Source organism: Carettochelys insculpta, chromosome 17 (genome assembly GCF_033958435.1).
Source record: "Carettochelys insculpta isolate YL-2023 chromosome 17, ASM3395843v1, whole genome shotgun sequence".
Lineage (NCBI taxonomy): Eukaryota > Metazoa > Chordata > Testudines > Carettochelyidae > Carettochelys > Carettochelys insculpta.
The window spans coordinates 21,948,644-22,202,590 of record NC_134153.1 but is presented as its reverse complement, the minus strand read 5'-3'; the positions used below and the strand labels follow the sequence as shown (position 1 = coordinate 22,202,590).

General features: G+C 47.1%; 6 protein-coding genes across 12 annotated transcripts; 3 read left to right on the top strand and 3 right to left on the bottom strand.

Annotated features, from left to right (window-relative positions):
- The first annotated feature begins 31,534 nt into the window (after nucleotides 1–31,534).
- FITM2 (fat storage inducing transmembrane protein 2) lies at nucleotides 31,535–37,661 on the top strand. Its single transcript, XM_075012033.1, has 2 exons — nucleotides 31,535–31,759; nucleotides 32,857–37,661. Exons 1-2 carry the CDS (start codon nucleotides 31,587–31,589, stop codon nucleotides 33,470–33,472), a joined length of 789 nt encoding a protein of 262 aa, XP_074868134.1. The 5' UTR covers nucleotides 31,535–31,586; the 3' UTR covers nucleotides 33,473–37,661.
- Nucleotides 37,662–53,785: 16,124 nt separating this feature from the next.
- GDAP1L1 (ganglioside induced differentiation associated protein 1 like 1) lies at nucleotides 53,786–87,766 on the bottom strand. 3 transcript variants are annotated; one of them, XM_075011808.1, is made up of 6 exons: nucleotides 87,484–87,766; nucleotides 78,934–79,126; nucleotides 72,088–72,261; nucleotides 63,783–63,880; nucleotides 62,550–62,664; nucleotides 53,786–54,129 (listed from the first exon to the last, which is right to left on the bottom strand). In XM_075011808.1, the coding sequence occupies exons 1-6, from the start codon at nucleotides 87,661–87,663 to the stop codon at nucleotides 53,786–53,788; spliced, it is 1,104 nt and encodes a 367-aa protein (XP_074867909.1). In that variant the 5' UTR covers nucleotides 87,664–87,766. The 3 variants fall into 3 exon arrangements, with proteins under 3 accessions (XP_074867909.1, XP_074867907.1, XP_074867908.1); XM_075011806.1 differs by lacking the exon at nucleotides 72,088–72,261 and having other exon boundaries at nucleotides 87,484–87,663; XM_075011807.1 differs by lacking the exons at nucleotides 62,550–62,664; nucleotides 63,783–63,880 and having other exon boundaries at nucleotides 87,484–87,663.
- A 7,420-nt stretch (nucleotides 87,767–95,186) lies between these two features.
- On the bottom strand, nucleotides 95,187–100,513 carry LOC142022298 (oxidative stress-responsive serine-rich protein 1-like). Of its 2 annotated transcripts, none has more exons than XM_075011995.1 (4): nucleotides 100,448–100,513; nucleotides 97,519–97,640; nucleotides 96,732–96,842; nucleotides 95,187–96,052 (listed from the first exon to the last, which is right to left on the bottom strand). In XM_075011995.1, exons 2-4 carry the CDS (start codon nucleotides 97,593–97,595, stop codon nucleotides 95,350–95,352), a joined length of 891 nt encoding a protein of 296 aa, XP_074868096.1. In that variant the 5' UTR covers nucleotides 97,596–97,640; nucleotides 100,448–100,513; the 3' UTR covers nucleotides 95,187–95,349. The 2 variants fall into 2 exon arrangements, with proteins under 2 accessions (XP_074868096.1, XP_074868095.1); XM_075011994.1 differs by lacking the exon at nucleotides 100,448–100,513 and adding an exon at nucleotides 98,299–99,662.
- Nucleotides 100,514–100,615: 102 nt separating this feature from the next.
- OSER1 (oxidative stress responsive serine rich 1) lies at nucleotides 100,616–115,960 on the top strand. Of its 3 annotated transcripts, XM_075011932.1 has the most exons (5): nucleotides 100,640–100,743; nucleotides 104,500–105,156; nucleotides 109,320–109,425; nucleotides 113,829–113,942; nucleotides 115,156–115,960. In XM_075011932.1, exons 3-5 carry the CDS (start codon nucleotides 109,325–109,327, stop codon nucleotides 115,847–115,849), a joined length of 909 nt encoding a protein of 302 aa, XP_074868033.1. In that variant the 5' UTR covers nucleotides 100,640–100,743; nucleotides 104,500–105,156; nucleotides 109,320–109,324; the 3' UTR covers nucleotides 115,850–115,960. The 3 variants fall into 3 exon arrangements, with proteins under 3 accessions (XP_074868034.1, XP_074868033.1, XP_074868032.1); XM_075011933.1 differs by lacking the exon at nucleotides 104,500–105,156 and having other exon boundaries at nucleotides 100,616–100,743; XM_075011931.1 differs by lacking the exons at nucleotides 100,640–100,743; nucleotides 104,500–105,156 and adding an exon at nucleotides 107,356–107,691.
- A 3,512-nt stretch (nucleotides 115,961–119,472) lies between these two features.
- JPH2 (junctophilin 2) lies at nucleotides 119,473–183,217 on the top strand. Of its 2 annotated transcripts, none has more exons than XM_075011949.1 (6): nucleotides 119,473–120,424; nucleotides 137,276–138,059; nucleotides 166,937–167,055; nucleotides 175,647–176,590; nucleotides 179,657–179,754; nucleotides 182,148–183,217. In XM_075011949.1, exons 1-5 carry the CDS (start codon nucleotides 120,046–120,048, stop codon nucleotides 179,735–179,737), a joined length of 2,307 nt encoding a protein of 768 aa, XP_074868050.1. In that variant the 5' UTR covers nucleotides 119,473–120,045; the 3' UTR covers nucleotides 179,738–179,754; nucleotides 182,148–183,217. The 2 variants fall into 2 exon arrangements, with proteins under 2 accessions (XP_074868050.1, XP_074868049.1); XM_075011948.1 differs by having other exon boundaries at nucleotides 182,143–183,217.
- Nucleotides 183,218–230,066: 46,849 nt separating this feature from the next.
- Nucleotides 230,067–252,312, bottom strand: LOC142022276 (thyrotropin-releasing hormone receptor-like). Its single transcript, XM_075011955.1, has 2 exons — nucleotides 251,506–252,312; nucleotides 230,067–230,447 (listed from the first exon to the last, which is right to left on the bottom strand). Exons 1-2 carry the CDS (start codon nucleotides 252,310–252,312, stop codon nucleotides 230,067–230,069), a joined length of 1,188 nt encoding a protein of 395 aa, XP_074868056.1.
- Nucleotides 252,313–253,947: the final 1,635 nt, after the last annotated feature.

The following is a 253,947-nucleotide window of genomic DNA, read 5'->3' as shown; positions in this document are numbered from 1 at the left end:
CCTCCTAGTGTGATGGTGTTATTGGATTGTTTGATCCTCATCTTGGTCTTTCTCTTGTTGTTGCTCAGTCCAGTCATTGAGGCAATTTTGTCTAGCATTGCGACCTTTTCTTCCATGCTTTCGTGTCGGTGAGACATTATGGGGGTAGCTGAAATCACCCATTATTATTGAGGTTTTTTATTCTTATAGTCTCTCTCTAATCCCCCTTAGCATTTTAGTCAATATCAGTACCCTGGTACGGTAATTGATAATATATCGCTATTGCTATATTCTTATTTCCTAGAGCATGGATTTACTATCCATAGAGAATCTATGGTACAATTTGGTTCATTTCAGAGTTTTACTTCATTTGGATCTATGCTTCCTTTCACATATATTGCCACTCCCCCACCAGCATGACTTGTGCTGTCCTTCCGGTATGTATTTGTATCCTGGTATTACTGTGTCCCACTGATTATCCTTATTCCACCAAACTCCTGTGATGCCCCTCAAACTCTGCTTCTAAACTGGTGGTAAAAGGCGGAGGCTGGAGTGAAAAGAGCAGCAGGAATTAAGCGGGAAAGAAGGTCACGAGCAAACTCACAGCCTCACTTTCCTTAAACCGCAGCACCAGAGGAGGGGAAAAGGGACCTGGAGACTGCTGGTGACTCAAAAGTGGATTTGACATTTAAAGGAAAATGGAGCCCTCCTCTCCACCCCCACCCCCGAATCCTCTGGTGTGACTCTATCTGAGGAAATCACCCCTTTGCCTGTGGCTGCTCTGGTGAAAAGTGAATCAAGCTGCTGCGTGTTCTTGGGGAGTGGACAGAGAGCACCAGTTACGTAGTCAACGCAGTCTGCGAACACCACACATTCCTGTTCTGTGCACGGCGGATGGAAGAATGACGTAGCCAGTAAAGGAGCAGACAAATCTTCCCCCCATGAGCTTCTCCTCGGGGCTAATGTTATATTTCAAGCACATCCCTCAAATCCAGCAATGAAGGAAGGGGCTCCGTTACACTCCTGGCTGCTGAGTTGATTATCTAGACCAGCAGTGTTCAGCTTGTGGCCAGCAAGGCAAACAAGTCCTGTGTAACGCAGATTGAGGCAGTGTTCTGGCAAACACCGGGCCAGATTAAGGCTGCTCTGCTGCAGGTTTTTCCTTGCCCGTGACCTCAAGCAGCAGGAAGGTGCAAGTCCCAGCAGAGACTGTGCTTGGTAGGTTCAGTCATAAACATGGTTGCAACTAAGCTCTGTGACGTTCCTTATTTCCAGCATTTGGGAATCTCACATGGATGAGAGCTGGGAGCCGGGAAGCAATGCTGCATCTGGCTGGACTAGAACCATCTTGGTGACAGGAGGAGAGGAGGGCAGGGTGGCTGATCCATGTGCCCTCTAGGAACAGGAGTTGCAGAGGCTGTTTTGCTCCAGTACACCCAGCTCTCAATCTGAGCTGCCTGGGGGGTGATAGGAGACAGAGTCCTACTTGGGCCCTGCTAGTGCTGCTGCTTGTTGGTGAGACCCTATTCTTCAGCCCTCAGCAGGGTTCCCTCTAATTTTTTCCATCCATGGGCAGAATAAATTTTGTTATGGGCACCATGGCATGTGCGGATGTGCACCACCAATAGAAACACACGCCACCAGCTGTGGGCATTGTGCTAATTGGCTGGGCGGTACCTGAATCTCTCCCGGGTAGCTGCCCAAGAGCTCAGCTTAGTGGGAACCCTGGGCCAGCCTCTGAAATGAGGGACAATGGCCTTTCCACAGGAGCTACAGTGAGGCATGAAGTGAACAGAGAGGAGGTGGGAACTGAGCAAGCTGGGGACGTGGACTGGGCAGACTGGCACTGTCAGTCACTTCAGTATTTTTTAAGTAGTTTTGGGATGAAGGAAAAATAGTGAACCATGGTCAGAGAAGGGGGCATTATCGTTTTCTTTAAAGAGACGCTCCCTGCCCGCCAGGAGGAAACACCTGCCCGACATGGTGAAACGCAAACTTGTACGTTGGAGAAAATAGTTCAGTGTCTCCCCGTATGGCATTTGACAGACTGACCAGGCTGGAGAGACTGAACCAGCAGCACCTCCATGACCATACAGCGACCTAGCAGTGAAAGAATCCTGCACTCAGAGACAGTTACAGGTTTTTTCTTGGGTACGGCTTGAAAGTGCTGCTTAATCAGCGCTCTGCGAGACAATTGAAATTCCAGGAACTGGTAGGGTTTTGTGTCCCTGCCAGGCGTAATATCCTGCAGCTTAGACTGTCCTGTCTGCCAAAGCACACTGTATTTGCAGAGAAGAATCACGGACAGCCAAAACGCACAGGCAGTCAACAAATTCAACAGCAGTTCTAATGAATTCTCAGTTTAATCACCACGAAGGGCAAGAAAGAGAGGAGATAAATCACTGGGCTAACAGCATTGTCTCAAGTGAGCTGTGCACCAATGGTCTAAATACTGACACATAGCAACTCGCTACACAATAATCCACAAAACTTTTCTGTCTGTGCATTTGTCTAACAACTTCATGCATCACCAATCAGCTGGAGCCCGCTTGCGACCTGGCATTGTGCAAAAAGTGCAACGTTTATCCATACGCAGTGGGAATGCCTGGGAAGCTCCCTCTTGGGCAGTGGTAGGCCGATACCGCCCTGGTGTTGGAGGATAAGGGCAGTGAAGTTGATCTGCTCACCCCCAGACTGAATGTGGCCTTTGTTTGCAAAGTGGAGAAAGGTGAAAGGTGCCAGTGCCAGTTGTGTGTCTCCAAAGCAATAGCAGATCCAGCTTCCCCTACTAGTGTGTCCCTCGGGCTCTGGAGGGAACATTGACTTTGATGCCTCTTCACTTCATGGCTCTGTGCTACGCTGCCAACATGAGCGCCAGAGCAGGTGGCAGTTCTTCCAGCCCTAGGATTCTATGAAAGACAAATAACAAAAGCAACAGCGCCTGACCTCGAGAACTCACAATCTGCATGTAACACACTACACGACTGGTGGCGGAGACAATCAGACCGACTCCTATTTAATTCAATGGGGTTTGGCCCAGATCCTGGAGCAGGTTTTCCTATGTCTCTGACATGTTTCCTTTGCATTCTCACTTCTCTGGCTCTCCTTTGTGACTTTCCCACCATTGTGCCTAATTTTGCTGATTTCAGACCTTCATGAGAAACCTCAGGGGCAGGAAAGAAGAGATTTCAGTAATAAGCAGATGTCTTCTGCTTACCGTGAGACAAAGGGGAGAGGTCAGACAGAAGAAATATGGCTTTCTGGTTGAGTAAAACAAAACACCCTTTCTTTACTAGAACTCTTTGCCCAGGATGTGTTGAAATTCTATCTCTAGAAAAATCCTACCAAGTGGAAAAATGGTTCATTTTGATGTGAATGCTGATTCACCAGCCAATGTGAACGGTAAGCAGCGAACAGGGCAGCAGCCAATAGGGGAGTTTGCTTGGAAAATGTCCGAGAGGGGCTCAGGTAAGTGTGGCTCTTGGGAGGCTGTGCTGTGACTACCCAAGTATCTCTCTGTCTGTGAGCATTTGTTTGCCTCTACGTTTGGCAGTTTGAAAAGAGGGGCAGTTTGAACGTGTGTTTCACAGTTTGAAAAGTGTCGGGTGGGAATGCTTTGTTTCAGGTGGGCCTTCAAGGGCTGATTGGATTGGAGGCCAGGCTTTAAGATAGGCCTAGCCAGCAGCATTATAAAAAAGCAGCCAAAGTGAACACTGTGAGCAGCCAAGAGGACAGCAGCTGGCAGGAAAGTTTGCCTGAGAGTTCACCTTGAGAAAGTGCCCCATGCTGTCTTGTAGAACAACAAGAAGTCCTGTGGCCCCTTATAGACTAACAGATATTTTGGAGCATAAGCTTTCCTGGGCAAAGATCGGCTTCATCAGATGCATGAGTGGGAGGGGGTGGTTTCAGAGGGGTATTTAAAGAGTCGGGTACCAGTAAAAGGGAGAGCTAGAAATGACATGGTCTATTCAGTCAGGGTGGAAAAGGCCCATTATCTGTAGTATGGATGAGAAGGGGAAAAAACAAGTCAGATAAGATGGGGGGATATGGCCCCTTGTCAGCTCTGGCCCTCCCTTTTACTGGGGCCCCACTCTTTAAATACCCCTCTGAAACCACCACCCCCAGTCATGCATCTGACGAAGTGGGTCCTCACCCATGGAAGCTCATGCTCCAAAATATCTGTTAGTCTATAAGGTGCCACAGGACTTCTTGTGGTTCTCAAAGATACAGACTAAGACGGCCGCCTCTCTGATACTGTCCTGTAGTTTGTTTCTCTTTGGGCAATAAAAACAACTGAGGGAACTCTGTGAAGAAAGGGAAAAATGGATAGTGACAAATCAGTTGTTGTGACCAGCACAGCATGCGCTATATTTGTCTTCCTCCTGGAAGATAGAAGAGACGTCATTTGTACCAAGTGCAAGCTGGTCGCTATCCATCTTGGAAGAAAAGATTAGAGGACTTAAGACCCAAATATCAACCCTCCGGTCCATCAGAGAAGACGAAGACTTCTTTGACAAAAGGCAGCATTCAATTCTACAGCACAGCAGGCTGAGGAACCAGTGAGGGCAGTACAGAACAGATAAGAAAATTGGAAGCATGTAACCTCCAGGAGAAGAAAGCCAACCCGAGTATCTCCAGTTCCAGTGGAGGTAAGCAACTGCTTTGAGGATCTCTGCATGGGCACTCGGAGGATGCTGAGGCAGAGCCCTCTCAGGGAAGGGCTCAGAGGTGTCCACTGACTGGAAGGTGTGGGACATACAGCCCTTGGCAAGGGGTCCAGGTAGGGATCGTCCAATCATGGAAGTAAATACATGGTAGCACAGGTGGTGATGGCTTTATTTTCTTTAACCATGGGATTCTGTTTTGGGCACAAGGATTGCTAGGAAGAGACAGATCCACCTAATGAAGAGAGGAAAGAACATCCTTGCAGGCAGGCTTGCAAACCTAGTGAGGAGGGCTTTAAACGAGGTTCGTTGGGGGACAGTGATACAAGCCCTGAGGTAAGTGGGGACATGGTGTATCAGGAAGAAATACCAGGAGGAAGAAACAACAAAGGAGGACCCCTGATTTGGAAGAAGACAGCAGGACAATCAGGTAATTATCTAAGCTGTTTGTACACAAATGCAAGAAGCCTGGGAAACAAAAAGGAAGAACTAGAAGCCCTTGCACAGTAAACAAAGCATCAGGTGATTGGGATAACAGGGACTTGGTGGGATGATGGATAACTGGAGCAGTCATGGAAGGATATAAACTGTTGAGGAAGGACAGGCAGGGGAGAAAAGGAGCAGAAGTTGCACTTTATGTAAGAGAGCAGCATGACTGCTCAGAGCTCCACTGTATGGAGCGAGAAAAGCCAGCTGAGAGCCTTTGGGTTAAATTAAGTGGCAGAGGCAACAGAGGTGATGTTGTGATTGGTATCTGCTAGAGACCACCAGATCAGGTAGATGAGGCTTTCTTCAGTCAACTAAGCAGAGCTTCCAGACCCCAGGCCTGGGTTCTCATGGGGGACTTTAACCACCCTGACATCTGTTGGGAGGTCAGTACGGCAGCACACAGACAATCCAGGGAATTGTTGGGGATAACTTCCTGGTACAAGTGCTGAAGGAACCGACCAGGGGTCATGCACAGCTGGACCTGCTGCTCACAAGTGGGGAGGAACTAGCAGGAGAAAGAGCAGTTGGTGGCCCCACCAGTATGAGGACAGCAGCAAGAAAATGCCCCCTGTGAGGATAACAGAGGGCCCCGAATGTGTTGGGCCTGTGGGGAGCCTGGGCACCTGAGGAGGTAGCACCCTAAGGGAACCTGCAAGGCCCCAGCTAACCCTGAGAGAAGGGCTAAGGCAAAGGGAGACTGTAGGAAGGCCGTGAGAAGGGGAAGACACAAGAGGTGCTTCCTCTGCCACATCCAAGGCCATATAAGGGGGCGTTGCCCTCAGAGATGGGATAGGAGGATGCCAGGAATGCAGGCCCAGGCTGAGACTGCCCTGAGGGAGAAGGTGGTGAAGCCTGAGGCCCGAACTGAGAGAAAGCTGGACGAAAGAAGCCCCAGTGTTTATAGGGGACTCATTTTGGAGCAGGGCAAGCTTTGGTGGGGACCCAAACTGAGACAGAACCCCCCACAAGAGTGGAACGGGCTACTGTGGGGATCCAGACCCTTTTGGAGGGGAACAGGCTGCTCCAAAGATCAGAGAGCCTACAACTAGAGAGGGAAACTCTGCGTACTCAACTGAGGGGAAAACTGAGGTGCTAGACACACCTCCATAGCAGAGATTATTAACGGGGAGGGTGTGAAATGGGGCAAGTGCCTTCCTACTACAAGGAAAGGGTTAAGAGGGTGGGAGGGAGCCTGCACAACCCCTCAAGCCAATGAGTGAAGGGCTCCTGAGGGCAGCCAATCAGAGGGCAGCTTTCTGTAGCTGCCTAGCATATAAGGAGCTGTTCCAGGAGACCTGGGTCAGTTAGGTCCTAGTCAGGGAAGGGAGAGGACTGGCTCCCACACAGAGCAAGAACCTCAGTAGAGAAGTGCTGGGCAAGCTGAGGAAGCTAGGGAGAGGCTCCAGCCTGATGCCTGTCAGACTGCTGGCCCTGAAATAGAGGCACAGAGGGTGCAAGGGGGCCATAGAGGAAGTGGCCCAGGGAGCAAGACAGTAAAGGGGAGAAAAGAGGCATGTGGAACAAGGTGGCTGCCAGAGGCTCCATGGGCTCAGACTCAAAGTGGTGGGCAGGCCAGAGTCCCTCCCCTTCCCCTTGTACTACACCTAGCCACACACCAGACTGGCCCTAATGGACTGTAGTCCGTCACTGAGGTGAGGGACTAGACCGAGGCTGCAGTGGCCCACAGGGGTAGGTGACCTGAATTGAACCAGGACTGCTGATTCCCCTGGAAGGGGACAAGGGACTAGTAGAATGAGCACTTCCAGTGTCCTGAAGAGAACACTGCAGTCTAGAGAGAAATGTGGGTCCAGAGAGTTGATTGTGCAAAGAGAATGTGGGGCACTGAGCTGGAGACCAAACAAGCTAATTCTTTCCTCAGCCAGTGGGAGATGCTGTGGCAGTGAGTCACCCCCATTCCACAGCCCCAAATCAGTGAAATTAGAAATAGAAGAATATAGGTAACAGCTAGGAAAAAATCTCAACTGTAATGAAGTCAATTGCAAATATCTTACTGACTTCAGCAGAGACTAGGGTTTTTCCGTTAATAGTTCAGGGATATAACACAGGAATTGCTACATTGCATCAGACCAAAGGTCCTGCTAGCCCGCTGTCCTATCTAGTGACAATGGCCAGCACCAGACGCTCCAGAAGAAGGTTTAAGAGCTGCCATAGATAAGGTTATGGAGTGATTTGCCTCCCACGCTAGATCTCACCCTGATCTCCAGTGGTTTGGTATTGGCTTTGGGTCCTGAAGCTTGAGGCTAAATAGCCTTGTTAGCATTAATTCCAAAAACTCAGAATATTCTTGATGTCTATGTCAATGCCCACTCCCTTTTTCAAATCTTGTTGTTAAGGAAATGGTGTAAACAAGCCAGGTTAAAGCTTTTGCTAAAGGGGCAACAACCAATAATGTTTCAACCACAGTATGAAATCATATACTGGCGTGATACAGAGGAATTCCCTCTGAAGCCGAATCTATGTTTTTTCACACCTGCCGAAATTCACATTGATGCATATAAATGGGTATTTGCACATGCCAAATAAGCAGTTAGTTGTGCAAACAAGTGACTAGTCAGACTTTAGATGCTGGTGTGAAAATTTTGTCCCAAACAAGTAGTGCATGTTTGTTGATTTTGCTTCTGAATCTGCCATTTTCAGAGGTCATTGGCCAATACTGTATACAGTTGTAACAATTGTTAGGACCACAGCATCTTCCTTGTGTGCAGTACAGGACAATAAGTAAAACACACCATATAAATACCAGAGTCCCTATCTTGAAGTGCGTCTGAGCTATGGAAAAAACTGGCTCAGGCTGACAAGTAAGCAATCTTGTACTGTGTTATACCCTAAAGCTTCCTCTGGGGTTGTCATTTTATCCCCAGTCTCATTTATGTGGATTTTCATTTAAATACACTTCCATAGAATCATAGGGCTGGAAGGGACCTCAGGAGGTCTTCTAGTCCAGCCCCCTGCTTCAAGCAGGATCAACCCCCACTAACATCCCAGCCAGGACCTTGTCAAGTTGGGACTTAAAAACCTCGAGGGATGGAGAAGCCACCACCTCTCTAGGCAACACATTCCAATGCTGCTTCACTACCCGCCTGGTGAAGTAGTTCTTCCTAATATCTAACCTACACCTCTCCCTCTTCAACTTCAGGCCGTTACTCCTTGTTCTGCCATCTGACACCACTGAGAACAGTTTCTCACCCTCCTCTTTAGAGCTCCCCTTCAGGAAGCTGAAGGCTGCTATTAGATCACCCCTAAGTCTTCTCTTCTGTAAACTAAACAAGCCCAAATCCCTCAGCCTATCCTCATAGGTCTTGTGCTCCAGCCCCTTAATCATTTTTGCTGCCCTCCGCTGAACCTGCTCCAGCACATTAGTTAGTTCCTGTGATGGGTGTGTGTACCCTGCATTTGGCCAGAAGGGGTTAACACCACACTGTGGGTGGAGAAAATCTTGCCCCTGTGGCTGTACCAAGCATGCTCAGAGTGCTGGGTCAGTATAAAAGGCAGCAGCTGAGCTCCATCTGGAAAGGAGGTTGGAGAGGACGGATGAGTGTTGCAAGCTCCTATCAGGAACCAACTGTAGGAACTGGAAACCCAGAGGATCTGATTAAGCTTCCATGGCTGATGGAGCGGTAGTGGTGGCTTGTGCTGTGGAACCTGGAGATCTCGTTTGTGGCTTCATGGGCTGTTACACCCCCAGCTCAGATAAGAAGTGACTGAGGGTGGGTGAGCAAGTGGTATCTCCCACCCAGGTGAGCTAGGTGTGTTTCAGTGAGATTCCCTGCTCCCCCTGAGTCAGGAAATCCTTTGTGGGCTGCCAGCCCCTGTTGATCATACCATAGGCCACTCTTCCTTGTGGCAAAGGGTCACTATGCTGACTCTGGCTATTAGACTGCATTGCCCTGTGGCAAAGGGCTGTTATAGTGACTCTGGCTAATAGGCCACGCTATCATGGGGCACTGGGGCAAATGTCTTCACCCTAGGCCTTGGACTGCAAGGGGTTGTGAGGCCTGGAGGCCACCCCACAGAATTAACAGCATTGTCCATACACCCCCTAGCCAGGGTGTGTGTACATCATGGCAGTTCCCAAGACTTTTTGGTGAAATCAAATCCTTTGACCCTTTCACCTGTCCGGGGGATGCAGGCTGCTGGAACTCCAGTGAACCATGGGACAAATTGTTAAAGTCCAAACGATGGCCTCAGTGACTAAGGCCTGTATCTCCTGGAACTACTGGTGACTTTGTCGTAAACTGAGACTCTGCAGACTTTCCTGGAGCCTGGCGAGTGAGTTTGAGCCAAGATGTCCTGAGCTGGTTTGCCAGAGCTTGCAGGATTATTTATTCAGGATTCATTTATTGATGTGCATTGATTTATTTCGGACCCCCCACCACATTCCAAATGCTGCTAGTGGTCACTGTCTCCCAACCCATTTGGACAGGAACGTTGTCTCCTGGCTGACGTTACTGCTGTTCACAGCCAGCTGGCAGAGCATGAGGATGATCCAGTCGTGTGCTACCAGACCACTGGGGAGTGAACGTTTCACCTCGCTGGTGTCTAACTCCTGGAGGCGAGGGAGTGAAGAATGTCGGAGCCTTGCCAAGCTCCAGAAGAAGGTTTCTGAGACATATGCTGTGCTGTCAGAGTGACCCAAGTCTGGGACATGACGGTCCAGGCAAAGGAGCTACCCCATCAAACTAAACCATGTATCAGGCAAGCAACAGCATGGTGCCCAACATTTGTCATAGATTTTGAGACATCCCCTTCTTTACGGGCTGACGGACTCAGGGGAGGGCAGGTGGGGCTTTCAGGAGCTTATTCTGATTAGCACCATGGCCAGCCCGGACACTTGCCAGAAGTGAAAGACTTACAACAGAACAGGCAGGGCCAACTGGCTGGGCCGCAGGTCGCAGAAGCATGTCTTCTCCCAGTCCAGAGTCCCCGCTCCCTGTCTTTCATGCACATGTCCTTACAGATCTGGCAGACACCAAAGCTTCATTGTCCTGCACTTTAGAAGCTGGTGTACAACATCAGCAGTCCTTATGGGGGCCAGTTCTGAGAGATTCGGTTGCTGCTGGCGCACTTGATGTGACTTCAGTGTTATAACAGCTCTAAGAAAGCCTCTCTACGGCTGTCACGCTGTCTGGAGTGGCTCCTGACTGGGAGTGCCTACCTCAAGGCAGGCTGTCAAAAGCAGGACAGACGTCCGAGCTGATGGTGTGTGCGGTAACTAGATTGTACCAAGCCTGTGGGAAATGTGAGCTCCTGGCTCATTTTAAGTCTTAACATGGAGTCACGGGTCTTGAGTCTATCCTGCCACCCAGGCAAGTTGGATTTCATATCCAGCCACCCCAGGACAGGAGACTGCTGGATATTCAAATATGCCATTGACCTGACAGGCAGCTGCAGGATCCTTGGCAGGAGGAAAGGGGACCCCACCGGCCCCACTGCTTGGAGCTGGCTGAGGCACAGAGCCCCTCCAGTGCTGGGGAGCCAGCCAGGGCACCACTTTCTGGGAACTCCATCAGCCCCCAGGGGGGAGAACTCCACCAGCGTGTGGAGCTCTGCCAGCAGCCCCAGGGCTGGAAGCTGGCCAGGGTGGAGAAATGCTGGCAGGCCTGGGGTGCGGGGCTCTGTCAGCAGCCCGGGGCTGGGAGCCAGCTGAGCAGGGGAATGCTGGCAGGCTTGGGGCATGGGGCTGGGAACCAGCTGGCTGGGGGAAATGCCGGCACTCCTGTGGTGTGGGGGAACCCCACTGGGGAGGGAGCTCAGCCAACAGCCCCTGGGGCCAGGGATGGGATCTCCATTGGGGCCAAGGGACTCCAGCCCCAGGGCTGAGAGCTGGCAGCTCCAGGGACCTGGACAGGTTGATTCCAGTAGCCCTGGGGCTGGGAGAACCCTGGGAGCCTGCAGGGGGTGGAGCCCTGGCAAATCCAGTCCTGGGGACCTGGCCTAAGGAACCCTGGCAGCCCAGGGACTGATAACTGGCAGCCCCAGCCCTGGGCCCAGGGGCTGCTCCAGCCAGGGCAACCCAGGGGAGGAGCCGGCAGGGGATGGTGCCGGTTAATTGAGAGTTCTGATTAACAGAATACCTGATAAGAAGGAGTTTACTTACTGTAAATGGTCTGTTACAGGGTTGACCCATCACTATAGCACCTCCTGCTGTTCACACTGGGAGTTAAGGAGGCAGTGGAGTATGTTATATCTGCCCATGCACTAATGTATACTGGGGAGCTTTCAAAAAAGTACGGTCCAGGACATTCCACCCTCATAAGCATTTATTTCTTGAAACCTCAGAAGAACCATTCATCCTTCAAAGATATTTTTACGGTCACACAACTAAATTTAGGAATTCATTTAATAAATAACATGGGAGTTACTCGCAACACAAGTCATAAGAGTCAATATACTGTTTGCTAACAATTTACTTTTTTTAGCCTTATGACTTTGATTTGTGATGATCTTGGTGTATTCTGCCAACATAAGAGGAATCTAACAGGTACACGAAAACAAGCACCCACCAGGCCACGAATGGCTCCAGAAGAGAGAGAACTCACTCAGAACCCAGCCATCTACCCTACCAGCACATACACCAGACACCTATAAACCACATATAACTGTGATTCACACACACCACGCTCCAATATCCACTGCACTCATAGACCACAACCACACCACACAGCTGTACTTCATCTCCATACACTCCCTCAGCGATAACACTGAGCAAACCCCAGAACTATATATACAACTGTACTCACTCCCTCCCCTCCCAGGCTTTACAGAAAAAGGACTGACAAGCTGTTTGTGAGGTTCACCATCTATGTCTATACATTTTTAGCTTGCTTTTCTTACAGCACCTAAGCCAGTGGTTCTCAACACACAGCCTGCAGGCTCTTTGAGGCCCAGTCAGCATGTGGTCCTTGTGATGTCCTCAGAACTATACAGGTAGTATATATCATAAAATAGTAGTAAACTAGAACTGGAAGGGACCTTGAGAGGTCAACGAGTTCAGTCCCCTGACCTCATGGTAGGACCAAGCACCATCTCGATCACCCTGATGGGTGTGTAACTAACGTGCTCTTAAATATCCCCAGTGTTGGAGATTCTACAACCTAGGCAACTTATTCCAGTGTTTAACCTCCCTGACCAGCTAGGAAGTTTTCCCTAGTGTCCTACCTAAACCTCCCTTACTGCAGTTTAAACCCATTGCTGCTTGTCCTATCCTCACAGGCCAAGGAGAACAACGTTTCTCCCTCCTCCTTGTAGCACTCTTTTAGGTACTTGTAAATCACTATCATGTCCCCTCTGTCTTCTCTTTTCTAAACTAAACAAGCCCAGTTCTTTCAGTCTTCCCTCATAACTCATGTTCTCTAAACCTTTAATCATTCTTGTTGCGCTTCTCTGGACCTTCTCCAATTTCTCCACTTCCTTCTTGAAATGTGATACCCAGAACTGGACACAAAACTTCAATTGAGGCCTAACCAGTGCAAAGTAGAGCAGAAGAATGATTTCTCATGTCTTGCTCACAACACTCCTGTTAATGCATCCCAGAATCATGTTTGCTTTTTTCACAACAGGGTCACACTGTTGACTCTTATTTAGGTTGTGGTCCACTATGACCACAGATCCCTCTCTGCAGCATTCCTTCCTAGACAGTCGCTTCTCATCCTGCATGTGTGAAACTGATTGTTCCTTCCCAAGTAGAGTACTTTGCATTTGTCCTTATTACATTTCATCCTATTTACCTCAGACCACTTCTCCAATTTGTCTGGGTCATTTTGAACTATGACCCTATCCTCCAAAGCAGTTGCAACCCCTCCCAGTTTGGTATCATCGGCAAACTTAATAACCATACTCTCTATGGAAATATCTAAATCATTGATGAAGGTATTGAACAGAACCAATCTCAAAACAGACCCCTGTGGAACCTCACTTGTTATGCCCTTCCAGCATGATTGTGAACTGTTAATAACTATGCTCTGAGAATCATTATCCAGCCAACTATACACCCACATTATAGCAGTCCCATGTAAAGTGTATTTGCCTAGTTTATTTGCAAGAAAATCATGCAAGTCTGTATCAAATGCCTTACTAAAGTCGAGATATACCACATCCACCACTTTTCCCTTATCCACAAGACTACTTAGCATGTCAAAGAAAGTTATCAGATTGGTTTGGCATGATCTGTTCTTCACAAATCCATGCTGGCTGTTACCCATCACCTTATTTTTTTCCAGATGTTTGCAGATGAATTCCTTAATTACTTGCTCCATTATCTTTGCTGGCACAGAAGTTAAACTGACTGGTCTGTAATTTCCTGGGTGGTCGTTATTTCCCTTTTTATAGATGAGTACTATATTTGCCCATTTCCAGTCTTCTGGAATCTGTCCCAATTTTGAGAACTTTTCAAAGATGATAGCTAAAGGCTCAGGTACCTCCTCTATCAGCTCCTTGAGTACTCTAGGATGCATTTCATCAGGCCCTGGTGACTTGCAGACATCTAACTTTTCTAAGTTATTTTTAACTTGTTTATTGTATCTTCCAAACCTACCCTTCCCACTAGCATCCACTATGGTAGGTATTCCTTCATCATCAGACTTCTTGGTGAAGACAAAAAATAAAAAAATCATTAAGAACCTCTGCCAGTTCCAAGTTTCCTGATATTGTTTCTCCTGCCTCACTGAGCAGTGGGCCTACACTCTCCTTGGTCTTTCTCTTGCTTCTAATATATTTATAGAATGTCTTCTTGTTACCCTTTATGACGAGCTAGTCTGAGCTCATTTTATGCCTTTTCCTTTCTAATCTTGCTCCTGCATACCTGTGTTGTTTGCTCATATTCATCCTTTGCAATTTGTCCTAGTTTCCACTTTTTTGATGACTCCTTTTTATTTTGAGATCAAGTGAGATCTCCTGGTTAACCCAGGCTGGTCTTTTGCCACACTTTACTTTCTATCTTTCCTATCCAGCTTGCTTTTGGGCCCTCAGTAATGTCCCTTTGAAAATCTGCCAACTCTTTTCAGTTGTTTTTCCTCTTAGTCTTTCTTCCCATGGGACCATACCTACCAGTTCCCTGAGTTTACCAAAATATATTGTGCAGGTGCAGCCCACATAACACATAGAGAGCTGCATGCATGACTCACAGTGGCAAATGGGTTGAGAACCACTGATCTAGCCTCTAAACATTTCTGCTTCTGTGGCACGGAATGAGATAATCCTTTTGCATGGGGATGAGATTTTCTTATTGCCATGTCTGTTGCCTCAATGCATGTATCAAAACCTCTGGCACAAGAACAACACAGCGAAAATTCCTTTTGCATTTCAAGTGTCCAGCATTCTGATGGTCACACCAGTACAACTACCAGCAACTTTTGCTGGGTACTTCACCTCTGGAAGCTAAATATATTGTGTCCTGCCTCACCATGATGCCCATGTATTGGGAGGAAGGGCAGGGCAATGGTAGTAAGGAACAGGTTAGCATGGCTGACTGTTGCCTTACTTCTTGTATTTAAAGTCTTAGCATGACTATGGAGGAAGCCTTCCATCCCAATAGCAGTTGTCTACCTGCTCTTGTGAAAATCTATTCATAGATTATCATGGTGCCACTAGTATGCTCGTGGCTGTTTCCACAATAATGAACACTGACCAGAGTTCTGCAGTGCACAAAAACGCATGCTTACTTGACCTTACTATATCTCCCCAATTCATATCTAAGGACACGAGGTCATTGTGCCCTGGAGTTCTGACACCAAAACACCACACAGGAGTTGTGCCTGGTCAGGAAAGGGGGCTGAAAGCTGTGGGTCACACAGGGGAGCCCCAACAGTTTGTACAGTGGGGGGTGCAGAGACCAACTGCACCAAACTGTAAACCCTGCTGATGCAAACTGGTTCAAGCAGCTGGTGTGGCTGCACTCCCAGCACCAGAGGGTATGTCTGCACCAGTGGTTCTCAAAGTGTGGGCCACAGCCATCTTACAGGTGGGCCGCAGGCTTGGGGCTTGTTTTCTGCTCTCCCCCGCAGTAGGGAGCCCGCCCTGGCTCTCCAGCCCTGCGCCCCCCACCCCCATGTAACATCTGAATATCTGTTTTCATGCTCCCGTAGACTAGTATGAATGCTTTAATATTTGAAGTATTTAGAGAGACGCAAATGCATTATTATCACAATTGGTTGGCTGGTGGTCCATGGAAAGATGCGTGTTGAGTGGGGTGAACCTCAGGCCAAGAAATTTGAGAACCACTGAAGTACACAAAGGGGAAGACAAATGCTGCTGTGGTTGATCTTCTGGGGTTTGATTTAGTGTGACAAGCTGGAACACACTAAATCGACCCCTGAGGGCATCCCTGAAGGTGCAAGGAGTAAGGGAAATTAATGGGAGAGTTTCTCACATTGACCTCTTGCAGTGGGGCCCTGCCAGAAATTCAAACTAAAGTACGTTGACTCCGGCTACACAATTCCCATAGCTGGAGTCAAGTGTCTTAACCTGAATTTCTTTCCTAGTGTAGACCAGCCCTTTGAGTTTTAGCACCTCACGTAGGAGCAGCTGCTGTTTTGAGAGCTCCTGATCAAAGTCAACCACATGCTGTAAAACCTAGACCAGTTGAAGTGAAATCAGGACAGCCCAGCTGCTGTAATGTGTACAGTAGACCCCCAACTTAGGCGTAGGTTGCGTTTCTGTGCAACCCTGCATAAATCAAGTTTCGTGTTACTCAAGGGAGCCAGGAAACTGACCAGCGCAGTAGTGCTGGTCACTTTCCCCGCTCCTGTGAGCCTTGGGGAAGTGGACCTTGGCTTCCCGCTGCCCACCACCCCCAGGAATCAGGAAACTGACCAGCACTGCTGTACTGATCAGTTTCCGGCTCCCCTGAGAGGCAGGCATCCCAGAGCCAAGTGCCAGCTCCCTGGTGCTCAGAGTCGTGTTAACCCGAGATTCGCGTAACTTGAGTGCATGTATCTTGGGGTTCTACTGTAATTTGCTTGTTTGGAGCATGTGTGCTTCCACTTCACTGTTGTTCCTGTGTATTTTAATTTGCTCACTTTCCTTCCAAGTCTAAAATTAAGATCGAAATTCAGCAGCTGGCACCAGTTCACAGGCAGATTTTCACTACTTCACTGTAAGTTCTTGTTATCACTGTTTCTCTTTTGGTTTCCCTGCACACCCACACAAACTCCCCCCTTGCCTGTGAGTCTCCGAGCCTTGCTGCGCTTGTGGCTAGGAGTTAGCCAATGTAAAGGGGTCCCAGTCAGCAGGATCTGCCTTTTGACCTTCCCTGCCAGAGGCAAGTGTCGCTTTCTCTAGCTGCAGAATGGTTTCATTGCAGAAAAGATTCTTTGTTTGTTTGTTCAGCTTGTAACAAAATTACCACAGGGATAGAAGAGGCGTTTCTGTTCCTCTGACAAATCCATGGACCTGCTCTATAGTAACATATTATTAATGCTCCATGTTGGCCAGGTTATTGGCTTGTGTATGTGTATTTCATGTTAAATACTTCTCACTAGGGGTCCGTCTAGGACAGGGATCGGCAACCAAAGAGCAAGAGTCATTTTTCAAATTCGGTAAAAAAACCTCAATAATTCAAGAGCTGCAAAGCCTGTGAGTACGAGACAGTCATTAATAAAGAATGTCAAGTACGAGACAGTCCTTAATAAAGAACGTCAAACCATACTTTTTGTAACCCCTATTTTAAGAACACGGCACACACATATCCCACAATGCACTGCACATACTAAAGGGGGAGTTATCCAACATTTTGAGATCACATATCGTTTGCTATTTCGATATGAGTTGTTCATTGTTGGGCTTTTAGACGTTCGCTAAAATATCGAAAATAATCAGGAGGGTTCAGGAGGGTTTTTTTTTTTTTTACTTTAAAAGTATGGCTTTGGGAGCCACAAAGAAACCCTTAAAGAGCCGCATGTGGCTAGGGCGCCACAGGTTGCAGACCTCTGGTCTAGGGTAAGTCAGGCAGAAATGGTGAGCATCTTGAGCTATGGTCTCCAGCCATGGACTTTTAAGAGCTACGAAGGGGCAGTTTTAGGAGTATTTGCTCTGACAACTCTAGATCAACCCCTCCCAAAACAACCTGCCAAGACTGTCTGACGAAGAGTGTACCAGGATTTTAAAAGACCCAATTTTGGGAGTTCAGGGAAATCCCAATGGGAACCAGACAGCGACAGGGGAACCTGCGAAGGGTGTCTGGAGAAGCAAGGCCTGCCATGGTCACCATTATGGTGTGGCAGTACGTTACATAAGACAGATATGTGTAGGCTGTTTGTTGTTTTAAAATCCTATTTTTTCACTACAGCTTTGATCCTAAGGCCAGTGGCATAATCTGGATTTCTGTGGCCCATACACTGCTTACTAAAAAACAACAAGCAGCCCCGTGGCACCTGAGGCTGTGTTTAGACCATGGGTGTCCAACCTTTTGGCTTGCCTGGGCCGCATTGAGTGAAGAGGAATTGTCTTGGGCCGCATATAAAATATATAAAATAGTTAATGTATATAAATCACATAATAATGTTAAAAGTTTACAATCTTGTGGGGCCGCATTACTAGCTGTCCAGGGCCGCATGTGGCCCACGGGCCGCAGGTTGGACACGCCTGGTTTAGACTATATCCCTATCTCAAAATAATATATTCAATTTATGTTGCGCAAATTGTGTAAATTATTTCAAGTTACTTTATTTTGAACTTGGTGCCATCCAAACAGCACTAACGTTCAAAACAAGGGCCTATTTTGAGGCTTATCCTACCCCTCTCTTGAGGAGAGGTAGTAGAATCAGAATACAGCCCTGGAAATAGCACTGCTATTTCGATTATGGGGAGTAGCCACGGAGTTGCTATTTTGGGATACATGTGTATCCTGAAATAACAACCACAGTCTAAACACAGCCTTTATTACACAAATTGATTAGGTCATGAGCTTTCATGGTAATTTGTTAGCCTCTAAGTTGCCACAGGACTACTTGTTGTTTTTCAAATTACAACTAACACGGCCATCCCTCTGAAACTTACTAAAAGCATGTGAAAAGAAAGTCACAAGCTTCCCGCACTTGACCGGATATTAGCTCAGTTATCAGAAGCCAAAGTTGTCTCAAAAGTAAATGCTACACCAAGCTTCTGGCAAAGCCCCTTCGCTAAGGAATCCATACTATTAACTGCATTCGTAGCCTCATCTGGAAATCATTGTTTCAGCAGTATTCTAGTTAGCTTATCTTCAGCACTTCCGAAAGAGAATTTCCCAGATTGCATCGTTTGCTTGTCATTGTTTGCCAAGCGGATGTGTTGCTATACACAGAGGTAGAACTGGACATGCTGTGTGACGACATGCAGTTTTGAGATGTTTCCAACCAGCCAGCCTCACTCTGAATGACAAACGTGAATTTGGAAGAAGGCAGTAAAAAGGGCAGTCCGCATAAATAGCAAACAGGAAATCAGTGTAGCTGGATTCAGACAAACTGAAGGCATTCCTTGCCTTATCTGAGCCAAAGCATGTTTCTGCTTCAAGAAGATTTCTGATCGTGACAAATCATTTTGGGAAATTCTTACTAAATTTAGCTCACCTAGCAAAATATTTGGGAGGGCTCCTGCTTCATCACACTTTGTGGATTTGGGGGAGCATACAATTAAACACTTAATAAAATAACTGACATCTCCACCAGTTTTGACATAACTTTTAGTAACCTCTCCAATAACCACAGCAACAGATTCATTTTTACGTGATTTCAGAGCAGGACTCACACGAAAGCAACCAGAAATCTGTTGCTTTGGCAACAAAAAACATCAGAGAAAGAGAGCAGCAGTACAGTTAACTGGAGAAAGAATCGTTAGCAGCCAGGTAGCCCTCTGAGTAGTTCAGTGCATATCTCTCTGGCTTGAATTTTAACATGGAAACAGGTCATGGTGCTTTAATGCAGTGGTTCCCAACTTTTTCACGAGTGGGGACCCCCAGTCACTCCCTCCCCAAACCATTCGCAGTCCCCCATCAAGGCCAATTCCATTTACTATGATCATTTGTATTTTTCTTTTATTTTTTCACAGACCCCCTGTAGTACACTGGCAGACCCCAAGGGGTCCATGGACACCAGTTTGGCAACCACTGCCTAATGGCGTTACTGAGTTCAAAACCATTGGATGATTCTTCACCAAGGAGTCAAATGGGGAAAGAAAAGGCTGTAGGGCAAGACGTCCAAGTCTACCTAGACTTTGTTGAGACAACACTTCCAGCCCTGGCCAGCTGACTTCAGGCAATTAGAAGCATAAAGGATGAGACTTGCCAGAAAGGGATTGACTCTGCCAAAGAGGATGGAGCCAAAGGAGTCAACTTCCAACAGGCCTACCACCATATGGACAGGACCAAAATGATCTTTCACATGGCTAGCGGCCTGCTTCGGAAATGATAGCACATTGCTAGCCCTAGGGCACTTCAGAAAGAGATACTTTCTAAACTCCATGTGGGAATCAAGACACAAATGAGTGCAAGGGCTGAAGACTAAAAATCAGTACAGTGGCCCGGCACAAGTGGACAAATTCAGACCTTAGGAGCGGGCTGCAAAATATGAAACAAATTAACAAAAAAATCCCCTCCAGAAGTATTATTCTGTACAAAACTACTTGACATACCTTGGCAGTGGGTAGTCACAGATTCCTTTTTCTGGAAAGGAGACACATACGCTATTGTAACTAATTACTTCTCCAGAGATATTGACTTGGCTATACTTTGATTTCACTGGCACAGGTCATCCGGAAGCAAGTTAATACTTGCAAGACAGAATTTCTGCAAGTCCTCATGTCTGATTACAGGCTTCAGTTTACTTCAGAACCATTTCTACCATTTGGACAGGACTTTGATTTGAACATTATACTCATGGTCCACATTGTCCCTAGAGCAACAGAGAGACGGGAATGAGCAGACCAGACTTTAAAAAGACTTCTGCAAAAATCAGTGGACCCTTACAGAGCACTCTGGCATATTGTTCAATGCTGACTGCATTTGTACTATCTCCATCAGAACTTCTGATGGGAAGGTAACTATGGACACCTTTGTCTGGAGAACCAATCCAGCTTAAATCTCAGAGCTCTGATCTGAAAGAATTTTTGGAAACTTGAGGCTGAAATAAAAATTTGGCAACAACACAATGTCAATGTTCAGCACAGAACAAAAGCACTACCTGCATTGAGAGCCAGGAAAATGTTTGGTGTAGAATGGGGGTTTCAAACTCAATTTACTTTGCGATGGGGGTCAGCAACCAAAAGAGTAAGAAGAGACATTTTTTAGAATTTCCTAAAAAACTCAATAATTCAAGAGCCCCAATGTGAGTAGGATGACCACCTTCCTTGGATGCAAATAAGGGACAAGGCTTTATTTTAGGGGAGGGTTTAGGCAAATCCCCATTGCCTTTAGCATATTTTTCTTTAACATGTCCATTTCTACTGCCCTTAAGCATACAATGTACTTATCATAAATGTCAGCGTAATGTTTCAGACATTCATATGCTCAGTGGTGAAACACTTCACTCTACCTTTAAAAAAGGGATGACGGGTAAATGAAATAAGGGGTGGCCCTTTAATAAGGAGTATGTAGTCATGCTAAACATGGCTGGCACCTATCATGTGTGGCTCATTCTTTCGCTTGTCCTCTGCTCAGAAAAAAATTGCATGTGCAATGTGTGTTTTGTTACTTTTCTTTTTTAAGTAGAGTGGTTCAACTAAAGAAGGCAGGTGGAAGAAATAGTCTTTGCGCTTGAAGCAGAGGGTGGTGAGCTTCCAGCGAAGTGCTCCCACTGTGGCCATGTCATAGCGTTTATTTGACCCTTTGGCTGAAGGCTAGCATTCATACTTCATATAGTTTTAAAACTTCAGCATCCTTTTATGAAAGATCCTGGCTGACGGGGAGGCTGATTAGAAAGGGGAAACCTTTCACCTCTAGGAAACTGGGTCAAATCCAGCCCCGGTTAAATAAAGTTTATGATCATCTGATGGTGGTTTGGTGGGTGACATTAGTTGGAGGTGGGGGTGTCTTAGTCTGTCTTGTCAGTGAACAAGTGGTCACATAGAAAAAACAAGCACATAAATGGCATAAAGCAGCTTCTTTGCCAGCTGCCTCAGGATTAAGACTGGGGAGTGAATGGGGTCCCCAAATTTCAACTTTCCAGTCCCAAATCTTTGAACTTGGTGGGTGAGTCTGTGTAGAAACCAAACCTGAATCTAAATTTAACAACTGGGCAGACTTTATAATGGGTCACCCCAAAACTCCAGGATCTGAAGATCCCCAAATCAGTCAGGTTTGATATCTGAAATTACAGCTTTATGGCATATTCTGCTCTCAGTGAATACAGCAAGTGATGTGACCCTGGACTAACCTTACTGATTCACTGGACTGGCTCTTGATTTGTATTATTGACAATGACCAAAGAAGTCAACCTGCTGCTTTCCCCAGGTATTCCTGACCAGAAAAAGGAGTCGCTTACTGTTCAAGGCATCAGGCTGTAGCAAGCTGGACAAAAACTTGATTCATCTTCATGAGTTGATGTGGTGGATTCCAGTTCAGGTGCAAATCTCTCTGTCATTGCATTTTGTGTGCACCCATCTCTGCAGCTCCTGGAGGGGTTCAGGGAACTAGCCGGATACACTTCAAAGCCTGCTGAACTCTCAGTCCAGCCACCTTATACAGCTGATTATTGAAATGATGAGGAGGGTTCATCAGTGCCTGCAAATATTTGCATGTTCTTTTGAGTTTAGAAAAACTTCCCTCTAGCCCCCAGCTTTGAAGTGGAGTTCAAAGGCCCAGCACCTGTGAGGTCCCTGATGGAGGGAGCTCTCACAGGTGTACAAAAATGCCACTCTGCAAAGGAGGGAACAGAGCCACCAACACCCCTCATCTAAGCACCAGCAATTGTGCTGGAATTCTGCATTATCCTTTGCAGGGTCCTGCTGATCTCACCATCGTGGGGTTCGAAACGCTCTGCCAATTGTTTGGGGCCTCTGTGAAAGGAACATGCCGAAGACAGACTTTTTTTTCTCAGCAGAATACACATTTCCTGCCGTTTTCCTAATGTCTGAATTGTATCAACAGAGATTAGGTCAAGTCACACATCTGTGGTGTGTGCATATAAAATAGTTTTTCTTTTTTTTAAAAATTGTATGGACACATACAATGGAAAACAATCCGACCTCTCTGGGAAGCTGGATCCCAGGACTAGGGTTTGGCTTCACTGAGCTGGTAAAAGTTGTCAGACTTCGAAATCTGTTTATTCTCGGAATAGGTGCATTGCAGGAGTTGGCAATGTGAGTTTTCCCTATGTTCATCCCAACCATCTGCCAAATGGATTCACCCAGGTATAGAATCTCCACCTCTCTTCAGGCTGAGGCAGCCATCACAGGAGACACTTATAATTTGGTGGTTCTACTACTTGTGTTACTTAGCCCAGGAGTGGGCAACAATTTTTGAGGGGGGGCCACACGAAGCATTAGGTAAGTGGTCAAAGGCAGCATTCTTCCATATTAATGGAGAGGCTGCACCGTCTGAGGTGGAGGCTGGGTGCAGAAGAGGACTTGGGGTCGGGATCTGGGAGAGAGTTTGAGTGAAGGAGGCAGTTGTGACCTGAGACAGGGTATTGCAGGGCAGGGTCCAGGAAGAGGTGTGAGTGCAGGAGAGGATTCCGACCAGGGCCAGGGGTACAGGGATTTGGGCAGGATGGGATTTTGCCTTACCCAATCATTTCTCACTAGCAATCCAGCTTCTGACACTTGATTTATATCTGCCCTGATGCCATCTTCCAAATGTGTGGTCATTAATGTTCCACACAAGCACCTTTGTGTTTTCTCCCATGCTGCCCCATCCACTTGGAGGGTGCTTCTCATAAAGATCCCAAACGCTTCCTTGTTATCCACTCTCAAATCTCTCCTCACAGTTATCCTTTACCATAAGGCCCAGAAAAGACTTGACAACACTTAGGCAGTTGGGGTGCTGAGACCTGTTCTGACCTGTTATCTTTTTTTGCTAAATAGTGCTTAAGGGGAAAATCTTGGGTGCCAAAATGCCAGGGGGAGTGGAGGTGCAGGGGATGGTGAAGGCTGTTGAATGTCACCAAAAGTGCTAAAAAATCCAACTCGCTCCTGCCCTCTTATTTCTGAAGGACACAGGGAACCAAGAACAGCTAAAGTGAAAAGTAACCCATAGCAGAGTCTGCGGCAAGGTTACGAACTGTCTCTATTGTTCCTGCATTTACCTTGGCATCTGAGCTATGTTCCAACTCCAGAAGAAATGTAGGTGCTTATGAAAATTTTCCCATGAGTTTAGATCCAGAAAAAGCTTTCATTTCTTCTTCTAAATGCTCGGTAGTACAATATCCTTCAAATGGGATAACTGCTGAGTTCTGTGCCAAAGGTGGCTGCATTCTGTGATGGAGAAAAATACTGCTGTTATTACGTACAGTGCTTTAGGACTGTGCAAAGGCAAAGCTGCTAACGAAGCAACTTTGGGAAATGTAAGTAGCAGAACTCTTGGATTCCCAGTCTAACCGCTAGCCAACAAACCTTTCAAGAGTGGGACCAGAACCCCAGAGTCCTGGGGCCCAAATCTAACCAAAAAGACAATCAGTGTGCCTAGTCTGCTGAGTGCCCACCCAGCTGATTACGAGAGTGTCCACAGCACCTGCAGCTGGCAGCATGTTTCTACTGGTGGTGCACATCCCCATATGCCTTGGGGCACATAACAAAATTTAATCCATCCATGGATGGAAAAAATTAGCAAGAACCCAGAGCCCTTGATTTATTTTGGATATTGCTCCATCACAATATAGGCCCATAATGACTCAGCTCTCAAGAGCTCACCATCTTGAGTGCTGAACTGGGTTTTAGCCTTCTGAGCTTATGTTTGGTCTTGGTTCATGCAAACTTCTCCAAGGGCCACACTCAGACAGCAAGCTCCTGTTTCCCTGTGCACTCTTGATAAAGCTCTTCGTGACAGCTGTTGACAGTGGAGGGGACAGACACTGACCCCCCGCTTTCAAAGAGGAGGAGGGAGGTTCAGGAGACAGCTTGAAAATATTCATTATATGAGGCAGACTTTGAGGTAATTGTGTGGTACATGAGAAACTAAATAAATCCCAGTAGCTTAGTCTATGGTTTAGTAAACAGCTTTCTATGGAGTTGGAGCAGCGTGCACGCGGCTGAAATGCCCATAGTAGAATCCACCCTCTGTTCTTATTGTTGAGGGTGGATTATTGTTGCTCTGCCTATAAACTCTTGTCCTTTAAGAGAAGAGCAGATTTCCCATTGTCTTTTACATTATTTGCCACCCCAAATCAGTAACCAAATTCCTGCCCAGAAGTTAATACTATAAAAAAAAGTCTGATCCCATAAGTTATTTCAATATCAGCTCTTCATTCACTTACCTCTCACATCCTGAATACAGAGCTGGTGACACTATGACTATGCATGTAAATTAGGTGAATATTTTTATATTAAGTTGCAGACCTATTTTCTTTAAAAAGAAGATGCTGTCATGTTTTTGAGAGGGAATCTGCCCTATAGTGAGCCTCTCTCACAACTTTGTGAACAATGTATATTTGGGATAAATACTTTTGTTTAGGCTTTTCATCATTCTATCTGAGCACCTAATGAACAATAACAAATGTATCCTGAAAGATTGCTGTAAAAGAGAGAAATATTGATACCCCCATTTTACAGATAGGTTATTGAGGTAACTGAGATCTAGTGACTTGCTACAACCATTGGGACACTCTATTTGGATCAAACTCTGAGTGAGATTATGAACTTTCTGTATCTTTATCAGACTGCAGACTCCATTGTGGATGTGGGGTTCTTTAACTTCTCTTCTCTCTTCTTAGCTCTATGCTGGAGTACAATTCCAAAGGCTAATGGTAAAGGGCTGACGATAGAGGGCCTCTGATGTTACAGCTCTCACACAGAAGTGGAATTGCTCTAAAAATAGGTGAGCTCCTACCCCAGATAACTGCTTTTTCCAGGGAGAGTTTGCCTGCTAAGGATCCAGGATTACTTGAAATGTGGCAGGAGCTGAGCGATTCAGCAAATCTGCATGCTCTGTGCCCACTGAGGAGGGAGAGGCCCTCCCTGAGTTGTCTACACCACAAGCAGAAGAGCAGCAGACAGAAGGGCTCGCAGTAAGCAGCGGGGAAGAGCAAGGAGGGCTCCTGGCAGTGGGACCAGTGCAGGGAGGTACCACCAGCTGAAGGCCTCGCAGACCAGGATTGTAACCTCAATTGGGGAACTAACACTGGAGAGAATGGTCCTGCCACCCAGGGCCTAAAGGTGTGTGGCCTCTGCCAGAGCCAGCGTCTGCCCTGCAGTATCCCTGCAGCACAACCAGCACCTGAGATAAAGGGGACCTAACAGGAATAAACTGAATTGCACTGACATTCCACAGATATTGTTTGTCAGGGCCCCTGGCACAGAGTGGTGTGATGGGTTTTCCATTAATCTTTCATTTTTGTCCTTATTTTAATTTGATTGGGGTTTTAATAAATTGTATTTGCTTTGAACTGTGTGTAATGATCAGGGTGTCAGGGAAACATCAAGTGTGAAGAAAGCACCCTGGAGTGGGGCCATCCTAGTCCCTGCCCTTGGTGACCATAACAAAGTTGAGGCAGTTGAGCCCTCGAGGAATCCTGGGCTCAGCCTTGTTGAGGTTATGAGGACTCTGCCACACAGGTGCATGGAAGGGGAGCCCTGGGTAAAGGAAGTGGGAGCAGGGACTCGGGTCCATTCCCTGGCCCATTTCACAAGGGTTAAAAGCCAGGAAAGTTCTCTGCAATAGCAAGACCATTCCCCCACTTACAGTTAGGTCTGCACAGTATAGAGGCAAATCAGTCACAAAGCATCTGTTGTAAAAAGGGAGGGGGCAAAACACCTGGTTTCATGTCATGGGAAGATTTTTACATCCCTCCCCCAATAGAAGTTCAAAGCACTTGAAAGCGATCACAATTGTCTAGTGAAACATGCTCCACCGAGCTTATGGTAAGCAGGGTATTCTCCATTGCTTGGGGCGGGGGAAATCAAAGGCCGTGTCCCTGGGAAGGTCCAATACCCCTGAACTTCAGGCATAAGATGGCCTGAAGCTAAGAAAATACTGTGCAAATTAGGCTTATGTAGCACCTTTTATGCAAACGTCCCAGCACACTTAACAATCAAAATCAAACAGAATCAATCACCGAGATGTAAGTAGCATGAACCAAGGAAAACAAAGAGCAAGAAGGGCTTGGCCAAGCTCCTTCAAGAATGAATTCCCAGTACAAGCAGCCGAGCCACTAAAAGCACATGGTGTTCAGATGATTATCATTTTAAAAATATTGGAGGATGGAGAGGGAAAACCTTCCCAGGAAAACCAGCCCAGGAAAACCTTCCCCAGGAAAGGAGCAGACAAATCATGTGCAATAAGCCAATCCATCTGGACTTGCAGGTGTCCTTCTGGGAAAGGTCAGCAAGATGGGGAGAGAATAGAATATTTCATAGGTGACTTGAGGAGTGGTTTAAACAAGGGTGGGGCATATACAGACTTGGGAAAATTAATTTTTTAAAAAAACTGAGATTATGTTAAGCTTTGATTTTATCCATATAAATTTTCAGTTACACAATTAAGAGGTTAAGTAGTTTTTCTATTAATTTTTCAAAATCATAGGAAATTATAGGGGAATAACAATTATGACAGTAGATGTTGAGATGCAAAAATTTAAAGTTTTGTGGCCATTAAAATACATGTTTTCAAAATATACAAAGTAAAGAGCCTTAAATCAAAATTCTCAACCAGCACTGCTCCTCCTTTGCCTTTGAAATGTTTTTGGTTTTTTTTCCAGTGGTTTCTGTATGTACGGTGAGACTGACATTTATTAACTTTTGGGGATTAAAAATTTAATCCTTCTAAGTGTCCCTAAATGGTGTCAAAAACTATGGATGGACCAGACAATGTATTTGGAGATAATAAGAATGAACCAGTAGCTTTCTCAAAACTCAAATCAAACAAGAATCAACACTGGTTTTAATAACAAAGGTTTGTATGATGAGGACCTTATTTTATCTGAGCCAGATTGCTAAACTTGACGTCAAAGCTTTCTGCCTTCTAGTTCAGAGCAGCAGTCCTTGTAAAATGAGCACTTGGACAACCACCTAGGAGACATTCAGGTGCCATCCAGCTGATTAGCAGAGCACCCACAGCTGGCAAAATGTGTTTCTACTGATGGGGAACATCTGCACATGCCTTGGTGTGCATAACAAAATTTATTCTGCTCAAGGATGGACAAAATTAGAGGGAACACTGGTTCAGGGACAAGGAAGCAAACACCATACTGGCACAAAAGGCAAAGAGGCACTGGAACGCTTTCCGCAGAACCATGACTTAGAGCAGCGATGGGCAACCAGAAATGGCCTAGCTGACCTTTTCCAGCTGCAATTTATCTGATTTGGTGAAGGCCCAGAGATGAAGCAGGCTGGGCCCACGTGAGTGTTCTTCCTTCATCTCAGTGGGCCACAGAAACCTGCAGCCAACGGAAGCTCCACTTGGGGCCTGTGGAGGCCCTGCCTTCCTCAATCCCACAGTGGGCATGGAGGGTCTGTGACCAATAGACTGGCAGTCAATTTAGCGGATCTAATTTAGCAGAACTCAAACCTTCAAAGCAAAATTCAGTCAAAATTTTCTAGTCAAAACCACAAAAGTTCTTAGGGTTCATTCGAAATTTGATTCAGATGTTCTTGCTTGAAACTTGACCCAGGTACAGTGAAAGATTCATGAAGCTCAGTAAAACTGGTAAAACAGAGTTTTGGGTCTGTAACAAAACCCCAGAACAGATGACTTTTGTGCCCAGTTTCTGGTTCATTACTAAAGCCTCACATAGGTCTGCTAACTACGCAGACAGCAACAATCTCAGGAGCAATGAATTTCCTTAAATGAGACTGGATTCAAAGCTGGAATTCTTGGGGATGTAGTACCATTCTGCTCCTTTTCTTGGCATTCATATGTGCAATGAAGGATTTTTCAAAACTTCTGGCTAGTAATACATATTCCAGTGACTGTTTCCACTGCAGGAATATAAAGAAAGGTTCATATTCATTTGGAATACATTGAAATGTCTGGGAATGATCCATATTTCCTCATTGGGACCCAGCCTGCTTCATCTCTGGGCCTTCATCAAATCAGATAAATTACAGATGGAACAGGTCAACCAGACCAGTTTTTATCATCTTCTACACGTTCTTTTAGGCTGCGTCTACACTTACCAAAACTTCAAAATGGCCATGCTAATGGCCAGATCGAAGAATACTAATGAGGCACTGAAATGAATATTCTGAGCCTCATTAGCATGCCACCAGCTACAGCACTTCAAAATTGCTGCATTTTGCTCCTGCATGGCTTGTCTATGTGGGGGTCCTTTTCGAAAGGACCCCACCAACATAGAAATCCCCTTATTCCTATGAGCTCATAATATTCATTTCAACGCCTCATTAGTATTCTTTGAGCTGGCCATTAGCATGGCCATTTCAAAGTTTTTATTAAGTGTAGACGTAGCCTTAGAGTTTTGAAGTTTACACATACTTTTCAGGTATTTGTGGATTGGTATCTCATCCCCAAAAGTGGGCTCATAGTTAAGCAGGATATGACTAGCTTTTTATTCTTTCTTTGTAAATCTCTACTTTGCTACTATGTCCTTTGCTTGCTGAAGTGCATCTCTTTCTATCGGGGAAACAGCCCTTGCAGCCATTTCTACCACATCCAGTTTACTCGCCTTAATATAGCAGTGGAGAGGTTTTCGTGGCCACTGTCTCCATAGAAAACTTTATCTGCTTCAAATGGCTTGCATATACCTCCTGTTCAACACAGAATAATGTGCTACAAAAGCCTACATGGGGTACCTGAATTCTCTGATGCTTACACTCTGACCTCTTCTAATGGTTTCAGTAAGTCCTGAACCCCTCTGTATCTGGTCAGCTCACATAAAAGCCGTGTGTTCCACAGGGAACAGAGATCAATCGCCTTAGTATTGGGTGGAAAGACAGGCAGAGACAAACACAAAGATGTTTGGCTTGGGTGGGCTGTTTTTTCCTTTTTCCAATTAACCTTTTGCCTATCCAAGGCTGTTTCCAAGGAGACAGAGGAACTGTTCAACCCCTTGACAAATAGTTCTCTGCTGATACTGGAAATATTCTCCCGAGTGGGGCCTGACAGCCACATAATACCATTGTACTCAGCAGTGCAATACCTTAAGTTTACCATGGGGGTCCAGAGATTTACTCAGCAGTAGCAGCTAATGCATTCCCTAACAAGGTTCTGCCACATAGTTCTCAGCAGTAGGACAAACTCCTGGATGGGGTCTGCAGCTAAGTTTTATAAATTACTTGGGACAAAGTAAAGACAAGCCTTTTTGCTTGGTAGCTCTGTAACAAGCCTCATGCTCCAAACCACTGTGGCAGACCCACCTTTGGCTCACAAACCTAGTCTCTTGCGCTGGGAGCCACTGGTGTCTGGTAGCATGGAGGAGGGATTCCACTTAGCCCCTAGCATGGGGGAACAGGGTGCCTTTGCTGCTTTACAGCACTTTGTGTCCCAAAGTGGAGCATTCATGGACCCTAAAAACCCTTCTCAGCCAAAAATACCTTTGTGACAACCTCAGACTCATAGCCATGTACTTAGACTGTAAGCTCTTTGAGGCAGGGAATGCCTTTTTTGCTCTGTACGGTACCTAGCACAACAGCATCGTAGGAGATAAAATAGACACATAGGCTTCTTTTACAGTGCATGGGGAAAGATAGGCTCCTAAGAATGTGATCTGCAAAAGCCAGTAAACAAGATGGGGAGCTACCTAAGTTAGCGAAAAGGAGATGTTAAACTTTAAGTGTGTATCCTGTGCCCCGACTCCCTCACAGAAGTAAGCACGTATGTGCAAGCTACAAGCTGGTGCCTTTCTCTGTTTATGATCCGCAGCCAAGAATATGTCTTCTGAGTCAGGCACCTTGAGCAGTTGAGCTGGTCTTAGCAGCGACACAAAATAGAAGAAAAAACACACCACACTTATAACTTTTAGCTGAGGGGTCAGCACACTCACCTGGGATTCTGAAGACTCAGATTCAATCCTCCCCCTCAGCCACAGGGGGAGAAATAATTTGAAAAGGTCTCCCACCTCTCATGAGAGTGCCCTAACCATTGGGCTAGGGGGTGTTCTGAGTGGGTGTCCCTGATTCTCTCCTGTTGGTGCTGTTTTGGGATACAATAACTGAGTCATTGGGCCAGGGAAAGTGAGAATGACTCCACAGCATGGTGGATAGGCAACCCACATGGCAGGTGGGCTGCAGTGTGACTAAACTATCTGAAGCGAGGCAGCAGCGGGAATACTCAGATGCAGAAAGGGTAGGGAACTTTTATGGCAAATATATGTGGCCACAGAAATAGCCCTGTAAGTCTGAGTACTATCAAAACAAGGAAGCAGTCAAGTAGCACTTTAAAAACTAACAAAATAATTTATTAGCTGATGAACTTTTGTGGGGCAGACCCACTTCTGCTGGGTCTGTGGCCAGAGAGTTTAAGGCCCTGGGGAGGAGGAGTGTTAGATGGCAGCAGAACGGAGCAGGGCAATCACGACGAAATCCCTTTGGGACTGTGCGGCAAGGTGTCTAGTCACTTGAAGCCTCAGGGAAATTTTCAGAGGGACAAGCAGACAGGAGCAGGTGGCTGGTGCACACACCCCAGGCTCTGGTGCTCTGCCAGGAGAGGTGCGGGAGATCCCACCTCCTTCCCTTCCTTAGGCAGGTGGTGCCACGTAGTGGAAAGCAACAGGAAAAACTCAGCGACCGTGACTGTAGCAGCAGCGGGGTCATGTCCTGCGGGGACCGACTAAGGGGGAGCCAGGCGTGTAAGTACCGGAACGTTTCTTCCAGGCACTGCCCTATTGCAACCGGGTCGCTGCCGGCTCCTGCAATAGCTCCTCGTGCAGCTCGGCCGCTGGAGCTGCGCAACGGGACGCCCCCGCCCTTCCCGTCAGCGGGACGCGGGGAGCAGGGCTGAGCCTGGCGTGGGACGGTGCTGCCCAGGCCTTGCAGTGAGTACCGCGGCGCTGCAGCCACAGCCTGGTCACTGCTGGGCCCCGGCCGCCGCTTCCTGCCTTGCGATGACGAGAACAGCCCGTTCCCCGCCCCCGGGCAGGGAGCCGCCCCAAAGCCCGGCCCGTTCACTCTGAAGCCTAACGATGGGCGCGCTGTAGGCCTCGGGCAACCCCCAGAGACGCGCAATGGGCGGGCCCAGCCCGACCTCGCAGCTCTTGACCAGGCCATCACCGCCCGGCCGCTAGGTGGCGCCAGCGCCCTTGGACAGCCTCCGGGGGAGCGACGCGCCGTGATATGACGTGCCCGCGTGATGACGTAATACGGCGGTCGGACACAGGGGCGGATTCTCCTCGGGCGGGCCGCGGGGTTGACGGGGAGCGAGCGATGGAGCAGCTGGATCGCTGCGCCCGGCTGCTGCGCACCGCCCTGGTGCGGAGCTCGGTGCGGCAGTGGCTGCACTGGGGCCTGCTGGGCCTCATGGTGGGCGGGTCGTTGCTGAAGGCGCTGGCGCTGCTACCCGACTCCTACATGAGCAGCAAGCGCAACCTGCTCAACATGTGAGGGGGGGGGCCTGCTCGTGGGGGGGGCTGGGGCCTGCTGCGGGCGGGGCCTGCTGGGAGGGGACGCTATGAGGCGGGGGCTGCTTTGTTAGGGGAATCCCTGGGATCTGAGCCTGCTGGGGTCTGTGCAGTTTGGGGAGGGCCACGTGTGTGGGAGGGGTAGGAGGACAGTGCTGGGGATATGGGTGACCCTGACACCTCGTGTATGGCTGGGGAATGTGGAAGAGTTGGCCAGGCCTGGCCTGCCTGAACCTCGATCCAAGTGGCTGTAGCCCACACCGAGGTGGTAGAGCACCAGCAGGTCACGCAGGGATCCCACCATCCAGGGCTGCAAAAGAACATTAGCTGTTTGGCCAAGCTTGCAAGGCTTTGCACTCAGTTTGATTGCATCTGTCTGTTTGTTTATGTACCACAATAACTTTTGAGTTTTGCAAAATGGTGGACACCTAACACACCTGCTCTCTGTTCAACTCCACTGTGTTTTCGGATACCTGTGTAATTGTCAGTAGATCAAAGAACTAGTTGATGGCAACAAACAGTGCCTTCCAGCATAACAGTACTCCTGTCTCATCTCTGTTCATTAGTAGTTTTTGCATGTCAACACACCAAATGATTTTTCTCTAGATAGAAGCAAGTGAAGTAGTGACTTTAGGTGGCTCCTGGCATGAGGGAAAGGGGCGAAGAAAACAGCTGTCAGTTGGTGGTGGGGCACACAAGCTCTAAGGGGAGGGTGAGGAGTGAGAGGTACAAAGAATCCTTGACATGAGCATGGGGGGTTGCTTAGAACCCTTCACACTGAAGAAATCAGGAGGGTGGCCTGCAGGGAACTTGTAGGGGAGAGAGTGGAAGGAAGCAGAGAGTCCCTGGTATGCAAATAGGTACAGCCCATTTGGCTGTCACTTGAAAACTTAAGAATGTCTCTTCTCCAGATATGTAGATGAGACATTAAGGTGTTGGGGGGCTGTGTAAATAATCAACGTGAATAGCTCTGAATGATGAAATTTGGAAACCTCTCCCATGAACGTCACTAATCCCTATCCTTTCTGTGCTGACTCCAAGTATTTATAAATTTCCCTTTGGCTTCTCTCTGGCAGCTATTTTGTCAAATTGGCCTGGGGCTGGACATTCTGGCTGCTGCTACCCTTCATTGCCATCACCAACTACTGTCTCATCCAAAACATCCTGGGGATGCTACAGCGTCTCAGCACCCTGCTGGTGGGCACCATGGTCTGGTATGTCTGTACTAGTCTCTTCTTGCACATTGAGGATTTCACCGGCAGCTGCTACAAATCGCCGACACTTGATGTGCTGTTCCAGGAGCACCTCAGCAAACGGCAGTGCCACCAGAGTGGTGGCTTCTGGCACGGCTTTGACATTTCTGGGCACTCCTTTCTCCTAACATACTGTGCCCTAATGATTGTGGAGGAAATGGCTGTGTTGCATGTCCTGAAAATTGACCAGAACCCAAAATTACATGCGGTGGTCAATGCTCTGTTCATTTCCTTGAGTTTTCTGACTCTGATCTGGGTCTGGATGTTTTTTTGCACTGCAGTATATTTCCATGACTTCTCCCAAAAATTGTTCGGCACTCTAGTGGGTCTGTTAGCCTGGTATGGAACTTACAGGTTTTGGTACTTGAAATCCTTTTCTCCTGGACTTCCTCCCAAAAATGCCAGCTTGAATTCAAAAAAGCTTAATTGTAGTAGATAAAAGTTTATGTATTTCAGATTTTGTTTTAAATGCAGGAATATTAGTCTGTTCAGTGGTACATTTAAAAAAAAATCGTAAGGAGCATGTGTAAGGGATGGGGAAGAAAGGCCAATATTCTTTAGAGTCTGATGCCTGGCTTGTGGCTGAGATCCAGTCCCTGATGAGATAATGGTATCACAGAATCGACACCATGATTGGGTATAATTGGCCACCTGACTGACAATCTGTGCAGAGCAACCAAAGGTTGGATCCCTCATGGAGACTGAATTCTCCCTTCTTCGGAGTCCTGCCTTAAGGCCCATTGGCAAGGTGATGTAAGGAAAACCTGCACAGTTACTACCTATGCTCTGTCTACCTGTTGTTTCGATGAACAGATATTCCAGGTTTGACACAGGTCTTCAGTCTTTAGGGCTGTCCACCCTTTCACTGATCTGAAGTTCATCATTCTCTTCCCAGGCTCCATCTTTTTAAAGATAAAATATTTCACATGGTCTAACCCTGTACTACGTTTTACTTCTGACTTCTTGAATATAGTTGTAATTGTTACAAATGTGCCTGGGGCAGTGTAATAGCACTAACTGTTGCAACAGTCTTTTAATTGGCAATCAAAATGCACTTGGTGTTAAAGCAGACTATAACTAGGTTGTTGAAGCTGGAGTACCTCACATTGTCAGACTGTTAAATACTTTCACATCCCATAAATTCTAATTGGCCATCTGCATATTCAGCAGCAAGAAGAACTTGGTTTCTTTTTGAGACCCAGAGCCTAATGTGAGCTCATAACTATAAATAGATTCCTACTCTCAGTCTTTGAAAATGAAATTCCTGCAAATAAGTTTTATTGCTTCAGGTGTTTTAAAAATGTATTCCCCTCTTCTTCTTGACACTAATTGTAAAAATAGAAAGATATGTTTTGTTAAAATGTAATAAGATGATGCGTGTTAATTGGCTTGTCCAAAAACGTTTTCTATTTAAAAAACATTTTAATAGATGTTACAAGTTTCACAGCTTGTATTCGTAATTAAAAAAATGTATTCCTTTTGAGAGGTCTAGCAAATCTCTGGCCTCATGTAGAAAGTGCACTGACTGGATCCCACCAGATCTTAAATCTTTCTGTTTGGTGGAGATTGTATGTAATGTAGTGTTTCTGCCAAGGGTACTGTACCGATGTGTTAAAAAGAAATATTTATTATTTTTTTCTTGGTTTTAACAAGCTTTTATAATGGCATACTAAATTATGGCAAAAATGGATAGGAAGGAAAAATCTATTACGATGTACAAATTGGGATGTCGCTATTTTGTTCTTCATGTGAGGTGGACTTAGCATAATTTTTGGTTTGAAAAAGTTTTATCTTTTATGTCTGGTAGACAAACCAAAAGCAGTTTTACAGCAGTAACAGTCCAGCAGGCTGTCAGAAGTTTTTGGTAGCTCATCCGTGTGTCTAAATTGTAGATAGTTCCAGTAGCACAGTAATGGACCTAATTTTCTACAGCACTTGATTTTGAGTGGTCTGTTGCTGCTTTTAGGATAAGGGGATCCATGGCCTCATCCTAATATCTTAACACTTCTTTCCTAGTCAGAGTGGGAGGAAGTCCAGCTGAAATAAATAGGTTAATTTCTCATTTGGGGCCTGATCCTTTGAAATGCCAAATTCCTGCTGTTCCCAAAGAATTCAGTGATGGTTGAGGGTTCTCGGGAGCTCCCAGAAGACACAAAGCAGATCTCAGGGTCAGGCTGTCTCATGAGATTCCTGCAGCTAGGTGAATAAGTAGAGCTTTGTGTTTTGGATTGCTCTTTGGATATGTCTGTGCTTTGAACCATAGATATAATTTCCAGCTCCAGGAGACACATCTGTACTGCCTCCTTTCAAGCTACCACACCAAAAACAGAAGTGTAGGTGCGTTGGTAGGAGGGGCAGCAACCCTGAGTATAATTCCGTCTGAGACTCGAGTACGTACTCAGATGCCTAGTTCAACCTGCTGCTACAGGTACACTGTTCTTTTTAGGGTGCTAGATCAGTCTGTAATGGAAATGCTGTTGATCTGATGAAGTGGGTCTGTCCCACGAGAGCTCGTCACCAAATCCATCATTTTGTTAGATGCTAAAATGCTATGTTTTTGCTGTTTTGTTAGTGTACAGACTAACACAGCTACCTCTCTGTTACTAGATCAGTCAGAGGTAATAGAGAAGTTATATTTTGTCATGCTGGAAATTACACCTCTAGTTAAAAGTGTAGAGATACCCACTGTGTCAAACAACTGTTCAGTTGCTTTATTTGACAACTTGTCTACATGAGAAAGTTGTGTCAGTTTGATTTAAATCAGTATTGAAACTGATGTAGTTAAATTAATGTGAACCCCTGTCTGGAGACTTATTTTGGTTTAGCTTGAACCTGTTCCTGGCAGATTTAAACAAAGCCACTAAAAGCCCAGCTTCTTGCACAGATACACCCCGAAAATTTGTTCTGTACTGATTTTATACCCATTTATACTGAAATGAGTGGCCACCCTTGGGTTATATCAGTTTTACTATATCTGTTTACATTTCATCTTAGTAATGCTGGTGCAGTGTTCCCATGCAGATGAAGCTTGAGTAGAGCCCCAGTATTATTAAGAACTATGTTTTTAAACTGACAGGCTTTTTAAAGCTTAAGTTAGAATTACCTTGCCTTCTGGAAGTACTGTTTTTGCATAATTTGTGTTTACAAATACTTCCATTCATCTAGCCAGTGTGTCATAGTAACTATTATTATTACAATTAATAGCATATTATCTGGAAATGCTTGAAACTTTACTGTAACCTCAATGCAAGCATATTAGACAAGTGTAACGGATCAAATTCACCTACAAGAGTAACAAGGGATTCTGTTGTTGAGGTTGGGTTTCTGGAACACTAAAGATAAATTAAGGGCCTATTGCTGCTACTTGTGCCTATGAGGAGTTAATGGGATTACTAGCATGAGTAAGGACACTCTTGTGAGTAAGTATTGCAGGATTTGTTATTGAGAATTCCAGTGGAATTTGAACTCATGAATAAGATCCACATTTTCAAAAATTTGAGGCGTGAAAATATAGGTGCAAAACAAGGGTTTTAACACATGCCCACTGTGCAAATTGTGTAAATGTGTGTGTGCACTCACATGTGCGCACACGCGCATGACCAAACTTAGTAACATACCTGCACTTTGTGCACCTAGGCTATGTCTAGATTGCCAGCAGCTCAGTTGGCAGAGGCTTTTCCAACAGTTGGCCTGTCCACACAGGGCCCAGTGTCAGAAGCCTCCCCTCTGTTGAGACATCCCTTCTTCCTCGTGGAACAAGGTGTACAGGCACGTCGACAGAACGCTCCCGATCAGCAGATCTCTTCCAAGAGATCCGCAGTCTGGATGTGTGGTTTATTGACAAAACTTCTGTCAACAGAGGCCTGTGGTCTAGACATAGCCTCAGAGTCAAAACCTCACCTTGTTGAGGTCAGTGGCAACGCTGCCATTGTGGGGCCTGGATTTCATTCTGCATGAGTGCGAAAAATCTGGGTTGGGTGTCCAGTCTCTGTCCCGAGGCCACACATTTACCATTGGTTCAGAAAGTTCACTTGCTGGGTTCTGACCTTTACTTTTGTGCCTTTTGATTGTACCACAGGCAAATGATCCCGTCCTTTTTTTTTTTTTTTTTTTTACTCAGTGTTAATCTAAGAGCTCTCTGTGGAATTCAATGGCAGGAAGTCTTCTGTTCACATATTTAACATCAGGCTTTTCCTCTTTGTTTTTGAGAGGTATTTTATATTTACCACTGCACTGAAAATCCCATCCCTCCATATCATGTGATAATTTGCAGCAGAGATGAAAACTCCACTCTAAATAGTTGGATTTGATGTGAATTGCTGCCAAAGTTTCTTTAAACTTGTTGGAATACATTAGGAATTTACCAGGTTTTAGTTTTTAAAACTCAAAGTATTTTACAGGACACTATTCAAATCTTGCAGTGGGTGGTGATATAAAGCAATTGTAATCATGAAATTATAACTCACAATAGCTTTGTCTGATTTTCCTGAATTACAGCTCATTCACTAAGCTTCGGTTTCATCTACAACTAGTACTGAGTCCCTCGTGTCTTTGGAATTCATTAGGGAATCTGGCTTGTTATCTCACTACAATATACAAATAAAGTAAACACATTGTTTTTAAAAGTGGCCTTTTGCTTATTCTTTGCTTTGTGTTTTTAAGGTTGTGGTTTTATTTTTTTGGGTTCTGTATAATCCTGCCATTAAAAGAAATAACTTTGGATTGATTAGCATTCCACATCTAAGATCTTATAGTTAGCCAACAGCCTGGTAAAGAATGGAAGAACAAGAGGAAGAGCAAAGTAAGAAATTTAAAAAGATGTGGGATTAATTTAACCTCATTTTACCATTTCATAGAACATGTTTTATCTATTTACCTCATAATTTGTAAGTATAGAATCCCAGCACAGTCAAAAGACAGTTTAGGTCTTTCCTATGAATCAGGCAAAAGAACAGGTTTAACTGAAACTGCCCAGGTTCTGATACTTTCTCTTTTCTCCCCTACATCTTTTTTTCCCCCTCCCAAAATTATAATTCATTCTCTGCTCTGGCACACTGTGCTTTCAACTGACAGTCTGATTTCACTATTTATTGACCCCACAACCTTAGAAACTTTTAAGTCATGTGCCTATGAGTGGTGTATTTAGGACACCTCCTCTCCCAAACAGCTCATTATTTTGAGTCAGCATCTGTTTCTGGGACGAGGTTGTGAAAACAGAATCCTACCTCTGGTGTAATTCATTTTCATCATAATTCATGAAAATGGAAGATTGTGATCCCAGGGGTGTTTTTATGGGTAAACTTGATGTTGCAGTGATGCATCCAATTTTTGTGAAAAGATTCTAGGCCTTTCCTGTTAAACTGGTTTGGTGTGAGGATTTTTAGTGGTAGTGCAGTAGAACATGGTGGTATTCCCGCACCTTGTCTGAGATCATCTGCGTTTCGATCCCCTGAGCCAGTGCTGCTTACACTTTGAGACCACAGAACACCAAACAATATTATTTGTATGTGGAACATTTATGGAAATTTTCTTTAAAAATTGTCAGACCGAAAAAACACACAAAACAAAAACAGCAACATAATGAAATAATTCAATGAGGTATCATAGCAATGAAGAAGGAACACTATATACTTTCTATTATTAAAATCAAATACCATCAGTATGAGATCAGAAAAGTATCAGAAGCTCATGGGACACCTGTGAGTTGTTCACTGACCACAAGTGTTCCGTGGAACATAGTTTAAGAAGCACTGGCCTAGGCTACCTCTCTGTTCATTCACACTTTTTACTACAATCTTCCTATTTTTTGTAGCTCACCATGACCTCATAGAGCTCCATTTATTAGTAAAGGTGGTTGGGGTTTTTTCCTCCTGCTGAAGGTATTTTTAGAGCATTTAGTCAGCCAGTAAGGTGAAAGACTCCTAGCATTTGTGAAAGTCATTTGCAGCTCTAAACTATGATGACAGTTCTGCTTATGAACAGCTGGGGCAGCAGTCATAAAATTAGACTAAAATACCCCAGGGCTAGCATGTGATGGAAATGTGCTGATGTTCCCTGGGTCTGTTACACACTGTACCGTACCGCAGGTACGCTGGATTACTGGCAGAAAGTCAACATCTCTTGGAGATGGCTCAGTTTCTTCATCACACAACTGCATAGGTGCTGGGACTGAGGGCGCTCCTGCATCCTTAGTTTGAAGTTTCCCTGACATACAAGACGTACAGTTTGGCTTATTGGCTCTTGGCAACTCCACTGTACAGATTGTTCCAGCACCACTACGCAGCTGTGTGTGCTGTTGAGCTGATCCTTGAACTCCTTGGTAAACTAGTGATTCTTGATGGACTAGATGAGGCTGATGCTGTGGTGTCTTGGAGAAAGGGCATTGTATGTGGTAGGAGCTGCCATAAAGAGTGGCATTGGTTACACATTCAGCAGGAAACTTAGTTGCTGCTTATACACAGGAAGGATGTTTTGTAGATAGGCCTGAGCACAAACCAAGGATACAATGGGTAAAAAAGTGGGGAACAGGGAGAATTGAATCTCCAGGATAAACAATACACAGAAAAACATGTAGGCTGTGTCTATACTAGCTCCCTGTTTTGAAAGGGGGATGCTAATGAGACACTTTGGGATATGCTAATGAGGTGCTGCCATGAATATGCAGTGCCTCATTAGAATAACGGCAGCCGTGGCACTTTGAAAGTGCTGCTGTGGATCGCACGTGGCTCATCTACATAGGGTCCTTTTGAAAAGGACCCTGCACACTTCAAAATCCCCTTATTCCTATTTGGTTGTAGAAATAAGGGGATTTCAAAGTGTGCGCGGGCCTTTCGAAAAGGACCGCATGTAGAAGAGTTGGTCACGATTGAAAGGGGCACTTTTGAAGTGCTGCAGCTGCCATTATGCTAATGAGATGTTGCATATTCATTGCAGTACCTTATTAGCATGTCCCAAAGTGTCTCATTAGCATCCCCCTTTCAAAAGTGCGGGGCTAGTGTAGACATAGTCGTAATGTTAAGGCTCCCTTCTACCTGATGTATATTAAACCATAATATAGTCAGCTGAGACTTACTTGTACTATATACCTCCAAAATGATTGGAAAGAGCCTTGTACAGTTAAAAATCAGAAGACAAAAATAACAATCTAACCAACTTCTCCTCTAAGAAACCCCATCACCATCACCCACTTGATGTCTAGTCTAAGTGCATTTCTACATGTAGGGGGGGGAGTGTTTCAAACATTCATGTCACACAATTTAATGAATTTTAGAGAGAGGAGGGTACATTCTTAGCTGGGATAAACTCACGATTCTGTGGATGTCGGGGGAAACATGACAGTTTACATCAGCTAAGGATTTGATCCCAATTCCGTTTTATTTGTCTTTGTAGCACGTCCCGCGACGCCCAGCCCCTTGGTCTAGGGCGGGCGGCAACAAAAAGGGGGTTAGGGCACCAGCCTGTACTCAGTTCGGGCAGTCAGCAGCTCACCGCTACCACCATACAGGCCCCAGCCCTCAATCTAGGGCGGGGCAGCAGTTCACAAGAGTTGTATAGTTCTGGGCCCAGCCCTCAGTCCAGGGCAGGGCAGCAGTTCACCAGGGTTAAGCACCGGCCCAGCCCTCAGGTTGGGGCGGGGCAGCAACACAAAGGTTAAGCACCGGCCCAGCCCTCAGTTTGGGGTGGGGCAGCAACACAAGGGTTAAACACTGGCCCAGCCCTCAGTTTGGAGCAGGGCAGCAACACAAGGGTTACAGACAGGCTCAGCGTGGGCTGGCCCTGTCAAGGAGGGGGTAAGGGGTCGCAGGCCCTCCCACTCCACTGCGACCCGGCCCGGGGCCCTGGGGGTCGCTCACACGCCACCCCGGCAGTGGGGATCCAGACCGCAACACACTGCCATTGGTTCGTGAGCGTTGTTTCCTGGGCCACTTCCTACCTCACCCTCTGTTGGCGGAAGGTCCCAGTCCATCTGGTCGAGGGGTGCTCCTAGGTCGGTCTCCTCCGGGTCATCCACCTTCGGGGGCTCCGGCCAATCGTCCATAACAATGTCGTTAGGGTAGTCAGGTGGCGGCAATACAGGAGACGCAAGGCGGTCCTGGGTCTGAGTGCTGTAAGGATCCGCCAGGACTCTGGGGCAGCCCGCTCCCGGGGCCTCTTCCAAGGTGGGGGGTCTCCGCCGGCGGGAAGGTCCTGGTAGGTCTGGGAAGTCCGGGTAGTCTCCTTGGGGCATATGGACCCAGGATTGCGTGGAGCCTCTGGGGGCCTGCTCCTCCGGCCTGGCCGGGCAGCCGCAGGCCCTCTCCCTTTGGCTCCGAGGAGCTCGTGCAGGCACGTCCTCCCTGCCCGGAGGCCCAGGCCCAAATGGTTCCTGAGTCCTGCCTTTGGCTCTTCTAGCCCTTGGCCCCGCCCTCTGCGGGGCGGGCCTCTGGTCTCCTGACTCCGGCCCCACCCACCAGGGCCTCTGCATAGCCTCCCCTGCCTCCGGGTCTGCAGGAGGCCATACTGACTCACTACATTCCCCCCGCCTCAAGTCCGTCTCCCATGCCATGGGGGCGGGCTCTTCCATTTCCCCCAGGCGGGACAGGAAGTCTGCATTTATGTGGTCCTTACCTGCCCGATGACGTATGTTGAAGGCATACGGTTGTAATGCCAAATACCACCGCATAATACGGGCATTCGTATCCCTCATTCGCGCCAGCCACTGTAAGGGTGCATGGTCTGTAACTAGGGTGAAGGGGGCACCCAGCAGGTAGTACCTAAGGGCGTCGCAGGCCCACTTCACCGCCGGAGCCTCCTTTTCTATCACGGCGTAGCGCTGTTCCCTGGGGAAGAGCTTCCAGCTGATGTAAACTACTGGGTGGTCCTCTCCGTCCACCTCCTGGGACAGGACAGCTCCCAGGCCTACCCCCGAGGCATCCGTCTGCAGGATGAACGGACGGGTGAAGTCGGGGCTGTAGAGAACTCGTTCCCATATTAGGCATTGTTTCAGTGCCCGGAATGCCTTGTCGGCAGCCGTAGTCCATACCACCCTTTGTGGCTGGGTTTTCGTCAACAGCTGCGTCAGGGGGGCTGCAATTGAGGCGAATTCAGGGATGAAGCGTCGATAATATCCTGCCAGTCCCAGGAACCGTCGTACCTGCCGCTTGGTACTGGGGGGGGGGGCAGGCCGCTAGGGCCTGTACCTTGCCCACGAGGGGCTTTACCCGGCCCCCTCCTATGGTGTACCCAAGGTAGGTCGTCTCCTGCCATCCGATCCGGCACTTCTTTGGGTTCATTGTTAGGCCCGCGGCCCTCAGAGACCTAAGGACCGCGGCCACCTGGTCTAGATGTTCCTCCCAGTGATGACTATATATAACAATGTCGTCGAGGTAGGCCGCGGCGTAATCCCGGTGGGGCTGAAGGAGACGGTCCATAAGCCGCTGAAAAGTCGCCGGGGCACCATGGAGACCAAAAGGCATCCGGGTGAACTGATATAGGCCTGATGGGGTCGCAAAGGCAGTCTTCTCTCGTGAGGAAGGTGTCAGGGGGATCTGCCAGTACCCCTTACTGAGATCCAGGGTACTAAAGTAGCGGGCGGCCCCCAGACGTCCCAGCAGCTCATCGACGCGGGGCATCGGGTACGCATCGAATTTGGAGACTGCGTCCACCCGCCTGAAATCGATGCAGAACCGCTGGGTGCCGTCGGGCTTCGGGACGAGCACCACGGGGCTGCGCCACTCGCTTTGGGACAGCTCTATGACTCCCAGGGCCAGCATCGCCTGTACCTCCTCCTCTACTACCTCACGCATCCGAAAGGGTAGTGGGTGTGTGGCGTCGCGAACCACCTTCCCAGGCTCGGTGCAGATGACATGGCAGACCAGGGAGGTGTGTCCTGGGAGGGCCGTGAAGTTCTCTCGGAACGCCTGGAGGAGGCACTGGGCCTGTTTCTGCTGCTCCCCCATTAGCGTTGCCCCAAGGGCCGGTTGTACAGGTTCCTCCCCATGAGGCACCTGGGGTCCTAGTTCGGGTTCCGGGGGGCAGGGGTTTATCATGAAGCCCTCCCGGTCCCGCCATGGTTTTAAAAGGTTAATATGATACCGCTGCGTCTTCTTGCGGCGGTCGGGTTGGCGGACTTCATAGGTGACTGGCCCTACGGCTCGAACAACCTCGTAGGGTCCCTGCCACCTAGCCAACAGCTTCAATTCGCTGGACGGCAGTAGGACCAGGACCCGGTCCCCTGGCTCGAAGCTGCGGCTCCGTGCCTCCTGATTGTATGATCGAGCCTGGGACACCTGCGCAGTTCTCAAATTTTCCTCTGGGAGGGTCCCTACCTGTTCCAGGTGCTTCTGGAGCTGGAGGACGTATTGCAGCAGTCCTTTCGAGGGAGATGCGGTTTGTTCCCAGACCTCTCGCACCAGGTCGAGGACTCCCCGGGGACGCCGTCCGTATAACAGTTCAAATGGCGAAAACCGCGTAGAGGACTGGGGAACCTCGCGGATGGCCAAAAGCAAGGGGGGCAACAACTGATCCCACCGTCGTAGGTCTTCTGGGGGGAATTTGCGCATCATTTCTTTTAGCGTGCGGTTGAATCGCTCGACCAGGCCATCTGTCTGAGGGTGGTACACAGAGGTGTGTAACTGTTTGATCCCCAGGAGGGCACAGACCTGTTTCATCAGGCGTGATGTGAAGTTAGTTCCCTGGTCCGTGAGCAGTTCCCGTGGTAATCCTACCCAGGCAAAGATCTTCATTAGTTCCCCCGTGATGGTGCGGGCCGTGATATTGCGCAGTGGGATTGCCTCCGGGAAGCGAGTGGCATAGTCCACGAGGACCAACACGAACTTATAGCCAGCTACGCTCTTAGGGAGCGGGCCCACTAGGTCCATAGCCACCCGCTCGAACGGGGTCCCCACCACTGGCATTGGAATCAGAGGGGCCCTAGGGACCCGCGGGGGCGCAGCAAGCTGGCACGTGGGGCAAGAACTACAATAGTCCTTCACGTCTTGGTAGACCCCGGGCCAGAAGAATCGGGACAGTATTCGGGCCACGGTTTTTTCTTGGCCCAGATGGCCTGCAGCAGGGATGTCATGGGCCAGCTTCCTCACGGCCCGTCGGTGGCACTTCGGCACCAAAAGCTGTGCCCATTGGCCCTGGGTCTGGGGGTCTCGATTCACCCGGTAGAGCCGATCCTGGTGTAGCTCAAAGTGGGGCCACTGTGTCATGAGCTGGGGGTTTGTCGCCACCCCGTCGATGGCCGCCACCTGAGTATAGGCCCGACTTAGTGTGGGGTCGTCTTTTTGATCTCGACAGAAGTCCGAGGTTGCCCCATCGTCGGGGCTGGTCCCTTTTGGGCCTTCAGCAGGTCTGTCCGCTGGGGACTCCAGGCTCGGCTCCACACTCTCCTCGGGTGGGTCCTTGGGCGTATCCCCTTCTAGAACAGGGGCCGCCTCTTCGTTGGGTCCTGTGGCCGGCTGGAAGATGTCTGTGAAGCCTGGCCAGTCCCGACCCAACACCACAGGGTACACTAGTTGGGGGGCTAGGCCGACGACCAGATAATGGGTCACCCCTGCCACTGTCAGGGGCACTCGTGCGCTGGGGTAAGGGCGCACATCGCCATGGATACATTGGAGCCGGATAGTGCCTAGAGCGGGGTCAGCCTCCAGGCCGGCACGTTGTCGTATTAGAGTCTGGCTGCACCCCGAGTCCACTAAAGCGATCATGGCCTTGTTTCCCACAAGGACTGGGACTGTAATTGTGGGTGCCTGAGGGGGTCGCGCCCTCTTTTCAGCCGCCCACACTCGGCCAAAACTACAGATGCCTTCCAGGCAGTCCCGTTGGAGGTGCCCCCATTGACTGCAACTGAAGCAGGGTCCTACCGCTGGTTGGGACCGCCCCTGGGTTTGGCGCCCCTTAGGACCTGGTGGTCGCGTGTTAGTAGCCCCCTCCATTCGCCCCTGGGGTTTACTGGGGTCTGGCTTCAGGGGTGTCGTCCGACGCGGATTGGGTGGCTCCCGCAGCTGGCCGGACGATTTGGAGCGGGGCTCCTCTGGCTTCCCAGCTCCGCGACGCGGGGGCCAGGACGATGGGACCAGGCCCGTGGGTGCCTCTGGCTCCTCCGCCGCTAGGAAGTCCTCCATGAGGTCCACAGCAACTTGCACGGTGGCAGGGCGGTGGCGTCGCACCCAAGCCCGTCCTTGAGGTGGGAGGATGCAGAGGAGTTGTTCGAGCACAACCTGCTCCATGATCTCTGCGGGGGTTCTCACCTCTGGCTGCAGCCACCGCCGGCACGCGTCCCTCAACTCCTGTGCCACGCACCGCAGCCGGGCTCCCGGGGCGTAGGTCAGAGACCGGAAGCGCCGGCGAAAGGTCTCCGGGCTGACGTCCAATGCGTCCAGGACGGCTGCCTTTACCCGGTCATAATCTCGGGCGTCTTCCACCGACAAAGCCCGGTAGGCTCTCTGGGCCCCCCCCGTCAAATAAGGGGCCAGTAATGTGGCCCACTGGCTCCGGGGCCACCTGGCCACCACTGCTACCCTCTCGAAGGTGACCAGGAAGGCCTCCGGGTCATCCGCGGGGCCCATCTTCGTCAGGCGTACCGGCGGGGCCGACACTGGGCCCTCCCCTGGAGCTTCTTGCCGTGGCTCGGTGGGTAGCGGCACCAGGGCTGCCAGCTGCTGCAGACACCGTTGCTGGTGCTCCTGGCTCTGTGCCATCAGTTCCGTCAGGAGCTGCTGCTGCTGGGCTCCCAGCTGCTGGAGTAATTGCTGCTGCTGCTGTAGTTGGGCAGCTTGCTGCTTGTGCTGGCTCTCCGCCAAATACTGCAGTAGCCTGTCCACCTCCACTGGGGAAGCAGAGTTAGCAGCAATACAAGAACTCACAAAACAAGCACCAGAGGCGAAAAAAAAAAAAAGATAGCGGACAGTTGCCCTCACTGTCCAGGGACCTTCCCCTCCATGGGTCTGCGCCCACTTCCTCACCCCTTACGTCAGGGGTGGGGACCAGGTACCCACATTCTCCACCACGTGTAGCACGTCCCATGACGCCCAGCCCCTTGGTCTAGGGCGGGCGGCAACAAAAAGGGGGTTAGGGCACCAGCCCGTACTCAGTTCGGGCAGTCAGCGGCTCACCGCTACCACCATACAGGCCCCAGCCCTCAATCTAGGGCGGGGCAGCAGTTCAGAAGAGTTGTATAGTTCTGGGCCCGGCCCTCAGTCCAGGGCGGGGCAGCAGTTCACCAGGGTTAAGCACAGGCCCAGCCCTCAGGTTGGGGCGGGGCAGCAACACAAGGGTTAAACACCGGCCCAGCCCTCAGTTTGGAGCAGGGCAGCAACACAAGGTTTACAGACAGGCTCACCGGGGGCTGGCCCTGTCAGGGAGGGGGTAGGGGGTCGCAGGCCCTCCCCCTCCACTGCGACCCGGCCCGGGGCCCTGGGGGTCGCTCACACGCCACCCCGGCAGTGGGGATCCAGACCGCAACACACTGCCATTGGTTCGTGAGCGACGTTCCCCGGGCCACTTCCTACCTCACCCTCTGCTGGCGGAAGGTCCCAGTCCATCTGGTCGAGGGGGCCCCCTAGGTCGGTCTCCTCCGGGTCATCCACCTTCGGGGGCTCCGGCCAATCATCCATAACAATGTCGTTAGGGTAGTCAGGCGGCGGCAATACAGGAGACGCAAGGCGGTCCTGGGTCTGAGTGCTGTAAGGATCCGCCGGGACTCTGGGGCAGCCCGCTCCCGGGGCCTCTTCCAAGGCGGGGGGTCTCCGCCGGCGGGAAGGTCCTGGTAGGTCTGGGAAGTCCGGGTAGTCTCCTTGGGGCATATGGACCCGGGATTGCTTGGAGCCTCTGGGGGCCTGCTCCTCTGGCCTGGCCGGGCGGCCGCAGGCCCTCTCCCTTCGGCCCCGAGGAGCTCGTGCAGGCACGTCCTCCCTGCCCGGAGGCCCAGCCCCGAATGGTTCCTGGGTCCCGCCTTTGGCTCTTCTAGCCCTTGGCCCCGCCCTCTGAGGGGCGGGCCTCTGGTCTCCTGACTCCGGCCCCACCCACCAGGGCCTCTGCATAGCCTCCCCTGCCTCCGGGTCTGCAGGAGGCCATAGTGACTCACTACAGTCTTGTTGAAGCCAAACCTCGCTCCACCTCAGGCTGCTACATGGCTGCACAGCCTACCCCGGCAGAATCCCTGCCTGTAAAGGGAAATTTCATTTTTGAGAATGGCAGGTGATGTGAGAGTGCCTGGGGTGGGCTCAGCAGACAGAGGGATGTGTCTAGGATTACCTACAACACTAAGGTGAAAAAATGCAGAATTAAAGAAAGGAAGGCGCTTTGAAATTTGCCTTCCTGCTCTAGGGCTTGACTGAGCACTGCACCAGATTTACCTCAGAATGAGATGAGACTGAATCTAGGAAACTTGCTCTCCCTTTGCTTTTCCAGCCTTGTTTTCAAAAAATTAATATGTCCTTGAACCTTATGCTCTGAGCCCAAGTTTGTGGTCTGTTTCATCTGCACTAGTCTCGTGCATTGTGTTATTTTGGAGTGATACCAAAGTGCAGCCTCCACATTTTGGGATGATCTCTATCTACAGATCACAGAATCAAGCACCTGTCGCTTCTTCGTGGTCCTCATTTGTTAGCAGTTTCGTTGTAGTTTGTATTCCTAGACTATGACACTCTAGTCTCCTTCAGTCCCGGCTTCATGCTCCCAGCAGCCTGTGAGCACAGCCCATTCGTTCTTGTTTGTTTTCTAGAGCAGTGTGGAATGCTGTTTATCTAATCAAATTGAGCTCACTTTTTAAGATTATCGGTAATTCAAATGGTGGCAGTTGGAGATGGGTGGTAAGTGTTTTTGGGGCAAGGATCTGCCTTCCTGGTAGTTTTATAAAGTTAGCAACTTGATATATTATGAAATATCTGGTTATTTTAGACAAATTCAGAGAGTTCAAAAGATTAGTGCATGTTATGTGTGACAGTTATCTTTTACTGCAACAGACAAGATGGCTGGTCTTAGATTTAAGACACTGCCCTGAGCGTACAGGTGACCTAGCTTCAGTTCCTGGCTCTGTCACAGATTTTCCTACTGATTTTAGGCAAGTCAGTTCGGGTGAAGTTCTGGCCCTCGTGCAAGCAATGGCAAAATTCCCGTTCACTTCATTCCCTGGAGCAGTGGCTCCCAACCTTTGCAGTAACACAGCACGCTTCAATGAGACAAGTTTTCCATGGCACAACCACTTTTTCAGCTGAATCGATTGCTCATAAGTGTCACATACTATGGTTACGGTCTTATGGAAGAGGTTTGCAATGCAGTAGAGCATACAACAAGCTAAACAAGGATCAAATGCATTAATGTTTCAGATCCAGTGCAGAATACACTGTCTTAGACAGTAACACAGACACATTTTCAAAATCCGCTCGAGGACACGAGAGGGATGTTAAATAAACGAGTAACCACTGAAAGCAGGTCCCTTCCCTGCCAGCCCATTGGGACCAGAACATGGTATTTAAACCAAGTACCAGCCTCAACAGGCTTCCCCCTCTGCTTTCCTCCCTCCTGCCACAGCAGGGGGCAGGCTCCCTGACAGTTCCTTTGGGCCAGGAAGCAGCATTTCTGGGTCTTCCAGGATTGTCAGTTTCCCCCAATAGGCTCTGCAAAGAGCCCCAGCAAGGGGAAATTGACTAAATTTCACAGCACATGGACACTTCTCATGGCACACTGGTGAAAAACCACTGCACTAGAGCTAGAATGTCACGCTTCTTGATTATCACCCAGCAATCTGGGAGTGACAGGGAAGAAGGATTCTTTCGAAGAGGGTTTACTTTCGAAAGAGCAGCGTCTACACTGGCTTTTTTCTTTCGAAAGAAGCTCTTTTGAAATTAGAACAGGCAAATGAGGTGCCAAATATGCAAATTTATACTTTGTTTGCATTTTCGATTTGCCTCCTTTGCATACCTCTTTCGAAAGAGGAATGCAAGTGTAGACGCACCATTTGTGTTCTAAAAAATCTTGGAAGCCATTTAAATTGGAAGAATGGCTGGGAGCAGAGATCAAAGAGTTTGGAATCTCCCGCTGAACATGAAAGTCTTAATTGCTCAAAGGATGCAATATATCCACAGCTCACTCATTGCCACAGAGAATGCAGAGCTCTGGTGAACACTAAAAGGCCTAGTTTTGACAGTGGTCTCTGGTTTTCTGTTCCCCAAACAAGTGTAGGTACAGTGTTGGAGTACAAATAACAATTTATAGGCCCTGGTATGTCTAAAACTTGCTTGTACCCACAAATCATGTAGTTAGACCTTTAAATGCTGAAGCTATATCCTGGTGCCAAATCGAAGGCCAGGTGGAGGTCCTTTTAAGATTAATCTTAAAACACCCAGGGTGAGATTGTGACTCAGACTACACCCCCAAATAAGGGAGGAAGAATTCTTTTTACACCTTTATGGGGGCCTTACTTCAAAGGTGTAAGTGGGGCTAGTTGCCTGCTTACACCCGCTTGAGAGCCTGTAAATGGGAAGGGGCAGGGAATGAGCATCCTTGGCATGACCCTCACCCCCTGCGTGCTGGCCTGGTCTCTGTAGCTATATCAGTGTGGTGGGAGTAGTGATTCCTACAGGATAGGACAGCTGTCAGTTATGATGCCCAGAAGCAGAATGGGAATGTAGGGTATTACTGAGGCCTCTTATGCAGCAGTCCTCATGAGGTGTTGCATCTTATGTGCCCTTTCTTGTTGGAGCCTGTTCCTGAAATCTCTGTGTAACCCTAAGGGCTGGGGTGCCCCTTCTGCAGTTCTGCCTATCAAGAGCACGTCAGGCTGGGAAACCTGATCAAGAAGGGCTCTGCTGCAGCTGTTTCCTGGATCCAAGTTAAGGTTACAGTGGTAGGAAGAGAGCCATTTGTCACCTGAATGACTGGAAGAGGCTTGCAGATACAGGACGACTCGGGTGGATCTGGGATTACACTAGATCATAACTGCTTCTAACCATACCTGGGCTGCACCATGATAAAGGATGTGCATTAATAAAGGTTGATGGGAATGGGACTGCCATGGTAATGATTCATTTCTGCAGTGCCTTTGCTAGCCATCTAACCTCTACAACACTCCTTCTGATTGCAGCTTTTACTCACACAGTGTTTCCCTGGAGTGCTTACTTTAGCCAGAGAGTGCAGCTGATGTCACGGCTGAGTGAATTGCCAAGGAACCAGACTCACTGCCTTTAGGAACATGAAGGGGTGGTTTGTCTCGTTGACCTTTTCTGAATTGGGTATTTAATCTACATAACACTGTCTGAAAAGGACTCCTTTGGTCAGCATTACCAGCTAGTGCTCACTCTCAGGTACACCTCTAATCTAGCCGAGATAGGTTCTTTCTCCATGCTCATCACGGTAGTACTCAGGTGCCTCCAGCAGTACGTTAAGCAAAAGAACCACATATCTTACGTGGGGTTGTTGAACTGAACCAGCTGCACCTTTCTTTGTCTCATGTCCCATGTCCCTAGTACTTTCTTGCTGCCCTAGAACGATCAGAACAGTCTGGTTTTCTGTCACTTACAGTTGTAAGATGCTCAGTGTCACTTGACTCTCCTGTTGGTAAAAAGCAGCTACCTCATGATCTGTCCTACCTCTCAGCATCTGTGCCTGGTGATGCCTTTCTTCTCCGGAGACTCCCAAGTCAGAATCCTAGGAATCATTTTTAAGCAGATTCACTTGGGTCTTGTTCTTCCTATCACTCCTGGAGCTTCTGCTCATAGGCTCCACCAGCAGTGATGGCTGCATGCAGCATCTGGCTTGCGCATTTCGTTTGCTCATCAGAGGGTCTAATTCCTGGTCCCAAGGAAATCAATGGCAAACTTACAGTGACTTCAGTGATGTGAGGACAGCACTTGGGAATATCTTTGCAGCTTCCTTTAAGGTATCTGATCTAGACCATTGCTCTAGATCAGTGGTGCTCACAAACCGCTGGGGGCACACGATGTCTTTCAGGTGGTACATCAACCCATCTAGACATTTGCCCAGCTTTTCAAACAGCTACATTAAAAAGTAGGTGTGAAGTCCCTACAAAGTAGAATTTCATGAAGGAAGTGGAGACGGGCACACACACACACACAAAGTTGGGAAGCATGGGCCTAACTTCTAAGAAAAATGTGTGTGAATTGGGGACATCATCTGTGTGCAAATGATTGCAAATGCAAATTGAGTGACTGCATGTTTAAATAGTGACAGAGAGGTCGCCACGTCAGTCCATATCTTCCCAAAACAAAAAAACCCAGCCTTGTAGCCCTTTAAAAACCAACAAAATAATGTATTAAGTGATGAGCTCTCATGGGGCAGACCCACTTCTTCAGTCCAGATCTTCAAAGAGCTACATGACGGCTTTTTTGTTTTGTGCATGTGTGACTGATCATGAAAATATGGAGTACGCTTGTGCATTTTAGTCTGCACATTTATCCCAAAATGTACACATTAGTGCCTTGTGTTATTTTGGTGATTTTTTCATGGTTCACAGGTTGTGGGGGAGAGGAGAGGAACCACTGACATTACTGCGAAATCCTGCGTCTCACAAATGAATAAAGAAACCATGTTTACTACTTTGTATTAAGGTCACAATGTAGCTCCTAGCACCCTTCAGTGCTTATTCTTAGCTACCAAGTCCAGCGATGCCGTGCTATTTGCCAGTGATGATTTGGAGCTCTGAAAACTAGGGGGAGGAAATTCTAACATATTCAGATCTGATTGAAAGGGAAGGGCTATTGCTTCCATTTGGGCTTTATATCAGTCTGTATTGTGCATGCAAACATCACAAATCGTCTGAAAATCCCTCCAAATACTGACCCAGTTTGAAATGAGTCAATTGGTGTTCAACACTGAAGGGCCAAGATCCTAATAATATACTATGCAAGATACTGACACAGTCTTTGTTCAGAATCTTTAATGTAAGCCCAGACAATGCAGGCCTGAAGGTCTGGGGTCTAACTGGACAAGGCATGGTACAAATAGCAAAAGAAGCTTTTGTTTGTGTAAGTAGGCCTAAAACAAGAACTGAGACAGTATAACCTGGGGTATGAAAGCAGTAATTGGGGCTTATCTTGAATTATAGCCCCAGAACTTACTGAAGAGGGGCCTGGAATTCTGTGCCCCAGTTGTCAGAGACATAAGATTTCATCTTCCTCGAATACTAGCCTAAGTTCAGGAAAAGGTCTAACATGTCAGCATGAGTGAGGGTGTCTACCCCACCAGATGCCGATCTGAGCCCAGAAGGGGGAAGCATTGATAATTGTGTACTATTACCAGTGCATGCTCTGCTTATTGTTCTTTTTTCTTAAGGCCATATAGGAATGTATTTGCGGAAAAACCTATCGGGGGTGCCATCTGTCATTCGTAAAGACCTGGAACTGGAATTTAACCTGTCTTCTACAAGAGAAAACTTAAGGGATAACACCTTTGTATTCACATGTAAACCTCAGCTGTGGGTGGAGAATTTGTGTAATCTTTTAAACTATTGGCTTATTGTGCTCATTATATCTTGCTGCTAGCACCTATCCAGGGGCTTGGGAACTCCCACCCCTTCCCTTCTCTCTGCCCATAGACACCCTGTATAATTCATTGTAATCAGCTGTTTGTCAGTCACACTGAGCCTACCAAGCGAAGTGACGCATTGCCAACCATGCAAAATAAAGGCCCTGTGCTTGAATCTACAGTGTCAAACTTCTGTTCCTTCAAACACGTTTAGAAATGTAAAGCAATGATGCCTCCCATCTAGTTTATTCAGGATCTCGTAGTTTTCTAAGCATGAGTAGCAGCGATACCCATTATTCTTTCTAACATGCAAAAGGCACAAGAAAGTGATAAACGTGATTCTGTGCAAAGTGTCTCTAAGAAAATACACAGGGAGAAAATTATGGAGAAGAGCTCCCAACAGAAGAGAAAGCAAAAGTGCCTTCAGGCAAGTGCAGAAAAGTTCTGAAAGCGCTTGCATTTTTGAGTCCAGAGATGCTCAGTCAGGCAAAGGTGCTTTGCAAATCCAGGAAAGGAAATTCAAGGCAAAGAGCTGTGCAGCTTTAAAAAAAATGTGTGTCAGAATTCAGTCTGGAAGTCAAAATGATATTGCTGAAAAATAAATTTGGCTCTTGGTAAAATATACTAGTTAAACATATAAAAAGGTGATGTAGAACCTGGATACATTCTAAGAGAAGCTCATTAAAATTATTTGACTGAATGGAAATAATCATAAAAATGGATACATCCTTCAACTTCACCTTGATCTTGACTGGCTACTGTTCCTCCCTCCTTTCCCCACACCACACACACAATTGGCTTGCTTCCAGGCAAGACCCCTCAGATCGCAAGAGTGTGACATCCCTTCTACGTGCACTTGTGAAATGTGGGATGTGGCCAACGTACAATTTGAAAACATAAAGGTACAGCACAGAGTATCCAGATCCCGTATTTTAACCCAGTGTTTTGTGAACTTTCTGGGGCCGCCATCTCTCTTCCACTAGAGCTGGCTTGCTCTGTAGGGAGTTTCACGCCACGATGGGTGTTCTTGCCCAGGGAGTGCCAGAACGTGACACTCCCCAGTCGCTACCGTTTAATACTTAAACCTAAAAAAACCCATTTACAAGTGGACTTATTTTGTATCTTATTTCCTTGCAGTATAAGTTTCTACTTCTAGACTATGGAATGTTACATCAACAATATAATTATTCATATCTTGCTTCAGATTTCATTACAGTTACTGAAGATTCATTGTGATTTCACACAGCACAAAGATACCAAACTAAACACCAAACAGCCAGTATTAGATGTATTTTTTCTTTAAATACCAATAAGCGAAATATCCCATTCCCCCCAGAGATCCCATAAGGAAGGAAGCTCCAAAGAAGGACGGTGGTTTCCGTTTGACAAGCCTGAAGGCATTGGGCACCACGGCGGAGAGAAGGGTGGTGTGTATGTCTCCCAAAACTTTCCTGAAGGCAAAGCGTTTTTGTATCCTGTCAAAGAAGGACTGTAGGTTGGGTCTGCTGCCATCTTCCCAGTATTTCTTAGAAAGTCCGAGAAACTTGAGGCGGTGCAGGGTGGCTCCCAGCAGGATGTCGGCCAAAGTAAAGACACATCCGCAGAGCCAGAGTTCGCACTTCTGCCCTGCAGAATTAAGCCACAAAACAGACAAGATCAGAACAAGCTGCTGGAAAAGTGGGGCCTGGTTCAAAGAGCATTGAAAGCAATGTGGAGGCTTCAGCAGGCTTCACAAGGGGCTGTAAGTACCTCTGCAGAGTTAGAGCTTGTTAAGGAGCTGATGGTCTCTAATGAGTTTACAGGGAGTTGGAATGAACTCTGGGGCATCTCAAAAAGCAGGGCTGGAGAACATCATTAATTTAGAACCACTCATGAACCTTATCCATGGGCTGGTGATTCCTCACCCTGTTTCCAGTGCGGTTAGTGGCTGAATTCCCTTGCGCTTCAATGGGAAGAAGATCAAACCTAGTGAATGCCCCAGCTCCAAATGAGCACCTGTCCTTGCACTCAGGATGGCAGCTCCATTTGTCCTTGCCTGCTGGTTGGATGTGGTGAAATGTTTCAGAAAGGAAGGAATCCTTGCGTGTCATAGCCATGTCTGATCCCCGCTTCCTACATTAGGCACATTAGAAGTACTTGGGAATCCAATAAATTTCCTACAGGTTGAATAGTAACAGAGAGCTAGCCGTGCTAGTCTATATACTATCAAAACAAAAAAGCAGTCCAGTAGCACTTTAAAGACTAATAAAATAATTTATTAGGTGATGAGCTTTTGTGGGACAGACCCACTTCTTCAGACAATAGCCATACCAGAACAGACTCAATATTTAAGGCACAGAGAACCAAAAATAGTAATCAAGGTTGACAAATCAGAAAAATTATTATCAAGGTGAGCAAATCAGAGAGTAGAGGGGCAGAAGGAGGTGGGGGAAGTCAAGAATTAGATAAAGCAAAGTATGCAAAAGAGCCCCTATAATGAGCTAGAAAATTGTCATCCCAGTTCAAACCACGCGTTAATGTGTTGAATTTGAATATAAAAGAGCGTTCAGCAGCCTCTCTTTCCAAATGATTGTGAAAGTTCTGTTTCAGTAAAACACAGACTTTCAGGTCATTAACAGAATGGCTCACTCCATTAAAGTGCTGGCTGACAGGTTTGTGAATCAGGAGTGTTTTTATGTCTGTTTCATGCCCATTAATTCTTTGTCTAAGAGAGTTTGAAGTCTGTCCAATATACAAAGCATGTGGGCATTGTTGGCACATGATGGCATAAATGATGTTAGTTGAGGAACATGAGAATGTGCCTGTGATTCTGTGAATAACCGGGTTAGGTCCAATGATGGTATCTCCAGAATAAATATGTGGAAAAAGTTGGCAACGGGCCTTCTCGCAAGGAGAAGTCCCAGGACTGGTGTTCCTGTGGTATAGACTGAGGCTGTTGGTGAGAATTCTCATAAGGTTGGGAGGTTGTCTGTAGGAGAGAGCAGGCCTGTCACCTAGGGCCTTCTGGAGTGTGGCATCCTGATTAAGGATAAGTTGTAGGTCTTTAATAATGCGCTGCAATGGTTTGAATTGGGGGCTGTAGGTAATGTCCAGTGGTGTTCTGTTGTTGTCTTTTTTGGACCTATCTTGGAGTAGCTGGTCTCTGGGTATTCATCTGGTCCTGTCAATTTGTCCTGTTCTCTCCTACAGACAACCTCCCAACCTTATGAGGATTCTCACCAACAGCCACAGTCTACACCACAAGAACACCAATCCTGGAACTCTTCTTTGCAACTCGTTCCTTGCCCCTCTGCTCTCTGATTTGCTCACCTGGATAATAATTTTTCTGATTTGTCAACCTTGATTACTATTTTTGGTTCTCTGTGCCTTAAATATCGAGTCTGTTCTGGTCTGGCTATGAGCTGAAGAAGTGGCTCTGTCCCACAGAAACTTACCTAATAAATTATTTTGTTAGTCTTTTAAGTGCTACTGGACTGCTTTTTTGTTTTGATTTCCTACAGGGTGTAGGACTCAGCACAGCTGCAGCTCCAGCTCTTCCTGGTGCCACTAAAAAGCACCTCCAGCCTTTTGAAGCTCATGACTTCTGGAGGAAACTCTGTTCCGGGACACCAGAATTAATCAGCACTTGTGTGATGGGAATCTGATTTCAGGGGGGTGCAATATTTAATGCTGACACTGGGAAGCTGAACAGATACCAACAGGTTAAAGGCATTGAGTCCCAGACTAGCCAAAGCAATAATATCACAGGAGAAATCTTCTCAAAGTGAGTCTGTGATGGGGTGCAGGGAGCCTCGCATTGGCACTGGCCAGGATGAGGTTAAAACGCTTGCCCAAACATCCTTCCACCCCTGGACGAAGGAGCCAGGCCAAGAGCTGAGAGGAAGGCAATCAGATGGGAGGATGGCTAAGTTAAGGTTTCCTTCCCTCCCCCACCCTTTATGAGTTTAGACCCCCTGAATCCCTTGCTAGGTTCTGTAGCTAAGGGAAGCTTTATTGGTTTGTCCTTGGGGGTAAATGATTAGAAGTTCAATGCTCTTCAGACATCTTTTTTCTGCAACTGATACAGGCAAAAGTCTGTAGTTCTCAGTGCCCCAGCACTCAGAAATAACCTCCTCATAATAAACTCTTGGATACAGCACAGAGTCAAGGAGTGACTACAATCCAATACACCGGCGCATATGGCAGAGCATGTAAGAGCAGCCTGACAATAAGAAACCAGGATTTGCAGGGTGCCAGGGCTCATGAGCAGACCTAGGATGACAGACGAGCCAGCCTACTCCGGAAAGTGGGGAGCAACCAGCGGCTATCAAAGGTTATAAGTATCAGAGAGTTAGCTGTGTTAGACTATATCTTCAAAAACAAGGAGAAGTCCTGTGGCACCTTATAGACTAACAGAAATTTTGAATCTTAAGCTTTCGTGGGCAAAGACCCTCTTCGTCAGAAGGGCCATACAGGGTCAGACCAAAGGTTTCCAAAGATCTAACCCAGTATCCTGTCTTGGGACAGTGGCCAATGCCAGAAAATGAACAGAACAGGTAATCATCACGTGATCCCTCCCCTGTCATCCATTTCCAGCTTCTGACACACAGGGGCTTGGGACAGCACTCTTACCCATCCTGGCTAACAGCCATTGATGGACCTACCCTCCATGAATTTATCTGGCACTTTTTTGAACCCTGTTAAAGTCCTGGCCCTCACAACCTCCTCCAGCAAGGAGTGCCTTAGGTTAACTGTGTGTTTCGTGAAGAGATGCTTCCTTTTGTGTTAAACCACTTCCTACTAATTTCATTTGGTGGCCCCTAGTTCTTGACACTCAACTCCCTTCACCACCAGAACCACTTCTGTTCCCCTGGAGAGCGAAATGCTCTTTGCCCTGGGGCGTGAGATGGCTGCCGGAATTGTTGTTTGACTGACTTGTTCCTAGATCAGTTCCAAACCTAGGACGCAAGATTTTCCGCCGCATCAGCCCTGCTTGTGACATGGCTTAGAAACACTTTCATTGGACAGAGTCTGAGCACTGGCTGGATGCTTCGCAGAAGCCACAGCCCCAAAGCTCTTATAGGCTCAATTGCACTCATGGCAGTGAAAGCCAGCAGCTAACTGTATGAAGAGGGTGGGACGAGGAAACCGAGATTAAAGGTTAAGACAAGGGCATTGCTTATGAATCTGTCATCAAGTATCAGTGAGGCGCTCCTCCCTGCACTGGCAGCATTAGACTTTGGGATGACTGTTCGGAGCAGAAATCCCCAGGGGCTCCACGTATTCCTGGCAAGCCGTTTCCCTGTCTATTGTAGAGCAGCTCAGCTCCAGATGGAATCTGTCTCTACTCTCATGCCAGGGTCCCTGCGGGGGGCGGAAGCCCTGTTGGGCAGCTCTGCTGGCGACTGGCAATTGATAGCTTTCTTTTCATCAGGCTTGCACTGCCTCTGTCACTGGGAGTTAATTGAATCTTTCTCACTTCCACAGCCCTCTGTGAGCAGCACAAACGTGCTGGATTGTCCACTGACCTTCCTTTCAGTTTTAGCATCTCTGGGAGATTGCTATGCCCACCCCCGACAGTCTCTGTGGCTGGGCAGAGACTGCTGATTCCTGCTGTGGCCTGTGTGGTCGTTACAAAGTATCCACTGGGGAACAGATGAACCATTCCTGACCTGGAGAATAAACCTGCTTTTCAGGGAGTCTGAAGCCTTATGCTAGGCAGCAGCTCAGCCTCCTCTGGAAACCCAGAGACTGGCCTACAATGTGTATAGGCCACGTTTAAACTAGCAAGTTCTTTCAGAAAATCAGGCCCTTTTTCGAAAGAACACGTGGAGCGTCCACACACAAATTGCTCTCTTTCGATCTGAAATGAAAGAAACAGGGCTCTTCTTCTGGCAGGCGTCTTCCATTCCCAAATCAGGAAGAGCGCCTCCTTTTGAAAGCTCCTTTCGAAAAATCGTATGTAGATGCTCAGCAGGCCCTATTTTCGAAAGAGCAGTCCTCGTGGTCCTGGTGTTTTCGACCTCCTGCCAGTTCTTCCAAAAGGGCAGGGGCTCTTTGGAAGCTCTCTGTTGAAAGAGCGGATCGATCTTTTCGTCCGCTTTTTTGTGTGTGGCGCGCTCTTTTGGAAAAAGGTTTGCAGAGGAAATCTCGCGGAAGAACTTTCAAAAGACGGCTGTAGTGGAGATGCGGCCTATGTGTCAGGACACAAGGGGAGAAAACCGGCAAAGTGGAAGAGAAGGAAAGCAGAGGAACGGCAGTGTGGCCAGTGAAGTACATGAACTGGGATGTGTGTTTTGGCGTTACTGTACATTAGCTGTCTTTCGGTCACCTGGTACAGAGGTTGATCTAAGTGATAGGTTACATACCACAGTCAGTAGGGACATTTTTCTTCTTTTATAAAAATTTCCATTTGCATCCATCATCACTGGGGCCTGGTCTGCACTACAGAGTTAGGACAACACAAGGCAGCTTAAGTCAGTCTAACTCTGTGAGCATTTACACTCTAAGTTGCTCCTAGCCATGTAACTTGCCCACGATGCCTACTTCCTAACTTTCCCTCTGTGAGAAGCATCACCCTTAGGTCGATGTAGTCAGGTCCACACAGTGTCAGTGTAGGTGCTGTGCTGCTTACATTGACTGCTGCTGCCTCGCAGAAGCCCTCCCACAATGCCCCATGTGGACGGTTAAAATGGTGCCAGAGCTCCTGGTGAGGACTTGCACCACTAACACGGGACGTGAACTGTGGACACACAATTCCTGCAATGGCTGTATGCTGACATAACTTAGGTTGACCTAATTTTGTGTGTAGACTTGCCCTTAGCATCTTACAATACGCTGTCTCTTTGGGCCTTTGGCATCACTCCCTCATTCCCAAGGGATTTCACAAACAAATCACTGGGAGTGAAGAGAAGCTTCTTGAATTAACTGAATGCCGATGATGAACAATGCCGTCCACCAAGCCTGTGCTGGCCAATGCTGAAATACATTGACAAGGACACTTCTTAGAAATGTTGTGTTTATGCAGAAAAGGGCGGTCTTCAATCCCCCACTGACTGCGCAGGGAAGGCTGCTTAACCACTCTCTGCAGAGTGCCCTGCTGTGTTGCCATGAGCACTGATTTACTTAGCTCTTTCTAATGTAGCCATGTGCAAGTTCAACCTCCCTGGTCCAGCATCCTTGGGACCTAAGTGTTCCCAGATGAGGGATTTTGCCAGACCAGGATGGTCAATTCTGGCCCCATGCTGGCCTCAGCCCCTGCTCCTGGGCTCCCTGCCCACAGCTTTCTGACCCCCTCTCCCTCTCCCACAGGCTCTCCAGCTGCTGGTTCCTGGCCCCAGCCACCTCTTCCCAGCCATTGCTTCCCAGGGCAGTGACTTCCTGCCCAGTATCAGGGATGAGCCACCACGAGCCGCTGCTCTCTGACCTGAGCTGCCAGCTTACCAGACCCAGCCCTGCTCCTTGGCTGCTGCTGACTCTTCCCCACCCCTTTGCCACCAGACCAGCCATGGCTGCCTGCCCTGGGCTCCTGCCACTGGTCTGGCTGGCCCTTCCTCCTCCCAGCCCCAGGACTCTCTGGTCTTGCAAGATCCGTGGTCCTGATGGACAATGGATGTTGGTGGATGAGAAAATGCCGGATTTGAGAGTTTTAACCTGTACTTTGAAACCCTCCCTTGTCTAGCTGAGCAGAATTCCTTGTTGCGTTAGAAGTGGAGCCATTTCAGGAGTTTTCAGATACCCTCCTGCCTCCCCCTGAAGTTACATCACCTATTGGCGTGCCTCACAAGCCATTTGGGCTTCACTTGCAAACTATTATCAGAGCGGTAGTCGTGTTAGTCTGTAGCTTCGAGAACAACAAGAAGTCCTGTGGCACCTTATAAACTAACAGATATTTTGGAGCATAAGCTTTCGTGGGCAAAGATCGGATTCATCAGATGCATGATTGGGGGGGTGGTTTCAGAGGGGTATTTAAAGCGTAGGGTCCCAGTAAAAAGGAAGGCCAGAGCTGACAAGGTCTATTCTGCGAGGTGGAAATGGCCCATTATCAATAGTACATATCAAAAGAGGAAAAAACAAGTCAGATCAGAAAGGGGGATATGACCCATTGTCAGAGTTTAATGGGGAGATATTAACACCCAGGGCAGAGAAGCTGCTTTTGTAAGATGAAAGTCATTCCCAGTCTCTGTTTAATCCTTGGTTAATGGAGTCAAATTTGCAAATAAATTGCAGCTCAGAGATTTCTCTCTCCATCAGATTTTTGAAATTTCTTTGTTTCAGGATTGTCACCCTTAAATCTGCTACTGAGCGTCCAGGGCGATTGAAGTGTTCCCCCACCAGCTTCTGTATATTACCATTCCTGATGTCTGATTTATGTCCATTTATTCTTTTACATAGAGACAGTCCAGTTTGCAAACTATTGTTACTTTGCAATGGACTCAGCGGCAACTGGAGCAGAGGAAGTTCCTTTGTCCTACCCCAGCTCTGACCTTTCCCAAGGTCATTGTGTAGTGTCAAAGCAGCTCTCACCACAACAGAGGCGGGTTTGATGGGAGTGGGTGGGGCAGTCATGTGAATGGCAAGTCACAGCACTCCTGTTTGTCATAGCTGCAGTGTGATTTCCTCAGCTTTGAACTTTCAACTAGTTTCTAAGGTGGCTCATTATGAGGTGTTTCCTCACTCCGCAGGCAGAAAGGAGTGAAAACAGGGAGAGGGGGATGTATGGAAATATGTAATCTGGGCAGCTGAAATCTGCAGACGGTCCTTAACCCTTTGTGTGCTGCACCACACAGGTGTTGCTTCCCGGGTGCTGCCTCCCAAGGCTTTAAAATAATAGTTTTTTTTAAAGTGGATTTGGTGTGTGGGAGGTGGTGGTGGTGGTAGGATGTTTTTCCAAGAGCAAACAGGTGGTGTCAAGAATAAATACCTCTACAGGGTTAAACCCAGAGAGAGTGGGTTCTTGGCTGCCAAGCAGCCAGGTGAGCCAATAGGAAGAGAGAGGGGGATTTTGAACTGAACCAGTTACCTGCTGAAGGGTCTTTTCTTTTGTGTGGCCAGAGGAGAAAGACACACAGATGTTGAAGCTTGGGGAGGGGTTAAGGATTTCAGTAAATACTCAGGCCACAAGGAGATCTGGGCATACAGATATGTAAGTAGAAAGGAAATGTTTAGTCATATGTGATCAAGTTATTATTTGTTTTGGGTTCGCTGCAGGACTTCTTAGGCTGGCTGATATACCCCCCTGTACACAGTAACTTTTAAACTGAATACCAGGGAAATAATTCTCTGTGCTTTAACCTACTTTTTTTTTTTAAGTTTCTCTGTAACAACTAGCAGCTAAGTATGCTTTATCACGTAACTCTTTTGTTAATAAATTACCTTTTGTTTGTTAGTTTGTTTGTTTAAAGGCAATTATTTGATTCCTGTGTCCTAGAGAAGGGTCTGTGTGTATGCATGCCTGAAACTGAAAGGTCAACTAGCAGATTACAGCTTAATTTCTTCCTCTTTGTTTTCAAGCTCTCTCCCAGGAGAGTGTTAAAAACATGGGGTTACCCCACATGGCGACATCCCAAGTTTGTCTGCCTGGATTTTTCTCGCTTGGGTACTGGCAGCAACCTCCCAGGGTCAGGCAATCTGTGACCTTGGGAAGTTTTTAAGCAGACGCTGATAGAGACCAGGTATTTTAAGGTCTCTTGTGGGTCCCCACCTTCTGCACTTGGAGTATCGGAGTGGGGACCAGCCTTAACACATGGCCACCCAAAGGAGCAGCAGAAACTGGGTATGCAGTCCTGGCAGGTTAAACAAACTGTGGTGGACGCCTTGGGGATCTTGCAAAGTGGTTGGTTAAGACCAAGTTTATCTGTTCACGCAGGTGTGACTGGAGCAGGCATGGCCGTATGTATCCTGGCAGAGTGATTAGGAAGCTGTGTCTCCAAGTGGTCATGGGAATGGTGACTATGGGAAAGAGAAGGGAATGCAGGGGTGAATGTTGTGGGGCTGCAAAGATATTTGCTCTGTCCTGGGCCAGCTCTTCAGCAGTGACTTACAAAACACCTCTCAAAGCTGCCTACCTTCGTACTCGAGTTTCCTCTTCTCCAGCTCGGCCTCAATCTGGTCTAGCACCATTCCCAGCTCTCCGAGGATTTTCTTCAAGTAGCTCACGTTGTCGTGTTCCAGGATCTTGGCCTAAGTAAAGCCACAGGTTACACTGAGGGGGTGGAACTGAGACTGTACGTTCTTGCACAGGTGCCCCTTCCTCGCCAGTGCTCTTGGCACTAGAATGGGGGCAATGCAGAACGTACCCAGAACCTTCTACCCTTTCCTCAGGCTACTTATTCCACAGTCATAGGAGGAGTTTACCGGGCTCCAGAGAGAGGATTCACCTATGTAAAAGTGATTTCCTGCTGAGACCTGCTCAGCCATGGGGAGGTGACTTCTCAGTTCAGCGCAGTTCCTACTAGCTTTGGCTAAGAGACAGCAGCTCCTAACCCAGCAGAGACCAGCTCAGCAGCACAGCTCCTAATGGCTCTGCAGAGTGGTGGAGGACTTCCAGGGGAGACTAGCTGCAGTTGAGCTCTGGTCTAGCCCCTTTGGCTGGGTGAAGCAAATCGCAGGTAAGAGCAGCTCAGGGTAGATAGATCCTATTGGATCAGCCAGAGAGAGGCACCTTTTGGGCTCGCAAAATGGAGCTGCTTCCTGGAGAACACACAAGCATCCAAGTCTAGTCCCAGAGAGGGGTGACAGCAAAGAAAGTCTCTATTGATTGAACATCTCTAGTCTGGCACTTTCTTATCGGACAACGTCCGTAACCCGGCATGATTTTAGCTAGACGGATGACCACTCACCATGGGTGTGACCAAGTTTCCCCTGGACCCACCGAGTTTGTTTACAGCTACCGGTCCTGGCTCTCAGGGTTCTGGGCTGTTATGTAGCTGTAATTTACCCCTAAATGTCTTCCAAGAGCCCAGTAAACAGTGGAAGTGTTGGTAATGTTGATCTCCTGTAGTCAGGCAAATTCTCTTGTTTTACACCAGTCAGGTTGCAAGGGTGCTGGCCTAGAAAGGTTCAATCAGTACTAGTGTTTCCCACTCCCTCACGAGTCTGGTCCCCAGTGGCTACAGACACAACTCAGGGTCATTAGAGAGGGAATATTCAGAACTCCTGAATGGATCGTATAAAATCCATGATAAATCTCTCTCTGTACCTCAGTAGTACCAGGGCCCCAGCAGTGGCTGTTCTTTGGGGGTCTATTCTCCCTCTCCCACCTTGAAATCAAGTCCCACACGTTGCTGTAGATTGCTTACCATGAGTTTCTTCTGTTTGGAAAGGTATGGCTCCGTCAGCTGGGGCTCCCCTTCGTAGTCCAGCTTCATCAGCTCCGTGCTGGCATTGGCTAAGTGTCCTGGGGAGAGACAGTAGGACAGGTCAGGGGTGGAAGGTTAGTTTTGGCAACGGTGATGTTGACACGGCAGGGCACGAACAGAGCCTCATTCTGGCTCCGAAACCATCATTACTCCCTACCCTCTCATCATTATGCCAGGCAAAGTGGTTTCTGCTGTTGGATCTAACTTCAGCCTGGGTGAAGCAGGTGGAGCATTATGTCTGTTTTCAGCCTCAATGTAAACTGTAGCGCTATGTCTGACTGCAGACGTTGTGCTCCTTTTTGGCAGAGCTGAATTTGACCCAGTCAGTGAAGCTGTTCTACTGTGAAAAGATACTTTTCCAGCCAGGAGTGAGTCAATATTTTGCACCTGGGCAGGGAGCAGAATCCAGCTATTTTTGCAGCCAAATGCAGCAGCTGCCCATGGAACTTGTGATTGTGCAAATACGGTATTGGTAAAAATAGGAAGGTACATTCCCAAGCCATGTAAATGGGTGATGTTCAATTGAAATCAGCATAGACTATCTAAGGATCTGGCCCATTAACTTTCACAGCAATATTTGCTGAGCCCCTGTTGGTCCATCTTTTTCAATTCTGGCAGGCTTACCCTCGGTGAGTGTAATTAATGGGGATTTGTAAGCATCATCAGTATGAAAACAAGGTCATTAGTCTGCAAAACATCCAGGGGTGCAGTTCATTTGTGTGAAAAGTGCTACCTGAATGTTCAAGAACTTACAGTACCAGGAATCCCATCGGTATGTGCTTAAATGCCATTGAAATGGGTGCTTTTCTGAACTGGACCATGTCAAGAAAAATTCTGTTCTCTGATACGTTGGTGGTTTCAATGCAGTTACTCCAGCTTTTATAGAAATGTAACTAACTCTGGTTTATTGATAATAATGGTAGCTGATAATTAATAAGCAACAGCCTGATTTAAGCTAGAGATGAGAATACTTTTAATTGTGAACAAGATGCATGGCTAACTCCATCGTACCAGGAAGATACATACCACCCCCATCAGCAAGGAGAACTAGTAGCCTCCCTGGCCCCTCCTATGGCTTGAGCCAGATCCTGCCTTCCTTTGGCATCTCAAACTCCCAGTGAGGTTGCTGGGGTATGGGAATGTGGCAAGAATGCGGAACTTGGCCGATAAACACAACACATCAGGGATAGACTGAAAGATGTACAGCAGGGTTGGCAGGGCACATTTGTCCTTTCGCTGACAGTCACTTAACCAGGACACTCTGCTTTTGGTAGCAGATGAAGCAGTCAACGGGTTACTAGATTATAAACAGACACCTCTGCAGGTTCATCAGTGAGTAAGCTAGCCCAGTAATGACTCTTCCTCCTCGCTTCCATGTGTCTCCCTTTAACGGTCATTGGTAATTATGACAACATTAGTGGCTCAGCAAGATGCAGCACTAGTCTATAAATCAGCCTCTGGCTTCCCCTTCATTCCCCAGCACAGCCAGAGTGATTAATGCTCGTACAGTATCATAACCAGCCTGCTGTTCATCTCCTGGAAAGCGGGGAGGGGTGCCTGGCATAGCTGCTTGGGGCAGGGAGAGCATTGCGGGTATGATACAGATCTTTCATTATCCATCCCCCAGCTCTGCTGGGAAGTGAAAGTTGGACCTGGGAGTTTATGTGGGGCTGATTTAAAGAATAGTTATTGTGCCATTGGGAAGAATTGGTAGTTTCTGTGCCAGAAGAACCCTGCAGAGGAATACGAGAGTGAGCTGCAGGCAGCATTGAGGGCCATGGGCAGAGCTGTGGGGAGCCTAAGGCCAGGATTCTCCCTAAGCTGAGCGCTAGGGTGGCTGCCCAGCAGAGATTCAGGTGCCACCCAGCTAATTAGCAGAGCTCCTGGATCCGGCAGCGTGTGTGTCTCTTGGTGGTCCAGATCTGCACATGCCTCAGTGCACATAACATTTATTCCACCCCCAGAAGGAAAAAAAAATAGAGGGAGCACTAGGCCCAGAACGAGTAGCACATGCTGTGGTCAGGATTGAGCTGATCAATAAAGCCCTCTCACCCTCCTCCTTTCTATCGGTGTCTCTGTAGCTTAAGAGTCCTGGGAGAAGGGAAGATAAGGATGGCGTATGCCCCATGTTTCCTCTGTACCTGCCTCAGTTCACTTCCTTTAGTCCATGATTTACACAGGCTTTCTACTGTGGGCCATAAACGACTCAGAGAAAGAGAGGACTTCATTCACCACCCACAACTTCTCTAATGAGAGTTAAGGTTGACCATCAGAACACTGCCTCTGGATTCAGAGGCACCTGTCCGCATATCCCAGAGCAATCTGCTGCAATCGGTCCTTGCACCAGGCCACAGGCAGAGGTGCAGGACAGGTGGAGTGCATTCCGATGACTGGGAAACTGCAGTTCTGTGGGGCACAGCGCACCACTGAACATGCTGCATTTACCAAGCTGTGCCTCCAACCTGAAGCCCAGTACAGCCCTTGCTGAAACCTACTTACAATATTTTTCACAAAACAAAAAAAGCGGTCCTGCAGCACCTTAAAGACTAACAAGATTATTTATTAGGTGATGAGTTTTCATGGGACAGACCTACTTCTTCAGATCTGGAGAATGACTGATAACTGAGAGGAAAAAACCTGGGCGGGGGGGAACCCTGAGGAGCCATCTAGATGGGGAGAAGGAAGGGGGCGAAAAATACAAACCTCTGCAAGTGTCTATTAAGTGAAGTGGGATGTCTGCTATCACTGCACATATCAGAGGGGGGAAAATTGTCCTTGTGATGCGTAAGATAAATGAGATCTTTGTTGTGTCCGCGGTGTTAGGTACCAAGCTTGAAAATGAATTCCAACTCAGGTGGCTCCCTTCATAATCCGGTGTTAAAATCTCTTTGTTTTCAAACACAGATTGACGTATGTAGGTTACATTCTGACAAAACTCTTTGTTTTTCATTTAGAGCATACAAATGATAATTTTAAGCCATTGCCTGCTGCCTCCACAGACTTTCTTTGGGCCTTGGGCAAGTCATTTAGCCCTTTGGTGCCTCAGTCCCCATCAGTGAAATGAGGGCACTTCTATTACTTCCAGGGGTGTTGTGAAGATAAATACATGACAGATGGTGAGGTGCACAATTAATATCACTGTGGGCCTGATAAGTAGCCCAAATAGACCAACCCAGAGGGGTCAAGCAACCCGCCCATAGTAACGGAGGGTAGAATCATAGAATCCTAGGGCTGGAAGGGGCCTCAGGAGGTCATTGAGTCCAGCCCCCTGCCCAAAGCAGGATCAACTCCATCTAAATCATCCCAGGCAGGACTTTGTCAAGCTGGGACGTAACAACGTCTATGGATGGAGATTCCACCACCTCTCTAGGTAACACATTTCAGTGCTTCACCCCCTTCCTGGGGAAATAGTTTTTCCTAACATCCAACCTACACCTTCCCCATCTGTAACTTGAGACCATTGCTCCTTGTTCTGCCATCTGTCACTTCTGAGAAGAGCCTCTTTCCGTCCTCTTTAGATTCCCCACTTCAGGAAGTTGAAGGCTGCTATAAAATCACCCCTCACCCCTTTCTTTGCAGACTAAATAAGCCCAGATCCCGCAGCCTCTTCTCATAGGTTATGTGCTCTAGCCCCTTAATCATTTTTGTTCCCCTCCACTGGACCCACTCTGGGGGGCCCAGAACCGCACGCAGTACTCCAGATGTGGCCTCACTAGTGCTGAATTGAGGGGAATAACAATTTCTCTAGATCTGCTGGAAATGTTCCTTCTAATGCTGTTAGCCTTCTTGGCTACAGAGGCACATTGTTGAGTCATATCCAGCCTCTCACCCACTATAATCCCCAAGTCCTTTTCTGCTGCGCTGCTACTTAGGGTGTCAGCAGCAAAGCCTGGAATGGAAAGAAAGAGGCTTGACTCCTGGTCTCCCCACTTGGAGAGCCGTACAACCCTTTCTGAGGCTTACTCTGCCATGATAGCATTGTTAGTGCAGGGGCCTTAATTACTGTTCCATCAAGATGGAAGGCCAAAGCTGAGTTCAGTGTTAATGGGCATGTAGGGGAAATGATCTCTCCGTTGACACACAGTTCTTCATGTTCTCCAATGGACCCAGAATGGGGTGGGTCCCACACTTCATGCATAGTGTTCAACTCCTTTCTACGAGGGCTGTCATGCTCCAAGAGAATTCCACTGAATCCAAAGCTTCCCAGACCCATCAGAGAGCCTTGCAGTGCTCTCTGTCCTACTACAGCTACGAGGTGCTCTCTCCCTTGGTCATAAATTCTGGTGAACTCCTGGCCCTGCTGCAGGTCATGGAAAAGCTCCCATCGACTTCAGTGAGGCAAGGAGATCACTCCTGAGTTTACCACTGTGGTTAGAACTGTTTCACTGCAGGAATGTTCTTTGGTCCTTTATCTCCACTCGAATTCCCCCTTTCTCTTTTACATCACCGCCGAGGTGAATGTTCTTGTGTTTCTCAACATTATAACCTGAGCACCAGTTTGTTCTGTGCCTGACCTTTCCTGGTATAATTCTCCTCTACGTGGTTTCTCATCCTAGACTTGATTAGCCTCATTCTGGAGTTAAACCATCTCCGATGAGATAGCCCAGGGCAATTCTGCAATTGCTGCATTTGGAGCCATAGTAAAATTGCAGCATTTCCCCAGGACTGAGAGTACACTTTGGCCCCGTGTGTGCCAGGGTGATATTTGCATGAGCAGACTGCACTTGTTGAAGCTCCATTGACATGCTTAGGATGTGTCGTGGATGGGAAGCCTCAGGACAGAGAGCAGGAGGGAAGTCTAGGTGAGATCCCAACAGAGTGAACATCAGTGAAAGCAGAAGGAGGAAGATGTCGAGGTGCATGGGGCACAAGGGAAAGGCAGGGCACAGAGGCAAAGATGCTCGTGAGTGGATAGAAACCGGGAGCCCATAAGAGAGAAGACTGTGACTGGGTGAGTCAGAATCCCAGCTAAATGGGGGTACAACATAAACAACAAAGGCCCTGAAGACAGTCTGGCCGAGAAGGACATCATCAACAGCAGAAGTCTGATGGTCTGTGATACATGAGCCCAGCTTAAATTCCAGGTCCTAGGGCAGCACCTGTCAAAGGTAAAAAATGTCCGTACTTGCGAGCGGCGATCAATAAGCCGTTCAGATCCAGAGTCCTTGAGTGACAGCAACGACAGGGAGCTCAGGTGTTCTTCTGACACTCTCTTTCCAGAGGAGAACTGTGCTTTAAGAGTAGTCCTTGCAGCGGAGTTGTATTAAGTGTCGTCAGTGTCTCATGACCGCTTGAAGGTCAAATACACAGACATATGTTGCTTCACCTGGTGTCTGTAATTGAATCCTTGTGCAGTCTGTCCCTGATCACCTTGCAATTATTGAAAATAATAATGAAATAGCCCACTAGAGGCGGGGCGGGGGGGGAAGGAGCGGAAGAAGGAAAGTCTGACAGCACCCACATGAAAAAGAGCAGAACAGCAGGGAGAAAACATGCCTGAAAGAGATGGAGACAAGGGGAGGGAGGACAGAGAGGCTGTGATTTGGCCACACGGGACGTGGTCCGTCATGACATTCCCCCTCCTCACAGCCAAAGTACTTGTGCTTGATGAGAGGCACTGGCTAGGCACTCCCTGGGGGCAGAGTCATTCCCCCAGCCTGCAGGCAAGCCATGGGGCTAATATACCTTCCACCCGCTGACTCACATACAACCCCAGCTGCTACTCCTCCTAACTGGGACCTGGGGGCTTCTGGATCCCCACAAGCCCCTTCCACACCCAGCCCTGTGCCCAGGCTGGCCTGCTGAGTACTGGTGCAGGTCCCTCTCTGTGGTGCGGAGCAGGGCAGGTAACCCCTTTGGGGCCAAGACCCCAAAGGTCTCTCCTCCCCAAAATGCACAGAGGCCCACTGGGATGTAAATGGCTCAGAGGGCTTAGTCCTGATGAACAGCGAGCCTGAGTTAGAACAGAGTGCGCTTGACAGCCACTTAAACGGGGACCTTAAGCACGTGCAAAAACCACATGTGCTGTTTGATGCGGTCACTGGGCTGTAGTGTGCAGTAAAACAATCTCCCCTAGCAGCTTCCCTCAGCAATAATAGCTAATGCATCCGAATGCCGTCTGCTTTATAAATAATGGAGGGCATTTCATGTCCTCCACCCACATGTCTGAACAACACACCTGCCAAGGGCCTGGCACCTGAGGTAGGTCCTGGAGTCTGATCCCCATGAACTGTGACTAGATGGACTCTTACCCTGCACCCTAAAGGTTGCAGTTGATTTCTGTCACCTTTCCAGGCCACCTTGTTTTTTGGAATCAGAACGGCCAAGCCGTAATTATCTCAAGGGAATTACTCTGCAGTAGAAACAGTCGGAGGGAGTAGCCTGGTGAGTCTGTAGCTTCGCAAATAAGAAGCAGTCCTGCAGCACCTTAGGCTACAGCTCCACTGTCTCCCTAACTCGAAATAATGTATGAAATTTGTGCAAAGCAAATTACGTAAATTATTTCAAGTTACTTATTTCGAACTCGGTGCCATACAAACAGCTCCGAAGTTCAAAATAAGCAGCTATCTCGAGGTTTCTGCTACCCCGCTCGCAATGAGGGATAGTGGAAATGGAACACCGTGCTTGAAATGGCTATTCTGAGCGTGGCGAGTAGCCACGGAGTTACTATTTTGGGATATCTTTGTATCCTGCAATAGCAACAACAGTGTAGCTGTAGCCTTAGAGACTAACAAATTAACTGGCTGGGTAATTAGGTGGCTTTTGTGGGTAAAACTCAATTCCCCAGATGAAAGCTTGTGACCTTATCGATTTGTTTGTCTCTGAGTCACGCTAGGACTGCTTATTATTTGCCACATAAGACCTTAAACTGGCTACTCACCGGCCGAGCAGCTTCATCACGAGTAACTGGCAGAACGTAGTGCCTGGGAGTTAGCCACTCTGGGTGAGATTCAGTTCTGGCTTAAAATCATGCAGCTCAACTGAAGCCCAATGGACTAGCACCTGCTTGGGCCAGGGCAGGCCTCTTGGCTTTTATGTCTGCCTCTGTGATGGTGACAGCACTTTGACAGTAGCCCTTCTTGATGCTGACGTTGCATCCCATGCAGGCTCAATGCCTGGTCATGAAAGGCCCCGCTGCTCCTATGGCAGCAGGTTCACAATTCACATCTGCCTCTTTGGTCATCTTGGAGAGGATGATAAGCCCCATCTGGGCTCATGTGTGCAGTGCACTGGGCAGGAAGATTATCGTCCTAGAGAAGAGGATGCAGAAAAAAGTAAGGGTGATGCTGTGTTTGGAGGAGCTAATGGTCCCATCCTTCAAGATGCTGGCTACCCTCAGTTTTCTCACTGTTTCCCAAGGAACCAGGGATGCACCTCGCCAGTCAGCGGTTGAATTTGAGCAGAGCTGTGCAAGAACCAGACTTTCTGCTTCCTGGCATGAGAAAATCAACACGTTTCATTTAAAAAATGAGCAAATGGAATGTTCCACACGACTCACACAAAAAATTGCTATGTTCCCATGGAGAGCAGTGGTCTCAACTCAACGGCATTTCCCAATGGAAAAATGTTCTGTCCAAAAAATGTTCTACCAGTGCTAGCTGTAAGCTCTGGGGAACTGTTAAGGGTTGATTCATCATGGGGAAAGGTGCCTGAGATTTTCAAAATGGCAGGGTTCCCATTGTTTCAGGAGATCTGTTTTTCACCCAGGGAAGGTGGCACAGTGTAAAATTTGAGTGAGTGGGAAGAAGCAGGGAGTTCATGGAGAGAGACTTTGAACCAGAGGGAATAAATATTTAGAGTAAAGCTCCTGGAGAAGGTAAAGAACATACGAGAATCTGAGTGACACCTGCCATTTGCTTCCAGAAATATCAGTATATTGGGTCAGCAAGCTGCTAGGCTCTCTTCTGTTCCTCAAGGAAGAGTTCTGCCCTGTCTCCTGGGCACACTGCTGAACCTATCTGTTTAAACAGGTCCAGGTGGAGGGCTGAAGTCTCTGAAGGTGAAATATTGTCACTTGCCAAAAGATGCGCAGCTGCACATCAAGTAGTGCTTGTGTCAAGCAGGAAAGTCGTTCTGCTGCTCTGGTTGATGTAATCTGTATCTCCCGTGCCCACGTGTTTTTAAATGTACATCAGTGGCACCTGCTGGGGTGGTGTTTGCACAGGGCCAAGCTAGAAAAAACTAAATTTCCCACATCATCCCACTGCTCACGAGTGGTAGGCAGCCTGCGAAAGAGACAACTTACTGCGGATCTCAGCTGTAGCATACTTTGGAATCATGGAGTCCGTGGTGAGCTCGGGATGCAGGATACAGCCGTGTGTGTAAGCATCCATCGGCAGCGAGTCCAGGAGCTCTCTGTACTGCACCACTCTGCTGTGAAGAACGCTCCCAGCTTCGGGGATCAGCTGCGTAATATTTTCTGAAATGAGGAACAATACATTGGCTTGGGTTACATCTACACTACAGCAACCTGTTCCCATGTGACTTGGTTGTCTCCAGGCCACTGGGATGATCAGAGACTGACTGAGGGTGGCTCAGTACTTCTGGTTTGTAACACTGGCTTGTGTTTAGCTTGTGCTAGTTCTGATTAGAGCTGGGACCTGGAATATTGGGGCTTCAAGTGAAATGAACCCCAGATCTAAACTGTCATGGGGTTGGTTTTGCTGGTCCCTCTTGTGCACTGATTGATTAGGTTTGTCTTGAAAAACGTACCCTCACCCCCCTGCACCCCGATATCTACTAAGTGTAAATCACAGAGTCATAGACTCAGAGAACGCTAGAACTGGAAGGGACCTAGAGAAGACCAAGCATCATCTAGAGTCTCTAGACCATCCCTGATAAGTGTCTATCTAACCTGCTCTTAAATATCTCCAGTGATGGATATTCCACTGTCTCCCTAGGCAACTTATTCCAGTGTTTAACCTCCCTGACAGGTAGGAAGTTCTTCCTAACGTCCAACCTAAACTGCTCTTGCTGCAGTTTAAGCCCATTACTCCTAGTCCTATCCTCAGAGGCAAAAGATAACAATTTTTCTCTTTCCTCCTTGTAAAACTCTTTTCAGTACTTGAAAACCTCTATCATGCTCCTGCTCAGTTGTCTCTTTTCTAAATTAAACAAGGCCAATTCTCTTGGTCTTGCCCCATAGCTCATGTTCTCTAGACCTTTAATCATTCTTGTCACTCTTCTCTGGACCTTCTCCAATTTCTCCACATCTTTCCCGAGATATGGTGCCCAGAACTGGACGCGGTACTCCGACTGAGGCCTAGTAAGTGCAGAGTGAGTGGAAGAACGACTTGTTATGTTTTGCCCACACCACTCATGTCAATGCATCCCAGAATCATGTTTGCTTTTCTTTGCAACAACGTCACACTGCTGACTCATGTTTCGTTTGTGGGCAGTTCACTATGACCCCCTAGATCCCTTTCTGTAGTACTCCTTTCTAGACAGTCACTTCGCATTCTGCATGTGTGAAACTGATTAACCAAGCTAACCAAATGTTCAGGGCTTGGGTCTCAACATTAATCTCTGCAGCTCTTAGTGACTTCAGGGGTGGTTGCACATTCTCTGTGCCTCTGAACATGAGGTTCTGAGGTCTATTCCCAGAAAGCAAATTGGCGCCCAACCTCTGTACCTGGAATTGATGGCGGTTTCTAAATCCACCATGTATGGAGCTCTAGGACAACAGGACTCTTTCATGGTACTCTCTGTTCCAGGCTCAGCATCTTGGCCAACCATTGCACACAGTCACGGCAACTCTCTACAGGTCAATTCAGCACATCTACATTAGTCCTATGCTAATTCCTTTGCACCAAATGGGGCACTACCAACCACCAACAATCCTAACACTTAATCACAACAGAAACAATTAGTACTCATATTGCACTTTACGTCTTCCTCATTCTGCTCAAATAATAGCCACGTTAAGGTCAGCCTGGACTGTGTTATGCATGGTGTAAGTAGGCCTCACGTACGGACACATTCACACTCGTGTGTGCTTGCTCTTCCTGATAGCACTTCAGTTCCTTCTGTCCTTGTCAGAAAGTGGGAGTTAGTGGCCCAATTTTCAAAGCCGCATCAGGCCAGGGCTGTTTCCAGCGGCAGGTCTAATATATGCATATAATTACTGTGAGTGCACATGCAGATCACACGCAAACCCTTCTGATCATCTTCAAACCATAATTATGCGCACATAATTATGCGCACTCTGTTGCACATGCCTCTTTGCCAACAGCTGTAGCAGCAAGGTCACTAGGAAAAGAGCATCACAGTGTTTGAAACTTTGTTCTGTTTGAGTACAGCACCGGAGCACCTCCCAAAAATAAACGTTCATCCTTGTGAGGTAGGAAGTGTTCCTGAACCCAGGCACGGAGAGGAAGGCTGGGACTTCCCAAACCGTGTGATGGAGTGAGGCACCGCTTGAATCGGTGGGGTTGGATACCCTCAGACTTCTTTGACATCCAGCCCTAGTGCCTGGTCCTAGACCCCACAGAAGGACCGTGAGGGAGTGAGGAATTGAATCCAGCTCTCTAGGGTCTCAGTTCAGAGTCTCACCACCAAGATTACCCTTTGTTTCTTGTTGGGGTATATAGTCTCTAAGCCTGTTTTGGACCCTTCAGCATCCGTTTCAATAGTTAGTGGCTTTGCTGCTTCTGGGCTTATTTCCCAGGGGTCCCTCCACACTGCTTGTATGAGCTATAGGGAGGGGCCAGTCTGTGGCATTCTTTCTAGGAGAATCGCTGCTGAAAGCACAGGGGGTGACACTGGAATCAGGGACACACTGGCTATGTCTACACCAGCCCCAGAACTTCGAAAGGGGTATGATAATGAATCTAATCGAAAGATGCTAATGAGGCGCTGCCATGAATATGCAGTGCCTCATTAGCATAATGGCAGCCACGGCAATTGGAAGGTGCCACTTCCGATCACGCGCAGCTTGTCTACACGGGATCCTTTTCGAAAGGACCCTGCACACTTTGAAATCCCCTTGTTCCTATAACCGAACAGGAATTCATTAATTAGCCAGATAGGAATAAGGGGATTCCAAAGTGCGCAGGGTCCTTTCGAAAAGGACCCCATGTAGACGAGCCGCGCATGATTGGAAGCGACACTCGCGAAGTGCTGTGGCTGCCATTATGCTAATGAGGTGCTGCATATTCATGGCAGTGCCGTATTAGCATCTTTCAATTAGGTTCATTATCCTACCCCTTTCGAAGTTCTGGGGCTACTGTAGACATGGGCCATCTTTGTTTTTTTTATGGATCCCTTTTAATGGCCAGTGAGTTAATTCAGCAGGGGAGCTCTGTCAGCCTCTCTGCCTGCCGTGCCATGCTCACAGGCCTGGCTCTTCCAGGACCTGGCTCTTGATGTGGCATAAAGAAATTAAAATTCTAAGAGGACATTTTGTAGGTACGAGAGGCCCAGTTGCAGCTCCACTTGCAAGCAGAAGTTGGGCTAGAAGAAAGTTCTCGACAGAAACTCGTTGTAACGCACATCCAAAGCGTATGGGCCAGGCCCCGTGTTGGTTGAGGGAGGAACTGGGACGATAAGAGGAGGGCTCCATTGTAGGGGGAGGGGCTGGGCCCTGCGCTGACTGTGGAAAGGGCTGGTATGGTGTGGGGAGCGGTTCCATTGGGGAGGGCCATTCTGGGCCCCGCACTGGCCAGAAGAGGGGCTGGGGCTGGGGCTGGCACTGGTACTGTATGGGAGTGCGGAACATGGTAGAACCTGGCCCAGATAGACAGAAGGACAGACACAGCAAAACTAATAGATATGATGATTGTCTAATATTGCATCTTAATTGAGGACCTGGTCTGACAGCCCTTCCAGAGGTGTGCAGCCTCCACCGATGTCAATAGGCCATACTCACTGGAGTGCTTCAGGATGAGACTGAACTGTATTTTCACTGATGATGTACAGTTTGCCAATCAGTCCTGGTACAGGCCACATAGCAGCTGCCCATGCCCACAGAGGAACCCTTCATTTGGACACAGAACTAGTGAACTGATAGTGCTGGCTTTTTTGCGATTAAACCTTAATACTCCTGCTTCTGGGATCTTCCATAGCTAAGGTCTGGGGCTGTGTCTGTGTTTTCTACCCTAAAGCTGCCTGTGTCATCTGAACGGCTGTGCCACGAATACAAGGCTTTGTGTGTAAGGGGATTTTGCAGGTGCTTTCTGGAAACCCACTGAAAATGTGTGTCCCCCCTGCAAATTACTGAGTATTTTGAAAAACAGCAAGGAGTCTTGTGGCACTTTAAAGACTAGCAGATTTATTTGGGCATGAGCTTTTGTGGGTAAAACCCACTTCATGCATCTGATGAAGTGCGTTTTACCCATGAAAGCTTATGCAAATAAATCTGTTAATCTTCAAGGTGCCAGAGGACTCCTCGTTGTGTTTGCAGGTACAGACTAATGCAGCTACCCTGCTGAGACTGGAGAATTTAAAGAAATCCCAGAGGAGAACAGCTGATTTCTTCTTGGCTGAGATTGGTGGAAATCTTCACCCTGGTTGCATGAGTTCCACTTCCTTGCAAACCCACCACAGAGTCCAACCCCGCTGCCTCATTCTGGTTTTATTTGGCCTGTACTCAGGCAAGCTCTCGCTGACTTCTGCGGGTGTTTGCGTAGCAGCCTCAGGACTCTAGCCATGGTACATCCTCACACTGGAAAGAATATCAGACCTGGGGGGGAAATAATGCCAGGTAGGGGGTGTGTAGGGCTGTGCATTTCCGAGCTGTGTTCAGAGCCTAATTAAAACTCATCCCCTGCCTCTGATGTGGGGAGGTGAGAGCTCTCAGCAGCAGTGGAAGGGCATCTCCTGAGAGACTAGTGAGCTGCCTATTTCCTTGGTGAATATAAATATGGACTCTACAAAAGCCTAGTAAATGCGCTCATGGGAACATTGTGCCTCCCCTCCCCCGGCCCCAGGGATGAACTGAATGGGACAATGGCAGCATCTCTATTGCTAGTTTCTGGGATTCTATCACGTTAGAGCCATTCCCGCTGAAGCGTTCAGCCTGGGAGATTTTGGCAGCTTCTACATATGACGTTTTTGAACCAGGGCTGTTTGCTTGCCGTTCACCTTCATGCTGCTCCGGCATCCAGTCCAAGAGCCTGGATCCCAGCCACAAAGTGGGATTTTCATTTGAGAACAACCACCAAGGGACAGAATCCCTAGAGTGCATGCTTCTCCTGCACGGCTCCCAGCCAGCATCCTCTCAGGTCACACCAAGGCTTCCCGGGCTGGATCCCAAGGCACTCAGAATAGCTGGCCTTTCACACACGCCTATTCTGTGACCGTGCTGAAATGCAGTTGCTCTGGCTATGGATCCACTCCCTTCAGCTGGTGTCAGAGGCATTAGCTCCCTGGAATGGCACCTGTTCTCCCTGTCACTTGCTGAACAAAGGCCACATATTTGAGCTGGCTGATGCTGATGCCCTGGTATATGTGACTTCCTGGGGGCATAGCTAACAGAGCCAGGCTCCACTTAAGCCTTTGAGAAAGTGAAGCCTTGTAGATATTTATCTTTAGTATGAAGAACACTTCCAGGATCAAAACGTTTTTGTGGGTGAGTGACTTGCCTCTCTGGCATCAGCCTCAAAGACTGGCATTGCAGGCAGAGCCAGAATGGGCTGGATGAGATTGCTGAGCTTGTCAGTGTGGCTAATGGAACTGCTAAGAAGGGTTGGAGGACTTTTCTCTCCTACCCAATCCCTGTCCCAAAGCCATGGCTAGGACAAGTGCTTCATTTATTGAAAGGTATGAAAAGGCACCCACCCACTACATCGAAGGGCCCAGTTTCTTTCAACTGTTCAGGTGCAATGGTGCAGCTAATGTGGACATGCAGTTACTGTGAAGGTGACAGTGTGCATTAGGGCTAATTGGAAACTTTCTACCAGAAGAGCTGTCGAAAGAGAGCAGCTTATTGACCAAAGACAAATTCCAGTGAAAGCCAGCAAAAGTCTGTGACTGAAAAATGAAATTTTAGTGGGAAAAAGTCATTACACATTCCTTGTGCATGTTTTTTGTATTACAATGATCGGAGTGTCACCCAGATGCCAAGGCCCCACTGTGCTAAGCAACTTACACATCCAGGGAGAGCTTTACAAAGGCATGAAAGCTATAAGGTGCCTTTGACTGCACTTGCAAACTAGAAAGTTGTCAGGGGGTCTTCAATGCATGTGCAGCCTAGACTCACAATGGTGCCTTCATTATGAAAAACTAGGTCAATAATATCACCAGAGGTGAAGGAAATATTCTCTCCCTCTCTCTCTCCCTCTGCTATTTTGACATTGTGCCACCTACTTCGAAGTAGCTGGCTAGTGTAGACGCACCCTCAGTGTGACATCCTGCCAGGTGGCAAAACTTTGCCAGACTGTTACATCAAACAGAGGTTAAAGAAAAGACACAGCTATCACTGATTTTGCCAGACCTTATTGGGCATAGCTGGTTCAAAGCGAGGCCCCATTTTACGCAGCCTCATCAAGGTGGGTGTTGTGGGAAAGGTGAATAAGTGCTTCCAGGTTCACCCCATCTCTGCACGTGAGCTCTCAGAATGAGGACATATAGGAATAGTCAGAGCGGGGGATGGGTGAAGGGTCCCGAAGCACAGGCCAAAAGTCAAACTAAAGACAAAAACTTGCTGAGGTGCCGGCTCGTAAAGGAGAATGAGGTTACAAGGGGCATGAGCTACATAAAACTTTGTGGCAGTGCAGCAAGAGACAGACCCTGGTGCATCTCCGGCTGAGCTGCTACAGTGCATTAGGGGAGTCACCTTGACTGTGGTCCACTGTGGGAAAAGTAGTCCTGCTGTGGAGCCTGGCTCATAAAAGACAATGTGGACACGAGGAACATGAACTACAACTCCCATGAGGCACTGTGGTGACATATCCAGATTGAAACGGTTGCTTTTCAGCTGCAAGTTTTCAATTTAAGCTGCAAACGTTTTGGTTTGGGAATGCTTGGTTGTCAAAGTAAAGCTGACATTTGCCACAAAGAGCAGACTCTGTTCACCAAGCAAGCCCTTGAACCGACACCCCGTTTTCTCACAAAAGCCCATTTGGATGATGACTTTAGCCCAGCTCCTCATTACCTCCTGTGAAGTTCTTCTCCATATAGTCGATGATCTGGTTGTAGTCGCTGATGATGTTGTCTCCATGGATAATCACGGGCACCTCCTCCCCAAGGTTGAGACGCATGAACCAGGGCTCCTTGTGCTCAGTCAGGGGCATGCTGACATCCCGCTCCTCGCATGGCAGCCCCTTCTCTGCGATGACCAGACGGACCTAGAGTAGGAAGCAAGGGCAGAGAAATCTCATTGCTGCCCACCAAGCTCTGCCTACAATCCCCTATATTCACAGAGCTACAGGACAGTGATGCTCAGCCAGCAATAGCTCTTTGGAGTCCCATGATGGCTGCAGAGCTGGGCCACAGGGCTGATTGGAGCTTCTCTTATCAATGGGCATCCAGTCGAGCACTCATCATGGGATTATCTCCCATGCCACCTGACGTGTACTAAGTAGTAGGACATCAGGAGGAGCCTGAACCCAACATACCAGTCTCTGGCATCTCTCCCAGCCCCAGAAATGTACTATTATTTGTATTAACTTAATTTCTAGGGCCACCTGCCATGGAGCAGGGACTGATCATGCTAGCTGAGGTACAACACAGCACAAACAGACCACCCATCCCCAGTCTAAGCATAAGGCCGGGCAATGGAGGAGCACAGACCAACAGAGGAACATGAGGAAATGATGTCACCATATTGACCAGCATGATAGGCAGCAGTGCTTCCAGAGATTCAGGTGCAGCCCAGCAGATTAGCAGAGCACCCATAGTTGGCAGCATGTGTTTGTATGATGGTGAACACCTGCACATGTCTGGATGCACATAACAAACTTTAGTCTACGTGTAGATGGAAAAAATAGAGGGAGCACTGGTAAGCAGTGGTCTCTGCACACCAGCAGCCCAGCCATTGTGTGTCGTAGGCCTGGCAGCGAAGGACAGCTGTAAGGTGGATAATAAGCTGATTCTGTGGGTGTTTCTGGGCTTTTCTCCCAGCATGAGGGGGACTGTGAGAGAAAGTGCAAAGGGGGTTGTGTAAAATTTAACAAGTGGGTGATGGCAGAGGGTGTCACAGGCAGGATTAATCAATCTCAGTCTGTTGTCCCCCTTGTGCCATTATGATTCGTCACAGTGGCAGCAATGAACGTGATATCCCTGAGGCGCAATGACGCTTCACGATACACAGCTGGTAAACCTATGTCAGAGCGGCATCGAGTGATTGCCATGTGCCTCCTGTACAGGTCAAAGAGGCTCTCGGCACTTATATGTGGACACAGCAGGAAGAGGTGCTCTGTTTTCCTCCCTCCCTCCAGTCAGTGCTCCCTTAGGCATATTTCTGGTTCCAGAGGCAGAGAGGCATGTTGTGGGGAGAGGAGAAGGCAAATGTCCAGCAGGGAGAAACCGGTGGCATCCTCATTTCCTTTGTTTTCCTAGCACTGGCTTTCCCTCTGTCTCACAGAGCAGGAGCTGCAGAGTGTAAGGCCCTCCAGCGCATTATTGACAATCTAAAACCTGTCCTGGAACATGAGCCCTCAATCTCACAGGCTGTGGAATGACAGGCCTGTTCTTTCCTACAGGCAGCCGCCCAACCTCAAGAAAATACTCTACGGCAGCCCCACACCATACCACAGAAACGCTAACCTAGAAGCCTATCCCTGCAACAAACCCCATTGCCCGCTCTGTCCACATGTCTACACTAGACACCAGCACCTGGCCTAACCACATCAATCACACCGTAATGGATTCATGCACCTGCACATCCACTAATGTGATATATGCCATCGTGTGCCAGCCCTGCCCCTCTGCCATGTACATTGGACAAACTGGACAGTCCCTGTGCCACAGGGAAGCATGGACATAAATCTGACATCAGGAACTGGAATACACACTTCAATCTCCCATGACATGTGATAATGGACCTTAAAGTACCCATCTTTTTACAATAGGATTTTACCACTAAATTACAAAGGGAGACATCTGAATTGGAATTCATTTGCAAGTTTGACACATTCAATCTGGGGTTTAACAGAGATCTCAATTATCTTATGCAGTACAAGGACCATTTGCTCACCTTTGATATTCGCAGGAATGGCCCCAGCCCACTTAATTTACTTCTTCCACAAGTATTATTAATGACAGGTGACTCCTCTGCTGTTTTTTAGCTTCTTCCTTCCCCACCTGTTTTCTCAGTTTTGCTCCAAAATCTGAGTAAGTGGGTTTTAACCAATGAAAACTTATTACCTAATAACTAAAATTGTTAGTCTTTAAGGTGCTATAGGGCTGCTTGTTTTTTCAGAGTATGGAGGGACAATCTCCATCCATCCCTCCATCTCCTCAACCCTGCATCTTTTCCCACTTATTCCTCTGCTCACTCCCTGACTCCTATTATTTATCCCTCTGAAGGAATTTGGGTGATACGCTTTGGATGAAGCTGCTGTACTCCATAAAGGTCCTTCCTACTCTGTATCTTCTCTCTTTTCCTTCTCCTGGCCCTCAATCACTGTCTCTTCTCCTGGGCCTCAGTGCTAGAGACATTTTGCATTATAGAAGGATCCAGTTTCTTGAGGGCTCCTGCTACATGATTAGAGCAGGAAACTGGAAGCCAAGACTATTGAACTGTGAGGACTTCAGTCTTCTGCCAAGTCATTGATAAAAATGTTGAATAGAAGAGAGCCAAAACCAAGCCCCATGGGACCACACAGAAGACAGACCCACTTGGTTGCAATTGTATGCCATGTTAATCACAATGCTGTGCATCTGTGGGTGTTTGTGTATCTGTGGAATGGGCTCCTCTCTGTGAGTGTGCACATTTCTGTGTGCTTCTCTGTGATGAGGATTCCATGCGTGTTAACACAAAATACCTTGCTGAAGTTCCACCTCACGCAGCTTGCACTGCTTCTCAGCCCAAGGAGTTTGAACTAACCAGATCTCTGTGCATAAGCCCAGGCTGTACCCTGACTTTCAACTATCCGCCGGTAAATGCTGGGAAAGCCCTTAAGTTGCTGTATGATTGGATGTACGGCTTTATCACCCGATTATCAGTTGCCCTGGGGGAGTGGTGTTTTCATCTGCCACCCGAGTCCACGCTCCCTTCCAACACTGGATCTGCAGAGCCAAGCAGATATACTGCACATTTCTTCACTGCCTACACTGCTCAGCAATTTCACTCATGGGAAGCGCGACTCACTTTGTCTGGCCCCTGCATCTTTTTCTGCTTCTGATGTGTATCTGCTTCAGGTATAGTCACCTCCAGACGTTTTCTTCAAGCTGCCAGAGAGAAAAACTACCATACCTACTATAGGTGGAATCTCTCTTGTCCGGCATTCAGCAATATCCGGGGGCCAGCATGATTTTAGTTAGCTGGATGTCCACTTACCATAGGTGTGGCCGAGTTTCCTGTGGTCCGATAAAGTTTGTTTGCAGCCACCAGTCCTGGTGCTCAGTGTTCTGAGCTGTTATTTAGCTGTAATTTACCCCAAATATCTTCAAAGAGCCCAGTCAGCAGTGGAAGCGTTGGTAATGTGCTAGAAAATACTGACCTCCCGTGGTCTGGGAAATTCTGTGGTTTGGCACCAGTCAGGTCCCCGTGGTGCTGGACTTGAGAGATTGAACCTATACAGTTTAAATGCCTGTTTTAGGGTCACGACAGGCACTTATCAGGACTGTTCTGCTCTGATCTGTTCAGTTGATCTCGTTTAAGGAGGCTTCCAAATTCTCCCCCATCCCCAGCTGCACAGGCTGAGCAGTTCTAACACGGAGATCCCTCCCAAAACACACCTTACTCATTAGTACCAGGGGGACACAAAGGTGGCTTAAAGCACCTTTGCATTCCCTGTCCTGAGCTGCTCCGCATGCTCCTCAGCTGCAGGGCACAGACACGGCCACTGTCTTTTACATGTCAGTTCCCCACATATGCATTCCTCGCATTTGTGCCCTGTCTTTTACATGGCTTTGGGTACCAGGCTTGGCTGCTTCTTCTCAGGGTAGGAGGCCAGGCACTTAGATCTGTGAATGTGACCATCTGTTTGGGTGGCTGCTCCAGTTTCCCAGTCTAGGACCTAGGCAGTACTGTTAGTCAGCGTCCCCTGTAAACTGAGTGCTGGCGTGGCTGCCCAGCAAACATTCAGGTACAGCCCAACTGACTAGCAGACTGCCCAGAGCCATCCACAGGGGGCAGCATGTGTTTCTCTAGCGGTGCACATCTGCACATGTCTTGGTGCACATAACAAAATTTATTCTGCCCAGGGGGTAGAAAAAATTAGTGGGAACCCTGGTGGCAGTGTCAACTGTCTCCCATTCAGCAATGTGTGCTCTAACCTGCCAGAGGCTTTGGTTATGCACACAACAGTGAGCAGTACATAGGTCATGCAGGAGGAACTATGCACAGCAGGCGATGGGCTTCCCTACCCTGAGGTTCGGGAACAATCAAGGAGCCTGCAGTGTCAGCAGCAAAAGCTTGGCCCATCCAGCTCTTTTTGAAGCCCCCAGACTTATTTCACAGGCATTCTCACATGCAAAGTTGCATTGAGACTGGATTTTTGTTGTTACTTGTCAGATCTCCCCAGGTACGTGGGCCCTGAACCCAATATTTTGCCAGGGTCTTGACAAGTTGCACAGCTGTATGGTATTAATACCCGGATGTCTATTATTACTTGTTCTGAATCAATATAATGCCGTGTGTGACTGTTAGTCTGTGATGTGGGACTGGGAGATGTGAGTTCCGTTCCTGACTCTGCCACAGGCTTTCCATGGGAAAGTTATTAAATAATGTAACCCTGTGCCTCAGTTTCCCCACGTGTAAAATTGGAACAATGCTGCCCACTGCACAGGGGTAGAAAGATGTGAGATGGAATTAGTAACACTTGCAAAGTGCTTCCAGATCCTCACATGGAAAACATTAGGAAAAGGCAAAGTATATACAGTATAACACATTGACTAACATTTTCAAGTCCATGCGTCCAATGTTAGACACCCCCACCCCAACCCCACTCCACATCTAAGGTCCTGATTTTCAAAGATGGTGAATAGTCACAACCCACATTGACTTCCAGAAGAGTTGTGGGTGCTCAGCACCTCACAAGACAGGCCACTTAGTTTAGGATCCAAAAAGTGAATTTTGCAGTCTAATGTTAAACGCGGAGGTTTTAAAAATGTTCCCCGCTATGACTTAAATAGGGCACGTTGGTTAAAACAAACCTGATGGGATACCTAAGAGGTGCCTGACACACAACTTCAGAACTGAAAACAAACACTTGTTTTCTTAAATATAGAATTTGCTAAAAATAAAACTTTAAACAATTGGTATTTTTAATGAAAACCTCCCAGCAAAACATCAGCAGAACCACCAATTAATTATTTGTTTTTCCTTTTAACTTAATTTTTAATTTTTCCATTTAATATAACACAAGTAAAAGCCTGTGCCCCGGCTTCCAGACTTCCCTTTCCCTCTCTCTGCCTGACCAGCACTGCTGAGAGGGAATTAAACCCTAGAAGGGACAGTGCTGGGATAACCAGTTCTGCGGCTGAGGACAATTGCTCAATTCTCCTTTTCTAATCAACAAGCCATTAAGAATTACCTGTTCCAGAGCTGACAAGAGAGTGACTTGCCCAAGGTCACAAAGTGAAAAGTACCAAAACCAGAAATGGAACAGAAGGATTCTCCCCTTGAAGTTGTCCTTTAAGCATTAGACAATGCTTCCGTCCTCTATGGGGAAGAGACTCCAGCTGAGAGAGAGCCATCACCAGCTCAGACTCTATTTCAGAGCTCAGACTGGATGGCAATTGCTATGATAATAAGCACTGGCATCCTGGGACAAGCCTCTTTCGAAAAAGTAGTCTTTTGTGCATTTAGGTTCTGAGCAAAGCAGCAAACCTGACAGCCCAGAAGACAGACATAGTCTATTCACACAACACGTAATGCAAGCACCATGCCAGGGCCACCTTCCCCCACAGCACCCTCCATCAGCATAGCTCAGCCCTGACTGCAGGAGGTGGATCTGGGACTCAGAGAAGAATTCATTCCATCAGGCTTCTTCAATACTTGCCCTCTCAGCTGAGGCTGCCAAGAAGGAGGGAGTTCGTACCAGTTGCTATGGTGATTTTTATCCCATAGAAACCTATTCTGCTAGGAACTAGACTGAGACCCACCAGCCTATTTTGTACAACAGACACCAAAGAGTTGTCAGCAAGGAATTGCTCTGGATCCCAATGGATTTAGGCTGGATTTGAACTGATAACCAAGCTTTGAAATGCTCCGTAATAAATGTACTTCCCTAAATCTCCATGTCAGCCTCTGAAAAATGTGCTATAATAGCCTGTGAGGGCTCTGCCACTGGATCGCACTACCTTGCCTATCCGGACTATTACAAAAGAACTCACTGGCCTGGGTCCCAGATGTGCACAGCTGTATCAGAGCTGCTTATAACACAGCTGCATCCCTGAGATCCAGGGTGAAATCCAGGCTCCACTGAAGTCAAGGGGAGCTATTGACATCAGTAGGCTGGACATTTACCCCTGGATTCTGGGGGGGGGAGCATCAATAAATGGAAGAAGGGCCAAGGCCTGGTTTAGGAACACTGGGCCAAATTTATATTTGGGGTAAAGGTTACACAGGAACTAATCTGGTTCTTTGGCTAGTGCGGGTTATCCTGTTTCCCTCCCCAACACCCTCAGCTTGATTCTGGCAGGTTGCAGAAGTCCTTCTGCTCTGGCCATGGTGCTGACTGGGAAGCTGGGCTCAAACCCACACCAGAAAACCAGAGGGATTTCTTTGCACGGTGACTAGAGCAGGTGGCCAGGCTGTACATGGCCTTTTGGGGTAAATGCCTCAGGGGGATTCTATTATCCAGCATCCTTGTGCCCAGAAATGTCACCGTGTTTTTATTGTGCCAGGTGCCTTGAGTAAAAGAAAACCTGTTTCAACTTAAAAGCCTGTTTTGCAGCAGCGAGGGCCAAAGCAGGGGACCGGCAGATGCTCCTAGAATCCCACCATAACAGTCAATATTCAACAACCCTGTCAGGAGGTTGATAGGTCTGTGTAATTTGTCAGGGACACAGGGGATCAGCTTTACTTCAAGAAGACTTATAACACCTCCCTTACAAAGAAAATTTCATGTCAGAAAGAGAGGTGGAGGGATCTTTCAATACCTGGCATGGATCAGCTTTTTCCAGCATGCTGTGTCCTTTACACTTGCACGTACAGTTCTAGGCTCTGTAATAGTTACCAAGTTGTCTTGCTGGTTAATCCCTAGTCAGAGTGAGCCTTTTTCAGGGTGTTATTTCTTTGCAAGCGACTTTAAAAAAATCAGGTTGAGATGTCAGTCACTAATATGAGCTTGTGCCTGTGGCTTTAAAGGTGCCACACTGCCTTCATGGAATCCCACGGGTTCTGGCAGAGGTAGGGCTAGCTCTGGATTGGTTGTAGAAAACCCAGTCTGACTGGTTAGTTAACTGTTTCCCTCCCAGTGCTGGGAGACCAATGAGAAAAACAATAAATTAGGATGACAAAAGCAACACCCCGAAAGGGACACGGCAATACAGGGAGGGAAGGGAAGGTGGGAGCTGGACTGTTCACCCCAAAGGCTCATCTGTGCTAATGCAGCATGTGCACCTTAGTCACCCACAAGAGGAAGAGCGGTAAGAAAGGACTGAACATTTGTAGACATCCCGCTGCACTCTGGACCCTGGATTTCTCTGTGCCCCCACAGAAGTCCCCGCACCCATCCTGAATGTGCTTGGGTTGAAGGGAGAACTTTCAGCTCTCACAGGAAACACAGGGCCCAAGCATCTTGAAAACTTTATATTCACCTTCTCCACTATGAATAATTCAGCTCACATGTATAATGAAGGTAAGGAGACCAACTGGGCTGTTTGCGACTATGAAATTAAGGCCAGGCTTGTTGAATACCAGCTGCTATTCTGAGCTCCAGAATAGGACATCCACTATCGCCCAGAGAGTATGATTGATGATTATTTGTTATCAAAATCCATGGCTGGCAGCCCTGGAGAGACTCAGCGAGCCAAGGGAACAGGATTTCAATAGCCTTGCTGCAGCATCAGGAACAAATGCATTGTTGGCACAATGCAGAGCCCTCTATTCAACTCCATGGCTAGATTTCTATACCAGGATCTATAGGGGTGAAATGGTGACCATTGTACATATGGCTATTGCCCCTCCCCCAACACCGGAATAGTCCTAGCTGGCCAACATGTCAATGCAGTCGCCTTTGTCTACACTTCTCCCTCTCAGCTTCTTGTGCGATTCAGGTGTTAGGTGAAGCAGGATGTTAAATCAGAACCATTTCCCAGCATGAAATCTGACCGCAAGTCAAAGACAGAATCACAGCGACCCTCCCCCACTCCCCTCCTGCCACCCCAGATTCTGTTAAAAATGCAGAAATGCAGGCAGAGCACACACTGCTATTTGGACATGGTGTTTGCCAGCTGCTCCCCGTTCCATCTCTGGGGAACAGTCAATCTGCTCACCCTACACAGCCCCCATCCCAGCCAGTCACCCAAGGCAGGGATATGCCCTGGATATTGGAGGTGATTCTTCCCTGGGAATCAGCAGAGCCTTTACCTTTTGTGAGCTGAAAGACTGGGTCCAATGATACAAAACCAGCCTATCCTTGGATCCGAGAGTGGGGTCTGCCGGGTCCTGGCTGTCCTCGACCTCCGCGGATTTCCCTGCATCACTCTCAAGAGCCGAAATGGGCCACCAGCTGCAGTTGGTGGGAGTAACATTGTTGGGAGTCGCCATGACAGCCTGAGATTGGAAGAACAGGGGAAGGAGAGAGCAGCAGCAGCTGCTCTATCCAAGCATCACATGGGCTCATGGAAACAGCATCACTGCTGGAGCAAGTGGACTGAATTTCATTACACTCTCTGTGTTAGGAGGGAAAACGCAGGGCAGGAGAATTGGAATTGGGTCTGAGTTTAGAAACGAAGGGGACTGTGTGTGTTAAATCACAACTCCTTTCACACTCATGTCAGGGCTCCCAGGCAAACATGTTACACTGGGCATGCATGATTTCCCTGGAACTGATCAGAAACAGTCTCTGCTGCACACCAACACACCTGCTCAGGAGTCCGCTCATGAAACACCCTCTCACTACAAATGTTTGTTTTGCAATTAATGCCAAGATTCAGTTCACTTTATGTTTGATAGATATTGAATAAACCAATTCATAAATAAATGCTGCAATTAACATGTCCAGCAGGTGCTTTCCTACCTATAGCCCTGAATGGAAAAAAGAAGCAAGGATTCTTCAAATATGCTCATCTTTTATTAGGTGCCAATTAATTATTAATTAATTATTAAGATTCATTTTTATTGTGGTAACTCCTAGGAGTCCCAGCCCTGGCCCGTGATTCCCTTGTGCAGCTGGATGTTAATACCAGCACAGAACAAACAGACGGTACCTGCTCTGAAGAGCTCACAAATGTGAACTACAAAGATTTTATTGGCTGAGAAAAATGGCTCAGATATTCAGAATGGGGAACAAGCTTGTCAGATGTGACTATTGGACTATTGTATTTGTGCATTGAGTCAGAGTCAATGTATATGCAAGTGATTTGCTAGCTAGGTAAGGATCTTCTGTAAGTGCAACTATTTTGACTCTGAGCGCTTTCACAGTTTGTAGGTGAACCAATTGGTTGTTCACATTCACATGTTTTTGGCCACAAGAGAACAACTACGCAGGTCTGGCAGTCAGGACCGATACATCTCACCAGCGTTCCCTTTATTTTTTCCATCCCAGGGTGGAATAAATTTTATATGCCCTGAGCACATGTAGATGTGCACCACCAATATGCTGCAGGCTGTGGGTACTGGGCACACAATGCTAATTAGCTGAACTGCACCTGAATCTCCCCTGGGCAGCTGCCCAAGCGCTCAACTAACAGGTAACACTGTGCCTCTCTGTTATTTCCCTATTGAGCAAAGGTTCCTGTCACTGTGCTCTGCCACCTGTACCACTGAAATGGTCTTCCAAGAAAAGTGCTGGGAGCCCCCTACCTAAGACTAGACAGGTTAAAGCCTGAAAAGAATAAAACAAGCCCTGTATTGGCTGGAGGATAACAGTCACTGAGGCGGCGGGGAATTGTGTCTTTGACCACATGAGGGGCACATACAGAATGTGCTGATGCACCTCTGAAAACCTGCATGCTTTACATACCAGGCCACAAATTGTGTCTAGTGGTTGGCAATGGTGCTGGAACTAGGGGTACTGGGCAGGGCTCTTGTTAATATTTTCTATCCATATGCAGAATAAATTTTGTTTTGTGCACCAAGGCATGTGAGGAAGTGCACCACCAATAGAAAAACATGCTGCCGGCTGTGGGAGAGTTGTTAATTAGTTGTGCAGCACCTGAATCTCTCCTGGCCATCTGCCCAAGTGCTTAACTTACAGGGCATACTGGTGCTGTTGGGGGATCACCCCCTGGCTTGACATGGCTTCCATTATATGCAGGGTTTACAGTTTGGTTCAATGATTCTCCACAAGCCCATGAAGCAGTTTTTTCCAGCACCCCGGCTGCTGGCTTGTTTACACAGGCGCTGGCTTTGGAGTGCACAAAACGATGGCCTTCACTTCTGGCTGGGGCATTTGCAGAGACCTGTTCCCACGGGGCTTGCCCAGCTCCAGCTTCTTTTGATCCCTTGACCGTGTTCCTAATGCGACAAACACAAAACTAACCCTCTGGGAGGAAGTGGGACAGACATCTTTGGTGACATGTGCCCCTCAGTGCTCCAACTTTTCCAGCCTTGCGCGGAATTAATGTTGTGTGCACTGTGGCAAGTGCGGATGTGCACCGTCAGTAGAAACACAGGCTGCCTGCTGCAGGTGCTCTGCTAATCACCTGGATGGCTCCTGATTCTCTCTTGGGTGGCTGCCCAAGTGCTTGACTTACAGGGAACACCGGTGCCCTTGCTTTAGAGCCTTTCCACTAATGCGGACCCACACGTGCCCCCCTCAAATCATTCGTGGACCCCAATCAACCCCCCAAACTGTTTGTGGACCCCCCAGCAAAGCCAGTTCTAGCCGCTATGCGCTCATCATTAAATGAAACAGGAAACCACAGCTTAGATTTTCAGACAATATTATCGGAAGCTATTTCATTTAAAAAAATCATTGCTTGTGACCTTGCAATTTATTTAACACTTATTTTGTATGATTATTTTTTATCTAGCTTTTATTTTTTGCACGGCCCCCCCTGCGATGCCCTTGCGGATCCTCAGGGGTCCACAGGCTCCAGGCTGGGAACCGCTGTTTTAGAGCCGTTAAAAGGTGCTTCCATGTCATTCATTCCCCTTGGACATTGTCTACATGGGTGTGTGAGAAAGGGCTGGGCTCCACAAATAGCTTTTTAAAGGAGGTAGAGTTCTATCAAAAACCATTTATTGGGGGTGAGAGGTGGGGCAGAGGCGAAAGGTGTAAAAATGACTCAGCCTCTTCCCTTCATGTCCTCATTCCCCAGGGCATCATGTCCTTTATCCTCCTCAGGCTCGTGCAACAATCATGGAAGACATTTACTCTCCACTGCAGGGGTGTGCAATGTGCAGCCAGAGACCTCTCCACAGCCTGTGAAGGCGTAAGAGAAAATGCTGTTCAGTTATGACATTTGTGACTGGGGACCTCAGCATGCGATTTCTACTCAGAAATCCAGCCTGCAGCCCTCAGGCTGGGCACGCTGCATTACAAGTATAGAAGTACAGTCCTGGTCCTGCCTTTAGGTGGCTGGCAAGTTGCTGGAGTGGCTCTCTTTGTCACAAACTTTGTGCACTCCTGAGCTGCAGCTTACCCAGAAGCAGTCTGAAATGCAAAGCAAGGCAATGCTGCCTCCCCCAGCTTATCCTACTTCTGTAGCTAGCATTTGCTACCCGCTAGCTACAAGAAGAGGTGTTTTCATTGCCCATGAAGCAACTTTCCAGATGTCTTTATATTAATAACTCTCACTGACAATGGACATAATAAACTGGCTGCTTTGGGCTTAGAACAAGGAGAGCTACCCAGCGTAAATCTGTCAGAGCAGATCATTGTGCCAGTAGCACCATCTAGTGGACTGTTTGATTTTTTAATATAGTACAGCGAAGAATAATCTACATCTCCTTCTGAATCCTGCAGATATTCACCTCCTTTGAGAGTGTGTACTTGGCTGGAAGCCAGACAGGGTGTAGTCTAATAAACCAAGCAAAGGACTGAGTGGCAGAATTGTGGGAGTCTAGTCCTGGCTCTGACACTGAATTGCTGTGACCTCGGGAAAGTGCTTTTACTCCCTCTCCTGTCATCATTCTCCAGCTATAAAATGGGGTGAGAAGGCTCTACCTCACTAGATGTTGTGAAGTGACTTTAAAAAGTGCTGACTACAGAAATGGAAAACATCAAATTGCCTGCATGGTAGGGGTTAAACTACTGTGGGTTTGCTAGTGAGGAATTAGGACTGAAACTTAAAGGTGGGCGAAAAGCTGTTATGTGATTTCCTGCCACGATTTGGAAGTGCTAAAAACTTTCCAAGATCCTGCCTGTCTTCAAACTATTTCCATCGAACATGGGGGCACACTGCAAAAATCATTGGGGAGCTTGCTCTTGTGCAATTTCCACCTCCTTTGCAAAACTAAGTTCCATAGTCTAACTGAGACTCCAAAGTCCTCGTACTTTAGTGTGCTTCTCGGAAGTGTTTGTACTCCAATTTTCTCACCCTTCTCCCCCCCCCATCCATACCAAATAGCACCAGGACTTGATCCATGCTGTGCTGAGAAACCTGCAACATGGTTGCTGACCTATGAGGCATTTACAATACTAGAGTCCAACGCCAAATTCCCACAGGATCAATGTGTTAGCCTCATCTCCTATCCACTCCTGTACGTTTCATAGCAGCAAAGTCCTTGCTCAGTTGCACATGGGAGGATACAAGCAACACTGTAGGTACCAGTAGGAGCCACTGTCCCCAAAGTGACCCAGGGGTACCTTTCATCAAAACACTAACAAAGATTTCATTTTCAGGGGAAATAGAATGGATGTGCCAGTTCTCAGGTCCCCTGGTAGTACACGGGGTTGCAGGTCGGAACAGGAGGTTGTTTTGTTTGCTGGGGGTCACAATCAACAAATAGGTTTCAAGTGAAATACTAGCCTAGAAACCATGTATTATAGTGCAGATTTGTTAACATCTTGGGCACCTCACAAGAGCTGGAAGGCATTGCTTTATAAGAGGGTATCTGTGTAACTGGCAGCCCTGTAGTCTTACTCCCCTTGAGAACAGGAAGTGGCAGCTATTTTGGGAAGAAGTGGGTCTGTCCCACGAAAGCTCACCTTATACATTATTTTGTTAGTCTTTAAAGTGTACTTGATTGCTTTTTTGTTTTGATAGTATATAGACAAGCACTGCTTTTGCTCTCTTATTATTTTGGGAGAGGGAACTTCGTGGAATTCTGTGTAGATGAATGTTCTCCACAGGCACTGGCCTCTGCTAAGATGGCGTTTTATGAATAGGTTAAAAGCATTCATCCTGATTTAAAAAGCATAACTACGGACTGCAACAAATTTACTCAATGGAAAGAAGGGAGAGATTGGTGAGGTTGACGGGAGTGAACCTGATGTGTATGGAGAGGAGAAAGCCCCAAGAAGAGGAAATTGAGTGGTGTGGTGTGACCAGGGATGTGGGAAGGAGAGAGTGAGAAATTGTGCAGGTACGTGCAGGAAAATACAGGGGACCTAAGGGAAACTAGGCTGTGTACAAGGGAATGCAAAGGCCAGGAGCCTTGGGGCTGGTGTGTGGTGCTCCAGAGAGCACCTACTGCTGCCATCTGGCCTGAAAATTAAAAAGAAAAAAAAATCCAGGCTGATTTTAGGGGTTGTCACACCATTAGACACATCACTTGGTATTCTCTTTGAATTTCTTTGGTGTTCATGCACGCAACTTTTATTAATGAATAAAAGGCAATACAAAGGAACTCTCCAATAAATAGCATTGAGAGCTGGAATTTAATAACCATGTTACAAGAATTTTATAATTATCAGAAACAAGCATTACAAGCCCAAGAAATTCAGAGTTAAGGCTAACTTAAAAGAAATCCAAAAAGTGCAAAGGTATGGAATGCACAGATGAGGCACCCAAGTAGTCTTAACTGCACTGTCTAACAACATGAGGGAGAAGAGTCATTAACCTTAGAAGTAGATGTGTCTAAAAATCAGTTTATCTGGGACTAAACACCATTATGCATTAATAATAGTTGTATGTCATCACTACAGGGAAATTAGGGCTCCATATAGATGCCTTAACTTGTGTTTCCAGACTGCTGCATTTGCAGATTTCTTTTACAGTTAGTTGAACTATGAAGTTGCTGGATTTGTTTAGTTTAGAAAAGAGAAGATTTAGGGGGGACATGATAGCGATTTTCAAGTACCTTAAAGAGGGTACAAAGAGGAGGAAGAAAAATTGTTCTCCTGGGCCTCTGAGGATAGGACAAGGAGCAATGGGCTTAAACTGCAGCAAGGGAGGTTTAGATTAGACATAAGGAAAAACTTCCTGTCAGGGTGCTTAAACACTGGAATAAGTTGCCTAGGGAGGTTATGGAATCTCCATGGCTGGAGATAGTTCAGAGCAGGTTACAGAGACACCTATTGGGGATGCTCTAGATGGCGTTTCACCTGCCAAGAAGGCAGGGAACTGGACTTGATGACCTCTTGAAGTCCCTTCCAGTTCTAGTGTTCTATGATTGTAATGCTTGTTTTAGAGATAATTACACTATCCCTAAATTTACTCACAAATCCCTGATCTGTATTCAACCTCAACACCAGATGTATGCAGATTTCATTGGGGAATTCTCACTGATGTTCCACAGTGCAGAATACCAGTACAAACCCTTACCCCTGCTACAACCTATCTGTAGGTTTACAAGTAGAGATTGCAACAGTGCTGGGCAGGGAACATGCTGGCAGTTGGCTCTTTAGTGGGGTGCGTAGCTAGGGGACGAGTGCCCAGCTGGCCACAGAAATTACTATTTGCCCTGTGGGGGAGAAAGTGAATTGAAAATGGAATATGGAAGGGAGGTTCATTTAAAAAAAATTTTTTTTTGACAAATGACAACTGAAAGTGCTGGGTGCGTTTTTATAATTTTTTGTTGTGAAAATTTCAGTTTTGTCAGGGTGATTTTCCGTCAATTGAACATTTTGAAAGAAAAGTTTCATCCAGCTTCAGTGTTACTGCACCACACAATCTACTTTGTATGATATGTACATAGTCTCTCTGCCTATGGCAGCAGTGGATGAAAAACAGCCAATACAGAAACCCTCCTAAATGATGTACACAGGAGCCGATTTTCTCCTACAAGCACAGTGTGGCCTATCAGGACACTAAACTGGGATTGAGGAGATCTGAGATATTGCCAGTTCTGCTATGGCCTGCGGCATAGTGACCTTCACAAGTCACTTCACCCTGCTCTGCCTCAATTTCCCCAGATACAAAATACATAATACCCACCTCCTTTGCAAAGCACTGTGATATTTACGGATGGGCAGTGCTATGTAGAGTTGTTATTATCACTACACAGAGCACAGAAATGTGCTCTTACAGTGATTCTCAAACTATGAGTAGGAGGGACCCCAAAGTAGGCCCCACACCCCTTTTAATGGGGTTGTTATGGCTGAGGCTGGTAATGAAGCCTGCATTCCACCACACGGCCAAAGCTTTAGCTCAAGGACTTGAGCCAGGGCTCAGCTTACAGACTTTGCACCCTGCTCTCTAAGCCAGTAGAACTGCGGTGAGCTCAGGCTTTGCTTCCGCCTCCTGCAGTCATGTACTAATTTTTGCTGTCAGAAGTGGGTCATGGTGCAATGGAGTTTGAGAACCCCCATTGTACTACATTCTGCACTTCTAACCATAACTGGGAGGAAAAAGAATTCATAATATGCTTCAAGTGGAATCATCTATGCAATACTCAAATGAAGCAATGAACAACCTCATCCTACCCAGTATTCAATTTACTCATCCTTTTTCCATAAATGGTCTAGTTTAAGAGAGCCTTAGTTACATATTTAGGTTACTGGGACTGCTTTGTGCTAAGTATGGTGCAGTTAACAAAAGAACAGATCTCCCAAACACCACAAATCCCCTCATTCAAATACAAACGGCTATTCTTTTAAGACACAGTGAAAATAGCACAGGCAGCTCAAATGTCCACAGCCCAGACCAAAAAGTACAGAGTTTATCTGATCTACAATGAATTCTTTGAGTTTTGCAGAGAGCTTAGTTCGTGCATTCTTTTAAAACACTAAGTTCAGAGGCTATTGTCTATTTTTCACTTTATTAAAAAACTACACTGTATGGTGCAAAGAAACATTTAGTCAAATACACAGCAAGGAGAATGGCCAAATTCCCACCCATGGCTCTGGCAGAGCTCTTCATCTACTCATTACTACTGAACTTCCAGCCCACGGATTCCTCTTAGTCAAGTGTACATCATTTCAGCCATGTGAGACATTTTCTTGGGAATATATAAGTAATATTCCATGTATCCTGACAGATCTTCAATTGTCACATCGTCCACGAAGGCTCGAGCTTGCTCAGAACAAGATCGGGGAGAACCTGATGAAGCCATGCCAGAGGGCGACTTGTTCTGCAGAGAATGGGAATGGACTTCTAGCACTGCCTTTTCACATTCTGACAGGACGCTCCGCAAGCCAGAAAAAGAGTACACTTCCATGGCTCGCCACTGTTTGCACTGGCACTCCTTGTCCACACAAGGACACTGCTTGCTGTCACCAAGCATGGATAACGACTGGAAATCTGAAGGTTGGCTAGAATCCAGATTCGTTTCAAAGGACGAAGAAAGAGCAGCACATTCTTCTCTTGAATTCTCCAAAGGCTGTTCACTTGAAGAAGCTCCCAAAGGTTCATTTCTGGTTCTTCTGCGATCACTGGCATCAAAGCAGGAATCATATTTGTCCCAAGTACATGGTTCTTCTGCAGAACAAGTGTCTGAGCTGATATTACTCTTTGAAGTGTCTGGTTGGCTTTTGTGTTTCAGCTGACTGTGAGCAGAAGATGCTTTCATACTGCAGTAGGTAAACTTGGGAGGATGCAGAACAGGAGACTTGGAACGCCTGCGACGCTGGGTTCTTGATGACCCCCTAGAGGGCTTCCTTACACACCTGTGAGTGAACAAAAGATGAACAATTAGGTTATTCAGAACTCAATTCTAGTGCCTAAGGCTTTCCAAAATAGGACCCTGCTTCCAACAAGACAGTGTCAGGTATCAGACCTGAATGATAATTATCCATATAGCTATAGAAAAGTGCAGCACTCCACTGAAAACTGAACACCCTCAGCAGACTAAGTCACAAAAGAGATATTCTGAACACACACTCACAGTAGCTACACATGTCAGTGTCACAGCTATTTCAAGATACCTTTCAAAATAGCTACTCCATGTCTTTGACACGCCCCCATCATTTTGAAACAGTTTCTGAAATAACAGGCGCACTATTTCAGAATTACTGTACACCTGAGGCCTGAGAGCTGAAGGAGGGTATTTTCAAAAACAGCAGAGGCATAGTTAGCCTAGTCTGTGAGAGAGGTGGCTGCTGGTCTCTCTTCAATGGAAACAAACAAACATGATTCGCTTCAAGTCCACTGAAAGGCTAGTAAAAAGAATCAAGATGAACTCTAAGTTAAGGTGCTTGGACACAAAAAGGAAAAAAAAAGGGGAAAAATAACATGGTTCAGCAGCTTAACTAACAGCAATCCCTGTTTGAAATGACCTTGTGCATGTTTCCATCATCTCTGATCAACATGGAATAAATACACTGTTCAGTTAACAATATGTTTTACCCATGCCAAGTCTCTTTGGAACAGCCAGGTTGAGATTTGGCTCCATCCACAGCTGTCCTTATTGGTGCTCTCAGACTTGTTCCCTCATCCACAGAGAGAGCTGCAGTAGATCTGCATGTGAGGAAAAATGCTACATTAATGTAGTGACACATCATATGTCTTGAGGTGTCTCCATATGCTATTGGACAATACTCCCCTCAGAAAGCCATGTTAATGGCAATGGAATATAAATCCATATTCCAATTGCTATTGTCATAGGTCCATTGCTGGACAGAGACTTATGGGCTCACTGAAAACAGGAGACCAGGATGTCTATAACAGTAGATCAAGGAGCCACTAGGAAGAAAGAGAGATCTAAACACAGAAATGAAGAGGTTACCTATCCATTATCCCTCTCTGACAGAAATGGAACACAGGGCAATTCTTCTGTAGGACTTTAGGCCTTGTTTTTTAGAAATGCAAGCATACAACTGCATTACCTGAAATGTCTTATTGCTCAACTCTCTCAACTACGCAAACGAGTGCAGTAAATGCAAATAGCGAGCCAGAATTCTAATGAGCCAGCTATACATATACCTCCTATGACTAAACGTGTTTCTACCCCAGAGGTATCTGCATCGCAGTGATTATTGAAATGGCTCCTTTATTCCCTTATTTACAGCGTCGGAGAGGCAAGGCAACTGGAAACTTAGGGAATGCCGCTAAAGCGCTGAACAATGGAAGTACAAACGCTTTTACATTTATTAAAACTTGACAAACTCTGATGGTTTTCTACAAGCGCACTTACCCTGCTGCATCTACCCGTAGTTTTTTGAAGGCTGTCTGCAGACTTTCTTCCTCTATGTCTTTATCTTCCGAGTCCATTGAAGAGTCGTCAGAATAACACCAACTGTGCCATATAAATGTGTACTGAAAAATATACAAATTGTGATTTGACATTGGGAACTGATGACTTACAGGACTCTGAATAAAACCCCACCCAACTGAAATGAAACACAGCACGGTGGAGAAGTGTCTCTTTTCTCTCGTTCCAGTCCTTCTGCTGTCAGAGAACAATTCCATTAGTAGTATTTGTTCAGCATGAATTGTGAACTCAGCATTGTCCACAACATAAGGACAGACTCAATTCCTGGCCTGGCAAATTACAGTCTAAATCTTGCCACTTTCCAATGCACCACTTTAACACAAGATATATTTTGGCAGCTACTTATAAAACAGCAACTCTGGCATTTCAATTTCTCTTAGGCATTTTTCATTGCCAGAAGGGACAATGACCTCAGTCAGCCCTCCTGAGTCATTTCTGATCTGCACACTGAACCAACACACACAGTGGAAATTTTATATTAATAAGGGAAAGAGAAGCTACTGAGAAAGAGCAACAGAAGTAACACTATACAATAGTGCACATATAGTCACAGGACTGGGGGGGAGGACTCCCCCCCCAAAAAAAAAAACACTCGCACACACACAGTGCATATATGTAACTGGTGCAATGTGGCAACAAAACATGCAGGACAAAAGGTGAGACAACAAAGCAGGGTAGAAGTAGAAAGACAACACTGATCACCTCAGAGCTGAACTGGGACAAAAATGCCTCAGTCATCTTCTCTACTTATACGTTCCTGGCTTGGAGCAAGATGCTGCCACTCTCTTTCTGTCTTGAATCAAAAGCATCCCAAAGGCTATTTAAGTAGGTAAGTATAAAGGTGTTCAATGTTCTTTCAGATATGAGACTAGACAGGAAGGTATGTGACAACTGTACATTTTCTGTAGTGAAAACTAAACTACTTTAAATTACATTTAACAATTGCAAAAAGCCCTTCCATAACATGCTTTTTGGGCTAACTGCACTGTCCTGCATTCCTTCTCCGATAAATTCAAGGGGAGTGCTTTCAGAATATACACCAGTTGTGATGCTCAGTTAGCAATGTATCTATGTAGGTTTTTCACAGTGTAATCACTATGGTACCCGAGCACAACTGCATCATGTTGAAGTTGTCTGCAAAGTAAAAAGGGGTAATAAAAATATTAATAGTCAAATAGTAAATAACATACAATGGGAAATGTGATTCTTTTCTAAAAGGATAATCTATAAAATGATATTTTCTTTCCCTGTGGACTTGTGTCTATCCAGTCATATCCATTCATACTTAGTTTTTTTAGCAAAAATACATGTTTATTGCTGTTTACTTCAGTTAGGTCTGCACAGCTCCAGGAGAAGAAATGAGATCCTATTCTGTGAACTCATGCACCAACAGAATAGTTAATAAAATTCCCACTGCTTGCTCAGTTCCTGTCCACAGGACATATAACACAATGGAAGACAACTCAAGAAAATACTGAGGCTACTCTGGTACCTGTGATGGCATCATTTCATTTCCATGTCCTGCAATTTGATTTGAATCGGTCCAGGATAAGTTTGTGGCAATGGCACATACAAAACATCCATCCCATCCCATAGTTTACAAGTAAAAAAGGCCACACTTGATTTGGAGTCATTGAGACATAAACAAGGATCCCCACAATGACACTTCTACAGTCTTGTCTGAAAAGCGATCCCTATTTTATTTCTAACCTACCTGCACACGCTATTTCTAAGTTGACTCAGGCCTTGCTACTACAGACACAAGGGCTACATCCACACTACAAAGATCTTCTGAAAGAACTTCTTTTAAAAAAGAGAGCAGCCATACACAAAAAAAATGGATCAAAAGAGTGATCTGCTCTTTTAAAAGAGAAAGTCCACACAGCTCCTGCTCTTTCAGAAAAACACATCAGGGATCGAAAAATCAGGCTCCATGAGAACTGCTCTTTCAAAACAATGGCCCACAGATCATCTACACCCATATTCTTTTGAAAGAAGGCACTCTTCCTGAAATGGGAAAGGAAGAGCGCTTTTGAAAGGAGTACCACCTTCTTTCGATTTACTTTCGAAAGAACACTTTGTGTGTGTAGATGCTATGCTGGAGCTTTTGAAAGAGCCCCTTCTTTTGAAAAAAACTTTCAAAAGAACTTCCTAGTGTAGATGTGGCCAAATTGTACTGCTTTAAGGAAGCCAGTACAGCCGAAAGAGAACAACCCCCTCTGCAGGCCAGTATATCCATACACGCTACAAGGCCTCCCGAGGCACTTTCAAGTCTTACAAATTTATTTGGGCACAAGTGGGTTTGCGCTCAGGAACGCTTATGCCCCAGTAAACCTGTTAGTCTTTAAGGAGCCACGGGACTCCTCATTGTTTTTGTGGATACAGACTAACACCGCTACCCCTCTGACTGTTATATCGGCATACACCTGCTCACCGTGCCACAGCTGATTCACATCCGTGAAGGGGCAACACCTGTACGGGCACAGCCGTATCTATACCCAGGCATGACAAGCGGCAGCTCCCCTCATTCTCCGCGCTGGGGAGGGGCAGGGAAGCACCGCACAAGCGCAGAGGGAAGCGGCGGGGCCGGAGCGACGCCTCAGCGCGGGGGGCGCAGAGCTGCTAAGTGGGCCATGTGCCCAAAGCGCCGCGCACCACGGGCCCGCGTCGGCCCAGAGCGGTGGTCGCGCCGTGCCCCGGCTCAGCGTCGGCGGCTCCCCTTACAGCCCGCGCGGCGCCGAGCCCCGCACAAGCCCCGCTACGTCATCTGCCAGCCTCAGGGGGTTACCGATCCACGCGCGGGGGCCCGGAGGGGAAGGTGAGGGGGGCCCGGACGGGCTGCGCCACTTACCCGAGAGCCAGCGATCTCCTCGCTCCCAAAGGGCGATAAAAACAACAGGAAATGACGCAGGGACGCCCTCGCGGAACTCTCGGGGGGGGAAGGAGGCGGGGTCCGCGCACGCGCTGTGGGTCGTTTGGCGCCCTGCATAGCCCCAGAGCGCATGCGTGTGTGGGATGGTTCCGCCCAAAGGGGCTGCCGCGGGTTTTCTTATCCGGGTCACTCGGATCCCGAGCGGCGGTTCTAGCTGGGTAGGAAGTCGTAGCGCGTCAGAGGCTGTTGCCTCCTTCGCTGCGGGGCTGAGCGGGGTGAGTGCGTTGGGTGGGGTGTCCGCCGGCCCTTCCTTCCCCTGGGGGTGCCCCTTCCGCGGCGGCCGCCTTGCGCCTTCCTCCGGCCGGCGGCTGCTGTGTCGGAAAGTCCCCCGCCGGGAGTGGCCCTCGCGCGGTTCTTCCCGCCCGGCCCCAGCTCTCGGCTTCCCCTGGCCGCGTGAGCTCGGGTCTCGGCGCTGAGTCATCCCTGCCGGGCGGTCCCCGCTGAGGGGGACCAGAGCGGTGAGTGAGTCCGGGGTAAAAAGCGCCAGATCTCGATCGGACTCTCCAGCTCCTTTCCGAGTGACGGCCCGGGGCTCCCGATGGGTAGCGCCGATGTGCAAGTGTCTGGCCCTCCCTCGGGCTGGGCTGGGCGCTGTTCCTCGGACGTATCCTGTTGCCGCGCGGGACGGCGCCTGTGAACTGATTTTCGTTTCCTTACCGTTTTATTCACTTTTAAACTCGTTCCCGATTCATCCCCCTGGGGCGGCTGAGAAACTGGTCGCCAAACCAAAGGGAACAGTGGTTTTCAGCCTCTGCTCTTTGGAACCTCGTGGGGTCCATAGGCTGCGTCTAAGGTTCCTGTTCCCTTAAACGGGGAAAAAGGTGGAAGGCCTCTGGAGTAGAATGAATGTTTGCACAGCGATGTTGGTATAGCTTAGCCTGGTGGTGAGTTACCTTTGATGGTTCTTTGCAAAACCAATAGGGTCTCAGAGGTAGTTGTCAGTCTCTCTCTGAGAGTAATGCAACAGAAACGGATTGAGATCATACAGTGTGAAGTCAGAGATAACACAAGAATAAAATTTTGGCAAACACTGACTAGTCATAAATCTGAAATTTTCTTCTTATGATTAATCTTCAGTGATTTTGACAGCTTCTGAAGGACTTAAATTAACCCTACTCAGCCTATCACTAAATGCATAAGGCTGTCTAATGCCTCTTTATATTGTTTTAAGTTTGCCGGTGAATAAAAGCAGTAGGACCCTTTATCTTGTGCAAATTATTCCAGATCTAAGTCACTGCATTTAAAAAAAATCTTTCTCCGTTTCCTTGCTAAATCAGATGCTGCTGTGCTTTTCATGCTGAATTGTTCTGGCATAAAGTTTCAAGTTTAACTTGGTAACCCTTTCAAACTGGCAGGAAAACATAAGCTGTTTTTTGAGGAGAACTTTACATTGGAAGAGAGAAGAATAATTTTATTGTGGCAAGGCCCATACTAGATTGTGACAGAAATTTGTTTTAGTCATGGAAATGAAGGTTAAGTAAACAAACATCCATGTAGAGTGGTACCACTATCTAAGTAAGAGTGTACAATAACTCAGCCTGTTTTGTTAATTTCTTCTCATTTGTATGCTTAAACTAACATCTCAGTGACTACTTTTGTATTTAATCATTTCCCACGTTGTTGACTTGCTGTCTGTCTCAAACACATTATGACACATTCATCTTTCTGGATGTGTCATAATGGCACCCAACTAGTAGCGAAGGAATACACTTGAATGAAATCATTGTAGAGCAAGCAGCAGATGCACCAGCTGGGAGATGTGAGGAGGGAGGTAGAAATGAGTTTCTCAGGTAGCAGAATTTATCCTCCTATATTTACTTGTTTCATTTTTGTTTTTTGAGAACGTAGTTTTAGTTTTTTCACCTAAATTAATTCTCTTTCAGCATATTGGAGAGTTAGAATTAATTTAGTAATTATTCAAATATCAGTGTAAATAGTAGTAGACTAATAACTTGATTTTAATAGCCCTTATAAATTAACATTCATTACTGTAGTTGATCTCTCTCTCTTTCGTGAGAACTCCATTCTGCAGCTGCCAATTTTCCATTCCAGTCTAGGGCCTGGTCTACATTTGGGGATAAATTAAAATTCAAGGGACTTAAGTAGGTTTTATAAAGCATCCGTCTTCACCACAGGTCAATTTTAAGGGGCTCTAAGGTTGGCTTTTGAAAACCTTATTTCATGAGGAGTAAGGATAATCAGTTTTTTCAATGTTGACCTTTTACGAGTGCAGACAGCAGTGTTATTAAAATTGATTTTTACTGGCCTCTGAAAGTATCCCACAATGACCCCAATGTGTCCTTTCTGGTCACCACTTTCACCTGTGCTGCTCTTCAGGTGAGTAAGGAAGCAGGCGTCATCAGTCTGGGAAGTTTGAATTGATTTTCTTTCTTTTCTGGCTCGCGTGGCTAGCACAGCTCAGGAGCACACCACAGCTGCACACCTAGTAGCCATGAGTTCAGAGGGTTGCAAAAGAGCCCCAGCATCGAGCTATCAGGAGATCCAGGACCTCATCACTGTGTGGAGGGATGAATCTGTCCTCATGCAGTTCAAAACCAGCAAAAGAGATGCAGACATTTATGCCAAGATACCACTGGGCATGCTTCAGAAAGGGGTACACCAGGGATGCTCAGCAGTGCTGCAGTAAAATCAAGGAGCTCAAGCAGGCATACCAAAAGACCAAAGAAGCCAGTGGTCAGTCTGGGTCATCTCCTCAAGCTTGCTGCTTTTATGAGCAGCTGGTTCTTATTCTGGGGAGAGATCCAACCATCTCATTTAACACATGCCTAGACTCCTCAGTAAGTAGTGCTCTGCAGAGCTCTGGCAGCACCAGGGAGGAACTGTGGTGGTAGATGAGGAAGAGATAGGTGACAGTGGTCTGCAGTCTAGTGGAGAAGCTGATACTGCAAACAGTCATGACCTTTTTTTAAACTTTGGAGCTGGTCTCCTCATCCCAGGAGGTTTCAGAGGCAAAGTGTGATGCTGCAGAGGGCATTTCTGGTGAGTATGCTTCTTTTATACGCATACTAGTAGAGTGCAAATGTGGTGGGGTGGATCTATGCCCATTTCCCCTAGAACAGATTGATATTTCTGGGGATGGAGCACTGATCCTGTTTGGATTGAAGGTCTCAGACAGGCACTTCTTGATTTTCCTCATGAGATTTTTTTGGAGAGACCTCACTTACTCCTGCTGCTACAGGGTGACACCTTTCCTCAGCAAGCCGCCAATAAGTAATCTGGAATCATGGCACCACCGAACAGTGTTGCACATTTTCCAGGCTTGTACCTACACAGCATGAGCATTCTTTCCTTATCCCTTTTTCTTATTCTGAGGAGGCCGATGTCTCCTTTGCCAACCTAGAACAAGCATGGGAAGTTTCATGAGTCACTGCAGTGACTTATTTTTTTTTTTCCCCTGTGACCCAGCACTGAGCAAACTCTTGCAGCTTGCCTGTGGCTTTTAAATCATGATGCAGATTAAATAATCCCATGTAACAAGCCGCCACCTGGGTTGGTGGGCAATAGGACCGTGCCCCGGCTCCCATGCACCCCTGCAGTGACTTAATGGTTTTTTCCATGTATCTCAGTGCTGAGCAAAACTCCTGCAGCCTGCCTGTGGCTTTTAAATAATGACACATGCTGAAGTGCTGCCCAATGCTCGGTGGCATGTCCCATCCACACATGGGCTGGCGTGCTTCTACGTTATATTTAGTCTGATATACAGCAGTCAGCTACTCACTAGCCTACCTTACCATGTCTGCAAGGTAAACGTTAGCTGCAGAAGATCTTGAATCCTTGTGTTTAGACTGATTCAGACTCAGCCTTAAGAGTACAAGAGTGACTTTGTCCTGGACAGATGTTCCGTAGAGACAGGCAAGCATTCATTCTGTCACTGTTCATTGTTCTGACTAAAGATAAAAACGTTGCTAATGACAATGTACTTAATATTTCAACATGACTTTCTTTCACAGGCACTGGTCTTGAAAGTAGGTGTGTCAGGAAGGGTGGCCACCTCCTGCTGAAGTGAGACTGTCACAGATATGGAGGAGGAAAAAACGAGAGGAGCTTATGGCTGAGCACTTGAACGAGGCACGCAAAGAACGCATGCAAACCGCCCTGGACAGACAACGCATACAAGAACGGAGGAACAAAATTTTGGAAATTCATGAAAAAGAACGGTCACTGATAACCAAGCTGACAGAGCTCATGCATGGTGACCAGTCTGAGACAACTCAAACCCCTCCAGTGTATCACTGACAATGTACACACAATACTGGAACATGATGCTGCATTTGTACAGGCCTGTTCTTTTCTACAGATAGCTGCCCAATTTCAGGAAAATTATCACTAGCAACCACACACCACACCACAGAAATATTAATCGTGGAACCTTTCCTTGCAACAAACTCCATTGCCAGCTCTGTCCACGTATTTTACACTGGAGACACCATCACCAGACCTAACCACTCCAGTGTCATGATCAGAGACTCATATTCTTGCACTAATGTGATATATACCATCATGTGCCAGCAATGCCCGTTTGCCATGTACATTGGACAAACTAGACAATCACTTCACCAAAGAATGGACGCAAATCAAACATTAGGAAGCTGAATACACATAAACTGGTAAGTGAACGCCGCATTCAACATCTAATGGTGTGCATTCTGAACCCAGGAGATTTTAACACCAGATTACAAAGGGAGACATCGGAATTGGAATCTGTTTTCAAGTTTGATACCTATCACCTGGAACTTGGATATCAATTATCTCACTTGCTACAAGGACAGTTTCCCTACCTTTCGATATTCACAGTGACTGCAGCCATTAACTTAATAGACACTTGGAGGATTTTTTTTCCTCCTTCCTTCCACCCTATCTAGCTGATTAATCAAGTTCTTAATTTCATATTTTTTCTGCCTTTTTATTTAAATTCTCTCCCTCTGTTATGAGGATTCTCCAGATCTGAAGTGGCTCTGTCCCGCCAAAGCTCATCACCCAATAAAGAATATTGTTAGTTTTAAGGTAGCACAGGACTGCTTTTTTTGTTTCGGTGAGCTCATGCTGTCCATAATTGAATTAAATAACTAGCTCCACCCTGCTATCCATGCCCCATTTCAGACCTCCCTCCTCCTGTTCAGTCTCCTCCCCTCACTGGGGCCCCAAAATGAGAGGGCTGAAGGTCACAGACCTCCCTATACTCACCCCTGTACCATTAGGGTCCCCTGAATAAAAACAATGTAGGTCAGAAAAAGAGTTTTTTGTTTATTAGTTAACATGCTTTGGGGTTGGGTGTGGTGGTGTGGAGTGGCACGCAGTTGGAGGCAGTTTCGTAAAAGGCAAGCACACGTCATGGGGGGGGTGAAGAGGAGAGTGCTATTTAATGGCAGCAGATTCAGGTACCTACTTACTCATTCATAAACTTGGTTTTGAGGGCATCCCTGATTTACATTGTACCTCTCTGTGCTCTCCTAATTGCCTTTTTGTCCAGCTGCTCATAATTACTGGCCAGGACATCTGACTCTGCCCTCCACACTGGCATGAAATTTTCTCCCTTCATCTCACAAATGTTGTGAAGAATACAGCAGGCCCCTACAATAAGGGGAATGTTGCCTCCACTGAGGTCTAAGTGAGTCAGAAGAAACCTGAACCTGGCTTTTAAATGGGCAAAGGCACATTCTACCGGCATTCTGCACCTGTTCAGTCTGTAATTGAATAGCTCCTTACTGTGGTCCAGGGTGCCTGTGTATGGCTTCATGAGCCAAGGGAGCAAGGGGAAAGCAAGGTCACCAAGAATGACTACTGGCATTTCCACATCCCCAATGGTAATTTTCTGGTCTGGGAAGAACGTCCCACTCTGGAGCTTTCTACGCAGATCAGAATTCCCAAAGATTACGTGCCATGCACCTTTCCTAGCCATCCTGTGTTGATGTCAGTGAAATGGCCTTTGTGATCCATCAACACCTGCAACACTATAGAAAAGTACCCCTTGTATTTTATGTACTCTGAGGCCAGGTGGTACAGTGCCAGGATTGGAGTGTGCGTTCCATCTATGGCCCCACAACAGTTAGGGACCCGAGGGCAGCAAAACCATTCGCTCTGTCCTGCGCATTTCCCAGAGTCAGTCTTTTGCATGAGAAGTTTGTTGAGCACTTTGGCTGCCTGTATAACAGCCCCCACTGTAGATTTCTCCACTCCAAGTTTGTTTCCATTGATTTGTGGCTGTCTGGTGTTGCATATTTCCACAGAGCAATCACCACATGCTTGTGAACTGTCAAAGCAGGTCTCATTCTGGTGTTGCAGTGCTTCAGGGTGGAGGCAGAAATTCACAAAGTTCCATGAAAGTGGCCTTATGCATGCAGGAGTTTTGCAGCCACTGCTGATCTTCCCATATCCGCAAAATGATGTGATCCCACCAGTCTTAGCTAGTTTTATGGGAATCAGAACCTGCGCTTCATGGTATGCAATTCATCTGTGCTGTCACAAAATCTGTGTTCATCTACTTGCTTTTGACATGCAGAAATCTCCCCTGCCATAAGGTACTCATCATCCAGCCTCACTATGTTCAGAAGATACTGCAGCAAATTGTAGGAAGTCATCATAAAACACTCTGTTAAAGATTGAAGCATCTCTGGATCCATGTTGTTCTTGTAATGGCGAGTGACAGGCAATGTAAAAAAAATTCCCTTGGCTGTGTTGATTTTTTTTTTTTTTTTGTAGGAAATGAGGGAAATGCACTCTGGGATGATGACATCAGACACTGAGATACACTTGCAGTGACTTTTTTCCCCACAAGGCACTGGCACAGAAACCCAAATGCAATGGGGCTGCAGGAATGTGGGATAGGTGCCCCTAGCACACTGCTTCCACAGTCAAACGTAGGCATTTTAATGGGGACACACTAAGTTGACTTTGTGAGCGGATGTGGACATGCCACTTCAATTTTATGAAGCTTAGTATTAAAAAGTTGACTTTAAATTTGACTTTATTGCCAAGTGTAGACATAACCAAAGAGCAACTTCATGAAGAGGTGGGAGACCATATCTGTGCATGAAGGCTGTCCTGCGAGATCACATGGAGCCTATACAAATTAAAAGAATCATTTTAACCATACTGGTATAGTACTACTTTACTGATCAAGAAACTGTTGGTTTAAGCAAAAGGTAATAAATGCTTATTTTAAATTGATTAAAGCCATAGAACAATTAGTAATTTGGTTATGGACAACTTATTGCTATGAAAACATTACATTGGAAGGAGCTAGAGAAAAACAGATTGTTAAAACGATTCAGAGGTTGCATATTCTGATATCTGGCTATGCTGAGAGGCTGCTAGTTACACAAGCAGTAAGGAGCGCAACACGACAGATTATTTTGTGCCTTACACATCTGAGAGGAGATAAGTAGTATGGAAAACTAGGGTAGAACAATACTCCAAAAATGAAATTTAAGAAAAGAAAAGTTTGAGTTTAAGCGGTTAGAACTTTTTGCAGCTGGAATGTAGGCCTGGCCTACATTTAAAAATTAGATCAGCCTACCTGTGTTGTTCAAGGTTGTGAAAAGTGTTGCACCCTGAGCACTGTGATTAGGTCGACCTGTCCCCTTCTCTAGATGCAACTTGGGCCATGCAAGAATTATTGTCAGCCTAGCTACTGTCTGAGGGATATATTAAGCATGTAGATGCAAAACTCTCTTCCATCAAGTATAGAAAGCATCGATGCTTTCGTGCAGGGGGGCCAGCCTGAGGCTGAGAGAGAACCAGAATTTACCAATGTACAGTGCCAGAGTCACAAAAATGTCAGCAGTCCACCATCAGCTCCTACCTCCAGCCCTTGGGCAGGCAGCACTGCTGTTCGGCACCTTACCCTCCTTGCCAGTACTTCCCCCCACTGTCACGATCAGCTGTTCACAGCATGCAAGAGGCTCTGGAGGAAGGGAGAGGAGCGAGGATGTGGCAGGCTCGGGGCGAGGGCTGAAGGTCATGCAGGAAGGAGTGTAATAGGGATGGGGCCTGCGGCAGAGCCAGAGGTTGAGCAGTGAGCGCCCCTCCCTGCCCCCAGCACATTAGAAAGTTGGTACCTTTGCTTCCAGCTCTGGAGTTGGCACCAATGCTGAGAGCCGCATGTTAATTCTGAAGAGCCAAATGCAGTTCTGGAGCCACAGGATAGCCATCCCTGCATTAGCGCTACATTGGCACAGCTGCAGCACCAGAGCTATGCCGTTGTAATTTGGGCGTACCCCTGGTTGGTGCAGTAATCTTTGAAGGAAGGGGTAGAAGCCATATCACTTGGACTTGTATAAAACAGGACAAAGCCCCAAAGACTATAGGGTAGACATTCTTGAATTGTATTGACAGTGGCCCACAGAAAGTTGACTGGTGTCGTCATGCTGGCCTTGCTTATTTGCATTGCTGCTTCTGGAGTGGAGTTCTGATTACAGTGGAAATAAGCTTAGGAATCTATAGAAGACTCCTGCATTGAAGAGATCTATCCCATCCCTTGCCCCACTTGGCTCAGAATTGACACCACGTTATTTAACTGTAAAGATTTGTATTTGCTTGAGCAGTTACACATGATGATGACTTTTTTTTTTTTGCATTTTTTCCCTGTTATTTCTGAATTGTCTCACAGAAGTGTCTTACTCTAGTGAGCAGGGCTGTGTGTAAGCTACAGTTGGCTGTTCAGGATTTGTAACTTGAGTTATGCTGATGATGGGCAAGTATAGTAAAGTTTTGAACACTGTTTTGATTCTCATTTTTATTTTCACTTGCTTTCTGCTTTCTACGTTTATAGGGTAAATGTCAGCACCCACAGAGCCAAGGATGAAAACAGAAGCTAAGGATGGAGAAGAAGAAAGTCTTCAGACAGCTTTCAAAAAGCTAAGAGTTGATGCAGCTGGGTGAGTAAGCATGTAATGAAGTATTTAGGGCCTGCATGACCAGTGGATTGCTAGGGAATTACACTACAAATTTGAAGCGATTGAGGTAGATACCAAAGGGTTAGGCAGGGGAAGGCTTAACATAGTGCAACGAATTTCTTTTTTTTTTTTTTTTAAGTTTGTAATCAGAGCGCATTTAGCTGTAGGCATTAATAAATAGGCTACAGAGCGCTTCTAAGTTGCTGGTTCAAGTCCAGCCTGGACTAGAAGTGACCCAAGAATGACTGCTATTTGATAGCTCTCAATTGGCTGCCACATAAAATGGCTCAGTCCAAACTCATCAGAGGACATGTACACATTATTAGTAGGGTGAGCATCCATCCATATTTGGGATGTACCAAAAAGGTATCCTGACTTTTTTTTTTTTTTTTTTAAAGGGACTCATTGTCCCATATTGCCACTCCCTCTTACCCCTCCCTTACCCCTCCCCCCCATCCAGCCTCAGGAAAGCAAGGGGCGCATGGGCATCTGCCCAGGGCTCCCGGGGACCGCCAGTGGCTGCCACCTCCTTCCTGGTTCCACAGGGCTTGGAGGAGCTGCTTCTCCCCAGCATATCTCCCTGTCCTGTGTTTGGGACAGGGAGATGTGGTCACCTTAATTATTAGAATGCTATTAACATAATTAGTATCTGTTGGCAGCAAGGCCAACCATCAAATTGAACTATGGAAATGGAATCCTTTTTACCCTCTCCAATTAAGCAGTCTCTACATCAGTATTGAAGATACTGGGGAATTGATGTAGGAATCCAGCTTTGCCACCGTTGGACTCTAGTCTCTAGGAATGACAGTTTCTTTCAGACAACATCCTCCATTTCATTTTCTGTCTCCTCCTTACTTGGGTGATCTGACATTCAGTACTTGACTTGCTGTTCCATGATACTGTATCACAAAGAATCTGTCTCATTTTTAATTCTCAGGATGACAATCCTTTCCCACTTAATAAAAGATCACTCATTACAATTGCCAAGTCTGAACTCTTAAACCTGGCCTACATTTGAATTTCAGCCACGGTATAGTTGCATCAGTGCAAACTTCTAATATAGGTACATTTTACACCAGAGCAAAATGACTTGATGTGGTGCAGCCTTCCTTCACTTGAAAACTGTGTAAACTGTGGCAGTGTAAATAACATCCATATAAGCTAACTGCCCTGAAGCAACTAAACAGGTGGCTTATATCCAAGTATAAACAAGTCGTTGGTTTCAAGTTGCTTAGGGTGAGCACTCAAAGCCACACAGACTCCCAGCATGTTCGTGGTCTTTCAATCTAATTGTCCAGGCCGATGGGAAATTTGTGACAGTCCTCGTCTCTGCGCATGTCCCTCTCTCTAATATGCTTCACTTCTTTTCCAGTAAAGTGAGCTCTAAGGGTTGGTATAATCCCTCCCATCTTCAGTCTCCAATTGCTTGGTCTGTGTTCACAGCAGTTACAGTAGAAAGAGGAGCTACTTTCTGAATGTTCATATCTTGGCCTTTTCTAAGTGTTGGCTGTCCTGAGCCCAGGACAGGGTCTAAGGACTGAATTTCGCTTCACAGGAAACCTCCACCTGCAGTCGGAACCAGTTTAGTGCAAGTTTTGCAAAATAATTCCGTGGTTGGCTGAAATCTGAAGTGTCAAGCCAAACCTGAAAGGACACCCTGGATTTTTACAACTCTCTGAAATTGGGCGTGCGGGTGGATTTGTAATGTCCTACTTTGATGCTTACGGATCATCATAAATAAATGAACACTGCGCACATATAAAGCATATTTAATCCAATGGTCTCTGATTTGATTTTTAACAGATTGGTTCTATCTCATTTAAAATCTGACTTTGTTTAATCAGATTAAATGATTCATAAGCTCAAACATTTGCAACTAACTGAAGAGCTTGAAAATGATTCTATGAAAAATGTCACACAGCTAAATATTCTCCACTTGCATTCCAGTCCTGACCATAACACTGACTGTATTCTCCCAGCTGATTCACCTCAACTGTCTGTATCTAACTTATCCTGTCTGTGCAAATGGAGTTTTTACCCTCATTTTAAAGTACTTAGGAGTGAAGTATTGTAACAGTATGTGCATTACAGTAAAACACCTGTAGTAGTCTTATTTCCCATGTTTAGGAAAGGGTCAAAATATATAAGGATAAGCTACTTTGGAAACTCAAAATATCCAATTCCTTGTATTAATACTGCACCTTGGAGCTGGTTGCTGTATGATATTTGGACTTTCCATAGAAGTGCCTTATGAGTAAAGATTAATGATCTGTGGATTGAATATTTGGAAACTGGAGAACACAGTGCTGATGAATGACACGGGAGTGGGAAGCGTGATTCAGTGCTGTGACTAAGTGGAGGTTATTACATCATAAATTCCTTATAGTTTCAAATGTCATGACAGCAACTCGGAGCTGCCTTATATCTGTCATGTGAGCTAACTATTTAGGTTGCCGCGAGGTACACTTCATCTTAAAGCAGTTTTAATTCAGGTTCTGCCACTGTTTACATTTAAGGATCCATTTTTTTTCTTTTATAAAGCTTTAGTGCTGCTCAGGTGACTCCTTGGGTGTGCCCACGTTGTTCTTCGCTGTGATTACCTACCCCATGTCAAGATGCAGTTCAAACCCCATCTCTTCACTGCCTCCATCTTTGAACTGTCATCTGTTTTTTTGTCCCCTGCGTCCCCCCCCGCCCCCTCTACTTACCTGACTGCATGCTTCATCTTTCTCTTCTTGTCCATTACTTCCCATTTTCTCTTCCAGGTTAATTGGTTTCTGTCATGAGAGTTGTGAACAACTCATTATGAAACTGTATGAATAGTCTTGAGTTGGTGAGAGAGTGTGTTTTCTTGACCTGACTTGTCAGGATTTTCCAGCAGATTGATAGACACGGTCCTGAACTTTCAGAATTTCAAGTCTAATTTTGCACTTGCCCTTTGTGTAACTGCATACACAAGTGTAATAGTCACATGTACAAAGTGTATGTAGCTTTAAAAATGTGGGCTTGGGAGGCCAGTAAATCTTCAAATTATATGTAAGCCAAGGCTTTGAAAACGTATAAACTTTGCAGCTCTGTTGGCCAAATCTACAACAGGAGAAGAGTTTCTTGTATTTAACATTCTCCTTGTACCCAGGGATTAGTGTATTCCAGATGAACAATCTGTTTATGTCCCAGAAGTGTTTATATTTAAGAAAGACTGGCTTTAAGACTTGTTTATATGTGTAGCTCTAAAAAGGAGACTTTTTCTGGAGTTTCTCTCTCTAGGAAAAATTTTGGTTTAAGGTTGTTATATATAGCTTAGCTTGAAGGGCTGATTTAAAAGCTAGTAGCTAAACAGCTGCTATTCTAATTATTAAAAATTGTATCAGTGCAGTGCTCCTAAGAATTTAACCAAACTTCAGAGAAAACTGCCTAAACATCCTGTCCTCAGTATCTCTCTGCCCAATCTTCTTTCTACCCCGTTATGCAGGTTGTTGGGTTTTGTCTACCTGTTAAGATGTAGTTCATCTATATTCATTATTCTTTCCACACCGAGTATGTGCAGTAGAAGACAAACAGCACCAGATAGAGATGACTGGACTCATCCCTTTCCTAGACTTGTTTATCCAGCTTTCTTATATTCAGATGTAATAATGCTGCTTAAGTCGTCATTGTGTGTTGAAGTGTGCCTCTGTGTCTTTTGCCCCCAGAAATGCTTATTTAGGGCATTCTTGAGATAGATGTATCTGAGACATCTTTTATCTGTATTACTTGTAGGTGCATGCTCTAGGACCTTTCCTTTATGTGCTGTCAGACCATTTTACTTTGAATTTTCTGTGCAGACACCTTAATTGAAAGCTGTTGAAATGTGCATTGGATGGACTTACTGTTTTTCCAGAACCTTGCTCCATATAATCCATGCCGGGCACCTTAAAAAATTAAACATAATGTAATAGAACAGATGAATGTAACACATAGTAAGGTGAGGCAAGACGCAGGTTACAATACCATCATATGCTTGCCTAATTGATGTATGTTCTCCTATTGGTGGTTCACTAGGAAAATCCACTGTGTGAATTTTTAACATTTCAGTTTTTGCAAAAAAATCACAAAGTCCTGTGGCACATGGTAGACTAACAGATCTATTGGCACATAAGCTTTCGTGGGCAAAGACCCATTTCATCAGATGCCCACAAAAGCTTATGCTCCGATATACCTGTTAGTCTCTCAGGTGCCACAGGACTTCTCGTTGTTTTTGTAGATACAGACTAACACGGCTACCCATCTGATATTTGTTTCTGCATTTGTTTTTTTGACAGAGAAAATTCATAACCTCCCCACAGTATTTTGACATTTTTTCATTCTCCTCGGCTAATGGAACTGTGTTAACATTCTTCTTTTAGGTTCAGTGCTTCTCTTCCTGTGGGTGAGGGTACAAGTCCAAGAGCACTGGTTAGAACACCTACAGATGAAACCAAACCCAAGAACGTGGGCACATCTAAAGAATCCTGGCATGGGTAAGCAGAAGGCAGACTGGGCCTGACTGAACTGTTTTAAATGTACAGGAATTATCTTCACTCTAATTACCCAGTTTTGTTACTGGTTTGGATACTAAACAGGCTGTTTTACAAAACTTTTACATTTTTTAGTTTCCCTTTTAAAACACACACTTGTCTTCCCTTCCTCCTAGTCCCCTGTCATTGGTGTTCTGTTCCTAAATGCACAGAGTGAAAGAGAAATACCTTTGAGCTGTGGGTGACGTTCTGAATGCTGTAGGCCACACCATTGTTGGGAGCAGAAGCAATGTAACGAGATCTAGCAGGCTGCTGTTTCTGGAAATTTTAAATCATGAAACCTTTCTTGCAGATAGAGGCAATTAAGGCTCCTCCGTCTCGGAACATGAAGCCTTTTGTTTCCTTTATGCTTAGTGCTTATACAACACTTTCCATTTTCAAATGGCTATTAAAACATTGTCTTTTAATCAATTCTTGAATCCTTACGACTTGCATGTGCCTCCTGTGGTGTTCTGTCATCTTGTGCTAAGTCGCTTCCCTCCCCTCTTTCAGATTCCTCCTTAAAACCACCTTTGTTCATCATCTCTTACATTAGCTAGCCCCACACCTTAATTTACCAGGACTAGTACCATGTTTGTCTGAGTTAGCTCAGACACTGTCCAAGGCAAGGACGTTGTATGTTTGTTCTGTAAAGCTCACTGGATGCTGCTGATATTTGTTAAAATGTGATATAAATTCAGTAGCATCTCAGAGTTATACACTGGCCAGTCAACCACACTGCTCATTTGGCACTCATTTTGCACAATTAGGCAGCAGCAGAGACTGGGGGGAAAAGGGCAAATGGAGTACAGTATTGTATTATATGTAAACTACTTAAAAGAGAAAAGAGTTTTAAAACAGATTTGACAAAGGAAACTTTCTATGCTTGTTTCATTTAAATTAAGATGGTTATGAGCAGCATTTCTACACTGCAAAGTTTCAAAGATGTATGAAGTCAATATTGAATTGTAACCTTTTGAAAGAACAACCAGTTCAGAATCATAAGCATTTCAGAAGTATGAGCAAACTCCACTCCTGAGGTGTTCGTAAGTCTAAGGTTCTACTGTACAGTGAAGGAAGTTGCTTTTAAAATACTTTTCCTTCTGATATTCACAGAAACAAAATAGTACTTGCAACTGGTTTTGAACACGCACTTGTTTATCTTTTTTGCACCTAGGTCTGTGAGGAAGCCTTCAAGAGGAACAGTGAGAACCCAGCGTCGTAGACGTTCTAAGTCTCCAATCCTTCATCCTCCGAAGTTTATCCACTGCAGTTCAAAAACACCTTGTGTGTGTGCCTCTCTGGTTGGCAAGAGTCAGACTGATGCCCCAGACAACAGCACCAGGCCAGGGGTGCCAATTCCAGAAGAATTAAGTGCAAATGAACCACCCAGTCCTGCTCTTGGTGGTGCTGGCCCCAAGGAAGTCTGTACTGAGCAACCAGGGGCTTCTGTTGCAAAGCCAGAACTGGACAGCAAACAGGAGAACTCTTCTGCTGCTATTTCTCTGGTGTCTGAAGCAAGTCTAAAGGCAACAGATCTTTCTGACTTTCAGTCAGTGTCCAAGCAAAATAAGAGTAAACCGTGTGCATGTATGGATAAGGCCTGTCAGTGCAAGCAATGGCAAGACATGGAAGTGTACAAATTCTCTGGCTTGCAGACCGCCATCCCATTGGCACCTGAAAGAAGTAGTGCTGTAGACCACTCCCACTCATTGCCATCAAGAACTCCCTCAAGCTCTCCACGAACTTGCTCTGAGCAAGCAAGAGCCTACGTGGATGATGTGACTATTGAAGACCTTTCCGGATACATGGAATATTACTTGTATATTCCCAAGAAGATGTCTCACATGGCAGAAATGATGTACACCTGACATTAGGGGGCTTCAGAGAAAGGATTTGATTGAAATCTGCCCTTAGTCACACTCCACATGGAAAGCAATCCACTCCTTGCTCTTTGCTCGCAATAAAAACACTTCTTTGCATCTCAGCTAACTTTCATTATTTAAATCGGCCAGAAACACCTTACTTTAGAAATGTGTGCAGTATGGTAGATGAGGAACAGTCAATTATTTTGTATTGTATTCTAGGAAGAGTGAATCCTGCAGTACAGGTCAAGAAAAAAACCTAAAGAAAAACTGTGCAGTAGTTTAGTGTGAATTGCTAGCTAGGGAAGGAAAAAGCATCCAAACAAGATGCTGATTCATGTCTGGCCGCTAGATGTCACTTTTACACCATGTCCACAGCAAGATAAAACTTACTGGTTCACATACTTACCATAATCTTTCTGAACAGTGCATCAGTTCAGTCATTTGGGAATCCTACAACCAAGTGGTACTTAAAATCCACATTTGTTATATATAATTTTGATTACAGTCTTGTGGAGCAGTGCTGCAGTTGATAATGTAAATAACTTTCATGGTCCTGAACCTGGCCTGTTTTAAAGCAGTCACGTAATTGGTGCTAGAAAGCCAGATCAGAATAATAAACTCTGCTCTTCTAGAATAGCACAAGATGTACTTGAATACTGGTTAGCTACAACTTCAGTGTTTAATAACTTTGTTTATCACAAGTCCTGCACATGGAGTAAAGTGAATGCTTGGGGTTGATAGTTCTGCACCTGACATTTCTGAGCTTCAGGCCAGGTCTATACTAGACATTAAAGTCAGTTGTAGATACACAGTTCCAGCTATGGCAAACATGTAGCTGGAACTGACTTACCTACAATTGACTTACCTGATTGTCCTCAGAGAGGGAAGCTGACAGGAGAAATTCCCGTCGACCTCCTTTCTCATGATGTTGGAGTACAAAGGCCAACTGTCAACCCCACAGAGTTCAATTTTGCACGTCCCTACTAGGCACATGAAATCGAATCCCAAAAGATTGCCTCTGACTGAGTTGATCTTCTGGGTTGTGAAGACATACCCTCAGATATGATACTTAGATACTCTGGTGATAAGTGCGATATAAGAAACTATGTAGAAGAGAACTTTGTCACTAGTTCCCTCCTTGGATGAATGACCTCAGTGAGGTACCAGAATGTCTGGATAAGGGAAGATTGTTAGCTGGACTTGTGCTTGAAACCTAATGATCTGTTTTCTTCTGGAATAAGGTTAGCCTAAGCCAGTGTTCCTCAGTGTCGTACTTGACAGGATTTCAAGTGATACATGGCAGAAAATAAATTACCAAAAATCAGGAGGTAAGCATGGGGAGAGGGGGTACGCCAATAAGGGTGACTTCCTCAAAGGGGTTTGTGAATGTTTTTAGTTTGGGAACCGCTGGCATAAGCAACTGTTGTGCTTAACATTGTGATGCGTGTATGCACAAAGGGCTGTGCATATATGGAGCTGCATTTAGGCATCAGGCAGCATGTACTTTTGCAATTCTAAAAAACTTAAGTTCACAATGATAGTATCAATTGCAAAGCCCTGCACAACTGTGCAGTGGGCTGTCTTAATTTCATAGATGAGACCAGATGTTGTGGCCTGCCTCAACCCACACAATAAACCAATGATAGAAGTGTACTTGGAACGCTGCAGTTCCTGTCTCAGTACTTTTAGTAGGGGTGTATAATGTCATCTGTAACACAAGTTAGCCTTATAGCTGACGTTGTTTTCTTTGGGCTACATACCTGTGTACTCAGCAGTCTGGTATTCAGATTTGTGTGATGTGATCTACCTAATACAACAGCAGCTGTGCCAGGCTCTGTAGTTTAGTCTTTTCCAAGCAATGGTTATATCACTTACTAGGGAGAGCACCTGCTTGTACTGTTGGAATAGCAAACATGGGCTAGATAAGTTGAAGCACCTCCGGGGATGTGATTTTTTTTTTTTTTTTTTTTTTTTACAGTGGGATCCCATGGCCCACCTGAAGTAAGTAGGGAACATTGGCGTAGCGAGCATCCTGTCTGGAGATCAGGAGATGTGCATGCTCTTTGCCAATTGTTCCAGCTGATCTGGAAAGCAGATTTCAGCAGATGCTTCACGTGCATGTACAGTTGTTAGTTTACTAAGGGTTTGTCGATATGTCTGTGTATGTCACTGGCTAGCTAAAGGGATTCATAATTGATCTAAAACTATGTAAACCTTCCCATTCTAGATTCAGTTCAGCTGCTTGAAACCTTTCTTAAATCTGCCTGGTTGAATTCTGAAAATTACCAGTGCACATGAAACTGGTTTAAATGCCATCTATGCTATAGTCTTGAATAATTTTAACTAGACTGATTCACTGCAGACCAAATTTGAGGTCATCCTGGTTTGCTTTACACATCACAGCTTGCTAATGGGAAAGTGCAGTGCTATTACACCTATAATCAGAGAGAAGAGGCTGGACTGGCACTTTGGAAGTAGTGATGGAGATGAACAAATTTCAATTAATGTTTGTAATGCAAAACCTTTCTCAGGGTTTCACTTAAACATAAGGTTTTTCTTCTACCCCACTCCCTCTAGTCCTGCCTGTGAGTGAGCATATGGGCTGTGATTAAAATTTGAGTCGCGCTTTATCTCATTCCCCAAAGTTTTTGTCACCTAAACACTAAATTGCCCCATCAACATGGTTTCTGACTCATTCACATAACTGTCAGAAACTTTGGTGGAAGGGCTGTTCAGAGACCAAAGTAACTAGTACTAGAGCAAACACTAACTGAGGGGACAGGTGAAATTGGCAGGTGGTAGTGAGCTGAGCCACTTCCCTGGAAATGGTAAAGACCTTGTGTGTCCAGCTCAGCAGGAGAGGCATCCGCAAATCCAGCAGGGCTGCCTCCTGGCCTGAGACTTGTGGGACTAGTCTGAACCTAGCTCTTGCTCTCCAGCTGTGCTGGGGAAAAGTGAAGGTGTGGAAAGCTGAGTTGTTCCTTTGCTTCAGTGAGCAGGGATGTCAGAGCAGTTGGCAGATGCATGTGTAGGGAACAGTGTTGCAACCAGAGACACTTGTTTAGTGAGAGCTGTTTGCCTTGGGTGTGTTTTCTGCCCTGCACAGGAGTGCAAGCAGGGCAGCAGCATCTGGGAATTCAGAACTAGGTTCTCAGCAGCTGGGAGCTCAGAACTTTTGGGGAGACAGGGTGGCCCTTTGCCCTTCACCTCTCCCATCTGCCAGCCCTTGAGTCCTAGCCCTTGTTTTGTTTTGCCTTCTGAAAGCAAGACCCCAATCTGCTTCCTGCCTCTTCTGGTTCCCCCTAGTGCCCACCCCCCGATGAGCTCTCTGGGCAAAGGCGACCCCACAAAGTAACCGACCAGGATCCGGCAGAAGCTCTCTCCTCGCCCGCCCATCTCAGCCACTTCCCAGCGTCTATTTTTAAGCCGGCACTTACTTTCCCAGCGTCTCCCTCCCCTCTTCCTTTTCTGGATTCCTGCCCAAGGGGGGGTGTCTCTCTCCTCCCTTAATACAAGGCCCCTGGAGCAGGGGCTGGGCCTCGGGGGGTTATTTTGGGAGCAGCTCCCGGGATCCGATGGCCTTGTTAGGGCAGCGCTGACCTTTCCCCGGCAGGAGGAGGAGAGCGGGAAGGGGGACTGGGCAGCGAAGGAGAGAGACGCGGCGGGGACCGCGCGGGCCGCCGGAGCAGCAGCCGGAGCCGCGGGGCGCGTCGCAGCCTGGGCGGGGGGGATCAGGAAAGGGGGCCCCGCTCCGAGGAGCCCGGGGCCCCCCGGCCCTGCGCGGAGAGCCTCTTAAAGGGGCAGAGCACTTCCCCACTGCGCAAACCGTCCAGCTGAGCCTTTACCCCGCCCCTCCCTGCCTGCCCCAGTCCCACAGCATGGTCCGCGCCTGCCGGCCCGCTCCCCTAGATGGCAGGTTAGTGCCGAGCCGGAGGCCGGCTTGCAGCGACGTCCCTGTGGCGTTCACAGCGGGGGTAGTGCCCTCCCCGCGGATCCTTCTCCCCTCCCTCCCGCAGCCCTCTGGCTGGGCGGCCCCCGGCCATCCCGCACCTTGCGCGGAGCACGTGTCCTTTGGAAATGTGGCCGCGGTTTCAACTCCCCAAAGTTTTGCTTTCGGCAGACAGTCGGGCTAAGTAGGGGGCAAGCGAGGGAGAAAGAGGCGAGGTGGAGATCCCGGCTGGCCGAGCTTGGATGGCACCATGAGCGGCGGCAGGTTTGATTTTGATGATGGAGGTGCATATTGTGGCGGTTGGGAAGGGGGGAAAGCCCACGGCCATGGCATCTGCACGGGTCCCAAGGGCCAAGGCGAGTATTCGGGCTCGTGGAACTATGGCTTTGAAGTGGTGGGCATCTACACGTGGCCCAGCGGCAACACCTACGAAGGCTACTGGTCCCAAGGCAAGAGGCACGGGTTGGGAATCGAGACCAAAGGACGGTGGCTTTACAAGGGCGAATGGACCCATGGCTTTAAGGGACGGTATGGGACAAGGCAGAGCATGAGCAGCGGAGCCAAGTATGAAGGCACCTGGAATAATGGGCTGCAGGACGGTTACGGCACCGAGACTTACGCAGATGGAGGTAAGGGTGACACTGTGGAGGGGCCACTTGGCGTCAGGTCAGCGCACAGCATGAGATCTGTGCTTGGTCCTGCCGTGGGGGCAGGGGGCTGGACTCGATGGCCTCTCGAGGTCCCTTCCAGTCCTACTATTCTATGATTCTATGATCTGACCCCTAAATCCAGAGGCAGTAAATCAGCCCTGGAGAGAGGAAGTTGAGTTCATATCAGCAACAGCAGAAGCTGGGCAGAGAAATCAAAGCTCTGGACTAGAACATTCCACCTCGGCCACATATTTGCAGAGTTCTGCCTGTGACATCTTTTTAGCCTGCTCTGATGTAGGCCCTCATTTCTGCCCCTGGGGAAAGTGCAGCATTCAGTAATCCACGCCGGTTCCCATTTTCTGTCCACCAGAAAAGTGAGATGTGCCTCAAATAAGTGTAAAGCTTCCGGATGACTGTGCTTTCTACTCTGAAAAATTCCCTCCCATGTCTTGATTATAGATGATTCCTCCAAATTTTATTTTCTATAGCTTGTGGTTAGTGAAAGGCTGGAGTAATCTGTCATTGGACTATGTTATCAGACTTCTGATAGCTGAATTATGGGCCCATGATTACAGCAAATTATAGATTGGTAAGAATGAATTCTCATGAGACAAAGAGCTTTGAATGTTTTTGCCTTATTCATCAGTGTGTCATCTACAGCATTTTAAGGTTCACTGTCTATTTATTAAATACCACATTGCCTGAATACACTGAACGTGTGTATGGCTAAAATGTAACCTGAATGTTTATCAAAGCTGTCTAAGGGGTTACGTCACTTGTCTTTCCCTAATTTAAATCCGCAAGACTCCTTTGAAAATCTCAGCTCCATGCACAAACACGAGGGCACTCCGTATACAAGTATTCCTTGTCCAATTTGCAAATGAAGTTTATAGTGAAGAAAAAAATTATTAGACAAGGTGAGAAGCTTCTGAGTCTGATGAGCAATAGCAATTAATTCAACATGACAGAAATCCTGTGCATGGAATTCTGCAACTTTTCAACAATGCAACACTGCATGCTACCATGTTTAGTATGGCTAAGAAGGTGGTGGGTGTGGGGCAGGAGAAGTACTTGTGGATATATTCCTGCAGATTGCACTTTATTATTACCAAGGCCCACGTATCTCTTCACAATAAAAAGCATATCACATAACAATGTTAGAACAATAGGAGAGTTCCAGCTACAGTACTGGCCTTCCAGAGCTCTGCTTTAATGTGCTCTTGTACAGCAAATTACCTAAGCAGGTGCTTAATTTTAAGCAAGTGAGTAGCTTTGATGAAGTTCCTACACGCAGAGCATATGAAGTTGCAATTAAAGCTGAAGGTTAGAGGTAGCCTCTTTCACTTGTCCAGTTCTTTAAACGCTATCCTTCTATCTTTAGACTACAGGATTTGATAAATAATCTAGTGCAGTTTACTATACAGTGATAATACAGGGAAGAAGCTAAACTCTCTGTTTTTTGTAAACAATTGAACTATTAACCTAAGACTCTTCAGGTCTTTTGCACAGTACATATCTGTTTAGTGTAATGGCACACTTATACAATTGTTGGCCAGATAATATATTTCATTTATATAACACCTTTCATTCCGAAGGATGTCGAATTGCTTTAAATCATATAAAGCAATTGCTTCATCCACTAGCAGAATGCAGTTACCTTTGCGGCAGGAGAGGACAGTGCTGTATATATTCTGCAGTTCACATTAGCACTACATAATAAGGTGTCTAGGCAAGCAGAATTTGGTACAAGAATGAGAGTCACTGGCATTCTAAGATGAACACATCCATACCTTTTTCTTTTCTTTTGCTCAGAAAACTCCAAAAAAGAACCACTGGCGTGGTTTCCTCTGCCATGAATCAGAAATTGAATGTTATGTGTCATCTACGGCACTTCTGTTGGCAGTAGTGCTCACTCTTATTCCTGGGGGAGTTCTGCGCCCAAAACATTAAAATTCTGTACACGATATTTTAAGACTGTATGTATTTTATTTGTCAAACAAACACAACATAGTCGTGCCAGTTTCAATTATTTTGGTAATTGATTTCAAATGACTTGGCAGAAAGTATGTCTGTAACAACACAGACAACACACAATATACAGGAAATGTTTCTTAACAAATAGATTCCTTACTAGGTATATTAATTCAAAACTTTGAGAAATAATTCATTTCAAATACAATACAGCAATGGATTACCTGCACCCCAGAGAAGCAGTTTAAAGGCTGGGGGGAATCAGGGGTAAGGGATGAGCTGAGGGTGGAGGAAATAATTCCTCGGAATGAGCCCAGGAGTGAGCCTGGAGGATTACTGTGTGTGGGTGAGTGAAACATGGAACAGTTTTTTTGGGGGGGTGAGTAAATTGTTATGGAGTTGGTGGGGAGCATCATCAATGCAGACCCTGTTGACACCAGCATCTCCCATTCAATCAGGCACATCAGCCACCATCCCCATGTGTCCCTGCACCCTCATTCCCATTCAGCCCCTGACTCAATGCTGTCACCCCATTAGCTCCTGTGCCCCTCAGTCTGTCCCTCCACTAGCCCTTCTGAATCCCAGTCTATGTGGCTCCCTTGGAAGCCCTGTGTGCCCCACTTTGTCCATCTCCCCTATACCCTGTGCCTCCTCACTGGGCTCTGCAGGCAAGGAGCTGTGAAGAACACAATCTCTGGCCCCTCCCGCTCCATGTCTGGCTGCTCTAACTGGCCCAACCGTCTGCCAGTCTAGTGCCAGAGCAACCTCTAGTGGGTAAAAGGTGTTATTGCAGCCTCCAGAGCAGACTTTCTGCGGGGGGAGGGGGGGGGGAACTGAGGGGAACTCAAATTCTGCCTGTGCACAGTGGCAAAGAACTTCCCCAGGACTAGTGTTGCTTACACTCGCTAGCTCTGGTTCATTAAAGCAGAATCTAGACTCATTAGGGACCATGCCACATAATATATCCCTGATGGGACCTAAGCCACTGGCTAAACACAGACCCAGAAATACGTGACATTTTATGCAATAGCTAAGTATACCTGTGGGGCTCCCACCTCTGTACTGACCTAGTTTGATGTTGGTTAACTGGGAGGAGCTGAAACATTCACAGGCCAAGCTGGTGGAGCTGTCAAGCATCTCCTAATTATATTGGACAATTAGATCCAGGCTTAGTGTGTGTCTGAGAAGATCACTCATTTCTCTACCCTGACAGGAACATAAAACACAGAGTGCCGTGCCATAAGCCAGGCTTGTGAGCAGCAACTGGTACTGAAAATCAGAAGGGTGGTGGGATGAATAGTCAGGCTTTGGATCATTTATGTTGTGGCTGGTGCATCCAACCTCTCTCCTCACCCGCACCTGCTGGCCCCTTGCAAGATCCAAATGATACGTGATTTATCTGTTGCCTGGCTTGTAAATATTTCTACTGAGGTACCCAAGTAAAAGATCTGGGGAAGCCTGCTGGACCTACCATGTGCTGTGATGAAGAGCAGCCTTGCTTTGACTCCCTGGCAACTAGGCATGAAAGGAAGGTGATCTCCAATCGGGTGAGGGCTTTCGCCAGCTTTTGGCCTGTCATCATATTTAAAGGAGAAGCAGCTCTTTCCAAAGGTAAAAGGAACATGTTTGTTAAAAACCTGATTATCTCAAAGCATCGTGATAGAGAGAGTGAGACAGGAACCCTTGAAGAGAATAATGTGTTTCTGGTAAAGGAAAAGATGAGCTAGGATCCAGAATGCCCTGTATGTGTGTGAATAAGCTAAGTATGTTACAACTTGAGTGAATGGCTCATTGCCTGAGCTCCCATCCATAATCTTATTTCTAACAGATAAAAACCCATCCTTTTTATGCAGAAGAGAGAGATGAGGTGTCTGGAGCTCATCATCATCATCAACAACCATGGGTTCAACAGCCACTGTTGTCTGATGCCTCCCTCACTATTTCCTTCCACTTTTCCCTGTCCAGTGTGGAGTGGCTTAGTTTCTATGGATTAGCTCCACACCAGTCTACTACATCGTCTACCCATTCTCTGTGGGATCTGCCTCTCCTATGTGAACCATCCATTATGCCATGGCTGGACATGCTCTGTGTTTTTTAATTTTTGTTGCTTGTTTTGTTTTGTTTTGTTTTTTGTTTTAGTTGCTAGAAGCTGCTAATGTAAAAATCTGATCTTCAGCTCCTGTTTTGCAATACAGTTGTAGAACTTTTTAAATGTTTCTTGTCTGCATTGTGGTGTGAAGAGTTTGCCGTGTCTTATTGTACAGGCCTGTTTTTAGGGAGCTGAGAGAAAGCCCAGTTGTAAGTTCATCTCGTGGAAAAATAATTAAATTCAGTTGTCAGGAGACCAGAGAGAAGTGAAAAGAAACGATGAGGTGAGTTTCAGATGAGTGATGATCTCAGGTGAAGACGCAGTGAGGTGAAGAGCTACAGAGGGACCGATGGGCCCTGCAGAGAAGATTTGAGCACCCACAGAAGTGAGGACGTGTGTGTGTGTTGAGATGAGTGATGGGAGGAGGCTGGAGAAGGAAAGAGATGTAAAGTCCATGGGGTTGTCCAAGGAGAGTCTGAGGAGAGCTCCAAAAGCTAGCAGGGCAATTCTGAGGAACTGGAAAGGGAACTACAGGGAGGAGCTACGTCTACACTACAGCAATCTGTCAGCAGAAGTCACTGTCAGAAGACATCTTCCAGCAAAACTTCTGTCACCAGATTCTGTCGAGAGAGGCGTTCTGCCTCCTGGGGGGACAGCGGAACTCTGTCAACAGAAGTGCCACATTCTGTCGGTTTACTGTCACCAGAATGCATTAGTAATGTGGATGCGCTGCGAGTTTTGTTGAGAAAATCCCAGTTTTGTTGACATAAGTCTCTAGTGTCGGCACAGACTTTGTGTGTACAAGAAGGTGAGCAGCAGCAGAGTAGGGCCGTGCATCTGGGCCGTGGGGAGGCCACTGAAGAGGGAATTAGCAGCAACAATCAAACTTAGAGGGGACTGAGGCTTAGAGAAGGATTTCTCTGGAGCCGGAGCTCAGGCAGTAGCTGTGATTTTGCTGCTCGTTCTCTGCCAAGTGCAGAGAGCAGCTAAAAAAAGTTTGGGACTTCTTCATACTTCCTACCAGGGGTGTAGCCGGGGTGGGCCATGACCCACCCACTTAGCAGCCAGGCCCAACCTAATCTGAGTGTGACTGCAGTACGGCCACAGCAGCCTGGAGCATCAAACCTGCAATCCAGGCTGGAGCTGTGCATCACTTCTCTCCTTAGTTCCCTTTCCAGGTTCCGCATTCACTTCTGAGTCCAGAGAGTTTCCCTGCCTGCTTTCAGAGCTGTGCATCCGCCCTTTGGAAAACTATGAGCTGGCAGCCCTGTGTTGCCATTATTCTGAGCTGTTCCACGTGTGGAGCTCCAGCTCAGCAAGGGAAGCCCTGTGTCTAGGACCACCAAGGCCAGGAAGAGGGTGTTGCGTTGGGGGAGAAGCTGAGCGAGCATTGTCTGTCGCTGCCCGTGCATCCAGAAGTCGGAGGCCTGCCCTAGCTATGCCGCTGCTTCCGATGAGTTCTAAGCTGCAGTCCTCAGAGACAGCTGAGAGACTTGGAAGTTTCTAAATACTTTGGGTGAAACTCAGCCTGAGTGTAACTTCACTGATCTCCCAAAATAACAATGACACGGATTATGCAGTACAGCACTTCCTTAAAGCATGTTACGAAGAAAGCACTCCCCTTGAGCTAAGGGTAAGTTGTTCACCCAGGGTCATGCAGCATGCCAGTAGCAGAGATGGGAACAGAATACCAGTCTCCTGGTTCAAAGGCCAATTTCCTGTCTACTAGCTGTGCTGTCTTTTCAGTGGAGCTTTTTTTTTCTTTAAAAAATATATCCTTTGGGCCCCTAGTGGAGCAGAGGGCCTCCACAGTCATTCTCCATCTCTTGCAATCCTTAGCGATCATCTTGATTTGATCCCACGTTAAGCCAGCTCCTTTTACTTCGTCCAGGAAACTTCATCACCGTGTTTGTTTGGGATGTCCCCTTTTCTTTTTTCCCTTTGGATGCCATTCTAACCCTTGTCTCGGGATACATTCCTCACAGTCCTTACCCAGGATACAGCCTGCCCTTTGCCATTTTCCCTTCTTGTTCTGGACCTCCCTTGGCTTCTGGTTTGTTTTGGTTCACAAGGTATTGTTTAGCATTCTGTTGTACCACTTTAGCAGGAGAATGTGTCTAAGGCGTTTATGGACAAATGTTTGAATTTTCTTAGTGTTGCTCTGGACAACGCACCATGTCTCCGAGCCATACAGCAACACTGATCTCATATTGGAAGTGAAAATACATTGGTTCTTGTTGAAAAGGCTCTTGCACACCAGACTGGTTGTAATATGGCAGAGGCTTGTTACGCCTTTTGTATTCCCGCACTGATGTCCTCTTCAGTGCCCCCATTCTTGCTGACAATACTCCCCGAGCATACAAACTGGACAGCATCTTGCACTGCTTTTCCTTTGGTCATAATTTCGCTTCTCAGTCTGTTGATAATGCACATCAACTTGGTCTTCACTTGACTGATCTCGAGGCCCACTCACTCAGCTATTTCCTGTAGGGCATCCGTCTTCTCTTGCCTATGCTCTAGTTTGTCTGTAAGCAGGGCTAAGTCATCTGCAAACTCTAGATCTTCAAGTTTCCTGGTTTGGGTCCATTGGAGTCCCCTTCCTGAGTCGGCATATGCTGTTTTTGTGACCCACGCTAGGACTATCAGGAAGAGTAATGGAGAAAGAAGGCAGCCTTGACGTACACCTGTAGTGACCTGAAATTTTTCCAAGAATATTCCATCATGGACGACTTGGCAGGAGTATTCTCCATACCGTTTCTTGATGATGGTAATCAGCTTGCCTGGGACTCCATAATGGTGCATGATGGTCCAGATGGACTGCCTGTCAGAGCTTTACTAAGCTTTACCAAGACTTAATTTGCCTCCAAAATTGATGGGTTTCAGTTATGCACTGTCTTAAATCAGTCCTCATTTAGGTGACTTTTGTTCTATCAGCAAACACTAAGTTTTCATGTGTGTGTCATGTGTGTCTGTTTAATCTATCACATTAACTACTTCTAACATGTCTACTATCAAAGTATCTGGGCTGAAAGAATTAAGGATGCAATTTTGGCTGCTGCTACTAAGCACCTATCCTGCACGTTATGCCCAGTGTGCGAAGGGAAGAAGGGGCTATCTGCTGAAGAAGGGGCCTTGGTTTATACAGGCAGATACACTGTGAGACTCAGCCAGTTCCACCCTGGCCTTTGAGCCCATCAATGACTTGCTGATCCTCCTGTCTGTGTACTAATTGACTGCTGCTACTCATGGAATAGTGAGCAGAGAGCACGCTTAATTAGTGTTCCCTCTAATATTCCATTCATGTGCAGCAAATTTTGTTATGTGCACTGAGGCATGTGTGGATGTGCACCACCTGTAGAAACACATCCTACCAGCTGTGGGCGCTCTACTAATCAGCTGAGCCACACTTGAATCTCTCCTGGGTGGCTGCCCCAGTGCTCAGCTTACGGGGAACACTGCTGACACAGTTGTTTTGTGAATCAGAGCGAGTGAGACTGATGGCTCCAGAAACCTTCTTTAATCCACACTGCAGCTTGAGCCTTCCCCATCTTGTGTGTATATCAGTAGAGAGGGTCGGCTCATTTTCCTTCGGGGCAGACCCAGAAATCTCTAGAAACGCAGCAAAAATACAAAAAGCACCCAGATTGCCATATGTGCCTAAGAGGGTTAGTAAAAGCCAGGTCTGGTATCTATTGTCTGAGATTATGTCTACACGAGACATATTAGTCGACTGGAGATAGGCAATTTTAGTTATGCCAATTGTGTAGCTAAAATCGATATATCTGTGATCAGCTTCCATGTCTGTCTACGTGGCAGAAGGGTGACGGGAGCATTTCTCCCTTCGATCTTCCTTATTCCTCACCTCTCACGAGTTCGGGGTCAGCTTTGATCCCTGACAACATCATTTCACACATGCATGAAATGAAGCTCTGGAAGATCGACCCTGAGCAGGTCGATCTTCAGCGGTTGTGTGGCTGTAGCCTGAGAGAGGAGGGGGGCATTGTATAGAATTGCTTGTTGTTAAAGAACACAACAACAAATCTTTCCACTGGTGGTGATAGAAATGTGCATTTTTGGCCTTTTGTTGTTTTCTTTCCAATCCACACGTCTCCCCATCCATCCTGTCAAACTTGATCTATCAGCCCTCTGGCCTGGCCTCAGGCTGATAGATCAAGTATAACAGGGTGGATGGGGAGGGGTGATGGCTCAGGTAGGAGTTAATATCAATGGGAAGTTCTTGGCAATTGAGTGAGCCACAAATTAACATTCTGGCCTCTCACCTGTGTAGATCTGTGTTCCTGCTTTTGACTTCAGTGGTAGGAGACTGTGAGGTTGTTGCCCATCAGGCTAAATCCAGGGTTTGCCACGCCACAAAAACACTATATTGGCTACGATTTCAGGGCCCAGGGCTGCAGTCGCTGGGGTTGCTGTGGGTCAGGGTGGAGTAGTATGGGTGGACCACTGTTCCCTGTAAGCTGTACACTTGTGCGGCCACTCAGAAGAGATTCAAATGCTGCCCAGCTGGTTAGCAGAGCGCCCACAGCCAGGTGCTCTGATTCTACTGTGGTGCACATCTGCACAGCCCTCAGTGCACATTAAAAAATGCATTCTGCACATGGATGGAAAAAAGACAAGCAGGAATGTTGGTGCGGGGCCCAGCACGAGGCAAGGGCTGCTGTATGGCAGGGTGAAAATCACCAGCAGAACTACGCCAGTGTGAGACTATTCAGTACCTGTTTGGACCAGATCCCATTCTGGCCCATGCCCTTCTTCAGGCTCATAGATTTATACAGGCTGTTGGGAAGTGCGAAATAAAAAAGCAGTCCTGTAGCACTTTAAAGACTAGCAAAGTAACGTATTAGGTGATGAGGTTTCGTGGGACAGACCCACTTCTTCAGATCTGGAAAATTCAGAATTTTCTGAAGAAGTGGGTCTATTCCATGAAAGCTCATCACCTAATAGCATTAGTTTGTTAGCCTTTCCCGAGCTATATGACTGCTCTTTTTTTTTTTCAACTTTTTAAGGAAGAACTGAAGAAATTCCTGTTTACCCACTCCCACTTGCCCCTGTGCATTCCTTTCCCCATTTTGCACCATTGGTCTTGTCCTGGTGGGCCTTTGCAGGGGTGGGCTGTTGCATTCTCTCCAGCTCAGTGATGAGTTGGTGTTTTTAGCCAGACCAGACAGCACACAGCTGCATGTCTCTGTTAATTGCCCCACTCCTGCAGCCACCCTTGGTCCTGTGAACAGTCGTATATCTTGAACGACTAGTGGAGGGAGGACTGAATGGTCTGTGGTGTGGCGTGGGTGTGTGAATGAGCCCAGTTCTATGGAGCTAAGGGAAGAGACCAGGCTGACTGCATCAGGGCTGTGCCTGAAATGTGATTTCTAGCCCAGGGGTCTGTATCTTTCCCTTCTGCCTTCAATCACCGCTGAGGAATCTGCTGTTCCAACGCTGGATGATTTTTCATACCAAGGAGATTATGCCATCAAGCTGCATTTTTCCAAACCATTTTGAAAACTTGACGTTCTTGTTAGATTTCTATCCCTGTTCTGAAATGGAATTACCAGCACCACACTTCTGACTTCACTGAGAGCATTCAAGACTTTTGCCCCATCGGAGACAAAATTCACATTTCAAACTGCGGCACTTTTCTGCATTTGCCTCTGATTTAGGAGGAAACCAAATAGGAGGTATCAGAGGCCTGGTCTGTTATTATGACCATTATTTAAAAGGGTAGAGAGGAGGGAATTTTCACATTCACACATCTAATCTGGTCACATACAAATCCTTGGCTCAGTCCATACAGAGGGGTAACATTGAAAAGCAGTTCGCTGGGGAGGGAGTACAGACATATCAATCTTTCTGAATGTGGATGTTCACTAAAACTGCCCATAACGGGGATATATCTAGGGAAAAATGTACACACTTTATCCACACCTCACCTCTGACCCACCAATGTTTGTGTTTAAATCATTTGACTTTTTGGCTGTCAGATTTGATCTTCACCAAGTGATTTGCACATGGTCCTAACCCCACATGTATTAGTGATGCAGCATAAGCAGTTTTACAAATTTACAGTTCCTTTAATCCAGTTCATTTAAAAGGCTTTACACGCGCTGCTTAGCTAAGGGATTGGATCTGTATGAACTTTTTACAGGTTAGTGCAAAGTGTGTTTTTAAACCAATGTAGTGAAACCCGGACAAAACTAAAACATCAGACTTTGCACGGATCTATACACTAGGAGAAAAAATGTGGGTGCATTTTTGACCCAGAGTAGCATCCATGTGTTGAATACTAATGGAAACAAGGCTGTCATAGTTCTGGTATGTTAGCTTGGCAGTGTAAATCCTAAAGAGGAGCCCAGCCCAATGTACGTTAGAATGGTGTGCATTTTGTTGATGCAAGGATTTTTACCTGCTGGTTACCATGGGTTAAAATTGCAAACTCCCCTGCACCAGTTAAGATGTTGCCTCTTTTTAAAGCTTGCCTTCAGTAGAGTGTATACCTCGTTAACTGATTGCCAGGCTACAGGTGTTTGTGGTTTACCATATGCTGACTCCTATGGTAGCCTGGACCACACACTTGGTGAATACCCAGACTAGTATTTGCATAGGTGTCAGCTAGGTTCATGTTAGCTTTGCCTTCACAGACACACAGGAGTTTTTTCACAGTGAGATAAGTAACAAACTTGCTAGATGACTCAGTGCTATGCACCTTCCACCCCTTCCCTTGGTTGGCTGCACCTCCTTTCCCATGTGCCCTAGGCTAACTGCTAAAACAACAAGTCCTGTGGCAACTGATAGACTAACAGATATTTTGGAGAAGTGGGCTTGTCCCACAAAAGCTCATCACCTAATAAATTATTTTGTTAGTCTTTAAAGTGCTACTGGACTGCTTTTTTGTTTTGACAGTACATAAACTAGCACGGCTCCCTCTCTCTAGATATTTTGCAGCATAAGCTTTCGTGGGCAAAGACCTGCTTTGTCAGATGCATGAGTAGGGGTTCCATAGGAGGGTCTTCATTTATAGGCTCATGAAAAGGAGGGAGTCCCAGTCAAGAGGAGGGCCAGAGTTGACAAAGTGAGTTGAGTCATGGAGGAAGCGGCCCATTAGCAGCAGCTAATATGGATGTGTGAACATCAAGAGAAGAGAAACTGCTTTTGTAATTGGCCAGCCACTCCCAGTCTCTGTCCAATCCTTGGCTGATGGTGTCAAATTTGCAAATGAGTTGCAGCGCTGCAGTTTCTCTTTGGAGTCTGTTTTTTGAAGTTTTTTTTGTAAGATGGCTACTTTTAAATCTGTTACCGAGTGCCTAAGGAGACTGAAGTACTCTCCTACAGGTTTCTGTATGTTACCGTTCTTGATGTCTGATTTATGTCCCTTTATTCTTTTACATAGAGACTGTCCAGTTTGGCCACTGTATATGGCAGAGGGGCATTGCTGGCACATGCTGGTGTATATTATATTAGTAGATGTGCACGTGAATGAGCCCCTGATGGTGTGGTTGATGTGGTTAGGTCCTGTGATGGTGTTGCTGGTGTAGATATGTGAGCAGAGTTGGCACCGAGGTTTGTTGCAGGGACTGGTTCCAGGTTTAGAGTTACTGTGGTGTGGTCTATATAGTTGCTGGTGGGAATTTATTTCAGGTTGGTGGGCTATCTGTAGGCAAGGACAGGCCTGCCTCCCAAGGTCTGTGAAAGTGAAGGATCTTGTCCAGGATGGGTTGTTGATCACTGATGATGCACTGGAGAGGTTTTAGTTGGTAGCTGTATGTGATGGCCAGTGGTGTTCTGTTGTTTTCCTTGTTGGGCCTGTCTTATAGCAGGTGACTTCTGGGTACACGTCTGGCTCTGTCAGTCTGTTTCCTCATTTCCTTAGGTGGGTATTGTAGTTTCAGGAAAGCTTGGTAAACATCTTGTAGATGTTTGTGTGAGAAATTAGCGCAAACGCGGTTGTCCCTTAGTGCTTGTCTGTATACAACGGAACGTGTAGTGTGCCCTGGATGGAAGCTGGAGGCATGTAGGTAAGCATAGCGGTTTGTGGGTTTCTGGTATAGTGTTTATGCGACCATCACTTATTTGTATAGTAGTTTCCAGGGAGTGGATCTCTTGTGTGGACTGGTCCAAGCTGAGGTTGATGGTGGGATGGAAACTGTTGAAATCACGGTGGAACTCTTCAAGAGCCTCTTTCCCATGGGTCCAGATGATGAAGATGTCATGAATGTAGAGGAGGGGCGCTAGGGGACGAGAGCTGAGGAAACGTTGTTCCAGGTCGGCCATAAAAATGTTGGGGTGCTGTGGGGCCATGCGTGTGCCCTTGCAGTGCCACTGATCTGAAGGTATAAATTGTCCTCAAATCTGACGTAGTTGTGGGTGAGGACAAAGTCACAAAGCTCTGCCACCATTTGTGCCTCGGTTAAAATTCAGCTCCAAGCTGTTTCACCTCTAACAAGTATTGGCTGGAGTCTTCTATCCTTAAGGCACTGAGAGAGTCTGAATGCCACTAATGTTTTACAGAAAGGTCTCATATTATGTGGCAGCTCTGCTCTCAGGCTGCAAGCTCTGCACTGTGCAAAGCGGTAGGGTTCAAAGGCCATCCCCGAACAGACTGTGAACTTATTTACAGATGAGCAGTAAAACTCAAGAGAAGATCATTGCCACCATTTGACAGAGGAGTGGGGTCCAGTTCTGTGCCCCGGCTCCCGCAGGGGCCAAGCAGAGGATGGAATCCAGGTCACTTGACTCCCAGATCATGCGGCCTCGTCGAAGGCAGTTTCTCCAAACCGTCCCAGGAAGCAGGATGAAGAGCATTTTGCCATGGGAGGTTGTTCCCATTTGGCAGGTGGCCTCTTCACTCCCCAGCTCATAGCTCTGAGCCGTCCCAACAGGGAAACTAAATGCTAAGCGACAATCGGATTCTCCTGTGCCCCCGTTTGCGGTTCAGGCACGATGCAGATGAGCACAATGCGAGAACTTGGACAGATGGACAGTGGCCCGTGGGGGGAGAGGGAAGTGTGTGCTGCTGCTGCTGTGGCTGCACCTGGGCACTTCTGTTCCCAGCTGCTGGCGTTAACACCCTGCTGACAGGTTCTAAGAGGATTTCAATGAAACCGGACGCTTGGGAGTCAAGATTATTTGGCAGAACTGACGGGCAGACTGTACAATGTTCACTCCCATTATGGCCAAAGAAGGAAGCAGAAACCACCCCCCGGCTCCTTGGAGTCAGGCTGATCCCTCTCCTTTGGGGAGAGCTGGAGTGGAGAGGGAGGTGACTCACCTGCTGTCCCCACCCTCCCCTGACACGAGTTAGCTGAGCAGTGGTTGTAGCATCTGCAGAGACTGATGCTGTGGCAGGACGTAGGCTCTTGGTGCCTGTCTCTGCAGACAGTTTGCTTCTTCAAGAGGCTTTCTTTCTGCCACCGGCATGGCTGGCACTACATTTTGTCCCACTTTAATGGGGAAACATCCCATTCAGAACAGATGCCTGTAAAAATGCCCCTTGCACAGCTGTCCTTGAGAAAGTGAGTGTGCAGGGTGGGGAGTGCTCATGACGACAATGGTATTTAACATCGGCACTCCACTTGCATCTTTCATTTGCTGACTGAGGGCAGACGGGTGGGGTTTGGTGGGGAGAGAGCATGTTCTATGCTGTAGTTTGCAGATTTCAGGAAGGGGTGGCCCATTCTGGGCTGTGCAGCGCTAGTGATGGATGGAGGCAGAGCTGACTGCTGCTTTTGTTTTTGGTGCTTTGCCAGTTACTGAGGCAACTGTATCAACAGAGCGAGGGAAATCCAGGGAGAAGGAGATTCTGGTGTGAGCCAAATTAGCATGCTGGGGTTGGTATTAGCTGGGTAGGAAACAGACTCCCACTTGGGACCTGTCTAGAGCAGCCGCAGCAGTGAAACGCTGCTTCTTTCTGATCATTTTGTATTGAGGTGCCACCATGATATTCCTGCCACCAAGAGAATAAGCCGTTTTCCCTGCAGGCCACATGGCTCTACTCTAGTGTTTGTCCAAGGGTGATGAGGAAATTAAGTTTTGTTCCGATCCTGGGACAGAAGGCAGGATTTTTGTCTCTCTGTTGCAGCTGTGGAAACTATGGCACAGGAGCTGAAGCAACTTCCCCAAAGTCTAGCAAAGAGAAGGTGGTGCTGATGGGGGGGACATAATGGTTTTCAACTGTGAGAAGGTTGTTATAAAGACATTGGTGGTCAGTGTTTCTTCATCTACTAATGCAGATCTAGAAGTAAATTGGCTCAGTTAGCGGCAAGGGAGATCTAGGACATTAGGAAAATTCTCTAATTGCAAAGTTTCTGAGGGAAGCTGTGGATTCCCTGTCACTGGAGGGTGTTTTGAAGAACAGGGTGGATAAACCCCTGTCAGGGAGTGTCTAAATACACCCTGCCTAGGTGTGTGTGTGTGTGTGGTGGGGAGAGATGAACTGCTGGTCTCTTGAGGTCACTTCCAGCCTTACATGCCTATGATTTGATGGCAGTGGCCTATCCCAGGGGCATTCTGACTCCATACGGTGGTGATGAGTGAGGGATGGCTGCATCCACAGTGTGCCAGCCACTACAGACCCACTTGCTAATGAATTGCCAAGTTGGTTCTGCTCTGATTGGGTGGCTCATAGCAGCCTTTTGAACTCTGCACGGCTGAGGGCATCTTTTCAGTTGGCTGGAGGAACGTTGGCTGGCAGGATGCTACGGGAGGGACATTTTAATTCCCTCGGGGGATCATGGTGGGGTGAATGTATCCCAAGCTCTGTAAATGATGGGGCAAGTAAGGGCCTCCCAGGTTGTCTGGTAAGAGCACTTAACAACCTGATCCAAAGCCCATTGTTACGAATGAGAGTCTGATTTCAGTAGGCTTTACTTCAGCCTGTAATGCATGTGGCACTGCCAGGCAGAGAGCTGCTTTTGGGAAGCTGGCATCCTAGGCCAGCAGGAGTTAGGAGTGCTGCAGAGGCAGCCTGCTGACAGGGAAGGAAGCCTTCAATGTCAGTCTTGATGGTGTTGTCTTTCCCCTTACACATGGGGACGCTGAGGGAGTATTTCAGGGCTGCTGGAATTGCTCTCCAAGACAGTCTTACAGAGTCCTTTTAGAGTTGTCTCCTAGAGTCTCCCTAGCAGTTCAAGGACAGTTTTGGTCTATTAGGTGCTCCTTTGAGGCCGGAAACATTGGTATCTGAGCACCTCACTATCTTTTAATGTATTTAGCCTCTCGGCATCCCTGGGAAGTTGGAGGGTGTCATTATCTCCATTATTCAGATAAGGAACTTAGGCTGAGTAACTTGCCCAAGGACTCACAGGGAGAACCTAGGCCATAGGATCATCATAGGATCCTAGGCCATAGGATCATCCTTCTCCCCAACTTCCTGGAAGTGTGGGGCTGGTCCGTGGGGAGATCGCTGTCTCTGTCCACTATATTAGCCATTTTCACCATGTGCAGTGATAGTGGTGCCAATAATGTGAATCACACACAGAGTGGAGCAGGGAAATGGACTCGGTGGGTCTGTGCTGACGCTAGAGCAGAGCTGGTTCGATCTCAGACCGTGCACTCGGATAGAACAGATCTAATGGCTGCTATAGTGGGGCCAACAGCCACCATGGGGCCTGGGGCCTGCTTGGTGGTCTGACTCTGTCCTCCAGAAGAGACAAGGCCTCAGGCGGAAGGAGTGAGGCCGAGAGCAGCCAGCCCTCAGCTCCACCCGGACTGCAGCATGGGGTCCCCTGCATGGCATTCCAGTGGCAAGCCAAAGGGGCTCCTGTGCATTTGCCCCCAACACCCCCATCAGCGGGCCTGCATGGCTATCTGCCCGCAGGCATAGAACACACAACCTGCAGGCCCATATGTGAGGGCTGCCTGTGCCCAGTTTCCCACTGAACATTGGGTCGAAAAGGGACCACCCCCAGCCCAGGGAAAATGAGCGAACCAGCAGAGGAGGGAGAGAGCGAATCACAGAAGGTCGGGAGGGTGGGCGGGTGGAATGGGTGGGGCGGGGCTTTGGCAGAGGGGCGGGGCAAGGGCATTTGGTTTGGTTTTGTCAGAAGGCTGGCGACCCTCTGCTCCCGGTCACACCGGTGTAAATACAGAGTGTCCGTTAGAGTTATTTTTGATGTGCAGTGGGTGTAACTGGAGCAGACGTTTTCCTGGTGAGCGAAAGGAGACTATCCATGGGCTATCAGAGCAGGGAATGGGGCTTGCATCTGTTCTCCAGGCTGCCTGCCTGTAGGGCAGCAATGGGTAGCCAGGAACACTGGGTGGGTGCAGTAGCCCACTGGGGTCCCTCTGTGTGCCCCCCTCCCACATGCTTCTTCTGCACTGAGGCCCCACACTTACCTCGTCCTCCCAAAGCCGGAATGCTGTGAACAGCTGATTTGTGGTGCTCCAGGTCTGGGAGGAGCAGGGGCAGAGCGCGAATGAGGAGAGTCGCGGAGCTCTGAACGTACTGGGAGGGAGCAGCGAGTCTTAGGAAGTGTGGGGCTCTGGTGCCCCAGTATGCGAGAGTGGTGTGGGGGAGCGGAGCAGCCGGGGGTCCGCGGGCCACAGTGGGAGTCCCAGTGGGCCGCTGTAGGGACTGCCACAAATCGATGATCACTTCTGCAGCTCCGACCTTTCCCTCCCAGGAGAAGGCAGCTGCTGGTGCACAGGCACGAGAGCAGCCCTTAGGCTCGGCGGCAGCTTCATTTGCTATACGTATTTCTTGAGGCAGCTGTTGGGGTAAAAAGAGCCATGCTTAACAACGTCCTCACTCTTCCCTGTAGGAACATACCAAGGCCAGTTCACCAATGGCATGCGTCACGGGTATGGCGTCCGTCAGAGCGTCCCATACGGCATGGCGTCTGTGGTCCGCTCCCCGCTCCGAACCTCCCTGTCGTCCCTCCGCAGCGAGCACAGCAACGGCACCTTGCCCCAGCAGGACTCTCCAGCGGCCAGCCCGGAAAGCATCCTCATGTCACCCACGATCACGCGGGGAGGCTTTGCCCTCAGTCTGTACGCAGATCCTGGAGCCAACAAGCCGAAGAAAGGGGGTCTCTTCCGCCGGGGCTCTCTGCTGGGGAAGCTAAAGAAATCGGAGTCCAAAACCTCCCTGGCCAGCCAGAAGAGCCGAGTCAGCTTCCTCAAGAGCGAGAGTGGCATCAGCTCCGCGGCCAGCGATGCCACCTCCACCGTCAGCTTGGGCGAAGGGGCGGAAGGGGAGGAGTTCCCGCCCTTTGAGTCCGACATCGACGCCACCACCACGGAGTCCTACATGGGCGAGTGGAAGAACGACAAGCGCTCAGGCTTCGGGGTGAGCGAGAGGTCGAGCGGCCTGAAGTACGAGGGCGAGTGGCTGGACAACGTGCGGCACGGGTATGGCTGCACCACCCTGCCCGACGGCAAGAAGGAGGAAGGCAAGTACCGGCTGAACGTCCTGATCAAAGGCATGAAGAAGCGGGTGATACCTCTGAAGAGCTCCAAGATCAGGCAGAAGGTGGACAGGAGCGTGGAAGGGGCACAGAGGGCAGCGGCCATCGCCCGGCAGAAGGCTGAGATTGCAGCCTCCAGGTAGGAGCGCCAGCCCGGACGCAGGTGCTGTGGGTGCACCAGGTTTCCTGGCTGTGATGTTTGCTGTTGCAGATTTATAGAAGAGCAGCTTTCCGTAGAGCGGGGCTCCCTGCAGCGGCCCAAAAAGTTGATGCATGTAGCCAAGCTGTCTTTGGTTTCTATAGCACAGGGGTCAGCAACCCCCAGCAAGGGTGCCAGGAGTGGCACGCGAGGCGGGAGCTCAGCCCTGCCACTCCTCCCGAGTGCAGCTGGGAGCTTGCTCAAAGCCCTGCTGCCTGTGGATTAACAAAAGACCAGCTAATGCTACAACCAGCACCTAAGTGGTAAAGTTCTGCACCTTAATTTCTTTATTAGTGAAGAGGTTGTAAGTAGGACTATTAGTGACTTTAAAACGTATCACTGGCACTCAGACCGTACATACGGATCAAATGGTCAAATTTCAGCACTCTGCCTCAGAAAGGTTCCTGACCCCTATTCTAGCATCTTTGTCTCTGGGTATCCTCACAAGAGCCTGTGGGTTGGAGGGGACCCTGTTAATCCTGTTTCACAGATGGAGAGTTGAGACAGACAGGCTAAGTGATTTGCCCAAGGGCACACAGGAAAGTCTGTGGTTGCGTAGGGACTTGCATCCACATTTCTATATTCCCAGGCTCATGCTCTCACCACAGACCTGCACTTCCTCTTTGCTGCATGCAGCTACTTGCACGGATCATTAAAAACCCTCTGGATAGCAGTTTCATGCTCTAATAATAAGAATATAGCAGTGGGGAATATATTACAGACCACCTGACCAGGAGGGTGATAGCGACTATGAAATGCTCACAGAGATTAGAGTGGCTATAAAAATAAAAAACTCAGTAATAATGTGGGATTTCAACTATCCCCACATTGACAGGGTACATGTCACCTCAGGACAACATTCAGAGATAAAGTTTCTTCGCACCTTAAATGACTGCTTCTTGGAGCAGCAAGTCTTAGAACCCACAAGAAGGGAGGCGATTCTTGATTTGACGCTAAGTGGAGCATGGGATCTGGTCCAAGAGGAGAGTATAGCTGAACTCCCTGGTAATAGTGACCACAATATAATTAGCTTTAATGCACATGTTGTGGAAAAAAACACCATCACAGCCCAACCTCGTAGCATTTAATTTCAGACAACAGGAGTACACAGCATAAGGAAGTTAGTGAAACAGACATTAAAAGTCACAGTACGAAAAATGAAACCCTTACAAGCTGCATGGAAACATTTTAAGGATACTATAATAGAAGCTCAACCCACACCAAAGGCTTTTATGTAAATTAGGTGGTCATGGGATAGGAGGAAAGGTCCTTTCATGGATCGGGAATTGGTTAAAAGACAGAAAACAAAGGGTTGGAATAAATGGTAAATTTTCACAATGGAGGGGGGTAACTAGTGGTGTTCCCCAGGGCTCAGTCCTGGGACCGATCCTGTTCAACTTGTTCATCAATGATCTAGAAAATGAGGTAAGCAGTGAGGTGGCAAAGTTTGCAGATGACACCAAGTTGTTCAGGACAGTCAAAAGCAAAAGGGATTGTGAAGAACTACAAAAAGATCTCAGCAAACTGAGTGATTGGGCAGCAAAATGGCAAATGAAATTTAATGTGGGTAAGTGTAAGGTAATGCATGTTGGAAAAAATAACCCAAATTACATGTACTACATGATGGGGTCAAATTTAGCTACGACAGATCAGGAAAGGGATCTTGGAGTTATAGTGGATAGTTCTCTGAAGACATCCACGCAGTGTGCAGCGGCAGTTAGTAAGGCAAATAGGATGTTAGGAATTATTAAAAAAGGGATCGATAATAAGACAAAAGATATCATACTTCCCCTATATAAAACTATGGTACGCCCACATCTCGAGTACTGCGTGCAGATATGGTCTCCTCACCTCAAAAAAGATATATTGGCATTAGAAAAGGTTCAGAAAAGGGCGACTAAGATGATTAGGGGCTTGGAAAGGGTCCCATATGGGGAGAGGCTAGAGAGACTGGGACTTTTCAGTTTGGAAAAAAGGCGATTGAGGGGCGATATGATAGAGGTATATAAAATCATGAATGGTGTGGAGAAAGTGAATATAGAAAAATTATTTACCTTTTCCCATAATACAAGAACTAGGGGACACCAAATGAAATTGATGGGTAGTAAGTTCAAAACTAATAAAAGGAAATTTTTCTTCACACAGCGCACAGTCAACCTGTGGAACTCCTTGCCCGAGGAGGCTGTGAAGGCCAGGACTCTATTAGGGTTTAAAAAAGAGCTTGATAAATTTTTGCAGGTCAGGTCCATAAATGGCTATTAGCCAGGGATAAAGTATGGTGCCCTAGCCTTCATAACAAGGGCAGGAGATGGATGGCAGGAGATAAATCACTTGTCTTCTGTTCTCCTTCTCTGGGGCACCTGGCATTGGCCACCGTCGGCAGATGGGATGCTGGGCTTGATGGACCTTTGGTCTGACCCAGTATGGCCATTCTTATGTTCTTATGTTCTTATGTTCTTAAATGTGTACCCCACGTTAAAAAAAACAGTAAGGCTGTGTCTACACTCCAAAAATAACATCGAAGTTGCTGTAAGTAAGCACCTTCGAAGCAGACCATCTACACACACCCTACTTTGAAGTTACACTTTGAAGTACGGCACTACTCCATTGCTGGGAATGGAGTAAGGACTTTGAAGTTGTCCTCCCTGCTTCGAAGTTAACTTTGAAGTAAGAGAAAAATGTGTGTAGACTCTCTGCTGGCTACTTTGGTGTAGTGCCTAAGGTCTAAGTTAACTTCAGAGTTAGTTCCTAGTGTAGGTGCACCCTAAGAGAGCCAAAAAAGCGCCAGTGTGGCTAAACAACAAAGTAAAAGAAGCAGCAAAATACATAAAACATTGTTTAAAATGTGGAAGTTGAATTCTGATGAGGAAAATAGAAAGGAGCAAAGACTCTGGCAAAAGTGTAAATATATAATTAGGAAGACCAAAAAATAATTTGAAGAACAGCTATCCAAAAACACCAAGAGTAATAGCAATTTTTTAAGCAGGAAGCCTTCTAAACAACCAGTGGGGCCACTGAATGATTGAGATGCTACAGGAACACTCAAGGGTGAGAAGGCCAGTGCTGAGAAGCTAAATGGATTCTTTGCATCACTCTTCGTGACTGATGATGTGAAGGAGATTCCCAAACCTGAGCCATTCTTTGTAGGTGACAAATCTAAAGAGCTGTCCCAAATTGAAGAGTCATTAGAAGACGTTTTGGAACAAACTGATAAACTGAGCAGTAATAAGTCACTGGACCAAGTGGTATTCACCCGAGGGTTTTGGAGGAACTCAAATGTGAAATTGCAGAATTACAGGGGTTTGCAACCTATAGTTTAAATCAGTTTCTTCACCAAATCACTCAGTGGTGATCCTGGCAATTACAGGCCAGTAAGTCTAACTACAGAATGAGGCAAACTGGCTGGATTTCATTACATAGGAGGCAGGGCCCTGAGTCAGGAATCATACCAAATAGTGGGAGATGGCAGACTGGTACGTTAAGTTCCACTGCTCACGGAATATACTAGTGGAGTATAACGCCAGAGACCAGGAACCTGCTCCAGTGATCTATTTGCCTTCTCCCAGGTATTGTAATGATTTATCAGGATTTTTGTGCCATGAGGCAGAAGTCATCTAAACTGACAGTTTGGAAACTGCCCTCTCAGCTCAGACTGGCTTGAGATCACTGGAAAGTGATAAAATGAAATACTTTGGCTAGGATCTCCCTGCTTTGTCTGTACACTTAGAGGCTTTCACCAAACAGCTGCAGGCTGTAAATAAATAACTTCTGACTCTGCTTAAAGCAACTCTGGTTAGTAGCTCAGGCAATGCATTTGGGTTTGTATTTGGGAGGAAAAAGATGGGCACCAGCAGAACCTCAGAGAAAAGCAGTTTCGACACGTGTAAAACAGAGTTTTAAAAATTGACCCTTTTCTTGTTTGTTAGAGCCCCAAACATAACAGCATGCAAGCAGCAGAGTGAGATGCAAAGTGGCATGGACTACAGACAGAAGGTGGAATTGACCATCTAGTTTCACTGGAGAAGCAGAGTAAAGTGCAAGGGAACCTGCAGCAAAGGTGGAAAAAATGCATTTAGATTTTGGAAAGTTTGTTCAGCTTTACCAATGACTGTTTTGATCATTAATCTAGACTAGGAGGTTTTCATTAAAACATACACAGCTGGGTCATTAGACCTTCACTGAGGGATAGGTTCTGCCTTCTTCCACTAAGCAGTAGCTGACTTTGGCAGGGTCCCGCTGATTTCAGTGTGAGTAATGGTGATGGAATCTAGCCAGGCATGAGGACTAAACGATTTGGCTTTAGGAGTTAAAAAATCCTAAACCATTCCTTTTGTATGTTACCCGTTTGATTTCAGTGGCATGAGTAATACGCCACTCAGCACAAGTGTGGGTGGCAGGATCCGGCTCTGGATTTGTTCTCACTCCTCACCTAGGGAAACAGCTATTGAAGTCAAAGAGAGTTTAGCCTGAGCAAGAGACTCTGAATGTGGCTCATGGTTCTTTCTTGACTTGCCCCTTTTCTTTCCCTCTTTGCCAGGAAGGTTGAGGAAATAGCATCTGCCTCGTGCCTCCATTTAAACCCCATCAGCTCTGGCTTCACCCAGAAAAATCCCGTGGAAGCCAGGCAGGTTCTCCACCCAATAGTATTTCAGCTCACAGTTGGAAACCATGGCTCCTGAGCCAACGTTGAGCTTGTGTTGCTTTTAGCAAGCTCAGTTCATGCAGGGAAATATGGGCAAGTCTCAAAAGAGTGTCTTGCGGAGACGGCTCTGATCAAAATAACAGATCAGTGCTGCTGCCTGAGCTCGCGAGTGGCACCGGGCCATGTTCATCTTGGCAGAGGGCACTACCTGTTACATCATTTGGGCGGGCCTGGTGCTCTCTCCCCTTCTGCGTGGCTTTGTAGTGCATGGAAGGGACACATTCAAGGAGCTGCAAGGCCATAAATAATGTTGTTAGAACGGCAGAGCCCTGGTCAGTTTATATAAGGGTCTTTTTAGCGTACACTATTTACACTTCAGATCCGAAGGAGAGGCTGGGGTGGTTTTTTCCCCTCAGGGTTTGGAAGGCATCCATTGCTCTCACAGGGGATGGCATTCTCGCTAGCACAGCTTGGAAACCATTTCCTATTAAGGAAACTTTTGTCAGAGGACATTACAGCTATTTTGCTTAATGAGCCCTCCCCTCTCATACGTTGTGTTAATGCTTCTGTCCAGCCGGTGGATAGATTGCCTTGGAGCATAGTTCACTGGTTTGCCAGCTGGGTGGGTATCTAAAAGCAATAGTAAGTCCTTTTCTTAGCTCCAAGAACCTGCTGAGGTTCATCTAGTCAGTGCCTGGCTGTGCCAGCCTCACTCCTGCTGGCCCTGGGTTTACCCCTGTGACAGTGAGCTCAAGGGGTCTTCCCCCATGCTGAGACTCCTGCCTGCAGTGAGTTTGGATTGCAAGAGGAGGACTGGCTGGCACGTGATCCCGCCCAGATGTCGGGGTATAGACGAGGAAGGGGTGAGCAGAACTTTGTCTTCTGCTCACTTCAAAATCAGTTCACAGTGTCAGTGAATGTTTACACTTGGGGTCATAAGTGCTCCCTGTCCCTACTCACTTAATGTCTTTTTGTCAGTGTGTCCCTTCACCTTCCTTTAATCTCAGCTTTGAGGTTTCGAGTAAATCTAATGCTCAGAGTGTTGATGGGGAAACTCTTGATCTCCATCCCTGCAACTGACTTCCTCTGTGACCTTGGTTGAGCCACTTGCTTTCTGCCTCAGTTTCCCCTCCTGTAAAATGAGCCTAATACTTTGCTCTGGTGGTGAGAACTAGCTGACTGATATTTATAAGCTGCTACAAGATCATACAGTTAGAGGAAAGTGATCTTCTAACCATAGAACTTTTCTCCTGTCATAAGTCTTCCAGTGGGCTTCTGGGCATTTTGGCAGGTAGCAATGTCTATCTAGCTAAGGAATTTATGGGTATGTCTACACAGCAGTTAAACAACTGTGGCTGACCTGTGTCAGCTGATTCATGCTCCTGGGGCTTGGGCTAAGAGGGGCTTTTAAATTGTGGTGTAGGCTTTTGAAAATGTGGGCTCAGGTTGCAGCCCCAGCTCTGGGACCCCCCAACCTCACAGAGTCCTAGAGTCCCAGACTTCAGCCTGAGTCTGAATGTCTAGATGGCCATTGAACATTCTCCTGCTTAATTTTTAATCTATATTTAACAAGCACTCACAGAGCAGGGGATAAACATGCAGATCAGTTTACTCCGGGTCACCTCTTCCATGTCTCTTCCCACGGAAGGTCTTTGGAGTAGCATCTGTGCAGTTTCAAAGAGAACAAAATCTGGATTGCAGTGTCTGCCCCCTGCTGGCTGGAGATTGTCTGGTATGTGCCTCTGAGCATCTCCAGCCAGAACATGGCTCCTTGAGCGTATTTTCCTTGCAGAAATGTATTGTTTTGGGCCTGGGTGGGTCCCAGTCTAGTTCTTTCTGCATAAGAAATCCATCAACATTCCATGTTTTGCAGTTGAAGACCTAGCTTGTGTCACCTCATATTCAGAAATTTTGACTTCCCTTGTTATGATTACAGTAAAAAAAAAAGCAGAGGTTATTTTAGTGTAACCCTGAGCCTACCGGCAAAGTGTGGCCATGCAGTTTGCAGGGCTCTCAGAGCTTTGTCAGGGCATTGCCCTCGCGCCTGGCTGCACCCACTGCTGTTCCAGTCCTTGGATCTGTCACACAGTTCTGCCAGGGTATCTCATTCAAGACAGTTGTGCCCAGTTCCTGGTTTGTCATGTTGCTGAGCGTCAAGTGCAAACAAGATTCACTGTCACTCTCGCTAACAGCGTCTGAATTGAAAACCAGGTGTGTGGTGGGTTAGAGCATGAATTCGCTCACTGCTGTGCACAGTCCAGATCTCTGTATTCATCAGGTACCCTAGTCTGGGGGGGCTCGTTAAGTGAAAATGCAGGTGATGTGGCTAAGCAAAGATAACGAGCGAGGCCTTGGGTTACCATATGGGAAATCATTTGTCAGTTACCAATGTAGGAAGTTTGGCTACAGGATAAGCATTGTGTTAAGGGGAGTGATAACACCTTGTAGAAGCAAATGACCAGGTTATATACAACCAAGGTGGCACATACATACATACATACATAGGTAGACATGGGCAGACGGCATTGCCTTCCCAAAACTACCTATGTTCTCCAGCTGCCTGGGGAGGGCTGGGCTCAGGGCCAGGGCCAGGATTGTAGTGGGGCTAGTTGGCCACCCAGGGAGAGATGGGGCCAAGGTGTGGCTGCCTGGGAAAAATTGGCTGCAGCTGCCCAGAAAGGGCAGGCACTGGGACTGGTCCAAAAGAGGGGGGGCCAAGCCGCCTTCTGGGATGGGGGACACTAAGAGCTCTGGGGATGGTCTGGCGGGGGGCTGGGCTGGGCGGAAGTGTACGATTATGGAAGGGGCAGGGCCTCAGTCAGAAGAGGTGGGGCTGGAACCCGCCTTTCCCAGCTAGGTCTTCACCTGTCATCCATGTAGGAATGTTTCATTCAAATGGGAATCACAGTGCCAGGGACTGTTGCCCATTCCAGAGAGTGGTGTTTGGTTTTCTCTTCCTCGTTCTGTGAGCATGTCCCCCTGAGAACTGGCAGAATGAGATCCCCTTCAGGGGCATTGTCCAAAGGGAAGAGAAAAAACCCTGGTGTGCATTTATCTAAGGCTGGCATTTCAGTTTGGGGTGCCCCTAGCGAAAGGTGCTCTCCAAGCTGAATGGCTGCAGTTGGAAATCTGCCCTCCCTTAGGCCAGCCTAGACTGATCGAGTCCGTACATCAGATTCCCCAAGTCCCTGAAGCCTCGAGCAGCTGTGACACAGCTTGTCTGTCAGGCTGGATGCTGCTTCCCGGGGGAGCTCCTGCTGTTTGTGGTCAGCAGAGAGAACGCAGAGCTGTTGAGAGCTGTTCAATTAGGTCGGCTGGTGTGTCTGTGGGGTTACCTGATGGCATATGTGCTAGAATGCAGGCTATGTGCTAACTTGTCAAGCAGAGGGTAAGTGATCCCTTCCCAAACAGGCAGCTGAGGGACAGCTTTCATCTTAAAAATAAAAACCTCAGATGAGGCCCAGAGCCGGGCAGCTTCGTGAGGGTCACTTAGCCCTCAGTCCTGGGTAACACTTGAGTGATTCAGCTTGGTTGGTTTGCTGAAGGTCTGAGATGGCTCCCTAGCTACAATGTAGCCCTTAAAATTGGTGAGGAGGGTGAATTTAGGTCTTTACGTAAGGAGGCTTTAAAAGGGCCACTTCTACCATGAAAAATCAACAACCCCTTCTTGCTCTGGGCCACCGTCAGTGATCACCGCAAGTGACTGTGATTTGGCAGCTGTGCCAAATTAAAGCCTGGCACTACTTAGCCAGCTGGAATGAGATCAGTGTTTTTAAAGGAACACGGCCATGTGTTCTATAAGGGGTACTCTGTAACTTTGGCCTGGTCTTTTGAACACCTTGAAAGTTTATATCCTGTTAACAAATATCCTCCGGGAGAGATCTGTCGTGTGACGTATAGTATTTATTATCACCAGGAAACTCAGATATGTGACAGCAGGAAGAAGGTGCTGCCACACTTCAGCAATTTATCGACAGACACCTTCCATGGAGGCATATAAGCACCAGGATTTTTTAGTGAAGACAAACACAAATCAAAATCAGCACAGGTTTATCATTCGGCTTAAAATCAGTTGGGTATGTGGCATTTGAACCTTCAAATTTCCATGGCTATAACATAGATTCAAAGTCCTTCACATTGTCCTTTTTAATACGTAATGGAAAAACTCTTCAGAATACATTGAAATAATTTAAGCAGAGGCCAGGCAGCTTATAAATAGCATAACAGAAATGGGGTGAAGTCCTGGGTACATGAAAACACCCTGGAAACTTCTTTCCCAAGGCCTGGCCTCAGTTAGAATAGTGCGTGGGCCTCTCTTCTAGCCAGTTAGATGATTTGCTCCAAGGTTTGGAATTCTAAATTGTGTTGCTGTCTGTGTTACACTTCTTAGTTCCCCCTTAAACTAACAGCAGCTCTTCTCTGCTGAGACATGAACTGAAACTCTGGTATCACTTTTCTGAACTCTCCTGCCCATTCACATTCTTAAGCAGTGTTACTTATATCTCTGTGTGCTCAGCCTTTCAAACTTACATTGCCTAGGCAGGAATGAGCGTCTCCTTAGGGGACCGTGGTGTATGGTGTAAGTGACGTATTGAAAGCACTGGAGTCAGCAGACAGTCCCTGACTAAATAAGGGAATGCACAGCAATGGTTTATCAGAGCTAGAGGAGAATGCAACAGCTGAGAGCCAAGGCCTGTGACTCTTAGCCAATTCAACTTGAGCCTGTTCAGGTGGACCTTAGCTTCCTGAGTCCAGTAATAAACTACAAGTTAAACCTCTCTAGTCCAGCACTCTCTCATCTGGCAACGTACGTAATTCGGCATGATTTTAGTTAGTTGGATGACCACTTATCCTGGGTGTGGCCAGGGTTCCTGTGGTCCCATAAAGTGTGTTTTCAGCCACCAATCCGGGCTCTCAGTGGTCTGTGCTATTATTTAGCTGTAGTTTACCCCTAAATGATTTCTAAGAGCCCAGTAAGCAGTGGAAGTGTTGGTAATGCTGCTTGACAATATTGACCTCCCATGGTCTGGCAAATTCTCTCATCTGGCACCAGTCAGATCCCAAAGGTGCTGGACGAGAGAGGTTCAACCTGTACTTGACTTTCAAGGTTTTCTCGATCTACTTCCAAAAGCCACCATTCATTCTGTCCTGTGGAGATGGCGAGGGTTACACCGGCCAACAGAGAAATCAAGCAGCATAAGCTCACAGCCTTTCACTCCTTATGTAATAGTTGGAATATCTTTGAAAGAGAGCTAGACCCCCCACCTGTGATGTTTGCAGCCAACCTGCCACCTTGCTCCTGGCTGGTGGAGTTCTAGTTCAGTCTGCGACATAGGCAGGTGATAAATGCAAAGTTTGTATCTATATCTAAACTTGCCCAAGTTGCAGAGCATATGAATCTGGGATGCCAGACCCAAGCATTCAAAACTTACTCAGTAGTGTGAGATTTGGCTTAAACATTTCATTATTTTAAATGACAGTTGACTTTCTTTCTCTCCTGGTTTGCAGGTATTTGGTGTGCAGTCAGGTCATGGTTTAAGCTCTTCTCCACAGCCATGGGGGTAGAAACATACCTTTTTATTACTATTGATGATCACTAAGTAGTCACATTTGTGTAATCACAAGGCTGCATGAGCTGGGGCCTTAAGAAAGAGACAAACATTACGGCTACGGCTACACTAGCCCAAATCTTCAAAATGGCCATGCAAATCAGCAGATAAGAATAAGGGGATTTCGAAGTTGGTGGGGTCCTTTTGAAAAGGGCCCTCGTACGGACGAGCCGCGTGGCAGCGAAAAGCAGCAGTTTCAAAGAGCTGCAGCCAGCAGCATGCTAATGAGACACTGAATATGCATTTCAGCACCTCAGTAGTAATCTTTGAAATGGCCATTTGCGTGGCCATTTCGAAGATTTGGGCTCGTGTAGACATGGCCTCTGAGGCTAATAATAACATTGCAATGCTGAAGTGTAGTTCGGGCCTGTCAGTACTTCACAAAGTTTAGACAAGGCTCTGGGCCCTTTCACACTATTCTAAATTTTGTGGCCTTTAATGCTAACTCCAGGCCTTGATACCACATGATGAGTGTGTAGTGAACAGAATTACGCTCTATCTGTGTAACAAGCAGGCAATATGGAGGAACTAAAGTAATCCTGCTTACTAAGGGAAGACTCCCATGCTGAGTTCTCTATGGGACATTTGCTATAATACCCCTCCAGATTAGGTTGCAAGGGAGCCAGAATAGTTGAGAACAGCATTTACACAGTAATGTGATCAGAGCCATTAAGAAAAAAAAAAGTTGACCAAAATAAAGTTCTGTTGCCAGTTATGGTTCCACAGTGGGTGCTCACCAGTCCCTGCTGCTCCAGTGAAAGGAGAAACAGGTGACATGGCTGCGTCCCAGAGCACACTCCTATTCTAGCCTATTTCCATAGAATGAACAAAGAGCCATTGAGAGGATGGAAGGGAGAGATCACTCCCAGTCCTTTATTTCGTTCCATTGAAGAGCCCTTCTCCTTGCCAAGCTAGGTTATGCGCCGTCTTCTCTTGAGCCCATTAAAGCTTCCCTCAGTATGTGTCACTTGAAGCTTTACCTTTTCTAAAAGATATCATCTAGCTCAGTGTTTCTTAAACTATGTTTTGTGGCACGCTGGTGTCCTGCGAACATCTCACAGGTGTTCCACAAGCGTTTGAAAAAATACACTGATGGTTTCTATCTTTTGCTATTAAACCTAGATATAACGTTACTTCTTCATTGTTACGACACTTAATTAAATTACTTCATTTTGGTTTTTGCTGTATGTGTTGCTGTGTTTTTGGTTGTTGTTATTGTTGCTTTGTTGCTTTTGGTCTCACGGTTGTTGGGTTTTTTTAAATTTCATAAGCGTTCCACATAAAAAAAATTATTGCTAGGTGTTCTGTGGTCTCAAAAAGTATAAGAAACGCTGATCTAGCTGAACCTGCAGGCTCTGGGCTTGAAGCAAGAATCACTTGGTGGAATACTCTGGCCTGTGTTATGCAGGAGGTTGGGCTCAAAATCATAATGGTCTCTTCTGACTTTGAAGTCTCTGAATCAGTAAAAGGGGGAGTCACTCCATGTCAGGGCTACTTCCCCACTCTGACACTCCGAGTGCCGAAAGCGGGAGCCCACAGAAACTTTCAAAATACTTTGCCTCCACAGGCTCTGCTTAAAAAAGCTCCCCAGGGTTACAGATTTCCTGACTCTGGGTTGGTAGACTGCCACCACCCAAGTGAGAAAAACCCCCTTGAACCCAGGAAGACACACTTGGGATGTTTCCCTGTGGGTAAACCCCAAGCTCTTAACACTCTCCTAGGAGAGAGCTTGGGAACAAAGAGCTGTAATTTGATAGCTGACTTTTCAGTCTAAGGCATCAATATACACAGACCCTTCTCTCAGACATAGAAATCAAATCATTGCCTTACAAAAAAGTAATTTATTCACAAAATGAGAGATGGAAAAATACCGAGAAAACAACTAAACTTACTTAGTTGCTAGATGTAATAAAAAAACTCAAAACATCCCATTTGCAGCACAGATAATTACTTCCATGGGATTATCTTAAAAGTTACAACAGGGGGAAAGAACAATAATTAGCCAGCCTGAGTCCCACTTCCAGAATAACCATAAACTGATTGTATCCACCTAAACATTTCCTTTCTACTTATCTGTGGCTGATTATGAGACAGCCAGGAGATTTGCTGGCCATTCCAGCTGCTTAGGATCAATTATTTCTGTCTGTCTCCTCTGCATCAGCCGTAGAAAGACCCCACCAGCTGCAATTGTTCTCAGTTTAAAAGCATTTCTCTTCCTCCCGTTGGCTTACCTGCCCGCCCCCCACAGGCCCTCTAAGAGTTAACCCTTTCCCTGCACTCCTTCATGACACTCCAAATCTGCAACAGGAACTGCAGGCTCATGCTGAGCAGGATGGGTAAGCGATATAACCTTGGAGCCAACCTCAGATGACTTGCACAGCAGCATGCTCAGTCTCCACTCATCTGCCAGGCTCTCCATGCATCCTTTGAGCAGGAATCATAGGAATGAATATCTCTCCTGCTCAGCAAACACAAACACATGGGAGTCACCGTACATATAGGCAGGGAGACGTGAATGTACCCGAGTCATGCTCCTGCAGCCTGTGTGGAGCTACCCAGGGCTCTGGGATCATGCATTTCGTGGTTACAGGAAGTTGCTTGTTCTCTCTTAAGTGTATGTCTGTGCCTTGAGCCAGAGTTGTAATTCCATAAACTCTTGCTGATGGCCACGCTCACCTTTTTTCCTAAAATACTTAATTACTTTTAGGAAAAACAAATAATATGCACACGCACACATGTCCAAATCATTGTCATTTATTTATAACTCACTAGTAAGTCTGTTGTGAAAAGTGACATTAATAAACATACATCTATCAATTGTCACAGGGGACTTAATCAGCCCTGTCAAGCCAGGGGACAAATTAAGCCCTAGATGAGGGGTTTGGGAAGGAAGCAGGGGGCTAGAACCTGAGGCCTCACCATCAAAGCCTGGGACCTGCCATGCTGAAGCTTGAGCCTGGGACTAGAGCCTGAAGCCCTGATGCTAGAACTTGGCCAGCTCTCTACCCTAGGGCTGAATCCCACCAGCTGGCTGCTACTTTGTCCGACCCTCCCACGCACAGCTCAGAGGCTGTGGCCGCAAAAAATGTCCCTAGTGCCCGCATTTGAGAAACACCGAGGTAGTGCACTCAAATAGCAGCAAGGCTTACTCCTGAGAATTCGGCACCGGAAAATTAAACATTCTGCAGCAAAACCATAATATTCTGCACACGATATTTTAAGTTTTTTAAAGCTTCTGTCCATTTTATTTGTCAACATAATGCAATTTAATCACTCTGGTTTCAATTATTTTGGCAATTTTATTTAAACTACAGTACAGCAGATGGAGAATGGGAATGGGGAGCATTAGAGGATGTTCCCAACCCACCTGGCCTAACAGTATGTAGCTAGTTTTGACACTTTATTTCTAGTTATTAGTCACCAAATGTACATGACCATGTGCTTAGCACTACATCACAGGCAACAGACAGCTGAGGAATCAAACTCCTAGTTTACATTGGCTACTGACTATCTCCACAAATGTCAATAGCAAACAGTCCATGGAGCATATTTGGACAGGAAGTTACTTCACTCCAAAACAATTAGACCTACTAAAGCCCCAAAAACAATGTCAAAGAGCCTTAGAATTTTTATACCTCTTTTATACTGTTGGGAGAATTCACAAAGAGAGTGGGAACAATTTGCTAAACAGAGAGGCTCTTACATTCTGCTCTGCCTGAGGCCGTGGTGTCCAATACGTTTCCTACTTGCCACGCGTGGCGAACAGGACGCTGCGAATAAGGATCTGGAGACGCATGTGGCTGTTGGAACCTTTAAACGCAGCTCCTCCTTAGAGCTGCGAGTGCCGTCCGCCCACTCCGTGCACGCACCCATCACTTGGTGGAAGAAGCTCGTGGTGGCAGCCGTGGTAGCCCCGGTGTCGGATCCGGCAGCGGCTCTGGTGAGTCGCCAGCATTAAATTAGAATAGGGGTGCTGGGGGAACATGAGGGAGGGGGAGGGATTTATTTAGAGGGGGGCTGGGAGCTCCTGGCTCTGGAGGAGGACATTCAGTTAGAGTCGAGGCAGGGGTGCCGCAGCACAGATGGAAAGACAGCACCTGCAAGTGTGGTGATCTTTGAACTCTTATTGGACACTGCTGAGGGGACCGAGCCCACCCTAGGCCTAGCTCCTCAGATACACCCCGAAGCCCTGGTGATTAACATTTCTACTGGCTGCTCTGGTAGAGCAAGTAATACTCCTCTGGGAAAGCAAACCATTCTGTAAGGGGCATGAATTCCACGCACAACAGTGATGCAGAATTCCCGCAGGAGTAAAGGCTGCAGGGGTGCAAAGGGTCTGAGAGGCTAGCTGCCCCAGGGACGATCCTGTCTGGGCCTCTACATATGTACTCAGGCATCTAACTAGTCTCTCTGCCACATGGACACTTGACTTTTAGGGAGATCTCCTCAGATGGACTATTGCACTTCCAACCTACAGTATAATTGTACCATGAAGGAGCCCCCATGTCATTAAAATCCCATGTATGTGAAAAAGGTGTGACAAGAAATAAAGCCTGTTAATTCATGGTAAAGTCATATATCTCTGGGGCGCCTGCCTTTAGCACCAGCTGACGCCAGAGGCATTAATGCGTTGGTTTGTGACTGGTTGCTGTGTTTAAATGGAAATGTGTTTCTCTCCCACGAAGCAAAACAAGTAATGCTCTTGCTTTTGCATCTGCAGATCCCTGCACAGTGCATGTCACCATGTGTTTGCAGGACCTGGGATGCTGAGCACACATTTCCTTATCTGTGCTGTTTGCTTGTGCAAACTCAAGCCCTCTGTATACAAAGGGGGGAACAGAGCCACAAAAGGGAGGCTTGCTGGAAATTTGGGCTTCAGCAGTAGAGTTTTGATTGGACGTATCCCTGCAGGTTTCAGCCTGTGAGCTGATCTAATCTTTAATTCCTGCAGACTCCAGGACCAGCCTGGAGGATTGGCAACCCTATTCAACAGCCATAGCATTCAGCTTATTGACCATTACCAGCCTCTGATGAGAGAAGGCCTAGGAGAGCGCTTGACTGGAGACTGACAAGAGAGACCTCAGGGCCTTTCACAGAATCTGCTGCCTGCACAGTATTGGGTTATTGTGGTTCTCAGTGTTCATTTTGGATGAAGCAAGTTTTTCACACTGCTGTTTGTTTTCCTTCTCTCAGCGCCTCGTGTACCATAACTCCCTTTCCAGGCTGACTCATGTACACACATCAAATGGGTCTCTCTGCAAAGCATGAGGAAAATACATTAGCCTGCTCGCCTGGGAGGAGCCCAATGCCGAGGCACAGGAATGCCGAGAGGAAGCAGCTCGCTGGTTTTTCACTAGAGCTGGGAAACAAGCAAAGCTGTGGGGGTTGTGGCTGGAGTAGCCAGGTTGCTTCCGATGTTTTGGTGTAGATCAGTGTGATCCGATGGGCTCTGATGTGTATTGAAGAGCCTTTTTCCACCATGGCCTTGATGGCACTCTGCCGTGATGGGCCCCTTCTTTAGAAGGCTCAGCAGAAAGGTCAAGAACTGACTACGGCAGGGTAACTGCTGCTCCTTTCTCACCCTTAGAGGTTGTTCCTCCTGGCCAGGGAAGAACAGCATTGCTGGGGACCCATAGGAACCTGCCATATCACTGCCTGTGACTATCCTGGGGAAACTGAGGCACGCAAGTGTCAGAAAGAGTCATTGGCAATGATGGGATTGAAAGTAGGCAGTGTTTGTCTCCCAGCTGAGTGCACTTTTCTCATCCCTACCCAAGGACTCTTCAGTACAGCTCTGATGAGAGGCAGAGTGTCTGAACCAGGTTTTGTAAGGAGGGACTGAGGGCACAGTGAATTTCCCAACTCCTTTTTCAATCTTGCTTGTATTGATCTCGATGAAGGTTTCAAAGGTATTTAGGCACCAATATATGTAGGTAGATGCCCGGTGGGTTTTCTGAAGCAACTAGGTGTCTAATTCCCATTGAAATCCCACCAGATACCTGTCTGTATCTTTTGTCACTTTATTACCTCTAATGGTCTGGCCACAAGACACTGCAGTATTACTGGAAGGGGCCAGTTGCTCTCTGTTAGCTCAGCTAGCTCTGGTCTGGCCTATAGAATGCCTCTGATTCAGAGCTGGAAGGAAGGATGACTGCATGGCAGTAAGGTAAATGATGGGTCAGGGAGACTGGTGAATGGAGCACAGCCCCTTTAAGGAAATCACGTACACCTGGTTTGTGGGCTCTGCAGGCTCATATAAGCTTCACCTGCTGCACCAGTGTTCTCTGTACAGGCAGTAGGTTTGTTTGAGGGTGGAGGGGGTTACTGCTGTGTTTGTTGCTACTTTGCACAGTGAGCTTAAGCTGAGCTGCTGCAAGGTCTCTAATGTGGGCAGGGGATGAGCACTGTGCAGCTGAAGGGGATTTTATTCCTTGCAGTCTGGTGGGGTGATATTTCACTGCTGGTGCGGATAAAACTCCTTCCATTTGTGTCAGTGGTTTCTGAGTGCTCACCCCAGGGCTCTCAGACTCTACCTGTCTGTGGTGCCTATTGTGCCCAGTCCTGACCCCCAAGGTGGGGGCTTTGTTTCTTTTAGTGGCAGAACAGTTGCTAATATTCGTAGGAGAGCTTTGCTGTTTTGGGTGGGCTAGGTAGGAAGCTGAGGTCTCCAGGCTACTCTGATTTCAGACATTTCATGTGTGTGTGTGTGCTGAAAATAAGTCCAGCTGTCATATCTTCCCATTCCCCCTTTCCCTGTTCTATCTAGGCTTTTCAACTGGACCCATCTCTGCTAGAAAGATGAGACTCCTCCCCATAGTAGCAGTTGGGTTGCACAGCTACTGGCTAGAACAAATCCTCAAAGTATTTAGCCTGCCTCTTGTAGCCCAGGGCCTGTAAAATGAATTTGCATGAGCCCCTTGTGATTTATTAGAGGCTCATCGTGTTGGTGAGGTTTCTCCTTAACAGGGCTGTTCCACAGGTCATCTTGGAATGACTCAATTTGTCTCTTAATGCTAAGGAAATGGAACAACAAAAAATCTTTGCTCCCCCCCTGTTCTCCATTTCCTTCAGTAACCAAGCAGAGCCAGGAGAGCGCCCTTGGTTATTTTCATTGATAGTTATTCTGGAAATAAAAGGGTAAATCTTGTATTAGTCTAACCATACTTTCCAATGCACTTTCACTGTGAGCAGAAGGACAAATTAGGGTTGAAGCTAGAGCATAAGACTGGGGTTGGGGGCTCAGAAGAACTGGGTCCGACTGCTAGGTTTGCTGAATGCTTCCTGTGTGCCCCACTCTTCCCGTGTAGAAGCTTGGGCTGATAATATCAGGGTTGTGTGTCTTCCTTAATGTTTGAGATGTGAGAAGATACTATGGTCATGAGTGCCAGAGAAAGACACATAAATAAGACACTGGATACAAACTGCCCTTTTCTGATCTTCTCCAGAAACAAGAATTTTCATCTAAAGCACAGACTAGCTTCTACTTCTGTAGAATCAAAGCTACAGAGGTGGACTTGTTTTTGGCCTAGCACAATTTTAAATGGAGAAGGATTTCATCTCCCAAAGATATTTAGCGTGCAGCTTTCTCTGTTTTCCAGATCCCTCATCTCAGGGGGAAAGTACTGGAAAAATCACAGTGCAGCAGCTTCCCTCTGAGGAGTAGGGAAGAAAATGTCAGATCCTTGGTCAAACAGAACTGCTGAGCCTCAACCACCTGTTCTGACCAATATGAGAATTTTCTTTCTTTATTCCAGCCAGTCCTGCCAAGCCTCTGCACACAGGACAGGGAGCTGGATTTTATTCCTTCACTTGCATCATCAACAGAATAGTTACGGTCCAAACAGTCGCACTTGGGCAAACCCACAGAAGACAATGTGAGGCGGAGGTGTCACCGAGGGGCTATATTTACAGCACAACCTCTCCGAGTGGTAGTGATATTGGAAGAGAGAGAACCCAGAACTGCAAGAAATTCCACAGTCTGTGTTACACAGGAGGTTGGGCTGGAGGGGCCTGACAGATTTGCTGAGCACCTGGGCAAGGTGTGTGGGAGAAGGGGCAGGTCTGTGCTTTCAGAAGGGATGGGGCTTCAGGGCAAAGGGGTAGGGCTGGGAGCTAGCCTTCCACACCAGCCCTTCAGCGCCACCAGGGGCTCTGGTAGCCATATAAAGGGCTCAGGGCTCTGGCAACTGCCAGACACTTTTGAATGACTGAGCCCCAAGGCAGTTGTCCCCTGTACCCTACCTGCCCACTGGCAGGCCAGGGATCATAGCGATCCCTTGTGGAGTTAAAATCTGTGAAGTTTGACTCTTGAAGCCAAAAGGGCTGATACAAAATTTTGTGTCAAAGCATATTTGCAATACAAAAATTGGCTTTTTGCTTTAATGGAAATTTTTCACAGATCATTTTTCCCTGGAACTCTCCATTTTCCCCCCTTTTTGTTGGGAAGTAGAAGAAACCCAAACTCAAAATAATTTGGTTTTCCACAGTTTTAGGCCAAAATGTTTTTGATTTATGGTTCCAAAATTAAAAAAAAAAGTTTTAATTTTTTTTAATGAAAAATCAATAATGTTGTCCTCAGAGAAAAATACCCATCGCTCTTGAGCCCGAGTATAGTTTACAAGATTGGTCAGGAGAGACCTACCTTTACTAATAAATGCATCATCTTTAACTTGGGTACCACTGAGAAATCTACTCCCTTCATCATTCCTGGAATCTATTTTAATCCCGTGTCCCCATTTCTCTCCCTGAGCCATCCTGCACCTGACACGAACAAGAGCCCTTTTGGCCTTGAGTCAAAATTCACGGATTTTAAGTTGAGTAGGGAGTGTTATGACTGCCTTGTCCTAGGCCAGCCGGTGGGGACTAGATGGACTGCTGGCTGGATGTTCTGCATATGATGCCTTGGGAACTGATTTCATCCCACTCCCCCTCTACACATGCATGCCCTTGTCAAGCTCAGGTGAATGCAGTTAGGCCCAAGTGCATTCCCAGGGAGGGTGAAGGTTGGAAGAGGTTGATAGTTGTGTCCCCCGTAAAGGGATTTTGCCTCATTGTTTTCAATGTGTTTGTCAGTGGAATGCATCATCCAGTTTGATCTTACTATGAAAATTAATTACAAAAAGGTGCCCAGAGCAGGAGCTGAGTTCTTTGTATAAACTTTATAAATCTAAATCATGAGTATTTCTAGTGACGGTGCTCAGCATCAGGGCAGTGTGCCTTGGAGTATTACTGTGGGGCTGACTGCAGGCACTGGTTTGCACGGAGTGGTTTGTTTCCATAGGGTTGCTGGGCCATGCACTCTTGAGCGGAGGAAGTTACGTGCTCATGCTCACCCTCCTGCTACTAGACCAAGCTGCTGACAGAAGCTTGGGAGCAGGCCAGGCCAGCGGGGCAAGAAAGTGCAGCAGCTAATAGTGAGAGATTGAATCTACCCTTCTGTCTGCAGAGCACTGCATTCATTTGCTCATGACGTACTTTCCAGTTAGGATGGAGGTTGAACAGAAAAGCTTTCCACCAACTGAAATGCTAGGTCAGGGCTCTGTATTCTTCCTGCAGCAGGAGATGACAGCAATAAGCATTAAAGCATTTGCTACATTCCTGATGCTGATATCTCTGAGGCCCTCCACTCTTGCAGGGCAAACAAGGCCCACGGAGTTGTTTAGTGCAGCCTGCTTTATCTCTGATATGTGTGGCTCATGGAGATGGCAAGTCCCAGTAGGCTGCCTTCCATCCTGAGCAGCCTCTGGGCGCTGCAAGTTGGGACCTATAGTCTACGTAACTGGTATCTCCGTATGAAGAAGGGCAGCTGGCTTCCAGTCAGTTACTCATGTTGGCCCCTCATCTGAGTCAATGGCTGCTCCAGCTGCAGCATTAAAGAGGATGGTCTATTAAGGAAGCAGCAAGAAAGCAATACTGAGAATAGAGAGCCTTAGAATGTTTAGCTAGCACATTTCCCCCGGTCAGAATGGCAATCCTTGAGTAGACATCTTGATGAAGACGGTTGAAGATTCATGGGCTGGAAGATTGATATCACTTTGATTGTTCTGTGGGGGAAGCATCCTTCAGTGAAGGATACAAATGGCTTTGAGCTATTTAAGGCTGAGGATAATATTTCAGAATTTTAAAAATTGGTTGGGTAATCATGAAGACTAATGCTTGCTGAGCTTTGTTAGATTGCAGTGACCTTTGACAGCAATTCCTTGCTCAGTAGGCATTCTCCTGGGGGAAGAAAAAAGATGCTTTTCTCCAAGACAAGACTGGTCTGGAAATTGCTTTTTATGCTAGAAGGAAGGAGAGAAGGTGCTGTTTATCTAGCTCTCTAGAATAGGCATTTACACAGTGTCAATCACTTGGGTTATCTGGAAGCTGGTACAACTGAGTGAAATTCCACTGCCTCTCACAGATTGGTTGTTTGAGATCCAAGGATGGAAATCCAATTATTTCAAGGTTATTACATTTAATCTTTTTAAAACATAGTGACCTGCTTTAGGACAGTAACAGTATATTTCCTGCATGCAGTAGTTGCTTCATTGTCCGTACTGTATTTACTACGTACGTAACACCCCTGTCGTGCATGATCATTAATAACTGTCTGCAAAAACACTGTCCTCAGGAGCTTACAGTTAAATTGGATGGATATGATACGCCTCAAAGATGATATGCAAACGGTGAGCAGATAGGGGTAGCGAGGCCTCCATTCAGCCTCTCGAACTGACTCTTCTGTTTGCGTGAGGGAGAGCAGAGGTATGGGAAGGAGGAGAAGAGGTGACAAAAGGGTGCAGAAGGCTGTTATGGCAGAGTGGTGGGAGACGTAAGGTAACAGACGCAGGCTTTGAAGAGATGGAAAGTGCCTTAATACGTGGGAAGAGAAGGCTCCAAGCACAGACCCAAAAATAGGAAAGGAGTCAAAAGCATCTCTATATTACACACATTGTCCACCCTCGCCCCCTAGGAGCTAGCACCATCCTGGTACCATCCTGAAAGTTCTGATTTTGCCTTAGGAAAAATGTGCCTGGGACATTCCCTGTTTGTTTGTTTATTCCCCCCAGAATGTTTTAAATATTATCACTAAGCCAGATTATTATATCTTAAAAGTCCTAGGAAGGATGCAATACAGCAGACTTGATATTTGAAATATACAGCATCTTCCCCCCATTCTCTACCAATGCAATGTACCAAGTGTGACGTTAAATTAAATGGACAGTCACCATAAGACCCCCAACTTTTAGCTGAGTTGGTGCGTACTTTGCTGATGTAGTTAAAGTGACTGTCCATGCAAAATCAAGTGTAGGTTGTATCTCCCTCATCCGACACCCTCTGGACCTGATGGTCCTGGACAAGAATATTTGCCAGATGAGGGTAGGTCAAACTGGCTGCCTGGAGGGCCCCCACTCCTGCCAGGCTCCCCTGCAGAGCTGCCTAGTTCCCCTCCATATGGCCAGGGTCCCCAGAGTTGTGGGGCTACCACTCCCTGCCATGGGGCTGCCAGGATTTCCTGGGCCAGGCAGACATCTGCATGGCTGTGGGGCTGCCAGAGGGGTTCTGTGTCCCAACTGGCTCCCAGCCACAGGGCTGCTGGGATTCCCCAGACCCTGGCTGGTGTCCCCATGGCTGTGGGGCTGCTGGTGAGGACATGGTCTCCACCGGCTTCCCACCACGGGGCTGGCAGGGTTCCCCAGCTGGGGTGCTGCAGCTGCTTTCTGGTCCAGCAACATCCTGCCGGGTGACAGATGTTGCTGGATGAAACAGTGCCAGATAAGGGAGTTTCAACCTGTATTTCCACTCGAAATGAACATAACCAGCTACTTGCATATACATTTATTGAGTTTGGACCTTCCAGGGTAGCAACTCTACATTCCATTAGATATGCAATTCTATCTTCATTTTGTACATTCAAACCTGAGGCCAACAAACAAACTGTATGCATGATACGTAGGCCAATCTGACGTGTCAAAGTAATACATACAGTATGCAGGAACTCATATTATTTGCATTACGGGAGTACCTAGGAATCTCAGGCAGGACCAGAACCACATTGTGCTAGGGGCTGTACAAACAAGTGATTAAGAAGGCAGTCCTGCTCCAGGGATCATCTAAGACAGGACACAACGAGCTGATAAAACAAAAGGGGAATGTGTCTGTCGAGAATAGACTGCACCCGTAGAACAAACGGTGTAGCAGAAAAGCCAGGTAATTGTGCATTTAGTTAAAATTCATTTAATGTTTTTGGAACCAGGGATATTTGGAAAGAACAGAAAAAAGGGGCGGAGTTAGTAATTCCTGACAGGGGTCTATGAGTCAGGTCCATAAAGCAAAATGCAGAGTGGGATGAACTGTGCCGAATGGGGCTGTGCTTCCCGTACTGTGCACAGAATAACTCTCCCTACAGAACGTGAAGTAGTCGGGGCATGCATCTGAGCTCTTCCACTGTTTCTGGCTGCAAGGTCAACTCAGCACCTGTAGCTTGGAAGTGGCATTTGGACTGTATCTGGCCTTTACTATACTTCCTACTAACGCACATCTCCTCTACAGTCAAATTAATGTGGATGCGCAAAACACAACAGCAGCCCAAGAAGACAGGCTTATAGGCTTGGTTTGTGGGCTCCCGTGTTAGTGGTGTAGCTCAGCTTCAACTCTGATACTCCCAGGGGATTTTAGTGGCAACCACAGGAATGGATTGGCCAGCAGCAGTACAGAAAGTCAGCCAGAAAAGAGGGGAATGATGCTCTATCCCTGACCTTATGCAAAAGCTGTTACAGCCTTAGAGCTTTTCCTCCTCTCTCAGAGTACTGACTAAATCATAACCCACACTGGTGGGTAAACAGCAGTACGAAGCATCACCCTATTGAGTAGCAAAGGGTGAATCCGGAGCAATAGCAGGGCGCCAGCTCCCCAGAGCTGCATACAGGGCAGTGCACTCCAGAGGCAATGGGCCGCACGGGGCATACATCGCATGTGTATCTCCCCTGACCTCAGCTTCGGACAAGTGCTCCCCTCCAAAGAATTCATGCCGCTATTTTTAACTGTGCCGACTGGGGAGATGAGCTTAGGAAGAGAACACTGCAACAACCTGAAGTCTGTGCTCCCTAATATGTAGCTTGCTGCCGGCTGTGTCAGGGGTGCGTTCCTAGATCATTGCCTTCCTAGTTGGGACAGGGACCACTGTCATAATTTTTTAAGAGCCTCTTTCCTTCCGTTCCATTTACTCTTACACGTGAGATGTGGATTGTGTGTATTGTTTAGCAGTGCTCCGGAGCAGAGCTATTGACTTCTGCCACCAGTAACTTTAGACTAGAACGTTCACAGGTGCCAGTTATGCAGTCCCTTCTGTTCTGTGCCAGTACTCTGCCCTAGCTGTCTGGCATTGGATTGCTCTCTGGTGGGGTGCCAGATGTTTGTGCAGAGCTGCTAGAAAAAAAAAAGATCAGATTTTTCATGAACAATTCACCTGGTTTTGACCAGCAAAAGAGCTGGCTGAAAAAAAATCCAATTTTTAAATTCTTCTGAATGGGGCAAAATGGGACAATTTTATTTTTTGTGTACTTTTTTTTGGCAGTTCTAGCCTTGGGGGAAGTTGCTGGCTCTTAAGCACATTTCAGTCTAAAGCTAATGCTTTGGCCTCCTTTAAATCCTTCTGTACAACTCTCCTTTTCTGTGATGCCTCCGAAAAATGTAACGACGGTTAGGCCGCTGGTGTGCTGAGTCCACCATCCATCATGCTGAGCAGTATTGTCTCCCCATTTCCTGGGGCTTTCCTGTCTGTCTGTTTCCTCCCATTGCATCTTGTCTTATAACTAGGTTGGAAGCTCTCTGGGGCAGGGGCCATCTTTTTCTTCTGTGTTTGTACATCATCGAACACAATGGGGTCCTAGCCACACTTGGGGCTCCCAGGTAATACCAGTAATTCATAATTTCAAATGGCTCTGGAAGAGCGAGGCTTTGTTATTATTCAGAATCACTAACCAGCATCTGATTAGCCAGTAAACACGCTGATTGCATGCCTGTTCCTAGCCTGCATCTGGCTGGGTATAAACTCTTCTGCTGTAGTTATGTCATATCGTTCACCCCTCAAATCGGCATGTTAATAAATCCTTCCAAAGCCCGTCGTAGCCTGTAAAACACAGGCACTAACCACAGAACCTTCTAGGGAGTCAACATCTCTGCGAGGAAGCAGGATCCCCATTTCTGTGGGGGGTCATCAAACATGGAGCTGGTGATGGGCAAATGCCCATGGGGAAGTGACCTTTTGTGAGTTGCATAGGCACAGGTTTGAGAGCTGACGTGGCTGCACAGGCTCCCAGCGACTGGCTGATTTCCAAGCATCATGTGAACAAAATGCTGATTTCTAAGCCATGGTTCCAGAGCATACTGCCGCTGCAGTAGCCTTAGACCCCCACTCCCTGGTGTTAGAAGAATTGGAAGAAAATGTTCCATCAGTGGCAGCAGCGGCACTGGAATAATTATTAGAGTGGCGGTGCTGAGCTGCATTCCCCTACCCTGCCTGTGCCCCTTACCGCCCCAGGTGGGGCCCACAGCTGGGGATGGCTGCTGAGCCCTAGGCCAGGACCAGGGTTAGAGCCGTTGGTGGTGGCTAGGACCTCAGGCTGCAGTGGAGCTGCCAGGCATTGGCTGGCTCCAAGGACCCTGGCATGGGACCATGGCTGGGCACAAAGCCTGGGGGTGCTGCAGCACCTCCCACACCCCTACTTTCCAGGCCTATGAGTGAGAGTGAGGCCAAGAGGAGGGGAATCCACTCTTCTTCTCTGCTTCAGCCCCTTTTTGCCACTCCACCGGCAGTATATACTTGCAGAGGTGGTCCCCGGTGATCCCTGTGTCCTCGAATGGCTCAGTGCTGCTTCTGTCAGACCCCAGCACTTTGGGGGAGGAAGGGGACATAGCCAGAACATGATGAGAATAAGGGTGGCTGCAATTTGAAGCAACTCAAAACAAAGGCCAAGAGAAGGCCGGGAGTGTAGGCGTTGCAGTGGTCACTCAAACCTCCCTCCCTCCCCTCCACGACCACCAACCATACATATCCTCTTCAACACGACTATAATGGAGTGAGCTCTCACCAATATACACAAGCGTAGTCCATGATAGCTCTAAATGTGCAACGTCAACCCTTCGGTCAGTGAGGCAACCATCCTCAGACACTTCACGGCAAGTTCTCAGGATCCCACCCTAATTTAGTAACCATTGCCTGGGCTGCTTTCTCTGGATTGCCCCTCAGGGGTCCACATGTGAGCACTGTTCTGTGGATGTTTGTCAAGCTGCTCGCCCATTCTTGGAGCCTTGCTTTGCAGAGTTAAAATGACTGCCTCTCCACGAGGTGAAGGTTGCTTTCAGGCTATGTACCAAACACTGTGAATCCACACTGATTCCTTCGGCACGAAAAGCACATAAATATGCTGCCCGGCCCCCCCCAGATTGTAGTGGAATTAATCACACCGATTACGTGCTACCAAAAAAGGAGACACTTTCTCTGTTTACAGCTTCCCATAATCTCCTGCATACAGTTGAGGTTTAAAATTGCAGACTTCTGTCTCATCAGCTAGTGTCTTTGGATGTTTCAGGAGCTGCAATAATTTTGTCCAGATGAAACGAAAATTGCAAAAAATCTCCCAGACAGCTCAGTTTGCAAGCTAGGAAGGAAGATGATGGGTGGATGGAAGCAATAGGATGATACCTATTTCTCACATAAAGGGAGATGATACGAGATATAGGAATTCTGATGTGTAAAGGCTTATACTGTGACCACTTACGTTTTGAGTCAGAATGCCCTAATAGTTCACATGTATTCACAGCATTGCTGAGCATGAAGATTTGGGATCATGCTAGGCAATTAATTCATTTCCATAACCTTTGTGAGCAAGACTCATGGAAGTTTTAAAAAGGTAACTTTGGGGGGAAATTTCAGCAGTCTTTTTCATTGCATCTGCAAGGCTTGCGTGCACCAATACCGTCCCTCCTCACACATACATAGGTGGGTATTTGGTGTAAAAGAGTTCATCCTGGTGCCCTGGCTAAAAGTAAACTCAGGTGACAACATTCTGTTTTGTTAAAATCCCCTTTGCAGTCTCAATGGAATAGAACATCTTTCCTCCGTTCCAGTTCTAAAATGTTGGTCTATCGTTCTGTGCCATCAAACAGCATCTGCACTGCAAAGGGTTCTGCATATCAGTGTGGCAGTAAAGGAGCACTGGGTGTGATTTAACTAGACCACAGTTTATAACCAGGCTGAATTAATGTTTGTTGTTAATAGTGTTTGTGTTTGCACGTACAGCTCGGTAAGTGTACGTCTGACTGTCCATAAGCATAAAAGTATGTGTGGCTCTGCAAGTGCATACATTCGTGTCCACATATATGGACTGGCATGATTCAGGAAGCTGCTGAAAATCTCCTCTTGATGACAGTGTTAGGAAAACAAGAGTTCTTAGCCTTGGATAGACCAGGGTCGCCTGTGTATGCACGGAATTGGTCTCTTCTGATGTGAAGGTTTAGTTACACTGTAAATCAGCTTTGTACTAAACAGCCATTTTTGTTTCAAAGCTAGCTTAACTTCTCTTGGGATACTCCTAGAGCTCTAAATGCTAGGTGTTTAGACATATCCCAGACAGTCTGATAACTTAGTTAGCTCTGTGAAGCAAACAAGACATGTTTCCGTACAGGACTCAAGACATCAAGTTATGCAAGAAGAGGTATCAGTGATTTTCATATTACAAGGGCAGCTGTGGAGGTTGCTCTGGATAGGGTATCAGCCTGGAAGATTGCATTCTTGTTCCTTTAATGGCTCTTTGAGAGGCTTTCAGGGCAGAATTTCTCAAACTTTGCCCACTGCTGCAACGGGGATCTTTGGTCTCCATAGGCTGCTCCTATGCAGGAAAGATGAACCTGGCTGTATATGAGGGGTAGCCAAGACTGTATCTTCAAAACCAACAAGAAGTCCTGTGGCACCTTATAGACTAAGAGATATTTTGGAGCATAAGCGTGTCTTTGACCACAAAAGGTTGTGCTCCAAAATATCTATTAGTCTGCAAGGCGCCACAGGACTTCTTGTTTCTGCCTGTATACCGCACTCAAGACTTTTGAGTCTGCAGTTGGCCTTTGGGCCATAAAGATATTGTCACGTATGTTGTATAAGTGACCACATTAAGAGATGCTTGGAGATACACATCTCCTAGAACTGGAAGGGACCTGGGGAGGTCATCTAGTCCAGTCCCCTGCCCTCTGGGCAGGACCAGGCACCATCCCTGACATCTATTTGCCCCAGTCCCTAAATGGCCTCCTCAAGGATGGAGCTCACAACCCCAGGTTTAGCAGGCCAATGCTCAAACCACTGAGCTATCACATATGAGGGCTTAGTTACTGTCCCAAGAACTTACCATTTTAAATACAAACTGACCAAAGGTGGAGGAAGGGAGAGTGACACACAACTGTTCTGTCGTGTCTCCTGGCTATGGAAGTGGAATCCCATCATATAGAATGCAAGGGTGCCACATCTCATGTCCCACTACTGCTGGTGTGATTGGCTGGGATACTCATGCTTCAACTCCCCCAGTCTGAACGCATGGAAGCCGTGCAACATAACTGTAGGGCAGCGGGTCCTTGACTCCAGAACTTGCTTCTGGTGAGAAGTCAGAGCCTAGCAACAATGTTCGAGGAGCAAACTGCAAGATGTGTAAGTTGGGCCATATATTCAGAATTCAGCCGTGCAATTGCATGTCTAATTTGTACACGTTGCAAGCTCTACCGCTGTCCTTTGTTAGCCTAATTACTGGCTAATTAGGCACATTTGCAAGTACAGTTACACCTCTTCTTATGCAAAGTTAGGTGCATAAATGTGCACACATACAAATGTGCACCTAACTGAAATGAGATCTACACTACTGGAGAAAGTCAACCTAAAATTTTCAACTCCAGCTACGAGAATAATGTAGCTGGAGTTAAAGTACCTTAGGTCGAATTTCTGAGGCATCCCCACTGTGGAAGGCTGATGGGGGAAGCTCCCACAGCAACTTCCCTTACTTCTTGTGAGCCAGTGGAACACCAGGTGGATGGGGCACCATCAGCAGTTGATTTAGCAGGTCCTTACTAGACCTGTTTAATCGACCCCCAGGAGATCAATGTCCGAAGCATCAATCTCTGAGTAAGTGAAGACAAACTCTTATTTGCCAATCTGTCCCTTTTTGCTTGGTTTTCCATAGGCTTTGGATTTGCATTTCCATTAGGTGGCTCCTGTTTGCTGGCTTGCAGGGTTTGTTTAAAGCACAGTGCTAGTTTGCCACCTGTCAGTGGTCATAACTCTGTCTGTTTTTAACTACGTAACGATGCCTAGGTCTGTGGCAGTAGGGGTGGCAGTAAACATACTAGTAACATTACTGATTGGCAGGGGGCTAAGCTAAACTTTTCACTGCTCCTTCAGCCCACTTGGCAAAGGGATTATTGGAAAATGAGATGCCAGATTTTTAATTCCTTAGTGTTCTCTGTATAGCCAGTTCCCTGCGCTAGGGCAATGCTGATGCTAGCTTTGGAAAGTACTTGACGCCGTGATGGTGTTCTCTTCGCAGGACCTCCCATGCAAAAGCCAAGGCCGATGGAGCTGAGCAAGCCGCTCAGGCAGCTAACAATGAATCCAGTGTAGCCAGGACTATGGCCAGGGAACTCTCTCCAGACTTCTATCAGCCAGGTAAGATGGGGAAGGTGGGAGGAGCCGCTTCTGCTTAATTCTCAGCTGCTGTACTCTTGTCAGCAGGGCGAGGGAGCAGCCAAGAAGAGCAGAGAAGTCTGTGCAGTTTTCCAGTGGGTCAAATGCAGTCAGCTGGCCAGTTTGCTCAGTGCTACTCATCCACGACAATTTCCCAAAAGCTTTTTTGCTCCCCAGGGCTAGATATGACTTGGAGGAAAATAAGCAAGTAAATAAATAAATTGGAGCTCACGCCCTCCCCTCCCGTTTCCCTCCTTCTATGGGGCTGGTTGTAGATTTGCCTGGGCCGTAATCCTGTTCCCATAATCCCCTGTATGTACCTCAGGGTTGTAGCGGTTTGTGTGCAGACCTGCGCTTTGGAAGAGCTTTACCTTAATTTTTGTTGGTCCAGCTTTGCCAGAGGAACACGCCCTTTTCTGTTGCTCTATATCCTGTGCAGGGGGATTATTAGAGTTTTAGCTAATTAATACTTACAAAACACTGCGAGGAAGTTACTAGTGCAAAAATATTATCATTAGTTACGATTTAATTTGTTCCCACTGAGACAAATTATCCTGTCATGGAAAGTACTTGGGAGGCTATTTCTTGAGATTGAGCATTAGGGAGTTAATAGATGGTTTAGTACTAGAACCTGCATCATAAGAGCCCAAAACTTTCCCCAGCTACAGCCAATGGAAATATATTCTTCTTGAGTTTTGTAAACCTGACTTTATTGAGCATCAGAGCAGATCTAAAACAACAAGTCCTGTGGCACCTTATAGACTAACAGATATTTGGGAGCATTGGCTTTCGTGGGTAAAGACCCACTTCAGTCTATAAGGTGTCACAGACGTCTTGTTGTTTTTGGAGACACAGACTAACTCAACTACCCCCCTGATACTAGAGCAGATCTAGTGGCCGTGCAGACCACAAGCAGTCTAAACTCTGACATCTTTGTCCTGACTTGCTTTGTTAGTTCCTGGTAGTCGTTGCGCCTCTCAATGCCTGAATTTACAAAGAAGCTCGATGATTTGCCAGAGGTAATACAGGAAATCAGGAGGAGAAGTGGGGATAGAGTTCAGATTCCCTATCCCTTTGGTTAACAGACCATGGTGCCTACTTCTCTTTTGATTTGAATACCCTAAGGATTACTATGATCTCTGACATTGACATATGAAAACAGGACATATGGTAGGAAAGAAAAACTCCTCCTGTCCAACACTGAGAGAAATTCTGCCAGTTGAAGGAGAAAGTCCCCATAAATATTATCCAAATTCCCTGCAGACTTCTGTAGTCCCCAGTTATAATAGCGGAGAGACGTATCTCTGTGGGAGGACTACCTGGGTACCCAAAGCATGGTCAGCTCTGTTGTAGCTGGCTCTCAGCTGGGAAGCACCATCACACCTTGGCATGTGTGTGAGCCAAGATGTGACGCTTCAGTTAACAATAGCTCATCTGATCCCAGTAGGAGACCATCAGCTGTCACTCATGGTTCCACAATTCACCCAGCGCACACCAGCGTATTTATAGCATGCATGTAAGAGGAAATTGGAATTCCCAGTGTGGGTTTTTTTAAGTATATATTTAGATTTTTTGCATCTGTGATAATTCCATGACATAATTCCATGCCTTTTGCAAAATGTACCCCCTGGGCTGAAGCACCATGTCATTCCTTCTTCAAACCTCAAATCATCTAAATGCCTTTTGAATTTAGAGTCACGTTCAATTTTTACCTCTTCTAATATTTTATTAACATGCCTGTTTTCTTTCTTTTACTCTCTTTTTAATGCAAATTATGTTTTATTGAGAAAGTGGAGTACAGAAAAGCAAAATGACACAACAGTACCAGGAAAACCATGCATCGCTAAACAAAACTGTAATATCCTGAATTTCCATTTACACTAAAATCCTGTCATACCGTGCTGCCTGTTTCAAAAGGTGTAAACACAGCACGTACTTGAGAATCTGCCCAATAGCGATCAGATTCCAACCAAATGTTGTAGAAATGGAATTCCTTCATGTCAATCTTTCTTTTGTCAGAATGTTCTTCTCTTTTACTGAGCTTTATTTTCAATGTGTGGTTTCTAAATCAATCAATCTCCAATTTCCCTGAAGATTTGAGTTTCTGGAGAGCAAATAAGGAGGAGAAAATAAATGTGATTTGTTCTCTTTTGCATGGTTTTCATCCCACGGTAGTAACTCCCATGGCTTTTCATCACATGACTCATCAGTCATTTCTAGTCACAGAACTATCTCCTCAGGGTTTGGTCCACAACTGGCTGCACACATCTGGCACCAAAATGTTTCATAGCAGATGTGTCCCTTCTACTGCGGTGTGGATGCAAAGTAGAGCTGGAGAACATTTTCTCAATGCAACTTTCTGGCAATACCTAAAGTTTTGCAAATTCATGTCAGTTTTGACTGTTTGGTTCAGATAGGAAAAAATTGAAACATTTTAGGTCCACCTTTTCAAAATGAAATGGTTTGATTTGGGGGTGGGGGTGTCAAAAAGACTTTTTATTGCAAAATTTCTGTGTATTTTATCTTTTAAAAAATGCTGAAAGGTACACATCGCACTCAGATTTGAAACAAAACCTCATTTTGGGTCAATCAGTATATTCCTTTCAGGCCAAAAGGTGTTTTTTTTAATTCTTTTCTTCACTGACAATTCCAAAAATTTCATTTTTTGCTTAGACTTGAAACAATTTTTGTCCTTGGTTTTGGTTTTGGTTTTTTTTGGATTGGCCAGTGAACTGAAAAGTCTGTTATTGTCACAGCTCTTGTGAGAAGAGATCTGTACTTACACAGCCAAGTTCCCTAGGGGAGGTCTTCACTGCCGAGTTAGCTCAGGGGGTTAGCATGCAAGTCTCAGCACCCCCAGTTCACCTAGTCCAGGGGTCATCAATCAAAATAGCAAGAATTGCCATTTTTTTCAACTTCAGTAAAATCTCAATAATTCAAGAGCTGTGATGCACGTGAATACAAGAATGTCCATAATAAATAACATCAAACCATACATGTTGTAACCCCTATTTTAAGAACAGCGCACACACAATGATTTGTAATGTGAGCCATGTTTACTACAGGATGTTCACAAACTTTTTACATATTCTATTTCCTCACACTTTACATGTGTGTGTTTGTATCGCTGTCTTTCTGACTTTCCTCCCAAACCTCATCTCTCTCTGGAGGACGCTAGATGTCATCTGCTTCCGCCTGTCAAATAGAGTAAACATATAGAGCCAACAATTACGTTGTTTCAAACAAATACACTGTTAATGTGAATTCATATCAATGAAAAGGGGCATTTAATTATTTTTAGCATCTTAAGCATACTCAGAAAAAGCTTTCAACTTATTGATATTTTCAAAAATACACACTACTAATGTGAGTTCATATCAAAGAAATGTTCACCGTTTATTGAAAATAATCAGCAGGGATTTTTTCAGTTTTATTTTTACTTTGCAATTATAGCATCAGGAGCCACAAAGAAGTCCATAAGGAGCCACATGTGGCTCTGAAGCCAATGGTTGCAGACCCCTGCCCTAGTCTGTCTGCAAACATCCCCACAGCAAAGCTGTACAGTATTACTGTGCCCTCGCTGGTTCTGCCCTTGACCATGCAACCCCGTGGACGGATCCAGTGTTCCCTCTATTTTTTTCCATCCGTGGGCAGGACCAATTTTGTTATGTGCACCAAGGCATGCACAGATGTTCCCCACCAGTAGAAACACATGCTGCCCACTGGGAGCACTCTGATAATCAGCTGGGTAGCTCCTGAATCCCTTCAAAGTGACTGCTGAAGCCCTCAACTTACAGGGAACAATGGCTATATCTTGTGGTTCTTTGTGTTGAGATGCCCAAAGAGTCAGTCGCAGGTCAATATTCAATTGCGTGAGAACTTGTCTGTCCTCTGGGGGGTGGAACTGTGGGAAGGCGTTGGGGGACTGCCATTACTTGAGTGATTTTGCCTGCATCCTCACTGTAAAGTGGGCCGTTTCCAGCTTCAGTGAAGCCTTCAGGTTCTAACCCACACCCTCAGCTGGGCCAACCAGCCCAGACATAAAGCACCTCCATAGCCAGGTTAAAGGTTTTCCTATGTGGATGGTAGGGGCCGTTGGAGCTAAATCCAGACGGTGGCCTCAGTGAATGTGCAGAGAAGACCTATCCCAAGAGAGCTGCCCCTCTTCCGTGGTGCTGCTGAAGTAGCTACAAGTAAAAAGTGCTCATATTTGCACCTGCAGTTCACTTAGGTGCCCAAATAGTGGCTGTATTGGCAGTGCAAATCACACCAGTAAGTGTCCTTTAGTATGTGTCCTGCACAGTGTCCCAGGCAGTGTCACCAGTGTAATAAAAGGGGGTAAAAATCCAGCCTCACCGAAATGTCGCATGCTCAGAGGCTGGCGACAAGGCCCTGGCTGAATACAAGCTGGAGAGGGCGAGATATTGGGTGTGACGGGATGTTTGTAAGATTGATTTTTCTCGGGTGAATTATTCAGAGGGAGAAGACGGCACCAGCTGAGAGGTGAGGAACCCAAGGCGGGTGGACAGGCTGCTGGGCGCTATTTTGAGGAGACTGAACAACTGGTGAAATGGCCTCCAAATAATCTAGTTGCAGCCAGAAATAAATGGCCCTGAATGGGTTGCTTTATGATTGACAGGAGTGTGCAGGCGGGGTAGGGTGGCTAAAATAAATCTTAAGCTTCTCCCCTACCCCCCATCTGTGGTAGGAGTCACCCTGAGCAGGTCAGAGTTAGCAGCTTACTGGCTGTAGAGGGAGTAAATCATCAAAGTCCAACTTCCAGGCCAGGTTTGAAGCTTCAGTTAATACTTGGGGGAGGCGAGAAAAGCAGCCTGAATGGCTAGAAAGTCCACGGCTACGAGACTCAAAGGCCCTGTTTCCTTTGGAGCACATTCTCTGCTACACACCTCTGCACGCCCCAGACGCTCTCGCGTTCAGCAGAACCACACAGGAGGCTGTTTTCCAAGGCAGGAGCCAAACACGTAGTTCAGAGCAAACACTGTTTCATGTGTGTGGCCACCGTCTTTTCCCAGATTGCACTTTAAGGTTTGCGCCAATTATTGGTTAATATTTGTTTTACCATAGCAACTAGCGTTTCCTGTTGCGACCTAGGAGCCCATTGTCCTTGGTGCTGGATAACCACTGGACAAATTCATTATTCGGAATGATTTGCCAAGTAATTCCTGCCTGTGCTCACACCACGATCTTTCACATGTTGCACTTCTGGTGTGATTTTGCTTCACTGACAACTCCAAATTTGTCATTTTTAGTTAGATTTATAAAAATGTTTGTCTTGATTTTTTGGGACTGCCAGTGAACTGACCCCTCGTGTATTTCTCTTTCCTGATCAGCTTTCAGTCTGAACAGTCATGACTACACATTCGAAGTTTACTTTCCATGAATAATGTGGAAAAGTCGCTTAAAATTCACTGTCTCTGCCGGCACACTTGTTTGTTGAAATACTGGCTGAAATTGACCACAAAAGAGGCGTCAACCTGGAGCGAACTGAGTAACTCAGAAGAACAGCCACTGACTTGTCACTGAGGCCCCCACCTCTAATTTAAATCCTGTTTGTTTGCTCTAATGTAGGCAGGATTTTTGGCAAGCATACTAGACTCCACCTTTTCTACCACCTCTCCGAAGGCTTCTTAGGTGAAGTGGTGTAACAGGGGTTGTGATCATGTGGAGTGAAGGAAAGTCGATATGTTCTCCTGCATAAGGCACTAGGGCTTTGCCACTAAACTTCCCCCTTTCTGTGTCACTGTTTCCTCTCCCACCCTTTGTCTTGTCTTGTCTTGTTAGACTGCAAGTGCTTCGATATGTACAACACCTAGCACCATACAGTCCTGGTCTCAGACCTGGCCTCCAGGCACCGCCTACAATATCATAACAATAACCACTCTCCCATAGATCAGGAGCCAAAGCATCACCCCTGCAATCTCACCACAGGCCAATAGCTCTATCCCATTCTCCTCGGAGTCCCACATTGCACCTCTCCTGCGGTATTTGAGCACGCTTTAAGCAATCTGACAATTTTCCCCTGGGGAGAAGCACGGAAAGGGCACGTAGGGGTTTGCTGTTTGTTTTAAAGAGGCCAGATGGTACGACTGTACTTCATCATGGAAGCAGGTGTGTTGGGCAGGGACTTGCCATGCAGGCAGATCTAACAAGAAGCAAAAATTTACTGGTAGGCAAACAAAAGATGCGTTGATACCAGCAAGTCAGATGAGGTCAGAGTGAAACCCAAATCCTGGAGTCACCTTGTGGAATTGCAGTGGGGTCTTTCTTGGCTCTGTGGTTGGGAACTGGATCTTCACTCCAGCTGTTTTCAAAGGCAAGAGCCAAAGGCATCTGCACACTGCACAGGTCTGTGGCTCTGCTTACAGCTCAGCACCATCCATGCTTTGTTGTGACTGCAGGAACTTCTGCCTGACTGACTTGTTTGGCTTTTGCCATACAGGGGCAGGGAAGTCCAAGGGAGGAAGGATGTTTCACTTGCGCCTGTATCTCCTTGGTTTGGTTTTCTCTTAGCTGCCTGTTCAAAGGGCAAGGTCCAAGGCACTGTTCCCTGTATGCTGAGTGCTTGGGTGACTGCCCAAGAGAGATTCGGGTGCTGCCCAGCTGCTTAGCAGAGCACCTACAGCCACCCACAGCTGGCAGCCTGTGTTCTGTTAGTGGTACACATTCGCATATACCTTGGTGCACATCATAAAATTTATTCTGCCTATGGGTGGAAAAAATCAGAGGGATGCCTTGTCAGAGACAGAGCAAAGTGACTGTTGCCAGTGTGTGGTGAAGCCCTTCTGAAAACAGGCTCTGATTTTAGGAGTTTGGAAACTCCAAGCTGGCTCTTTTCACAGGGGGTGTTACAAAGTCGTTTTCTTCAGGCAAAGGGAAATCCACACGCAGAACAAATTTCTTGGGCAAGGAACTAAGACAAGACAATGAGAGTGAGAAACATTCCCCTTTGTTGCAGAAGTAGGGGGAGGGAAGGGGTCTGGAGCAAAATAGGAAGGTGAGCTTAAGGCTATGTATCTACACTACACCAGGAGCCTGGAATGGGATTCTCTGGTATGTGTACATGTCCTCAGACTAGCTTTCACCCTGCTATTGACCTATGGCACGTACAAGCTAGCCTGAAACGAGTGGGTACATAGTTGGTACAGTCAGGACTCAAAGGTCCTTTTCCAGCCATTCACGGGGCTGTGTGTGTGACCTGGGGGCCTTGTCTTGTGCTCTGTGCCTTAGCATCTCCATCTGTGTAATGGAAAGAATAGCAGCTACTTCCCCATGTTTTCACTGAGCTGTGATTGTGAAACCTGATGGTTTACAAAGAGCATTTTTGTTCCCTGCGTGGAAGGAGCTACAAAAGGATATGGGAGAATTTTCATTTCCCTCTTCCTGCTCCCTAGACTAGCAGGGATTGTTCTTCACTTTGCAGCTGTAGTTGCAGAGAGGGTGAGACTTTGCTATTGGGTTTTTCAGCGTATCCTTTAACCTGGACTGCGGTGTCACCTTCAGCAAAACTCCCATCCGCTTAAGGCATTCAGTAGGAGAAATGAAGCCGGACTGTGTGGTTGTTGGGAAATGCAAACAGGAGGCTTGTTTTGGAGGAACTTGAATGAAACACAGTAATACTCTCCCAGTGGGAAGAACGTGCTTTGCTTTCTGCAAATTCTCTGGTTTGTGACGGGAACCCTGCAGAGACCATGTACCAGTCTCAGATAGGAATAAGCTGAACCACCCACTGCTGCCAGTATCAGAGTGGCCTCGCAGAATGCAGGGTGGACCCATGAAATTAGGGCTGGCCTTAAAAAATACAGTGTCGGTGGCACACACCCTTCCTGCTGGGTCACGTCCAAGCTATTGACCTAGATGGTCTCCCATAGAACTAGACAGTCCCCAGAACTGGGCTTTAGTATATTTTAGGTAAAGACTTAGTTACTTGAACTGGTGCTTTATATAGAGGACATGACAGAAACAGCAGAGACCTGGCACAGGCAAGTTCATGCAGGGAGGCCTCTAGGGACCAGCCAGTAGAGGCACAACGAGTTACCTTACCTTGGGCTGAAGAAGAGCTCTGTGCAGCTCAGAAGCTTGTCTATTCCGCTAGCAGATATTACCTCAGCCACTTTGGTCACTCTGAGTGACAAAAGTCACAACGTGGATGCTACAGATGGTAAACAGGTCCCACTTCTAACTGAAGGTCTCAATCCTGGCCAGTTCAAGGATCTTTCCTATCTATAATGTCAATGATTCTGAAAACACCCTGTTCCTGATCTTCAGATATTTCAGGTATTTACTTTGGCAATGCAAAGTTGGGTCTGTGGTGCATATTAGTAACTAGGATCTAACTCCTGTTTGTACCTACAAACTGGGTCATTTGGTGGACAGTAATTGCACCTGTAGTGACATGCAGACACAAAAACATAGGCTCAGTTTTTTCCAGGCACAGGATAACAAGTTTCTAAGGGGCGCTCACACCTGTTAGCTCCTGAGAACATGGGGACAGGTGGAAGGTGACCAGCTATGCACAGAGGATGCTGAACATCTCTTCCTTTCTTCTCCTCCAGGCCCTGAGTACCAGAAGAGGAAGCTGCTCCAGGAGATCATTGAGAATGCTGAGAATATGGGGAACCTGGAAGAGGTAGTGCCACCCACCAAAGCACCACCACCGCCTACCCCTCCAGAAAGCCCTCAGCTCCATGAGAAAGACTCTGCCCTCCATGAGAAAGACTCTGCCCACCACAAGGAAAATCCAGCCCGAACGCCATCTCCGAGTCCCGCTGGAACACCTCCAGAGGCAAAGAGGGCAAAGCAGAGCTCACAGAGGGATGGCTTTCTCAGCCCTGGCAGCTGGAACGGAGATCGCAGCCAAGATGGGAGCCGCACAGGAAGCAGGCCCAGCACGCCGTCCAGTGCGCAGTTGGCATCCGGGGAGAAGGCCGCAGCCAGTAGCAGACCTGCCTCACAGAGCTCCAGTCGGCTCAGTGGTACCAGAACGTCAGCAGACCACATGGAGATCAAGCCCCTTCAGAGGATTGTGCAAGAACCGGATGTTGAACTATACAAAGGCTATCACAGCTACGCAGTGAGGACTTCCCCAATCACTCCCCCCTTGGACGTTGAGGAAGAACCATTCCCTGTCCCCAAATCACCTTCCAAGTCAGTCTCCCCAGAGCCAAGGACTGATGTGAAGGCTGTTGAACACGAAGTAGAACTGCAGAGGAGGGGAGGCACACCTGTCATGCAGCAGGAAACAGAACCTGAAGAGAAGCCAGTGCCCAAAGCCGAATCTAAACCAGAGCAGCCCAAGCTAGAGCCAAAACATAAACCAGAGCTGAAGCAACACTGTGCAGCTGAGGACAAGGCTGCTGTGAAAACAGAAGCTGCAAACGAGGCCAAGCCTGAGCAAAAGACTGAGACAAAGGCTGTGGCTAAACCTGAACCTATGATGGTAGCTAAGAAGGAGTCTTTCCCTGAAGCAGCAGCACTGGAAGTGGATGAGTCTGAAGAGGTGATATTGCAGGGTAGCCTGATTAGAATGGGAATTTGTTGCATGTGGGGCCAGATTTTCAAAGCTGCCTTTGAAACTGTGTGTTTGCTTTTGCCACTCCCCAGTTCACATGGGCCAGTGTGGGCACAAAGTCTGCACAGGCACTTGGGAAGGCTGGATTGAGAGTTCAGGTGCCGGTGAAACATCTTTTAGTGTCTGGGTTAATTGAAGATCATTTACATTTAATATACATTTAGGTGAGACTAGATGCTCCGAGGTTTCTTCTGTCCTTAAAATGTAGGACACTATGAAAGGTCTCTGGTGTAGTTTTATCCATGTTTGATGGAGGCTTTCCTGCCAACGACAGGATGGTGTAGGAGATCAGAAATTGGCCTTTCACCTCCAGCTCACTGGTTTGTATCTGGAACAACTGGGCAATGACTAGTAATATGTGAACCTCAAAAGGGTCTGAAGAGTAGATGTTTATAGTTGCAGAGACTTCTTTAGATATTTATGGCCTAGCAATTAGGCTGGTTTCCTCATAAGAAGGGTTTTTCCCTCTGTCTGCTGGGGTTAGCTAGAGATGGAATATGACAAAGGCAGTGGTCCTCATTGTATTTAGATACAGTTTTGCTTCTGATCTCAGGTGAAATTTTTGTTTCAAATATTGATTTTTTTGACCATCATATGAAATTTGGGTTTGACTTTCTGCCTTAGGGCTTGGGTGAATGTTGGGGTGGGTTCCTATTTTATTCTCACTGGCTTACCCCTCCCTAGTGGTAATCAGAAGCCTCAGTTACCACGAAATGGGAATGTAGCAACTAACCTAGCAGTCGAAAGTCAGCACAGTGGCCTGCTGGACAGATGCCCATGTCACAAACCCATCTTAGGTACCTTTATGGCCCTCATTGTCGTAATCCCTGAGCATCTCACAGTCTGACTGTATTGAACCTCACAACGTCTCTGCTATAGAGTAGGGAGTTGAATGCAAGTTTCCTATGGCCCAGGCTTCCACCCTGACCACTGGACTATCATTTCTCTCTTAAACTGGCACAGGCCCCTACCCTAATATGAAGATGAAAATATCCCTTGAATATCCCTGGTTGTGGTTGGATACCAGGTGTAAGTTTGAGCATTAGAGAGGACGGGGCTGGTCAGCAGATCAGGGTCCCAGGGCCTGGAGGCAGCTGAATCTGGGGTTTTGGTTTGTACTCATGGTTTGATAAACGCTTTACTGCTTGAAGGCAGAATTCTGTTTAGAAGTTATTCTGGTCCAGTCTGAGGCGCCCCGGTGACAAGTATGCCAGGACGATTGATCATTACAGCCTCGGATTACTGTATAAAACTCTCCCCCGCCAGAAGGAATCCAGTTACCATCCAGCCCGACAGTAATATGCATTCAGTCTGATGAATTTTGTCAGCAGCTCATTTCTCCTGCTCCAGTTACGGGTAGAGGCCTTCCCTTTCCCGGTCGTGGTAACACCAGCTGCTGCTGCAGTCTCGCTCTGCCTTTCACACGCATGACACAACAGGGACCAAAAGTGATCCAGCACCAATGTTTCTTCTCATCTTTTCCATCCATGTGCAGAATAATTTTATGTGCACTAAGGCGTGTGCAAATAGGCACCACCAGTAGAAACAATAAACCGAGCAGTAGCTCCCAGGACCATCCTGAGGGAGAGGGCAGAGCCTGGAGCAGCCACTCCCCAGTCTTCCAGGTGTGGGGGCTAGGCACCTCCCCTAGCATCACATGCCTCTCCCCTCCCCTGCTCTGTCCTCACCCTGATCCCTGGCCCCCTTGCTGGCCAGCCTGGCCAAGGACTACCTATATTATGGGGCAGGTAGCAGACAGCCGCAGCAGCTGCTGCAGGTGAGTTGTCTCCCCCGGCCCCCTGGCACTCACCACATGGTGCTTTGCTGTGGCCTCCTGGCCTGCCTAGCCCTGTTTCTCCCCAGGCGACTGGGCGTGGAGGCCAGCAATGTGAAGCAGCAGCAGAGCAGGGCAGGTAAAGGGCAGTGGGGGAGGCCAGGAAGAGGTGACAGCTGCCTCTGGTGGCCCCCAGTGCCCACACTATGCTCCAGGTAATCCCCCCTCCTGTCCACAGGATGGTAGGGGCAGCTGCCGTGTGGCCCCCAAAAGTGCAGGGCCTGGGGCAGCCTTTCCACCTCATCCTATGGCTGGGACAGCTCCCGTGGGTGCTATGTTAATCAGCTGGGCAGCATTTCAACTTCTGAGCAGCCACACAAGCTTACAGGGAATGCTGTCCACAACCTCTGGGTTTTGTGAGGCAATGTAATTATTTATTTACAAGCATCCAAGTCTCTACTGGATCCCAAAGCTGCTTGTACAAGATTTTTTTCCCCAAAAAATAACTTTCTCTGTCATTCCTGCCTCTGCATGAAAAAGAAATTGTCATACAGAAAATTGTCTAATGTTATATTAAAAATGTTCCTTCATCTCTTAATATTCCTGGAACAGTTTTCACGCCTCAGATGTGGGTGTATAAAACAATCCAGCGCTCCCTGTCTCTCTCCTCTTATGAGGAAATTAAAATTGTTTTCTCCCAGCCCCATGTCCATGTTAGAACATCAGATAATACAATAAAACAACAACAGAAAATCAGTATCACAAGAAAATGGCTTTTCTTTTCTTCACAGGCTGTTTTCTCTTCCAGTCCCAAATCACGACACTTGAACAAAAATAAAATTACTTTTTCTTCTTAAAAACAGCAACATTGCAAACATGGACAATTTGTGGCAGAAGTAGTGGAATTTTGAAAAACAGCTTGAAATGAATTATCCGGGTAATTGGCACAAGACAAAAGAGGCTGTTGTAGTCTTTTCAGTCTGGGCAGATAGGGAAGAAGATTTAATCAAAGGAATATGAAGAGGAGAAGCTGCTGGATTTTCAGGACTTTTCAAAACCAGCCCAATTATTTAGGTGTTTACACGTAGGCACCAATTTTTGAAAGAAATTGGTTAAAAATGACTTTTGAATTAGACAGTAGCTCAGGGAACTGTATCTGTGTCCTCGTTTGAATCATGGTGGATAATAGTCTGCTTTGTTTGTTTGTTTTTTTCCCTTAGGGACCTAACACAATCATGATTTGCATGGTCATCTTATTGAATATTGGTCTGGCCATCTTGTTTGTACATTTTCTGACATGAGGCAGCCCTCAGAGAAGGTAAGATGGGTAAATACTTGGAAATGAAACAGTGAAATGCATTCATTGGGAGAAAATTCCCTATTCCAGTTTTGAAAATTTCTGAAAGAAAGATTCCACATTTGTCCTTTTATAAATGGACAGCTTTGCTTGCCGGGCCAATAATTCACAGCAAATAGTTTATTCACTGTCACCTCTTTTTGTATTTGCAATTAGTGTGCAAATGGATAAGCGTTCTCCAACGTATCCTGTTGTTTTTCTCGTGGGGAGGAGGATTTTGTTTTTCAACATTCAATTCCAAACTGTTTTGAGCGAGTGTAAGTCACATGATATACTTTTACCATCCCTGCCCCTCTAGTTAGAGGAGCATGACCTACAGAGTAAGATTTTCAGCTGTGGTGATGTTAGCCTGGTTCAGATTAGGTTCTATGATTTAGAGATGGTCTGGACAAGGAGGGCAGGTCTTCACTACAGGGGAAGTTTGAATTAAGGTACGCAATTCCAGCCACAATAATTAGGTAGCTAGAGTTGACGTGCCTAAATTCGAGCTCGCGCACCTTCTCCACTAAGGGAGGTCGATGGGAGCAACTGCGGCAGGGTCGATCTTCCCTGTAATGAAGACATACCGAGTGGGGATCAAGGTTTAATTTAGGCTTGGTGACGTTAAAAATCTTGTGCACAATCCCTGTGAGGCAGCAGCCTCAAGCAATAAATTTATCCTAAATTCCCATGAGCGTTCTACCATCTGGGGCAGAAAACATGCAAAAAACCCATTGTATCTGCAGCCTAACCTTAGCCCTGACCAGGCCTCAAACCTGAACCTAATGCTCACAGGCGGTGAGGCAACAGCCTCCGCAGGCCCCTGGGCAAGGTGGCGGGGGGGGGCGCTCCAAACTCCAGGAAGGCGCGGAACTGAGGGCAGAAGGGGTGGCGCCAGGGTCAGGTAACCCCTCATCACCGGGAGCACAACCACACTACTGTCCCCACCCCCCACAGCCCTTATCACTGCCTGGTGTGTGCACACCCGGGGCAACTGCCCCCTTTGCCCTCCCTCCCCTCAGCAGGTCTGCTCATAGGCCTTTCTTCAGCTCATACCAGTTCAAAGCTAGAGCCAAGCTCCCTTCCTGTTGGGGGCAAGCAGGAGATAAAACAGCTAAACACTCCATTTAGCTTAGTTTATTAATCGTTATTCCAGTGGTATGAATGAAACCTGGGGGGGAAATGCATGAATAGCCTTTACTGCCTTTCCCAGTAGGATGAATAGCAGCTCTTAGAGGCCCGATATGGTAAAAGACTTTTCTTGAGCCCTTGGGTGACTGGAAAGAGATGTCTTTTAAACATGGCCAATTAAAGCTTGTTCCAGATCTGCCCACAAACAACCTGCAGAGCGTGAAGCATGTGCTTCCTCCTCAAGGACCCAGAGCCCAGCATCCTCCCTTATTAAGGATCCAGGCAGAAAGGGAGATGCCAGCCTAGCGCTTGGGTTCTCAAGCAACATACCCGGGAATATTTACATGGGGGGTGACCATCCGTCCCATTTTTGGTGGGACAGCCCTGTCTTTCGGACTCCAGAAAGATGTCCCAGTTTATTTCCACAAAGGGGCTAATTGCCCCGTGTTTGGCCCCCTGCTGGCGTGCAGGTGCAGCTCTCATGTGCTCTCTGGCCACACCAGAGGGAGTCAGCAGGGATTCCTGCCCTGTCCTGGCTGGGGCCACCTCCAGCCAGCCGCCCCACCTTGTGCTGTGGACCTGCCCTGCCAGCCCACCGTACAAGGTGCTGGAGGAAGGGGCTACAGGGCTGAGCCCCGCCCCCGGGGTCTAACCCCACCAGCCCGGTGGGCCCAGCCCCTCTCAGGCCCAGGGCTCTCGGGTGGGTGGTGCTGCTCCAGGCCAGCCAGCGGAGCTTTGAGCTGCCCCCCCCCGCCAACACCCTGTGGGGCCTGGGCTACGGGAGCAGCAGTGCCTGGCCTGGCCGGGATTCTCCTGGCCTGGGGTGGGTTTGGTGCAGGTGAACTGGTAGTGACCTGGCAGGGTGGGGAGGCTGCAGTTGGGGGCTGGCTGTGACCTGGGGGGCAGGGAGGCTGTGGTCTTACAGGGCTGGTAGTGAGCTGGGGGATGGGGAGGCTGCAGTTGTGGGGGTTGGTAGTGAGTGGGACCCCATGTCTGCCCTGGGGTCCCTCGGCTTCTCCCAGCCCCTGGGGAGCACCTGCTTGCAGCCCCTCCCTGCTGCACTCCAGCCACCCTACACAGCTGCCCCCTGCCCGCCCCTCCATCTGCGGCTCAGGCTGGTCGACCAGCTGAACCCCCTCCCCCACCATGCCTTCCCGTCCCATATTTGGGAAAAGGAGCTATGATCACCCTGTTTATACATATTGCTTCTCACTGATTCTTCCATTGATCTTTGCTCAGAACAGGTGTTGCCGCTGATATAGACCATGGACCTTGGCAGGGATGCAACTCTTGGACATGTGGAAACATCAAAGAGGAGAACTTTAGAACCTAAAGTTGCACAACAAACATGAGCCTTAAAAGAAAGCTTTGTGATTACCTGCTTAGCCTCACTACTCCCACTCGCTGGGTGACTGCAGGCAAACAAGAAGAACTCTGGATTTTTGCACCCCTTTTTCATTCTTTCCTTTGTAGGAACCAGCCATTGCCTTAAAGTGTCCTCACCAAAGCCCCTGATTGTACCTGGGAAGAGGAGGGATTTTCTGTAGTTGTAGAAGTGTGTACACTTAAGTGCCCTGTGTTCTTTTACTCCCTTGACGGGCTCAGTGTCTGAGATTTTCCCAGAAAAAGTTAGCAAATGCAAGAAGACAATGCAATGCACAGTTAGCCGGGAACTCTGCCCATAGGCATGCCAGAGCTGGAGGTGTTTAACCACTCCATCAAACCCGGGGACTGTATTATCAATCCACTTGCGCTGCTTCCCCTGTGGCTGCAGAAATGGAGTTAAATGATTTACTAACACCACATAGTCTTGAGGGAACCCAAGCTTGTAAGTCAGTGAATCTAATGTCACCCGATGTGAAAAAAACAAAATAATTTCCTCCCGTGTCTTCCAGAATAATTTTCTGCCGAGGGGCAACTGCAATTGACCAGAGCATAAAGCAAGCTGCCCCAGACCTGATAGCTGGATCAGAAATGCTGCTGCTGCAAAACCAGTAGGCAGTCTGCATCGCATTGGACAAACTTGACAGATAGGCTAATCAGAGGTTGGTTGAGTGGGCAAATACTAACAGATGGAGACTAGGTCTGCTTAAGGACTACACGGCACCTATTCACTGCATCCTGTTGCTGAGAGTTGTCCACCTCACCAGTAGTTAGATAAGATCCTTTTGCAGCAAATTACTCCACACCTGAGAAGCAATATTTGGCCTTAATTCCTTTGAAAAAACTGTTAAAATATTGCACTCAGAATCAGCTGTAAGTTGCTATTAAACCAGGCCACTGTCTTCCAAAATACAGAGACACCGTCATTGCATATCTCTGATGTCTTTTGTCTTTCATCCCTGGGCTGCAGACATGGCCTTCTGACCCTGGTGCTCCAACAAAAGGGAATAGATTTTTCAGACAAACATATGTGGCACCATTAACATGAAAGAATTTTTTTTTTTAATGAGAAAACAAAACAAGGGATCCAGAGAGTCTCCAGTGTATGTGGGCCTCAGATTAAAAAGGATACGACAACAGCATATAGCCCTTAACCAGCAATAAAATAAAGAGGCAGTAATTCTAGGCATCGTTGTGATGTTCTAGATCTACGGGCCTTAGCAAAAGGCAATAATCTTTAAAAAGAACTACAGACTGACAGTCTGACTGTACTTTTGCAATGAGTTGTTTCCTCCATGACATGTTCTGGCCCTTAGCAATACAACAAGCATGTAAGGATGGCACAGATGAAGTAGCAGTTTAGTGTGAGACTAAGGCTTCTGCCACACTACCATTCTCCCGTCAGAGGTGCCATGGGAATGAGGCAAATTGAAGTGGGCTAATGAGGCACTGACATGCATATTCAGTGCCTCATTAGCATAATGATGGCCATGCGAACAAACTTCGAATTGCAGATTGACAGTGAATTGGGGGCAGGTTTGAAGTGAGTACCCCACTTCAACATTCCCTTACTCTGATCTGGTTCTGTGGGAGTGAGGGAATGTCAAAGTGGGGCGCTCATTTCAAAGCTGCCCCCATCTTCACTGTCAATCTGCAATTCAGTGTCTGTTCTTGTGGCCGCCATTATGCTAACGAGGCACAGAATATGCACGTTAGCACCTCAGCAGGCCGCTTCCAATTGCCTCATTACCATGGCACCTCACACGGGAGGATCGCAGTGTAGCAGCAGCCTAAGTGCTTGGACAGTTATTCTCTTTAAAATCAATATGTATTTTGTATCAATTTCTAAGGTAATTGAAAAATGTGTATTGATCATGCACCCATGTACCCTGAAGCCCCACAGCACGGTTCCAACTGGGAGAAAATGAAAGAGAGAAGAAGAGAGGCAGAAAACCGCAGGTTAAAGGGGGAAAAGAACAGAGAGGTTCAAATATTGGTCTTCAAGGATTTTGGATGCAATGTGGCAAAAGTACAAGGGTTGATCCATTTTAGAAACACAAGAGGAAGGGGGATGAAATCCTCTGTGCAGTTTAGGTATAATGGATGAGTTGTTGAAGATAAAATTAACATAAACAGAAGTAATGATAATTCTTCCCTCCCCCCACCCCAAATCATTTTTATTTTGTGACTTTATTTAGCTCAGGAATGTTGCCACAGTAGCAATTATATGATATTAACTGTGGGTGGGTGGGAGGGGGTTAATTTGGTCTCTATCTGGAAACCATGTGGCTTTTCTAGCTCTGAGAAAACAGGGAAGTATCTCTTAGGTACTTTTACAGAGCACAGGGTACTAGCAATTCATCTCTACCCCCCTTCTTTTTCTAAATATAAATGTATTGTGAACACCAGGCTGAGTTGCTTTGAAATTTTATGACCCATTTGCTGGCACTTAGTTGCCAGCTGTACAGTTTTAATATGCCTGCTGCTTTTTTTAACCACATATATGATTGAAATATCTAACATCTTTATTTATAAGCACAAAAGCAGATTTTTTTAAAAAACGCTAAAGCAATTTTTCTCCCAGTTCTATATGCATGTGATGTGCACTTAGTAGTGTGCTTTGTTCCCATTATTGCTCTGAGAAAAGTAGGTAGATTTGCTTTTATAAACAAAATCCCTAAGAGGCGCATGTATAGGCTACGTCTACACTACAGAGATCTTTCGAAAGAAGTCCTTCCGGAAGATCTCTTCCGAAAGAAGTTCTTTCAAAAGAGAGCATCCACACACAAAAAAGTGGATCAAAAGAGTGATCTGCTCTTTTGAAAGAGAGCAACCACCCAGCCCTGACTCTTTCTAAAGAACGGGCCGAGGACCGAAAAATCAGGCCCCATGAGGACTGCTCTTTCATAAAAAAAAAGGGCCTGTGGAGCATCTACACACATTTTCTTTCGAAAGAAGCTTTAGAAAGAGGGCACTCTTTCTGAAACGGAAAGGAAGGGCAATTTCAAAAGGAGAGCCACATTCTGTCAATTTACTTTCGAAATAATGTTATTTGTGTGTAGATGCTCCGCAGGGTCTTTCGAAAGTGCGCCCTTCTTTCAAAAACTCCTTTGAAAGAACTTATAAGTGTAGAGGCAGCCGTAGAGTCTCTTAGGGGTTTTGTTTCTTAGATGCAGAGTAACAAATTTACCTCAAACTGCATGCCTTCAAAAATGACTAGGATAGTTTGATAAACTTTCCAAGTCTTACAAAGATAGAGGTATGTTTCATTCTTCACAGGAATGCCTTCTTCACACGTTTTGCAAGATGTGTGCTATGATTGGTGTCATACTGGCCAGCATTTTAAGTCAGTTCTGCTGGATTACGTGCAATAATAAACAGTTATCTGCTCACTTTATCTATTGTGTATCTGGAAAGTCAAAGACCAGGGAGGGTGTGTGAAGGACATGGTAATATGGCATCCTTACTTTTTAGAGGAATATTTAGGATTGTGTGGCCCAGAATTTGACTTCTAACACCGGACTTTGTTCCCCTCCATTTCTGCATGAAATTCGTGGCTCTTTCAAGGAATGATTTTTTTCAAAATACATGCCCGCTCTGACTTTTTAAGACTTTGACACTATCAGCCGTGCTCCCATTTAGAACCCCACAAGAACAAAGCAGGACATGCTTAGAGAGCCCTCCACAGCTGCAAAATTGATGTCTGCAACCACATCTGCCAAAATGACGTGCACGTACCCGCAGATGTAAAGTGGATATGTGAAAATGTGCAGGGTTCTAGAGACAAAATTTCTGTCAGCATCCACATCAGTATCCGTGAGCCATGGGTATCAGCATCTAATCCGTATTCTCAAAAATGAGCCGTGGGTATCAGCATCCATATCTGCAGAGGTGGATAGCCATGGGTATAAAGCAGCTATCCACAGATTTCCAGGGCTCTATGCATGCTGTCTACTGGTCTTCAGGAACCCTACACCACTGCAACAAATCAGCACACACAATTAGCATGATGCGGGGGAGACCCTACAATAACAAAGCAGGGCATGCTGCCTACTGCTGACCAGTGAGGCCACAGTAAGAAATCAGAGTCCAACATTTTATTTCAGCGCTCAGGCAGGAGATTCTTCGATAAATAACCAGTGAGTGTGTGCGCAGATATTTGCTCATAAGCAACCTACAGTCATCAGTTTATGAGCACCTACAGGTGCAGTAGAGGGGAATTCATTCCAATTACGGAAGAGATTTTAATTTAAGGAAGAAGTTTTTAAAAAGTGGGCAACCTAAGTACAGCCCAGAATGACAATGTCAGCAGAGGGCTGGGATGGGTAGTATGGAACTGGGAGTAATACACAGCAGTGTTCCCTGTAAGATGAGGGCTTAGGTGGCTGCCCAGGAGAGAGTCAGGTGCTGCCAAGCTGATTAGCAGAGCACCCACAGCCTGGTGGTGGTGCACATCCTATCTGCCTTAGTGCACATAACAAAACTTATTCTACCCACGGAGGGAAAAAATTAGAGGGATCCCTGCTATAGAGGCAGCCTGCTCTGCACATTAGAAGCATTAGACACGAGCTCCAGAAATCTTGCTGCTTTCTCAGCTGGAAGGATTGGTTCAGCCTAAAACAGGCAGTTGGTGCAAGGAGTGTGGGAGGGACGTTCGGGAGAAATAAAGGAAACTCTTTCCCCCATCAAGACATATCTAAAAGTCATGAGATGATATGCCTGTAAGTGCAAAGAAAGATTCCAAACTGAATACCCTGCAGAGATTCCAGCCCAGAAATACCAGCTCCAGTATAGAATGAAGGGTCTCTAAAATAACTCTCAGGCAGAAGGTGATCATGCCAACCTAAGGCAGCAGTTGTCTTCCTATGCCTGCATATCTGGGGCTTTAGACCCCTCTGCTGGTAAAGTGACGCCATTACAGACTGAAGTGCAAAGGACACACGGACAATGGATGTAGAGACCCAGTGCGGGGACAGCAGGGTGGGAATAGGGCTGTGGGTGTGGTTGTGCTAGACATACTTATCATAGAAAGGGAGAGGTCATAGGAAAAGGGACCTGAGCCTGGTAATAGTGAACAAGCCGACCCATAGCACTTTAAATGCTAACACGATGCCAGTGAGGGAATGAGCAGGGGATTAAAACCCTTTGGCCAGATTTTGAGCAGCACTCAGCAGAGAGCAGCTCCCGGCTTCTCAGGTAGGGGGTGGTGAACTGCACACTTTTGAAAACTTGGCCATTGGTTTCTGTGTCTAGCCAAGATGATGGATGGTCGTGTGACCTCTTCACAAGCAGCAGCCCTGTGGGGTGGCTGTCAGCTGGTACGTTCACGGGCTCTGGTGTTTCCTCTCTCTCAGATGATTTCACTGACTTGCCTGATGTCTTTTCTGGGTGCCTTACAATTCCTGTCCGTACATGTGCACCAGAGGAGAACATAAGAACATAAGAATGGCCATACTGGGTCAGACCAAAGGTCCATCCAGCCCAGTATCCCATCTGCCGACAGTGGCCAATGCCAGGTGCCCCAGAGAAGGAGAACAGAAGACAATGATCAAGTGATTTATCTCCTGCCATCCATCTCCTGCCCTTGTACTGAAGGCTAGGGCACCATACTTTACCCCTGGCTAATAGCCATTTATGGACCTAACCTGCAAAAATTTATCGAGCTCTTTTTTAAACCCTAATAGAGTCCTGGCCTTCACAGCCTCCTCTGGCAAGGAGTTCCACAGGTTGACTGTGCGCTGTGTGAAGAAAAATTTCCTTTTATTAGTTTTGAACCTACTACCCATCAATTTCATTTGGTGTCCCCTAGTTCTTGTATTATGGGAAAAGGTAAATAATTTTTCTATATTCACTTTCTCCACACCATTCATGATTTTATATACCTCTATCATATCTCCCCTCAATCGCCTCTTTTCCAGACTGAAAAGTCCCAGTCTCTCTAGCCTCTCCCCATATGGGACCCGTTCCAAACCCCTAATCATCTTAGTCGCCCTTTTCTGAACCTTTTCTAATGCTAATATATCTTTTTTGAGGTGAGGAGACCACATCTGCACGCAGTACTCAAGATGTGGGCGTACCATAGTTTTATATAAGGGAAGTATGATATCTTTTGTCTTATTATCTATCCCTTTTTTAATAATTCCTAACATCCTATTTGCTTTACTAACTGCCGCTGCACACTGCGTGGATGTCTTCAGAGAACTATCCACTATAACTCCAAGATCCCTTTCCTGACCTGTCGTAGCTAAATTTGACCCCATCATATTGTACATGTAATTTGGGTTATTTTTTCCAATGTGCATTACCTTACACTTACCCACATTAAATTTCATTTGCCATTTTGCTGCCCAATCACTCAGTTTGCTGAGATCTTTTTGTAGTTCTTCACAATCCCTTTTGGTTTTGACTGTCCTGAACAACTTGGTGTCATCTGCAAACTTTGCCACCTCACTGCTTACCTCATTTTCTAGATCATTGATGAACAAGTTGAACAGGATCGGTCCCAGGACTGACCCCTGGGGAACACCACTAACCAATTCCCGATCCATGAAAGGATCTTTCCTCCTATCCCATGACCGCCTAATTTACATAAAAGCCTTTGGTGTGGGACCGTGTCAAAGGCTTTCTGGAAATCTAGGTATATTATGTCCACTGGGTGCCAAGTCATCTGCTCTCTAGAGCCTGGCCACCTGTTGCTAGTCTTACACATCCGAGCTCAGAGACACAGCTGTGCGCACATGCGTATTGACGTGGGTGACATAAAGTGGTCACCCTTGAAAAGTCAGCCTTCCCTCACAACGCGAGCTGCGATACAGCTCTGTGGTTTCTTACATTCAGCGTGAGAAAGCCAGGCTAGGATAGAACAGAGCCAGCACACATAATCAAAACACGTCGGCACTGTGGTGTGGCCACACAATACAATTCAACTTGACAGGAGCGAGCATGGAACAGTGACTGGTTGCTGCAATCCTATTCTATACCTTGAGATGCACAATGGACACACACACACACACACACACACACACATACAGAGTCTATGCACAGAATTACAGAAGGGTAAGGCTGAGCCTGGAAGGAATCTGCAGAGGTCCCCTAGTCCTCCCCACAAGCTGGGGCAGAATAAAGAAAACCTAGATCCCTCCCTGACAGGCCAGTGGCAGGGATTCCACAGACTCCTTAGGGAACTTATTCCAGCACAGAACTGTGCTTGGAGTCTCTCCTACCCTCTAACACACACACACACACACACACACACGGAGGGCAAAGGGGGCAGTTGCTGTGGGGCCCAGTGATTCAAAAGGGCCCACGTCTCCCAGTGACTGAAGTCCCAGCCCTTTAAATTGCCACTGCTTTCTGGCAATGCTCAGGGCTGGCTGGGAGGAAGGGGGCGTGGTGTGCTCCAATGGGCACTGAAGGCTGGCTGCCCTAGCCCCACCCCTTCCAGTCAAGGCCCCACCCCTTCTGGGAGCACAAAGTTGGGCCACTTCATCTTGCCCAGGGGCCCAACAAAACTATCCGCGCCAATGCTGCCCCCAGCCCCGCCCCTTCCAGTCATGGCCCCACCCCTTCAGGGAGCACAGCATGCCTCCCCTCCCACCTCAACCTTGCCCAGGCACCAAGCGACACTGTTGCCTCCCTTGCACAGAGGCATCTCTCATGCTTATTTGAAGGGCAAGAGTTCCAGAGGAGCTGAAGCTCCTCCTCCCCTGGGGCAGGTGTAATTGGGGACCATGTTTCTGTGCCTACCACAGACCTGACGGACCAAATCTGGGCACTTAACTCCTTTCACAACATCATTTCCAGTCAGATTAATGTGCTTTATTACATGGGAAAGTTGCCATGTTGCTGTGTGGATATTCCCCCGGGACTATGAATTTCGCCCATTGTCCTGATGCCCAAGGCTTGCCTATCATCATCATCATCAACAACAACCATGGGCTCGGCACCCATTGGTGTCTGACACCTCTCTCACTATTTCCTTCGCTCTTTCCCTGTCCAGTGCAGAGTGGCTTATTTTCTGTAGACTAGCTCTGCACCAATCTACACTATCATCTACCCATTTTCTGTGGGGTCTGCCTCTTCTAGTCGAACTGTCCATTATGCCAGATACCAGGATCTTGACTTTTCATTCGTCGTTCATTCTGCAGATATTCACGAATAGCTGTAATTTCCTTTGTATAACCTTCTGCAGCAGGTTCTCTTTCGGCTGTGTCTTCCTATATAATTCCTCATTGGTGACCTTCGGCATCCATCCTATTCTCAGGATCTTTCTGTAACAATTCCTCTTGAATGCCAATATTCTTCTCTTTTAATCTCTCATTATCACCCATGTCTCACATCCGTACAACATACTGCTGAGTACAGGTTTTCAAGGTGCTCAGCTTCATTCCTAAGCTAATCACTTTGTTTTTCCAGACCTTGCCTTCAAACTCGCTCTTGCTTTCGCTATTCTATTTGCTATTTCCTTCTTACAGTCTAGATCATATGTCATGTTGCTCCCCAGATATGTGAACTTCTCTAAGTTCTCTAGCTTGATCCCATCTACACTGATCTTCCTTCCTATTTCCTTATCTCCAAGGCATGTCTCTACTGGCTAATAAATTAGGTCTAAATACTGCGTGGTGCAGGATCTCTGATGGATGCCCACAATTCATTTTGCAGTCAGAAGAAGATGGGTGTGAATTCATTGCACCCCCATAAGAGGAGATGGTCGGGCTTCAGGTCTGTTGAAAAATGGCCCCAGAAAACCACAAACAGGACAACCCACAGAGTAATGGATGGTGACTTTTTTGAGGGGGATATTCCATCCATGACTCCTTGGAAAGGGAACCTCTCCTCCTCCCAGGTACGGGCTGGCTGTTGGCAGCTCCAGCCTTTAGGCCAATCCCTGTTCTCCCTGCTTTGAAATTGTTGGTCTGAAAGAAGGATCCTTCTCCATCCTCGCCACAGGGTGGCACAAAGGATGTTTTGCAGCAAACAGGTGCATAGACTGCATGCTGCAGTGTACAGAACCTGAGTTTCCTACAGCTGATTCTAGCCTACAGGTGTGTCTGAGCTGCGGCCTCTCTTGCTCTATGGCTTGCTCTCAGCAGCAGTTGTGACCATGTGTGTACATTCTCCAACCCAAACAGCTGAGTGGAATCAGAATCTTAGTAACCCCTCCCGGGGACTAACTTTCCCTATCCTCAGGACACGGTGAACATTCAGCTCTCCCTGAATCCAGGGCATTTTGTTCACTTTGCTGTAATTTGGCCATGAAGCCCACTCCCTGTAAGAGTTAATTGGCTTTATTACTTGTCCATTGTGAATTTCTGTAAAGCTCATTCTACCTCTGACCCCTCATTTCCCTTCTCGTCCAGCAGGAATGTAAAGTGAGACCCAAGGGCCACGTGCATTTTTCCATGGGAGACTTGCAAATAGAGTTTAATGATATAAACAGCCACTACATGCCCATGGGGCTGATCGGCACAAAGGAATGCAGTCATGATGTGTGCAAAAATAGGGGCACAAATGCACCTCCAGAAATGACGTGAACCTCAAAATGTGTTGTATACTGATATCTTTATCTATGTTTGACAACATTAATGCACAGTGGGGGAGTGTCTACACTAGCCAGCTACTTCAACGTGTGCTATTTCGACATTGAAATCGATGTTAGGCGGCCAGACGTCGAAATCGCTATTCCCATCCGAAGATGGAAATAGCGCCCCACTTCAACATTCACTGTCGAAGTAGAGCATGTGTAGACGATCCACATCCCGCTACTTGGAAATAGCGGGGTCCTCCATGGTGGCCATCAGCTGAGGGGTTGAGAGATGCTCTGTCCAGCCCCTGTGGGGCTCTATGGTAACTGCATGCAGCAGCCCTTAGTCCAGGGCTTCTGGCTGCTTCTGCTGCTGCTGCAGCTGGGGGTCCATGCTGCGTGCACAGGGTCTGCAAACAGTTGTTGGCTGTGCGGACCTTGTGCTGTGCAGGCCGAGTATGTCTGGGGGGGGGCCCTTTAAGGGAGCAGCTTGGGGTTTTGCTGGCCCGTTATTTCGACGGGGAGCACTTTTGTGTGTGGACGCTCCACATTTCCTTCCAGGGTGGCTCCTTTTGACGTTCTCCGTCGCTACTTCGACATTGAATGTCGATGGCACCAGCCCTGGAGGACGTGCAGACGATACGCATCCAAGTAGCCTATTTCGATGTTCTTACTTTGAAATAGGTTACTTCGATGGAGTGTGCTAGTGTAGACATAGCCTGGAAATCTTGAAGGATCAGCAACAAGGAAATTATCATCGAGCTGTGCACGTGTAGCCACAACCACCTATAGTTTGGAGGATCTACTGTCGTGGTGTCATCACAGGCTCCGTCGAGGATGATAAGCAGAAGGCTGCTTGTGTGTGTGTTCATTCAGGTGGGCCCAATGACCACAGCAGACCCTGAGAGGGCCCCCAAAGACCACGGACCAGGTAAGGATGCAAGGTGCCAGGCCAGGTTCATTGTAAAGCAAAGTACAATAACAGTTGTCGGTAGACTCTGCTGAACCACTGCGACTATGTACTTGCCACAATGCAATGACTCACTCAGTGGGAAATTTCCACTGTCCCCCCAGTGCACCACTTTATATACAGGTACAAACAAATCACACCTCACTGCTGACCTGTCAGGTTGCCATCCTCGGACGTTGTCGGGTTCCCACCTCTCTCCCTGTCCCTCGTGGTTGGATTATATCAGCTCTATCCATCGTGATGTCATTTTAGACCCTTTCCTGAGCCTGGGTCTGTATCTGTGCAGAGTTGGTATGAAGGTTTCTTTTAAGGAGCTGGTGGTACCTTGTGATTTCAACTTCTGACCAGTGCCACCTGGACCGATTACCAATGAGTGTTTTGCACTCTCAGCCCTGTCTGAGCCAAGTTCTGTCAGCAGAGGACTGTCTCTCACAGCTTACCTCTGCTTTGGGTTCGCCACATTTTGTCCATTGTTAGCTAGACCTCAGGCCTCAGAGCAGGCCTGTGCTGCATGAGCTTAGACCTTCATCTTACCACGCCACCCATGCTCTGACTCCCTTTCTGTAACGCTGGATACAGATATTTGAGGTGCGCACAGGGTAGTACTTCTATATCATGAAGGATCTTGGCTAGGGTGAACACATTGCCCCATGGCAAATATGGAACACTAGCCTCGGGGTATGGGGCTGTTGTCCTCTATCAGGGCTTCCTCAGTGATGGGGGTGGCTGCCCCATGGCTAGGCACTAGGAAAGGGGCTCTTCAGCCTCCTGATGTGGGGGAGTGGAGAACGGGGGGCTCCACAACCTCCTGGGGGGGTGCCAAGAATAAGGGCTTTGCAACCTCCCAGCAGGGCAGGCTGTGGAATGTGGCAGCCACACCGTGGCAGGGAGGACTCACGTGCCAGGGAATGGGGCAGCTGCCTTCCGGATGATCGTCACTGCAGCAGGAGTTGCCTCCCCGAGCTGCGGGGTGCTGGGGAACAAGGCAGCGAGCCCCTGGCAGAGCTTAGCAGCAGTGGGGGCTGTCACCATGGGGCACCTGGGAATGGGGCAGTTGCCCCACAGAGGAGCTCCCCTGAAGCAGGAGCTGGCGCCCTAAAGCGCAGGGTGCCAGGGAACAGGGCAGCTGCCCCACAAATAAGCTCCTCAGCAGTAGGGCTGCTGCCTGGACAAGGGGTACCAGGGAATAGGAGCCCTGTGAAATAAGGGATAATTTGTCCATTTTCTTAAAAAAGTCAGGACACCTGTAATGCAGCTTAAATAAGGGACTGTCCTGGGAAAAAAGGGACAGAGGGTCACCCTGATTTTGGCATTTCAAACTTTGTCTTCATTCCAAATCTTCATGAAACCTGAAAATTCTCTGCCAAGCAAAAAGGGTTGGTTGGTTGGTTGGTTTGTTTGTTTGTTTGGGTCAAGTCAAATGCTTTGGTTTGACTTTTTTTAAAAGCTTCACTTGACAGTATAACAACACAGAGTATTATACAACTTAAAAAGAAAACCTGTCATTTCAAAATGAAATATTGACATATTTAGTTCCAAAAACATCAAAGCAGAATGTTTTGGCATTTTCAGAACTTTGTTTTCTGACTTATTTTCCAAAACAAAATTTCAGCTAAATTAACACAATTGCATGAAAATTTCCATTTTGATAGCACCACTGAATTTCTTCTCACCAGCTCTAACCTTGCTCTTCAGTTGTGTCTTTTCCCTTCCCCTCTTCCATCATAACTGGCACATTTCAGACATCATGGTTCAGCTGTCATTCAATTCTTACCACTATTTGCGTGATAATCGTTTTAATAGGGTGTTAAACGGCTAATGGAGTCAGTTGGGTACGTGGTCTTCAAAGAGGTCCAAGTCCATCATTTGCATATTTACAGGAGAATCTAACTGATGGAACAGGGAAGCAGTGCAGACAGCTAACTGACGATTCCTGGCAACGTGTCCATTGAATAGTGAGTATTTATACAGTCCTTGCATTACACAGGAAGATCAGAAAAACAAGGCAGCTCTCGGAAGTACTATACTAGCATTTAGCCACAGATGAATTGGAGGAGGGCTCTGAAATCAGCAAGATGAAAGTCAGTGAAGAGAAATGCAAGATACTGCACTGAGGAAGAAAGAATTAATTGCACAAATACGACCTGGGGAATCACTGGCTAGGTGGGAGTAGAGCTGAAATGGATTTGGGATTACAGGGGATCACAGACTGAGTCTGAGTCAACAGTGACAATAAAGCTTAATATCACGCTGCAGTGTTGTGTGTCCAGCTTGCTCTACTCAGCACTGAGGAGGCCTCAGCTGAAGCACCGTGTCCAGTTCTGTTGGCCACGCCTTAGGAGGGATGTGGACAAATGGAAGAGTCCAAGGGAGAGCAACAACAGTAAGAGAAGAGTTAAAAAACCTCACCTGCGGGGAAAGATTTTCCAAAAAATCCTGCATGTGTGTACTCTTGAGAAAAGCAGCTGGAGGCAGGATCGGAGAACAGGAAGGGCTGTTAGAGAGCAAACAGTCTTGGTGCGCTGCCTTGGCATGGTTCATGTCATCTCGATAACCACAGAGTCCTGCTGGTTTCTCTCCTTTTATTCTATACTTGTTGCTATGCTGTCACTTCTGCCCACGACACTTGGTGAAGTGCCTATATTAGGCCATTCCTTTGCCTCCTTCCTGGGTCTCACTGAGTTGTCTTTGTGTCTCAGGCACAGCTGCATTGGAAGTATCTGGATATCGCACGTGCTGCCAGGCCCCGGGGAGCTTTCCACACCCTAAGAAGTGAATAGTGACTTCACAGCCTCTCATTATTTAAAGTTGCCTTTTGCAGTTATTCATTATTATTAATTATGTATAGTGCTAGAGAGAGGCTTGTAGGCATTGATGAGAATCAGCTCATCCACCCCCACTGACCGCATGGTAGCGATGCAGATGGACATAGACGTGGTGGAGTGTGTGATTAGAAGATCAGAGGTGTGAGGTAAACCTGCAGCCAGACCAGGGCTGTTCCCTCAGCTTCGGTGAAGCACCCCTCCAGCACAGCCTGTCAGGGGCTGGTCTCTCAGACTGCCTCTGGGTCTGGTGACCCTCCAGCCAAACATAAGGCTGATGGACCTAGGCTGTTGGCAGCAGGGAATTAACCTGCAACCTTAGGGCTAAAACCAGGTGCCTCTACGACATGAGCTAAAAGCCAGCTGGCTCTCAATTAAGTCTTTCGCTGAACTACTGCCTACAGCCACTTTGTGGCAGGGATGACGGTAACTTAAATTTCTCACAGGTGTAGTCCTATTGTAACACCCCTCCCGCCACTCCTGGGAGAGTTGACAACCAACTAAACAGATGTACTGCTCAACCTCAGGTAGGAACAGAGATTCGATGTTAGTTAGAATTTAATGCACCTCCAAGGCTTGCTAGTGAAAGCGTTCGCTCAGGTTGCAGTCTACCTGCTGGCGTTCATATGTAACAAAGATCACCCCCTGCATTACACACAGTGTAGACAGAGGCCATTCTCTCGCCAGTGAAACTGATGATCCATGGAGAGAAGTATAGCAAATATTCACCACCCAATGGCTGCTCCAAGAGGAAATGGAAAGTGACTTCCTTGGAAGTTTCAATCAGGGAGAAAGCAGGTCAGCAGAATGAACTACCAGGCTGGAATTTAGCTTTGCTCATGTCTCTCAGTTCGTGAAAAGTGCCTCCTCTGTCTCGCTTCTCGTATGAAAGACAGACAGCGGCTGTTCTTCAGTGGTGGCCTTACTTATACGCCACAGCGATGCCCAGTTTTGTTTGCAGACATGTTGCTAAACATCTACAGCCCAACAGCTGTAAACACAGAAGTATTAGCCCTGGCATCTGCAAAGCCACCGCCAGTTCTAACCCTTGCACATGTGCAAGATTAGATTATAGTTGTTAGACGGCACTGATGCTAATACAAAGAAGCATACGAACCTGCAAAGTACTGCTGAAGTGGGAGTGTCCACCAGAGAGAAACTGGCCCCTGAGCACAACGCAGTGTCCTTACATTGAATCCTTTTGTTTCCGAGGTTACCAAGGAAGAGGCGTAAGTTTCTGTGACATATAGAGACTCCAGAGCCGTCAGTGAGTTAACAGGACTTTTTCTGATACTTCCGTGCTGAATTACATCTGGAGATGTTGCATGGCCACATTTTAAAACTAATGACTTGGGGAGCTAATTACGCATTGGGTGAAATAACTGGGGAATGGATAAAAAGGAAAGTGAACTATCCAGATGCTTTTCCAAAGAAGCTTTTCGAAATCCACACCTGCGGTGATCACTCCCAGTGGTGAATAGACCAATTTATGGCAAACCCTTGCTCAGCTGCTAGATTGACTGCTGTGGGGGTTTTGTGCACAGTCACTACACAATGGGAAGGATATAGACTGCATCACAAGTTAATGAGTGCTTGTATTGGGGGTATTAAGTCTGTAAGTAACTGATGTAAAGAGCTGTAAAAGGGAAAAAATATTGTTGGCATTTTATTATACAGTTTGCAGCTCCCTGGTCTGGACCTCAGTGGTCCCAAATGGGGGATTTTGCCAGACCAGGGAAGGTTAACACCCTACCAGTCCCTCTCTACCCCTGCTGGCCCTCCAGCCCTAGCTCGCCACTGCAACTGGCTTCCCAGCCCCAGCTGCCGGGGAATACCAGCGCTCTGGCCTCATGCAGCTGTCAGGGTGTGCTGGCGCTCTGGCCCCAGTCCCCTGCAGGGCTGCTGGGGGACTCCACCTCTGACCCTGTTCCCAATGCCCCCTGTGGTACTGCCAGGAGACCAGCTCCCCTTGCCCTCCTCCCCCATCTCTCTGGCCCAGGAACATCCCTGGATGAAGGATGCTGTCAGACCAGAGAGTGCTGAATTTAGGAGGTGCACCCTGTATTATTCACTATGTCAGAAATGTACCTAGCTTTCTTTCTCACTCAATCTTACTAGCTATTGTCCAGCATTGGGGAAATCATACCACTGACACGAACTAAGCCACAAACCTTCTCATCATAATTCACGTGCCTCTCCAGTCTGTGTAACCTTTCTTTCTAGAGTATTACAGTGACTATTACCTTGGTATCTGGGCACTAGCCAAGAGATCAGAGGAAAAAGGAAAGTATGGAATGTTTCCTATAACTGTTGCTAAGAAAAACCTGCCGGTTTGAGTTCCTCATAGTTGCTTGGCTTTATCTCTGTTCCCCAGACAGGCAGTCATCTGGCAGGGCACTGGGAAAAAGAGAATGTGAGCAGCCAATGCAGGGCAAAGACTTTGAAATGTAAAAGAATGAAGGAGAGAGAGAGGGAGGGAAAACAACACACTTATTCTAGTAGTATTGGAATCAACATCAGCATCTGAACCCACTGCCTTAATTACCTCCACTGTAATGGCAATTACAAACAACAGCAAGTTAGCTGTGCAGCCCAAACACCATGCACTCTAGTCATTAAGCAGATATTACCACCTGGAAGCTGCATGTGCTGTGAAAACCACTTTGCATGGATGTTTGTAGCGCAAGCTTCCCTCTGTACTTTGCAAATATGGTAGAGAAGTAGGAGGCTTAGTGGAGAGAAGCTCTAGGATGGGAACATCTGGATTGTTTTCTCAGATGGCCATCCATTCTCTTTGTGATCATGGGCAAGTCATTTCACTTCTCTGGGATCAGTTTCCTCACCTGTAAAGTGGGGATAATTGTACTATGTCACCTCTCCACAAGGCAGTGAACATGACCTAGTGATTACTTCTATGGTGCTGAGAGAACGTGTCAAGTGCTCACTAAGTTTTGGGGCCTTGGTCCTTGGTGGCCCCTTTATGGAGTCTGCATGAGCACAAAAGAACCACAAAGCAGTTGTAAGACTTCCCCTCTCCACTCCAGTCTGTGTCTGGCATGGTTCCTGGGCAGGAATGCCAACCTCAGAGCAGACTGTCTAGGGACAGGGCACAAACACAAATTGGTTTTAGGTTCTCATTAGATTTCTCCAGTCAAGTGGGAAGTTGAACTCCGAAAGGAGGCTTACAGCCTAAACATGGAGTCACAGACAGTCTTTCTGGGAACTTCTCTCTTTCCACCCAGGCAAGCTTGTCTCTGTGCCAGATGGTCCCTTACACCTAAAAGCACAACAATATTCAGGTTAATCTCAGTTCCAAAAGGCCAGTCTCTCACTCCAGGTCAAATCTACTCTGCTCTCAAGCCAAAGACAACACTTGTAGGCAATCCTGCAGGAAATTAACTGAAGATGTGCTCACTAGGAAAAATAAATGAGGGTTATTTACAAAATGGACACAGATAACATACACACTCTAATGAGATATCGTCTTAGGTGCCAAAAGATAACAGCTGCTACAATATGCAACCTTTTGTGTCCTAAATAGCTGGGGACCCCTTGCTTATGCTTAGAAATCTTTACTCTCAGAATTAAAGCAACATAAGAAAAACAATTTCTCCTTAACAGACGTTTTTATTCTCTTCTTCTAGTGTTCAGGCTTTGAAGGGTTGAGGGTTTGTGCATGAATCTTCTTTGGCAGTCTTTGAAGTGCTTAAAGTGCAACTCGACTGCTTTTTTGTTTTGGTAGATTAACATGGCTATCTCTCTGTCCCTCTTTGGCAGTGTGGGGGAAGCCATTAACAAAGCCTTATGCCTATAATGGCTTGTCTGTTGTCTTCTCTTGTTGGGGAGCAGCTGACACCTCTTGTGGTAAACTAGAATGTCACACTTTGGAAATGGTTCTCCTTTGACTGTGGGGATTTACAGTTTTAGGAATTATTTGTGGAAGTCACAGAGCGAACATTTAGATATTACCTTGTATCTTGGGATGGAGATATTATGACTTTTAAGTCAGCATACTGCAGGCATAAAACCTGGACACATTCTTATCACACTACTATCTACTGTAATTGTTCAACCCACAGGTGAGCCACACTGGTTCGAGCCACACTGGTTCTGATGTGTGGGTTGGTATCTACCATTTGTCAGCGTTCAGTGAGGCCTGGGGACTTGGCATGGGCTGGCATGAGCATGACACCTCTCTCCCAGGGTACATGTCTGTGCAGGGACTGGCCAGGGAATGAGGCAGAGCTGGGGCAGACCATGGGAGGGAGGAGGCCTGAGTAGGACATTCCTACTCTCCACCAGTTCCCCAGCTGCTCCCAGGTCTACAGGGTCTGTGGTAATCAGGACACAGTTTAGGACAGATGCCCACCCTGGAGCCATGTCCTGGCCTTCTGTTGATGGAAAACCGAGGCATGGAGAGGCTACGGTGTCCCAATCGATGGAGAAGCTGGGAGTGTAACCCAGGAATTCTGCTCTAACCACTGAATGGTCGTGGGCACTGTGACACTGCACCACGTATTCTTCAGAACTGTATGATTGTCCTATGATTATAATATAATTATGATGCATTTGGTACCAGATGTATCTTGTGTGACATTATTGGAAAAGTTGTGATTTGTTAAATATGATTCTTCTGTTTGTGCACATACATCCTTTTTGTACCTGATGTTTTCAGTGTTGACTACAAATGCAGTTACGTCTGGTTAACACCCATTAGGTATAAGACTCCAGTCTAAACAGCTGCTCCTGAAGGGCCTGTTCAAGGTAATTGGCCATTAGGGAAAACAATAAGGCGTAGGAGATGCTTATCCCCTGCCAATATCTGTTCGTCTATAAGGTGCCACAGGACTTCTTGTTATCCCCTGCCTGATGAGCCTTCCTGAGAGCCCTCCAGACAGCCTGAATAATGGCTGCTATGACTCAGCAGGCCACGTGATCAGTGCACAGAGCTAGGTCATGTGACCAGTCCATATGACACTGTATTCTATTCGGGGCACGGAGTTTGGAACAAAGGGTTCCTGCCATAAAGTGGGGTGTAATAACATCTCTGTGGACACAGGGAAGCCTGTGGATGTGGTATACCTTGACTTCAGCAAAGCTTTTGATATGGTCTCCCACAACATTCTTGCCCATAAATTAAGGATGTATAGATTGGATCCATGGACTGTAAGATAGATAGAAAGCTGGCTTGAAGGTCAGGCCCAATCGGTAGCAATCAATGGCTCAACATCTGGGTGACGGTCTGTTTCAAGAGGAGTGCCTCGAAGCTCGTTTCTGGGGCCAGTGTTGTTCAACATCTTTATTAATGACCTGGATGAGGGACTGGATTGCACCCTTGGCAAGTTTGTGAATGACACCAAGCTTGGGGGAGAGGTAGATATATTGGAGGGTAGAGATAGGATCCAGAGTGACCTGGATAAATTGGAGGATTGGGCCAAAAGAAATCTGCTGCAGCTCACCAAGGAGAAGTGTAGAGTCTGGCACTTGGGGTGGAAGAATCCCAAGCATTGTTACAAGCTGGGGACCAACTGGCTAAGCAGCAGTACCCCAGAAAGGGGCCTAAGGATTATGGTGGATGAAAGGTTGGATACGAGTAAACAGTGTGCCCTTGTAGTCAAGAAGGCCAACAGCATATTGGGCTGCATTAGGAGGAGCATTTTGAGCAGAGCTAGGGAAGTGGTTGTTCCCCTCTATTCGACACTGGTGAGGCCACTCCTGGAGTACTGCATCCAGTTTTGGGTTTTGGGCCTCCCACTACAGAAAGGATGTGGATGTGCTGGAACAGGTCCAGCAGAGGGCAACGAAAATTATTAGGGGGCTGGAGCTGAGGGATTTGGGCTTATTTAGTTTGCAGAAGAGAAGACTGAGCAGTGATTTAATATCAGCCTTCAACTTCCTGAAGGGGAGCTCTAAAGAGGATGGAGAGAAACTGTTCTCAGTGGTGACAGATGGCAGAACAAGGAGTAATGGTCTGAAGTTACAGAAGGAGAGGAGTAGGATGGATATTAGGAAAAACTACTTCACCAAGTGGGTGGTGAAGCACTGGAATGCTTTAGCTAAAGAGGTGGTGGAATCTCCATCCCTAGAGGTTTTCAAGTCCTAGCTAGGCAGAGTCATGGCTGGGGTGATTTAGTTGGAGTTGATCCTGCTTGAAGCAGGAGGCTGGACTTGATGACCTCTTGAGGTCCCTTCCAGCCCTGTGATTCTATAATTCTATGATCTCAGGATCTCACTCCCCACCTAAGAGAACTCCTGGAAAAACCTGTGGAACAAAGACTGAACTGGGGTAAGTGCTGGTCTTTGGCAAATGGACGTTAGCCTGTGTATGGAAACTTGATGGCATGCCGATATCAGCAGTCAGGGTGAGGAACTGCTAACTAAAATCCTATCCACCTAGCAGGTTAAATTTAGTCTGCATTTTGGTTATTTGCTGGGTTCTTTGCTTTGATCTGTTTGCTACCCATTAAAGTCTATCTTTCTGGTTTATGCTTTATCCCAACCAGTGCATTTTGAATGAAGTGTCAAGGGAAATCTCAGCTTTGTACACCAAGGCTGTTGCATATTTGTCCTGCACTGAGGAGGCAGTGAACTAAAGTAATGAGCTTCCACAGTACAGACCCCTGTGTATTATAAGATGGTATAATTCTGGGGTTCTACTCAGGCAGAGGAGCTGGGAAATTGGCTGTTGTCTCTTGCCTGTCTCAGCATGGCTTAGGTAAAGCCTCAGGCAGCTCAGCTGGGTGTGCTGTACCACCTGCTCTTGGGTTTGGTGATAACAGGCCTGGTGAGGCTGACTACATCTCCAACAAAGCAGTGTGAGAAGGGCCAGCCCATCTGGGTTGTAGGGGTCCAGCAGTTCTCTGGTTACACCTCAGGGGTGACAACCCATCACACTGAGATTCTGCCAGCAAGTGGGAGGGGCAGCAGATAAGCTGCTTCTTCCTTCTCCTGCCCAGTCTCGCACTGGTTTCTAGAATACATGTTTTTTTCTCCTTTTCCCTCTTCAGCCAGTGCCGTGCAATCCAGCAGATGCCTCTTGGTGATGCACATCCAGATCAGGCCAGCTTCTCAAGGTGCTCCCCATAGTCCAGTTAGACACAGCCCCACATCTGCTAGGCAGACACTGATCAGCTACAGCAGGGGCCACCGGACAGACAGATTCAAGGGAGAGCACCGGAAATACAAGGTGAAATTACAGGAAAAGGTGGGGTGAGGGCAGTGCTGTGAGCCCCAGGGACCAATGTGGCTCTCTCCACAAAACAGCTGGAGTTGAGCTGTAGCAAGGAGAGCTAATTGAATTCGTACCCTTACCCTAGGCATTTGGACCTGCAGGTTTGGCTTTAGAGGAAATCTGCACTGTTACTAATCAACAGGATATCATAAGAACTCTTATTAAGCATGCCCAAATCTGTGGAGAATCTGGGAAATCAGCTAGTCCATGTAGGGCATTGTCATATTCAGCCCCAGTTGGAGAGATAGTTTTACACTAATCAGCCAAACAACCCCACGGGGCTGTGAATTGTTTGCTAACCCTCCAAGCAACAGTGACACCAGCATAAGGAAGGGAGGGAAGATTTATGGGTGAGGACAGGAGAGCAACACTTAGCTCAATCTTCCTGGGCCCATCGGGCTGATCAGCTAACGGCAGGGGAGGAATCCAGAGGAGCTGAAACCTCAGATTCATGTTCTATTTCGGGAGTGTGAGAGGCAGATACCAGACAGTTGTTACAGAGTAACATGCAGCATGGCTTTGTGGACATAGGCTTAGCTTGTGCAGAGGGGGAAGTGCACATGCAGCTCTCAGACAGCCTTTTGGGGGTCGTCTAGCGGAGGGTGGGTGTTCTAATGAAGACTGAGAGGAAATCACTCACACTGCAAGAAACGATCATTTCCTTCTCCTTCTCAGGAGCAACAAGAAGTCCCGTGGCACCTTATAGACTAACAGATATTTTGGAGCATCAGCTTTCGTGGGCAAAGACCTCTTTGCCCACGAAAGCTGATGCTCCAAAATATATGTTAGTCTATAAGGTGCCACGGGAATTCTTGTTGGTTTTGAAGATACAGACTAACACGGCTACCTCTCTGATACTTCTCATGAGTGTTTGTCCTGTAAAAACAGAGGAGCCTCCTGTCTTTCGCCCACATCCTCCGAGAAGGCTTGAATGGGAGGGCTCGGTAACATGACTTGGGATACACCTGATAAATCACACGCTGGTGAATGGAGACGCTTCCCATGACCAAGGCAGAGCAAAGCGGGGAGAGGGAGACTGAGCTCGTTACTAAAGCAATGAAAAATTACTATTCATTAAAAGAAAAAAAACCACGGTGATTTTCATGCTGGAAAACAGTAGCTCCGGTAGCAGAGGGCTGCAGGCTCTCCTTTGAGAACATCCAGCCTTGAACAGCCAGCCTTGGGAATGTCGCAGCTGCCCTCAGCTGTCATGACCGTGCATACAGAGATCAGCTGGTCCCTCTTGGGCCCAATCCACATAGGCCCTGACATATCAATATCCACTCCTAGTCCCTCAGTCTCTGTCACTTCCTCCTGCACTAAGCAGAGGAGCGGAGCTGGGGCAGACCTGGTCCTTCTCAGCAGTAGAGCTGTGGCATTAAGGGCTCTGGGAAACAAGAAATATCTATTATTTATCTTACTATTAAACCTGACCCCTCCATCTCCAACGTGCTCCTTACTACAGGGGCTAAGAGTCGGCTCATGTAGAGCCAATCTGGCAGCTCGACGTCACGGGAGAGGTACCTTGTGCAGAGCATATTCCTCCAAGGAACGGGCCTGCTTCCAGAGTGGCATAAATGGGCATCAGTGCAGGGAAAAATCAACCCCTGTGGCTTCCATGCTGCAGTGAATTGAAGGCCAGTTCTCTGGAGAACGGAGTCATATGGTCCCTATGGCTAACGAAGGGCCCATCCCAGCTTCCAGAGCAGTCAAAGGAAATACTCTCATTGACTCCTATGGGAGCTGACTTGGGCCCTAACGGGACAGCTAGTAGGCATCATCTTCAAATAGACATCGGGGGAACCTCCTGAAGAGCCCCACGTGCTCATCATCGGAAGGTTATGCTGCTTTGGGTGCCAGCAGCTCATCTCCAACGTGACTGAGCCCAAAGGAATGTCTGCCTTGCCCTGTCTCCCCACAGCCCCTCTAAAATCAGCCTCATCATAAAAAATCCAGACAAAGCATTCTCCTCACTCACACACACACACACACACACACACACACACACACGCATGCGCGCAAGTCCAAGATTAAATCAGGAATTTGCTACTTTGGTACCACGCTCAGTTCTTGTTTCACAGGACAGCTGGGTAACACGAAAGCCTCCACAGACGCATGGAAGAGAGGCTTTTCTTCCTTGTTCCCAGCCGCACAAAGGGCCTGAAGTCTAAGAATACGCTCTCAGAGGCAGCCCCACTAGGTATGAGGCTAACACCCTGCACGGAGAGCAACATGCAGCTCCATTGGCTCGCTCCAGGCTAGCCAGGGCTGAGGCTGCTACAGAGTTTGCTTCTCTCCCCCCATGGACTTTCTGGGTGGAAGAAAAAATTTCCACCACAATGATTGGAAAGAATCAGGTTAAGCCCAACGTCCAGCCAATGTTCAGCACAAGATGGCTGCTGGCTTTGTCCACCCCATCACTGTACTTCTGGGAACTAACTCATTGCCTGTGGACAGGGCCATCCTTAGGATTTCTGGGTCCCTACACAGTACTATTAAACTGGTACCCCTATGCCAGTTTGCAGCTGGGGTCGGAGATGGGGGAGGATGATTTTTTGGACATATGATTTCCTAATCTTCAGCAACACACTAATGAAATAGTTTTAAAACATATTTTAAACTAAGGTCCTGTAGAGTAACACAGTAAATTCAGAAACTCAGACCTGGGGTTGCCAAATGCTTCCTTACCCCTTAAACAGCTCTGTCCCAGTTCTGCTCAATGTTCTGGTCAGCTTTTTCACTTTTAGGTTACCTAGATCCTCTTGGGAAGAAGAAGGGCCAAAGAAGAGGGATAGGAAGAGGAAGGTGTTGGACATTAAGATCCAGTGGTGCCCCAAATCTTCAGGTGCCCTACGCAATGGCATATTCTATATATGGATAAGGATGTCTCTGCTGGACTTGATGACCTCTTAAGGTTTCTCCCAGTTCTATCTGCAAGCAGGATCTGGAGGAATGCTTCCCTTACGGCTAGCTTGAATGGGCAGAGCAGAGACCCTGCTTGTGCTTATGTAAATACTGTTGGTTCCTGCTTTGCTTAAATATGTTAGTGATTCAGCCGATGGAGTCACATTTTGCTCCTTGTAATCAACTTATTTTGCGACCTAACATCAACTATATTTGTATTAAAGGCAAGGGAGAGCTGAAATATTGTTACCAATGTTTGTAATTTTGTGGGATTGGAGAAAAGCAGGATTGTTCTAAATCTGTTCCAAAGGACAGGGTGTCATAGCATTAGCAGGGGCTCAACTTCCAGCTATCTATGAGAGTCAGAGGGGGTAAGAAAAGGTTATTCCGGCTAGTAGGCCACATATTTCCTTTGAGTTGACCTGTTTCCCCCTACTTTTTCAAAGACCAGAGCTAAATAGTCATCCGTTGGGGTTGTGTAGCTATCATGGGGAGCTGAAATCACTTGAGACTGAAAAGTAGAAGTCACAAGCCAAGAGGCGGATGGCAGCAAAGATATGGAATGAGCACCCAGCAGGGTGGCAGCAGTGAGTAGGTGGATGGAAAGTGACCAGCAGAGTGAGTAAGAGGGGAGGTGAACTCTGTGGATGTATCAACCTGGGGTGAAACTTTTACTCATGGTTTATGTTTTTGAACCCTGTTTGTGGTGTTTTCCTAAATTAATGCCAAGTTACACCACTCCTCTTTGTGAAAATTTCCTTTCTATGCTCAGTCCTGTGCTTGCTGGTGGGGAAGCACTGGCTCTCAGAGGTGCCCAGGGTAGCGTGTGAATTTCTCAGATTACTGACTGGGGCCGCAAGCCAGTTCTGTGTTGTATGGATGGAGATGAACCTGCCCCTGGTTGTTGCTGGCTTCATCTGGCAGGTGACTCACATATGATTCTAAGATTCTACACCAGGAAGCAGTTTAAATCGTCATCCATCTGAGCTGCAATTCTCCTCACCATTGTTTTTAATCAGCCTCGTCCTTCAACAAGCAGTGACCCAGTGGCACTGCGTGGTGGGCCACAACCCCTCTTTGCCTTTCATCTTGAGCTGTTTGAGACCGAAAGCCTGACCAGAGGTTGGTGGCTGCCCTAGCTGCTAAAGCTAGTGAGTCCGTAACTGGCTGAAAATTTCTCTTTTGATCACTATGACTGGAACTTCCTGAGGAAAAGTCACTTCCCAGCTGGACAGTTCCTCCCAGACTGGAGGTGACAGCACTGGGAAAGGGGTAATGTGCCAGTAGTTTTGTTGTTCATGGCGTCATTAAGCAGGGCTTTCTGTAAAGGAGCTTTGGCAATGCCCACCTCTGGCTCTGAATATTGTGTGGCTTGGCAAGAGGTTCTGAACATGCCCAAAGCTGACAGAAAACGCTTTTTACCTGCCATATTTCCATCTCAATTTCTCTAATCAAATTTTGAGCTGCATTTGAGATTCGGTGGTCACATACCTGATCTTCCCACGTGCATGTCTAAACTAATAATTTCTTCTGCTTAGCTGAAATGCAGACAATTGTTATTCTACAGAGGAGCTCTTTACTCAGACTGAATGGGGAAACAAACATGGAGTTCAGGTCCTCTGTAGGCAGCAAACAGTGTAGAAAATCATAGCATGTACTTTATTTGGGCTGGCCAAATCAATCTCCTCTCAGAAAATGCTGATTTGATGAAACTGAATGGTTACAGGGAGTGCATTGATTTCATTGGCTAGCAAAAAATCCCTAGCTTTTGATATTTGTCTTAATTTGGGATGAAACCAAATTTTAAAATCTCGGAATTGTGGATAGAACAAAAATTCTATTTTTGATACTCTCTAGTATTTCACTTATTCACAAACCAACTAGCAGATTTCAGTCATTTGCCACAGGAAAATTAGAATGAGCAGTTATGAGTGGACAAGCAGGTCACATGACCTGTCTTCTCCCTGAGCTGATGACTGTAATTCATGGACTTGGGTTTCCAGCTGGAACACTTGAATTTAGAGCTATTGGAAGGGACAGCAAAAGGTCATGAAGTCCAGGCCCCTGCCCTCATCACAGGACCAAATGCCATCTCCATCATCCCTGTTAGATATTTATCCAACCTGTTCTTAAATATCTCCAGTGAGGGAGAGTCTACAAGCACTGTAGGCAATTTATTCCATTACTTAGCCACCCTGGCATTTTGGAATTATTTCCTATTGTTCAACCTACACCTCCCTTGCCGTAATTTAATCCCACTGCTTCTTGTCCTATCAGAGGCTCAGGAGGACAATTTTTCTCCCTCTTCCTTGCAACACCCTTTTAGGTACTTGAAAGCTGCTGTCATGTTCCCCTTCAGCCTTCTCTTTTCCAAACTAAACAAACCCAGTTCCTTCAATCGTCTCTCCTATTCTGTGAGACTGCATCTACACGTGCCACTTCTTCTGGAAGGGGCATGGTAATGAGCAGTCTGGAAGATGCTAATGAGGCATGCATGTAAATTTCCCATGCCTCATTAGCATATGGCCCTGATTTGGAATCCAGAAGCAGCTCTTCTGGACTCCAAAATATACATGTAGGCGTGCGGTCTGCAGGGATCTTTTGGAAGGAAACCCTCCTTCTGGAAGGCCCCTGTTCCTCAAAATTTTCCTTCCGAAAGATCCCTGCAGGCTGCGCATCTGCACATGTATTTTGGAGTCAGAGCTTCTTCCAGACTCTGAATCATGTGGCTATATGCTAATGAGGCATGGGAAATTTACATGCACGCCTCATTAGCATCTTCCAGACAACTCGTTACCATGTCGCTTCCAGAAGTAGCAGCACATGTAGATGCAGCCTTGGTGCCTATGGTATTCACGTGAGAGCTGCTGTTTCCATTCAGGTGCCTGTCAACATCCACAACCCCACCAAAACACTCAGGGAAAGCAAGCAAGCTCTAAAGGGATGAAACATAGGCTGGGGGAAACATTTTGTGGAGTAGTTACCCAGGCGTAGTGCCACCAGAACTCACACGGATGCTGCTTGTAGAAGGATACAGGCAGGTGCGGAGTTTACATTTTGCTGGGGGGTGCTTGACAAACAGACCCCACTCCAGGCCCTGTCCCCCACGCCATCTCTTTCTCCTATCTCCTGCTCCACCCCCACCACTCCTCTTCCCCATGTGCGCCCCACCCCATCCTCCCACACCCTCTCAGAGCTTGAGTCCTGCACCCACTCATTTTTTCCCAGAGGTGCTCCGGTCCCAGAGCACCCACAGAGTTGGTGCCTAGGCATAGGGGTGCTGGCAGCCTCCATGGGCCCTGGGCAAAGTGTGTGTGCAGGGCAGCTCCATGCTCCCAGAAAGCGCAGGACTTGGGCAGAAGGGGCAGGGCCAGAGGCAGCCAACTGTGCCTCCTGGAACGTGGGTGATAGCTGGGAGCCCCTGGCCCCTTTTAATTGCTGGGCCCTTGGCAACTGCCTCCTTTTCCCCGCTTCCCCACCAGTGGCAGGCTTGCCTGTGGAGGTATATATTAGGTGCGTAACCTGCTTAGGTTGCTTCTGAAAAGCTCACTAACCACCTGTCTGCTGCTTTGGGTAAGTCTCTACTGACTGGAAGATTGACGCACTGCAGTCCATCTTCTGGAGTTTAATTTTGCATGTCTGGTGAAGATGCTGCAAAATTTATCTCTCTGGGCTCAGCGGTTGGTCCCGTTCTTTATGCTATCACGGGGAGGACGGGACATCGACGCGAGGCTAAAGAGGCTTGGACTACCGTGGGGAAGTCAGTCGATTCTGATACGTCTATTCTAGCTACACAAATGCCCTAGCTAGAACTGCATATCTGAAAATGACTCATTTCCCTTGTATAAATGTACCCTTTGTGCTCCTAAATCCCTCTGAAAAATTGGTGCTAAGTGCCTGAGTGACTTTTTTAAACATTGGACTTAGGCTCTTAAGTCACTTAGGCACTTCTGAACATGTTAATCCAAGGTGCCGAGCAGTGGGGAATAAATCCCAGGGCATGGGCAACCGGGGAAGGCTCACTCAAGGATTACTTGTTCTGTTCATTCCCTCTGGGGCACCTGGCATGGGCCACTGTGGGAAGACAGGATACTGGGCTGGGTGGACCTTTGGTCTGACGTGGTATGGCCGTTCTTATGTTCCCTGGTCTGTAATGCTTTTGGTGCACATACAGATTTTAACACAAAATCCCCACTAGCTCCAACACTAACACCTACAACTACACACAAACAAGTCCTAGAGGCCCCTGTGCCATTCAGCAATTTCCAGAGGCAGGGGCTCTCTACCACACAACCTTTATTTTGGGGCACTTTTGGGAGTGGGGGTGCCAGAAATATTTGCTGCCCTATCCCCCAATACAGTGAGGGCCGGTCCTTGCAGACAGGCTCTTCCACATACCAAGGGCCAAATTCCGCTCTTCACTAAACAGTGTTGCTTCACAGAAGTGATGTAGGTATTTTGTCTGAGTAGTGCAGGATCAGGCCCATCTAGCATATTCTGTGTATCTAGTAGCTGAGCCATGCTATTAATTTTCTTTCAGATAAAAATCAAAGCTTTAAGGCTGCGCAGCCCAGGAGAGATATCCCGACACCCAACCCTTCCAGTGAGGTTGGCGCCAGAGACTCTGGAACACCTCCTGGCTTGCAAAGTCAAGGCAACATTGAAACATGAACTGGCACCTGCCAGATAATGAAGGGCTCAGCAGCAGTAAAGGGACCCTTACCCCAAGTTCCACCCAAAAGACTGCAATTAAAGAAGTGGCCAGTTGCAGAGCCTGGAGGCACGTAATGGGAAAGGGCTGGTTGTGCCTGTCAGACAGCTCAGAGCACCAGAGTTGTACAGTGATAAGAGCCACTGTTTCAAAAGCTTAAATACTTCCCCAGGATATAACTTGCTGTCTTGCTTTCTCAGGCCTGGGCTCTACTATGGAGTTAGGTCAACATCAGGTAGCTTGCGTCAACCTAACAGTGAAAGCATTTACACTAAAACATGGCCCTTACTGATATAACTCGCCCACGACATCGACTTAATAACTGCACCTCTGCAAGAGGCGTAGCTCTTAGGTCAACATAGTTAGGCCGATGTAATGTCGGTATAGATGATACACTGCTCACATCAACTGTTCTTGCCAGGGTCATCCTTAGGATTTATGGGCCCTGCACAGTACTATTAAACTGGTGCCCCTATGGCTGACAGCAGCCCAGGAACGAGGGATGAGGATTTTTTAGAGATGTGATTTTAGAATCTTCAGTGACACACTAATGAAATTTTTAAAGAAAATTTTAAACTAAGATCCTGTCAACTAACCCAGTCAATTCCAAAACTGGCTATATATACCTGGGGCTGACACATGTTAAATGGCTTCGTTATCACTTGAATGGCTGCTTCACAGGTTCGGTTCTCTGCTCAGAGCTCTGGCAGGCTCTGTCACTTTTAAGTTAACTAGATCCTCTCTGGAGGATGCAGAGTCACAGATCAGGGATAGTAACAGAGAGGAGGCCATGCTAGTCTATACACTACCAAAACAAAAAGCAGTCAAGTAGCACTTTAAAGACTAGTAAAATAGTTTATTAGGTGAGCTTTCGTGGGACAGACCCACTTCTTCAGACTATAGCCAGACCAGAACAGACTCAATATTTAAGACACAGAGAACCAAAAACAGTGTCCTCCTTGCTTACTGTTTTTGGTTCTCTGTGCCTTAAATATTGAGTCTGTTCTGGTCTGGCTGTGGTCTGAAGAAGTGGGTCTGTCCCACGAAAGCTCACCTAATAAACTATTTTGCTAGTCTTTAACGTGCTACTTGACTGCTTTTTGTTTAGATCAGGGATAGGAAGAGGAAGATGGGCAGACTTTAAGACCCAGTGGTGCCCCAAATTTTCAAGTGCCCTCTGCCACTGCATATTCTGTGTATAGATAAAGATGGTCTTGGTTGCTGCCTTTCAGAGGCTGAACCACAATAATCATTAAATCAGTGCAAATGCCCCTAGTGAGGAGGTACACCGCCACCACAAGGATCATGGAGTGGCCATGCAAAAGCAATATAATAACTGAGATGGCTGTAACCTGACCTAACTTAAGTTGATTTAATTTTGCAGCACAGACTTGCCCTGAATTCTCATTCACAGCAACATCCTCAGTACAAGCTAATGGTTGTCGAGGCTCCGTCCACACACTGTCCAATGCCAGCTCTCCAGCCAGCTGTTCAGACAGCCCCCTGGAACCTTCACCTATGCAATGACCGGAGCATCATTCAGCTCTTCACCCACATGGACAAGTTAATCCATAACCATCCATTTCTGAGCTTCGTGTACCTTCTTCTGAAGCATCTGGTATTGGCCCCTGTCTGAGAGGTCACAGACTAGATGACTTGTGAGCGGCCTCACTGGAGCAGTTTCTGTGAAAGGTTTAGAATACAACCACATGATTAACTGTCCTTTTACAAAACTTTCATACAGACCAGGCAGGGTTTGTCAAAAGACTGGCCTTGGGGGCTGATTGCTAGTTTCACATCCCCACCAAACCAAGTGAAATTCTCCACCTGGCCTGTTTTTGACTGCTACTCAAATCCTGGGGCATCTTGGCAGTTTTGATTAAGTTTTTGGGGTCCATGACCCAGAAATTTCAGAGGATGTGAGCCAGGGATGGATGAAGAGACCACAGGGGGAATCCACAGGGGAGGAAAAGAAAATCCTGCTGCAAACCCAGGGGGAATAAACTCACAGAGGATAATTGGCACAAACCCAGTAATGGAAACAGAAGCATCTCACTTGGTTCTGCGAGGCACCTCTCACTCAGAGACCTGAGCTCCACTGCTCAGAGCTGAGCTCACAGCGTGCAGGGAAATCTTGTATAGACGGATGCTGCCAGGCCCGTGGATGGAATGAAAACAAGGCCAGAGATGCAGCATGTGTCTCTGTTTTTTTGCCTTTGAATGTTTCCAGGGACCAACTTTTATTCAGGGAGGGGACTGCAGTGAGAGACAGGAAGGAGAGACCCCTGCAGTGTAGCTAGGCCTTATGGCCCTGGCCAGCAGCCTGGCCTGTTACAAACCAGCGAATGGTTCTGCTCGCACAGCCAGTTGCTGGCCCAGAGCAGACTGGCAAGGGCATAGGGGAAATGTGTGTGGTGTTTGCTTTGTGAAGGAGCTGGATGGCTCGCTTGCTAATGTGCTGCCACCTGCAACATAAGCCCTGATCATCTGAGCGCTTGGCCGTGCCATCTCGCCAACCGGCCACCCTTCCCTGGCGAGGCCGGAGTGCGTCAGATGGTCCAAGAGCCAGCTTGCCCCCCAGCCACTCTGTTGTGGATGAGATAGGGCTCCCACCCTGTGCCATAGCTAGGGTGGAGGGGAAAATGGGTCTCCACCTCTCCCACCTGCCCAGCATGGAGCAGCATCCAGCCCTGAGGTTACATCCTGGTCCTTGTTCCATTTGGCAGCACGTATTTATCCAGGGCTTTTCTCTTCCTGCATTTAACTTATAAACAAAATAGGCTATTTTGGGCCCCAACTGCTGACTTTATAAGGAGCTCCTGGAGATCTTCAGAGCTGACAGCTCCCCTGGCGTCAGGCATGTGCCCAGAAAGCCGAAGTTGGAGCAACTGGCTGGAACAAGAGAGCTCCTGTTGCTACATGAGGGATAGGGAGTGGGTGAAGCCATAGGAGCCAACTGGAGCATGCATCAAATTCCTGCAAATGCAATGGTGTGAGAGTGGGGAGGACCACAGCTGCAGGGAGAGGAGCAAAATAGCAAATGCTGCTTCTCCCACCCATTGCTGCGGGGTGGGGATGGGAAGCAGGTGACCGCATGGATGCTACAGCACAACCATCTGCCACCAAGGGAGTCCTGGCTTAGACGTGACTCTACCTAGAGGTTGCTGCCAACCCTTTGGTCTCCAGTGCAGGGTGGCCAGCATGCTTGCAGCCTATCATGCGGGGGGCGGGGGGATGAGCGTGCCTGCAGCAAGGGCCTGTGAGCCGTGGTACCGGTTGGGGTGGGAGGTGGCTGGAGAGCCAGGTTGCACAGGGCATGGCTGTGTGGCCTATGGGTCAGTTTCAGAAAACCTTGTCTCCCCAGAGTCACTCATTCAAAGCTAGGTAGAGCTTTGTCCCATTGGCTTGCAGCAGAGAAATGCGGCACTGTGCAGTGACTGGACAGTGGGCTCGTAAGCTCCTGGAGAAGGGCCTGTCCTTTACCTTGTGCCTGAGCAGTGCTTAGCAAAGCTGGGCTCCCTCTTGCCTGGGACCGCTCAATGCCATAAACTCAAAGAACTGTAATTCTGAAGCAGGTGGGTTGCTCTGCTCATTCAGTGTGTGCGTGGGTGGGTGGGTGTGGGGGTGTGTTTGTGGGGTGGGGTGGGGAACAGGAGAGTGCTCCTTGTACTGTTACCTGCTGCTTTGCTATGGCTGGTGAAAGAGTTAACCCCCTTCTTTGGGACTGGCCCCTCAACCCCCTATCTGAGCTCTGCACTGCAAAGAGCAGCCACCGGTGCCGTGCAAATATGTGCATTCCAGCATGAGTAAACCCCCTCCCAGATGCCCGGGGCTGATGAATTAATTCCTTTGATGGGCTCAGGACTAGCTGCAGGCGAGAACGTCCGAAGCCTTCGGAAGGGGCTTGGCACAGACAGCAGCTGTCTGAATTTGATCTATTTCTGTGTCTGCGAAGTGCAGCAAATCCCTGCCCCTGCCTGGCTGAGATAAACCCTTTTTATTTTAAATAGCGGATGGTATCTGCCGGCGAGTGTTTGCACTGCTGAGCATCCCACTGAGCCTGGAGCTGGGTCTTCTAGGCCTGGAATCCCAACCAGTTTTCTTCCCCTCCCCCCTCCTCCTCCACGCCCAAAGGTGACACTGGGGCGAAAGTAACTTACATCCCTTGCAGGTACGGTTGTAACACACTCCCCTCCCCCAGGGATCGCTCAGGGCACAGGTTGGGAGGACTGCCGTGCGACAGGGCCTGTAAGAAACATAAGTGTGTGTGGGAGGGCGTGTGCAGAAGTCAGAGCAGGGGCTGGCTGTGCGGAGGCTTCAGGCTTGGTACGTGCGTGTGCTCATGCAGGAGAGAAGGCGGGGGGTGGGGGTGGGGAGGGTGGAATGGCAGGCAGTGTTCCCACTATTTTTTTCCATCCATGGGTGGAATAAATTTTCTTATGTGCACGAGACATGTGTGGATGTGCACCACCAATAGAAACACACGCTGCCGGCTGTGGGTGCCCTGCTAATCAGCTGGATAGCACCCGAATTACTCCTGGGCAGCTGCCCATGCACTCAGCTTACAGGGAACACTGGTGTCCGGGGGTGCGGAGGGCCATGGCAGCCCTGGAAGATGACCCTTCCCTGCACTGCTCCAGAGCCCAGTGAAATGGGAGCTGTGAGGTCAGCAGTGCCCATAATCACGGGAAGGGAACTCAGAGTGTCGGGGGGTGTGGTAGCTCCTGGCCCATTGCCTGGGGTTCCAGCTGTTGGTTCCAGAGCTCAGCTGCCAGCTTCAGCTGGGGGAGGGTGGGGCAGGAGTACCAGGCCCAGATCAGAGGCCCGTTCCCAGGTGGCTCCTCTCTTACGGAGGCACCAGGGTGCACCACCTTACTTTCACCGTTGGGTGATACCATTTCCCAGAGATGTTCCTCAGACCTGGCTGCATCCCAGCTACAGTTCCTTGCCTACAGTCAGTCTGGTTTTCAGGCCTGGGTACTGAGTGATGTGAGACCTCCCCGCTGCTTTGCTTTCCGGTCTCTTGCCAAGGAGAGATGGAGACAGCCCGTGTCCAGTCCTTTACTTCTGACAGCAGCTTTTGCTGCGGCTGACCATGAGGATTTTAGGGACGTCTGGAGTCCTCGGCAAAAGTAGACGGAGTTGCTCTTATCTCTTTGGAACAGCGGCTACCTCACGTCTGCAAAGACAGACAGTCAACCATCTCCCTCTGAAACAATTTTTTTTTCCACGGACAAGGGGAATGGACTTATATCTTTTGCTGGACCAGCTTTTCCAGACCTTGACAGCTTCCTACGCAGCCTAAGCACTCAGGCTCTGACACAGCTCTTTATTCCGACGGCAGGCTAGTCACGCAAACGCTAACCTTTTCCTCACCTCTGAAAACCATGTTTGTTGTAAAGAACCGGGGATTTGTTGCTGGGTAGAAGCCGGGCTAATCACAAGAGTACAATAGAAAGCCAGGCAGGAGTGTTTATCCCACAGCAAAATGGAACATAAAACTTCCTTTAAACGTATTACTCCGAGACGCTTGGAGAACCTATTACTCTGTCTAAAGTGCTCCACCGCTAATGGCAACAGCCCTCCCCTTTCAGAGAAATAATGAGAAGCGGGAAAGTGGTTGTCCTTTCCCCTGTCTCTATAGCAACAGCGCAGCGGGTGCACAACTTGCGGAGTGGACATTAAAAGAAACTGTGGGCTTAGAAAAGCAACAGAAGAGAGAAGCCTCATGAACATGGCGCACTGACAGAGGCCCCCTGGTGCTGTGACTCTGACATGGAGTTTCCATCCAGAGGGTCGAGAAAAAGCCCCGCGAAGGCGCTGCTGATGTAAGACGGTGCCGAGCACCTGTTTTGTGGTTTCCTGTATACCAGACAGTATTGCCGGAGAGGCCTATATGCATAACAATCTCTCACCAGCCTAGATTAGTGAGCAGGCTGCAGGAGAAGCCCTCCTTTGTCTTAGTGGGCCACAAGACCGAAAGCCAGTGATGGGCCACCTGTGGTCTGCAAGCTGCACGCAGCCCACGGCGGTTCCACCTGTTCCACCCTTCTCTGTCCCCTTCCTCTCCAGCCTCTCCCACACAGTTGCACTGAGGGGCTACACTCCCCTCCCCTTCCTCCTCCATCCCAGCATTCTGGGTGCCATGAATCAGCTGAGTCATGGCATTCAAGCTCAGGGAGGCAGAGGGAAGAGCGGGGACAGAGCACGAATCGGGTGATTCCTGGCACTCCGGAAGTGCTGGGAGGGAAGGGGAGGAGTAAGTCAGTGCGGGGCTTCTGTGCCCCAGTGTCTAGGGGAGGTGGGGGAAGGGGGCAGAGAGGGCATGCGCAGGCTGCAGGAGGAACCCCAAAGGGCTGCACGCGGCCCACAGACCATAAGTTGCCCACAACTGGTGTGGACCCTGGCCAGTAGAAGCCCTGCATTCACGGCCCCAATCCATGTCAGTTTGACTAGGCCATGCCTGCGCACTGTGGGACTCTCTCATTGTCTTCTGCAGCAGGTGGGGTTGGCCATTGTCACAGGCAGACACTCAGCTGCATGAACCGTGTGTCTGAGCCATCCTGGCATTTCCTCAGCCCCATGGAGACTCAAATGGCCTGATTCTGCCACCTTAATGGACACTGAGTAGTACCTGACTGTGAGGGCCCCCATGCAGGGTCCATAAGAGGCTGGGTTAGGAGTGAATGGGCTTACTCTCCAGGTAAGGTGCTACTCAGCATACAAGGGGGAGAAGCAGGCACAAAGGCTGCAAGGCCAGGGAATCAATGGCCCCAGAAAGAGGAGCACGAAAGGGAGAGTTTGCCCTGGGTGGGTCACATGAATGGTTCTCCTTCATCTCAATGGGCCACAATATTCTCAGAACCAAGACGTTCTTCTGGGACAGGGGAGTTTTACTCCTTGCACTCGCATGTCTAGAATTTGTGGGATGTGTCAACTGAAGCCACTCGCCTAGGTTGCCCATCGCTCACCTATGAAGGGACCCATCACCCGCCGAGCATCACTGCTCAGACAGATCAGCCATCCTGAACATTATCCGCACACCAGAGTAAAGAGTGCCCTGTGAGCTCAGTGTCAGGGGGCCATGTCCGGGCAGCCAGAGCGCTCAGAAAAACCATTCAGCTTCTTTATTAAATTACGCTTTATTAGAAAGCCTCCCATGCATACACCCAGCTTGAGGCCTGGCACTTTTAAGTACACTTGTGAAACAGAGTGCCTTGATTAAAAAATGTGCTGAAGAGCTGCCGCTGAGCACTCAAACCCAGAGAATGCCAGGGCGTAGCTGCTGATTGAAAGTTCCCCAGGAGTCCTTTCAAAATAGGGACTGCAAATAAAACAAACAATGTTTAGTTGATTACATTAATATGGCTGGGATTGTCTCCTCTGTAGACTGGCTTATGCCTCCCAAGCTTAACGGCTGCTTCTTAAACAGAGGCTATTTGGTTTGCTCCCAGATTGTGCCTCTAAATTTGTTAGCTCAGAGGAACCAAGTGAGAGGCCTGATCATTTCCAACATTTAACTTTATTATTTAACTTGAGGTTCGTCCACTCCTCCCCCAACTATAAAGCTTAGTGGCTGGCCAGTTATTCAGATCTCCAGCACAGCCGAATGGGGCCTGAGCATTTCAGCTGACCTGTACTGTTGCGTATTTTTAATACTGGATTCCCTCCAGTGTTTCCTCTGATTTTTCCATGCATGAGCAGAATAAATTTGGTTATGTGCACAGGCCTGAAATGGGGGGCAAAGGAAGCAGTTGTCCCTGGGTCCAGCATTGCAAAGGGGCCCAGGGTTCCAGCCATTGCTTCTACTACTTTGGCAGAAGTGGCTGGAGTTCTAGGCCCTTTGAAATGCCACAGCAGTGCTGCCTGCAGCTCATGGAGAGGGGAGCACCATGGTCTGGACAGTGCTGAGGGCTGACTGCCCTTGGCCACACCCCTTCCAGGGTGCAGAGCCAGGCACCCCTCCTACCTTGCCGCAGGGCCTACAGCAGCTCTTGACACTGCTGTGTGTGCACCAGGGCTTGTGTGGATGTGCACTGCCCACTGCAGGTGGCTGTGGGCCCTCTGCTAATCAGCCAGGCAGCACCTGAACCAAATGGGAAGAAGGGGCTTTCGAAATCAGGGGCTCGTTTCGAGAGGCCCCCAGCTACATGGGCAGCGTGCATTTCAAAAGCGGCACTGTTGAATCGCGGGCAACCACCATTATGCTAACGAGGTGCTGCCATGAACGAGGTGCTGCATATTCATGGCAGCACCTCATTACCATCTGCTGAAGTGCCTCATTATCATGCCAACCTCTGGAAGGAGGGGCTAATGTGGCAACAGCCAGTAATTGCCCAGTTTCTTTTTTCTTACCCCCTTCCCATACCCGTGCAGACTTGACTGCACATCCCTCCCCGATCAGCATTCAGTTCCCTTTGATGCTGGCGTGAGAAGAGAATACACCCAGATCCTCTGCACACTCCACAGTGCAGAGCAGTGAGCTTCACTTCAGGGTACTAAAGCCGAATGAAGGATCTGGCAGGGCAGGGGTTAAAACCTTTCTGCAAACAAGTGCTCTTGACAAGAGCTTCCAGAATTTCAGCAGAATGAAGCCACCTGGGTGCCTGCAATCTACCACTGAGCAACCTGAGGGGCTCAGCTGCAGTGTGGCCAGAAAGCAGTGTGAACTAGCCACTTAGTCTTCAAGGGGAAATAAAAGCCAGAGCTGCTGGGAGACACTGCTGGAATTAGGCAGTGGGGGGAAGATGTTTGCTGGGGTGGACCAGAGTGATGTCTGGGTGCAGGACCTCAGAACTGTTGGAGGGGCAATGAGTGTAGGGGAGCTGAGCTTTTGCAGCTACTTTGTGGGGGCTTGCAAAAGCAGCTCTCCCGACCACCTTTTCCTTTGTCATGTGACCCTGTGAATTTAAAGAGGGAAAACAGAAGTACATGTTTTCCTGTCATGGAAACTTATACAATGGGGGAGGAGGAGTTCCCCGAAAGTTAGGCTGGCACCAAGGATGCCCATTATCTGGGGCATTGACCAATGCTCCCTTTTTTTCCATCCATGAGCAGAATACATTTTATGTGCACCAAGGCATGTGCAAATGTGCCCACCAATAGAAACACCTGCTGCCAGCTGTGGGGGCTCTGCTAGTCAGTGGGGCAGTGTTGGAATCCCTCTGGGTGGCTGTCCAAGTAACTAGCTTACAGGGAACGCTTGTATTGACACTAAGATATTCCTCTTGATCAGTTTTGCTAAGGGTTTCTCTCCCTCTAGCTGCTACTTGCCAAGCACCAGGCTGGCTGTGACTTCAGTCATGTGACCAGGGGAAAAGCAGCTGGGCTTGGGAAGAAGGAATTTGCTCCTCTTTCATTTTGTTTGGGCATTAGCTGCAGAGAAACTTTTCCCTCCACTGTTCACACTAGGTGTTCTCACATGTTATCAAGCCACCCATCATGAGTCTTAGCCCGCGAAAGCTTATGCTGGAAAATATCTGTTAGTCTATAAGGTGCCACAGGACTTCTCATTGTTTTTGAAGACACAGACTAACTCAGCTACCCCTCTGATCCTGAGTCTGTGAGTGAGGCTGCTGGTCCTTTGTTGGGCTGGTGAAAGACCTGGAGATTTAGACCCAAAAGCTGCTGATGCAAGAAAACACGACTGTATGGGCAATCCCAGGGCGCACTTAACGCTTTAGAGTGTAAAGGTTGTCTGGGAAACACCTTTCTCCCAAACAGCTGCAATAGGGAGAGGGGTGCATGTTTCTGTAAAAGCAAGTGCCAGATTACCAAACATTAGCAATATGTGGTCAAACCCCTGGGCTACCCCTGGTTAGCAAGGCAGGTTGCTTTTTTGCTATGCAATTCCATGCCGAGGATTTTGCTTCCGTCTGCTTGTGCATATTGAAACATGCTGCACAATATTAGTATCCTAGAGATTCTGCCATCTCCTAAATGCAACTTATAAAAGGCCTAGTCTTATCTTTTCTTAGAGTAAGACACAGTATCTTTCTAAAAATCCTGCTGGAGCTCAGGCAGAAATTATAGGTTTGATGCCAACTTGACTGGGTGAGGTTCAGTGGCTGCATTACAAACAACGTCAGACTAAGTGACCATTATGGTCCTTTCAGGCCTTGAATCTGTGCACCTTTCCTTCTCCTGCAATGTTTGCCTTTTGGGTGCTTTGCTATTTCTTTGTGAACAGCGATCAGAGGGTGCAAATATCAGTTTCTCTGATTGAAAAGAATGAGGATTATTTTATTTGTTTCTAGTGCATCAGAGGTGAGCTCTGCTGAGGCCAGAGAGAGGAAGCAGAATCCCTGCTCCACGGTGCATTAATCTGAGCTCAGTGACCATAAAATGAAATAAAGCACATAAGACTGGTGTCAAGTAGAGCAGCTGTTCCAAAAACAAGGGGCATTATTAGGGTAACAGTCCCGTGTTTAAACCCCCCTGCCAGTGTCCTGGCTGTTTCTTAAAAACAGGGAAATTGTCTAGTTTTTTGTCTGCTCCCCACCTACCCCCACATCCATACTGGCAGGTCCCTGCTCACCAGCCACCTACTGAGCAGCAGCGGGTGGTGGGTTCTAGTGGCTGACGATGGGGGTGGATGTGCAAGGTTGTTGGCCCGGCAAGATAGAGCACACAGGGCAGGTGGTTCGTCCTGTGAATGTGTCAGCGCAGCTGGGCACTGACTCTTGGCCAGCAGGGCCCAGCCCTGTCCCGTTTGCGTCCAGCACTGGCTGCACACGGTGAGCAGCGGTGAGTGCGAGCAGGCAGTGTCCAGTTACAGGACGTCTCTACTCCCCACCCTTCATCCCCACTCCCACCTCCAGCCTTGCTGCTCTTCCATGTCCCCTCCAGCAGGACATGGCCCACTCTCCCAGCACTGTACGGAGAACCAGTCCCGGGTTGGAGCACACAGCCCACTAATAATCTGGTCAGCAGGCTCCTTCCTTCCCTTACTCCCTCTGGGAAAACCCCAGACTCTCCACTCCAGGGCACTGGCCAGGAGGAGTGAAGCCCTCCATATGCAGAAGCCTCACGCAGCACGGGTGAGGTGACACCCCTCAGCTGAGCTGTGGAGCGATGGGAGGGATTTCCAGCCTGTTCATGCCCTGAACCTGCAGGCTCCACAGCAGCCCTCTTCACCCACCTTGAACCCTGCCCCAGGGAGCAAGAGCTGTTCTGTCCCCGAGGCACTGAGCCACCTCTCTGGCCCCCTTTGCTGAAGCCCATTCCCTGGGCCATGGTGCACCATGCATCCTTTAGGCTCACCCCCTTCCTGCTTGCATGGCAGCCAGAGGCAGTTGGTTTGTTTTGGTGGCCCCCAGGGGTCTGGAGGCGTTCGCTGCTCTGCAACGCTTTGTGGGTGAGAAGGGACAAACTGCTTCCCATGGGAGGGATGGGGAGAAGAGGCAAGAGAAGCTCTGCAAAAACATAGGTCTTCTCCTTCCCCCACTGCTTCTTTCAGGCTGAAAGCAGCTCTTGTCCCTTCCCTCCCGCCCAGTGCTGAAAGGCTGCTGCTGGACAAATTCTGGTGTGAACTATGGCAGAAATCAGGGGGCAGAGAGGATGTGGAATGCATTACCTAGAGAGGTGGTGGATTAAGTCCCAGTTTAGCAAGGTCCTGGCTGGAATGTCTTAGATGGGGTTGATCCTGCTTGAAGCAGCGGGCTGGACTAGATGACCTCCTGAGGTCCCTACCTGCTCTGTGATTCTACAAGACTCCCTCCCACCCAAAAAATGTGTTGCCTTGGGAAGACATAGCAACAGGTACCAGGAGAAGCAAGCCCGTCCCAGGGCCCACTGAGGCAGAGAGAACAGAGAGCACAGGGCAGGGAGGTGCGGGTCAGTCGGTCAACCACTTGTGAGAGGCAGGTGTATGGAAGTGTTTGGGGGGGGGAAGGGTAGCTGTGTGTGTGTGTGTGTGTCCCCTCCCCACATGAATCCTTAAACCTTAAAAATAAGATGGTAAATAAGAAGAATCCAACTGTGCAGCATTCCTTTGTAAAAGGGGCACAGTCCGTCTAACAACAACAAGAAGTCCTGTGGCACCTTATAGACTAACAGATATTTTGGAGCATAAGCTTTCGTGGGCAAAGACCTGCTTCATCATGTGCATCTGAGGATGCCCATGAAACATTATGCTCCCAAATATCCATTAGTCTACAAGGTGCCACAGGACTTCTTGTTTTTGAAGATACAGACTAACACGGCCACCTCTCTGGTACTTGAAGTCCCTTTAATGTTAACTTGAATGTTTGTATGCCATAGCACTGCTTGCCATTGATCTTGCTTGAGCAGGAGTAATTTTACTAGGTATCTTGTATTCAGCATAGGGAAGTATGGTTACCTTAGGCATTAAGGTCAAAATAAAGTAATTCAGTTTGTCTACTTCTAGCTCTCCCGTCTCTGTGGCACACGTGCCTGTGTAGAGCTAGATGCTGGAATGGACTGGTTGGAATAAAAGTAATTGGGGTAGCACATAAGGGTCACAGGTGTAATGAGAGGGCTGGCTGGGGATTAAGAAATCAAATGGGTGGCTAGGAGAGTCCTACAGAGGCTGTATCGGAGAAGCTGATGTCAGATCTCTGCTCTTACAAGGTAAATCAAGAAGGATGTGAAGCTCATTGCTAATTGGTGGGCTGGGGAGGGGCAGGCAGTGTGGGAAGACTCCTCCTGCCCCTGTGTTCCAGGTGTGTCAGCCAGGGGGGAATGGGGCTAGCAACAAGCAGTCGAGCATCTCAGCTCTTTCTGAGCAATTTCCCTTTGATGTGAGTGCAGCACAAGGCAACTGCGGCCCCAGAATGACAGGCCCCCTCCCTTTTTTAACCTGTACTTTAATGCCGAGCATGCCAGCTTGAACAAAAGCAGAAGAGCAAGGGAGTAACTGTATGGAGCTCAGGAATGTGGCTGGGAATTTCAGTCCCAGCTAATTGCAAGTTACGAAACCACCAGATGGCATTTTGCCTTGCACCTACGTGGGTCTAATCTGATCGCAGGGAGCAAAGACCTTTCAAAAGAGTAATAATTGTAAGTGTACGTACCATAGCACCTAGGCGCATAACTGAAAGTGGGTCCCCATCCCACAGGGCTTGCACCCTAAGGGTGGAAGCCAATGCAATCTGATGCCAGGGAAGACAGGATGTACAGATGGACTGTGGGTTTTAGAACTTCTCAGCTCTTAGCCATGCAGGATTTGTGTTTTTTTTAACACTGGGTGGCCTTCTGTATCTGTCTTGAGTAGCTTCTATTTAAATTCTGGGGAAGGACAGTGAGAGCAACTAGGAAAACAAGGTGAAGGACTAATGACAAAAGAGAGAAGAGCGCAGATAGTGTGGTGACTCATACTGCTTTAAGGGAGATGCTGTGCCATTCAGCAATGGTAGCGAGATAAGGGAGAACAAGGCCACCTTACCAAGCCAGTGCCTTTCCCGACAGGTGGGCTCCTTTTGCTATGTTTCAGGGCTCATTAGTTTTAAAACATTCCTTTTTTTCCACATTTATTTTGTACTTTCCTGTATTGAAAATGTAGCTACCAACAGACTCCACTCTGAATCTCCCACCAGTCATGCGATATCAATTCAGAGCTACTTGTTTTTAGCTTTGTATTGATAGTTAACTTGATGACCAACCAATGTGACATGTCTTAAGCCCTGTCTGCCCAGGCGTAAAATTACACCCATTTACTCTGGCTGGAGATGCTTGTGAAGTTCCATTTGCCAGTGAAAGCTTTCTGAGTCACCATCAATAGCCTCCTGTCTCTCCGTTTTCATTCCATTCTGTTAAGAATTTATTTTTTGACTGCAGACAGGTACCTTTCACTGGCATCCTCTTTCGTGAGCTGGAGGTCATCAGTGTCCCTTTTCATGAAAGTTAAAATGACCTAAATGCCATCTGTGACTGGTCAGGCCTGTCTAATTGTTTTTTTGGTTTTTTCCTCTTTTTTACCCTCACACAGACTCACTGTCTTCTGCAGCTTTTCAAGCCAGGTTGGCTGAGATCCTTTTTTCAGGACTGTAGACACACAGCCTATTTACTCCCCAGATATAGGATAATGGGGCTTCTTCTTTGCCTCTAGATATACCCCCCAAATGTGTCGTTGTTGAACACTGCCAAGACTACCAACCACCTGTAGTTTGTTTTTCCTGGATATTCCTTCCCTGTTGTCTTCACATCTCTTTGCTAACTATACACTGATGCATTCAGTATTCCTAAACAAAAGAAAGGAAAAACCCATTAAGCGAGGCACTGTCCCCAGAGTCTGCTGAGCCAAGACCTTCGCTTAGAGCTCTTTATCCACACGCCCCACTTGTAGAGTGTACCTCCACCTCACGTCTCCATTCACAGCAGGGTCTGCTGTGTACCAACCCAGCGTTCACAGTTGCATCAGCATGGAGACTCTTGCTGCACAAAGGCAGGATCACCTGCCGGCTGCTCGCCCGCTGTGCTCTGTCAGCCATTACTGCTGGTTACTTGCCTGCTATCCTCTGCTGGACACTCCTGCTGGCTGCTTGCCCACCACTCCTGCTGGCCACCCCTGCCTGCCACTTGTTCCCTGTGCTCTGCCAGCTGCTTGTCCGCTGCTTTGCAGATTTGGCTCCAGGGAAAGCCCTGGGATTTCAGCTCTTTGTTGCTTCAGCTCTGGGCCTAGTCACAAGAATTTCAGTATCCACCAGGGTGGATTCTCACAGAATAACCACAGACCTCAGCATTGGTCTGGGCTTTATTTCTGTCTCTGAATAGTGAGGGGGAAAGGACTAGTCAAATTAGCCTTATGGCCGCATGGCCAAAAGGCTCCCAGCCAGCTGATTCAACCAGTAGACCCTCTCCGCTTCTACCCCACATGTGTTCTGCTGAGGGGAGCCCTGAGTGATCCACATCTTACATAGTGATGATGACAGCCCTTTAACCCCACAACAATTTCAAGCTTGGGTGATATTCCATAATTCCTGCACTGGGTGATACCTTAATTTGTGACTTTATAACAACAACAAGTTGTTTACAATAGGTGAAACACCACTGTTTCACCTGCTACCTAACAGGTCTTGCAAAACAAAGCAGGTATTTACATATACACACCGACAACTTTTCTTATTTCCATGTGAATGATCTCTAAATAACACATTCCTCTAATTCCTTAGGCAGGAGTGAGCTGCTGCTGCCACTTCCTTACACCACAGATGAAGAAATTATGGAGCCAATTCTTCCCTTGCTTCTGACTTTTGCTCTGTCTAAGCAGAACAGTAGTTCTCAAAAGGATACATTTTCTCCTTCCTTGGCTATAATAGTGCAGCTCTGCTGGCCAGATCATGGGTTAGTAATGGGACTCACTCCTTTCTGGGTGCATGGGCATGTATTACAGTATACACACACCCAGGCTCCCAATTCAGGGAGCATTAGACATCCCGGTTTCCTGTGTAGTGCAGAGCTAGACAAGCAATAGTTACCAGAGTCACTTACAGATTCTGATAATTTGCCAACTGTTCACTACAAATACTTTATATTCACTGTATGAGATACATGATTAGTCTCCCCAGTCACCTGTGTTCTCTTGGGGTGTCTGAAACTCATAAGCACCAGAATAACGAGCTGTGAAATTTTGAAAAGAATTGTCAAGGGAACCATCATTTTTGGAGCTTTTGGGAGTCACCCACTTACTCACGTGTACCAGTCACCTGAAATTCATGAAGAATAAACAATATGATCCCATGAACCAGGCTGGACCAAACGCTGTGTTTATACACAAAATAATCACAAATCTGTTTTTTTTGATCAACTTTCATTTCAAGTATCTCCACTGAATGTGTCTCAACAAGAATTCTTCCTTAGCCCCAAAGTTTCTGGCTTATACTTTGTTTGTGCCACACACTCACTTTTAAACCTTCCAAGTAACAAATGAACAATAAAATGGCTGGACGACAGCTTCCCAAGACAAGAGCTGTCTGACTTATGTCTAGAGATTAAAGGACTCTTGGGGTTTTAATGACACTCTGCTCACTTTTAAACATGACAAATGCTAATAAAACTGCTCTGCCAGTCATGGATGATAGCGCTTCCAGGCTCTGCTATGAATTCCAGGTCTGTTGAGTCATCCTACTTCACTGGCCTCTTTAAAAATAAGCAGCTTGAAAGGGAACTGCAGGAGTGACACAGGAAATGGGAGGTCAAAAATCCAGCTTGTTTAAGGATAAGTTAAGATTCCATTTATGACCATGTGAACAATCTGTAGCTGATTACTACATGAAATTGTGCTATTTAGTGGTTTCTTAAAAGCATCTTCTAAAACACATTAGCAGTAAATGTATGTGGGGATGAAGCTGGTGGATAACTGGCCTTTTGAAGGGTTATTCAACCTTGAAGATGGAAAAACAAAGCCAGCTTTAAAAGCTCTGAATTTAGTCTATAGAGCAAGGAACTGTAGGTACAGAGGGAAGGATGCTCGAGGCAGGTAGAGGGGCTCACAGAACCAGCTGTATGGAGCCTTGTTCAGGAACAGTTTCACCGGGAATTTTGAGGAAGAAAAGCAGCTGCTATATCTGGCAAGCCCAGCTAAAACCTTAGTGATCAGAAAAGTGGCCATGAATAGTGAGAGGTGATTTTGTTGATTCCAGCCCTTTAGTAAGGTGATAATTTGGGGGACAGGATAAGAGCAGAAGACCAGTTTCATCCTACAGTGTCTCCTGTGGCTAGGACGAGCCACTGCTGTAATAAATACAAGGGGGTTGTACTAGTACAAAATGTAAAGGGCTTCTGCTCTGAGGCTGTTGGATTCAGGATGTGTGCTGTCTACCACACCACAAGATTTCCCATGGTGCTGTCTGTTATGAAACAAGCCAGCAGGCCTCAGAGAGCAAGAGTAGGAACTTCCATTCATGTAATATAGCCAAGTTCTCATCTCTATGTCACAGCCTTGAACCCCACATACATAAGCATGAGATAGCCATAATGGCCACTGACACCTGCGTTTAGATGTGGGAACCTAGGGAACCAGGAACCAGGACAACCTTGGCTTCAGTCCCATGGGAACATTAAAAGTGGCATTGAGCCAGTGTGTGCACACCCCATAAACAGCTAAGGGATAAAATCACTGTAAGCTGCCACCCCTTGCTGAGTTTCACCAGGGACTTTTGGCCTCAGGGGGTGCCTCAGGCCTCTTCCCTCAGCTGGAGCCATGTTCGCTGTGGCCCTGATGTGAGGTTCTTCGGGACTGGAATGCCCCGTGGCAGAAGGGATGTAAGCACACCAAAACGTTCTTATCCTATATAATATAATACTGTACACACACACACATTCCTGTTGTATTTCGCTTGCTAATGTGTACCTTGTGAGTGATTTGTAGTAGCTTGGAGTAGGCAAGCTTGATAAAGTACAGTTAACCCTAACTGGCTCTGTGTTGAAGAGAGTCCCATGATCCTGTCCCTCCTTGGGCTGTGAGATGATCTGTGAGTTGGCCTGTGAGTTCACCAAGTTGGCCTGTGAGTTCACCAAGCAGCCCTGGAAGAAACTGTTGACCTCTCTACTCCTTCCTGAAGCAACTGCTTCAGCTTCACTAGGCTTATAATGCCAGGGATCAATGTAGCCAGAATTCCAGGTGTGGCAGGAATATTTCAGAACAGGCAGAGTATAGCCAAAATGCAATATTTTAGTATTGCTGTAAGAATGTAAGCGTGGTCTGGCTATGGTCTGAAGAAGTGGGTCTGTCCCACAAAGCTCACCTAATAAATTATTTTGTTAGTCTTTAAAGAGCTACTTGACTGCTTTTTTGTTTTGATAGTATATAGGCTAACACGGCTCCTTCTCTGTTACTTGTTTATCATGGCACATTTTGATGTATATAGCAGCTTTCCAAGTTTCTATTATAGCTTTTTTGCACCTACCACTGCTTCTGAAACCTTTAGGCATGATAGTTTGGTGCAATGACAGCTGTTTTGCTCTGAGCTGCATACTAATGTTATTATTAACCTCTACATATCACCACAAAATATTAAGATGAGAGAAAATCTGTCTCCTGTAAGATTTGTCTTTTATTTTTATCTTTTGGTACAATTTTCGCGTGGTAATTTTATCCTGTTCTCTTTGAAGAATCCAATTAAAGCAGTGATTTAAAATCAGCAAGCAGAACTCCTAGCGTTAATAACAAGAACAATAAAGGTTGTTCCTAAAGACCCACACACATTAACGACAGTCCAGCTGTTAGCACATGAAGGACATTTGTTCATAAATTCCCAAACAAACATTCCTATAAATGCACATTTGAAACAACAATTTGCAGTTTTTCAATATTTTCTTTGCCTAATTTTTGGACTAAGCAGTAAAATAAAAGACTCTATAATATAAATACGTACACGCACAGTCACATGCCACATCAAAAATAAATACGTGCTGTACAGTCGTCAGGTAAGTCAGAATGAAATGCAGATTTGGTTCTTAGAGCAGTTCTCTTGTAGATGTACAGCTGGATAGCTGCATATTTATTCCCTAGATGTACTGGACTGTCCCCTTCTAATCTGAAGATGCAGAGCTATAAAATGCTGCACCATGACAAAACAATCTCTAATGTATGGTGAGAGTCTAACCATACAGAAAGTCTCTGTCGCTCACCAGGATTACCTATGGGTACCATTTATTTTATGTAGCAAAATTTTCCCTAGGAATTCCCAGGATTCAACATATTCCCTTTAATCATGTGTAATCTTCTTTGCTTTTGGTCTAGTCCAAATAGGGTCTTGCAAGTATGGGACATGCTCCACTTGGTGATTTTCTTGATCTGTACAATTCCGAACATCCATTTCTCTTCTTAGATGTTAATACCAACACAAAATATCATACATTTACAAGGTATCATTCATCACAAGGGTTCTCACACTGCTTTACAAACTTGTACTAATTGTCTAGAGTAACTAACACAGTCATTTTGCTTGTCACTGAGAGGCAGCTACCTCTGGAATAGAGTGGAATAACTGTTCAACAGGACATAGCAACACCACACTAGAGGTTATGGCAGAACAGAAAAGGAAAAGTATTGTGTGTACTTGCAGACGGGAAAGACTTTCAGTAAAAAGAATAAATTTTTCCAAGTTGGAATTTGACCAGGACAATGGAGCAGAAACCTCTCCAATTATTGTAAGCATGGCGGGATCATCACTTATGACTTCAAATGGTCTGGATCTTGGTTCTATGTCACACCAGAAAAATGACACTTCAGCAGCACAGTTCCCCTTACTACTACTTCGGAGACATTGGTTCAGAGAAAAGACAACTTACTGAAGCCCATGTATCACCTCCAGCAGCATGTGGATGTCTTCATGTTTCCCACACAAGCCCCGACTAGGCGCAACAAACAAAAATATTTATGTATAACAGGAAATGTGTAATTGCATTAACTACAGACCATGCAAAATGCCGACAAAAATCTAACACAGCCACTAATCATGACAAATTAGCACTCAGGAAAAGCAAAATTAATTTGCCCTCTGCAAAGCTATTTTGTTAAATGTCCTCAAGAGCTCTTTACTTATTCTTGCTGTGTGCTCTCCCACATGGCAGAAACAATTTTCAATAGGAGGTTCCAGACTGTGTAAAACACAACCACATACTTTCCAAAGCTTGTTACTTCATGGTCACCATATTTATCTGTAAAGTTTACTTTTCTTGGCTGTTGCAGGACACCCATTTAGGTGTTCTTGTTCTGTGACATCATGATCGGAGCTGTCATGGGAATAGTCCTTCATAACACTATAGTACATCGGAACGTGGTACTGGGTGGGGTTCTCAGTTCTCTTCTGTTCACATTTACATAACTTTTTGAAGGCTGCTCTAAACTTTTGAGACATCAGGTTGTAAATGATGGGGTTGATGGCGCTATTCAGGTAGATGCACATCCTACAGAAGAGGAGGAACCATATGTTAAGGTAAGGAGGATCCAGGAAGGAGTTCACCACCACCAAGGTGCGGTATGGCATCCACAGTAGGGCAAAGAGGATCACCACCACAGCCAACATCTTGGTCACCTGTTGGATTGGGAGGGACACAAAATAAGAAGCTGATGTTACACCTCTTCCAACAGGACCTACCCACTTTTGAAACTGCAGCTGGTCTGCTCAGGGTCTGTGCCTCCCTTATGAACCATTTAAGACTTCACATTGAGGCTAAATGGGACATTAGTCTTGGACCAGGTTTCTAGAGGGGGTCAATTTCACTCCTGTGAACACGTCTGATACAAATAAGGCACATAACCGGTCTCCCACTGTCATTCAAGACACTTAAAAACTTCATTGGGAACAATAATTCATTGTCTGTGAGACAAGCTGAAGAGGTCAGAATTTCTGGCGGGCTGCAATTTTGAAAATTGCTTGTAACAACAACAACAACAACAAGAAATTAGGGGAACTTTCTCCTGTATGTTAGGACAAAATCTCAAGTAGCATTTGATGCTGGAAGAATTCAAATGACTTCTTGGATATTTAAATGATTTTTTTTTTAGCCTTGTTACTTTCTACCCCATTTAAACATTGCAGATGCAAATCATGATGCCAGCAACTGGTCCTAGAGCCTCCAAACTCCAGCATGAATTCTAGATCTGTTCCTATTTTGGCAGAGTACCTAGTGAATATCTTTAAAATCTGAAGCATCTGCAAAGTTCTGTATTGCCACATTACTGTAGATAGAAAGATGTATGGCAAACTCAGAAATGAGGTCCTCTCTGCTCTACTCCTGAATATTTTTAGAAATGCATTTCTCTTGTACTGATTTTCCACCATATTCCTAACCAGGCAGTTGCAAGCAGCTGTTTCTGTGAGTGATTGTCTCCCTGAGAGCACATATTTAATGAATCTGCATGGTCTTCAGGATGCTCTACATAAGTTAATGAGAGTATGACCTGCAAATTAAGGAGAAAGACATCGCTAAATTCTCAAAAAAAGATAGTTCAGTGACTCTTCTTTTCTCCAGGAACGTAGGTATTCTGTCAAGGTCTGTTCCCCTGGTTTCCTTGAAATATCATTTTCCGTTAGTTACAGGGTACCATACCTGCTAGAACTCTCTCTATCGGAGCTGAGAATAGTGAAATATGGCAGTGCATAGCCTTGAGCAAAAAAGGGTTTACTGCCACACCTGGAAGCCAGAGTACAGTACAGTGGTGACATGAGGACGTTTCTCAGCATGAGATCTTGTGATGATGCTATGAGTTACTGTAGCACAGCTAAGAACCAATGAATCAGTTATTGTGTCTTACTACTTATGGGAAACGCACATGAAGGATCGCAAGAGGAGTGAAGACACAATTCTTCCCCAGAAATCCTTACCTACAAGGAACGGGATGGCTCAGGAGATAGTAGAGTCATAGCAGTTTCTGATCCAATCTGGCCCATCTACCGCCCAATGCCATGTCAACTGGTGCTTTTTAGAAATACTCAGAAATAGATTGGTATCGCCCAGCAGCTTTTATAGCGTGACGATTAGCACGGTGCCCCACATGATATCCACTGGGGCCCATCCAGTTCCAGTTATAACTAACTCTCAGAACTGGTACCCCTGTCTCAGCTAAGAGGACTAGGAGTGATGGAGCCAAGGGAACTGAATTATCTTCAGCTCAATAAAGGGGTGTGTATTCACGTCAATGCGGAAGCACATGCACCGGGCAGTATGATGGAGTCAGTTGCAATCTGTGCTGTCAGTCATCTGAGCTGGGAGAATTTTAGTTCCCAGAACTGATAAACCAGCACATTACAGAATAGATTTCTTTGCCAGACCTCTACATGTGGTACTTACAATGTCGGGCATCCATATGACTATATACAGGTGTTTTATGTTAGTAATACACGTTGAACCTCGCTAGTCTAGCGCTCTCTGAATACTGCAGCATCTGTGGTCTGGCATGATTTTAGTTAGCTGGATGATCACTTTATCATGGGTCTGACCAAGTTTCCTGTGGTCCTATAAAGTTTATTTACAGACACCAGTACGGGTTCTTAGTGTTCTATGCTGTTATTTAGCTGTACTTTACCCCTAAATGTCTTCTAAGAGCCTAGTAAGTAGTGGAAGTGTTGGTAATGCTGAGAGACAATACTGATCTCCTGTGGTTCAGAAATTCTCTGGTTAAGAACCAATCAGACCTAAGGGTGCTGGACTAGAGAGGTTTAACCTGCATAATAGTCAACAAATCTATTAAGCTCATTATAACTGAAAGTCAGTTTTCCAAAATATTTTCTATTCCCCACAGCAGGAGATGGAGGATGTATGATGTCTTGAAGATTAGAACGTGTTTTACACTATTCCAAAGGATGAAGAGGGTAACTTTGATGGTTAATCTTTGCAGATGCCAACTGGGATGCTGATATTGATAATCATAAGAAGGTGATGAATCTGATGCTAAAGTTTAATGGATACAGAAAATTATATAGGAACATAAGAAATATTGTTATGTGAATTAACTGAGAGAAATTGCTTAACATGATGGAGGCCAAAACCCTACCTGGAAAAGTAGTCGTCAGCATAATCCACCAGTTTTGTGGACAGAACAAAGTCATTAGGGAGACACAGTCAGAGGCAGAGCTCACAAGAAGGCATTTGTATTGTTTTAGGAAGACAGAGGGGCAGATCCCCAGCTGATGTGAAGTGGTGTTGCTCCAAGTAAATGGAGCTACGCCAAGGATCTGACCAGGAATATCTAGCAATCATCTCTCTGTAACGTCTGAACACTTCCCACTAAGTCACTGCCGATGTTCCCGCTAATATTTTTCATCCTTGTGCAATTTTTTTCCCATTCATGTACAGAATAATTTTTATGTGCATCAAGGCATGTGTGAATGTGCCCCAACAGTAGGAACAAAATCCTAGTTGCGGGCGCTCTGCTAATCAGTTGGGTGCCATTTGAATCTCTTCTGAGCAGCCACACAAGTGCTCATCTTACAGGGCACACAACCCCACCCCACAACATACACTTTTCAACAGGTGCTTATAGAAATTCCAGGAGTCCCCTGCCCTCACTCACTACAGCTGGGTCTACACTACAGAGGTTTATTGACAGATGTTACTATCAGGATGTATTTCCTGACAGAACTTCTATCAACAGAGTGCATCCACACCTAATAGAGGCTCCCCCTGTCAACAAGCCCGCTTCCATTCCAGCATCACTGAGAAGGAAAAGGTCCTACATCATATCAGTGCATGACTGACAGGAATCTTTCACTGTCATCTTCTGGTGGATACTCCAAATCTCCCAGGGTGATGACTTGGCCTGGTGAAGCATGGCTATGGAATGCCATTAATGACCATCCTTTTTCTAATGACTGTAATTGAATAACCAATGTACAGGACACACTGCAGGCTGGGTCAGGTAGTTAAGTGGGAAATCTAAGTAGAAATATAAAGCAAGAGAGAGTAGGTAGCCAATTCATCTCTCCCAACTAGGAAAGGTTATCGGAGATGTTTTAGTGACAAACGTCCTCAGTGACTTTGAGAATGTTTCATCCCAGTTATAACCACCTCCTAGTTGCTAAAAAATAATTCTATTCCGTTGTGGACCAGACTTGTGCTGTTGGAGATTCCAGTTACAACACCTGTCTGTGTTGGTGGATCTGCAGTTCCACCTGGTCCAATGGACCAATTCCCCACTTCACTGTGTCATTGCACCAGTGCAAAGTGAGCGTCGGATGTGACCTTTCTGATCTGGTGGTGTTTTCCAATGGCTTTGCACTGCCTGTCACAGAGTGCGTGTGGTGGGGGTTAACTTGGTCACCGAGGTTACAAAGGGCATGAGGCCCATTGAGTATGTGTGAGAAGTCATCACCTTGAAATTCCCATCACCACCTCTGCACTAATGCTGTGCCTGGGGAAACTAAGGCACTCACCTCAGGTTACTACAGGACAATGGGAAACACATGCGACCTCACCGGGGGAATAAAATCCTCACATCCCCCACTTCATCACATTGCCATTAGGTGACGACCAGGTACAGGGTAACAGAGAACACGGCCTAGTATTTATCTGTTAAGAACGTCTGCTTCAAGTAGCCAAGTTGCTCTCCTGCCTACTCTCTCATCTGTCTTCCTGAAGAAAAAATAGACGACAAAGAATCACTAGTTTTACTCCTTAAAATAAAAGGAGGGGCGATGAGGTGATGCCAGTGGAATCATCAGAGCAGACGTCAAACTTGTCCCCTTTCCTAGCTTGATGGGGGAAGAGAGAATCTGTTTCTAAAGTGGCCACGAAGTACAAGGCTGTAGTAAATGGCGTCACCCTGCCAAGCACAAGGCAATGACACACAATGAAAAGGTCATCATCACCCTTGAAAGCTTTCTGGCCTTTTAAGGGCTCCTTGCTGGATTTAAATGGAAAAGGAGCCCAAGCTGCCTCACTGGGCGAGGGTGCATATGTGGGCCTGGAGGCATGTTCATAAAAATACATCCCCACTTGGTGAGAAATTTAAAACACAGTTTTAAAGTGGAAGACTAACGCATATGTGGGGAGTATCCCCCTAGGGAGACAGCTGGTGGCATCTGCTCAAGAGAGGGCGGTTTGCAGGACGCGGAGGAATCTCCTTCTTATAGCCTCGGCCCCAGCAGAAGTGTTTGCCCCCTGCCTCGCACAGAGAAGGCAGGAGAGCGGTGGCAGTGCAGGCAGCTCAGTCAACAGGGATCTCGAGGGAGCCAGGCTAGCAGGAGCTTCAGAAGTCTTGCAAAACAATTATTATGTCAGATCACAGACAAAGTAGGAAGAGTGAGTTGCGGCAGACAGGGAGGGAAAGATCCAATAAATCCTGGGATGAGTTAGGACCTTTTGCATTCAACTGGCTCAGCTGAAATAATCCTTTGCTTCCAGATACTCTGCTGGACATCCGGACAAAGCCAAAGGAACTAAGCCTTGTAGATAAAGACTTCAGCCCAGGCGCCTTTCCCTCGCAGATCTGAGGCACTTGGTGGAATCTTGGGTTTTGTTTTACTTTTTCAATAACAAAGATGCCGGGTGATTAAAAGCTACAGCTGAGAGAGAGAGAAACAAAAAAACGAACGGTTCAGGGTTTGTTTGCATGTCACCCTTCTGACCCTATCTGCTCAGTCCTAACATTAACTAGCAGCCTGAGTTACCACTGAGCAAGAGAAGAAATTCAGATGAAAGTCAGCTGTTTTCTTTTCATTATATTTTCTCTGTAGTGCTTTCATCTGAGGAATAAATGTGCCTCGTCTGAGAGGAGGAATCTCGCACACAGAATGAGCACCTTGTCCTGAGGGACATGTGTGTTTCACTTTGTAAAATAAGCATACCTGGCAATAGAAGAAATGCCTCTCCTGATGCTCAGTTAGGCTGGAGAGTAAGAGCATTTTAATAGGCATAACATCACTCCATAGACTGCCCCAGTCATGACGACAACCCATAAATATAACAAAACATTGAGGGGTAAGTCCGTCCTGGACCCAGGTGCCAGGGTGAAGAGCAGCCTTAAAACCCTAAACAGATGGTGTTTATAACCCTCCCTCACCCTGTTCCACCCTTTGAAATGACAGAGAAAGGGGAGTGCAGGGGACAAAGCTACCTGACAGTCATTCCCCTCAAGCCCTTTCCTTGCAAGTACGTCTACACTGCAATTAAAAACCTGCAGCTGGCATGTGCCAGCTGACTCGGGCTCATGGGGCTCAGGATAAGGGGCTATTTAACTGCAGTGTAGATGTTTTGTTTCAGGCTCAGCTGGTATAGTGGAGAATCCCAGTGTTTGTGTTTCAGCCCAAATCCCTAAACCGCTATTAAACAATCCCTTTGCGGAAGCCCCTTGCGCCTGAGATCTGGGTGTCTAATTGCCCTATAAGACCTCCCCCTACCCCAGCTCTGTGGTTTATCTTACAACTGCTGAAAGGTTTCATACACCCTGCACTATTGAAATAACTGAGCACACAAAGCTATTTAAAAGTGTAGAGGAGAACTGCAAAGGGTCTCAGAAATGGGAACAAATGCTTATCACTGTCTCCAAGAGCTCAGCTTGCTGGGCCTGATCAGAGAACCACAGGGCCAGTAGAAACCGCAAGCATCACAGCCAACCCCCTGCCAGATTGCAGGACTTGTGGAGCTTCCATAACCGCCCTAGGCAACTGCTACATTCTCCAACCATTCCTGCATTCAGGGCTTTTTTCTGAGATTTAATCTAAACCTGCTAGGCTGCAGTTTGAAGCCTTGGCCTCTTGCCTTGCCCTCTGCAGCAAGAGAGAGAACTTTTGTCCAACTTTTCTATGGCAGACTTTTAAGCATTTGAAACTCACTAGTAGGTCCCCCCTTAATCTCTTTTCCAAACTAAACATACCCAGCTACTTCAGCCTTTTGCCCATGTGGCTGCATTCCATCCCTTGATCATCTTTGTCACTCGCCTCTCAATCCTTTCCAGTTTTTCTATACCCTCTCTATACTTTGGGGACCAAAACTGGATACAGTCCTCCAGCTGAAGCCTAACTAGTATTGAATAGAGCGGTACTATCACCTCCTGTGACTTGCATGCCATGCTTCTCTTAATGCAACCTAAATTGCATTTATTTATTTAGTTAGTTAGTTATTTGCAACAGCATCACGCTGCTGACTTATGTTGAGCTTTGTGATCCACTGGATCTACCCAGATCCTTCTCAGCTGTGCTGCCGCCAAGCCGGTTATCCCCTATGCTGTATCTGCATTTGTTTTTTGTTCCCTCTGCGTAGCACCATACATTTGTCTTTGTTGAATTACATTTTGCTGCCTAGAGTCCAGTTTTCCAGTTTATCAAGATCCCCCTGAATTTGAGCTCTGTGTTTTAAAACGTTGGCAATCCTTCCTAGCTTTGTGTTGGTTGCCAATCTCTCTGTTCCAACAGCCAAGTCATGAATAAAAAGGTTAATGTCAGACCCAGAATGCCTTCAGAACCCCACTTGAGATCTCCCTCCAATCTAACATCATTCCCTTAATAGTTACTCTGTGGTTGTTTAACCAATTATGTATCCATTTAATGGTAAAATACCAAGCCCATGTTTCTCCAGCTTACTCATCTGAATGCCATCCACTTAGGACTGAATCAGAAGCCTTTTACAGCAGTTAAACAAGCCATAGCTATTAACTTCTTGCTGTAATGAGCGCATCTACGTCCTCAAGCACTTCTTTGAAGAGTGTGCTGCGGGAAGGGGGACAGAACGAGCTGCATTTGAAAGCTCTGGGAGGAAAGTCAGTTTTAGTCCACAGGATGTCACTCTAAGCCAAGGCCCTTGTGATGAGAGTGGCACCTTGTCTTGCAACACAACTTTGGGAAGGCTTCCATGTTCCTGCACTGTAATGTATTTCCACTGTGCCTGAGTTCACAGCTCCTCTCCATACAGAGGTGACTGGAATTAGACTCCTCCCAGCTGATTTTAATCATTTAGGATATAGCTGCTCCGTTTCAACCCCACTGAGGATCTCCATCCCTGCTTCTTACATCTAGCCTCAGTGAATTCTTTAGACTATGTATTTTCCATCTCCCCTTCCATCCTCTATGGTAACCACAGGCAGCTGCTTCTGAGTCCCTGCTGCTGCTTGCCACCGTCCAGTACCCTCCGACTTCTCCTTGGACACCTGCTCCCTTACTTTTTTCCTACCATCCCAATGCACCTTCAGACCCACTTCACATGGTTGTCCTCCTAGCCTCTAATCCTGGCCACAATGGTTTAAAGAAAATCTCTGCTGCCCACTAGTGGTCATTTATTATCAGATAAAATAATTCACTTTTTAATTGCTCAGGCATTCACCCCTAAGCACATCCTTTCAATATAAACCAGGCAATATAGCCTCTCTTATGAAAGTCACACTAATCCCTGCTCTGTGCCTGTGTATTTGACACAGATCATCTGAGACAAATGAGCTTGTTCACACATTACATTTGAAATACTAACTAATTTCACTACTTGAACCACTAGGGCACATGCAGCCTGACCTGATTGGAGAAGGCTGTGATGCATATTTTCCCTTGCCTCTTCTCTCCCAGGTTTCATAGGTTTTAAAGCCAGAAGAGATCATTATGACCATCTAGTTGATCTCCTACTTAATGGGGGCCAGAGAATCTCACCCCAAAATTTCTGCATCTGAGCTACAAGAAATCTCTTTCCGGCAGATATCCAGTCTTGGTTTAAAGTCTTGTTTTAAAGATTTCACATCACCCGAAGTATGTTCACAATAGCTTTACCCTCACGATTAATAACTAATTAATAGAGTTTAATGCCAGACAAGGCCATTGGTATAATGAATAGAAATTGGTATCCACTGATCCTCACGGCTGTACTGAGAACCGCAGCGACCAAATGGGAAGAACATGATGCCACTATTCCCAGGACCCTGTGCCCCATGCCAGCAGCTGCTTCTGGCTGTGTAGCTTTACTGTCCCCCAGCTGGGCTGTACAACATCAGACAGTAGACATGGCTGGGGGGTGGAGTTGGAGTCAGTCAAGCTGCAAAGCCAGGAGGAGCATAGCTGTTACTCCTTTTGTCACAAAGTGTGATGCCTCTACTTAGACAACTCTATATGTACTTGCTTAGCAACCAGGTCCCATTGCAGATAACCAGTTATCACCCATTACCAATCTGTACTTTCTTTAAGCTCCATTCAAATCAGCTACCCCAGCACTGAGACAATTCTTATTACTGTTTTGCATGTTTCCAAACTGAAGCCTCATCATTTATTGTTTATCCATTTGTCCATTTTGAGCTCTGCCCGTATTCTCTCTGTTCTGTCTAGGGCTTTATACCGCTGTCCTTCACCGCACTACCTGAGCTCACCTAGGTGTCTGCAGCATCTCTTTGCTCAATAGCACCTGCAAATGTAATTCAGGTGCTCCTTATTCTTCCAGATCACTTAAACAAAGTGCAAACATAGCTGGCCTCAGCAATGAGCTAAACACTTTCATCTCCTCAAAAGTAGAAGCAGCACCATGAATCACTTGCATCTAGGTCAAATTTTATCCAGCTCGTTTTCAGGTAGCACTGTTAAGAAAACCGAGATGTATGATAGTCAGAGAACTCTTTCTGTTTATTTCTCCCGCAGCTGCATTAAAATACCCGTGTGATTTATCTGGTGTGATTTTGGTGTGTATATATACTGCTGTAGATAACAGCACATGCTTAAACAGCTATACAATTACTCTTGTGGCTAGAGTAAAGAATAGGTAGTTGATCTTCTGGGTTCTATTCCTGGCTCTGTCTTGTACTCAGTACGTGAAACTGGACAAGCCTTTTAAGTTGTTTATCTATGACTCAAATTAGCCATATAGAAAATGGGTGAGATATATCACATGGGTTTGGGAGGGTCATTTCAAGTGAGTAGAGCACTTTGAGATCTTTGGATGAAGAGGGTAAAAACAGGTAGGAAAAAGGGAGTGGAATTTTCATCCCTTCATTGCTGTAGAAGAAAAACTGGTACTTGAACACATACGCTGTGATTCGCAGAAAAGCCAACTGCCCATTTAAGTTCACCTTGTATCACCTGTCTGAATACCAGTAAGTACAATGCCAAGCACATATTCAGCAGCACTTACATTCAACTTACATGGCAGCCTGTTCCCTGGAGACCCACAAAGGTTATAGCCTTCCAGACAGGAGACTGATTACTTTTTTTCTGCTATCGGGTCCTGACCCTGTTCCCACTGAAGTTAATGATGAAACTCTCATTCATTTCAGTGGTGCAGGGTCAGGACCTAAGTGAAATAGGGATATAAACACACACACTTCAGGGCATAAGCAAAATTCTAGTGGAGGTTCAGGAGACACTTTCCCTTAGAGGAAGTTACTCTGTGACTGCTTGCAGTAGTATCTGTGCACTTTTCTTTTAAGCTTGGATGCCAACAACTTTTGAAGTCACTTAACTGGACAAGGTGGACCATTGCTGAGACCCAACATGGCATTTCCAGTTGAAATAATATCTTGTCCTACTGGTTGAACTCAGAATGTTCATGACTATTTATGCTCGAGACCCATTTTCTGAGTGCTGAATGAACCTCAAAAGTTGTTGAGTTCCAGTTTGGTGCAGATAAGTCTGCAGAAACATTTGCAGTTCTCAGTAGTGTCTGCACCATATGGGTCCTGTCTCTTGTCTGGAAGGCTATAACCTTTGTGGGTCTCTAGGGAACAGGCTGCCGTGTAATTCAAATGTAAGTGCTGCTGAGTATGTGCTTGGCATTGTACTTACTGGTACTCAGACAAGTGATACAAGATGAACTGGCTGGGCTTGCTTGCATGAACAAGATTTTGAATGAGGTTTGAAGCACATCTGTCCACACGTGAAGCTACCATGAGAATAGCCTTGTTTTGATAATTCTGACCTTGATGGGAAGCATCAAAAACAAAAATATCACCTCAAAACCTTAACAGTTCCATTGGAGTTAAATCCTAAAAATAAGCAAAGGTTTTGGCCTCACTCTACTACTGAAGTTCAGCCACCACTGGGGTGGAACACAGCAGCTTTTTAATGGACCAGGGGGAGGGCGAACAATTATTCTCCTTAACCTCTGAGGACAGGGCAAAAGGCAGTGGGCTTAAATTGCAGCAAGAGAGGTTTAGTGGAGTGAAGGAGAATTCTGTATCCAGCTGAAACTGTCAGGGCAATACAGAAAGTGGAAACTCAGCCATGACATTTGAATTAGCACCCTTGTTCTGATGAAAGGGGATCTTTAATGACCATAAACTTTGTCTTCATGTCTCATCCTAAAGACCATGGCTACAAGTATGTTTCTGAGCAGGCATTAATGAGGCTGGAGTGCCTAACTAGAAGGCTTGTCAGACAGTTGTTTGATAACTGAACTAATACTACAGCTAGACTACTTTCTCTCCATCATCATCTCTTTAAGCAGACTGCTTTCAACTGCTGTATGTCCAGACTCAGCAGGATGCACATAATAAAGAGCACCAGAAATCCATGTGAAATACAATATTCAGCAAACCATAGCATAAGAAAATGTTTCAGAAACACAGATCCTCCTGCACATATCTGTCCTCTCTCCTTTTCCGTGATAAACAAAACCATCTGTGAGAAAATGACACAGAAAACATTCTGAGGTTGATTGTGTCCTTTACACAAATGAGCCTCTGGAAATAAATTATCACAAAACCTGCATCCTTTCTCATTCCTGAGATGAACTCTTACGCAATGCAAACAAAGAGATTAGCAGAACAATCAGAAGCCAGCTGTGTTATATAGAATCATAGAATAATATGATGGGAAGTGACCTCAGAAGGTCCAAGTCCAATCCCCTATCCTCACAGCCAGACTAAACACCATCTAGATCATCCCTGACAGGTGTCTGTCTAACTGAATCTTAAAAATCTCCAGTGATGGAGATTCCACAACTTTTGTAGGCAATTTAGGTGCTTAACCACCCTGACAATTAGGAAGTTTTTACTAATGGCTAACCTAAATCTCCCTTGCTGCAATTTAAACCCAGTGCATTTTGTCCTATCCTCATAGGTTAAGGAGAATAATTTGTCTCCCTCCTCCTTGTTACAACCTTTTAGATACTTGAAAGCTATGATATCTTCTCTGTCTTCTCTTTTCCAGATTCAACAAACCCAGTTCTTCCAATCTTCCCTCACAGCTCATGTTTTCTAGACTTTTCATCATTTTTGTTACTCTTCTCTAGATCTTCTCTAGTTTGTCCACATCCTTCCTGATATGTGGCCTGCAGAACTGGACACAGTACTCAAGTTAACGCCGAATCAGCACAGCATAGAAGAATTACTTCTCATGTCTTGTTTGCAGCACTCCTGTTCATACATCCCAGATTGCTTTTTTGCAACAGTATTGCAATGTTGACTCATATTTAGCTTGTGGTCCACTATGACCCCTAGATTCCTTTCTGCTGTACTCCTGGCTAGACAGTCACTTCCCATTTTGAATGCATGAAACTCACTGTTCCTTCCTAAGAGGATACTTTACATCTGCCTTTATTGAATTGCATCCTATTTACCTCGGACTATTTCTCTAGTTTGTCTGGATCATTTTGAATTATCCTCTAAAGCAATTGCCCCTCCATCTTGGTATAATCTGCAAACTTTATAAGTATATTCTCTACACCATTAACTAAATCATTGATGAAGATATTGAACAGAACCAGACCCCAGAAATGATCTCTGCAGAATCCCATTTGTCGTGTCCTTCCAGAGTGACTGAACCATTGATAACTACTCTCTGGGAACGGTTATCCAACCAGTTATGCACCCATCTGGTAGTAGACCCATCTAGGTTGTATTTCCTTAGTTTATTTATACAAAGGCCATGTGAAACTAAATCAAATACTTTACTTTTAACCTTTCCTCAGAGATCAGGTTTTCTAAATGTTTTATCATGTTTGTTGCTCTCCTCTCACCTACGCACAGTGTGCTCCATCCTTTTAAAGGGTGGTACCCAGAGCTGAAGGAATGATTACTTCCTTGTCATGTATTTAACATTCCTGTTAGTAGACCCCAGAATTAGATTAGCCTCTTTTTGCCCTGCCTCACAGTGAAGACTCATATTCAAATTGTGATCAACTACAACTCCCATATCGATTTCAGCAGTACTACTAGCTAGCCACTTGCTCCCCATTTTTAAGCTGTGCACTTGATTTTTTCCTAAGTGTTGTACTTTGCATTTGTCTTTTTTCTAAAATTTCATTTTGTTAGTTTCAAGCAATTCTCTGATTTGTCAAGGTTGTTTTGAACTCTAACCCTGTCCTCTGCAACCCCTTCTAGCTCGGTGTTATCTCAAATTTTAAAAGCATGCTCTGCATTTCATTATCCAAGCCTGTAATAAAAATATTGAATTTCACATTCAGGACAGAGATTTGGATGACTCCACTTGATATATTCTCCCAGTTGGACTATGAGCCATTAATAGCTTCTTTTTGAGAATGTTTTTTCAGCCAGTTGTACCATGTCATAATATAACTTACACCACATCTCCCTAGTGAGTTTTTGAGAATGACAGCTGGGACTGTATCAAAAGCCTAACTAAAATCAAGGCATATCACATCTACAGCTTCTCCTCATCCACTTGGCAGTAACTTTTACAACAGATGGTAAGTGTGTTAGGGCAAGCGTGTCGTTTATTGGCTACGTCTACACTAATCCCTTCCTTTCGAAAGGGGCATGGTAATGATCAAGGTTGGAAGATGCTAATGAGGCACTGACATGAATACGCAGTGCCTCAATAGCATAATGGCAGCCACAGTGATTCAAAAGTGCCGCTATTGAATTGCACACCACCTATGTAGACAGGGGCCTTTCCAAAGGACCCTCCCAGACTTTGAAAGCCCCTTATTCCTAAAATCAAATAGGAAGAAAGGGCTTTTGAAAGGCCCCCCCCATACGGGTGGCGCACAATTTGAAAGCGGCACTTTCGAATCGCCACAGCCGCCATTATGCTAATGAGACGCTGCATATTCATGGCAGTGCTTCATTACCATTTCCGACCTCACTCGTTACCACGCCGCTTTCGAAAGGAAGGGGCTAGTGTAGATGCAGCTATTATGTCTGTACATCACCTACTGCAATATGGCTCTCATATGATTAGGGCCTCTAGATGCTACTGCAATATAAATGCTAATAATAAAAAAGTATGCACTGAAATCCTCTAAAGCCTATCAAATGGGAAGCTGGAATGTTTTAAAATATTATGCTGGATGTGATCAAGCCTGCCAATAATTCTGCCATCCTTTTTAGAGTTTGTGTGCTTTAAACAGATGTACTGTATTGCCCTGAAGTAACAATTACACTCTGACAGGTAAATAATTCACACCCGCTGAAGACTCTCACATGCATTCCGCTCTGCCCCTCTCCCACCGAAAGATAAAATAAGGTAAAGCAAAGCTGGAGGACAATACCACAAAACAATATTTCGTTCTCAGCATCTGGCCTGATAAACTCATCTGTCTCTGTCTCCTCTCTGTTGCCCTCTGTGAACTGTAATACCTGTATTATGTTCTAAGCAAGTTGCTGTTTAAAAATTGGATGGCTCTCAGAAAGACATTGATGGAAAGATATCCTAATACAGAGACTCACTGGATAATGGAAGAGTCCAATGAGGCGAAACTACAAGTAGTGAGAGCAAGGATCATGACTGTATTTTAGACTAAGCTTGGCATGAAGTGCTTGGATAGTCCATTTGAGAGCTTGGGCCAACCTGTCTCCTGGCACCTGTTGGACCACGTCATTCTCTGGGCTTGGTTCACTTCTTTTTCTACCTGACTTCTGTGGAGCTACTCCCAATTTACAATACTGGAATAAAAGAGGCAAAGTAAAACCCTATAGTTCTCCCCATCCTTCAGTGCAGCCTTGATTTTAACATGGGACAATGGCCCTTGGCAAATTTAACACAATGATGCCAGAAAAGTTGGAAGACGAAGCAGGGTTACAAATTCTTTTGGCTGTAATTTCAGAAAATGGAACTAGAGTGAGCAAAAGAAGAGGGACGTTTTCAGTGGCAGCTCCTAAACTGCAAAGATATGCACGCAGTGGAGCCGTGTGTGTCTGAGAGGGACACACACCATACCTTATCTCCTTTCCACAGCTTATTATGCTCTGGCTGATATCCTTTCGCTATGTCTAGATTAGAGGGTTTTGTTGAAAAACCCGCAGGGCATCCAGATTGCCAAGTGCGTTCTGTTGACAGTAAGTCGACAGAACACAGCGCGTTTGTCAACAACTGTTCCCCGCTCACCACCAGGAAGAACATCACTGTCGACAGAGATTGGTCAACAAAACACTGGTCTGGACATTCCGGGGTGGGATCTTTAATGAACATAAGGGGAGGAGCTTCTGTCAACAAAAAAGGCCTCTGGGACACTGCACAGCCCCGTCTGGTGTGGATCCAGATGTCTGTTTTGCTGATAGAACAGCTGGGCAGTCTGGAAGCTCTCTGTCAGCAGAGCAGATCACTCTTCTGATCTGCCCTGAGGTCTGGCCTTACTCTGTCAACAGAAGTTTTGTCACAAGATATCTTTTGACACAAACTTCAGCCGACAAATCCCGGTAAACCAGACACAGCCCATAATGTGACTTCAGCTCTCAAGTATTCTCCCATTTGGTCATTCCCAACTGTGTTTTGTGGAGTTTCTCTTACCGTTGCAGTTATCCCACTGCCTCCAACACTTGCCCCAGCTCTGCCGACATTGGTTTCTTCTTGAGAGGCAAAGAATGAGGAAAGACCTTTTCACGTGATCTTTTCGCCATGCACTCAACCTGAAGGACATCCTGACTGTCGGTCTCATGGTAGCCAAGCCCGAGGTGCATGGGGAAAGTGCCTTCCTGCTCACTGTCTCCCAGAAGCCTGCGAGAGACCAATATTTCCAAAGTTGATTTTGCGCTATAATCCTTCCAGTCAGGGTTTCCTGTGTCTCACCAAGTTGGCCCAGCTGATGAGCTATACAGCTGCATAATTAGAGGGATCAAGTGGAAATCAGGTGCGTTTCAGACAGGGCTAGGAATGAGGAGATGCATGTTTTGTTACTGCTTCTGCCACTGACTTGCCATGTGACTTTGGGCCAGACTTTTCATTGCTCTGTACGTCTGCTTCCGTGTTGGGGACACTGCTAGTGGACTGCCTTTTTAACATAAGAGCTATGGGTGGAAATATTATTTGTTTTCTACTATATGTGTGAGAGAGTTTGTGAGTGAGAGTGAGTCTGTCTTCCTGTCCATGTTTGTTCAAGAACTCCTCCTAAAAGAACCACCAAATTTGGTGTGACACTTCCTCTTCTTGTAACTTAAAGCACAGCAAGGGTTTGATTGTGCCAGGATGATGGGATGTGCCTGGAATGTGATTATTTTCATAACATGAAGAGAGAGGGGTCTGCTAGCAACCCACCTCCAGCCCTGAGCTCCTTCTCACCTATCCAGCCCCTAACTCCAGCACTCCACCCAACACACACACCAACCCTCTGCCCTGAGCCCCTTCTTAAGGACTCGAGCAATGTGCTAGTATTTATATATTGCACAGGGAGAGGCTTAAGTTTTCATGGGTCTTCTGATCTACTGCTGTCTGAGAGCCCCTGGATGAGACTGAAATATGAACTGTATTAGAATATATAGTCTCTTTAAGCAGATACCTTTCAACACTTTTTGTCTTGACTCAAATAGCTAGCTAGATGCATCTGCTAATTATCTAGATATAGCTATATAAATCATTCTTCATATCTCAGCCTCATCCAGGGAGACTCAGGTAGCAGCACATCAGAAAGACCATAAGATGTTATGCATCTCCCTGTGTATTAAATATTCTCAGAAAGTTATGGAGGCCTCCTTACAAACAATACATTCTGGTGTGATGGAAATGACAAGGTGCATTCTGGTGGCAAGCACCTTGCATCTGCCTGTTTCCAAGAGCAGAATCAAGAGGCCTCCACTGGGCCTACAGACTCGAGAACTGCTGTTGAAGAAAACTGAAGGTGTTGTATGATGGTGCTGTGCAATGCTCCACAATGTAAGCCAATTGTGCTGAGGAGCAGACAACAATGGTCATCAGTCTGGGGCTGGCAACCCCTAAAGTGGCAACCAGTGCAGCAATTGTTCTTTGAAGAATATTTTCTGAACTCTGCAAGCACCAGAATATGACTCAGTTTGTAAAGTGTTCAGCCATGTTAGAACCTAATGTGTCTGGATGGTTACAAACTGATAGCCATATCCTAAGCCAGGGGTGTGCAAAGTCAGGTGTGACATGATCAGCTCTTGCCCCCCTCCCCGCCCGCAGCTTCCACGCTGCATGTGCTTTTTCTGGGGTGATGTCAGCTGCTGCGTTCCCAAGAGAATGTTCCCCCGCCCCAGCCGCTGGGCCAGTCAGAGTGCACAGAGGCCCTGAGACAAGCTGTGGGGGCAGCCAGTGACATCCTGGCTTGATCAGGTCCCTCCTGGGGTCCTCCCCCCAAGCACCCCTCCCCCTTCAGAGCACCCCCTGGAGCCTCCCAGCCTATCCTTTCCTGTGGTCCTCCCACAGGTTGTAGGGGCTCTGACTAATTGCAGGGCCAAAAAGGGAGATGTGACCTACAAAATTTGCTCACACCCATCCTAAGATATCAAAGACAGTATAGTCTAGAGGAAAAAGCCAGGGCCTGGGAGCCAGGAGCTCCTTTGTTACAAGCCCATGTGGACAATTGACTGACTTTGGGCAAGTCACTTAGCCTTGGATTTTCAAAATGAGGTGTGTGACAGGTCCCCTGCCCCCCACCCCATGCTTTATGGAAAGTGGGTTATGAATACAAATATGCACAACTCAGAAATGCTTTGGACAAAATGTGCCTTGGGACCTATGATTTTTAATGTTATAACCTGCTGGATCTATAAATCCCAGTTTTGTGCACGTGTTATTTTGAAGTTGAAGTTATAACTATTGTCTACAGATTTGGGCTCCAAATGGTTTTCTCTGTGAAGACTCAACAGGAGATGTGGCTACCCTCCTGAGAGAGGATGGTGTGTGAGGGGACAGCAGCACTTACCTAAGAAAGGGCCATTAACAGGTGTCAATCCACACCTGAAGAACTTTGCTGCCATGTTCAAACCAGTGAGCAGGCAATGGTTGACTAAAAAGGACAGGAATGGATGATTTTACCCATGTCACAGTTTCCATCTTGACTTTTATACTGTTACACAAAGAGAACAAAAGGTATAAAGAGGACCTTGGGGTTCATCCATCTGTTGTCTTCAGCCTGCCTTGGAAATTGCGTAACACACCCTAAGAAAGACCAAGAACATTACTGAGCCCCAGATTGGGATAAGATCATTTCTGACCTGAAGATTTCACCTGCTGTAAAGGCAGCTATTTAGGGAAAGAATTCATAAGTAACTAGATTTTTAAGGGAACCGAATTAGCTATGTTTTCTCTTTTGCTTAATTTGGTAACTCACTTTGATCTGGTTGTTATCTATCACCACTTAAATCCTACGGTTTTACTTAATAAAAACTTGTTTTGTTTACAATCAAGCCCCATGTCAATTGTTGTTACCTGGGGAGGGTCTACCACAGTGCATATTACCCTTTCGTTGATAAAGGTGGCTTACCTAATGAGCCTGCCTTGTGCAAATCTTTTGTAGAAAGAGATGGATTTATTTGGGGGTTTGATCACTTTTGGAGGTTGATTTCCCAGGTGCTATGCCCTAGAAGTGCATCTACCCAGAACTGAAGAAAATCAGTGGTCTGCATTGTTCTGCAGGGGGACGGTAACTCCAACCGTGTGCCTTGGTTGCAGGGAGACTAGAGAATCTGGCTCAACAGGACAGGGTGGTGGGGAGCCCCTGAGAGCAAGAATGTGGGTGTCAACGGCCTGATGAGCACATTGGAGAATATCCCAAGGGGTCTTCTGTGACTACACCCTGTCACAAGGTATATGCATATTTATGGATGTAACCTGAGTGTGTGATTGTGGTAAGTGTGTGCAGATGACTTAGATGTCTGATTGCCCATTAGAAAAGGCTATGTTGGGTGAGGGGAGTGTGTCTGTGATTACAATCAAAGAAATTAGAGGGGAAATCTTGGCCCCACTGAAGTCAGTAAGGGTTTCAGCCTTGGTGTGTAAAAAGCACATGCACAGTTCTAAAACCCCTTACATGGTCAACTGGCATGAAATGTAGATCATATTCCCCTTACTTACAAAGGTTCTGGGAGAACTAGTTAAAGTCAGCAGAGGGCTTCGAAGCTACCATAGGCTGCCTGCATGCCAAGTCAGAGAGCCTTCCCTCACTCCCCACACACACCACTAGAACTGGCTGAAGACAAATAACATTTTGAAATTTTCTGATGGGAAAAAGGAACACTTTTTTTTACTTTTTTACGAATTTAACACCCAGCCTTTACACACAGATCAAGTATCAGTATCAGTGCACCTGTGCCCCTCAAGGTCTCTTACTATCTTGTGATTCTATTACCTGAAGAGTATATGGCCCTTACAATTTTTAGACACAAAGAACAAAAATCAGTCCTGGTTTAAACAAAGGAAAGCCAAGGGAATTTGTACTTTTGCATCCATTTATACTAGCTTAGAATGGACCTTGCAAACCAGTCTCCAAATCCACATCTGAATTCTTTGCCTGCCTGTTTCTGCTGCAGATTAACATGTGTAACCCCAAGGAACCTCACTTGCTTATTATTCATGTTTATTCCACCTCTATATCTTTGTTTGAGATGCTACCAATTTACCCAGCTATTTTTCAGGGATTCAGTACATGATCTGTACCTTTCCATGGCAAGAGCCTGGGAGTTAAAGAAGAAAGATTAGACACATATGCAATGCACACATTCAATTTAGGAAACCCAATTGCAGAGCTCTATTCCACTACACCTGATATTTCACAACCATCTCCTCACTGAGATATAGTCATGCAACCCTTATGGGATTCACCTGGCAGCTCTAGAAATGACACCTGTTCTGATCCAGTCCTACCTCCCTGCACCACTGGAAAATCTGACTCATATAGATGTGCAGGTGTAAGAAGAGAGGCCAGGTTGAGACTGGCTAAAAGCCCTACGGATAGGGTTGCCAACCATCAGTAAATTTACAGACAGCCCATAAAAATTAGCTGAAATTGGACATGTCCGTAAAGGTCATAAAAAATTAGGTGTCTGTAAGTGTCGTAAAAGAGCAATAAAATTTAAAAAAACTAGCAATTATTCTATAGCAATTAAATTTCTTCTGTGGTGTTTCAGCCATTTTACTGCGGAGCAGCGGAAATTGGACGTTTTAGTTGTTTATTTAGCTTAATGGTTGAGCTGACGTAACATGAATCACATGATTCACATGATGTTATCGTCTACGTTATCCCACCGAGTTAGCATCAGCACACTGGCAACATGACTAACTAAATGAAAGCGAGTTAAAGAGCATATTGTTCTTGTGATGTGTGAATGACAACAATTACTTTTCCCTTTTGGCCATTTATGTTGTCTTAATATAGTATAAAAATTATGTCCATAAAAAAATTCATCTGTCTGTAAAGTTTTCCTATTTTCTCCGTAAATGAAATTTCTGTGGGTTTCGCTCTAGCCAAAGAAATGAACATCGGAATCCCACCTTTAAGATTTGGTTTTTTAAAAATGCCCCTCAACTTGGCTGGTTTTTTTTTTTTTTCTTTTTTTGAAGTTTCACAAATTCCTATGGTTCAGTCAAACTTGCAGGGGAAAGTTCTATACAAATTTCCCTTTATGTGGGATGCCTTTTCCAGCAGCCAGCGAAGGTCCCACATCTAGACCCTAACCAAGGTAAGGGGGACACTGAGGTTTCAGATAATTATTGTCCAACCGACCGAAAGGGAAATGGTAGGGGAGGGAGCAGGGAAACCGGGACCAACCAGGAAAGCGAAGGGAAACGTCTCCCCCTGCTGGAGAACACCTCCTCTTCTCCCGGAAGGAGAATTTGTTCCCCAGAATTCATTCTCAGGCTAGCTGCTGGGGAAGGGGTGGGGCTGTGAGCTCTGGCGCGCCTGTCCGCTGCGCTGCGTCCCATCTGATCGTCTCTTCCCGGGCCAAATTAAACTGGAAGCGTTAATCTACCGTGAGCCCAGTTTGGGAGCGAGGCCCAGGCCACATGATGGGCATTGAATACCATAATCCTAGGGCCGTGGGGAACAAGCTTGCAGCGTTAACCCCTCGCTCCTTTCCCCTCTTCCCCGCTGATGATTCCATCGCCCGGGGAAAGGCAGGGAAGCCCGGGCAGAGCAATAAAGGCAACGGCCCTGATCCTCGGCTGAGCCTTGTCCCCACACAGCCTTGCTGGGCACGGGAGTGCAGACCAGACCCTTGCGTGCAACACGCTTTGGCTCTGTTAGAAAACTGGCCAGTTCCGGGGGGTGTACTTGACTAAATAGCCTTCCAGGGCCCCTGCCGAGCTGCAGGGAGATTCCGCCCCAGAGGAGGCCTTCGCGGCCAACCCCAGGGCAGTGCAACTCCGCAGGCTGGGGATGACTTTGGAAGCAGCCAGCAGAGGGGTCCCCTTCATGCGTCCTGCCCCTGGCAGGCGGGTCATGCATGCGCCAGCTTGCCCACAGCCACCGCCGGCCCTTCCCCACCCCAGCCCCCGTACCGCGAGCGCCTGCCCCCTGCTGCGGGAGTGGGACTGCGGACGGTCTTTCAGGCTGTACCTGTCTCCTGGAGCTCAGAGCCCCCTTGTTCCCCCGGCAGGACCGCTGCATGGAGTTGGAGCTGGAGCTCTTGCCCTGGTGCGTGGAGCTGAGCCGGCTGGAGTCCTGGGGCAGGGTGGGCAGGGGGTTCATGAAGAGGATGCGGGCGATGAGGCCATACAGGACCGTGGCCAGCCCCAGCGGGATGACATAGAAGATGGTGAAGTCCAGGAAGTAGATAGGCAGGTAGAGGTTCCTGGAGACCTTGTAGCCGCAGCTGACCTGCGCCCCGTCCGAGAAGGTGGCCTGGGCCGTGTCCACCAGGAAGAACCACACCAGGCAGTAGAGGGAGGTGAAGAGCCAGACACAGGCGATGATGCGCTTGGCCCGGGCTACGGTGCAGAGCAGCTGCGCCTTGATGGAGTGGCAGATGGCGATGTAGCGCTCCACCGTGAAGGCGGTGATGGAGCACGCTGAGATGTTGATGCCCAGGTACTGCAGGTAGGTGATGCACAGGCAGCCGGCGTAGCCGTACACCCACGAGGCCACCACCTCCGAGATGTTCGGCAGCCCGGCCGCCAGCAGGACGATCAGGTCCGCAGCGGCCAGGCTCACCAGGTAGCAGTTTGTGGGGGTCACCATGTGCTTGGTGCGCAGCACCACCAGCACCACCATGACGTTCCCCACGATGCCCACCCCGCAGATCAGCAGCACCAGCAGGATGGTCACCGCCTGCAGCTCCAGGGGCTGCTGGGGCATCTTCCCCAGAGTCTGGTTGACGCTGCTGTTGCCCACAGGGGGCCCGAGCTCCGAGGTCTGGTTCTCCATGGGGCGGCCCGGATGCTCTCGCCGGCAGGAGCCCTGAGCGGGGAGGAGAGGCGGGGGACGTCAGTTGGTTGGAAGGAACCACCCCGGGCTCTTCCTTGCACCCATCAAGTGACTGCACCCCCCCAGCACCCCCGTTTCCTTTGGTGGCTTCCCCAAACGCCCGGGGCTCTTTGCGCTGCTCAGGAATTAGGCGGGATCTGGGTTTAAATGCAAAGCACCGTCCGCCCCACCACAGCGCCCCCCGCGCCCCGCACCCCCAGCGTCCCCTGCCCACCCACAGCCCAGCGCGCCCCGCCAGCCCTCCAGCCTCCTCTCCCACGGGACACCCCGGCCCCTGCACACCCCCATGCTGCAGCCAGCGCGCACCCCCCAGATACCCCGGCGGCAGCAGACAGACCGGGCCGAAACTTTCCGCGCCTGCCCGCGCTCTCCCGGCGCCGCGCGTACTCCGCAGCCGCTGGCTCTGCCCGCCGGCTCTGCGCTGCGCCGCGGCTGCTCCCGCTGCCCACAGACCCCGGGGGCGGTGTGTGCGGGGGTCTCTGCTGCACCCAGGCGCTTCTGTGCAGGGTCCTAGCGCCCCGCCGAGCCGGGGACCCCCAGGCGGCAGCGCCCGGCTGGCCCTGGGGAGCGAACGCGCCCGCCCACCCACCCAACGAGCGGCCACAGCGCCCCGGCTCCGGCGGCTGCTCCGCGGGAGCGATGCCCAGGGAAGCGGGGCGCTAGTGACTGGTCCCCCCGCCCTCTGCGGCCTCTCCGTAGCCCCCGTGAGCGCTCGCCCAAGCGCGGCTCCTGCGCTGGCCACCTCGGGCTCAGCACCAGCCTGCGGCTCAGCCGCCCCGGGGACCCGGGTTGCCCCGGCCCGGCCCAGCCCGGCTCGTGTGTCGCCCGGAGCCAATTCGAACGGGCCGGGCCGTGGGTTTCAAGCACCGCCCTGCAGCACCTTGCCGCCCCCTTCGGCGTTGCCGGGGGCTGACACCGCCCCTTGGAGCTGCAGCCCCTGCCCCTCACGGCGGTTCCTCTGGCGTTCCCTGGTGGCTCCTGGCCGCCAGCTCTTACTTCTCCGGGCGAAGGGAAAGGAGACACAGGCCGTGAGGGCCTCCAGTCCGGGCTGCACTGGCTGCCTAGCACCTTCCATTACCAAGAATGTACATAAAAGGTGGAGGCGGGGGAATCGTCCTCTTTTACCCCTGAAGACAGGCCAAGAAGCACTGGGCTTAAATCGCAGCAAGGGGGTTTAGGTTGGACATCAGGAAAAGCTTCCTGTCAGGGTGGTTACGCCCCAGAATAAATGGCTTACTACTGAGGTTGTAGAAGACCCATCACCCGAGATTTTAAGAGCAGGTTAGACAAACACCTGTCCAAGGAGGGCTATATACTTAGGTCTGCCAGGAGGAGTAAAGGAGATGGTTTCCCAAAGTCTCTAAGATTGTCTGATTTGTGCTACATTTTCTCAGCAAATCTCTCATGCCACCATCTTTTGCAGCAGGCCTTGATCTGCAACATGGAGAAACCCTTTCCACCACATTGGTGCCTCTTGACCTTGACAGATAACTGTACCCCTTTCAGATTCTGGTATGACTTGGGTGCCTTCTCCCCCACCCCAAGTTTCACCTCACTTAAAAAATACCTGCTTAC

What these genes read in the sequence shown, in the direction of transcription:
- FITM2 (XM_075012033.1), top strand. Translation starts at nt 31,587, where the DNA reads ATGGAGCAGCTGGATCGCTGCGCCCGGCTGCTGCGCACCGCCCTGGTG. An exon ending in AAGCGCAACCTGCTCAACAT is followed by an intron (nt 31,760 to 32,856) that starts GTGAGGGGGGGG and finishes TCTCTCTGGCAG; the next exon opens with CTATTTTGTCAAATTGGCCT.
- GDAP1L1 (XM_075011808.1), bottom strand. Translation starts at nt 87,663, where the DNA reads ATGGCGACTCCCAACAATGTTACTCCCACCAACTGCAGCTGGTGGCCC. An exon ending in CCAAACAGAAGAAACTCATG is followed by an intron (nt 62,665 to 63,782) that starts GTAAGCAATCTA and finishes GGCTTTACTTAG; the next exon opens with GCCAAGATCCTGGAACACGA. An exon ending in GAGGAAACTCGAGTACGAAG is followed by an intron (nt 54,130 to 62,549) that starts GTAGGCAGCTTT and finishes TTAATTCTGCAG; the next exon opens with GGCAGAAGTGCGAACTCTGG.
- LOC142022298 (XM_075011994.1), bottom strand. Translation starts at nt 98,334, where the DNA reads ATGACTGAGGCATTTTTGTCCCAGTTCAGCTCTGAG. An exon ending in CTACGGGTAGATGCAGCAGG is followed by an intron (nt 96,843 to 97,518) that starts GTAAGTGCGCTT and finishes CCTCACATGCAG; the next exon opens with ATCTACTGCAGCTCTCTCTG. An exon ending in TCCAAAGAGACTTGGCATGG is followed by an intron (nt 96,053 to 96,731) that starts GTAAAACATATT and finishes GTTCACTCACAG; the next exon opens with GTGTGTAAGGAAGCCCTCTA.
- OSER1 (XM_075011933.1), top strand. Translation starts at nt 109,325, where the DNA reads ATGTCAGCACCCACAGAGCCAAGGATGAAAACAGAAGCTAAGGATGGA. An exon ending in CTAAGAGTTGATGCAGCTGG is followed by an intron (nt 109,426 to 113,828) that starts GTGAGTAAGCAT and finishes TTCTTCTTTTAG; the next exon opens with GTTCAGTGCTTCTCTTCCTG. An exon ending in TCTAAAGAATCCTGGCATGG is followed by an intron (nt 113,943 to 115,155) that starts GTAAGCAGAAGG and finishes TTTTGCACCTAG; the next exon opens with GTCTGTGAGGAAGCCTTCAA.
- JPH2 (XM_075011949.1), top strand. Translation starts at nt 120,046, where the DNA reads ATGAGCGGCGGCAGGTTTGATTTTGATGATGGAGGTGCATATTGTGGC. An exon ending in CGAGACTTACGCAGATGGAG is followed by an intron (nt 120,425 to 137,275) that starts GTAAGGGTGACA and finishes TCTTCCCTGTAG; the next exon opens with GAACATACCAAGGCCAGTTC. An exon ending in AAGTGGATGAGTCTGAAGAG is followed by an intron (nt 176,591 to 179,656) that starts GTGATATTGCAG and finishes TTTTTCCCTTAG; the next exon opens with GGACCTAACACAATCATGAT.
- LOC142022276 (XM_075011955.1), bottom strand. Translation starts at nt 252,312, where the DNA reads ATGGAGAACCAGACCTCGGAGCTCGGGCCCCCTGTGGGCAACAGCAGC. An exon ending in CTCTGAGCTCCAGGAGACAG is followed by an intron (nt 230,448 to 251,505) that starts GTACAGCCTGAA and finishes CCAATCCAACAG; the next exon opens with GTGACCAAGATGTTGGCTGT.